The sequence below is a fragment of the Zootoca vivipara genome, chromosome 8 (genome assembly GCF_963506605.1).
Source record: "Zootoca vivipara chromosome 8, rZooViv1.1, whole genome shotgun sequence".
NCBI lineage: Eukaryota > Metazoa > Chordata > Lepidosauria > Squamata > Lacertidae > Zootoca > Zootoca vivipara.
In genome coordinates, this window is record NC_083283.1 from 41444883 (window position 1) to 41709826 (window position 264944).

A 264944-nucleotide genomic window follows, 5' to 3' on the forward strand; every position below is an offset into this window, starting at 1 on the left:
CCTAATTCAGAAGGGATAGGAAACTGGTATAATCACAACTTGTTATCACTAATGATAGTTAAACTACAGTTGCATGAATTTGGACATCCTCAGAAGCTGTGATTACTTTAAAAAAGAAGCAGACTCTTTGCATTTCCTGTGGCATGTAAAAGAGGGGAAAGAGTGTATGAAGAAATGTATGAGCCTGGGGCTCACCACAACTTGTTGGAGACTATGATCTCCTGTGACACTAGCCCGGTCCATTGCCAAGATCATACTACTTCTGCTATTTCACTATTACTTGACCGCTAATCACAAATATAGATGCACAGGTGGGTCTGCAACAAAATGTAACAGTGTATTGGGTGTTACGCCATATGCCCCTTAAGTAATTCATTCCATCACTTCCCCAAGTTTTCCATTTTTCTTTTCCAATTGACAGTAAAAATTCCATGGCTACTAAGCATGCTCAGGCCTCATTTGGGTTTTGGAGAAAGGGTTTGCCCTCTTGGGCTTTTTGTAATGTTTTTTTTTTACTTTCTGCAAACCTTAAGAGTTTTTCTAAGAATACTGACACATCCCTTTTGTTACAATCCTGCTGGCATTAACCATCCTAATTTGCTATCGAAAGAGTTGCATTTAGGGCTGGGCTAGTGTTTGGAAGATTAGAGAAGATTCATGATTAGAAGATTGAGCATTCCCTCAGTCAGATGGATTTCCCCAACTTAGCATTAACTGTGATGCAGTGTTTCATCTGAACTGACACAAAGGCTATGCTCCCACTAGCAGCCTGAGAAGCTATGAAGTTGCATTTCCAAGTGGCTTTCTCCCATCACTATGCACACCAGCGCCAAAGTGTGTGTGCCTTCACTTGATTTCTTTTCCTGCACCATGTGAAGCCATCATCTGTGCACCTGCAAAAGCCGCCCAAACTGTTCACAGCACAGCGTCGCTTCCATTTTCAAACTGGATGAGAGCTGGTTTCAAGAAAAACACATCAAAGAGGAGTTTTCCCCAAAAGCTGCAGCACACAGGTGGATTGAGGCTGATGTGTGAACACGGCTTCAAAACAAAACAAAACAAAACAGTGGTGGGAGCATGTTGAGAGTCACAGTAAGTAGTAACACGAACATACCCTAATATTGATTAACCAAGATTTGCAAACCAGTTTCTAACCTATAGTAGTGTCAGGGTTGAGCCGGACGAGGAAGAGTGGTGGCAAGCCCCCCCCCCCCCAATACCTGGAGAAGACTGGTGGCGGCACTCCTCAGAAGAGGAAGTATCAGATAGGGAAGAGGGAAGACCAAAGCAGGAGGGGGAAGAAGTTGAGGCAGAATCAGGCCCTTGTGAGGAGAGGAGCTGACGGGCCCCCTCCCCTCCTCCCTTCTCAGCTGTAGAGCATAGAGCTGAGAAACGGAGGGAACAATTGGAGGCAGCTGCAGCTCGTAAGAGGCATGGTGATGATTGAGCCGGCTACTTAAGGAAGGCTGGCTGCTCCCTTCGCCAGCACTTGCAACTGCTGTGCTGAAGCGCATGGTTGGCCTTGCTCGTCCTGTGCCTGATTCCGGTGTTCCTGACTTTGGCTTCTCCTGACCCAGACTGTGGACCTAGGCTCCCTCTGCATCAGACTGCTGCCTTCAGCACGCCAACCTGTTGGCGCCCGAACAAGTAGGTTAGTGCATTAACAACTTTTTAAGATTCAATTTTTCAAAGGCTGAGTCACAACTGCCATAATATAGGGTTGCAAATTTCAGTCATGCCTACCATATGCAGCTTGACATTTTTAATCTGGGTTGTGTGCAGAGAACAGAAGGAAAATTACCGCTAGCTGTTAGCACTCAAGAAATTGTGCAAGTGTTTATGCCATTTTAAAGAAAGCTGTTTTAGAAACTACCTGACCTTTTCCTGTGCATCCTGAACATCTTTAGATTTAGTTTCACTTTTTAATGTGTGAGTCTAGCCCAATATGTAGAACAAGCTCTAGGAGTTCTTCCAAGGAGCTAAAAGCAACCTAGATGGTAATCCCTTTTTATAATTGCAGCAAACCTTTTTGGTAGGATAGATGGAGGGCTGGGGAATCCAAGAAAAGCAGTAAACCTTGAAGCAGAGTGAAGATTTGAACTCTTATGCTCTCTAGCCACAGTACTTCACTGGCATTCTCATTTCTTTGTGTCTTCCACCTCAGAGAGACTAGCTATTGTCCTCCAATGGGAACTCAGCTGCTGGCAGTGTTCTTCAAATATTTGCACCTATTTTCATCCTGATTATGGTTGCTTGGATCGAGCCAAGGTTCGTCTGCTGCCTGCCTACCTGGCAAGAGAGGAGAGGAAGATGGGGAGATGCACACTTTCTGAAGATACCGGTATGTAAATGGTATGCAATTAATCTGTCCTCCAGTTCAGTGTGTTTCTCAGATGGTCTATAATGTTTCACAGCTTAGCCACCCCTGCCATAAATAACTTTATGGATGTAAGTCTGTAGTTTTACCTAATGTTCGTGTGTCTGATGCCCATTTAATCGCTAGCATTATCATAATGGTATTACTGCATTAGCTTAGATCTGTTACATAAATATTTAAGTATTAGTCCAGTCTATGCACCATAGACTTGTAGAACAGCATAATGATTTGGGCAATTTTATTTTCAGTCCCTATCCCTATTTTTTCAGTTCCTGCTTACTGAGCTGATATCCTTATCAAGATAAACACCCTGACTGCAAGGTTTCATTCCTGGTCTATCACCACCAGTGCAGATCCTATTAATGCACATGTGAAATTAGGATTTTCTGCCTCAATGTGCATCACTTACAGTGAGTTGCATTGTGGGCCATTTTACTGCCCATTCACCTCAATTTGGAGAGATTCTTTTAGAGCTCCTTGTAATTTTTTTGGTTTTAAACACCCTGAATGATCCGGTATCATCAGCATACTCAGCACCTCATGGTTTACCCCCAACTCCAGATCATTTATAAGTTAAAAGGAACAGATTCTCAGAAGACTCCACTTCCACACCCTTTCATTGGGAGATCTGTTCATTTTTTGCTTCTCATTCCCAGCTTTCTCTCATCAGCTGTGAGAAAGATATCAAAGACAATAATTTTAAAGAAATGATATGGCAGCTGAGTTGGCAAAATTAACTGGGAAAATTCAGGACCAGACTTTCCGGAAAGATTGGAATAAATTTATGATATATTATATTTGAAAGACAATTGTAATCAATTGGCATCGCTTGTAGGGTTGCAAGAAGTTTTGTAAAGAAAACTATATGAATTATTGTGAAAAAAGACTAAGAAGGAGTTTATTTAGGATTTGGATTTTATAGCAATAACTATTAAAATAAAATGCAAACTCGGGTTAAATTTCATGTTTTAGCTAATAAGACTTAATACATGTTTTTCTTTACAAGCACCTTTTATTGCAATACATTCATGGCTGCAAGTATATTAAAGCTATTTTGTGTTTGATCTTTGAAGGTAATGAGAGTTCTTTACAATGGGGACATTCAGTAGAGAAGATCCATCTCCTATTAATACATAGGAGCATACAAAGTTAATAGGGCATTGATGTTTTTATTATCCTTTGCTCATCATACTTGTACAACTCTGTTATGCAGTGTTAGCAAGATAATAAAGGCTAACCTCAGTAATGCAACTCTTCTCCCCATTTTGTCTGATGGCGCCTACAATAAGCTACTTTTATCCTTGGGCACATTTTAACAACCTAATAAATAAAATTGGGAAGCTCCATCATTCAGTATATTGGAAGAAAGGATGCAGGTTCTGTTATCCCCAAAGAGGTTTTGCTAATATTTTGCACAACTGATATAGCCATCCCCAGTGGAAATGACCTAAACACAACTTAGAACTTCGGTTACCTCCCTACAAGGGAGGTTAACAGCTTTTTATACCTTTGAGTTCACAAAGCAGCCAGGCAGTTGATGAGTTTTTCAGAAAAGGGCTGTCACTGAAGCATATGTGATTTTCCACCCACTTTCCCCCTTGAAATGCTATCGTGCCAAATCCCCAATCAATTTTTTGAACTCAGATGTTTAAAAAGCCATTTAAAGATTCTGGAGGGGAACCACCTGCAAATGAAACCCCCTCTGGAAAAAATTGAGACACATGTCTTCTCTCTGGGTCCATATTGTTTATACAGAAGGGAAACCTCCCAGTTTCGTTTCATAAATTATGTGGTGGAAATAAAGAAATCTGACCACTTTGCTTAGAGAAATCCTTAAACTTGCACCATCTCTAAATTTAAAATATCCCTTTTAGCCACTTTTTTTTGCATTGATTTAAATTCACACACAAATAATTTCCTTTCCTTTCTCTTTTTTCCTGTAAGTAAAATGTCGGTTGGCAAAGAAGAAACCGTGCTGGACATGAAGTTATGAATGAGGTGTTCAAGTGAGGCCATCCATTTTGGTTTCCAAACTTTATCTTCAGAGATGTGTTTTCTGTCAAGAGAGGAAAAGGCATATTCTAAATCACTTTGATAGAGTACAATTATAGTAATTGCAAAATAAATGTGGCTATCCTGCATAGAGCATAATATATTGAACACACAGCATGAATCAAGCTCAGGTTAATATTTGCCAGCCAAAGTTTATCTTGCTTTTCTATTCTCTTGGATGGGAAATGGGGGTCTCAAATTGGAGTTCCTGTGCAGAATTTTAGGCCAGAAAAAGTCACAGCTTCTTTTTAAATTTCGATGGAAGAGTAATTAAATTAAATCCTAGAAGTGGCATATAGCTTTTGTCTTGTTTTTAATGCTGTTTCCCCTAAAATCGTTTCATCTGAGAGGACTTGCAAAACCAAAATGAGAAATACAAAAGGTGATGCTTTTCAGTAGGCTGGCAAACTACATTTCCCCTCCCACCTTCTACCCTGTGCATCTAGTTGTTCTTTTGCCTCAGTTTCACCCTCCCTCACTTGGATTGCTGTGTCAAAAATGTAGCTGCTCAAATAAATGCCACACTATGCAGCATAAGCTAACAGAAGCCAGTGGGGCTTGGTAGATAGTACATCCAGAGTTGTGTTAGCCTCTGTGTATGTTGGCAAAGGCCACACAAACTTTTAATTGTACACTGGAAGTGCAATACTTACATTTTGTAAACCCAGGCTTTCCATGGCTTCCATTTTTTCCCTATATTTCTTTTTAACACAGCTGGTCGTTACAATGGTGATGATCAACATAACAGCAAATATAGATAGAGACGAGGCAACTGCTATCACAACTGTGTCCTGAATGGATCCCTTCTGCTCGCATTTTTCTCCCACATACCACCAATCTGCACCTACAGGGCATCTGCAAAGCATGGCAGCGGTTAAAGCAAATCACATTCAAACACAAGTCAACACACTGCAGCCCACCCCCGAATGAAGCTCACAGGTCAGAAACCCCCCCATTCTAAGCTAAATGGCCCACAGTCCTTTTCACCCAGAAGTGAGGAACCTGTGGATCCCCATAGCTGAACTGACAAAACTACACACAGTATCATGGAACTACAGGAAAGCATTTTTATATTAGCTGCTGGAATGTTCAGTCTGGCTTTAAATAATACAGAGCATGGAATGTGCTCTCCACCATGACCCCAGCACATCTTTCCTGGTGAATTAGCACTCATACCGGTATGTTAGTATATATATGTGAGTTTAGGATCTCCTACCCTACCTGGCATCTCCTTATGCACTGCCTGTTGGTGTATAACCCAGTTAAGCTTGCTTAAAGCCTAATTTCTGGGAATTGTAGGGGGGAAATACATAGGCATTCCTTCCAAGCCTATACTGGATGGAGGGAGAAACTGGCAAAAACAGCTGAGCATGGAGGCCTAAAAATAGTTAACCCCCATGCAACAAACACAAACCTGGACTGGATACCATTACTTGTTGTCAAAAACAGCTAAAGGAACATAGCAGATTATTAGTGACAAATGCGGAATGTGCACAAAATGTAGCACAACTGAAGGTCAGTTTAAAATGTCCTCTGTGGGAGTACCGCAAGACAAAGATCTCGGGTTATCTCACCCCCACTTTACATAGGATTTTTAAAACAAGATTGCTAAACACGATGCCTCCCTAGAAGGAATTCCACAATAATGAACACTTAAGAACACATTGTGTCAGGGAAGCTCTCCCCATCCTGCTGACCAGCACTTCACCCAGTGAGAGCGGTGGGAGAAATGAGGAAGTTAGCGGGATGGAGGAGCCAAGCCAAGAGGTGGAGGAGAACAGGCAGCCCCTTCCGGCACCCAAATTAAGGCGTGCCCAAGCTCTTTTGCTGGTCACGCAACAGGAAACATCCACTCTCGGATTCTGCGAGTGACTAGGAGGTCATGTTTTCTGCTATCTCTGCACTGTAAATACTATGCACAATAAAACCTTTAAAGACAAGTACGGAGTGGGCGTCCTTACTCGAGAGTAGCCACAACAACACCATTACACATTGCTTACCTGCAAACTGGCTTCCCCTCTTCAAGAATGCAGATTCCATCATTTTGACAGCCATAGGCCTCACACACACCAGTAGTGACTGCAGTTGGAGTGATGACTGTAGAATTTGGCTGAGTTGATATTAAATGTGATATATCTGAGGTGAATAAATGAGGCAAAACATAAATTCTTGCAGCTTAACCAATACATCTTAAAGCATTTGGTGCTATTAATTTTATCAAATTAGGTTTGGGGCTCAGAGGTTTAGAGATCTTTTGTTTATAAGCTTAAGCTTAATGGCAAAGGAACATTCATTTTCCCATTACAGTATAAAATAATTTGAAATTAACTATGAGTGACGTATAACTGCTTTTTGGAATAAATGTTAACCTATGATTTTTGCTTAGATACATAAAGGTGTAATACAGAATAATAGTTCAGCATTATGAAAATGGATTGCAGCAAATGTCACATGCTCCATCCTTCTTCTCTGGGGCAGCCACGAGGAAGAGTTGAAAAGCTTCCAATTTTAAACCACAGTAATTCCTTCCAGTAGCACCTTAGAGACCAACTAAGTTTGTTATTGGTATGAGCTTTCGCGTGCATGCACACTTCTTCAGATACCTATCTATTGTATTCTGAAAGAAGTGTGCATGCACACGAAAGCTCATACCAATAACAAACTTAGTTGGTCTCTAAGGTGCTACTGGAATGAATTTTTTTATTTTGTTTCGACTACGGAAGACCAACACGGCTCCCTTCCTGTAATTTTAAACTTAGTCACATTATGCCTGAATCCAGATAAACTGCTGTTTGTCTCAACTATGGCTAGTCAGAAAAAGCCACCTCTAAACCTTTGTTTATGCAGTTGGCTTCTTAAAATAAAGGATAGTAAATATTAACCCCAGTTTGGGGTTCGGAAGTAACACTGTGTTTAATTGAAAAGTGAAAGCTTCTAAACTTCTCACAGCTGCTCAGGGGAAGGCGAGGGGAGACACTGAATGTGCAAGTCCAAGCCTTGCCCAGGTTCTTTGACAAACATGCAAACAAGGCCTCTGAGCAGCTATATCAGATAAACTAGGGAAATATTACAATAGTTGCAAGTTCCAGCATGTGGCAGCTGCCATAAAGGTTGGTCTATTTGCCTTTCGGAAAAATTAACACCTCCAGATGTTGGAACTCTGCATATTCAAATGACTGCCTGCCTAAGCAGCTCAGCATACATTTTGCAAAACATTTCAACTAGTGGCCATCAGCAGATTCACAAGCAATCAGGGCCCACCTTCTAGTCTCAACTCTGGGAAGAAAATATGCAGAACTGTTTGTTTTAGGGAGACTCCCATTGACTATCATGGGATTACTTCTGCTGAATCCTTGATACAGTACTAACAATATCACTCAAATGCAAAAACCACATACCTTCCACTGTTGTAAGAATGAAAATACTATCCTCTTTAACAAACTCACGACTTTCAAGTCTTTGAAGTGTTATAAAGGAACTGAATTCAGTTGCGGGACCTCTCATGAATTCAGTGCCATTAGGAAAAGTAGCAACTATTCCTACGTTATCTGGTCTATCATATTCTGAAAGAAGAAGAAATTAGTAAAGCTAATATTTTTGGTAGAAAAGGGGTTCAGCAAAATATGAAATGAAACTAACTATATACCTTTTTTCAACAAAATAAGAAAAAATAATGTCTCAAGATTCTTGTGTAAGCAGGAAGACAATGTGACTCAATTAACTCTTGTAGGCTGTGAACATCAAGACACAACGACTAAGCTGGGCTGTCACTTCCAACTGGGGCAGGGAAATTATGTAGCCTGGGCAATGTTAAAAAGTCCAAAGATAACCACCTGCATGGGCACTGGCTGTGAGGATTTCCACCGAATCCACAGCAGCACAAAAAAGTTACCAACCTCTAAAAACATTTCAGTTCCAACCCACTAGGTCTACTGCCTGAAGGCCACAAAACACAAGGTTTGGCATCTCCCTTATTCATCTTCCTATTCCAGAGGTTCCCTCCACTGCCATCACTACCCAATTGGTTTTTGTCTTGGTTCTCACAGGAGCAACTCAAAACAATAGACTGTAAGCGTCCTTATTGCCCACTGTTGGTCTCTTACTGCCATTTTTATCTCATCCTAAGGAGCAATCTAGCAGTTCGAAAGCACGTCAAAGTGCAAGTAGATAAATAGCTACCGCTCCGGCAGGAAGGTAAACAGCATTTCCGTGCGCTGCTCTGGTTCGCCAGAGGTGGCTTAGTCATGCTGGCCACATGACCCGGAAGCTGTACGCCGGCTCCCTCGGCCAGTAAAGCGAGATGAGCGTCGCAACCCCAGAGTCGTCCGCAACTGGACTTAACGGTTAGGGGTCCTTTACCTTTAAGGAGCAAGTGGAGGCCCTCCAGAGGCCCAAAGGAACCATTAGCCAGCTTTGATCACAATGGAAAAAACCTGGATATCTCACGTTTAGTGTTTTAAAAACAAAACTTTTTGCTATCAACTTCCAGAGACTCTTCAGCCCTACAATAACTGCACCCTGCTGCAGACAAATATATGTGAAAGGAAATGTAGGGCACAGTAGGGATTGGCTTGGAAATGCTGGCTTTATGTAATCCTGCCTTACCTTGTCCCCACCCGTCACAATTAAGGTCTAGACCAGAGAGGTTATTATTACTGGCATCTGGCAAATATACTTGATTTATGCAAGAGGTGGCCTCCACATGTAGACTACAACTCCCATGAGTGCACTTATACTGAGGAGTCCACATACATGCCTTTGGTACCTCAAGAGAAATAACGGATTCTTACTTCTTTTCAAGGAATGGAGCTGAAAGAGGAATATGAATTCTAATAGGGAAGAAAAATAGACTGGAGGGCTAAAAGTTTACCAGAGGATTATGAAATGATGACAGCCACTATATACCGTACTTTTCTGTGTATAACACACACCCTATTTGGGGGGACTCAAAATTAAGAAAATGGGGGGATTGCCCCCCGGTATAAGACTACCCCACTTTTAACATATTTGTGAGGGGGAAAAACAACCTGGTCTTATACACGAAAAGTACGGTATTTCACAATGTCTACACAAGGAGGTAATCAGCTCAACTTTTTTTATATATAGATTATTTTGTTTTGTGTTATCTGGTCTGGGGGCAGTTTCTCATGCACCTTAGGAATTTTAATACACTACTGTTGGCGAAAGAGAGAGGGATAATTTTAAAGCATTATTGAAGCATATAAAAAACCATAACCATTATATAAAAAACCATAACCATTAGGGTAAACTGATCCAAGTATTAACCTACCTAGCTGGCTTGGGTCTGTAGTTATACTCCTTTGATTTGACATACGTTGGCGGATGTCTGGATGTTGATCAAGCAGAAGTACTGTAGCTTGTTGCCATGCACAAGGCCACTGCAACTGGTCATCATTTGTACCAGAGATCAAGTGCAAATCTATCTGTAAATTAAATGAACTGGTGGTAACTCTGGGGACCAAACCAATCTGAAATGCATACCCCTTGGGAGAGTAAAAGGGTGGACTATATAATATTGTAGCGCTTGAAACCAGCTGAGTGAAATTTCTTATATGCCAAACATGGTGAGGGCACTGGGTTTCTGACAGGTTGATATCATCAATGGAAAGGCCTCCATTAGATGCATCAGATCCTTTGATGCCTTCAAATACTACTCGGAATTTATTTGCAACATTTAAAGACACGTGGTGTAGCTCCCAGTAGCCTGCAGGTGAACCTGAAAAAGAATAATGAGGTGCATTATATTGACAACATATTTCAATGTTACACAAACAGATTTTCACATTCCCCATGAAATTTAAAAAGGGTTAAATGTTGAACAGTTCATTCTGTCATTCATATTTGTGTACATGAGTTTTATGCAGGACCTATAAGACTTTTCGGTGCTTCCCCTGACACAGGCTACAGCAGCCTGTCTCCTGACTGTGGTGGATCACAGGAAACATTACTTCACAGATAGATAGACTTCACAGGAAACATTACTTCACAGATAGATAGATATAGATAGATAGATAGATAGATAGATAGATAGATAGATAGATAGATAGATAGATAGACTCCCTACCGCCTTCTCACCGGATCTCAATCTACTCGTTTTTAAATGTAATATATTTAAATACGATTTAAAAGTCCATCACTACAGTGTCCCATTATAATTTCAGATCAAGATTCCCATAGATCAATATGGGCCTCCTTTTTGTGGACCTGGGGCAAGAGAAATCCATTAAAAACACTACAGCGAACCCAGACCAAAGAATAAAATACTCAGAACTTTTCTTGTCAAATGTGAAATACTGAACTCCGGACTAGTCCTCACCAGCATAGTAAACTGGTGTCTGGACTATACAGCTTCAAACTGTACATTTTTTAATTGTCCTCCACATCAAAAACTTGATATTATGGAATGAGTAATGTGGCCGAATCTTCTCTCTGACACGCTAGCTTTCTATACAGAGGAACTTTTGTTCTTTTTTAACGGAGGAGCATGCAATAATTTGAGTCCCCGCCTGCAGTCTAAAGTGATACAGAGCAGTTTACTAACCCAGTGTTAACTTGAACAAGAGCATATACATACCAAAAATAATGCTTTCATACCTTGTATCATTTTCACAAGCCTTTGGGTCCCATTGGGGTTTGCATCAGTGTACTCCTTGACTAAAACATTCAGCTGATCACTTTCACTTCCGCTGTTGTAATAATAGAATTGTAGGCACTGGAAGCCTCTCTTGGGATACAGAAATCGACTCTCTAAAACCGCTCGCTCTGACGCTCTTCCAGCACTGGTGTTAAAATGCATAAAGTAGCCAGTCTCTGTCAAGGAGAAAGAGAGAGCACAGATTCATTAGAACTTCTTCACCCTCCATATGCTGGAACTGTTAATGCTTAATGCCCCTCAATCAAAGCAACATTTTACCATCTAGTGATTGGCTACAGTGAGTGCGCTTTAGAGAAAGCACTTGATGCAAGATTCCAGGGGTTCCTGGTGCTTTCTCAGGGTTCGTGTTTCCTTTGGAATGTGGCACAATGGAGACCGTGGTGTCTTTATGATATATGGCTTATTTACACATATGTACAACCTGTGTCTACGATGGAGGGGTTCACAGGATTACCAGCACAAGAGGGCCTTGCTTCCCCCATAGCTGCAGCCTTGGATTCAAACAAGAATTGCTGTGTCTCTCTGTCTTCTCAGCTTGCTGGTTTGCTTCTAGCTCACATCACTCTACTTTCTGCTCTCAACTCTGACTATGTCTTTCTAACCAGCTGTGACTGGGGGATGGGCCCCACCCATTTGTCATCTCGCACAGATCCACTTCCTTTGTTACCTTAGAAACCCAGAACTGAGTGAGTCTCCTGAGCCCTGTACAGGTGTGTCTGTGTGCATTTTGCTGGCAGACATACTGGCTAAGTTTTAGAGTTTCTACTTGGGTGTCTGTTCTTGCACCTTTGAACTGTAGCTGATTCTTGTGTGGCAAGTGCAGAAGCACAAATTCCTGCTTTGTGTGCTCTTTTTCTGCACTCCCAGTTCCAGCAGACTCTGCCTGGCAAAGCCTTGCTGGAAAGAGGCAAGCCTTTTTCAATCTTCTTTCTGGATTTATGCTAAGCATTCCCCACTTCTCCTTCCTGCAGTTAGGACAGGAAGGAAAGGAATAACCCCCTCTTCACCTTGCTGCCTTTTTCTTATCAATTTTCCAACTTCTACTTTTCCTTTCTCCTCCCACGCAAAATGAAACATCACTGTGCAACTTCCTTGGCCTGCCATAGTTTCACACACACCTCTCCTTCAGAACGGCTTTCAGAATTAAATTACCATTTTCAAATACTTTAAAAAATAAATCCCCAATTCTTGAAAAACTCTAGTCTTGCCTCTGTTGCTCCCCTGTGTACCTTATGAGGGCACTTCACTATCCAGGCTTTAAGCCACATTTATGCATGTTGTTCTCCAGCCTATTTTGGTAAACATTCTAGTTTATGGAACAGCTCTACGGAAAGGGCAACATCCTGTCTTCCCACAAGAAGCAAGGTCACAGTGGGAAATGGCTCCCCCAGCACATTTGAACCAAATTATGTCATTCAAGTTCTGAAAACAGCTTAATTCCCTTAACATGGAAATGTAGGTTGCTGACATGTATAGAGATATGACTTGAAATAATACAGTAAACATTATAATTATTTAACAGGCTTGGTTAACAACGCAATAGCAATTTATCAGCAAGTTAGTGAGGTTATGAAGATCAGATACATCCACAGAAAATACTTATCTAAGAGATAATAATGATTGCTATACATTACCTTGGCAGAGTCCAACATAGGTGTGATCCGTTTGTGGTCCACTAGGAACCTGGGTTATGCGCTGCCAGTCAGCATTATCTTCTGTACTTTGAATCATGCCACACACGTTTTCAAATTCAAAACTGCATGTCTCCATAAAGCTTAAAGATGAAGCTACCAGCATTTTAAAAAACAACAGAGCAGATACAGTGTTTGTTTACTTTAGTGGGACTATTCAGTCAACTGCATCAGGAAATAGTTTAGACCCAACTAGATATGCCATCAGGAGATCTGTGACTCATTTGTACTTTTAAAAGACAAAAGCTGCTGTAAATAGTGGCGAAGTAAATAGTCTAAGAGTCAAGGAGCCTGTAGGTGAGATGGCTAAACCCGTTTCCAGCTCACCTTTTTCCTAATCTATATCCCCACCAGCTGCTAGCTGCCTTGTGGAAGGAAACCTGTCTGTCTGTTATTGGTTTACCTCTAGTAGACAAACAGTTTTAGCATGAATGGCATGAGAGAAAGGTTAATCTCCCCTAGGACCATTGTTCTATGCAATTCTCGACCTTTACCCTGCAACTGCTGTTAAACTTTTCTCTCTTTTTTGTGGGAAATCCAATTGCACATCTTCTCATATCTCACTTAGTTAGAAAAACCACAATGTCAAAAGAACCAAACTCTGTTCTAAGTCAAGGTGGGTTCACATCACTATAAACAACCAGAACCACTACACACTGGCTGGAAAATGTAACAAGGAATTTACTCGAAAGCTAATCTAAAAGAATGAACACATGGTCATTCAACTAAGCCAAATAATTAACAAAGCCATGTATAGGTCAGAGTCATAGAATAAATGCTGCTCCACATTACATAAATTGTACTAAAATATAAACATAATACCATGTAACACCTTACCAGATTAAGCAGCACAATTAGCACAACATGAGAAATACTTCACAGGCACAGCTTAGTGAATAGACAAGCTTCAAACTTTAAATACATCAGCAGGTGAATACCATCAATTAATACAGAATGGCTTATTTAAAGGTACAGTATGCAGTGAAGTTTCTGTTTTTCTGCGCATTTCAGTGTCCACCACCCCACCCCACCAAGCATGGCTTCTTTAGTATCTGATTCACATCTGTTGGAGGTGGGGTTTGACAGGCAGGGATGTCTTTATAGTATGCAAAGGTGTTCACACCTTGGCTAGAGATGAATTAGGAATGGCTTGAGGACTCTTAATTGCTGGTTTGAGAAATAACACATCAAACAGTAGTATTTTATAACAAAGAACAGGATATACACACATTTTGCATGTTGTCATGTGAACACGGATTAAAAACCCAGTACTAACATGCAATGAATGCACGGTAACTGGAAGTATGAACACAGCCTCAGCCATTCTATGACCCATCAGTGCTATTGGCTGAATCCATAAACCACTTCAAGTAGAAGTAAATGAGTTTCATTTTAAAATAAAATAAATAAGCTGGCTTACTTGTTTTATAGAATGAGCAGTATCTCATTTTCACTACTAGGAAAATCAAAAGGACCTTTAAAGGGCAGATTTTGCACACTCAGCTATTTAGGATGTGTGTGTGTGTGTGTAAGAGTTGGGTGGCACCTTAAAGACTTACACCTGTATTATGGCATGTGTTTTAGTGGACCACATTCCTAACTGAATTGGATGTAAGTAAAATCAACTGACCATATAATAACCATCAGGCCACTTATATTGCTTTTTCAGCCTTATTTTTTCCCCTTCCTTTTTTTTAGCATCCTACCTGAGGAAGAAGCTGCTTCATGCAGAATCAGACCAGTGGTCCATCTGGGTCAGGTGTAGTCGGTGCAGCACCTTTCAGTTATTTCAGCACTAGAATTCCTATCAGCTACGGTTGCCATATTTCAAACTGTGAAAAGTTGTTGAACTTTTTTTTTTTAGTTTTGCCCAAAGTTGTTGTTAATAAATGCAAAAATGGCACTGCCAACAAGAGCACACACCCCGGACACTGTTGCTGACTGCTGACAAGTGTCCAGGAAAATCTGGACATATGGCAACCCTAAATCATCCTCAGCCACATCAGGCAATCCCAAACAAACCATCCTTTGTGAGTGTTGCAGTGCTGGTTTCAATTCAAAGCACAGGGAAACTTATGCTTACAGCTCATCCCACTCTGGGGTCTGCTGTAAGTGCAAATCCCAGCCAGCTTGCTGTAAGCACCAATCAGCCGAGTGGCATATACAGGCAGTCTGCTAGGGGAAGGCATTGCTTGCGCTAGAGAGTTCCTGGCTAAGAGTACAGTCAATCCCAGCCACCTTGCCATAACCACCAATCTACAGCCCTTACAAGAAGCCAGCTGGAATCAGTTTGTGCTTCTGAGCTGGTAAGTGCTAACAGCAAGTTAGCTAAGGCACCCACCCATTTGTTTTCTGGCAGCTAGTTCTCCACCATCACAAATTATGTCAGGTGTGGGACAGGTGGGTGTGCTTTGGGGGGGGGGGAACCAACACTGGAAACCCAATGAAGACCATGTGCTGGGCCTAATTAGGTCCTTGGGCTGGAGGTTCCTCACCCCTGTCTCAGATGCTGGGGGGAAATTTATTTGCAACTCTAAAGCTACTGTATTCACAGGCAAAGTACCAGATTTAACTAACAGACACTGCTAGTGGAAGCCTGTGCAAGCACTTTTGCTAGCACCAGAGGACTCATGCCCCTCTCCTCTCCTTGTATACCCCCAAAAATGGCTCAGGGGAGGGTTGGGAAAACACATGTCATTTGCAACACGTGTGGAGGAGGGGAGAGATTGCCCCACCAGTGCAAGCATTTCTGGCTGGCAGATGAAACAATCAGAAGAAGGCAACACTGAATTTGTCCCAAAGTAAAGTTCAGAAATGAAACCTAAGCAAACAAATCATAGAATTGTAGAGTTGGAAGGGACCCTGAGGGTCATCTAGTCCAACCCACTGCAACGCAGGAATCTCAGCTAAAGCATCCATGACAGATGGACAAAGGAGGCTGAAAAGATATGATCGAGTTTCAAACACTTACTGCAGTTGTAGAGTTGACTCAGCTTCCGGATATCATATTCACTGAAATCCATGCGCTGTCCAATCACATCAATGAAGGCTGGTATATTTGTTACTATTGTTGGTTCTGTTCCATTCCTGAAGGCAGTTTTACTGTAGTGCATTACAGAGTTATAGTCATATGGGACATTAAGGAAGTCAGATATTTTATCATCATATTTGTTGAAGTTTCCTTCCTTACCTGAAAGAAGCAGTAGAACTTACTACGGTGGCTTATACAAATCACAATCCAGCCAAAGGGAAGCCCTTTTCAGTCCCACTGGTTTAGGTGACAGACTTAAGCACACTCTTCAGTATCTCTCCCATTGCAATGTAACAAATTTATAATTTATGTGCTTAGCCTGCTGTCCCGTGGCTTCTTCTTTGAATTCCAAGTATATCATACAGAACCACAGAGTGTTTATTTATTAAAGTAGTTCCCAATTTACAATGCTTTGCAAGCAGAAAGAAATGAGAGAGACTCAGTGCAGCAGGCATACACAGAATTCCAGATAAGGCAAGCTTCTTGGTAAAAGGAGAGGGGGCAGATGTAAGGTACATGTACAAAGAAACAGAAGTTTCCTGTTTTAAAGAGAAAAAGGAGTTTCTAGCTGGAGCATGGTGAAATTGGAGGTGCAGCCTGGAAGTAGATCAAGATGCAATTGGGGGGAGATCACTGTAGGAGAGCCCTGTTATGAATTTTAAATTTACTGTTGTACAATGTTTTAAATGTTTGTTTTCCTTCTGGGATTGTACCCCCAGGTGTGTTTTATAAGCTGGTCTCCGACCGTAATAAATTATCTATCTGTCTAGGAAAGCCCTGTTTGCCTTCACTCATGTGCTGCTCACATATTTAGAGGTAAAGCAAATGTTCTAAAGGTGCCGCAAGTGTGTGTGCCGTCACCCAAAGGGAAACTTAAAGCTGGCAGCACTGCCCCTTGAACTTTCCCCTGCTTGGGGGAGCAGGGAGTATATAACAATGCATCACATTTTAGACATTGCCATCCAAGTCAGAAAGCTTTAATGAGATTCAAGTTGAATGAGAAGCTGTACAGATGAAATCTATCAATAGTTTGAAATTAAAAGGAAGGTAAATTAGCTTACCCTCTTGAATTCTGTCTCGCATTATTGTGACATAATCATCTCGATCAGATCGTGACTGTTCATGCCAGAATCCCAGTGCATGAAGGAATTCATGCTCAATCGTCCCAATCCTGTCACAGTTGGCTCCTATGGAGAGTTCTTGCCTCCCTTTTCGGCGGTTTCCCACAGAGGACCAGCAACTGACAAAAAAATGCAAGAGTGTTCAAAATCTGTGCTGTATACAATCTTGCCCTAGTCTAATTATCCATGAAAGGGTCCACTCAGAGGAAGCTCTTTTCACTTGGTCACACTAATTCTGCAAGGCAGAACTTGCAGAGACATTGCTTCTGCCCAGATTCCCATGCTGGATTGGGTACTGTGCATACAGACCAAAGGAGATGCACACCTGTACTTAGAAAGTTTAGAGAGAGATCTGAAACACCTTCCACTTGCTCTACAAGGCATGAATGGTGGTGGCATAAATTCCCATCTGCATTCTAAGGCCTTAAACTGTGTACATGTCTTTGTTTATGACTATGTATCTTTTTTTTTTACATTCTTTATAATCACACCTTCACCCAGGGACATCGAATAGGTTACAAAAAATCATTTTACTTGACAGTATATACTTCTGTCCCTACTCATTTATCCTAAATGGTGTTTTTTCCCCCTTCTCCCTCCCCTTTAACCCCTCTGCACAAAAAAATTGTTCTCTCTTCAAATCTTTAACTATGTGCACAGATTATTCATTCTAATTTGCATGCTTGGGTTGGCTTCCCCCCCCCCGTGCTATCCACTTCCTATAGTTTGTCCATTTATTCAAAATATTTTGACATTTGTTTTCCCATATGTCTTCCATCATTACCTGTTCAATTATCTCAAGATTGTACATATTCAAAAACATAATCATTCCATTTTTCCATTGTCCATTTATCCTTTTCTGTTTATGACTATGTATCTAGTAAAGCTTTTGGTGTGAAAAGCCACTTATGAATTTTATATGATTATATGGTTATAGAATTGGGGGTTTGGTCTAGATGTCATATTTAGGACCCCTCAAGGCCTGTGGTTTTACATCTGTAAGATGTGATTCTATAGCAGAAGGACTGAAATGGTCAAACCAGTTCCTTTATTAAGTGAATGGTGCTAACCAAGTCTGTTAAGTTCTCTCTTTGCAGAACTAAAGAGCTGCTCAAGTATAAGTGTGTTGCTGTAGAAATGATGTGATGTTCCTAGAGGGGAACAGCCCCCACCCCCAATGGCTGGAGATGCAGTGATGATTGGTGGGTCTAGATAGGAGAACCAGTCTTGTCTCATAGTGAGCTAGACTTGGGAAGAGGCTTGACTCGCTCTCTGTGCTGAAAGCATCTACAAATGGATGCGAAAGCAAAATATGCTGAGGTGCTAATTTTGTGAGCCCTTTCATTTTATGCTTAGTTAGTGTTTGTGTGTGAATAACACCACCACAAAGATATCCCAGTGACCGTCATTCAAAGGAAACCAAACCTGGCACCCTTTACATATTTCATAACTTGGAAATCGGGGTGTGTTTAACAATATTGTATGTCTTGAAACTTTATTCATTCAGTGATTTGCCAGCTCCAGGTTTTGGGAAGGCCTTAAAAAAGATGTCTTCAGTGCCTCCTCCTGAAACAAGCCCTTCTCCTCTTTGCCCATTCACTTTCCTTCTTCCTCTGGGCTTAATCTGCAAGGCCATCTCTTGAGGGAGAAGGCAAAGTGGGGTCCTCTTGCTCCTATCTCTGGGCAGAAGAACAGGCCATGGCAGCAAAGAGAAGCAGACTTCAGGAGTTGAGAGTGGGGAAGCAACTAAAGATGTGGCCCGAGCAAGTACCAGGCAATCCTGACTTCTAACATATAAGCCAGATTTACTGGGTTGTATCCAACCCATTAATTTCAGTGGGTCTACTCTGCAAAAGAAGAGCATTAAAATCAACTCAACGTCTGCAGAATGCCTACAATACAGTCAGAATGCCCTTTGAATTATGCGTAGAAAGGCTCTGGGATGGAACAGGATGTTGAAAGTAAACACATGGTCACTTTTAGGCGTGTTCCATATGACCAAGTAGTCACACAGTAAGCACACATGGCAACCAACTATGCATGTCTGCTGTACAACATCTTCAGTTTTACTATGCCATTCAGAAATGTGAATGGATCCAAAACCCAGAATACACACAAATGAATTGCCATGAGGATCAACCACCATATATATCAGTGAGCAAATAGGAATGCTGTTCTCCAGGCTTTGTTTCTCTCACAGAGAGCCAAGGCAAGATGGTTTAAATAGATCAGTATGGATCCGGCAATGTCCTCCAGCAAATACCAAACCATGGTTTTTAGAGACAGAGACACAGGGAACATTACTCAATCCACCAGGCAAGCTGCTTCTCATAACTTGCTGGCTGTGTGGGCCATCCATTGTAGGAGGAATTTTAAGTAGCCTCCACCCAGCCACTTACTCTGTTTAGCCCTGAATATGCAAAACAATGCAGACATGGATGAAAGGAGAAAAATGACAGCCTTTGGGGGTTAAGGGACTGAATACACCTACTGACAATCTCTCAGCGACTTACAAATTTTAAAATAGAAAAATACAATTAAAATAACAAAACAATAGATACAAAAAAGATATTTGAAGTATTCATCCACCACTGATATAAACAAGGAAAACTTATCCACCCACCCCCACATATAAATCCTTCCACACTCAACTAAAAGATGAACACTGAGATGAGCTAAACATCACATAACATCAAATAATATTAGCTCCTTGCTTATGAATTTTGTAAAATTAGCTCCTGACTTTATTTGAACTTCAAAACAATAGCCAAAAGACCAGCCTCCATATCCTGCAATAACCTTTCAGAAAAACTTACAGGAAGTTCATGATCTTTTATCTCAGCTGATTCAGTTCTCAGAATCTGACAATCTCTGAACTTTGAACTCAAGGCCCAAACTAAAATACATGTTTTATTGCTTTTCACAGTTGCCTCCCCCCCCCCAAAAAAATGTTTGAAGTTCAGCCAAATCTTAAACAGTTTATAACCTTTGATTGGTCAAACAGTCCTTTAACAAATGGGCATTGAAAACTGTGATTTTGCAAGACAATGAGAGTGGAATCGGTTTTTTTTATAAAGTATTTCATGCAGCCATTCCTGCAGACTATAAATTCATATTGGTTGGGTAAATAACTTTTATCACCAGTTTATCACTGTTGCTAACAAGCCACCATAAAAAGCAAGAACATACAGCACTTCGTAGAAAACAGAATTCTGGATAAATGTTATTTATAAATCTATAAAACAGTCTACTCTCGTTCAGCATTCTGAGCAATGACAAGGAACTTCTGGTTGAAAGGAAGACAAATCCCAAGAACAGACAAGATGAATGTTAAAGTAAATATGATCCCAGCAGAAGAAAGAAAAATACTGAGACTTAAGAGCTGCCCTGACTCAACACAGATTTCTTCAATGGTTCCCTACTTTTATCCTCTAATGCAGTGGTCCTCAACCTTGGGCCTCCAGATGTTTTTGGCCTACAACTCCCATGATCCCTAGCTTGCAGGACCAGTGGTCAGGGGTGATGGGAATTGTAGTCTCAAAACATCTGGAGGCCCAAGGTTGAGGACCCCTGCTCTAATATAATCCAAGCCTAAGGTTTGCAGTATAAATCACAGGTGCCTCCAGGTGACCTGTTTATTGAACATTCAACCTAATTTGCTTGCTTACGCAGAGGTTATACTATGACTGTTCTTAATTGGGTATTCCTTCTGCTTTGCTTGCAGGGAGGTTATACAACAATGAGCATCGAAGCTGATTTGATGTGCACTGCTTATACATCTTCCAGTTATTCATTTGTTCATCTCACTTTTCAGTGCATTTTCCCATCACACAAAATAACTGTTGTTGTTGTTTCTAACTAGGCTTGCTGCATAAATCCCCTTTAATTGGGCAAACCTAAATTTCCAGTATGCGCTTAAATCCCTACCACAAAATATTGACAGTCTGGAGGCAACCATATACCGTAACTACTTCAAATGGGATGTACAAAATACTCTTATCAGCACAATGCCACAAAGAATGAATGTTGCACCAATGTTCAGGCTCATAAACCCAGAGTTGTGACTCAACCTGACAAACATCTCTATAGATAAGCAAAGTTTTAAAAACTCAGGTCAAAATGCAGCACCTATAGAGTCTTGGAGAAAATAGGATAAGTAAGGGTGGATTTGACTAGGCCAGAAAATCCTGGCATTATAAGGGTTTCGTGATGCTACTGCGTCAAAATGTTGGTTAAAATAATGATCAGAGTACAAATGTATAAAAAATGTTCAGTGGTGGAACAACTGCTTTGCATGCAGAAGGTTGCAAGTACAATCCCTGGCATCTCCAGGGACGGTAGTGGCACCCACCCTGTGCAACGCCCTCCTATCAGATGTCAAAGAGATAAATAACTACCTGACATTTAGAAGACATCTGAAGGCAGCCCTGTTCAGGGAAGTTTTTAATGTGTGACATTTTAATGAATTCTAATTTTTTGTTGGAAGCCGTCCAGAGTGGCTGGGGAAACCCAGCCAGATGGGCGGGGGTACAAATAATAAATTATTATTATTATTATCAACAAGCATTCAATTTGTGTGTGAATGTGTATATGCGCCTCACGCCAAACCCAGAAGAGATCTGGAAATGTCATAAAGACACCACTGAAACATCACTAAAAGGGTGGAATGAGGGTGGGGCAGAGGTGGGGCCAGAACTGGGTGTTTGCAGGCTTTTTTGTTTGTATATTTTTATTAATTTTCACAAAAACATTACATTAAAAAAGCATAAAATAAAACATTTAAAACAACTATATACACAATCAGTATTGAATCCACAGTACAGTGGTACCTCTAGTTACGAATGCTTCTGGTTATGAGCTCCACTAACCCAGAAGTAGCTGCTCCTGGTTAAAAACTTTGACCCAGGATGCAAACAGAAATCATGTGCCAGAGGCGCGTGCACAGCAGGAGTCCCCATTAACAAAAGTGCGCCTCAGGGTAAGAACGGTTTCAAGTTAAGAACGGACCTCCAGAAAGAATTAAGTTCGTAACCAGAGGTACCACAGTCTGGGATTACTTGAATCCCCTGACTTCCCTCCACCCCCTCCCTTGGTTCCTTTATAACATTTTCATTCACGCATGTCAATAAAGTCTCTATCTCTGATTACTTCCAATTTTTGTACATGTTTGCAGGCTTTTTCAATAGGTTTCAATTATATGTGATTTCACTGATATGTGTGGTGCCTCGGAACATGCATAAGCAGGGAGCTGCCTGTAATTAAATACAGCTGGTTGGTGGTTTGTCCTAATTTACTTTGCCCCATTGAGCTTCAGAGTATTATGAAAAAAGAGTGCTGCCTGAGCCCTGAGTCCACCGACCGACATCTTATAAGTATGAGAGGTTTCATATGTACCCTGAGCTTCCATCTGCCCATTCACTTCAGTGGATATAGCAATGCAAATGGATATGCCCCTGGGAAGTGAATCTTGCATAGGATGGCAAAGAGGAATGTGTGTCAATGATAGAAAAATTGCTTGGTGTGTGTTAGCCGTTAGGTGGTCGACTTAACCAAAATATCTATATTAGATGCATCCTTATATCAGAGGGTTTTGAATTGAATATATGCTCACCCCACTTTGGAGGGCATACCTACACCGTACCAAGGGAGGGCTGAGCACCAGCTTCCTAACTAAAGCTCAAGTATGTCTTTACCAGTAATGGCTGGTATCCATTGGGACTAGGTAGGGTAGAAGGAAGGGAGACCAACAGTAGGTGGAACCAGAGCCAATGAGAGGCAAAAACCAACTAATGTTAGTTTTGCCCCCATCCTCCTCCTATCTGTTGACTTCTAACTGAGGAAGCTGACAAGCTGTTCCATCCCCTGGCCTGATCTATGTCAGAAGGTGAGGGCCAACTGAGAGGGGATTGGAGTTGGTGGGGCAGTGCCCCATTTGCCCTAATGAGCCAGCCTCCACTGACAGGCACAGATCTCATATGTGAGACTGTACAGAGACTATGAAAAAGAAAGAAACATTACTTAAAAGGATGATTTCTCTTACCCACTCCCTTTGATGACAGATATGTAATTTGTTTCGCCTTCCCAGGGTTTGAAATCAATACAAGATTTTAGGCGATACTGTTCAAATGCACTGAGGATCAGCCCCTTTGCATTCATATCTGGAAGAAAAACAAAGAATTGGTTATCACTCACCTAAAGTAATGCCCTTTCAGCTAACCCTCCACATAGCAACTGGAAACTCTGCTATTAGTACTAATGAGTATAAATTTGGTAGACTAATATAATTTAAATTGTTGGGAGAATTATTAAAGCCTTTTCGAGTATGCCTTTAGTATAGGAAAGTGGACTATAAATAACAATGTGCTCTACAAATTTCTCTTTTGCTTCCTTGGACTGTTGATTTGCTACAAGCCTTCAAGCTAAGCAACTAGTTCTATTTTCCAAGCCATTATACTCAGAAATGGACTGGAATCCAGTAGAGCTGTTTTAACACCAAGTTTCTGTTCTTCCTGTAACTGGCTCTGGTCACCAATCTGGCTGCAGCATCTTATAAAATGATAAGCAACCAGATCTTCACTGTTAATCCTGAATTGGCACTTCTGAGTCTGATAGAAGCTGCAAGATAACAACAGAATTACTTTATTACTAGATGCAGCATAAATGGAGTTTGTTGTAAATTTAGAAGTTGGGCAATCTTTTGCCTCTGTTTCTTTGCATTGCTACCCTCACCCCAAATCTCTGAGCAATTAAGACACTGCAACTTTTATCAAGGCTTGGTTTATTTTAGAAGGTCACTAGAAGCTTACTGGTGAGTCATAATATTGGAGTGTAATATTTATACTCCTGTTTGTATACAGGCTGAGCTTAATGAGGCATAGCTTAAACATTCAAGCAGTCAACCCAAACCCACTGCTTGCTCATCAGACCTCTAGGGTCCTCACCAGAACCCTAAGATGCTTACAGAGCCTAATTTCAACTCTTTTGTGTTTCTGTGCTTTTGCAAGTCTATGTTTCAAAGTATGCATCATTCTGTTGTTCTTGGTGGGGCTCTACATGGGGCTACCTTTGAAGGTGACTCGGAAACTACAACTAATCCAGAATGCGGCAGCTAGACTGGTGACTGGGAGCGGCCGCCGAGACCATATAACACCGGTCCTGAAAGACCTACATTGGCTCCCAGTACGTTTCCGAGCACACTTCAAACTGTTGGTGCTGACATTTAAAGCCCTAAACGGCCTCAGTCCAGTATACCTGAAGGAGCATCTCTACTCCCATCGTTCTGCCCAGATACTGAGGTCAGCGCCAAGGGCCTTCTGGCAGTTCCCTCACTGCGAGAAGCGAAGTTACAGGGAACTAGACAGAGGGCCTCTTGGTAGTGGCGCCCGGGCCTGTGGAATGCCCTCCCATCAAATGTCAAAGAAATAAACAACTATCTCACGTTTAGAAAACATCAGAAGGCATCCCTGTTTAGGGAAGCTTTTAATGACTGATGTTTTAATGTATTTTTAATGTTCTGTTGAAAACCACCCAGAGTGGCTGGGGAAACCCAGCTAGATGGACAGGGTAGAAATAATAAATTACTACTACTACTGGTACTACTACTACTATGACTACTACTATTATTAGTCCTCCTCCAGGCTATAATAAGAGAATCTGGAGGAGTTATCTCTTCTAAAACCCATAAAAATTTGATAGAAAACTCCTAACTACTTTGCTGACTCATAGCACATTGCTTATAATGAAAGAAGGTAACAAATCAATTTATATCTGTCCAAGGTTTGACTAAACCAGGTGTATTTTATGCCAAGAGCCAAACTTTTTGGAATTCCTGGATCGTGCTGTTACCTTCCACATACAGGCCTAGCTGGTTTTATTTACAAGTTGAGCTTGCATTTTTATCAAATGCTGAAGTTTACTTTTTTTCCATACTGCTGTATTGAAAGGAGGGTTTTGTAATATACTTTTAAAGATTGTTGGTAAAAATCAAAGTTTAAGAAATTATATCCCATTTGTTCTTATGAAGTAGGCCTTTTACCCCAAATCTTGGTAAATATACCACCAAAATTAATACTGAAGAAAAGAACAAATGTTCATACTGAAGGTTGCTTCTGCAACAAGTGATCTTAAGAAATTAACTGCCGTACCTAGGCTGTCCTCAAGGACATATGGAATGGTGTGAGGCCATCGATATTCATTGCCAATAATGGAGTTGCGTTCTGGTCTCTGAAAAGAAAGACAAATACAAGAAATTCAGAGAAAGAAAGCACAAGAGTTGGCATTGTGATTCCTCTAAGTTCAGACTTTTGCTCTTCGGGCACCTGCAGTATGGTGCACCCAGTTCCTCAATGTTCTTGCACACTGGGATTGGATCATTGGGGCTGGTCTGTTGCGAGTGCCTCAGAGCAGTGGAGTTGCAGCTATATGCAAGACTAAATATTCTGTGCACCCTTGGGACTTCTTTACAAATGTAGACTCAAGCACTGGATGCAACATTTCAGAAAGTCGCACACTCAAGTGAAAACACACACATGCACTCTACCTTTATGTTCCTTATAGCTATTACAAAAAGGTATTCAAATGTGTGCCTTCCGCATGGTGCAATTTCTGTCGCAGTAAAAAACACCTGATCTTACTCAAGTAGTCAAGGGCATGGCTCACATGGTTTGTCACTGGCAGTCCTTGAAATAGTATATTAGTCATAGGCATGAAATCAGTTTCTTTAGATGCTTGATTGTGACACCCCAGAGGTCTTTTGGAAGACCCTTAACCTCACATCCCACACGTCATTGCTTGACATGCCAAAGTAAATGGGGGTTTCATTGCTCCAGTTTTTCTCTGAGACTAGATTCACCCTACAAAGAGTCAACAGCTGCTGCCACGTGCCAAGTTATCAGAGCAGTAGGGCTATTAAGTATTACAAAGGAGGTGTAAGATTTAACTGGGGCACCAAGTCACTGCCATCTTCTAGTCTCCCTGCATCCTGCATCAAATTCCCCTGGAGGGTCGTCAGCACTTGCTGTTAACTTAGAAGAGTACCAAAGTAATCACAGGGAGTAAGAAACATTCTAAATTCTCTTGGTTCAGATCATACCAGTTAGCTAATAAAAAACTTAGATGTATTAACACAAAGAACACAGAATTCCAAACAATGAAAGAAAAAGATAGTATGTTTATATCATAGCTCTTGCCCAAGCTGGTGGAATAGGCATGCAGGTCTTAGCTCACATGCTGCACAGGATTCATCTTTAGAAGTAATAGCTGGAATCAGGAGGAGGCCAGGGACTGTAGCCACTTGTAGTTGGAACATAGACTCCAGGGAGCATTGCTCGCTAACTCCAGCCAGAGATAGGAGACCATTAAGAAAAGGCACAGGTGTTTTGTTTATAGGGCCTTCCCTGAAACATTGAGGCAGTGGTATGTCTGCCTTGGCATGGTTTAAACAAAGACAATCTAAATTGAGAAGGGAGGGAAGGAGGGGTTCTATGTGAAACAAAGATCAACAATGGAACCACAATTTGACCTGCTGCATCCTAACTTTCCATGACACTTAAGTACAGGGTTATAACTTTCTTTGTAATCTTCTGACCAGACAAGCCTGTTAAACACAGTGGTCTAATCATTTAATTGAATTGAACTATCAGCATAAGATTGGATGAGATGTACAGGCTGTAAATGACACACACACACACACACACACACACTATAAGATATACTGTAAATCTCTCCCATCCACTGTGGTCTGCATAGGCTTAGCATTTTTGCTTTCAGCATTGTACTAGCATCTATCTCAATGCGAGGAAAATTAAAATGCTAATAATGGTAACCTAATGGCTGAATTGATTATATTCTGTGTCATGCTTCTACATTTTTACAGTACTCTTTCCTCTTTTATTATCTCAGACATTGTATATTAATTCCTCTCCAGACACTTCCAGTTATAGCTTCATAAAGAAAACATTTATAGCTAATAAACAAGGTTAATAGCTCCTCACTTTGATGGAGCTCCTGTAGCCTTAGGCGTCACATGGGGGAGGAAGCTCCTGGCTCAACCTCAAGGTCCAACTTTCCCAGCCACTGGACTGATGTGACCTTTATGCCCATCTCATCCTTCCTTTCAACTGCCTGGTGTAGCGCAGTGCTAAATGTGTAGCAGTCTCCATTGGCAAGACACCGAAGATAATGAAGTGTGAGAAGTAGAAGGATGGGAAGCTTCAAAAGGGCTGCAGTGAAAGGCGGGCATTACAAAATCAGCTAGGAGCTTCTTCATCAGGAAGCTATGAAGCAAGGGAAGATCTCAGACTAGGGCAAAACCCTATCACCTTTTTAATAAGAGGGAAGCATGGGCTCATCATCCCCAAGTTAGCAGTCATTTATACTGCTGTTTGTCATTTCAACTCACCTCATCATCAAGTTTGATATCACCCTCGAACAAGTTCAGTCCCAATGCTGAAAAAGAAACCCACAGCAGGTTAGTGCATTTTAATCCATGATCACATACACACACTATTATAAAAGACAATACAGTAATAATTAAAACATTAGGCTGAAAAAACCTTCATTGATATCGAAGATATCTTGATCTATTCCACTGTCTTCATTTCGTGCTGAAAACCAAAAAGGAAACAAAGATAGTTATAATTATAGCCATTATATTTTATCCATCACAACAAGCAGGCTGCAGTCCCTGGCAGGGCATCCTAGCAGTGGCATAGCAGGGTGCAGAGGTCAACGGAGCCCACCATGCCATCCCAGTCCTTGCCACCACCACCAGCACAAAAACCTTACCGGAGCCAAGGGGGCTGCGCTGCACCACCTGCCCACCTACGCAGAGGGAAGCCTAGCTGGCCAACACAGCCCTTGGGTCATCCCAGCCTCATAAAGCGGCTTGAGGCTGGCAGGGTGACGTGAGAAGGATGCAGCAGCCATGCGCTCTTTGATCCCGGCCTCCTGGGATTGAAGGCTCACGCCACCCTGCCAGCCCTGCGCTGCCTTATGAGGCTGGGATCCGATCTGCATGATTTGCCCTGTGAATCGTTCAGATCTGATCCTAGCCTCACAAAAAGCAGCACACAGCACATATACCTGGGGCTAATGCCCTGGTAGCCTCCCCACACACTATGCCCCTGCATCCTAGAGGCCATACTTTTCTGTGACTGTTCCTCCCCACAGGTGGAGCGGTCCTTCCACAGAGAGGGAGATCGGACCTTGTAAGCCTCCTCCATGAGGCTGCAGATAGATGCATAGCCAGTGGTTTTTTTTTCCAATAGAGCCCCAATGTCAAGAGGCATGCAGAAGTCATGCTAGGAGAGGTTTTGGATTTGCCAGATCCTAATTCTTTCAGTTCCCCCAACACAACTCTGGAACCAGGGACAAACCACACCAGTCCTGGAACTGATGTAGCCCCTCCACGGTGATAAATGGAAGGGCAAAAGTTGTTCAGAAGGAAAGCTCCTGGAACTGAGGTGCTGGGAGGGGAGAGCAGGAAAAGCAGACCCCCACCTTCCATCTGGTCAGTGCACACCTTTGGTTCTCCCTACCTCTGTATTGTTCTAGAAGCATACCTGTTCAGAGGCAAGTTCCACTCAACTCAATGGTACTTAATTTCCAAGTAAATACGCTTAGGATCAGAATGTCAATGTGCTAACCATAATTATAAATCAGAATGATAAATCTGCTGTGTTCATGAGCAGCTGCTTCTGTTGCCCCTATTTTGTCACAATTAGTAAGATACAAAATAGAACTCACCCTTTAGTTCTTGAACAGGCTAGAATAAAAGAAAGGGGGAAACAGTCAGATGTGCAATCTGTTCTTTGTAGATTACAGGGGATACCTAATGGCAAGTGCAGCCATCAGCCAAATTCATTTGGCAAGTTTTGCATCAAAAGTTTAAAGTCAGATTCACTGCAATATTATACACTGTGGTTTATACTAGCCTCTTGGATCATACAGTTTAGCAAGAGTTTGTTATATTAGAACACATACCATTACAGTAAGTGGGAAGATACAAGTAGAAATAACACTATGGTACAAATGTTATTTCAGATATTTATTAATTAACAACTTATAATAATGCAAGCTTCTTGTTCTTTTTTGGTATTTGTATAATTACACTGTGAAAACTTTTTACATTGTTTTAGCTTTTGATATATAAAACAACTACTCTAATAGGGGACAGAACACACAGAGACAGAGGCTGCATTTACTGTGATGGGAACCAACGTAACCTGCCCCTAGGCTCATGCACGTCCCCCCCTTCCTCTCTGGCATAGATAAAATTAACCACAATTTAGGTTAAGACACAATGCTAAACTGTTGTATAAATTGAAAGTAAAAGCTTCTGATCTCATCCTTGTGGCTGCACCAGAAGTGAAGGGAGGGAGAAGCATGCAATCTTGGGCAGAAGTTAACTTCAAATGAGTGGTTTTTGTCAGAACCACAGCCAAGGAGGAAATGATTAAACTCTCCCTCCCCACTGCAACCCCAATAATTATGACCCCTGGCCCTGATTTACAGGAACTATTGACATTTTTTTAAAAAAAATGCACATTAAATACAAATGTGCTAATTCACTCTAATCCTTAAGAATTAAAGTATGCTTTTAATTGTCTTACCAGACAGCAAACCATCTGCAGAATAACCCCGCTCAGCAGCACATAAAATAGCCACAAATCCATGATGTACAACAAGTGAGAGCTGTGATCTTTTAATTTTTGTGCATTTATATCTATGGTGCTATCATAAATGAAAACTTTGACCTTTGTATTGCAGGTGTTTGATATATACCTTTTGACAGAATGAAGCAAGAGGGCATTTCAACTTTTTCATGGAACATCAGTGCCAGAACAAAACGACTGTTGATTGGTCTTCTTCTACCTTTATATACTTCTCATTGGATAAAGATGGTGGAAGTAACCAAATGTGGTGCCTGAAACAAGGTATCTTCATGATGAACCTAGACAAAGACTCAGTTCTTTGCACAGCCACATCCAGCTTAAGTTTTTGGGGAAACCCCAGAACATTTAGGGGAAGGAGAGCAGGGATCATTCCATTTGGGAAGCTGAAATGCTTATGCTGACAGAATTTTGGACACGGTACATTTAATTTCTCCCCTGTTCAAAATCTCTTTGGTTACCTTATCAGCCTAGTTCTAGGATCCTATATATCAGATCCATGACCTCCATAGGTCCAAACCAGTGGCACTGATCTGTACCATACATCACTGCTGATCTTTGTAGAAGTGAAGATCTTTATTTAGAAGCCAATCTTAAAATCCTTCATCGGATTTTGTCTGTGTTTCCTACATTTCCCTTCAATTACTGTTATGGGAACGCCTTGGTCAGGATCACACTGCAATCGACTCTACCCCTATCATAACTATTATGTGATGGCTTATCCAGATACAGTTATAGGGTAACTATTCATCAGCCTTGATGATTTTCCAGTGGTGACCCTCTTTTTCATTAACTCCACTGAAATAAATCTTTTTCCTGCCGAAGACTAGAAGAGGAGCTCACCTTGGCCCTAGCCTGGAGAATCTCCCAGGAAGGGAAGAATCATAGAATCATAGAGTTGGAAGAGACCACAAGGGCCATCCAGTCCAACCCCCTGCCAAGCAGGAAACACCATCAAAGCATTCTTGACATATGCCTGTCACACCTCTGCTTAAAGACCTCCAAAGAAGGAGACTCCACCACACTCCTTGGTAGCAAATTCCACTGTTGAACAGCTCTTACTGTCAGGAAGTTATTCCTAATGTTTAGGTGGAATCTTCTTTCTTGTAGCTTGAATCCATTGCTCCGTGTCCGCTTCTCTGGAGCAGCAGAAAACAACCTTTCTCCCTCCTCTATATGGCATCCTTTTATATATTTGAACATGGCTATCATATCACCCCTTAACCTTCTCTTCTCCGGGCTAAACATACCCAGCTCCCTAAGCCGTTCCTCATAAGGCATCGTTTCCAGACCTTTGACCATTTTGGTTGCCCTCTTCTGGACACGTTCCAGCTTGTCAGTATCCTTCTTGAACTGTGGTGCCAAGAACGGGACACAGTACTCCAGGTGAGGTCTGACCAGAGCAGAATACAGTGGTACTATTACTTCCCTTGATCTAGATGCTATACTCCTATTGATGCAGCCCAGAATTGCATTGACTTTTTTAGGTGCTGCATCACACTGTTGACTCATGTCAAGTTTGTGGTCAACCAAGACTCCTAGATGCTTTTCACATGTACTGCTCTCAAGCCAGGTGTCTCCCATCCTGTATTTGTGCTGTTCATCTTTTTTGCCCAAGTGTAGTACTTTACATTTCTCCTTCTTAAAATTCATCTTGTTTGCTTTGGCCCAGTTGTCTAATCTGTGAAGGTCATTTTGAAGTGTGATCCTGTCCTCTGGGGTATTAGCCACCCCTCCCAATTTGGTGTCATCTGCAAACTTGCTCAGGATGCCCTCAAGCCCATCATCCAAGACATTGATAAAGATGTTGAATAAGACTGGGCCCAAGACAGAACCCTGTGGCACCCCACTAGTCACTACTCTCCAGGATAAGGATAAGCCATTGATGAGCACCCTTTGGGTTCGGTCAGTCAGCCAGTTACAAATCCACTGAATGGTAGCACTGTCTAGCCCGCATTTTACCAGCTTCTTTACAAGAATATCATGGGGCACCTTGTCAAAGGCCTTGCTGAAATCAAGATAGGCTACATCCACAGCGTTCCCTTCATCTACCAGGCTTGTAATTCTGTCAAAGAGAACCCTTGCAGTTATGGCTATCTGACACTTGCAAAATGGAAACTGCCAATCCTACCTTGTCTCTTGAGTAAACAAAGCTGTGCTCACACTTAGATATGAAAAACATAGATTATGTCTAGCATAAGAGGATCCATCTCATTACAAAGGCGTACATCTTCAATGACAACTTTTGGACTTTTCAAAGTGCGACTTTCAAAGGATGTTTGTGTGTTTCCGTTGTCATATTGTTTCAGAAAGCATGAATTAGGGTAGGCTGGCTTTGAAATGGAAACTGAATGAAATTACTCCCCCATCCCTACTCTCAGGTAAGTGTATATATAGGATTGCAACCTTAATGTGTGTGATGAAAAATAAACGTTAAAAAAAATCCATAGATCAAATAGCCCACTAAGAACAGAATAAATTCCAGCTGCCAAGTGGATAGCATGAATGAAATTATTGCTTATACTGTAATAATTTACTACCTATATTGTACTTCTCCATTACTCAAAAGCCCATTGTTCATTCTTTACTTCTCTCTCCCAGCAGTTATGAAGTGAGTTCAGCATGGTTATTTTGAAAGAAAAACACTCAGCTCTCAACTTGTACTTTTCCTGTATTGTATTTTTTAAACAGTAGAAGCCACATAATTCGGTAGAAAAACTTACAAGGGCAATCAATAACCTTCTCCAATCAACTTCCCCCACATTAACAAGAGAAAGCCACCAGATTCAGAGAACTAGTAAATGGGATCATAAAACTGAAAATGGAATTATAGGCACATGTAATCCATGCAATGAGTCTAATGCACATAGCTAGAATTCTGCTCATAAAACCAGTCAAATGAAATGGAATTAAATACAAAAACTGCAAACTGCATCAGTGCATTTTTTTTATATTCGTCATTGCCATATATTGCAGATTGCTGCTTTGTAGTATGCACAAAAGGTTAAAGTGAAGTTTTAGCATTACTTTTTTCCCCGCAGGCAATTTTGCACTGCTCCTTGGAACGTGGGGGGGGGGGGGCCTGGACTCAATGAAGCACACCTTCCCAACCCTTCACAAAGCTGTGCTGTGGCAGAGCTGTCAGGGGCAGACTTTGGTCTTTCACATTTCAGCGATGCCCTGTGCGAGGACAAAATTCAGCCCAAAACACACACACCGCCTCTCACCTTCCGTTCTGCACTCAGTGTGGCAGAACCAGCCATGCTGCCCTAAATTCGCCTCTGGAGCAGTTTCTAGGAGTATAACAGTTCTTAGCATTAGACTGGCGAGGGAAAGGGCTTGTACTCACTATACAGGCTTGATTCTTATCGTCATCATCTGGTAAATGCAACTTTTGTTACAACAGTTGTGACTCCCTGAATGACTCAGTTTACTGGCCATTTCATTCCCATAAAAGTTCCAAGTCCATGTTGAAAAACTGGAAAGGCTGGGGGAGGGAGAATAGCCAGGGGGCAATCTAGTTATGTACCCGCATAAGAAGTCTAAACACAATACATAGCTTTACGCTATTGATATTGTTGTGTTGACACAGATATAGCAGCGTGCCTTACCAAGATGAACAAGACGGGAGTCTTGCTAAGTTGCCTGTAAGTTGCAATGTGCCAACACAGAGTGATTGTGGGTTGTATTTCTAGAACATCGGGTTGGAGAGCTTGCCTATGGGCATGCCTTGAATCTTCCCGGATATGTCCCATACAATGATTTTGTTTCTGGTTATGGTGGCTGTTTCCTGCGGAACATTTGTGCAGCTTCTATCATCATGCCAAAGGTTATTAAGAAAACCTAAAAACACCAAAAGGGAAATTCTGATTATTAGGGATGCATTAAAATCCAGTTTATTGCAGTCGTATCCTGCATAGAAAAACTAGCAATGTGTGTTGCCTCAACGTCTACCACTAGGACTGGGCTTGTTCCCTGTTTGAAAATCCTGCAATTGCTCCCAGTCAGTGTACACAATATTGAGCTAGATGGATCAATGGTATTGTATATGTTCCTGCTTTTCTATATACTGTGAACACCCTTGGAAAACACATTTCATTTGCAGTACTGTCGTGCAGATATATTCACAAGCTGTACAACACACATTTGACTGAAAAATGTGCAAATTTAAAAAGACCACAAAATCAGAACAAACACCTGTGGAATGAATGTAGAGGACAAAAACATTTTCAGAATGATTTTTTAAAATTGCATCTTAGAGCAATGTCTTTAAAAAGTACTTGGTGCCCCCTAGTGATTGAATCATATTATTTTTAGGGAAGTTAGAAAAGGAAAAGTCAATTCTGTACCATTCAACTGCTGAGAATCAAACTTTTACATGTGATGTTCAGAAGAAAACCAAGGATGGTACTCAACAAGTCTGACTCAGAATAGACCCCCTGAACTTAATGACTAAGTTAGGGCCATTAATTTCAATGGATCTACTCTGAGTAAAACTTGGTGGAATACCACCTTGTGTCAAGTTACCAAACTTCTCAATCCCTTGGCAGCATTGCCTTTATAAAGTAACCAAAGATGTTTTAAGTAGTGATCATTTCCAGAAAATATATGCAGCCAAAAAGCCAGGGAGAAAAAGTATGGCCTTTATGGAGAAAAGTTTTTGACCTCTACTTCTGTTCCACAAGTGTCTGTTCTGGTGAGTGAAACCACACATTGCCTTCCACAACCCACCCAAAGGAAGCAAAAGCCTGAGCTAACCCCACTTCAGTCAACAATGGGTGGCACCTGGCTCAGGAAAGGCCTGTGAAGTAGCCATAATACACAGTAGAGGCCTAAATTTTAAAGCCACAACAGTGTTAAAACACAAAAAGGTAGATTCATTTTTGCTAAAGGGGTACTATGGCAAAACTAAACTGACAATTGGCTCCATATATGCCCCAAACACAAAACAACTACAGTTCATCCAGGAAACACTAAACAAATTCTTTCTCCCAAGAGGAAACAATCCTAGGAAACAAACAAAATATGAGAGGCATCCCTAAAATACATCCATCCAACAACCCCCTGGGCAACCTTCCTCAGAGGGAAACCCCAAACAATTAGAGACACTGACAAACTACTGAAAATGCTAAAAACGGAGGCCTTTGTGACATCTGAGGAGAAAAGAACCTGGGAGACACCAGCCACATTCCAGTCTGGACGTCACGGCACCATGTCCAGACTGGACAGCATTCTGCTCACACAAGGCTTGATCCCCCTGGTAGAAACAACAAACACTGGTAACATTAAAATCACAGATCATGCCCCAGTAGAAGCTACCCTCAGGAAAGGAAGCACAAATTACCCCAGCATGATCCTTCAGCCCCATCCTAACCACAAACCAACTAGCTAGAGAGAGTCTCATGAAAACTACTTTTAAGGACAATTATGTGGATGACATAACAACGCCCCCCTCCTCTGGGGCACAATGAAAGTGGTCACCAGAGGAGCCTGCATAAAGGTGAGGGCATCTCTTAAAAAACAAACCTCCTCAAAAATTGGTAAATTAGAACAAGACATTACGACCCTCTCATCACACGACAAACCAACAGGAGCAAAAAAAAAACCTCCTTGAACTCATAGAACAAAAAAAACCCACGAAAATGACTCTCTAGAAATCAATAAAACAATGATTAATATCATACTCTAAACAATGCTTTTACGAATATGGAGGAAAGAACTCCAGACTATTAGCAAATAGATGCAGGGGGGAAATCACTCAAAACAATAATAAACTGTCACTAAAAAAGACGGTAACATAACATCCTCCACCAAAGAAATAATATTGCCCCCCAATACCTCTCACTAGCAAGGAAATGTAATAAACGAATAGAAAGAGAACCTACCCAGTTGACGCTGACACAAAACCTCACGTACACTATATAAAAGATAAGCCTCACCACCCCACCCTCTCTCACTTTCTTCCCCAACCTTATACTGTACTCAACACTAATGTATCACAACAAATGTAACTGATTTGCAAGAAAGACTGTACAAGGTAAAAAAAGAGACAAGGCATGTACTAAACCAAGAAAATATTTAATAAAAACAAAAACAAACAAACAAAAGGTTGCCTATAGAAGAGTGCTACACTTAAAAGATGATTTTGGCATTTTTCAGTACAAAGAAAAAGACAAATGTGGATTATTTAATAAATTTTATTCAGAACTACACAGCTCACCATCAACGTCTGTGTTTGCTATCAATGACTATTTAGATAAACTTCATTAACACAGTTAGAAATGGATCATATGCAGTCTTCGAATAAATCTATTAAAGTCAGTGCAAATAGCTATTAAAAAACTATGAGGATACAGAGCACCGGAGGCTGGCAATTTTACAGGAACATTCTATAAACATTTTAGAAATGAACTGCCTGTCCATCTAGCCAAGTTGTTTAATGAAGTTCTTTTGGCGGAACTTCCACCGTATTACTGGCATCAATCTAAAATAACAGTACTACCGAAAACTAGAAGAAACCTTGACCTAGAGGAATTGTGGCATCCAATTAGCCCTGTTATACCAAGAAGCTAAGATGTATACAGACATTTTAGCAAACAGATTAAATGTTTCCATTACAAATTTTATCTTCCCAGACCAGGTAGGCTTTCTGTATCACTGGCAAAGTGGATCCAGTAAGACACCTACCGGTATTGAATGTCATTTATTATAGTAAAAGGAAAGGTAATCCACTTGCAATAATCTCATGGGATTTTTTACAAGGCCTTTAACAGGCCGAGTTTGTCTTTTTTTAAAATCATTGATGTATAGACTTAACATGAGAGTGGTTTATTAACTCAACTTTTGAAGTATACAAACATTCCTTTGTTACAGTCTGTGTAATGGTCTCGACTCAGAAACCTCTATAAAGAGTAAAACAAGATTGTCCTTTGTCTCTGCTTTTAGTTGCCTTGCCTATTGGACCATTGGCAATAGTCATTAGAAACAATGTGAATATAGAAAGTGAAAAAAATTAAAATAAAATGCATACTAACCTTTTTGCAGATGGCATAGCTCTCATGTTATCACAACCAGAATTGGCAATACTTGAAGTTATTAAAGAACTGAATAATTCTGAAACCAAATCTGAAATTATGTTTATTACAGTCTCAAACTTTCATACAAAGCATTGAGGGTTTTATAATCTGTCCTCAAAAGCTGAAATATCTGGGAATATTTATATCAAAATTCTTGCACTCTTTAAGGAAAGCAAATTTTGAGTCCTTGTTATCTCGTTAGACAGGAACTGAAATCCTGGGAAGGTCTAAATCTTTCTTGCTTGAGCCATATTGTGGCTATGAATATGTTGATCCTTCTGAAGTTTCTCTGCCTATTTCAGGTCCTGCCAATAATTATAATGCCTAACAATTTAAAACTTGGCGAAGATAAATTTAAAATCTGGTCTGGGAGTGCCCCACTTGCTTATATACTAAGGCATACCAAGTCTTGGTGTCTTTGATTCAAGATCCAAGAGGAAAACAGTGGCTATAGAATTGGAAGACCCTAAGTTTGGGGCATGTTTATCAATTTTGGGTTTTGGTATTTAAAGAATTGATTTTAATATACAAAATGGACCTACAACCTTCCCCTCAACTTGCTTTACTTGGAATAAAGACCATGTCTACTCCACCAGTTGCTCATAAATAACTCTTAATGTTCTTCCTCTCAGTGGAAATAGGTGTACTACCTTGAGCTTGAAGATTAAAGCATGGTACTCCGAGCATGGACAATAGCCCTGACTGAAAAGCTGATGTGCCAGATTCGTGCAACCAAAGGGAATTCTAACCCCTTTCTTTTCTGTGTTTGACAACCATTTTTGGAGTATATGCATCAAGATTATATTTATACCCACACATACACACAGAGATTGCATGGTAATATGTGGAAAGATTTTTCTGGAGTGTACTGTAAGAATCTGAGTTGATATTTTTAAGCAACATTGTTTGTGTGTTGTGAATATGTTGTTTTATGTGTGATGTGAAAAATGAAAAATAATTTAAAGGGGGGGGGGAGACTAACCTGATCACCCTGTGCTAGACACTCAGAACTGACCTCAGTTCTCCAGAGGCAGCCTGACCAGCACAGAATACAGCAGAACTATTACCACACATGACTTGCATACTAAGCTTTTGTTGAAGCAACCTAATACTGCATTAGGCTACAGAGACAAGAGGCAACAATGACATGGTACTGAGGGAATCTGATCATTCCTAATTATACCAATAGCACAACTACTACCCAGTGTCTAATACCCTTTATGGGCAAGGTGCTTCAGGGCTGTGGCAATGCAGCTGCAGACACTCTTGGAAGAAAACTATTAGCTGCCCCCACTCCAATACGGGTTCAGGATGTTTTTAACACAAAATCAGCCTTGGTTGCTGTCATGAATAATATTCCCCAGAGGAGAGATGGGGAGTGCAACTCTGTTGCTCTTGCTTATCTCTCTGCAGCTTTGATACCACTGACCATGGTACCTTCTGTGAGTTGGATGTTGAAGGAACTTCTCTGTGGTGGTTCCACTCCTATTTGTAGGGCTAGTCTCAGATAACAGTACTGAGGGACTATGTATCAGTACCCTTGTGATTTAGTTGTGGAGTACTGCACAACACTATTTTATCCCCAATGTTATTAAACATCTATATGAAGCCAACAGAAGCAGTCATCAGGAGACTTGGGGCAGTGCCATCAATGTGCTGATGACACCCAGCTCTTTGTTAATTCTCAGTCAAGAGGGCATGCACAAGATGAAGCAGTGTGTGGACTCGGTGGGTAGGATGAGGACCTATAAAGTGAAGCTGAATCTTGCTAAGACAAGGACGCTCTGGATGACAGATTCCCATGCCTGAGAATTTGGGACTTGCCTATTCTGGATTGGATTACATTCTAAAGGAATATGCAGAGAGTTTAGGAGTATTTATGGAACAATCTTTGTGCAATGAGGCCCATGTGGCCTCCATGGCAGACAGTCTACCATCTGCTTTGGGTGGTATGTCAACTGCACCCTTTCCTGAACAAGGAGAGTTTGGACACTGAGACTCATGAAATGGTAACCCCATGTTTAGTGTGTTCAAATGTACAATGGCTTTTGAAGATGCAGAGGTATTCCCATGGTTTCCAGGACTAGGCTTTGAAACAAGTGCTCAGGAGGTAATTTAACAGAAAGCTCCTATCTAAAATCAGATTAAGTTGGTATTGGCCCAAGACCAATTTCCCCCTAAAACAGCACTTCCAATAAAATACCTCTTTATTTCTTACCATAAAACTTCCTTAGTAAGTTAGTATTTTCAACATACTAGCCGCTCATTATTCTGACTTTTTTTATCCCAAATTTTGTTAAAGAACTGGAAAAAGTTTTTATAAACTTTCTCAAGTGAATGATACAATCCAAAAAGCAGCAAGTAACAAATCTCTGAATAAAATAAATTAAACCTATCAATTTAAGATAGGCTACTTTGCAAGTAAGTGGCTGGAGTCTAGAAAATAACCAAGTGGTACTCAGTATGCCATAGCTAGGAAGCCACCAGATTGTGGCCACTTAAGAGATTGTCCCTGTACTTAAGATATTCTTGACAGCATTGAGAAAATCCCTGTGTGCATGTTCTTTTATGTAAACACTAGCTGGGGCTAGAATAGTATTGGGCTAGAAATTATTGGGGGTTTTTTAGCTTTTAACATAGATTTAGTAAGCACAGAAGTTATTTAACTCATCCAAAAAAGGGAAAAAAACCACCACCCTGTCCTTATTATCTTTATGTCAATACTTCAACTTTTGTCCCAGTGCAATTTTTTCTCTCTATAGTGTAACACTTCTTTAAAAATAACAAAACAAATGATGCAAAATGGCTCTTAATAGCTTTATCTCAAAGACAGTAACGTTTTTGCCAGATATCTGCAATATTTCTAATATTATGTGGAGGAAAAAACACCCCATATTAAAGTATTATAATATAACATGCTTTTTTGTTAGTTTAAATAAAAAGCATTTTAAAATAAATTCAGAGGAAATACTGCTATACAGTTAAACGGGACACAAGCGTTCCCTTTTATTAACACTGAGACCACCGATGCAGCTTCTCCCCTCGCAGAAAGCAATGATGTGAACAAATTAGAGATTTCAAAGGTTCTCTTGACAAGATTCCTCAACAGCATTTTGGAACAGAGTTTCCTCATCCAGCTGAGGATTCTAAATACAAACAACAACAAAATTGTTTTAGAATTTTCCCCCAGACCAAGTTATTACACTCTACAGTTCAGCATGTACTCTGCATTAATTACTACAACAAAGAGCACACAATGGGAAAATGTATATGAATAGTCTGTTAAATGATACAAGTGATCTTTTAGAAAAGAAGGCAGTCATTCTAGCAATTAACATGCTACCGTTTCCCCTATTTTAAGCCGTAGTCATAAAATAAGCCATAGCAGGATTTTTAAGCATTCAAGGAATATAAGCCATACCCCGAAAATAAGACATAGTGATAGGCGCAGCAGCAATGCCAGCCGCGGCAGGAGGAGTGAAAAAAATAAGACATCCCCTGAAAATAAGGCATAGTGGGTTTTTTTTTAGAAAAATAAATCTAAGACAGTGTCTTATTTTTGGAGAAACACAAGGTAGTAACTGCAAAACAGATTACTAAAAACTGGAACTTCCCCCAAAACATATCCCCAACAGAATGGTTGCAAAATGTTGATTATGAGTGATGTTATAGCAATGATTCACATCTAACCAGGACATTTAAAGGAAGAGCAAGCAATGGAACAGTATTTTTACTTGAGATAATGTTAAGGAGCAATTATTAGTTATGTTATTTTGTATTAATTCAGTGGAAATTTAGGGGGTATAAAACAGAATTGGCTTTGATATGTTTTACTCAGAAATAACTCCGGTGAAATAAATGAATCCTCCTTCTTACTGAGGAAAAAAATTGACCCCCCCCCATTTTCCTAGTCTGCTTGACATCACTGGGCCGTTATCTAATAATAAATAATAACAATAAAACCAAAATATAAGATACAAAATGAATTAGCAAACAGAATCATGAAACACCTTACACTAGGAAGTTAAAATTCCTAGACCGTACTTTTAACACAAGGATAGTTTTTGGTTTATTAAGGTTGACAAAATGTTGTGTGTGTTTTGTTGAGAGTTGTGAAAGTACACATGCTTAAGAGTATTTATTGCTGCTTGGATATTTGTATCTTTCTTTTCCTCCCAGGAGCAAAAGCCTGTGTACATTGTCTTCCCCTCCCTGCTTTTACCTTCACAACAGCCCTGTGAGGTAAGATAGGCTGAGAGTTGGTAGTTCAGACACCAAAGCTGTGAAACTGCACATATTTAAGAATATTTTTGCTTGCTGTTATTTATCAGGATTTGCACGCTTTTTGTTTCATTTTAGTATTTTGCTGTAATGGCAGAGTTGCCATATTTCAATAAGTGAAAATCCAGACAGAGCAGCTTTTTTTTAAAAAAAGTTTTGAACTGTTGAGGGGATTGCAGAGGACCCAATCTAAGTAAAGTATAACAGGTCCAGAAAATCCTGTTGGCATCCCAGCACCAGAGACTGTTCCCCAGCCAGGCAGCAGAAGTAAACAGTTGACATTTGATTGGGGGGGGGACTAGACCTGCTGAGACACCATCTGCCTTTCACTATCACCACAGCCATGCTGTCAGGATACAGACCAGAGGAGAGGAGAGAAGCAGGGCTATCTATTCTCACCAGGTTTGTTGAGACTGGCTGGTTCTCTCTCAACAGCAGTCATTCCATGAAGCTGCTTGAACAACTTCCAATTTAGCTGGTTGTTATATACTGTAACTTTTGAGAAGAGTGCCCAAGTCTGCTTTTGTTGTCGTTTCCCATCTCTTTTTCCTTGTGTGTCCTATCTTTTAAATTGTAAGCTTGAGGGTAGAGTCTAGTGTATGCACGGTTTATTGAGGTATAAACTGATTTTGGAACCTTTATGCCCAATAGCAGGGTAGAAGTGTTTTAAATGCACAAAATCCCCTAAGTGCTTTTCTAGCCTTTTCTCCAAATCTACCTAGGAAAGAGATTTCACAATTTACCAGGGCAGCTGTAGAAATTCCAAGGCTTCTGGGTAATTTAAATCTGGCAATCTTCTATAGAAGGTGTTTTTACCAAGATGAATAGGGCTCTTATTTAGTCTTCCAGTATAGAGATTTAAAAATGTGAACATTTTAAATAGAGAGCAAGATCAAAAGAAAAGCTCTTACCATAAAATCTCCATACTCAAACTGATGCCTTAGATTTAAATGGCCAACAAAATCTCTAGTAACCCGGTTAGGATCTCCCCATGGAAAAGAGACACAAATAGGACAGATCTTTAAAAGAGAGAGAGAGAATCAAGAGGCAGACAATTGCTCACATAAATTGCATAACTAGATAGTAGACATTAGTTTCTATCAAAATCATACTACGTAGAAATGCTTTAAAATGGACATATTCTTAAAACAAAAGGATACTCCTGGAAGGAATGTGAATAGAAGAGATTAAACTTTTAAAAGTTAACTACACTTACTTTAAATTCTTTGAAGGAAATGACACTGAACATTTATGTTTCTAAAGAAGATACTACTTGTCTATTTCTGCCCTTAAGAAATCTTTTTACAAAACGAATCTTGGAAAATGGGACTTAAGACAAAAAGTTTTTTAAAGAGTGTATGTCTCTAATATCTCCCATTTAAACAATACTGGACACCACTTGCAAAACAGGGCACCATCCTGACAAAGGTGGGCATTCCTTAAGTTCTTAGCACTTCCACTGAACTCAAATGGACTTAAATGTGTTTAATAGCCATGTATTGTGCAGCAGCTTGAGAAAAAATAGAATGAAGGGCAGTCCTTTAAGAAAACATATTGAATACTAAATAAAACAATGATAATCCCAAACTGAAAATGGAAAACATGTCTTGTAATTACAGATCTAAGTACTTAAAAAAAGAGATTGGAAAAGGGAAAATGTCATTCAGTATAAAACTGTAACTGCGAGATCCATTGCTGAAGGGAGAAGAGGGTAGCTCATTCTTTCTGAAAATATTGCTATTGTCATAAAATTAAAATAATTTTTTTTAAAAAAATGAGCTCTTATTTCATACATACTAGGATAAAAACTTCACAAACTTTCTTTTTTATATACACATACTCACTACTGGAACTAGTTGATAAAGGTGCCTATCATTACAGTGATCCAATAAGTTCTGCCTTGTAAAGTTACTTTCTTGACACAGAGGGCATTTGAATGTAGGCTGTCCACTGAAAATATGAGAAAGAGGCACACATGGATGAAAATCCCTGCAACAGCATGTTACATGTTCAAGGAACTCTCTCACCCACAATCATTTCCCCATTAATTTCAGCAAGAGGAGGAAATGAGACCAAAACCCATATTGAGGAACAGTGACCACATTTGTATGTAACACTAAAAAGGTAAAGGTAAAGGGACTCCTGACCATTACAACTCTGGGGTTACGGCGCTCATCTCGCTTTACTGGCCGAGGGAGCCAGCGTACAGCTTCCAGGTCATGTGGCCAGCATGACAAAGCCGCTTCTGGTGAACCAGAGCAGCACACGGAAACACAGTTTGCCTTCCTGCTGTAGCGGTACCTATTTATCTACTTGCACTTTGACGTGCTTTCAAACTGCTAGGTTGGCAGGAGCTGGGACCGAGCAACGGGAGCTCACCACGTCGCAGGGATTCGAACCGCTGAGCTTCTGATCAGCAAGCCCTAGGCTCTGCGGTTTAACCCACAGCGCCACCTGGGTCCCTTGGACATAACACTAGACCATGGCTAAATAATACGTGTATGAGACACAAAGAGTCTTGGACATGAATGATTCCCCTCCTCCACCTGGGCATTTAGGAAGATGGAGGAAGCACACAGGCGGCTTGCTGTAGTGGATTCATGTAGCACTAAGTCAAAATTCAACATATTTGAATGCAGCTGGTATGTTCTAAGGCTCTAAGCAAGTACTGTATACAGTAAAGAAGGTGTGGGATGTGAAAGGAACAGCTGGATTAGCCAGTGTACATTTGGAGAATTAGAGGACCTGACCTGAAAATGATAAAAACATGTTTTTTTATTATCCCTTTGAGTATCCCTTTTAAAAATCAATGCACAAGTGTTGTGGAATTGTCTCATTCACGTGTACACAGCACAGAAATAACACCTACTTAATAATGAGACTCAAATGACCTTTAAATCTGTTCATATGAAGAAGTCTGAATCCTCCCTTTTCTGAGGATCTTGGAAGTTCTGACTTAAAATAATTGAAACACCTCCTAACCTAATACATTGTTCCTTCCAATAGGAACACATGTGGTCCAATACTATAAATGTCTACTTGGAAGCAAACATGACTGAAGCAAATTCTATCAGAATCAAAGTAAGTGCAACCATGGTTGAAGCATAAACGCCAGCCTAATCCCTGGCATCTCTTCCTTTCTGTTGCCCAAGAGCTTGCTGATTTATTTAAGGTATTTATATACTGTAGTCTGCTCCTATTATGCCAGGGCAGTTTACAGTGCGATTTAAAACAAAAGAATAACAGAATATCTACTAAGCCAATGGAAGAGAGGTCATGCTGTGTATTTTTCAGTTTAAGGGTTTTTTTGGGGGGGGGGGAGTTTAAGATTACCTAGTCTTTCAGCAGGATCTCTTTCATCTATCACTAGCAGTTTTTGCACTAAATCACAGGATTACTTTGCACTGCTTCAAATATAAAAAGTGGTTTTCTTTGGAATATCTTTTTCTAATAAACAAATCAAATTTCATTTTCCTGATTTTACCTGACCTAAATATATTATAAGGTATCACATACCTATTTATCACATACCTTGACACAAATCTGTTTTAATACTTTAAACCCCAAACTTGAATTTTGATAAAAACCCAAGAGAGCATTTAAAATTCTGCCTTGTTTTGGATTGTATTTGAGGAACGTTAACTGTAGTGTGATGTGCTTTGTGCAACCTTCACATTAGGGGTTTCCAATGCTCAAAAAGGCTGAAAACCACTTTTATACAAAATATTCAGGTTACTGATACAGGAATATAATTCTCCATGCCTGACACATATGTGAAAAGAACTGAAGGTAGATAAAGTAAGCCAAAAGGGCCCCGTTCCAAACCAGTGGGAGGTATTCAATGCATGCATGAAGTTCTGGTGAGAAATAGCTTTTTTATTTACTTTAATACCTGACACCGAAATCAGTAAGGAAGCATCTCTGCATTCAAAGCTGGGGATGCACAGATTAAAGTCCCTGCATGAGCATACATCAGAGCCATTAGACTATGATACAGTATTTGTTTTAAAATTTGTCTTTTACTGAAGATTCCCTTCATTTGTTGGCACTCCTTCCCACCAATACCTAAGACCACGTAGTTATTGATTTCAAAGGTGGCCCTACCTTGTAGCTTCTTCAGGAACATGTAGATTAGAATTTTCTCCAACTTCCGAAGTAGAAGAGTCACTCCTAAAACTTCATACAAAGCGTGAGAATTTATTTTCAAATTAAATACAGAAGAGTTTGCAATTCAAAGCAGTATGATGAATAAATTAATCCCATTGATATCAGTGGGACTGACTTTCAAAAAATGCATGTTTAGAATTGGACTATAGATGTAGAAGGGGAAGAAATGGAGGCAGTGAGAGATTTTACTTTCTTGGGCTCCTTGATCACTGCAGATGGTGACAGCAGTCACGAAATTAAAAGACACCTGCTTCTTGGGAGAAAAGCAATGACAAACCTAGACAGCATCTTAAAAAACAGAGACATCACCTTGCCAACAAAGGTCCGTATAGTTAAAGCTATGGTTTTCCCAGTAGTGATGTATGGAAGTGAGAGCTGGACCATAAAGAAGGCTGATCGCCGAAGAATTGATGCTTTTGAATTATGGTGCTGGAGGAGACTCTTGAGAGTCCCATGGACTGCAAGAAGATCAAACCTATCCATTCTTAAGGAAATGAGCCCTGAGTGCTCCCTGGAAGGACAGATTGTGAAGCTGAGGCTCCAATACTTTGGCCACCTCATGAGAAGAGAAGAATCCTTGGAAAAGACCCTGATGTTGGGAAAGATTGAGGGCACTAGGAGAAGGGGACGACAGAGGACAAGATGGTTGGACAGTGTTCTCAAAGCTACGAACATGAGTTTGACCAAACTGCGGGAGGCAGTGCAAGACAGGAGTGCCTGGCATGCTATGGTCCATGGGGTCACGAAGAGTCGGACACGACTAAACGACTAAACAACAACAACATAGATGTTCTTATCTAAATAAATATTTTTTTAAAAAAAAATTACTTCACAAACATTGCTTAAGGTGTTGGGTGGCCACCATGATGAAGCTGAGCTTAGCTCCCATTCAAAAGTGCTGCTGCATGTCCATGGAAGTGCATCTGAGTGGAGGATAGTGAGTTGCACTGAGACCACCAAAGCAGTAGCAGAGAAGGATGTAGCTGCCACCTAAAGCAGGGCTGAGCCCTGCCTTTGTTTGAGGAGGGGCACTATCACCAATATGCCAAGGGTTGCTGAAGCCTGGTGCCCATACTGCAAACAAAACAAAGGTTTGCAAAACACAAGGTAATTATTTTTTTATTTAAATGGTGATTTTTGGCATTTCATAATCAGAACTAAGTTCCAAAGCCTAAAAGATAATTGTAACATTGTGTCGGAAGTTCTCATTTGGATATAACATAATGAAGTGTACTTTACTGTCACACTTCAACCACCCTGTGAATAAATTCCAAACTACATTGTTTAACAACTTCCCCCATGACAAATCTAAAGCAGGCAATATACAATAGTTTGTGACATTTTTTAAAAAAGCAAGCATTAAAATGTATAAAGCTACTTGGAAATAGGTATTTACCTGTTTCCTGTTGAATCCTGAGATATGTCTAAGCTTGGAATTACAGAAGAAACGCCATACTCATCTTGATACTTTTTACACGATTTATAGTGCTGTCTCATACGCGAGAATCTTATCTGTAAATAAAGTTGTGTCTCATTTAGACTTGAATCTCATTTATGGGCAATCCTATAGTTACCTAAAAAATTACTCCGGTGACTAGTTGAGGAAAATCATGTCAACTAGTTTACACAACTTTCTTCAAAATTCCCTTGATATGCAATACTGAAAGCTCACTCAACTAACATTAACACATATTTTCTTACGTGCCTTATAAATATTTTTGTTTTACACAGGAGTTGAACAGCCAGATCAGGTGACAGATCATAAAACTCACAGTAGTCTATGATTTGAGCTTCCCAAGACCTTAAGATAGATAAAAAGTTAATGCACATGTGGTTAGCTTCTTCTTTGTATATTTGGGGGTTGCTTTAGCTTCAATCAGGTAATTCAAAGTGTATACTGGTTAAGACAGTCTTACAGTCACTGCTCAAGCCATTCTTGTACTTCCATGTCTTCTTTAATTTAATAGTGTGCTCCCAAATCACAACAAAAAAGTGAAGGAATACATTCTATCAGTACCTAGTCGCAACACTTGTTTGTTATTCAAAGTCAGAGTCTGCTTTTTCTCATAATGTAAAATGTGGTAGCAGGTGATGGTGCACTACCCACCTGTCTGCAATAAATATTATTTCAATGTACGCCTATGGATGTTTTCAAAAGGGCTTACAGTTTCAGCCTCTACCCACTTTTAACACAATTTTACATCTACTATACCTGTTTGTCGCAGCATCTACAGCTCCCCACCAACTTCTTCATGTTGTTTTCAACATCTAAGGCTCTGTTAGGACGTGCTTTTTCTTTTCGGGTGACAATGCCTCTGCATAGTGGGCAATGTGTTCCACCTTCTTTCATAGCCATTAAGAAACATTTCCTGCAAAACCTGAAGCCAAATATAGAATAGAGTACAAAAATAATGTTTTGTTTTACCAATTAATAGTTATTCTAATCCCATTATTATTGCAGCATACCACTTTCACCAGTCTGTCATGACTCCTATACTCATGATTTAAAGTTGGGGAGAGCAGTGAAGCAGCGAAATTTGCAGATTACAGTATACAGTCATACCTCTAGTTACGTTCGCTGCGGGTTGCGTACATCACGGGTTACGAACTCACCGAACCCGGAAGTGCCGGAACGGGTTACTTCCGGTTTCGGTGATTCGCGCATGTGCAGACGTGCTGAATGACGTCACACGCATGCGCAGAAGCGCCAAATCGCATGGCGAACGTGCACAAATTCAGCACTTCAGGCTGCGTACTGCTCTGGATGCGAACGGGGCACCGGAACGGATCCCGTTCGCATCCAGAGGTACCACTGTATATGGTATATATTGAGGATGGTAAAAATCCAAGGAGACAGCAGAGACTTCCCAAACATATCAAAACTGTGTGAATGGGAGGTGGGGGTGACAAAGGAAGTTCAAAGTGATGCACAATGAGACAAAAAAACCCCTAACTTCAGGGGATCAAAACTGCCAGTTACTCCCCAAGAAAGATATTGAGGGGTTATGACAGAGTACAAAATTAAAAATAAACCCAGTGCACACCAGCTGTGAAAAGGGCAAACTGTACACCAAGAATAATTAGGAAAGACATTCAAAATTAAACTTTCAAAATTGAAACACCTTTATATAGATCTGCACTTAGCCAGATCTGAAACAGTAAGGTACAGATAACTGCCAAAGTGATTAAAGCACTTTCCTGATGAGAAAAGCCATCACATTTGGTGCTTTTAATAGTGCCGAAGAAAAAGTCAAATGAGGGGAGATGGGTAGGAATCATGATGTAGATTTATAAAATTATGCTTATGTTGAAAAAGTAAAAGGATGTTTTTTCCATCTCTCATAACAGTGGTTCCCAACAGGTGGTCCGGGGACCCCCAGGGGTCCGCGAGCTATGCCAGAGGGGTCCGCAAGATGCTATTAGAATAAAAAATATATTAAATATATTTCGTATGATAACAGATTTTTTGTTTTGGCCGCTTCTTGCATGAGCAGAGTCTAGCGCAAAACTAGAATTAGATAGAGGCAGTAGTTCTGCTGTATGCCGTTAGGTGGCACTTTACAAACACTGCTGTTTTGCAAAGAGGCAGCGCGCGCATTCTACTAACGCTCACCTCCCCAAGATGCTTTGCGCGCGTCGGCTTCATTTGTGTGCTACTGCGCAGGTACCCTGTCTTCTCCATTCCCCTCCCTCCTCCCTGGCGCGCGCTGCCTCTTTGCAAAACAGTAGTGTTTGTAAACAAAGCGTTGTTTTTCGCGGAAGCTACAGTTCGCGTAGTTAAAAATGGACCGTTGGTTAAAAAGTGGTTCGTTAAAACGACAAAGGCCTACAGATGAAGAGGAAGAACTGTAAAAAACGTATAAATATAAAATATAAAAAGACTCTTAATTTGGCTCTCACTTTTTAATTTTAGGATTAGGAATTAATGGGGGTCTTTGTCACAATAGCGGCTCGATGAGGGGTCCTCGAGAAAATTTTGTTGGGAACCCCTGTCTCATAATATTAGAACTCGGGGTCATACAATGAAGCTGAATGACAGAAGATTCAATACATTCTTAAAAAAACCCAAAACTTTTACCACACAGCATATCACACAGCATGTAGTGAATTATGGAATTTGCTTTTATGAGATATGGTGCAGTAAGGCTATTCTTATCTACATCCAAAAACTGGAATTATATCCATTCTAATTAGCTTTAAGATTATCTGGGTTACAACACTGAAGATGCTTAGTAAAGCTTAGCAAATGTTCAAAATTGTGCTGTGCATGGGAACAAACTGAACTCAAAAGGACTCAGTAGATGTATTTTTAACAAGCAAGCACAAACTTCATGGAGGGCTTCTGTGGTGATTATTCAAGAAAAAGTATCCTATGCAGCATACACAAGAGTAGAAGCCCTTACAAAAATTTATGAATTGGCACTTGTGTAGCATACGTTAAAGTAGTTTCATCCTCCTCAAAAGTGGGGTTAACAAGAGAACATCCTCCTTAAAAAATTCAAATGTTTGCTGAGATCAGTTAGATAGGAAGAGTATGAGGAAAGGGAGAAAATACATAACTAACAAGGGAGGGACAAATAAAAATGGGCCAGAGACATAAGATACCTACACATGCTGACAAGCAGAAATCCTCACAGGCGTTTTAAACACATCTTGGCAAACAGGACAGTAATAATCATCTTCATTGAAACAAATAGTGGCAGGTTCCTCATTCATGGCAGCAAACTGTTGTACTTCTGAAAGAGCAATGGAACAATATACTGTATAATACGAGAACAATTATCACCCCAAGTACTGGGAACAAGAGCACAAGGCAATGTTTATTCCTGTCTGTCTTCACTTAATTATTCACTTCCTTGAGTATTTGAGAAGGCCATGAAAGCCAGCCATGAAAGTACAGAAGAATGAGTGCTGTGACCCCTTGACATATATGACTTTGCAAGTGTGACTAAAACTTTGGGAACACATACTATGTGCGAAACTATAGCTGCCTCCACTATGGATGAGGATGATCCAAAGGCCTGAAGTGAAGAATGAATGGACTTCTGGTGGTTGCAACCTACGAGTAGAATCATAGAATCATAGAATCATAGAGTTGGAAGAGACCACAAGGGCCATCCAGTCCAACCCCCTGCCAAGCAGGAAACACCATCAAAGCATTCCTGACAGATGGCTGTCAAGCCTCTGCTTAAAGACCTCCAAAGAAGGAGACTCCACCACACTCCTTGGCAGCAAATTCCACTGCCGAACAGCTCTTACTGTCAGGAAGTTCTTCCTAATGTTTAGGTGGAATTTTCTTTCTTGTAGTTTGAATCCGTTGCTCCGTGTCCGCTTCTCTGGAGCAGCAGAAAACAACCTTTCTCCCTCCTTTATATGACATCCTTTTATATATTTGAACATGGTTATCATATCACCCCTTAACCTTCTCTTCTCCAGGCTAAACATACCCAGCTCCCTAAGCCGTTCCTCATAAGGCATCGTTTCCAGGCCTTTGACCATTTTGGTTGCCCTCTTCTGGACACGTTCCAGCTTATCAGTATCCTTCTTGAACTGTGGTGCCCAGAACTGGACACAATACTCCAGTTGAGGTCTGACCAGAGCAGAATACAGTGGTACTATTACTTCCCTTGATCTAGATGCTATACTCCTATTGATGCAGCCCAGAATTTCATTGGCTTTTTTAGCTGCTGCATCACACTGCTGACTCATGTCAAGTTTGTGGTCAACCAAAACTCCTAGATCCTTTTCACATGTACTGCTCTCAAGCCAAGTGTCTCCCATCCTGTATTTGTGCCTTTCATTTTTTTTGCCCAAGTGTAGTACTTTACATTTCTCCTTGTTAAAATTCATCTTGTTTGCTTTGGCCCAGTTGTCTAATCTGTTAAGGTCATTCTGAAGTGTGATCCTGTCCTCTGGGGTGTTAGCCACCCCTCCCAATTTGGTGTCATCTGCAAACTTGCTCAGGATTCCCTCAAGCCCATCATCCAAGTCATTGATAAAGATGTTGAACAAGACTGGGCCCAAGACAGAACCCTGTGGCACCCCACTAGTCACTACTCTCCAGGATGAGGAGGAGCCATTGATGAGCACCCTTTGGGTTCGGTCAGTAAGCCAGCTACAAATCCACTGAATGGTAGCATTGTCTAGCCCACATTTTACCAGCTTCTTTACAAGAATATCATGGGGCACCTTGTCAAAGGCCTTGCTGAAATCAAGATAGGCTACATCCACAGTACCTAGTGTTGTTTTGCCCCTACTGCTATGGTGCAGTAAAATGCCCTAAAAATGGGATGGAGAACGTGTGGCCCTACTGGTTTTGTTGGCCTCAAGCCCCCACCCATTCCAGCCATAATGGCAGATGGTCAAGGTTTGTCTGAGGTTGTTGGTCTGAGGTTTAATTATATGAGCGTTTCCTTCTGTATCCTCCGTCCTGTTCAGGTTATTTTCCATCAAAGGCCTTTTTTCACATGGCCCCATAACTCTGCTACACCCTCCTGCAAAATGGCTCCCTCTTGCCATGAAAAAAAAAATACATATTTATTGGCGGCCTAATTCACCCGCCCTTTGGCATTTTAGGCTGCGACCCAACACAAGTCTTACTTGCCCCATGTAACGCAGGAGGGCCTACTTTGGAGTAAAAGGGTATTTATTCAGGGCGAGCCTTGCGCAAAATATATCACAGGCCATTATTTTGTGGTTTTCTTAATGCACTGAAAGCAACGTACCGGTGCTGGTTTTTGTTACCACTTCGGAAACTTTAAAAACCGAACGAAGCCGGAATGCAAATAATAACATGTTTTCATATTTATATTACGTACAATTAAAGGAAATCCCCACCGTCGCGATACTGGCGACGCGAGAGGGAAGCGAGGCCTTAAGGGCCCCGAAGAGGGTGGAGGAGGAAGAGGAGCAGAGTGAGGCGACTCTTTAAGCCTCAGCCCCGCGCCGGCTTCTCGGCGTTTATGTCCCCGACAATCCGAATCCCGGCCCCTACCTCGCAAAAATAAAACCACGCCCGCCCTCCGCCTCGAGGTGCGGCCTAGAGCCCCAGCCACTACCTTTCGGGAGAACGGGAATGTCGGTCGCAAGCCTCGGGGCCGGACCGGGATCTTCAGGGCTCCCGGAGGCCAAGCCGGTCAAACCGCCGCCGCTCTCCATGTAGGTCTTAGGCCGCCGCCGCGGCGGCCTCTTCCCAACAGGCAGGCCGGGGTTGCCATGGCAATAGTCCCCCCCCCTCCCCTCCGGCGTGAATTGTTATTGAACAAGAGTCGCCGCCGCCGCCTCCTCTTCCCTCCGCCTGCCTGGCTGCCTGGAGGCGACGCGGAAGCCGCTTTTTTCGACCGCCGGTTTCTTTCACGCGCTAGCGGGCCTCCTCGCGAAAGGCTTAAAGTGGCACGGTTGTGAGGGGCTCGTCGAGCTCCTGCCGCGTGAAGGTGCAAGAACTGGGCTCTCAAAAGAAGCAAAAGTTTTAAGACGGTTTGTGGGGAATGGATATATGCACAGCACAACCCCCTTCAGTTCCGAAGCTCCCTTATGGAATGGCATATATGCACCCTGCTCGCTTAACTGACCATCATAAACCCCGCTGAACACGGATTTGCTGCCTAGTTTTTTAAAAAAACACAAAGAGAACTGCACTGTTAAGTCTCTAGTCCTATCGGTTTGGGGAGAGGGAAAATATCAGGGAAAAACTGTGTTCTGAACGCAGACAGAAACGTTTAATTGATTAAATGCCTGCACATCTTTTACCCTTTATTCTTCAAATGCTTCTCTTAGGTGTGGCTTGCGGATAGCGATTGAATTGGCTTTCTGTGTAGGGAAGGCAAGGAGCTGGGCCATTGTGTCTCAAGCATGATTGTGTTTGCATGCTGGTTTTTGTTTTTTGTTTCGGTGTAAATCGCATTGAGCCGTTTTAACAGGCACGTGGACAAAGGGGATATAGCGTTTCAAAGGACACCCGATATCGGGTTATTCTCAGGCCCTGAGACCACAGTAGGCCCGCCTTGTGACATAGGTGCCATGATGAGGCCTTGTCCGGAAGGGCGGAAAAAAACCTTGGGCCTCCCCATTTTCTAACATGTTGCTTTCTCCCATTGTTACCTCAGAAATTTGTGCTTCGGCGGCCAGTCTCTGCATGGGTGTCAAAATTGGGTTCTTGCTTAGGAGAGCCGAAGCGACACGGTCTTCTGAAAAGTTAGCCGCACGGTTCCCCAGCAGCTGCAGCAGTTCTCACCGCCCTTCTGCTTCCTGAATTGCGACTGCCCTCTAATGGCTGCTTGGATGATACATGTGAGCTTGCTAACAGCGTTTGCCGGCATTGTGGGGGAGATTGACTGATCAGGGAATGGATAGATTGCTGATCAAAGCATGTCAGCTGAAACAAGTACTGTATTATCCCGTCAGTGCACAGGAAAGAAAGGCATACCCAAGACAGTAAGTCCTGGGGCCAGGATTACACATTGCTCCCTTCACTCACGTACAGCTAGTCTTAGTTCGGGTGTGAAAGGATCTTGAAGCGCCAGCCAGGAATAGAAGACTGTAAATAGGGCAAAGTGTGTGACAAAATGGAAGGATGTTAAAGAATGATTAAATTCGAAAAAGGCAGGATTAAGGCTTCACTCTTATACACACACACACATCGTTGATGTCCCACAGTTGGATATATCCCCCTCATTTTAAAACAGACATAGAAAAAGTATATCATGACTAGTTTAAGAGTACATGTCGGATTCTCATAGTTGATTTGATAATATGGTGCTACTGATTTTTAAAGTTTTTATCTTTTGCAATAAGTGCTGTATTGAAACACATGCAGGCAGCAAATTTTTATGAAGAACAATTATTTGAAGTAAAACATTCTCAACCACTCATTTAGTGACAATAAAGGATCCCGCCATTTTTATATATCTTAATATGATCAAAATCTTCACACATAATTTACACATACTGCTTATTCTGAAGTGACCCATTATCTCTACAATAAATATTTATTTGTATATCTCTGCCTTTCAAGTTACCTTCCACTGCTGAAACTTCTTTAATTCAATGCAGGAAGAAATAGAAACACATACTTGTCCTGAACAAATTCCCACTGATCTCAACAGAATTCTAGTATACGTACTTCCATAGGCCCTCAGCTTAAGCCTTAACACCTTGATTTTGAGCTACAGAATTGGCGAGTGACCCACGTGATTGAGCAGTTGGGTTCTGCTTTCCCTGGACCCAGTATAATGGTCACTGGTGTTGCTGTGTCAGCAATACTTTCTCCCAAAGCTAATATAATTTGACTTTTACTTCAATATTAAATTTGCGGTTGTTTTACTCAATGCAGCCCGTGAACCACAGTGATTTGGCCCTATAGATTGTAAGTTACATAGTGAATACCATTGGTTGACAAGATTTCCAAAGAATTCTCGTTTATTGTAAGGGATGATAACTGTTAAGTTACCTACTTTAGTGATACAGCGGTGAGCCACATAAGTGCTTTTTCACAATAATATTCTGACAAAAGTAGCCAGGATCTGAATGGCCATCAGCCCTTAAAAATGGGTACCTATGTATCTACACTAACAAATGAAGCTAAAAGACCTAAAAGGCTGCTTCTTTGTTTCCCTTTCCCACAATCCAAACCTGACAAGACACTAATTTATCTTATGTTTGGATTGGCTTGCTTTGGGCTACAATGTTGGCTAAAATACGGTAAGGTAAGTTTCATATATGATTGAAGGCTAGGAAAATGTCTAGCTTGTAATAACTTTCTACTACATGCATAATACGTCTAGCTTTTCAGAACTTCCTACTATACGCGTAATACATTTTGGTATTCTGAATGACCGGAAAGCACCTTGACCACCTGAAGTGTTGTAATCTTGTCCCCAATTAAGACTTTTCTGGTAACTGGAGTGTGGTGGGCTACCGTATATGCTAAATATTTGTCTTCCATGGGCCCTAGAAGTGTCTCCACTATTTGCGGGGGGTATGCTTTGAATCTGCAACTCTGCTCAGTTTTTATTAAGAGTCTCTTTAAAAAATGTTACCCTAACTGCAAGGGAACTGCTTTTCTGTGAGCACATGCAGTGTGCACCTGATATTTATTAACTGGCTTCCTACGCCAGTTAATAAACATTTTCCCATAGAATCAGCATTCCCCCAGAATACGGAGTCTGAGGTTAGCACCCATGCAATTCCAGCCCATCTGTATGGTTAAGTAATGAAAAGTGGCATGGTTAGGTGACATTTAAGGAGCACCTTAGACAATAGTTGTCATAATTTGGCGGGGTGGTTCAGCTTGTATGCCAGAGTCCCTTCTAATTCCTAGATCCAGCAAGAATTCAATTGTGCACTGAGCCCTAAAACACTTCCCCAATTGTAAATAAAGACAAAGTGGACACAGAATTAAATTTAAAGCTCAATGGGCAAATTTTGGCCACAACTTTATTGAAAATACACAAGTGTGACTGGTATTGGCTTAGGCATTGGTATCAAACTTTATCTGGCTCCTGTCCGCCTTGCAGGAAGTCTGGAAGGGTAAAGAACCAGCAGGGGGATCTCCATCAATGCGAATTGACGGGTGCTCACCTCTGGAGTCCCCGGGTCCCCCGGATTCCTTTAACAGAATACCCTTTAATTGGAGGGACAGGTGATGGCCTGACCTCCCCTCCCCACATTCCCTTAAACCAATGCCTAACCGCCAAACCATACAAAGTTGTGACAATTGCTAAGGAGTAGGCAAAAACCAAGTGGCCACAGCCAATCTGCCACAATGGGAAAAAATCCTACCTGGCCCCCATTCCAAAACAGATGACCAAACTAAGTCCAAAGCAAGGCCATACACAACCTAATTAATGGGCGGGCAGGCAGGTGTTTGGCAGTGCGAAGCAAGAAGAGTTCGACGTCCTGCTGCCGAATATTTTTATACCCCAAACCTTGTCACGCCGCTGATTGGCTAAAGGTCATCAGCAAACCGTGGCACCAGCCGACTGGAGCAGGGCAAGCCCCTCCCGCCAGCCGGTTGGGAAAATGTTCCAGGGCCGAGCACAACATGGCCCCTCTGTTAGGAGGATCCACCTTGTTGGAATAGCCAAGCCAGCTTCTTGGTGAGTTAATGCCACCCTTCGGGTAACAAAGTAAAGTGGCTTTGTGCCAGAAGGAAAATGAGTGGGCCCCTCTCCAGCTGTTGGTGAGAAGGACAGAGGCAGAGTTGTGAGTGAGAGAACTTGAAGGTGGAGGCAGGTTTCTGGCAGGAGCCTGAGGAGGAGAACCATGCTTGATTTCTGCTTGAGTTCAAGGCTGTGGCTATGGGAGAAGCAAGACCTTCTGGGGTGCTGTAGGCTCAGGGCTGTAAGCAATCAATAATCATTCAAAGGAATCCAAACCTTGGGGAACCACCTGCAACCCCGGAATCTCACAGTGCTTGGAGATTAGGGTGGTGTGCAACATTATATACCAAATGTCCAGTCTTCCTAGTTCTGGGAAAGATCCTAACCATTTTGATGCCTTCATGAGTGAGCGAATCCATCAGAGCATTTAATATATCTATAAGAATAGATTTCTCATAAAGTATTTACACCATTTCAAGTATTTATGTACAAATGTGCACTTTAATTCTTACAAAATATATTTACAGTTAACTGCATCAATGAAAAACACTTAGGTATTACTTAACCAATATATATGTATGTCATATTAGTCTGCTACAACAATTGAATACAGCATGGAACAAAATAGGAAGGCACAATCAATCTCTTATTAGGAGCTGCTGGTTTTGGCTTTACTACTTTCCCTCACTGAAAATTTGCACCTTCAAGCTGCTCTATCAGTGTAAAATATGCTGTTATTAAGAATTCTACTGAAGTCATCAGAACTGTAAAATGATCTAGTACTATTTGTCAAACATTAACTGTGGCTTCACTTTTTGCACTCTGATCTGTATTATGACACTTCAGAAAGTAAACAGTTGTTTGCTCTCCCTCATTGGCATTGCAACATCTAAATGATCATGAAAACTCTGGCCTGCCCTTTGAAAGTGTAGTCACAAGATGCTCTGAGCTTTGGTCATATTAAAAAAAAAAACTTCAGACAAGAGGCTTAGTAAGTTTTGCAGCAAAAGAAACAGGCGGTATAAATAATTTTTAATATTAAAAAGAGTGACAGTGTTATATTTCTCACCAGAATGTAGCTCTTTAAACAATATAATTAGGCAAGGCAAAATCCATTTCTAATTTTGATGACAAATTTGAAGGTACATTGAAAATAAATCTTTCTGATGGCTAATTTGGAAGATAAATTTTCTCAGCCTTTAATGTTTTTAAAATTTGGTAGTGGATTAGGTTATATAAATCAAGTGGAGGTTATCTGTAAAATGCTGCTTTGTATCATAACTCGCTAATAGCAAAAAATAAATAAATGTTTGACTACTCAGAAACAAGTCCTGCTGAGTCCAATGGGACTTATTCCCAGGTAAGTATTGTTACATTGCAGCCTAAAACACCAGTGGATGTTGTAGAAACAGACCTTGAGGTGTGTTTTATGCTGCATTAATTATTTTGCTCATCTTTATATTGCATTGATACCACACCAAATTCATGTGCTAGTTGATCCTCATTTAGGCCTTATTATGTTTTCAGCCTTTATTAGATACCACCTAAAACATGTGTGGTGAACCATTGGCCCTCCAGATATTACTGAATTACAACTCCTATCGGCCTCAGCAAACATGGCCAATGGCTAGGAATGATGAGAGTGTTCAGCAACATCTGGAGGGTCAAAGGTTTCCTATCCCTGCTCAAGTTTTTAGCACAAATGTTTCCCACAAACGGAGTACGTGAATGCAGGTAGAAATCAGGTGCAGCTCTCACATGGCTGTGCACACCTGAGAATCCTTGATGCAGTGACATCCTGATAAGAGAAAAGATGCTCAGGAGCAGTAGCAGCCCATCCAGAAAGATGGCCCTAACTGCTTCTAATCAGTGCTCACTGCAAGAAGAATCCTTGGGTGTGCTCAGCTCAGTAGATCACAACTCAACAAGATTACCTTCTCAGAAGGTCATAACCATTCAAGATTGTCTTGCCTATACAGTATAAGAAAATAATGAATTTTCTTGGGTTGTCTTTCCCAGCTCTTTATTTTCCTCCTCTATTTTTTTAACCTGCGTTTCCAATTCTCTTATAGATTTTGAGTTCCCTTCTATTTTTTCATTCATTTTATCCAATTTATCCTCCAACCCCCTCATTTTCTCATTTACATCTATTTTAAGTTCCACAAATTCTTTTCTCATCTCCATTATATCTCCCTTCAAGCTTAGGATCAGTTCTTTCACCTCCATATCTCCTTCTTGCCCAGAGTTCCTTCTTGCTTGTTGCAGGTTAAGCAATGTGCTTTGATTAAGTTTTTTACTTCCCATTTTTATCCTCTCCCTCCTCTACCCGATCCAGTTAATACAGTTCCGACTTGACTTCTGATATCGTTGCTCCTCTCTTTTTTTAGGTTTTAAGTCCCTTTGCAGCTCTTTCTGCAACTTTATTCCCTTTGGCAGCACTCTTGTTGCATTTCTGGCCACTGATGTCGTTGCTCTGTTCTCCCGTCGTTCCACCTTTCTACACCGTCTCTCGCTTCTCCTCAGTTCTTCTCTACGCCTCTGGTGTCGCTGCTCCGCTCTCCCGCCGTCTCTTCTTTCTACACAGTCTCTCTCTTCCCCACCGATCCTCTCTCTGCCTCTGATGTCACAGTCCCAGCAGCCTAATAGTCTCCGCCCATTCTTATCCCACGCTGCTCCATTTTGTTTCAGGTAACGTTTTCTGCTTTTCTCTCACTCTTAAATTCACTTCGCAGTTTTAGTAACTTTCCATTCAAAGTCCCACACCAACTATCTCCGTCATTGTGCGAAGCCCTTTCATTATTATCACAACTTGCCGGCGATACGCTGTGCAGTCATCTGCAGCAATTCCAAGTAGTTCGTTAAGAGTAATCTTAAGAGTGATCTGTGTTCTCCAATTTTAAGCTCTATTCCAGAGAGTCTTTCTCTTTTCAACTTTCAAAACAGAAACTGAGCCTCTAGTTTTCGTGCCCGGTTGTTTTAATACAGAGATAGTAAACTCCTTTAGCAATTACTGTCCCCCGGTTTTTAAAAAGTCTTTCCTTTCAGCTCAGCACCTTTTGTTTTATCTTTCCTTTTCCTTTTATGCACTCCAATTGTCCTCCGTGTCTCTTCACCACCCTTATAGTTTTTCAGTGCTGAGAACACGTCTCGGGTTTAATAATAATAAAAGGGGTTTTTACCGCTCTCACGCCGATTCAGGCTTAGGGGCTTCTTGTTGAGAGGTGTTTGATTCCCTTTTGCGTCTGGGTCTCTCCGCTCTCTTGCCGCTGGCTGGAGAATGCTGAGAGTCCCGTCCAACGCCGCTGGAAACGATCAACCAAGAGTCACCCCCTTGGCTTTTTTTGGGGTCACGCAGCCCTCGTTACCCCCAAAAATCCTCTCTCAACAACCACCCTGTTGCGGAGCTCGCAAAGGGTGCTGCCGTCTCGGTGGTGCAGCAGGTGGACGACTTGACTAAAAAAACCCTGAAAGAAGTAAGGGATGGCAAAAAAGAGTGGGATAAAGCTAGGAAAGAAAGAGAGGAACAAAGGATACGTCAGGAAGCCACATGGGATGCGTTGGCCTTGCTACAGATGCAGGCCCAGGAGAAATCGCTCAGATTGAGGGGTGTCCCAGAAGAGTTAGAGGGGAATTTGCAAGAGGTAATAATAAAAGAGATAGCGGCATGGCTAGAAATAGAAGAGGAAGTGGTGACAGGAAATGTGGAGTCACTCTTTAGAGTGAACTCAAAGAAAGCTAAGGAAAATAACTGGCCGGGGGACTGTTTAATCACCTTCTACACAAAAAGACTGAGAAATAGAATGTTGCAGAAAAAAAAGGAGAGGAATTTAAAAATTGGAGGACAAAGAATTATAGTGATGAAGGAGGTGCCTCCCCGCCTTTTGAAAAAGAGGGAGAAGTATCAGTTTCTCGCCAAAGCACTCAGAGCCAATTCTATCTTTTTCAAGTGGGAGTACCCTCAAGGTTTATCATTTAGCTACAAAGGGAGGTGGAGAAAATTCGTAACTCCGGAAGACGCTGATTTATTTTATAGGAGATACAAATCACAACTAGGTGGAGAAAAAACTCCAATAGAAGGAGAAACTGACCAGGAAAAGGAGGAAGGGGAAGAAAGTGAAGATATTGAATAGAAGAGCTTCAACTGGTTGTTTTTTTTCCCCCCTTTTTCCCCTCTTCTCCTTTTTTTTTTAAGTTAAACCAGTAAATAAACGAACAAATAAACAATTAAAATTTGTGAAAGGTAACGTGTGCTGGAATTAATAATATGAATCTTAAATTAACAACATGGAATGTTAATGGCTTAAATGACAAAAAGAAAAGGAATAGGATAAGACATGTATTAATCAAACAAAAACTAGACATTATATGTCTCCAAGAAACTCACATCAAAAAAGAGCATCAAAGATTGCTGATAGACCCAAAACTAGGAGTGGAGTTTATTGCAGCCGACGAAAGGAAAAAAAGAGGGGTGGTGATTTATGCTAAAGCGAACCTAGAACCACAACTATTATATGCAGACCAGGAAGGCAGGATGGTAATAATCCAAATTAAATATTTGGGAGAATCAATCGGTATAGCGGGTATATATGCACCCAACGAAAGAAAGGCGGAGTTCTATAAAAAGGTTGAGGAGAAACTATTAGAATGTATTGAAGGGAAAATGGTACTAATGGGGGACTTTAATGGAGTCTGTAATCCAACGATAGATAAAACCGGGACTGGGAAAGGGAAAAAGATGGGGAAGTTGCCCCAGACGTTCTTTGAGATGGTGAAGATGCTGGATTTGATAGATGGCTGGAGGGTCAAAAACGAATTTGAGAGGGAATATACTTATTTCTCCAATGCAAAAAATGTGGCAAGCAGAATTGATACAATATGGTTGACATCAGAATTGTTAGGAAGGATACAAGAGGTTAAAATTTTACCTAAAACCATGTCAGATCATAACCCAATAACCTTACAGTTGAAATCAGAGTGGAAAGTTGGAATGAGGAGGTGGAAATTGAAAGAATCATTGTTGTACGATGAGAAAATAATAGAAGGAGCCAAAGAAACATTAAGAGAATTTTTTGAATTGAATAACAACAAAGAAGTGGAAAATAGAACTGTGTGGGATGCCAGCAAGGCAGTAATCAGGGGTTACTTTATAAAACAAAATGCCATAGCAAATAAAGCCAAAGAAAAAGAAAAAAAGAAAATAATAGAAGAACTAGAGAAAAAAGAGAAAGATCTAAACAAAAACCCGAATAATGAAAGATTAAAGAAAGAAATTAATATGCTACGAGTAGACTATAAAATTAGAATAGAACAGGAAATGGACTGGAAGATAAGATCATGGAAACAGAACACCTTCGAATTTGGCAATAAGCCTAGCAAATATCTGGCTTGGCAACTAAAAAAAAGGAAAAGTGAGAGAATGATAAATAGAATAAGAGAAGGGGGAAAGACAATAGATAAGCCACAGGAGATAATGAAGAAATTCGTGAAATATTATGGAGAATTATATAAACAAAAAGAGGAGGATAGGAAAGAAATAAAACAATATTTAGAGTTACATAGACTGAAAATAAATATAGAAGAAAAAACAAAAGAGATAGAAAACCCAATCACAATACAGGAAATAAAAAACATAATGAAGAAAAGCAAACCAGGAAAATCACCAGGTCCAGATGGACTTCCGGTTGAGTATTACAAAAAGATGGAAGGTATTCTCCTCAACCCGTTAAAAGACCTGATGAACCAGACATTAGAAAAGGGACTAACACCAGAGTCCTGGAAGGAAGCATATATTACGTTATTACCAAAAACAGAAGCAGACAGAGTTGTTGTTGTTTAGTCGTTTAGTCGTGTCCGACTCTTCGTGACCCCATGGACCATAGCACGCCAGGCACTCCTGTCTCGCACTGCCTCCCGCAGTTTGGTCAAACTCATGTTCGTAGCTTCCAGAACACTGTCCAACCATCTTGTCCTCTGTCGTCCCCTTCTCCTAGTGCCCTCAATCTTTCCCAACATCAGGGTCTTTTCCAAGGATTCTTCTCTTCTCATGAGGTGGCCAAAGTATTGGAGCCTCAGCTTCACGATCTGTCCTTCCAGTGAGCACTCAGGGCTGATTTCCTTAAGAATGGATAGGTTTGATCTTCTTGCAGTCCATGGGACTCTCAAGAGTCTCCTCCAGCACCATAATTCAAAAGCATCAATTCTTCGGCGATCAGCCTTCTTTATGGTCCAACTCTCACTTCCATACATCACTACTGGGAAAACCATAGCTTTAACTATACGGACCTTTGTCGGCAAGGTGATGTCTCTGCTTTTTAAGATGCTGTCTAGGTTTGTCATTGCTTTTCTCCCAAGAAGCAGGCGTCTTTTAATTTCGTGACTGCTGTCACCATCTGCAGTGATCAAGGAGCCCAAGAAAGTAAAATCTCTCACTGCCTCCATTTCTTCCCCTTCTATTTGCCAGGAGGTGATGGGACCAGTGGCCATGATCTTGGTTTTTTTGATGTTGAGCTTCAGACCATATTTTGCGCTCTCCTCTTTCACCCTCATTAAAAGGTTCTTTAATTCCTCCTCGCTTTCTGCCATCAAGGTTGTGTCATCTGCATATCTGAGGTTGTTGATATTTCTTCCAGCAATCTTAATTCCGGCTTGGGATTCATCTAGTCCAGCCTTTCGCATGATGAATTCTGCATATAAGTTAAATAAGCAGGGAGACAATATACAACCTTGTCGTACTCCTTTCCCAATTTTGAACCAATCAGTTGTTCCATATCCAGTTCTAACTGTAGCTTCTTGTCCCACATAGAGATTTCTCAGGAGACAGATGAGGTGATCAGGCACTCCCATTTCTTTAAGAACTTGCCATAGTTTGCTGTGGTCGACACAGTCAAAGGCTTTTGCATAGTCAATGAAGCAGAAGTAGACGTTTTTCTGGAACTCTCTAGCTTTCTCCATAATCCAGCGCATGTTTGCTATTTGGTCTCTGGTTCCTCTGCCCCTTCGAAATCCAGCTTGCACTTCTGGGAGTTCTCGGTCCACATACTGCCTAAGCCTGCCTTGTAGAATTTTAAGCATAACCTTGCTAGCGTGTGAAATGAGCGCAATTGTGCGGTAGTTGGAGCATTCTTTGGCACTGCCCTTCTTTGGAATCGGGATGTAGACTGATCTTCTCCAATCCTCTGGCCATTGCTGAGTTTTCCAAACTTGCTGGCATATTGGGTGTAGCACCTTAACAGCATCATCTTTTAAAATTTTAAACAGTTCAGCTGGAATATCATCACTTCCACTGGCCTTGTTATTAGCAATGCTTTCTAAGGCCCATTTGACTTCACTCTCCAAGATGTCTGGCTGGCAGACAGAGAGACAATAGCAAACTACCGTCCGATATCCCTTTTAAACAGCGACTATAAGATCTTCGCAGGGATAATAGCACAAAGAATAAAAAACATCCTTAAAGAAGTAATACATCCAAACCAGGCAGGATTCTTACCAGGGAGGCAGATTGCGAGCAATACAAGAAATATAATTGATATTTTAGAACATCTGGAATTTAAAATTGATAAAAAAGCAGCATTATTGTTATTAGACGCCGAGAAGGCATTTGATAATGTCTCCTGGGAGTTCCTAAGAAAGCAAATAGAGATGATGGGATTTAAAGAAAAAATACAAAATGCCATAGGAGCTATCTACAACCAACAAAAAGCTAGGTTGATATTGAACGGAAATGTGACGGATAGCTTCCTGATAACAAAGGGCACAAGACAGGGGTGCCCATTATCCCCCCTGCTATTTATAATGGTATTGGAAGTGTTATTAAACAACATCAGAAATGAGGAAATGGTGAAAGGGATAACGGTCGGCAAAAGGTCATATAAGGTTCGTGCGTTCGCGGATGATATAATCATAACATCACAGGACCCTATTAAATGTATCCCGAAAGTATTGGAAATCATCAATGAATATGGGAAGGTAGCAGGGCTAAAAGTGAATTATAAAAAAACCATGTTACTAACAAAAAATCTGGATAAAATGGAAAAGGAAAAGTTACAACAACTAACAAGTCTAGAAATAAGAAAGAAAGTTAAATACCTCGGGGTTTGGATTACAGCAAAGAGCCTAAATCTGTATGAAAACAACTACAAAAAAGTGTGGAACGAGGTAAAAAAAGATATGGAGCAGTGGAGTAAGCTACAATTATCACTATGGGGCAGAATATCAGTAATCAAAATGAATGTACTCCCTAGGTTAATGTATTTATTTCAGGTAATACCAATACTGGGAGGAATGAAATGTTTTATAGAATGGCGCAAAGACATCACGAAATTCATTTGGAGTGGTAAGAGACCCCGTATTAAATACCAACTACTCACTGATAAAAAGGAAAGGGGGGGCTTCGCGCTGCCTAATCTTGAATTATATCATGCAGCAGCAGGGTTGGTATGGGTGAAAGAATGGATAACCCTGGAAAACCCAGAACTTCTAGACTTGGAGGGAGCTGACAACCGCTTTGGGTGGCATTCTTACTTGCTACATGAGAAGGTTAAAGCACACAGGGGATTCTTAAACCATCTGGTGAGAAAATCTTTATATACAATTTGGATAAAATATAGAGGAATTTTAGAAAAAAACATACCTCTGTGGGCATCCCCAATAAATATGATTACAGTCAAAAAAACAAATATGGACGAGAAAAGAGCTACCTACCATGACCTATTGGAAATAAATCAAAACGAAATTAAATTGAAACAATATGAGGAAATCAAAGATCACCTTTCGGTATGGCTCCAATATTTTGAAATAAATCAAAGATTTAATGAGGACAAAAAATTGGGTATTGCTAAAGAAAAATCTAAATTTGAAAAAATCTTAATGAATAAAGAAGGGAAACATATCTCACAGATATATGATTTATTGCTCGAATGGGATCTTATAGAAGAACAAACCAAAACATCAATGGTGAGATGGGCCCAAGATTTTGGGTATAACATTCTCATGGAGCAATGGGAGAGGCTGTGGAAAAAGGACATGAAGTTTACTGCCTGTTACAACCTAAAAGAGAACATCTTAAAAATGTTGTACAGGTGGTATCAAACACCAGATAGATTAGCCAAAATGTACAAAAGCCAATCCAATAAATGCTGGAGGTGTGGAACAGAAGTGGGTACACAGATACATATGTGGTGGAAATGTCCCATGATAAACAAATATTGGAGTATGATTTATGAGGAACTTAAGAAAATGACAAAAATAACATTTAAAAAGAAACCAGAGGTATTTTTATTGAATATAATACCGGAAAATGTAAAGAACGTTAACAGAACGCTAATGATGTATGGAATAGTGGCTGCAAGAATTCTGCTAGCGAGAATTTGGAAAAGTAACAACATACCCAGCAAACTCGAATGGCAATCGTTAATAAAAGAATATGCACAGCTTGCAAATTTTACAGGAAGGATTAGAGGACAGATGAAACAGAAAACTAAAAAGGAATGGAGAATATTTTATGAATACCTAGAATCAAATTAAATAATAAAAAATTAAGCCAACCAGCAGAGTATACCTGAGCCTAAAACAGATCATCTGAAGACCAATACTGTAGACAAATTAAGAACTGTGTCATGAAAAGGAATGTAATTGATGAGATACAGAGAAGTAACTGGAAGTTAAACCTCAACTCTTCTTTTTTCTTTTTTCCATTCCTTTTTTTCCATTTTTTTTTCTTTTTTTCTATAGCTTCTCCCCTGGCTTATCTTTTTTCTTGCCTCGTCGTCTCTGAGCGTGTTAGACGAGGTTTATATCTTTATTTGTGTGTACTTTTGCATATTGTGATTTATTGCTGTGCACTGTGATTTTTAAATGGAAACCAATAAAAACTTTTTTAATCTTTAAAAAAAAAAAAAAGAAAATAATGAATTTTGACAATGCTAAATACGTATAATTTGTTATTAGGGAGGCTGAAGTATAATCCTAAAGAAGTTGACAATAATACTTTACAAGCAACATTTTAATTCACAGTGTAACGAATCCATTTGGTATTTCTTCCAAACTTTGATAGGATTACGCCGTATTTGGATTAGGCACATGCATATACTCTATTAACGACCGATCTAGAACTCTTTCAACGAGAGCTTCTTCCACTATACTTATATCCTGAAATAAGAAGAGAAGATAGTCAGATATGTAAGTAAAGCAAAAACATAACAAAATCCTTCTTAGCAATAAAAGTAGTCCTATTAGGCTGCAACCGTAGTTGAACCATTATTTAGCAGTTATTTAGACCAACACCATAAGCACCAATCTTATCGATATTTACGGTAGCATCATCTCTTGAGCCTTCCTTATCTACCACCCAAATTTAGATTTTCGTGCTCTAAGATTTCCAAGGAAAGTGAAACCATATTTGGATACAATTTCTGATTACCAATAAATATTTGCAAAGAGCTGCAGAACGTTAGTCAGATGTTTTACTTCTACTGCCCTTAAGTGTTAGTTTTTCAAGAGTGACAAGACACCAGGCATAAGGGTGGGTGACTGTATCAGCCCACTTCCAGCTTTCTACCCTTTGAGAAATTTGCACCATCAGGACAAATTCTGCTAACATAACAGCAAGACAGTCTGAGATGTTTGTTTCAAGTGTTTATGTGATACCACCAATGATCTAAGACAAGAGGTTCTCTAGTGAATTACGAGAAAATCAGGGTTGGGCTAAGTGAATTATTATCCCATGCAATTATACTCTATGAATAAAACTGTAATATTCTTATTACACAAGATGATTTCCTTTCTTGCAGAAATAGGCAAACAAGAAAAAGAGAAGGATTTGTCTAAGTTAGCATGGTTGCCTAATTTTTGTACTATGCTCCATTTTATGTTTCATTGCATTTAATGCAATTTATTTATACTGTATACTGAATTCCTCCTATCATATACTACTTACTGGAGCTTACCTGAAAGCGAGAAACTATAGCTCTAGATCTCTGGTTCTAATGTTTGCCCTAAACTCTTAAGACCAATGCCTCTCACTTGCTCCCCCACACCCAAACTTTGTCCCCTAATTTTCTAGGAAACCTGTTGCAGTTATTTCAAACGCATACTCAAACTGGAGTGGGTGGGGAAGTATTAGATCAGAAAGAGAGATCCGAACAACTCCTTCACTAATTCTTGGACTGGTATTCAGGAAGTTAGGCTTCTCTGCATGAGTGTAGTACCTTTGAGCTATTTGATTATTTCTCCACTGAAGTCTCTTAAGTCTTTGTAACCTTTCTAATTCCCCAGTCATGACATTCTTGCAATCGACATATGTCCTCATATGACTTATCAGGGAGATATGGGAGAGGTTGAAGTTGTAAACAAATGACTCTTAGCAGGGGGTTAGGAAAAACAACCAGGCAATTTACTCACTATATAGTCTTCATAATAGAACGTATGTCTGAGCTGAAGGTGCCTTAAGAAATTCCTGCTGCAATAACTTGAACCACCACCAGGTGATAAGCGACAAATTGGACAGTACTGTAAATAGTTCAGGGGGGGGGGGAATAAATGCACTAAAAAAGAAAGTGTTTTCACAGTAGCAAAAGAAATTATTATTGCTAAAGAAAGCAAAATCTCCATATCTGAGTGATTACAAATATATTAACTGATGTTTGTTATCAGTAAATTCAGATAATTCCTTGATCGGTTTTGTATACAACTAATAAAATGCCTTGTATATCAGTCTCTCATGCTTAGATGTTGTTGGTTCGCTTTTGGGTTTTTTATTGTTTGTTTGTTTGTTTGTTTTGCCTAAACAACGTACACGCTCCTAGGTGTGGAGTGCTTTTTTTTCTTGTATGCTCTTTTTATGCCATCTGACAAGAGCTGGCCCAGGAGAAGATCATGGAACTGACTGATGCTAAAAGGTTGAGTAAAAGCAGCAGGGTCACACCCTCTCTGTCCCTTTCCCAGTTAATCCATCAGGGCAACTAAGGCTGATTTACTGGTATTCTTGAAACCAGTCCTGAGGCCGGACTGAAATGGGTCAAGAAAACTGATATCTTCCAATAATGTCTATAGTTGCACTGACACTACTCTCTTGATCACCTTACCCAAGAGAGTATTAGCAACTGGTCAATAATTATCCAAAGTTGTCTTCTTTAGGAGAGATTGTATCAGAGCTTCTTTGAAAGCCAGAGGCACCACGCCTCCTTGTAATGAGACATTCACTACTGTCTGAACCAACGCAGTCACGTAGTCAAACCTCCCTGGCTAGCTTTAATCAATGAAGATTGTGTCAACTGAAACTGATCCCATAAAACTTGGTGACATGGAATACTGGAAACATCATTTGAATGTAATAGCAGCAAAGTCATATATTTTCATTTATCATCATATTTATTTGTCACTTTGCATAGAATGCCTTGAAGCAACTATCTATCTACCCATCCATCTATCCATCTTTCTATTTATAATCTATTAGTTGACCATAAATATGCATATTCTAGTTTATACCACTACCTAATATTTCAAACAATCAGTCTATTGATTTAAACAACAATGTGGTTTGAACCTAAAAAATAAGGTGCTTACCACTGCTCTCCTGTCAGATCTGTGGAAAGTGAGAAAATGGTCCAGAAAATCTTCTTCATCCAATGAATACTGGCAGAAAGGGCACGGATATCTGAAATCGCATATGGTAATATTTATATATTAGCAGCATTTTTACATTTTACGATGGTATAGTAGTTACCTATTAAAATCCAATATATTCTAGAGCTGGCAACTGAACTGGATGGTGAGCCACTTTGCTTCTGCTAAATAGGATTCTGCATCAAGTATCTCTCTACTGGAGTTGGGATGGGGACATGATGCAAGTAAAGAGCGTAGGCATAAAGATATGGTTAAGTATTGTGAACAGAGAACACTATGCTTTGCATGGTGCCTTCCCCTTCTAACACATACAACAGAAATGGTTTATTTTTTTCTCCAAAATTTACCCCGCCCCTGCCCCACAAAGCACAATCAAGGATGCCAACAGTTTCTTCAAAGGTTGTTGAACATTGGAATTGGTCACCAGAATTACATTACAATAGTAGTCCTGCCCATGCACTGAATCGCTATAATAATTCGAAGCAGAATTCAAGGTGCTTGTTTGACCTTAAAAGTGTGAATACATGTAGAGCATTACCAATTTTCTGCAGCTGCAGAATTCCCTTGCCTTTGCCTAGAGTTCAAAGTACAGTCATACCTCATGTTACATCTGCTTCAGGATGGGTCTTTTTGGAATACGGACACACCGAACTCGGAAGTCCCAGGACAGGTTACTTCCGGATTCAGCGCACACGCCTGCGCAAAAGCGCTAAATTGCGCTTTGCGCATGCACAGAAATGCCAAATTAAGTCACACACCTGCGCAGATGTGGCGCTTCATGTTGCAAACGGGCCTCCGGAACGGATCCCATTCACAACCAGAGGTACCACTGTATGAGAATCTTACAGAAGTTCCACAAAGCCTTTTTGTTGACCTGGCATCAGTAGTTAAGAGTTGGGTTGGTATCTGCTAAATGATCTATGTTTGGTTTATTTTAAATGGTGAGTTATAATTTGATTTTAAACTGTATCATCATTCACCCTAAGTCACTAGGGTAAGGGAAGGCTAAGATTGTGAATGAATATATAAACCAAGCTGAGAGTAGATTTCTCCCCCCATTATTAAGATACACTTTACCTTGTGTCTGGGTATGCAACTTCCTGTAGGGGCCCATATTTCTCTATATATTGGTCACAAGTTCTCAGATGAGCTCGCATTTCACTGAGGAGTACCTAGATTCATTTTAAGAAACATTGTGTCAGTCTTTTGCTGTACAGAATGCTATTCACTAGCAGACTAGCCCTAAAGCTTGTTTAGTACACAGAAGTACAGGTAGGTCTCATTTAATTCCAACAACGTATGCTTAGGATTGTAGTTGGGCTGCCCAACCTTTGCAAATGGAAGTGCCTTGTATTTCTTCATTCTAAACTACATGAAGTGATTCAATATGTTAAAATTCAACATTTACAGGTTAAATTGTTAAAAGGGAAAGTGATGGCCACCACAGTTTTGCTAAAGGTAAAGGATGCAAATGTAAGATCAGGATTTGTTAAACTGGGGATAATGTACATTGAGAATTCTATAGGAGTTGCTCCCAAGTAAATGTGCTTAGGGTTGCTAACTTCAAATCCCCATGCATTTCAGAATGCCTAAATGCACGAGGCAGAAAATTATAGAATGCCAATACTTATTTACCTGTGTTCCACATTCTGTACAATTTTGGTGTCTATTTTTCATCATCTTAGTAATATCAGTTGCTGGAATCCCTTCAGAAGGAAGAAACGCCCGGCAGTAGGGACATGTCCATGTATTATTCCTTATACTTGCTGCAATACAGGAGTGGCAAAATCTAATGAAGAGATAAGAATAAATACTGTTTCCAAACAAAACACCACTTTAAAGAAAGCACTTTGAAAAGTCACACAGTTATGATCACTAGTGAACATGACCTTATAGAAGATTGGTTTCTACCACAGTTCTTGTGTTAATCATTTTGTTTACTTGAGAATCCCAATCTACAGGACCACTGATAAAGTGAGGCTACAGAAGATAGTGTGTTCTGTTATGGAGATATCTGTGCATTAGCTAAAGTTACTCATTAACATGCAAGCGCCTACTTACTAGCGCCTGCAAACTCTACCAAGTACCGTGTTTCCCCTATTTTAAGACGTAGTCATTTTATAAGACGTAGCAGGATTTTTACACTTTTGCGGAATTAAGCCATACCCCGAAAATAAGCCATACCCCGAGCCAGCGGAACCCAGCATGCCGGCCGCGGCAGGAAAAGGAGGGCTGCTGGGTTGGTGCCCGGAACCGGCTACTGCTGCTGCTGCAGCAGCGCCACTTAGAATGAGACCGCCGAGCGCCCCAGCAGCGGGACCGACAATGTGCCCAGCAACACAGCACGGAGCGCCCCAAGCCACAACAGCAGGAGGAGGAGGATTCAAAGGGCTGGGTCCCGGAGACTCAGGGCGCTCCGCGCGCCGCCTCCTCTTTCTCCTGCGGCTCAGCACCTGGAACTGGTTGCTGCTGTTGCTGCTGCTGAAGCGCCGTGCAGCTCTCTATCCGTCCTCGCCCTCAACTGCTAATTTCTCCCTCACACACGGGCGGGGGGGGGGAGAAACAGGAGGAGGCACAAGCACCGTGCGCTCGGCCCTCTTTCGGTGCTCGCACAGAGGAGGCATGAACACGCACGCAAGAAAGGATGGGTGGGGGGAGGAGGAGAGCGGTGTTTGTGACACGCTCGCGAAAGAATGGCTGAGCGGCCGTGCGCACGGAACGGTGTCTCTCCCTCTGTGTGTGTGTGTGAGAGAGAGAAAAGGCGGGGAGCGAGGAAAGGAGACAACTGGGGCGGGGAAGAGGAGGAGGAGGCTTTCCGCAAGGCGGAGGACTGAGAGGCGCTACCAAACAGGAAGCGCTGCCACCGAGCCAGGAGCCGCTCCGCGCTTCCCTCGGCAAAAAAGGCGCGACCTGCAGCTGTCACAAAAGCCTCCCCGAGCCCAGCTGACTGGCGGCTGTCAGAGCGCAGACAAGGAAAAGCCTGGCGAACCGCTGACAAGCGGGTTCAAGCCGCTTGTCAATGGACTCAACAAAGGAGGGGGAGGGAGTGGAAGCCTCCGCACACAACAGTACCCCTCCAAAGGCGCCACAAGCCAGCCCTAAAACTGGACACGTGGCCTGAGGCGCGCGAAAACGGCACCCTGCCGCCCAAATACCGGTAGCTGGTGGCGGTTAGAGCGCTCCCGCTCAGAGCGCTAGCCTAGAGCACGGAAAACATGGCAAAAGCTTAAAATTAGCCCGGCCACTAAAGCGCTCCCGCTCCCAGCGCAAGCAAACGGAGCGTTCTGGACTGCTCCCCCTTCAAGCAGCTAAAAAGCCGCTCAACGAAGCCTATGCAACCGAAAAAATTACCCCCCCCAAGGCGCACCCCCCAGCAGGGAACACGCAGTGAAGGTACGGCACTAGGAGGATGAGGGGGTGGGAGTGGGGGTGGGGAAGGGTTAGGGTGGGACAGGGCGGGGATAAGAAGGGATTAGGAAATCAAGGAAACACAAGGGAAACGACGATCCAGCAAGCCTCCTCCTCCGGCTCCCAGAGGCTCGGGGCGCTCCGCGCGCGCTGCTGGGCGACAACCCGGCAAGCCGCCTCCTTGTGTTGTAAGAAGACTAGACTCAGCAGCAGAATAGAAATAAATGCAAAACTGCTTGAACACACCAAATATTTTCCTTATTTTGTGTATCACTTTGCATCTTACTTAAGACACCCACCGAAAATAAGCCACCCTGTGGTTTTTTTGAGGAAAAAAGTTATAAGACGGTGTCTTAAAAAAGGGGAAACACGGTATTAGTCAAGCTCTATGGGAGAGATCAAGCACTTCAAGCAAACAAACAAAAAAGAGAGGTACCATCCAGCCAAAGGTTAAGCACTTTCATGTCCTGCTGAATTTAATGGAGAAGAGTACATAAAAGGCATTTTACACATTTACTGAAATCAATGGAACTCACAAGTGCTTAACATCGGCTGAGCTGTGCCTGTAGCTGTTTCACTGCAAATATTTGTTCAAGATTCTGTTGTGCTAACCTGATTCACATATATACAAATAAAAAAAGACACAGGAATAAATTGAGCATGTGCAGGGTATCATTATCCTTGGTTTGAAAGAGTAGTCATCAGAGACATCTTCAGTGATTATTCCCAGCTTCAGACAGACATAAAGAGTATATGAAAATAAAAGCAGAGGACAGAAAGTTGAAGCCAATTACTTATTCATGAAATTATTGCACAAATGACGGGATGAAATCCAGTCTTGTGGCTATAATCACATTGCGATGGCTATAACACCATGCACACAAGAGCTGACATGGATATGTTTGACCAGTGGCAAGACTGCCAGCTTGATTAAGCCACTTCTGGTGAAACCAGAGCAGTGCATGGAAACACCGTTTACCTTCCCGCTAGAGCGGTAGCTATTTATCTACTTGCACTTTGACATGCTTTCGAACCACTACCTTCTGACTGGCAAGTCCTAGGCTCTGTGGTTTAGACAACAGCGCCACCCGCGTCCCAAGGGGGTCTTAGCAGTGTTCAATCAATACATGGTTCTGGGAATGCTCTTTTTTTAAGAAGTTGGTTGCTTTAGTATCACATAAGCTTCCCTGAAATATACCTAATAAATAAAATGTGCATGCATATTTGGCAGGTGGAGAAGATAAAAGGTGGGCTAGCTGTGGAGCAGCATTTGTTCTGTTACTCCCAGCAGCAATAGCAGCAGGTGCTAATTAAAAAGGAGCCTGAACAGTGCCTGATGTGCCCCCTTTTTTTTTAACAGAAAACTAATCCAGGCTGGTAGCATTGCCTGTCAGCTTTGTCCTCTGCCTCAGTGCGGCTCTTGTAGAATTCAGAAGGAGGATGGGGACAAAACTAGAATTAGTTCTGCCTATTACAGTCATACCTCGGTTTACGACCACCGCGATTTGCGACCGATCGGTTTGCGACCACTGCGAACCTGGAAGTGTTTACATCCGGATTCCACGGCGCGCAGATACGCAGAAGTGATCTGCGCAGCGCATGCATGCGCAGAAGCGATCTGTGCAGCGCACGCATGCACAGAAGGGCTCTATCGGCGCTTCGCACATGTGCAGAAGAGCTGCTCCGTTTACAACGTACTGAGGGAGCAACCGACTCCCCAGAACAAATTGCGGTCGTAAACCGAGGTATGACTGTACAGTGGTACCTTGGGTTGAAAACACTTCAGGTTACAGACTCCGCTAACCCAGAAGTAGTACCTTGGGTTAAGAACTTTACCTCAGGATGAGAACAGAAATCACGTGCCAGCGGTGCAGCGACAGCAGGAGGTCCCATTAGCTAAAGTGGTACCTCAGGTTAAGAATGATTTCAGGTTAAGAATGGACCTCCGGAATGAATTAAGTTCGTAACCAGAGGTACCACTGTATTGGCTCTGGCTCCACCTGCTGTTGGCCTTCCTTGTCTTCCAGGCATATTGGGCACCAGGGCGTCACTGCTCTGACCCATCCATCTATTTTGGCACATCACCTGTCCCTTTCTGTGCCCTATCTCTGTCCCTCTCTCCTGCCACTGTAGCTTTTGCTCCTCCATGACATATGTTTTGTTTGTGGCAACCCGGTTTCATCAAAACTCAACACAAGTATTGCTGCAGCCAGCAAAACCAGTCTGTGCAAAACTGTTCTTCTGCATTTTCGCTAATATTGGCGCCAATGAGACCTATTCTTAACCAGTTGCCTTAAGGGGAAAGGCTGTTCCTCCTAGGAGAGCATATGCTATGCATGCCAAAGACCCAAGGTTGGAAAATATTTCTGCTAGAAACTGAGAGCTGCTGCCACTCCGTATCAGCAATACAGGGCTGGAAGGCCCAATGGTCTGACTCCGCATAAGGCTGTTTTCCTACCGGTATGACCAGAAGTTAGTTCAATTTACTTCCGTAAAAAGTTTGCAACAATGTGACTTAATTCATCCTTCATGTACAACAAAGGTAGGAAGAACAGGTAAAGGGGCTGCATTATTTTAGTCATTTAGCCATGGGCACAGCCAAGGAAAGGCAGGGAGGGACAGCTACCCCCATCAAGCAAATCAATACAAAATACTTAACTGACTGAGGTTGTGCTCCCTCCCAACATAAAGCCTGCCCCCCCCAACATAAATCCTAGCTACGCCCATGCTTTTAGCTGAATAACAGTCTTGTTTTTTCACCCTACTGTCTACATTATGGAAAAGTTGTGTTGTTAAGTTATACAGCAGAATAACATGTTGGATCTATGATGAAAGTTTCAAAGGTTAGTTTCAGTGCAACCCTGACCAGGCCTGTTCAGAAGTCAGTCCTAATTATTCAGTGGAGTTACTCCCAAGTAAGTGCAGTTGGACTGCAGCTTAAAACTTTTTTTTCTTTTTGTATTTCTCTTGTCTTTAATCTGAATGTAAAACATGTATTTCATTTTAAAACAGCTTCATTCTATTCCACTTTCTAACCCATAAAACAGTTGGTGAGTAATGTCTTTTAAACTGAAAAGGTGTTTTTAGCATTACTCTTGAAAAACCTTAGAAACCGAATCCTATGTACCGTATTGGCCTGAATATAAACCACACTTGAATATAAAGCCGCACCTTTAAAATTCAAGGGGGGGGGAGAGAATACCTGAATAAATACGTCCCTAAGTCGATCCTGGGAAATGTAGTTTCTTCCAAGGGGCGTTTCAATAGCTTCTTGGATGTGGCGCCAGAGGGAAGTGGGAAGAGACCTCTTTCTCTTCCCTGCTCCTGTTTCCCCTCAAATTAAAAATGTAGGCAGCAGCAGCCAGGCATGGGGGGCAGGAAAAAGGGGTTTGGAGGGTAGGAAGGAAGGAAGGAAGGAAGGAAGGAAGGAAGGAAGGAAGGAAGGAAGGAAGGAAGGAAGGAAGGAAGGAAGGGGGTATTTGGAGGAGCAGGGGGCAGGCAAGGAGGGTTATGGGGAGATAAGGGTGGGAGGCTTGGGGATTAGGGCTGCTGCTGCTGGCCTCCAGTCCAAATTCAGATGGGTTGTACCCAAGTTATTTTTTTACTTTTGCAGACGGAATGGGGAATAGCATGGCTTATTTCTGATCCAACCCTGTTTGAGGAGATGAGGGTCACCCATCACTGCTTTGCAACTTATGGTCAGGCCATAACTTTAGGGCTACATTCACATTGAACAAACACGGATATCTGTTCCTTCAAAACATGAAAAAATGTTGTGCTTAAAATGCTCGTGTTGGCTTCAGGGCAAGTCCCATGGTCTGCAACTGAGGCCCACATTCCCGGGCTGCTCCCTGGGGGGGAGCTGTGCCGCTTTGCTGGTGGCATCCCCCCTTCCCCCCGACAGCTCGGGGGGGCGGTGGGAGAGGCAGGTGGGCTGTGTGCCATGGCCTGCACTCCCAGGCTGCTTGGGGGTGGGGAGCCGAGCTGCTTTGCCGGCGGCATAAGGCGCAAATTTAAGCCACACTTTAACTTTTCACTATCATAATTTGGGAGGAAAGTGCGGCTTATATTCAGGCCAATGTGGTATATTTATTCAGAAGTGGGTCCTACAGAGTTCCATGGGGCTAACTCCTTAACTACCAACCATATTTGTGCATTTAAATACTAAGCTTTAGTATTCCACCATTCTTTTGCCAATAGGAAATGTTCTTCATTTCTACAAGCATGGGCTTAAAATTGCTCATGTGAGACTTCAGACAGATAAGAGATTCCTGCTAATGTTTTTACCTGCAAGATTTCTACATGTACTATAAAGGAAATGCTGTCATGGGCTTTTTGTTGCACTAAGTAAGGATTAGTGGAGCAAACTCAAATCCTTCTCTTCAGCCATAGCTGAAAAGAAGTTTTATCTTAGATTAATCCAAAAGGAAAGTTTCGTTGTGGCTTCCAAACACGTGCAAGGTTTTAAACAATGAACCCTAGTTAATAAGTTAAGCAACGTTAGAGAGAGTTATACAATTTAAAAAACCTACTTCTTGGGTTACATCCATCATTCTGAACTTGCAAATGATATTTACAAATATCAAGTGCAAATGCCAGCTGTTTACTGTATATGTTTCTGAATTTGCACATAACACAGAAGCCACACAGAGGCATATCAACTGTATCTGGTAGACTATCCACCTTCTTGGCTTGGGGCATCAGACCTTTCAACTTTTTTTAGTATGCAGGACTGACTCAAGATTTTTGCTGGTTTTAGCAGCATGAAATGAAGTGTCCCTGTAGGAAGTAACAATGTACTGCAGAATTCCTTGCAGCATTGCATTGTGAATTAGCATTGTTGTTGTAGACTTTGCTGTCTGGTCTTTGACCTCAATAAAGATGGATTGATTGAATTACCGTAGCTGTTCCAGAAGAAACACAAAATCTCACATTTGTTCATTGTTTCTGGTACGGCAGCAGGTCCCCTTGAATAATTCTGCTCCAAGCAGCTGCCTTGTTTCGCTATATATTGGTACCAGGCATGCTACCACATACATTGAAATATGCAGATTTATATATTTTAAACATGTAGGTAGGTGGGTGCTAGAAAAATGTGCAACAATACAAGTCTTAGTCAAGTTACAAGCTCACATCTGAAAATGGCTTTGAAGTGTAGATTTCTAAAACCTTTTTACTGGAGACTGCCAGACACCAAATTCCATAGCCCCATGGATTGTTCACACTGTCACTCCATGCATTACTCCACCAGGGTAGGCTCCAGAAGGATAAATGGTGGCATGCAAGAACAGTAAATAAATAAATACAAGTGTGCTTAGTTTGTATGACTCATACCAGGCAGGTTGAGACAAGATGGCCTGAACAATTTGGCTGACAAAGGATCTGTACTTGATTGAATCAATCTGTACTTGATTGAATCAGTGAGAGGGGGAGGAATTGTAGCTTGTGAGCATGAAAGGCATTCACAACAGTAAAACCATGGGATGGCTCTTACATCTGAACCAGGCCCCCAGGTAAAATGTAAAGAAGACACAAGCCAAGTGCTAGCTTTTCCTTACAAATTTGTTCTTTTCGATATCCAGTCTTCACTAGGGAGTAAAAATGGTGATTTTGGCATATAAAAAAGCTATTCTGAACATGTTTTGTTTATTGCCTGAATATCTCCCACTGAATGCTTAACAGTATGTGCACGATTCAAACATTTTAATACAGTTTAAAAAGTTAAACAATGTATTTGTGGCTGCTAATGATTCAATGGTTAGACCTTTCCTTTAATATGGAAAGGGGCATCTATACATTAATAACTATGTCACCCTTGTATATGCTTTACCTAAATTTGTTAAGGAAAATAAATCTTAGTCCATCCACAGGTAGACATGGGGAACAACTCTGGTTTTTCTTTTTCTTCTCCTACATTGGTAGAACTCCAATATTTTGGAATATTGACAGTGAACAGATTTGCACCAATATTTGCACCACAGAATCATCATAATCACTGAATAAAAATATGGTGGAAGACTTTCCAAAACTGGGGATGTTCCTCCCTTGTTTTAGAATATCATGGTTTTTTTAAGAATTTTTATCACCCAAAGTTTCTCAGGGGAAATAGTTGTTGAATTTTGCCATTAAAAATTTACAAAAAGGATACAGTACTTCTAAGAACTCTGGATGCTTCCTTCTCAAAAAATACAAACAAAAGAAACAAACATACTGGTATTTTATACCCACATGCATATTAATTGACACTGCAATTAAATGGATCTTTTGTTCCTTGATAAAATAGAATGCAAGCAATTCCATTTGGGAAAAGTTAAAATAGGCCCTGAAACTCAAAAGAAATCTCCAAAAAGTATGTGGCACTTTTATAGTGCTTTCAAGTGTCCAAGCAAGCACATCACATCCATTCTCTTGTAATTTTTGCAACAACTCTGTAAGGTATTCACATCTTGATAGCAGTGTAGTGTTGATCAGTGTAGTGTGTAGATCAGAAATGTTTGTACTAGCTCAACCACTACACTACACCAACTCACAAATCTAAATAAATTCGGATCACACATCCCTTCTTCCCCAACCCAAATATCTTACTTAAAGCTTGTTTTCCCCAAAATATTAAAGGGAATGAAGAGAAAGAACAACGCATCTTAACGAAGGTACATCTTTTAATGCCAATCGCCTAGATCTCGGATTCTGTTTCTGAACTGAATCCGTCGCATGTAAATGTCAAGTTAAATTACCGTACTTGTTCTTTGTTCGTGCGCTAACTTGGATCAAAGCACACACTCTTTCTGTGCTCGCATCTTTAGCATTACCACCAAAAAAGGTCGTTTTATTATCGCATCCCAAACGGAGGCCAAATACCCTTTCTTAAAAAAAGAAAGAAAAAACAATTAAACGGAAGTTGGTTGGTCCCAGGCTGCAAAAGTATGGAAAGAACTGCAGCTAAGCAAGCCGCAGCATAATTTCTGACTTCTCGCATTGCAAAGAATTGGGATTCACTATCCCCCCCCCCGGCCTGAACCAATTCCGGGAGCGGAGTTTCACTTACACGTGGCCGCACTGCGTCCTTACGGGCTGGTGGAGCACCTCCAAACAGATGGAGCAGTCAAAAGATGGGACTTGCGGCTGCTTCTCCTCTTCTGCTATCTGGAGAGGGTTCGCCACCTCCCGACTGTCGCTGCTTAACGCGGATCCCATCGCCTAAACTTTGGCACTCCTGGGAGATCTAGCCTCTTGGCGCCGGCTGCTCCTGCTGTGGCTGAGCGCGCGACGCGCTATGAAGCTTTGCAGCTGGAATTATTGTATTGTGTTGTATTGCGATTGTAGGATTTCGCCTTGCAGGAAAAGGAAAGCCGCGCGAGCTGCAGATCTCCCGTTCCGTGCAACGAACTCTCCGAGACCACGTTGGGGGCCGTTTGTGGCGGTTACACTGGCTACACCCTGCAAAAGCATTATTGGCGGATGCAGGACCAGTCCAAGCCGGCGAGAGGAAACCTGACACCCTGAGCTGGACAAAGGGGACCAGCAAGCCAATCGGTGGCCTTGTTCGCTGGCTGGTGCGCTGTTTTCTTTCTTTGACCCTGATCCACAGGGCAAGTCCCATGCATGTTTACTCTGAAGTAATCCCCACGGTGTGCTATGGTCCATGGGGTCACGAAGAGTCGGACACGACTAAACGACTAAACAACAACAATCCCCACGGTGGCCGGCGGAACTTAACTCCTGTGTAGGATCGCACTTTGCAGTAGCCGTGCGTCATAGGTATCCCTAAAATAGCGATAGAAAACGAAATAGGCAGTTCACTGTCGAGCGCGCCTCTTAGGCATTCAGAAACACTCCTGCAGACTCATGGTAAGATACTGTACTAAAGCAAGAATACACATCTGTATCATTCTGTATTACTGTACTACTTTGTTGTTGTTGTTTAGTCGTTTAGTCGTGTCCGACTCTTCGTGACCCCATGGACCAGAGCACGCCAGGCACTCCTGTCTTCCACTGCCTCCCGCAGTTTGGTCAAACTCATGTTTGTAGCTTTGAGAACACTGTCCAACCATCTCATCCTCTGTCGTCCCCTTCTCCTTGTGCCCTCCATCTTTCCCAACATCAGGGTCTTTTCCAGGGAGTCTTCTCATGAGGTGGCCAAAGTATTGGAGCCTCAGCTTCACGATCTGTCCTTCCAGTGAGCACTCAGGGCTGATTTCCTTCAGAATGGGTAGGTCTGATCTTCTTGCAGTCCATGGGACTCTCAAGAGTCTCCTCCAGCACCATAATTCAAAAGCAGCAATTCTTCAGCGATCAGCCTTCTTTATGGTCCAGCTCTCACTTCCATACATCACTACTGGGAAAACCATAGCTTTAACTATACGGACCTTTGTAGGCAAGGTGATGTCTCTGCTTTTTAAGATGCTGTATTACTACTACTCTGGTAAAATGAAAACATATTGCATCGGGGTGCTTTCCATTGAAATATTTTTTTATAATTTTTATAATTAATTTTCAATATAACACATATCACATCAAATAAAGTAAACATTAAAAAATAAAAATAAATTAAAAACCTTACAATACTGTTTACACATTCAGCAAAACATTCAAATGTGGGATTTCTCAAATCCCTTGACTTCCCTCTGCCCTTTCTCATGGTTCCATTGTTTCATCATTCATTCATGTCTGTGTAATATTATTCATCTTATTGTATCCAATTCTATCTTTTATCATCATATTGCAAATGTTTGTTAAAATCCTGCCAACGTGCGAACTTGTATACATTGCTTTGATATATGTACAGTATATGCAATAAAAACTTCCCATTAATATTTAAATTTGTTACTGTCTTGATTTTGAAGTTTCTCCGTTAATTTAGCCATTTCCTCATACTGTATTCCATTGATTTGGTTTGCCAATTTTCTTTTGGCTTTCCATCGAAATCTAAGAGAGCAGATGCTAAAGGAGTACCTGCACATTTATTGAGATTTAGGGGGCAACGGCAACCAAGGAGACTACAATTTAGAGTGCTCATGTCCAGGTTTTAGCTAGTCATGTCCTCTCCATAATACTCCATTCTATTTTCCTCCTCCCACACAGATGCTGGTCAGTCTGTGGCTTCTGAGCATCTGTTGCAGGGGTGCCAAAACTTTTTACAATGAGGGCCAGATTTGATGAAGTGAACATGCGTGAGGGCCAACCAGAGTTGCTGAGATTTTTTGAGGGATTTTCCACCAAGCTTTTTTTTTAGGATTGAAGTTGTTGAGTAGGATTTGACCCCAAGAAATAGACTGCCACAGGGGCCAGATTAAACCACCCAGGAGGCCGGATTAGGCCCCCCAAAACAGACTTTGGACATGCCTGATCTGTTGCATCTTCATTGGATAGTTTTAGGGTACTTTGTCCATATACGCCCCCCCCAGTAGACGCTGAGCATGCTCAGTTCACACTGGACTGTTATGGGCTATATGCCCCCATACCTGCTTAATGATTGCTTCTACTTCTGCTAGCTTTGGGGTTGCCTCTAGCATGCTGATACTTCCCTCTTGTTTTTCAGTAGACTCTTATTGTCATCATCTTACTGCCATCACAACCCACCATTTGAATTTGCTATTAGTACAGTATATACCTGTGGGACCTACAGCAAAATATTGCAGTCAGGAGTACTTCTGTTCAGGATTTGTTCCAACTAACCATGCCATTTCCAGTACATTCCATTCTATTTTACCTCTCCCTATTCAATGGTCCATGACCACTGAACAGTACTCATTCAGCTGTTTTCGGAGTTCCTTCTCATTAACATTCTTTTCTAGCGATTTTTTGTAGTTCTGGAAACCTTGGCTTTCCAAACCATACTACCATCTTGTGTGTGGATTCTTCTTCTTCTTCCAATTACTGTATTAATCATTGCCTAAACCAGTCTCAGGACGCGGGTGGCGCTGTGTGTTAAACCACAGAGCCAAGGGCTTGCCGATCAGAAGGTCGGTGGTTCGAATCCCCGCAACGGGGTGAGCTCCCGTTGCTCGGTCCCAGCTCCTGCCAACCTAGCAGTTCGAAAGCACGTCAAAGTGCAAGTAAATAAATACTGTAGGTACCGCTACAGCGGGAAGGTAAACGTTTCTGTGTGCTGCTCTGGTTCGGCAGAAGTGGCTTCGTCATGCTGGCCACATGACCTGGAAGCTGTACGCCAGCAGCTCCCTCGGCCAATAACGCGAGATGAGCGCCGCAAACCCCATAGTCGGTCACGACTGGACCTAATGGTCAGGGGTCCCTTTACCTTTAAACCAGAGTCTCAAGGTACATAAGAATAGAAAAAAATTCCTTCAGTAGCACCTTAAAGACCAACTAAGTTTTTATTTTGGTATGAGCTTTCGTGTGCATGCACACTTCTTCAGATACACACATGCACACGAAAGCTCATACCAAAATAAAAACTTAGTTGGTCTTTAAGGTGCTACTGAAGGAATTTTTTTCTATTTTGCTTCAACTCAGACCAACACGGCTACCTACCTGTAACTAGAACTACATAAGAATAATTAGACTAGGAAATCTTAGGATGAATCTTGTAACACAAGAATCAATTGACTTCAATCCTTGGCATCTCAGCAGTATAAGGCAACTTCCTATATGTGTATGTTCTCTGATTCATTCATTAGCTAGTAATTCTGAGTATTTTAATATTTCCATTATGTGTTCAGTATCGCTTGGAGCCTAGCAAATATGGATACTGTTGTAGGATTGGCGGGGGTTGTTTTGGTTGCCATCTTTCGGCCCTCTACAAGCCTATGGTTTTATATCATGGGATTCTCTAATGGAAGGAACTACTGGTACTGAACTGGACAAACCAGTCTCTTTGTTATGTTAATGGGCCTAGATAAGTCTTTTTTATATCTTTTTACATGACTAAAGAGTTGGCCCTCCTTGTTTGTTTGTGTGTGTGCATGTTTTGGGAAGGCCTTCCTTGCTTACCTAGCTGGAGGCTACATCATTGTAGCATCAGAATAACAATAGGCCTGGGGCTAGTTTGGGCTAGTCTTGTCTGGATCTGGGTAGACACAGAGACTTGACTTGCTCTCTGTGCAGAAACCCAAGCTATGACATTGAGAAGTCCCTGGAAGCCTAAGGGAACAGCAGCCTCTGTTGGGAGTGTTACTGCTTTAAGTCAAAGGTGCGCTACACTTGGTATGGCAGGAGAGGATGGCAAGTGTGGCAAGAATATTCAAGGGCATTAAAATAAACATTTAAACATGTCAATGTAATGTAGTGTAGTGTAGTGTAGTATAGTATAAAGAAAAATTATTTGCAGAATATGGATATATTTCCAAAATGAGAACAAGAGCGTCAAGTGATACTGAGGACAACCTAGTTGTGTTTTCTGATGTATTTCTTATCAATAAAAAATTGGTGTGGTGTGAGCAAATTTTTATTCTGAAAGTGTGGGGCAGAGAAAAAAGTTTGAGAACCACTGCTTCAAGCCCTTCAACCTTATGCTCAGCCTGTATATTTGTGTAACTAAAACCATATTACAAAGACACCAGTGTCTTCAGTGACCTTCCTTCGAAGGAGGAGTGTTGCCACTCCTGAAGTTTCTTACTACTTCAAGTTTGGTGTGCTCATAGCAATAGATTTCAAGATGTTCAATTAATATTTTGCAAATATAAATGTACTTTAGAAATAAAATACTTGTGTAGTTTTTTTAAAAAAAACTTTTTTTACTCTTATAGTCCAAACTTAGGCAGGTTTACTGGCCTACAGAGCAATCCTAAGCATGTCTACTCAAAAGTAAGTCTTAATGAGTTCAGTTGGACTTAGTTCTGGGTGAGTGTGCATAGGACTGCAGCTTTGCTTTTGGTTGTTTGACATGTTATGGCAGGGATGGGTAACCTGCAGCCTATCAGATGTTGCCTAACTACAACTCCCACCATCCCTAGCCATTGACCATGCTAGTTGGGGCTGATGGGAGTTGTAGTCCAGCAAATATCTGGAGTGCCACAGGTTTCCCTGCGCCTAAATTATATGAGACGATCATGTTGCAATCTATCAATTCTATCTTTATATTGACCTCTGTAGCATATAAAATTCTTACCCTAAAGTTACAAGGTATTTTCCCCCTCCACACCTAACATTTATACACATAAATATGAAGACTATTAAAACCAGTGTGAATTCTGAAATTATATTTTAAAAGCGCAAGTCATAAATATCATTTGGTACTGATTCTTGCTCCATGACTCAGACCTTTTCCTGTTGCCCCAAAGCATCCAACTGTGAGAACAAAGGCTTGCAAGGCCGTCAGTTGTGCAAGTGCAGTTGAGCAAATGGCATCCAGGGCCTGCGTAAAGACTTCTGATGTCACAAGGATACACAGTTGACTCATTTACAAGGCAGAATTCACTTAAAGTGTTTTAGAACCTCTCTCTCCTGCTGTTTATCATCTGATGGTCATGCAGAAATATGGGTCGTCGCAACTGCATTTCAGCCATCCAGCTTTTGGTGTTGCAGTGAACAAATATGTCCCATCTGAAACGCATTTAGTCCTCCACCCACAATTCCTCCCCCTGACAGAGGTGTGCACATTTGGAAATTACCCTTTCCGTCTAATTTTTCACCTTTCCTCCCTTTGCACACCATTATTTAGTGCCTAACATGTAGTAGTAGATGCAGTGCAAAAATTGAGAGAAAAAGTCAGAGCACCCAAGGTGTTGGGCATGCAGATGGGAGTGCAGGAGTTTCTGAGGTTTGGTAAATATTCATGGTCTGCCATACAGATGGGCTTTATATTGTGACTAATATGCAAATAAATAAAAAATAAAAAGATGATAGCAAAATGAACGGCATGGCAGAATTTTAAGTCAGAATTTATTTTACTGAATCTTTTGTGGGATTTTACTGAAATCAAATAATGCACTGCTGGTGAATCTGTGGCCCTTTAGATGTAGTTGGAGTCCAACTCTCAGCCTCAGACAAGGACTGTGGAAATTCTAAGCCAGTGTCACCTGGAAGCCCACAGGTTTCCACCCCTGAAATAATGAGTATGTGGAAATTCAGATCTATAAACCATTCTGATACAATGACTGGACCTTATGGAATGACTTTTTGAAGTGATCCTGTAAGTGGGTTGCTGTAAATAAGCTACCAAAATAAATTGACTTATTTATTTTGTTCCAAACAGTTCCAAACAGAACTTCAGTTTTTTAAAACTTCCTATTTCCTCTCCCATGTCTACTAAAACTTCCAACTAGCATTTTCAGTCAGATAATTTTTAGGAGTAGCATGGTAATTGTGTATCAACAAAGATTCAAATAACAATTGGTGACAAGACTGACACGGGACTTTCTGAGGTGCCACTCTGTCTTGTTCCCAGCTCCCCATGACAACACAAAAGGCTAATAATACACCAGGGGATTTCCTAGGATCATTTTCTTGCAGTTGCAAAACAAACATGCAAATTCTCCCACCCTCAAATAAAAACAAGATGTTGGTGTTTCTGCAATTAGTTTTGTTTTTAGTTTGAAACTCAGTTTTAGTAAGTTTCCTTACCTGATTCTTTGCCTTCTTAAAGACAAATATATAATCCTGCAGAAAAATAAAGCCAAGGTTCTACTCAGGAAGTAAAGTGTACAAAGGATGTTGTAGCAATTTGCTTCTTTAAGCCTTTAGAACCTGAAGTCAACATATGTTGCCACAGAGCAAGTTCCTGCCAAATTTCCTGGAATGCAGGTGTAATCGTTAACTTTTACCTTGTTGACTGTAAAGAGTGTCCTGTGACTTCAGTCATTTTGGTATCTATATTTCAATGGACAGGATAGCTAAAGTAAAATTACTTTGGGAATACGTGTGACAAAAATACTATTTGCAAAGGAAGGAAATCCAGAGTATAAACCTGGATTATAAAATTGCATCCTAAGAGTCACATCTGACTGTTTAAAGCCCCAGTCACCAGGGATTTGCATTGCTTCAAGGCTTTGTCCCCATCCTTAATTCAATTCGCTTTAAAAGAGAATAATTAGAAAAGTGTCAAATCTAAATGAACTAAGATACAGTATGCAAATAAACTGTGTGTATAGCTTCACCACATCCCATTTCCATTTCAGAATAAAAGGCCAAAATCACCTCTAGCATCTATTCTTTTAATGTTATGAACACCATGCATACAATATTTTGAAGCAAGAGCTTACATTTTTGTTGACTTGAAACACCCTTCCCTAAGCCCCAGCTAAAGACCTATGAGGTTTCACATGTGAAATATATATCAATACCAATATCCTGGATGAGATATGGGGTGTGTCTTTTTATATTACCCCTTTCCTGATTCTACACCTGGGATGGGGAAATTTTTTTCAGCACTAAAACTGCATTCCCTCCTGCAGGACCTGCATGCCAGTTGTGGGTGGGGCGGGAGGCAAAGGTAGATGGATTAATGGCATGATTGTACGTACTTTTGTATAGTAGGCTACATTCCAGCCATGCAAAACTCAAGATCTATTATCACAATTCAACGATGTATTCCAGCCAAGCCAAAAGTATTCAAGGGGTGTGTGGAGCAGGCAGGTGAGCGGGGACGTTTGGGAGCCCCTGGTCCTCCACACTGGTCAGCAGGCCCTTTCAAGGTTGCACATGGGCTACCAATGAGCAACAGAGCAGACACATCCTTTCTGAAACTGTCCACTCCTCCGCTGAATGCGAGGAAACATTGGCAAGGGCAGGTTGGTCCTCCATTATTCTCTTCCTCCATTTCCCTGCTTCACAAAAAAATAGATTAGTTAGTAAATAAGCCAGACTCACACAGTGCACCTACCGTAGGTGCCTCCCCTGGTGTCCCCCCTCACACATAATCCAATCCAACAGTAGAGCAAAGGCTGCTCAGGACACGCTGGCCTGGCTGACTTTCAAAACTTGCTGTTGATAAACTCAGAGAGAGGACAATACTACACAGGCTCAGAACCGGAACAGAAAAGAACTACACAGGCTCAGAACCGGAACAGAATCAGAATCAGAACACCTGATTCTGACTTGCTGATACAATGACCATAGCTCAGCCCTATTACCTTCGTTCAGGGTGGATGATCTGATATGCTAATTCCCTTGTCCCAAATGGCAACTCCTTAGGCCTGAGATCCCTCCCCCCCCCGCAAAAAAAAATAAAAAAATTGAGGGGGCTGGACCCCCCCACCAGTTGATGGGCATTGCCATTCAAATGTTGAGCATGTACCAACTCTTGTGATTGATTATGCAGGGCAGGGCTTACCTGCCCCCCTCAATATTTTATTCAAGTTGGCATCCCTGCTGCCAATCAAGAGAGCTAGATTAAGATCATAAGAGCCTGATGGATTAGGCGAGTGGCCCATCTAGTCCAGCATCCCGGCCAACCAGTTGCCAATGGGAAATCCAGAAGCAGGACCTGAACGCAATAGGACTCTTCCCACCCACCCCCGGTGATTCCCAGGGACTGGCATCCAGAGAATTGCATAGGTCTGGTGCCCAGGCAAAATGCGTTTTTAAAAATGTGCTCAGGTTCTCCGCCTGATACATTGCTGGGAGGGACCTGCTCAGAGTAATTACACTCTGCAGAGAGCTAACTGGCCTCAACGTCTCCCGGAATCCCTGTAAATGGAACTCATATACAGTACTTGTAGACATATGCGGCAGAAGCGCCTGGGCTATGTCTTATCCTTGCAGGCGCAGCCCTGGTAGAAAAATCAGCCTGCATGCGCAGGTCTAAAGTACCACCGGCAGACCCCGATCCTTTCCCCCGATTGTTTTTCTGCTCACTGATTCTGCACAACCCTCCTGTCTTTCCCAAGAGCTCAGCGAAATGCATACTGCGCATGCCTACTTTTCTTTTCTCCCCGCCCCGCCTCCTTGATTCCGACTCCAGGAGCCTCGCCTCTTCCATCTCCCTCCGCTGTCACGTGACTAGCCGCAAAGGCTGCCGGGAGCAGGCTTACCCGGTTGTCTGGGCTCTCCGGATTCAATATGGCGGGTCTGGGCGGTCACTGAGGGGCTTGGCGGGGCGGCGGGTGTCAGCGCAGGCAGCCCAACTCTGCGCTCGTCTGCGGCGGGGATTCTACCTCAGCGCTCGAGGGGGGAAGCGTCTCCAGGAGGAAAGGAGCAGGCTAAGCCGGCCGGAGGGGGCCGGCCCTTCGCTTGGGCTCGGCGCGGTGGGCCGCCCTGTCAGTCGGCCGGAGCGATGGCCCAACGAGTGCAGTCGGCGCAGGAGTTCCTCCAGGACTCGTTCGTGCCGTTGGTGGCCGCGCTGTGCAGCGAGGAGGCGGAGAAGGTCACCCGCAAGAACAACCTGGGCTTCTGCGAGCTCATAAAGCCTTTCTGTCGCCTCACTTCGGAAGGTCGGTGTCACCTGGCGGGAGCGGAACTGGGTTGTTTACATAGTGGGAGGGGAGGGGAGGGGAGAGCTGCCGCCGGAGCACCCCTGCCGCCGCCGCCCCGTCCCTTCCGGGTGTGGGTGCTGCGAGGCAGCTGGCCCGGGCGGGGGCAGTATGTGCATCTCCAGAGACCTCCGAGGCAGGAGCCCCTTTCACTGTGTTGACTTCCCCCTTCGTTGAAGTTCCGACTTCAGGCAGCTGCTTTCCATCCAGATAGCTTGCCAAATTCTCCCTTCTGGGAAAGCCAGGAGGGTACTTGTTCACGTGGGTGATAGAATCTTGTTTACTCAGAAGTGGGGAGCATTGGATCCGGCTTATGCTTTCACTTCAGCTTTTTATTACTTAAAGACACCGGGGCAAATGTCTCTGAAGTGTAATGTCCAGGGGCCTTTGCAGCGACAGGGACACCAGCGTTAAAGTCATTGGGACCCTCGTGGGCAGAATTACGCTCAACTGATCGTCAATGTTTTGGTTGTATTTTATGAAAGTGGTGTCCTTTACCGATTTTACACACTTCAGAGGTAAAAGATGACACAGAATGCCCTACAAGTGCTGGCTCAAATTAAACCCTGTTGATGTGAGCCATGTGACTGGTTAATAACAATGGATGTGTCAGTGGTAGCCTCAGTTATATGTACTGGAGACCGGTCCCTATGAGACTTGGGGTGATTTGCCAAAATGATTATATAATTTTGTACCAATAGGAATATTTCAAATGTTTCTCAAACAAAGAAGTCTATTACACATAAGTGCTGTTTGAAAGAGGAATAAATTACTTTTAACTTGGCTGCTACAACCTAGGAAAACAATTTTAACAAAATGCTCACCTTTGCGAAATGGAAATCAGTTAGAAACATCAAGTAATTTTTAATGTGTTTTGGTTTGTTTTATACATTATTGCTTTGTATTTATTATGCTATCTGAACATTTAAAGCATTAAATAAATTTTTAGTTGGTGAAGCAGTGTTTTTATTAAATATGCACATTTTCTGCTGCTGTAAAAATACTTCTATAGATAATAATGAAATGGATCTTTTCAGAAGAACTGCTTTTGTACTGTATTACTCCAAGTAAGCAGGATATTGCTTAAAGGCACATGACATGAAGCAGCAACTTTGTTGAAGTTAAGCAGGCTTGGATCTGGTCAGTGCTTAGATGGGGGACCATCAATGAGCTCAGTGTATGCTGTTATCATGAAAGTAATATAGGATATGAATGTAACAAATAAATCCCCATACATTTAGGATTAAGCTGTTGGAATTCTAATTGTGCACATGCTGGCTGGTTTGAAATATACACATATGTGGACAACTTTGCTGCCCCAAAGAGATCATAAAAAATTCTTCAACCACTCTGCCAGGATAAGTGATGGCCACTTCCTGCCAGCATTTCTGAGTACTGTATTTTATGCCAGCTTTTGTGAATGAGTACAGTGGAGGTATCCCAGCTCCCTCTGCAAACAGAAGGAGCCCTTTAGTTGCAGGTGGGGATGATATCCACACCATTGTATTTCTCATTTTATAATCACTATATTGATGTAGTCTTTAATTATGTTTCTTACCTGTGCTGTACCTTCATGGATGGAAACAATAAGTAATTACTATTGGTAGGTAAAGAGTATGTTAAGCAGGGGTGTTGGCATACTGCCTACCAAACTGTATTTTAAGTTGCTCCATTCATTTGTACCTTGTTTTAATGTGTCCAAAATTAGGAAAGGCGAATTAGAGGCAGGCAGTTTTTCAGCTGGAGATCTACCAAGAATTTCTGCAATTCACAGATGTGCTTGTTTGGAAACATAATGAACAGGAAAAGTATACAAGGTTTAGGGCAATTTCTGTGAATTTGGAAAAGTGTCAGATAGGAGACTAGAAATGGAAGGATGCTATGGGTCACAAAGTGACAAGTTTAGTTACAAACTTAAGAATGTGAATGCCAGTTTTTCTTACTCATCCAAAGCTGTTCAGGACAGGTAAAAACTGCTTAGATAAAGTGATTGTAAATTGAGAGATATAATGGCGTGGATCTCACACACACCAAACCGCAACCAAAGGGTTCCTTTTGCTTGTTGAGGGAGCTGGGTTACTTCCACTGTTGGAGGCAGTATGTGCCTGCATGCCTGTTGCTGGGAATCACAAGTAGGGAGAGTGCTGCTGTACTCAGTTCCCTGCTTTCAGGTTTCCCATAGATATGTGGTTGGCCACTGAGAACAGGATGCTGGAGTAGATGGGCATTCGCCTGATCCAGCAGGCTCTTATGTTCTTATTCATTGGAGGCTTCCAGTGGAGTGCAGAGGTTAGTGCCCCCCCCCCGAACCCCATTTCCCCTGCAGTCCCTGTGTTACTTCTCTGAAGGCTCCACCAATTCTTTGGAGGAGATATTCAAGGGGATTCAGGTGGGAGTGAAGAACAGCAAAAATGATTTTTTTCTTCCACCGACAGAGCATCCTATTAGTGGAACTCTGATAATAAGATGTTGCCGCCATTGCAACCTTCATATGGATCCAAGCCGTTATTATAACATATACAATATGTACTGCAAAGTAATATACTCATAATAGTTCCCTGCATTAAATTTATCAAAACAGGACGGCATGTTGTAGATAGGGCTTGGGATACTGTATAGGATTTTTTTAATGTGAGAAGGATGTTTATTACAGCTATTTGGCCTGTTTAGTTATCCCTATAAAGCATAGGTTTATTGTAATGGGAATAAAATAGTATTTGCAATTGGCATCAACTCATTGTTACTAATGAGCTTTTGAAACAGAAAATTTTCCACAAAAAAAGCATTAGAAAATTTTCCAGCGCTTGACATCACTGACAGAAATTTCTACTATTGAAAACATAAATCACTTTTAAAAATGACTTGAACACTTCAGAGGGAATGCTGTGCTGACAGCAACAACTGAAATTATGCTTCTCCGTGAAGTCCCCCCCCCCACCTGAATGCCCTGTCCTTGGTTCCATGTTGAATGCTTCTAACACTTTCAATGATGTAAAATAGTATAATCCTATGCATGTTTAATCAGAAGTGCACCCTACTAACTCCAGTGGGAGTTACTTCTTAGAGAGATTGAAGTCTAAAGGAATATTCTCATTTTGAATGTTCTGTGAGAGGAGATCTTGCTTGCCTTTTCAAAAATTTTGTAGATACTATATGTTTTGATTTTTTTTTTTTACAGAAATGTTGTGTATTGAGCATTGCTTCAGAGCAGGCTAGTCTAACACAGCTATTTTCTTACTTTAGTGCACATGAGAGATCCCAACAACCAACTTCACATAATCAAAAACTTGAAAATTGCTGTCAACAACATTATTACACAGCCACCTCAACAAGGAGCCATTCGGAAGCTTCTGAATGATGTTGTGACTGTTAGTCAGCCTGCTGAAGGATTAGTAGCTAATGTGATTACTGCCGGAGATTATGATCTCAACATTAGTGGTATGTAACAAGACATTGAAATGTGTTAAAGATTTTATATTTCATTTTGTTTTATATTTTCCCAGTGAGAGATGTACAACTTACAGCTTTGAAAGCTTGATATTGCACAGTGATTAGTTACTACAGAAAAGTACAATATAGCAGATAAAGTTCTGCACATATAGGGGGTTTGGGAATTGTTCAGGACAAACCTACAATACAATACTGCATATGCAGGAAGTGTCGAAATTCTTCAGTTTTGTTGCCTATTGCCATGTTGATAAAATTCCATATATACTGTTGGAGTTGGGGGGTTTTTTTAAGTAGCAAACTGTGTTAGAAATGCCCCTACTTTGATTTCCACTCTCCACTGCTGCTTATTCTCAATTTTGGAACTGTTAATCCCAGCCAAATTTCTTCGAAGGGCAGAGGTACATGTTGTAAGATACATTGTTGTTGCCCCAAATGTTGAGCCTTATTCATCCCACCCTGTAACATTTAGCCATATACTTAGTGCTGTCATCGAAGTTAGCATTGTCCCACTATTGCTTCTCACCATTACTGTACTGCCCTCTCATTCATCTGGCTCATAGAATGCAGATGGGCAAATAAGCAGCTGCAGAGCCCAATCCCCACCATTTCTCCAAGTGAAGTGGCTGTCACTAGTGAGGAAGTGTTCTGGTTCTGTGAGAGGCTTCCACTGCATAGATATAAAAGGGACAACTTGTCTGATTTCTGCCCCTCCAAAAGACAGCATAAGCTTTCTGCATACCTATGTGATATTATGTAATGAGATTCCTCAATCCACATCACTGACAGCGTCCTGGAGTGCAGAATGCATTTATGTCAGGCCACAATTTTTTACTGTATGTTAAGAAAGGGGTGAGAACTCTAGTGTAACATACAATTCTGCCCTTAGATATAATTACTTATGGAAAAAGTGTTGAAACTTGTACTAGTATTCTGTAGAAATGCTGAATGACATCAAAGTTGTGCAATGGGAGTAAAAATTGTTTTCTAAAAAAACATTATTCTATAGTGTCTGGATTAAGGGAGGCGAGGTAAGTGAAGTTTTAAACAACTAAAATATAAACATATTTCTAGAAATGCAACCTCCCTATTCATACTATTTGTAACATGTAAGTGAAAGCAGATCATAGTTGTTCCTTTTTGTGGGGAGTGAAATCTGTACAAATAAAAATATGTCCTATCATTCTTATTACACTTGTATTGCTGTAGCTGTCTGTCTTTGGCTCTTCATGTACAACACATCCTTATTCTTAATTTGTACTATGTTCAAATCCAGTTAATGTGTGTAAGTTGCTTTAGATGACTCAAGTTTAGTTCTTTGTATTCACTTGACAAAAATAATTGAGTTTTTGTTTTTTGCATGGTCAGTATTTTGGTAGTTGAAGACAAAAATCATGCAAAGGCTGTCTTTAAGGCTGTAATTCTAGAAACACCTAGCTAGAAATTAAGCTCCATGGAAATAATTTTATTACCTGAACCTTTCTGCTTGAAAATCTCCTGTACATGCATCACTTTTCTAGATTACCCCATGTCTTTATGTAATCATACTGTATTTTATGTATAAGCAGCAAATGAAACATAGAGAAAATTGTTATTTCTTTGTTTATTTATATTGTGTAACCAGTGTGCATGACCTTTCACAGAGTATATGAGGACAAGTCTACCCGAGAAACTTTGAATGGAATTTAGTGCCACTGTAATACAATTGTTCTGTCAGCACAAACATTTCTACTTGCATATGGAACTATATTTCTTCTCCTCTCATGTGCTATTCTGGAGTTTTCACGACCTTTTAGAGCAGGTTTTTTTGGGGGTGGGAAACCCCATTGTATTAGTGGAAGTCCTTGCACTGGCTTGTGCTATTGCATCAGGTTGGTTACAATCCAAAATGTGAAAGAGTAAGCAAGTGTTTTATCACTTTATCTACCAACACTTTTTGCCAAAGTCTTCATGGAAAAGGTGTAATTTGAAGGAAAGGAGATATAACATCATACAGATGTTCTTGGAGGCTGTTGAAGCACATGGAGCAGCATGAGAGAGAAAGGGCAACATGTTATGAGGCAGCAGGAAACCTTCAGGTGGTAGAAAATGGTGTGGAGCTTTAGAAGGAAAGATCATGGGTAGGGCTGTTGGGATACAAAAGAGAAGATGTCATGGGGTGTGAGGGTGGGCAAGGCCATGAAAAAAAGGACAAGGAACCCGTACTGGATCTAGGAGCAGAGAGGGAGCCAACATAGGATTTAAGAAGTGTTTTATCTATCTATTAAATTTATATACCATCTTTCATCATGATCAGAGCAAATGATATAGGCAGCAGAGTACTAGATAGATGTGATGAGACTGAGAGACAATCAAAGTCTAGAGAGGAAAAGATTGCAGCAGACTAGGTCAGGACTAGTCTACAGTACTCTGTTTTTGCAGAAGGAAAGGATCATAGTTTTTCAGTGTTGCAAGGGGAAAAGCTATGGTTTGAATATGAGGAACAAAGATGATCTAGGCATCAAAATATGACTGGATGGTAATAATGTCAGTGAGAAAGGAAAGGCTAGAAGAAGTAGGGCATTGGAGTAGGGCTTTGAACATAAAAAGTTTGAGGCTATAACAAAGCATTCAATGAGAAATATCAAAGAGGCAGTTGAAGATACAAAATTGGAGTGGGGAGGGACAGTTTGCGGGTTGGAGAGAGATTTGGGTGCCGTCTGCATATAAATAGGACTGATAGCCATAGAAATTGATGAGATTACCAAAGGTCTGTGTAGAGCCAGCATTGGGAACTTTGGCCCAATGTATCTCTCCAGGCTCCATTCTGGCCGTCAGGCTTTGCCTATGCTGGATACCCTCACCCCAGCCTTGCTTCTCATTTTCTTTGAGTGTTTTTGGCTGGCTGGAATGTGTTCTACAACTGTGATCTTGACTCTTTATTGAAAGAAAGGTAAAGCGACCCCTGACCATTAGGTCCAGTCGTGGACGACTCTGGGGTTGCGGCCCTCATCTCGCTTTACTGGCCGAGGGAGCCGGCGTACAGCTTCTGGGTCATGTGGCCAGCGTGACTAAGCCGCTTCTGGTGAACCAGAGCAGCACACGGAAATGCCGTTTACCTTCCTGCCGGAGCAGTACCTATTTATCTACTTGCACTTTGACGTTCTCTCCACTTAGAGGATATGATGTGAACTACAACTCCTGTTCCTGAGATATTTCTCAGGGGGGGGGAAAGCTGGTGTGAACAAACTTTTTGAATAGTATATTTTAAAATACACCCAGTATTTTAAACACTTAAAAAATTATATGCCCTTTGACATGCCTGAAATATCCTACTCTGAGTATTAAATATATTTAAAAATGCATGGGCAATGGAAATGCTTTGGACATGTCAAAAGGCATGACTACTGACCATGTGAGAAGTTTCATTATTTGTTCCTGAAAAACTCTTGTCTCTTGTTATAGTTAGTTGGGTAATCAGTTGTCTGTCTTAGGTGTACTGTGTATCTCAGTTTTGCAAGTACATTATTTTCCATATTCTAGTTAGTTTTAAAAAAATTATTTCATTTTATAATGTAAAAAACAGAGAGAACAATTGTAGCAGCAGACAAAATTTAAAAGATGAAAAATAAAACTATAAAATCTCACATGAGTTAAAATAACAAAGTCCAAGGAAAGACGATCAACTTTATCACATCATTAAGTGTAGTTTTAGAATTGCTAGGCTTGTAATGAGTGTATGTGTGTTCCCATGGGTGATGATGCCTGTTGAAGGAGAAAAATATAGTTAATATAGATTGTTAATATATTTTAGGTAGGTTTTTTGTGATTGTGCTGAGATTGCCTTAAAAGTGTGTTTGAAGTGATGCTTTCTGTCTGGTTGATTTTCCCTGCTCCCCCCTGCCCACATGAAATGCCATTTCTTCTTTTGAACAATATCTGCATTTAAAGAAGAAGATGAAGACTTAGGGGTGTGTAATATTTTAGTGAGCACTTCGGTATTTTTTCCAGCAAGCAACTGTTGTAGGTTGATACTGTAAGCATCCCACATGTTTAAACCTGTTTATGTTCTTAGGTACGGCACAGTGATTCTATAACAAATGCTTAAAATATTCAGTGTTACTGAATAAATTCTGTCAAATACACCTGCTTTCTCAGGAGCTTTAAAATATTCAAACTCTTAATTCTGAAGAGAATGAGCGTGATGCAGTATGCTCAAGACAAAATACTCTTGGTTTTATATTTTTCATGTTTGGTTCTGAAAGTGTCCTATGTCCAGAGACGTCAGTAGAAGCTTAAGGGTTTACATGTATCCAGTAGATTTTCACATGCATATGAAGGAGGCTTCCTAAACCTGAACGAAGATGAAATGTATACAGACTACCTGCTTAGTTTAATACTTCCATGTTTTCTCTGTCAGATCGCTCAGTTAAAGCTAGTGTTCCTTGGTACAGTAGTTGGAAAGACACACTGATGGGACTGAACACATCCACGTTTTATTCAGGTATTTTGTGTGGCTGGTGTGGGTGTCCTAAATAGTCCTGTTTCTATTCCTTTGTTATGCAACCCATCCATCTTTTCTTACCACCCTACTACACTTTTCTTAGAATAGATTTCATTCCTAGAAATAAATGTTGGTGATGGTTGCTGAGATCTTCTCTTTTCTTTTAAATCCAATTGTGATTATTCTATAGATCAAAATGCAGAGAAAATCATTCTCTATTGACTTGATTTGAGCATGCTGAATTTGCTTGACTTTCCAGAAATGCTTGCCTCCTTTCTCTTTTTTAAATGATAACCTTTTTGTGGTAGCAGGTAGGTAGCCGTGTTGGTCTGGATTGAAGTAAAATAAAAAAATTCCTTCAGTAGCACCTTAAAGACCAACTAAGTTTTTATTTTGGTATGAGCTTTCGTGTGCATGCACACTTCTTCAGATAGAAGAAGTGTGCATGCACACGAAAGCTCATACCAAAATAAAAACTTAGTTGGTCTTTAAGGTGCTACTGAAGGAATTTTTTTATTTTACTTTTTGTGGTAGTTGGAAATAATAGTAGTGTTCAGATGAGTTGTAAGCAGCTGTTCACTACCCACCATATTTTTCTTACCTGGGTTGTTGTTGTTGTTAATCATATTTTGTTTTGTTTTTAGGGTCTTGTAGTTTATAGCTTAACAAATGTATAGTTGCTCATTTGTTGCATGGAACTTGGATGTCTTTCACTAAGACAGCATTTCTGTTTGTGATATATTGCATTTGCCCAGCACATTATTCCTGGGAAAAGTTAGTTCTTTTCATTGGTAACAAGGCCGTTATGATTAATCTTGAGTGTGATTGTGTGATAAACAGAAACTTAATAGACAGTGCTTGAGCCATCAGTGGTTACTATTCTCCCTTGTCAAACCACTCAGGCTGCAAAAAGGGACTTGCATGGAAGGAAGCATTGGTACTGAAACTAAGGGATAAGTGTACTGGTTTCCTCTTCCCTAAATTGATTATGTGTTTGACAATTACACTCTTTTCTTAGTATGTCTCCGATAGAGGAGGCAGGCACTAGGAATTCATTTTAGACTTTGGTTAGATCCAGAATGTGCAGAGGATTTTTCTCTCTTTTATATTTCTTGCTGTTACTATAGGTCTTCAGTTCTCTCTCTTCCCTTCGTTGAAATCTCTTTGGGAAACACATCTTGGAAATATATTGGATAATGCACAGAGGGGAAACTATAGCTTACTCTCCCTTTAGCAGAGGTGGTAATTTGGCCTATGAGGTATTTTTCTCCATGCTGGGCCAGGTAAAGATGCAACTGCAAAGAAACAATTGGGAGCTTTAAACTGTGCTTCCAGTTGTTCCTTGACAAGTGGGGCTTGTATTTAGCACCTTCTAAATTTAGCACAAAATGCATGTCCGCTGGAATTGGTTCCGCTTGGACACTCCCAATCAGGGCTCCCAATTAGAACCCGTAGCAACCAAATATGAGACTTGAAGGTTAACTTGTTTTTATCTTACTTTTTACCTAGAGGTGCATAATGAAGAACAGGCCATCCCTGATCTTCCTTTATGTAGAAAAAGCATTGGATAGTATCTCCTGGGTATTTATGAAATAAGTACTAAAAGAATGGAACCAGGTGGTGCTTTCTTAAGAGGTATCAATGCTTTATATAAGGAACAAAGGGCAAATATTATGCTAAATAATATTATCTCAGAAAAATGTAGTATCATGAAAGGAACAAGGCATGGATGCCTGCTCTCTCCGCTATTATTTATTCTTACCCTAGAACTTTTATTGCAAAATATAAGAAACAATGATAAAATTAGTAGAATCATAGAGTTGGAAGAGACCACAAGGGCCATCCAGTCCAACCCCCTGCCAAGCAGGAAACACCATCAAAGCATTCTTGACATATGCCTGTCAAGCCTCTGCTTAAAGACGTCCAAAGAAGGAGACTTCACCACGGAATAAGAGTGGGCAGACAAAATTATAAAACTTTCGCAGACAATATAGTCTTTATTTTGGAACAACCCTTAGAAAGTGAGTTAGTAAAAGAGATAAATGAATTTGGAAAATTGGTGGGCTTTAAAATAAACAAAGGTAAAACCAAAATGTTAGTTAAGAACAGGCATCTCCAACCTTCGGCCCTCCAGATGTTTTGGAATACAATTCCCATCATCCCTGACCACTGGTCCTGTTAGCTAGGGATCATGGGAGTTGTAGGCCAAAACATCTGGAGGGCCGAAGGTTGGAGATGCCTGTTCTTAACTAACATTTTGGTTAAGAACATGGATGATCACCTTAAAAGAAAATTAGAGGAAATTACCGGCTGGAAAATAGAGGAAAAGGTGAAGTATTTAGGAGTGTGGTTAATGGCAAATAATCGTAATATTTACAAGGCCAATTATATGAAGACTTGGAAAGACATGAAAAAAGACCTAGATATATGGGGCAGAATGCATTTATCTTTAATGGGGAGAATCTCAGTGATAAAAATGAATATCCTCCCAAAAATGTTATTTCTGTTCCAAATGATCTCAGTATTTAATGATGTACGCTGTCTAAAAGAATGGCAAAAATACCTGTCTAAATTTATTTGGAGGAGGAAGAAACCCAGGATAAAATATAATATTCTTATTGATATAAAAGATAGAGGGGGTTTCGCACTCTCAGACGTAGAATTTTGAAGTGGCCTGCCTATGTTGGATAAAATATTAGATGCTGCTGGAAAACACACAGTTGTTAGATTTAGAGGGACCTGACGTCAAACATGTTTGGCATCCATGTATTTGGTATGGCAAAGCTGGAAAACACAAAAGTTTCTCTAACCATGTTATTAGGAAAAAAATAATTAGTGTATGGGGGAAAATATAAATCCTTATTGGAAAACAAAACACCAAGGTGATTATCCCCGATAGAAGCAGAGACAAGGAAAAAAAATAACATGGGTTAAGTGGGGTACCTACAATGAGTTGTTAGATTTCTCAGAAGGAGAACCAAAAATGGAATTTTTTTAGAAGAGATTAAAGAATTTATGTGTTGAATTGGCTAAATTATTATCAAATTAACTCCAAATTTAAGGCAGACAAAAAGTGGGATTCACAAAACAACCATCACAATTTGAAAAAGAAATACTAAGATCTAAGGTTAAAAAAAAACCTATCTAAAATGTATAAAATATTACAGTACTTGAGTGGGAAACGAAAGAATTAGTTAAATCATCCATGATCAGTTGGGCATAAGATGTGGATCACAATATTGATTTAAATCTATGGGAGCAATTGTGGAAAATAAATTTAAAATTTACTGCATGTTACCGGTATGTGTTAAAAGAGATCTATTTAAAAATGATCCACAGGTGGTATCTGACACCAAGCAGACTAGCCAAGATATTTAGATCTAAAAGTGACAAATGTTGGAAATGCAAAGAAACAGTTGGTACATTCTGTTATTTATGGTGGTTGTGCACAGTTTAAAGCTCCCAATTGTTCCTTTGCAGTTGCATCTTTACCTGGCCCAGCATAGAGAAAAATACCTCATAGGCCAAATTACGACCTCTGCTAAAGGGAGAGTAAGCTATAGTTTCCCCTCTGTGCAAAATAATTTTGGGACATAGGGTAGTATATAATGAACTTAAGAAAATGTTTAAAAGAACGTTTCTCAAAAATCCAGAAGCTTTTCTTCTGGGAATAGTAACAGAAGAAATCCCCCCCCCAAAAAATTACCCTATGGATGTGTGTGACTACAGCTGCTTGAATTCTATTTGCACAAAAACGGAAAACAAATACACTATCATCAAGAGAAGAGTGATATCTCAAAATGTTGGAATACTTAAAAATAGCCAGTAAGACAGATAGATTAAGAAATAAAGATACCAAGAAACTGAAAGAAAATTGGATATTATACAGGGATTCTATGGAAAAATATTATAACAAGAAAATAATCATAACAGGTTAAAAATACTCAGCAGTAGATGTTATAATGTGCGATTATGTAAGGTAATGAAAATAATTTAGTAGAGTAAGAAAACAGTTAAAAGAATAGTAAGTAGATAGGAAACCATGGAAAGAGTGGAAGGGAAGTTTAACTCAAGATATATATGATTTAAAGAATCTTGGAAAATATAGTTATGTTATTATTACTATCATGTTTATAACTTCTATCCATTCTATTTATTTTTATGTATGACTTTAACATGATATGTGTTGACAACTACAGTATATATAACAGAAAAAGCAAATTAAAAAACACAAAAACTTGCTTTTAACTTACTTTTATCAATATGTTAATGGACATTCTTTATTCTACATAAACTGATTAAGTTGTATATAAATACATAAGTAAAATATATTTACATTTTGAGATTAGAAACTGCTACAATACCCTTTCTTGAATGAGGAGCTGTATGATGCTTTAGTGATTAACAATATTACTTTTGAAAGTCAAAGGAGGACTTCTTTTTCGGATATTTTGTGTTTTGGATATAAAAAGTGATGATGGTTATGCTGAATGGTACGAAAGTGGTGTTTATCTTCCAGAATTAAAATACTGGATTATGCTTTAACAAATAAATTGGGCCTTTACTTGAATGTGAGGTGCTTCTGAGCTTCTAATGGTATTTGTAAGAAAGCAATGCATTTACAGTCTAAAAAAAAAGATGAAATCTATACAGTGGGTTTACTAGAAGGGAATTGTAGTCTTGGTTACTATATTTGTGGTGGTAACAAATCCTGAAATGTGCTCATCTAACCATGTGCTCATCTAACTATGACAACAAAACAAATTCCTGTTATATGTTTTTCAAATTTATAATTATACTATACCTATAACTAGTTACATTATGATGAATGTGTGATTTTAATAACGTTGAATGTATGTACATGACCAGTTGTGACCCTGTCAGACCCATACCTAGCATCTGGGAAAAGCAGCCCTGTGGGCCTAACGAGTTCTGCAGCCTGGAGGTTCCCTTTGCCAGTGTTAGATCAATGTATGTTAGCTATATTGCTTTATATATTGTTTAATATATTTTGATTGTTCTCTGAATAACCTTAGCAATGGATCATGTTTGTTAAGTGGAGCTTGCTTCAAATTTTGAATTGCAAAAATGATATGACTGATTTTAACAAAATGTATGCTGCAATCTTATATACACTTGCATTGTAATGCAATTCACCAATCCATTTTACATTTTATTATTCTGTACTTTAAAAAACAAATCAGTGAATCTTGTATTGGGGACCTGCTGTCACCTCTCCTCCCTAATTCTCTCCTCCCCTTTTTTCTCCCCAGCCATTCCTTCAACTCCTTTGTATGTTACAATGTCTCGCTTAGTCTTAGTTGTTTCTGTTTATTTGAAAACTGAATAAAAAATATGTATACACATACTTAAGACTACAGAATAAAAAAATTCCTTCCAGTAGCACCTTAGAGACCAACTAAGTTTGTCATTAGAGACCAACTAAGTTTGTCATTGGTATGAGCTTTCAGATGCATGCACATGAAAGCTCATACCAATGACAAACTTAGTTGGTCTCTAAGGTGCTACTGGAAGGAATTTTTTAATTTTGTTTTGACTACGGCAGACCAACATATTACCTACCTGTAATTAAGACTGTAGACTTCAGACTACATCTCATTGAACTCAGTGGAGCTGACTTCTGAGTAACTTACAGATAGGGTTGCCATATTTCAAAAAGTAAAAACCAGAACACTCCAAAATTGGTTTTTTTAGCATGAATTCTGTTTTCGTTCTAATAAATGAAAAATGATAAGTTGTAGTTGTGCAGGCATGGCAGTATGAATCAAATTGTATGGGAATAGCAGAGGGGCAAAAGCTTTCTGATGTTGCAGTACAGCCATGGGATATGTTGAGAACTACTGTATATGAATGAAATCTTCATTAGCTTCCCTTTCTTTATGAATTGCAATCTTGAAAATGGTTTCTTCTATTCTTTGTCCAAATCATACAGAAGTGCTCAATAACTAAGTAGTACTACTGTTAAGCTTGATAACTTTTCCCAAGACCTCTCCTGCTACATTTTTTTTTACAGCAAAGTAACTTGTTCCTTCATTTTAAATGTTTCTGTGAAATATTTTTAATTTATTTCAGCTACCACTCCATGGTTTGAGGCTTATCGAGAGAGCTTTCTTCAGTCTATGCCATCATCAGACCATGAATTCCTAAACCACTATGTAGCCTGTATCCTTTGGAACAGAAAGATAAATGTGTGATTGTATATAAGATGCAATATGATATTGCAGCCCTTTCTGTCCTACATCTAAAGAAGCTTGTTAAAAAAGTGGGAAACTGCAACAAAACAATTCTGTTTTCCAAAATCTTTATCGGAATTAATTGGGAGTATATGGTGCTCAAGGTCATTTTGTTTGTGTTTGAATGTTTGCAAAATTAGTTGGGCATTGATATTGAATTGCTAATAATTGCAGCAAAAGCTTGCATTATTCAGAACCTTAAATTACTCAATTTTATGTATTCTTGCTTGTACAGAACCCCTTTGTACCTCCCTTTGAATGAGCTACAATTACACCAGGAAGCCCTTAATTAACTGTAGGTTCACATTTCATCTGAACTGTTAAACTGTGGTTTCCAGCTTTGGAACAAGGCAGGATATTAATTCTTGGTTTGAACTTTGTGTAATATCTTGGCTTGTTCCGATACTGGTAAACATAATTTTCCTGTTATGATATGGTAAATTGGAGGCTTCCTGGTTTAATCACAACTTGCAATATGAGGATGGTGTCTGGGTGAGGATTCTTGGGTACATACCAGCTTTTAGTACTTTATCAAAGAATAATCTTGTAGTCATTTACCTAATGGTAGCATAGCAAACAGACTGCAATGAGTCCATCCTTTATACAACATTATATTTAGACAGTATTTTATCTTCAGTTAGCTGCCACATGTCTTGCTAAAGATGGATGATGATGATGATGATGATGATGATGATGATGATTTAATCACAAGTGAATTACTTGTAGCTTTTCTTTAGAGGTAAATTAGGCACAGGTTTAAAAGAAGCACTGAAGTTGTTACTGGAACAACACTCAAGCATTAACTAGCTCTTGGTTAACTTGTGAACTTGTAATTCATCCTTAATGTCAACTAAGGTATGCTCGTGGTGTCATCTAGTGAACCTGAACCTGTGGAACAGTTTCTCAAGCTTTCACAAGAGCAGCATCAGATTCAACATAGTAATGAATACTCTTATCCAAAATGGTTCATTCCAAACACCCTCAAATATTATGTGTTGTTGCATGATGTGAGTTTAGGAGAGGAACAAAGGTGAGTAGGGTTGTCTAAGTGGCTTCTCTGACACTTATAAGATTTCTGAAATGCTGATTTTAAACTTGCTACTGTCTATGTACTGTAGTTTAAGATAATTCCATGATCCTCAATTCTTGGACATACATGTGTAATTCCTTCTTGTGTATAAAAACTATGTGTCTAATATAACTGTGTCTAATATAACTAATATAACAAGGATAAATCATGTAGGACTATGCCGCTATGAATAACCCAAAAGAGAGAGCTGTATTCTTTTAAAGTAAGTAGGTTAAATCAGATATTTTGGTCATGGGGGATTCCTAGATAAAATGTGATTCCTCTGGCACATGTTAAGGAAATTCTTTTAGGGTTTTGTGTTCTAAGTCATTCAGGTTTTTTCCTTTAGAATAAAGAATGGTGCTTTTTCAGATTAATTCATGAGCTCTTCCATGAAGCAATCAGGAGGTGCAAGTGCTTGATTCTGCAAAACACTCTAAAAGTTTTGTTATTTAATACCTTCTGCTGCCATTGTGTACAACAGGGATGTGTGCATTTTTAAAATAGGAAATTGGACTTTTCAAATGGTTGTCTGTAGTTAATCACTAGGACTTGAAATAGCCCATAACAATATAAAACATAAATATTTTTTTGCAAATGTGTTGCTACTCTTAACCTGACTTTACAATAGCAACCTTAGGAAAGAACTCTGTTCTATCTTTTAAAAAAAGTGCTCAGGGTGGGGCAATTTATAAAATAGCATGTGCCGACACAGTTTTATGCCGTTTATTGCTGTCCTGGCACTGCAGGCATATTGCATGGATGCTGCAGGGAAGCTGAATCCTGTAGGTATTTCACATTAGAGTTGGCTTGAACAGAATGGGTTAGATCTAAGGTGAACATGCACAGTGGAGCTGGCAGAAACAAGCCCTTGATCTTTATGCACTAAATTTCCAAAATCTTCCATCACTACCATGTTTGCCTCTTCCTAAATGTTCATCTGTCCTCTTCTTTTGATTTTTCAAAATCTGTCCTCTTCTTTTGATGTTTTTATATATGCTGGAAGCTGCCCAGATGGGTGGGGTAATAATGATGATTATAATAAGTAATAATTTTATTTATACATACATACATACATACATACATACATACATACATACATACATCTGCCAACCTAGCAGATCGAAAGTACGTCAAAGTGCAAGTAGATAAATAGGTACCGCTCCAAGCGGGAAGGTAAATGGCGTTTCCGTGTGCTGCTGTGGTTCGCCAGAAGCGGCTTAGTCATGCTGGCCACATGACCTGGAAGCTGTACGCCGGCTCCCTCGGCCAATAATGCGAGATGGACCTAAAGGTCAGGGGTCCCTTTACCTTTTTACATACATACATACATACACACATACACATACATACATACATACATACATACATACATACATACATACATGCTGAATACTCTTTTGCTTGTTCAGGTTTCTCCTGATGGACTTTATTATAATTCTGTTTACTATTGTTTTCAGCCCTTGCCTGTGTTAAATTGAAATTAATATGGTTGCATTGACTTGTGAAGAATCATCCTTGTCAGCAGTTGCTTATTTTTGTATCCTCAACTCTTTAAATCTCTGGTCACTTCAACAGTGTTTCTGTTTTTTCACTTTTTTCTCATTCAATCCTTAATCTTTCTTCATATAGTCTTCTAAGTTGGGGATGGACATTTCCTGATGGATCACTAGTTTTTCCTGACTGCTGGGATTCTTGTCAAGAATGCTTCATATAAATTGTTCTGTGTAACACTGATTGCTGCTCTTTTTAATTTCTGTAGCACTGAAGAGAAATGTTTCCTTCCTGAAACTTTGCACGTTGAGCTGAAGCAAAGTTTTTCATTCAGTATGCACTAGTTTGCATTCACATGCCACAGTAAGCCATAAACCATGCACTTTACTGTGCATGGATGCTGAGAGGAAAGAAACCATAACCCCGTGCTTAGTCTTACAGCTTGATTGCTTCACTCCAAACTACAGTTGAACAAACTGGCCAAGTGTAATGCTGAGCCAGGAATTGTAGTTTGTTTCTTCCCAGTACAAGTGAGGAGGGGTGGATGCAGTTTACTTGTGCATGGTAAATTATAGTCTATGGCTTATAACTACATGAACATGCCCAGGATTAAGCTCTTGTAGGTATAAAGATGAAGTTGGATTACCCGTCAAGAAGGATGATGTTTGAAAATATTCTGCAATACTTTACAATTTTTAGGGCTGATTCAATTTATGAAGAAATGAAACAGAGATATGGGACTCAGGGGTGCTATTTACTTAAGATAAATTCTCGTGGGTCTAATCGAGGAGCTGATGAACAGATTCCTGATCCCTGGAGCCAATATCTTCAGAAAAACACTATCCAAACCCAGGTATATTTTTTTACTTAAAACCTTTTCTGTACTATTCTGAGGGGTCTCTTCACTCCTTTTGTTGTATGTGTGTCTCTTTATTTCCTTTAATAAATTATTTTGTTGCAGTTTTTAAATGTCTGATTGAGAAAGCAGATCCACATACCAGTTGAGGTCTAAAGTTTCAGCTTCTTTTGGTTCTTTCTTTGGCATTATTTTATAATATGATTGATTGGTAGCTGGTACCTCCCACCACAGCTAGCCTGCCTGAGGTGGGTGGAAAGTGAAAGGCACTTCCCCTTTCAACATACATAAGCTGACCAAACTAGCACTTTGCCTCATCACTAGTGATGAAGATTCAATGTCCCCTTCTGCCTCTGAAGACTGCAACTTAACTGAGAGAGTGCAGGGCAGACTCTGCAGTAGTATCCAAGATACATTCTGTTGGAAATAAATTAGTGATTTCTAGAAGTTTAAAATAGGTTACATTTTCAGAAAGTTGAAACTCTTTTTTGTATGTTTTATTCTGACAGGAACCTTACGAAGATGGCCCATATACACTAATTTCAAATAAGAATTCTGATCACTTTATACCACTGGATGGGTTAGGTAATGATTCCAAAGGTATATTTCCTTTTTATAACAACTTAGTTTAAAAAAGAAAAATAAACCAGTTGTTTATCAGAACACTGCAGGTCCCATTTTAATCAAGCCAGAATGTGCCCTTATTTCATCATGGTATAATAAGGTAACTGCCATCAAACCCGGAAGTATTTTTGCCGTGCGCGTGTTCTGCGCATGCGCAAAGTGCAAAATCACACTTCGCGTATGTGCAAAATGGACGCTTTGACATCTGAAGGTTTAGACTTACGAAGAGCGCCGCGGAACAGATCGCCTTCGTAAGTCGAGGTACCACTGTATATGAAGTGGTTTTGAGTTTTCATAAAAGTATCATGTGCTTATGTAGGGATGCTTGTTCCTCCAGGATTAGCTGAAAAGTATTTGCTGCAGTATCAATGATCATTCAAGTAGTATCTTGTTCTTCCTACAAACTTCACTACAGTGAAGCTGATTGGTGACTCCCCCCATCGGCTTGCTGCTCGGAAGGTCGGTAGTTTGAATATGTGTAACAGGGTGAGCTCCCTTTGCTCTGTTCCAGCTCCTGCCAACCTAGCAGTTCGAAAGCATACAAGTGCGAGTAGATAAATAGTTACTGCTGTAGCGGGAGGCTAAACAGTGTTTCCATGCGCTCTGGCACTCGTCACGGTCCTCTGTGCACCAGTAGCGGTTTAGTCTTGCTGGCCATATGACTTGGAAAGCTGTCTCCTGTATGGACAAACGCTGGCTCCCTCAGCCTGAAAAGTGAGATGAGCGCCACACCCCATAATCACCTTTGACTGGACTTAACAGTCCAGGGGTCCTTTACCTTTACCTACCTTTTACCTTTAATGCTGTTATACAGTTCCTAGTTTAGATATCTTTGGTATCAGCACAGGGTTCTTTGCAGATGGTGCCATTTCAGATTTCTGTTTTTCTTGCAGAGGAGGGAGCTTAAAAACAAGTGAGTGGGAATGTGGGAAAGTGAGTAGGAATGTGACTGCTCTACCTAAATGGTGGTGGTATTTCTGGAGCAGGCATAGGCAAACAGCCCTCCAGATGTTTTGGGACTACAACGCCCATCATTTCTAGCTAACAGGACCAGTGGTCAGGGATGATGGGAATTGGAGTCTCAAAACATCTGGAGGGCTGAGTTTGCCTATGCCTGTTCTGGAGACTATAAGAATGCTGGCAATTGTTGACTGAGTTTGGTCTTGGGTCTCTCTACCGTAGTTGTTTGATAGTGCATATATGTGGGTTTAAAAACCACATTTGTTTATTAGTTAATATTTGATTTGGTGCTTCCCTCAGAGACATCTTATTGGCTCCCAGCTGAGAGCTGGTTTTAGTCTCTTTCCAGTTGTATTTCCAAGTTGTCAGAATTCTAACTTTATACTTTATCCCTTACTTGGAATCTCCATGTTACCTTCAGATGCCATGAATAGAATTTACGTGTTTCCTTCAATATGTTGAAGTCATGGTAGCTCTGACTTCCTTTGAATCATAATAGGTTGGCCAATGGCTAGGGAGGCTAGTCAAATGAGAGGTAGTGGCCAGCTAGATAATACCTTTTCATTTTCTATTGTTTTCCTCTTGTAAGTTGGTACATTATTTGTTTGCAGACTTTCATACTGTGCACTATAATTTGGCATAACCATAGCAAAATGCCATTAAATAGTATCCATGTAGATTGGGAAAATCTAACATACACTTATATTTTATTTTGCATATTGGTATAATTATTTGACTATAATACTATTAATCTAATTTGGAACGGGTTAATAGTAGCTGTGAAATATGTTGTATACAGAGGATTGACCACTCTGAATTACAGTAACTTTCAGTACCTTTTAGAAAGGTGGGATATCCAGTAACTCATAATCACTTTGTAAAATCTTGCTAAAATTCCAATCCGTGGTATCAGAGCTTATTTAAATGGGTAATTGTTTACATATTTTGTTTTTCAGTAGATGGTTTATCAAATAATTTTAAGAGTCATCCACTTCAATTGGATCACACTAGTGACAGTGGTTGTTTTGATGGCACTGATTATGTGAAACCAAATTCATCCATGCATGAATCGAAGAAGTCAAATACATGGACACCTCATGGCACCTGTTTGACACTCACAGATCATGATCGAATTCGACAGTTCATACAGGAATTTACCTTTAGAGGGCTTTTGCCACATATAGAGAAAACGATCAGGCAACTTAATGACCAGGTAAGTCATTCACCCTCTAAGCCTTTTTGCCTAGCTAATAAATAAACTCAGCAAGATTTGCACTTTAATCTGTTTTATCTAAAGTAGATGTAACAGGCATGTAGTCAACATCTGTGCTTGCTTACAACAAAGTGGTCTGCCTGTTTTCTGGAGTTAATGCCCTCCTGATACTCCCTTCCTCCTTCCTTCAGTTCCAGTCAGGCTGTCTGGAAAAAAAAGACTGAGTGTTTTCTTCAGAAAAGCCTTGTGTTACTCTATGGGTCTGGTGGCTCTGGGTGGCACTTCTGATTTGACCATCATTTGTCATTTTTGCTTCTGGCCTCCAAATGGGATCATCTGTCACCCTGAGTTATTTTTTGTAGGAACCCAAACCCATTTGACAGAATGTGAGTCATTTGCTTTTCCTTCTCCCATCTCAGGGGACCTGTGTCAGGCTTAGAACTACTTTTGGATAATTTATTTTCACATGCATCAAGGAATCAGGAAGACTGAGGTTGTCAGATACTCTAAAATCACCATCTTGAGACTCAGAGGTTGAGCCTTGAAACTAAATACTTCAAGGACCACCTCTCCCCATATGAACTGACCCAGACCCTGCAATAATAATATTGACACCCTTCTTGGTTTGCCCCTTCCAAAAGAGGTTGTGTGTGTGTGTGACATGAAAAACAGCATTTTATGCGGTGGTTTGCTGTTTGTGGAATGCTTTCTCCATGGTACCATTTGGGGTTAGTTACAAAAAAGGAGCTGCTGCTGCTGCTGCTGCTGCAGCTGCAATCTGTCCTGTTTAGACAGATCCCAGAACTTTATTGCTAAATTATGAATGAGGGTTGGGGTTTACAAATGACACGTCTGCTTCAGCCTGTTTCCTAATCTGGTTGCTGCTAGTTTCTTCCATTAAGACAGTTTGAGGTAGTTAGTAGTGATCCCGCTGGTAGGTTTTCCGGGAGTCAAATGGAGTCCCGGAACAGATTAAGTAGGACAACCAAGGTACCACTGTAATACTTTTCTGCGCCTTTACCTTGCACATGGCATCACATATATATGAGTTGTGGGGCGGTAGGCATTGTTTTTGGAAACTGGACTTACAGGGCAAATGGAAAAGCTTGGCAGGCCAAATTTTGCTAGTGGACTGGAGGTTTTCCATCACTCTGCTACAGACATTGATGGCTTCAGATCATCTTAGCTTGTCCTCTAGGAATAAAGCTATATTTAGATGAAGGCCTGCTTCGGTATTAAAAAGTGCAACACTTCTTTTTTTGGTGATATATACAGCTCTGAACATACCTTGCAGCTTTTCATAAAATTTAAAAACATAATATAGGGTCTAACTCTACAAAACCTGCTTTCTCTTTACAATTGCCCATGAATGGCTTCTAGCACTATGACCATGAAACAGTTGCAGTGCATAGTGCCTTAAAAATGGCAAACACAACCTTATTAGACCTATCCTTTTCAACATTTTATATTCAAAGGAATTTTTTCATAAATCTTACCACATTCAAAGGAAAAATCACCATCTTGTTCATTTGGAGGACAGGTAAGACCCACATAGATAAAAAATGTTTGTGTGTTTATTTCCTACTAGGGAAAATGTGTGTTGACTTCTAAAAAGCAACAACCTTTGATTCAGCTCAGATCTCTGTTTCAAAAATAACACTTGGTTGTGTCACTAAAGCTTTATTGCAGTGCATGTGCAAAATGGGTTCAGAGTTGTGTTCAGATTTGCAGACTTACCCTTAACCATAGAGTAGAGCATGACATTCAAAGCTTATTCTAAAGAGTTTAGTTTTCTTAGCAGTAGCTATGAGATGTAACATTTCCTGGTCTCTTGACCTTGATTAAGAGATCAGAAGAGCCTCATGTAGATTTACGGCTCCCTTCACCCAGTCCCTCCCATTTCCAGTGCCAGTTCCCTCCACCATTCCCCTGAATGACTGAAGAATGTTGAAGGGTTACATCAGCACTAGCTTCAAGCATGGTGAGTGCTAATCCAGCCCCTCACTCCATAATTTCTGGTCCTACTTACATTAATAAACCTGATTCTATTATTTAGTCATCACTTTTATACCCCACCTTTCCTCCAAGGAGCTCAATATGGCCTATATGGTTCTCTTTCTCTCCATTTTATCCTCACAACAACCCTCTGAGGTAGGTTAGGCTAAGAGACTAACTTACCCAAAGTCATCCAGTGAACTTCAATGCTGAGATCTAACCACTACACCACACTGGCTTTGTTAGCCATGGTGAAGGGTGGTGCACATGTAATATTTAAGGCTGTCTGAGGAATAGTTGGATGAATTTGCATGTGAGAGGGAAAGGACTGAGTGATAGTTACCATTCTCCTGATCTTTTAATTGTACTTAGAGATTGCGCCCATACCGGCACACAAACATTAAAAGCTGTGTTCTGAAGACTACATCAGAAGTACACTTGAACATTTCAATTCTTGATTTTGCAAGGGAAGCATAGTCTTTAAATTGGTTTAAAAATCTTTGTAACATTATTTGCTCATAAAATAATAAACTATGTTGCAATTCAATGATACTATAATATTTTCATTTTATTTTTCAGTTGATATCCAGGAAAGGCCTGAGTCGCTCACTATTTTCTGCAACCAAAAAATGGTTTAGTGGCAGTAAAGTTCCAGAGAAAAGTGTAAATGAGCTAAAAAGCACTTCTGGCTTGTTGTGAGTAGATCTACTTGCCATAAAAATGTCAAGTACTTGATTTCTTTTTTAAAAAATAATTTTTATCAAAACAAGACATAAAACACATTTCTATTAGGTTTTGCCTTGCTGATTTCCATATGATCCTTGTGATTTCTCTTGTCATTGACTCACACATTGGCTGTATTCAGACAATAATATCTCTTCTTAGTAAACTCAAATGCGTACAGACCTTCTGTTAGCACACAGAGCCATGTCCCTCTGAGATTAAACCAGAGAATAAACCTTACACTGAGATTAAACTAGGAAGTCTTCAGTTAACCATAGTTTCCCATTATATCTGAACTGACAAACTATGATTACTGGCTTGGAATAAGTCAGGGTATTAGACTTGCTTCAAACTGTAGTTTAAGATCCTGGCTTCTTTAGAAGCTGGTGACAACAATTTCCAAGTTTGGATGTAGCTATGGTTAATTGAGTGTGGGACGCGGGTGGCGCTGTGGGTTAAACCACAGAGCCTAGGGCTTGCCGATCAGAAGGTTGGCGGTTCGAATCCCTGCGATGGGGTGAGCTCCCGTTGCTCGGTCCCAGCTCCTGCCAACCTAGCAGTTAGAAAGCATGTCAAAGGGCAAGTAGATAAATAGGTACCACTACAGCGGAAAGGTAAACGGTGTTTCCGTGTGCTGCTCTGGTTCGCCAGAAGCGGCTTTGTCATGCTGGCCACATGACCTGGAAGCTGTACGCCGGCTCCCTCGGCCAATAACGCGAGATGAGCGCCGCAACCCCAGAGTCGGTCACGACTGGACCTAATGGTCAGGGGTCCCTTTACCTTTATGGTTAATCGAAAATTCCATATTTAGGTGCAGCACATCAAAAAAGGAAGGGGCTACAAGCATTGACAGAAGGCCTGTGTGCACATCTTGGCTTATTAAATTGAGATATGATCCTTCGCATCAGACAATTAAGTTTGCATCCTAATTTGTTCAAAGATTAAAAACTTGCATCCACTTTAGGCTTGTAATTTTTGTTTTTAGTGGTGATGGTTGTGTGAAGATTGTCTTAAAAGGTATTGATTAACACTAGTAACACCAGTTAAATATGTGTTCTTAATTACCTCCATTGCATGCCTTCTAGATATATAGCATAACACTTCTCCATTTTAATAAGTAGGTGTGGTTCATCTACATGCCCTGGGGTTGCTGATTTAACAACTATTCCTTTTTTAACTTGTACAACTATTGCAACTAAAAAACACAAAAGTTGACAAGATTCCTGCTATTTTAATCCACATTGGAAATCTGTATTGCATTTTTGAGCATGCCTGTACTGTAAAAACAAAAGCAAAACTCTGTCCTTCAGATTACCGTTGAAATTAGAGGTGATGTTTAACACTTTACAAAAATTATGTTATTTGCCTTTGGTCACTGAGTTGGCTCCAAAGTTTTTGCTCTGTGATTGGAAGGAGCTTCCTGTCACTGGAGGACTTCTTCCATGGACTCTCTCATTTTGTTCATGAGGTGAATCCATCCTCATCCATGGAATCCATCCATTCCATGTGTTTGGAAACAGCTGCTAGATACTAACCAGGGATGGTGGTGACTTTAGTGCCCTTCTTTTGAGCATTCAGAGGTTGGTAATTCGGGGAAGCACAACGTTGGAGTATCTGTACCTTGGTTTTAAGTCTTGTGATATTAAGAATGTGGTATGTTCTGTTTCCCTCAAATTTTGTTTTTCATAATGTCTTACATTTTTAGGTATCCCCCAGAAGCGCCAGAGCTTCAAATCAGGAAAATGGCAGATCTGTGTTTCTTGGTGCAACATTATGAACTGGCATACAATTGCTACCATACAGCAAAGAAAGACTTTTTAAATGATCAAGCAATGCTTTATGCAGCAGGAGCACTGGTTAGTTCATTAATATTGAGTGAAAGTATTTGATCCCTTTGCAAAAGATGACTTAGTACTTGGTGGCAAAACCCTTGTTGGCAATGATAGAGGTCAGACGTTTCTTGTAGGTGGCCACCAGGTCTGCACACATCTCAGGAGGTATATTGTCCCACTCCTCTTTGCAGATCCTCTCCAAGTCAGTAAGATTTCAAAGCAATTAAAATGAAGAATCAGAGAAGGGAATCAGAATTTAGGAAGCAGGATGCAGATTTCACATGGCCCCTTCCAAATTCCTCATGTTCCCTTCTATCTTGGTTTGATCTTACATGTGACTGTTACTAGCCCAGGTTAAATAAATCAAAACAAAACTGACTCAATTTTAATCAGGTTTTTCAAAGTGACTTTAAAGGTAACCTGAGCATCCTTGCTGAATATCCATCATTATTTCCTTATGGAATCATCTTCCTGTAAGTTCTGAGGGTTTGAAGATTTGTGGGTTTTTTATGTGTGAACCATTTAACCTTTATACAAGCATAATGTGAAAACACAAATCACCACTGCTGCTAAATGCAGCTGAATCATAATAGAGTGTGTATGTGAAATTTACTTGAATACAGTTGGTTTGTAATAAAAGCTTTGTAGCAAAAATAGTAGATAATGGCCAATTGTTGTTTTATAGGAAATGGCAGCAGTATCTGCTTTTCTGCAGCCAGGAGCACCTAGACCATATCCTGCCCATTACATGGATACTGCAATTCAAACATATAGGGATATTTGCAAGTAAGTGCGGCTATTTATTTTCAATTCTTCCCAGTAGAAGATAGACTGTAGTCTTACTGAATATTGTTTTCATTCCTCAATGGCTAATTCATGATTACTCTGGGCAATACCGGCAATATAGGGTGCTGGCAGTGGTGGTGTTGTAGTTCAACTTTTGAATAAAATTACTCTGGTTGACTAGGGAGAATCCAGCTGCAACAAAATTACTTTTGATCTACCAGAGGGAAAATCCAAATACTCTAAAATTAATCATGTATTTAGTTCTACAAGAACTCACAAGTTTTATAATTAACTTATCAAAGAAGAAACCTGGTTAAATCTTGTGCAGATGCTCCATATAACTCATATATTGCAGTGCTAGTTAGTCCTTCTAGCCCTGAACACAAACAGAGAGACCACCTTTGGTAAAGGAAGGGCTGTGGTAATTCTGTTTAATTAAAATGTGCCGTTCATATATTAATCTGACATTCATATACTAATTTGTCAAGCGCCACTGATGAAACATGCATTATGAGATATATGTAACCGGTCTTAAATTTTATGTTTTTTAGGAACATGATGCTGGCAGAGAGATGTGTGCTGCTTAGTGCTGAAGTATTAAAAAGCCAAAGCAAATATTCAGAGGCAGCTGCTCTCCTGATACGTTTAACCAGTGAGGTAAAGAAGATTTCTATTAGCTGGTCTTGTGCTTTGAAATGAGACAGGCTTTCTTTGAACTTTTTCTAATAAATAAATAAATAAACAAATTAGAGCTTTCTAGATAGAAAGCTTTTTCCCTTGGGGGGAAAAAGATTATCATGTCAGATGTTGATTCTATTTGCATTCCATAAAACTATTCTGCTGCTTCTCCTCCACATCTGTTAATTCATGGGAAACCCACAGAACTCTTGTTATGACCACAAAATAAGGAAGCCTTTGCCAGTCTGATGCCCTCAATATGTTTTGGACTTCCACTCTGAAACATCTGGGCAGCACCAGGTTGATGAAGGCTGGAATAAACTCTCATCTTGAACGTTCTGCTAGCCTTCCTTGAAGGAAAGTTGATGGGAGGTTAAAGGTATAGTTTGCCGTATGCTATAATCTGTGGTTATGAAGCACACATGCATTCAAGTAGGATAGTATAACTATTGAAGAAACTTTAAGCTACAGTTTTGCTCTTCACATTTTCTTGAGGCTCTTAGAATCACACTTTTAGATAGCAGCAGAGTAGTCTTAAAATGAAGTACGTATAAAACTCCCAAGATGCAATATATTCCCGCCCCCCCCCCCGTCTATAAGACGTGAGATTAGAAAGACCAATGGTGAATACAATTATTTCGTGTTGGGGATCTGTTAAGATTGTGTGAGGCTACTTTGCATAGGTAACTGAATAAGAAGATTTATTCCTGTGTCATTTTAGAATTGCCCAGAAATTGTTTTGAAACCATTTTGAAGTTATGTGAGATGTTTCAGTTATAAATTAAAAAGGTAACATAGCTCCTGTTTAGTCTTTCAGAATTACAACTCAAAGTTAGCTTGTAATATTCCATACTTGTTCCATGTCTTTTTTGCTTTTTGTTTAATTGAAATATGTTAAAGCTTATATTCTTATTCTTTAATTTTTCTGTTGAAAAATGGCAGCAGAGCGCTTGGATGGGAATGGTGAGTGTTAGAAATGTCAGCCTGAGTAGCTGGAGGTTTAGGTAGTGCATTAAATCTGTTTTTACTCATCTGTATGCCACTGTGTTTTGATATCTGGTTATTGATTAAAATACCAGTTTAAGAGATTTTTTTCATGTTGATGATTGTGTGTGATTCTGGATACTAACATGAACATCAAAGCACTGTTGTGCTCATTGGAGAACAGTCTTCATTTGCTGAACTATTGGTAAATGAGACTCAGAAGGAACACTACATTTTTGCAGCAAGCTCTGTGGAAGGCAGCTTCTTGAAATGTTTAAGCTTTGAATCATTTTTATATTGTTTCTACAAGCATTTTCCATAGGGTTTATTCAGCTCCTTTATTTGAGGCGTCACAAGTATTGAACCAAGGATAAACGCTATAAAACCTCCTCTTTATACCAACTCACTTTGATCTTTAAAAAGTCAAGCAGAACCAGTGAAATCGAAGAGAGTTCACTTTTTGACATGCAGTACAGAAAACATGGTTTGCAATCACTTGAGAAATAAATCATTAAGAGGGTTGTACTGTTGTAGCTCTTGGCAGTGAAATTTGGATGCAACGTATTCAGTGTTGGCTAGTGAAGATTTGTAGAATTGGCATATATTCACTGCATCAGTAATACTATAGAGCCTTGCATTGTTTCAGACTTCAGAGCCTTCTCTGGTAATAGGGAATTTATATTTAAGAATATGGACATCACTGTGCTTTCTGGGTAATTGTAACTTGTCTCTTATCACTCACTGTTTTTAATAGGATTCAGATCTGCGGAGTGCACTGTTGCTCGAGCAAGCTGCACATTGTTTTATAAATATGAAAACTCCTATGGTTAGAAAATTTGCCTTTCATATGATACTGGCTGGCCATAGGTATAGTAAAGCAGGGCAGGTAAGTTTCCAGTGTTAGGAAATAAGTACATATTCTGTAATTTTCCAATTCTCTTGATAGTGTTTTAGCACCTTTAAAATACTTGATCAGTGTTAAATATTGCTCGAGTTGAGTGGAAAGTTTTATTCTACATCTTGGGAGGGGAAACTCAGAAATGAAATGTTTCCCATTCCATCTACTGAAGAGAACATAGGTAGTTGTATCTTAAGTGTTGGCTACCTGGACGCAGGTGGGATTAGCACTCTGTATTGAATTACCAAGACCATTCTTATGCTAGATATTGGGGGACCCTTCAGAGCAGATTAGGAGGAGTACAGGAGAAAGGTAAATTATCGGAAATGGCTTTCCTAGCCATTCTGCTGATGCAACCCTTACTATCAGTTTAGGGACACAATTGGCTTGTGTTGTTGGCTTCTGTTGATCTGCCCTTATTTCAGAAAGCTGTTTAAGGTAATGGCTTCTTATATTGACATAAAATATCCTTTTGAACTTTTTGGGTTTTTACCCTTTAGCTCTAGATAGATCGGCAGGTGGAATTTTATTTACCATGCCTCACTTTTTATCTTTCAGAAGAAGCATGCTTTACGATGTTACTGTCAAGCCATGCAAGTTTATAAAGGGAAAGGATGGTCACTTGCAGAAGATCATATAAACTTCACTATTGGTCGGCAGTCTTTTACACTTCGGCAGCTTGACAATGCCGTATCCGCCTTCAGGCATATTTTGATCAATGACAGCAAGCAAAGTGCTGCTCAGCAAGGGGCCTTCCTCCGAGAATATCTTTATGTTTATAGGGTAAGATGTCAGTTTTTATCCTCTGTGTTCTGCAGTTGTCTTTTAACTTTCCCCTGCTTGATACTAAAATGTAAGTTAACCTTACCTGATGACGTACACAGAAATGCTATATTGAATGCTTGCAGCTCATGTTACTTTATGTAGGACCACGTCTGGCTAGCATCTCACTGATGCCTATCAGCTGGCTTCTGTATCAAGCAGTTTGTTCCGAAAAAGATGTTCTTTTAGTATGGACACAATATGATGTTCTAAATTCTATCCCACTATAGTACTCAAAACTTGTATATAGTAATAAATATTTGTAAATTGCTATAAACTCTAGCCCTGGTTCAAAGCACTGCATGACTAATTTCATGTATCCAGTGGGACTTGGGTATGTCAAAGAGTTTCTTTTTCCATTTAGTAAACCTTTTCTTGAAACAGTGGAAATTTAAAATGATATTGTATGGGGAATGGCATTACATGTGTCTGTTGGAATCTGCATGTGTATGCACCTTATTTGCATCCCCTAAAACAGGCACGTCCAACAGGTAGATTGTGATCTACCAGTAGATCACTGGATGTCTGTGGTAGATCACTGCTAGATCACTGGCACCCCTAAAAAAGCTCACCCAAAATTTTCCTCTTCCCTAAAAAAAGCTGAACAACTATGACCTGGAGCCCTAAACAAAAATGGGCCTCCCTCCCTCCTAAAGGAAGCTCAACAAGTTTGACCTAAACCCAAAAAAACAGGACTTCCCTTCCTTAAAAAAAACTCAACAGCTTTGACCTGAACCCCCCAAAAGGGGGTAGATCACTCCCAGTTTTTAACTCTGTGAGTAGCTCACAGTCTCTTGGGAGTTGGCCACCCCTGCCCTAAAACATTTTTATGTGAGAGACAGACCTTTTGCAGGTATTAGTCATATGCTGCCCTGAAAATCTTTGTAAGCAGTTGAACCTCAGAAATAAACACCAAAATAAAAGCTTCCTTTGAATCCCCAAGTAAAATATTTATTAAAAAGAGATAAAGAGATTTTAATCACAAATTAATTAAGTTTTCGTTCCATAAGATGCACTTTTTTCCTCCTAAAAAGTAAGAGGAAAGGTCTGTGCATATTATGGAGCAAATGCATGGTCCCTGGAGCCGAATTGCCCAGGGGCTAAAGGCAGATTGTGCTTTTTTTTAAAAAAAAAACAGAGCTAAAGGCTAACAAGAGGGGAAAAGAAAGGAATCCGCTCAGCAGCTGATTGCAAGAGATCAGGGAGGGAGATAAGAGAGCTAGCTCCCTTCCTGGCCCCTTGCCTAGGCCTCAATTGTTGTCTGCAGAGGCAGACATGTGACTGGCTGATTAGATTGTCTGTCTGGAAACTGTAGAAATAGGTCCCATTCCTTTCCTATAGAAGAAGCTGCAGAACTGTGAGTTGAACCCCATACAAACAGGATTTTTTCCCTTTGCAAGGAAACTCAGCAACTTTGAGCTGATCCTTAAAAATGGAGCTTTCCCCCTTTGTAAAAAGATGCACAACTCTGAGCTGACCCCCCCCCCCCCAAAAATAGGGCTTTTCCCATTTGCAAAAAAGCTGCACAACTTTGAGCTGATCCTTTAAAAAATGGAGCTTTCCCCCTTTGCAAAAGAAGCTTCCTCAAATATTTATTTTGGGGGGGGGCAAAGGCACCTAGGCCTCTAGGAGTTGGCTGCTATGCCTAAGACAATTCTAGAAAGCCAAACTGGGTGCGTCCTATGGAGCAAAAAATATGGTATACAATTGTGGGTACATTTAACCCAATTTCCTAACACATTCAAAATCCTAACCTAAAGATAAAAGAGTAAAAAGGTAAAGGGACCCCTGACCATTAGGTCCAGTTGTGACTGACTCTGGGGTTGCGGTGCTCATCTCGCGTTATTGGCCGAGGGAGCCTGCGTACAGCTTCCAGGTCATGTGGCCAGCATGACAAAGCTGCTTCTGGCGAACCAGAGCAGCACACAGAAATGCCGTTTACCTTCCCACCGGAGCGGTACCTATTTATCTACTTGCACTTTGACGTGCTTTCGAACTGCTAGGTTGGCAGGAGCAGGGACCAAGCAACGGGAGCTCACCCCATCGCAGGGATTCAAACTGCCGACCTTCTGATCGGCAAGCCCTAGGCTCTGTGGTTTAACCCACAGAGCCACCTGCCTCCCAAGATAAAAGAATACATATCCCATAAGATGAAATAAAAGTGGTGAAGAAGAACAATATACTATGAGACTTCCAAGAAAATGGAGATAATGAGTGTTCCTGCAACTTGATAAATATAAGTACATGATGAAGCCAAGGCACAAAGTCAGGGTCAGGAATGGCTAATACTAAACTAATTCAAAGTACATTAGTACTTTCTGTTGCTTATGTAATCCATAAAGTTGACTTCTTGTATATTTATGTTAAATGAAATATTAGCTGAAAATATGATAAAAGCATGCTGCTTTTAGCAGCTTTCTTTAAAATTATATTTTACAAATTCCACAGTAAAAGAAACTAAATAGACAGTAAAGGGAATACATTGGAAGCTGTTGTTTGGATGGTACCATTGCAATTATAAAATGACGCACAGGTTCATAAATTACTGTTATTTATTATTATTTATACATTTTATACTGGAGGAATTTCAAGATATTATTTTTTGCACTCCCCTAAATGCTTCTTGCTTTCTTTAGTTTTGTATATTCCAATTCTCAATATCTAGTTTTACTTGCCAAAAGTTGACCAAGCTCTGCTTTTCTTTCTTGCAGAATGTAAGTCAGCTATCACCTGATGGGCCGTTACCACAACTTCCTTTACCTTATATTAATAGTTCTGCAACACGAGTGTTTTTTGGACATGACAGACAGCAATCAGAAGGTTAGCACAAAAAGGGATTTGTTCTTAAGCCATTTGAGTTCATGAGGATAGCATACCTTAACATAAGGTTGGATTTGTACATGCTACAGAATGAGATGGTAGACTAGACTGTATCACTTCATACTACAGGTGGCTATTATATTGCTTAGATATAAGTTAGAAAAAGACATTAGCAATTCTGCAGTCAAAAGTTTGGGTTGGCTAGTTCAATATGTGAACCTTGGTCCGCTCCTGCTGGCTTGTTGATGTCCCTACCCACTTATTGTTCTGGATTTCAATCTCACTGTCTCCCCCAGTCCTGCTCCCAGCAATACATACCATCTCTTGAAAATGCATGTATGAAACAGGCGTTTTAAGAAAATTGTATGATCTTCCAATTGAAAGTTGATTTACCATTTGTAATAAAAACATAAAAAGTGTTGTTGTTTTTTGGTACTCTCTGGTGTACTGAAGTGATTGTGATTTTTAATTTTTATTCACAACTAGGTGAAAAACAGGCAGCAACACACATAAGCCTTGATCAAGAATATGACTCTGAATTCTCCTATCAATGGAAGGAACTTGAAGAGCAAGCTGTGGCTGCAGCTAACAAAGGCACAGCACTTTCTAATTTCCAGCCAACACAGTATTGTCTGAATAAGTATTCAGATAACTCTAGATTTCCACTTGGTGTAGTAGAAGGTAAAAAAATTGTACACATTTTTTAAAATGGCACATAAAATTAATATTATTTCAGCAAAGTTGCTTATGGAATAGAATTGCAGTGATAAGCTTTTAAATCATGAATGCCTTTGTTTATTCTCACATCTTATAAGAATAACCTCCCTAAATACTTTCCCTTTTAATAGAGCCAATAACTGTGGAAGTAGCTTTTAGAAATCCATTGAAAGTTCCACTTCTGTTAACCGACTTATCACTGCTTTGGAAATTCCAACCAAAGGATTACAATTCAAAGAATAACGGAGATACAAAGGAAGTAGTAAGTGATTTTTTCAAGTCCTCTAAGAAGACTTCATGCACTACTAGTAATATTTGTATCTTTCAAAATCTTTTTCTTGAAAAGTAAATCAGTGCACGCTTTCATATTTTGAATTTCATTCTACTTAGCTTTTAATCCCCCAGAGATTATTCACAGCCTCCTCTTAGAGGACAAGGTTTAGAATCATGCATGGCCTCTGCTCTTGGAACTACCGTGTTTCCCCTTTTTTAAGACGTAGTCAGAAAGTAAGTCATGGCAGCATTTTTTAGTATTAGTGAAATATAAGACGCCCCCCGAAAATAAGATATACCTCCATGCGAGACCGCCGAGCGCCCCAGCCAGCCAGAGGGGCCTGGAACCGGCTGCTGTTGCTGCAGTGAACACATGGAGCGCCCTGCAGCCCCTGGCCTCTTTTCTTTTCTTTTGGGCTGCCCGAGGCCTGCCGCCCCGCCGCCGTAACCTGCGGCTGCAGAGCGGAGCGCTCCGAAGCGCTGAGCGCTCGGAGCGCCCTGCAGCGCCTTGCCTCTTCTTTTGGGGGGGAGCTGCCCGAGGCCTGCTGTCCCGCCGCCGGAACCGGCGGCTGCAGAGCGGAGCACTCCGAAGCGCCGAGCGCTCGGAGCGCCCTGCAGCGCCTGGCCTCTTCTCTTTTTGTTTGGCTGCCCGAGGCCGGCGGCTGCAGAGCGGAGCGCTCCGAAGCGCCAAGCGCTCGGAGCGCCGTGCAGCTCCTGGCTTCTTCTTTTGGGGGGAGAGCTGCCCGAGGCCTGCCCCCCGCCGCCGGAACTGGCGGCTGCAGAGCGGAGCACTCCGAAGCGCCGAGCGCTCGGAGCGCCCTGCAGCGCCTGGCCTCTTCTCTTTTTGTTTGGCTGCCTGAGGCCGGCGACTGCAGAGCGGAGCACTCCGAAGCGCCGAGCGCTCGGAGCGCCTTGCAGCGCCTGGCCTCTTCTTTTGGGGGGTGAGCTGCCCAAGGCCTGCTACCCCGCCGCTGGAACCAGCGGTCTGCAGCGCCGAGCGCCCGGAGCGCCCAGCAGTGCTGGGCGGAGCGCCGAGCCAGCAGCCTGCCGCCTCGGTTCCTGGAACCGGCGGCTGCTGCAGCGCCACATAGAGCGCCCATCAGTGCCGCGCAGAGCGCCCAGCAGCACCCCGAGCCAGTGGCCTGGCCCCTCCGAGGAGGCCTTAAGGTACAAGACATCCCCTGAAAATAAGACACCGTGTGTTTTTTTGAGTAAAAAAAGTTATAAGACGGTGTCTTAAAAAGGGGGAAACACGGTAGGAGTCCCACCTCATCAAAGGGAAATTTACCTTCTCATTATTAGAGAGACAATGACTGTAGTTGAAATTACTAAGACTCCCCGCCATCACCTTGCAGTGGAGAATGGAGGCTTCTGCTTTATATTAGCTGTAGTTTATTGTGTCATCCAAATCCTATACCTTTGTGAAAACAAGCCAACATTATAAATTATGGTTTGAAGTTGGCTTGTTTCCACTAACCATACTTAATATTAGTCATATGTTTGGCAACACAGGAAGCTGTAGTTAATCTAAAAAGAAAGCAAAAGTTTTCAAACATACGGCTAAACCAGAGGAGGAAGCGGGGAGCACATAAGTACCCCAAGGAGCACTAGGCTCTTTCTCATAATGCAGAATTTGGTTTAACATTGTGTCCAAACAAACCCGTTAGGTCGGATACCTGCTGCCCCCCCCCAGCTATACCTAGGTTTTTGTTTCCGTAAACTATCAAGTTGAAATATATTAAAATATAATGTTCTTAGAACCACTATTGGGAACAATTTGCTACTGAGAAAGAATGGTGTGCTTAATTGAATATTTTCTCATAATTTATTTTAGGAAACATCTGGAAAAGATATGATTGGAGCTGAAGTAATACCAGAGTTTTTGATGAACAGTGAAGAAACTAAAATGGTGGGTACTTTACCCCCCCCCCAAAAAAGCAAAAACTTTTCCAGGTCTTCACAAAAGGAGTTAGACATAAAATGCTTTTAAACATTCCTTTTGTGAAGCACTTTGTGGGGGGGGAGAGGATTATTTTTCAGTTTTAAATAACTCACAAGAGTTTAATACCTACTGTACTTTAATAGTGCTTACATTATTTAAGATGGTACTTGGCAGTAGAGAAGCATTGCAGTGGGGATGTTCTTTTCCATAAGGTCCATCTGGGCAGCCCTTTAATAATATCTGAACAAGTATTCTGTAGAATTATAAAGACACAAGAAAAGCAATGGAAAATTGTTTGCCTATGCTACAATGTTGCATTTATTTTCTGAAACACTCCTGTATAAATATGTAAATTGTAATAATCTTGCAGATAGCTTCTTAGAATGGTAAATGTAGATGCCTGCTTTTGTTTAACTAAAATGACGTTTAAATGTAAAATAACTACACTAGCAACAACAAAAATTTAACATATCTCCACAGGCAAGACTAAAGCTCTTTCCCCATCAAACAGGGGAGCTACACATTCTGGGAGTCGTTTACAATCTTGGCACCATTCAGAGTACTTCAGTGCTAGATGGAGTAGACCCTTCTGTTGTACTGCAAACAGGTATGCCTGTTGTATTTTTATGTCTAACACAGGGTCTAGTAACACATGGACTGTGGTCCATAGGGCTGGTTCCTTCAGTTTTGCCCGCTACTAATGGGATATAGGTATTTCAGTTCATGATTTGTTATCATGACTAGACCATAGTCTTTACACCAAATTTGATACTTCCCTATGCCATATGAGGGTGGTAAGCTAGAGTTCTGGTTCCCTTATAATATCTAGACCATAGTTTGGGCTCATGCACTCCTGTGCACAAGACATAGCTCAGAAGCATCCACTTCCATTTTCAACAAACTGCGCTTTATGGCCCATCCTGGTACTGGTTTTAGAATTAACGATGGTTTATTGAAACACATAGAATTATTAATCGCAGTTTCAAATTGACTTGTTTTCAGTCTAGGCTTAGAAATAACAAATCACATTTATTTGGTAACTCAGCAAGTGCTTCTGATCTCCTTTTCACTGATGAAACCAATGCAGGAAAGGAGATGGTGGAATATGCACTTCCAAGGATTGTGCACATAGTGCTGAACTGGGATTTATGTGTGGGTAGCCAACATAGCAGTAAAATACTACCTGTCGACATCATGAGATGGCTACATCACATGAAAGAGATTTTCTTACTGCTGCAGTGTTGCCTGTTGAATTCCCATATTACTTAGTGAAAGAAAGGGTTTTCCAAATTCCAACTTCACCTTTACCAGAAGTATCATGAAAAGGATGCCACCAAGAAAGTCACCAGAAAACAATGGCTCCATTGGATCTGGACTTGTACAAGCAGCAGGGTGCTGGGCAGTGAGGTTTTCCTGCTCCCTCTTCCAGCTCCCATAAAAAGCTGCTTCTGATGACTGGCACAGGAGGAGGTCTGTGTGGAGGTCTGTAATAAGGGGAAGGGGGTGTAAAAGCCTTGTTGTGTGAGCCACCTTCTGCTTATACAAGATGGGATCCAAGCCAATCTGTTGATCATGTTGTAAAGTTAGATTTAACATTAAAACCTCATCATTTTAAGAGCCAGACACACATACCTTTTATGACAGCAAAATAATTTCATTATCTATATTTACCTATATTCTGGCGTATAAGATGACTGGGTATGTAAGACGACCCCCAACTTTTCCAGTTAAAATATAGAATTTGGGATATACTCGCCGTATGAGAAATACGACCCAACGTATAAGACGACCCCCGACTTTTGAGAAGATTTCCCTGGGTTAAAAAGTAGTCTTATACGCAGAAGTATATATATTAAAAAAACCTGTTTGGGGAGGGATGATGATGAAGATGGTTTCTTTCAGTGTCAAATTCACTTTTAACAATTGTAAGCTCAACTCAATGTGATCTTAAAAACCAGCTCAAGTTTTTATTATCTGCTTACTTGTTCCTCAATATCCTGTTGGTTTTCTTTTCAGGAAAATTTATCTCTAATGGAATGTCAGTACGGGGGCGACAAGACTTAGAAATCCAGGGTCCTCGTTTGAATAGCACAAAAGAAGAGAAAACATCTATTAAATATGGACCTGATCGACGTTTAGATCCTATCATTACAGAGGATATGCCTTTGCTAGAGGTACAGCTAATCATTGACAACATTGTCAAATATGTAACAGCTGCTTCCTTTATTACTCTGTTTCAGATTAAACTTGTTGAGTTATAGTGCATAGAGTTGAAATTTGAAGCCCTGTTAAATTTAATTCAAGTGTAAAAGAGTATAAAAGACTATTAAAGTGTAAAAGAGTGTAAACTGTAAAAGAGCATGATGCATCTTCTTCCCCAGACTTATTGCACTGAAATGTGAATTTTTTCTAAGGTTGGCTGATAACAGCTTTCTGAGAAAAAGAAAAACTATTTTCATTTCTTGTCACTTTCTACGTGTTACTCTAGGTGGTACTCTTTTCATGTTAATTTTAGTAAAAGTGAAAATGGAATTTGGAAAACCACCTTTACGTGGACTTGATTCTGCAAAATTTATTTCTATTGATAAATATGGACATATAAGATAGTCCTGCCTTAATGAACTTGGTCAGTTTGTCAAAATGTGTTCCTATGTTTCTCTTCCAATGCAGGTCTTCTTTATAAATTTTCCTACAGGGCTGCTTTGTGGAGAAATCCGAAAGACATATGTAGAGTTTATGAATGTAGGCAAGTGTCCTCTGACTGGAGTGAAAGTTGTTTCTAAACGGCCAGAATTCTTTACCTTTGGTGGCAGTAGCGCTATTTTAACACCACTAAGCCCTTCAGCATCTGAACATTGTAGCGCTTACAAGACTGTTGTTAAGCATTCTACCTCCCTATATTCGCTGACGTCCTCGGCTGATTCTTCAGACTTTGGGGTTGGAACAGGATGTCAGCCAGAAGTGATAGATGTCCCCCTTCCTGATTCTGTACTGCTCCCTGGAGCTTCAGTACAGCTTCCCATGTGGTTACGTGGTCCAGATGAAGAAGGTGTCCATGAAATAAACTTCTTGTTTTACTATGAAAGTATTAGAAAACACTCAAAAATGTGGTAAGCTCTTAACTATCTTTCTTACTTCTGAGTTAAGTGGAGTTTTGTCAGGGTGGATCCAGACATGTCCCCCCACAAACAGCAGGATGTCAGCCTGGAATATCTTTCTGCAGAGTGTCCTTTTAGCTTATAACAACCGTTTTTTTTATTGGCTGTAATGTTGAATCCAATTCAATTGGTTATATGCAAATACTATATCCTTTTCATTTATTTATTTTCATTTATTTAACGTGTAAAGCCAGTACTTCCTTTAAATTATATGTCTGGGTAGGTTATTTATTTTCATTTATTTAACGTGTAAAGCCAGTACTTCCTTTAAATTATATGTCTGGGTAGGTTACAAAATTTTGGGGTAGAACAGATGCAATACTTAATTAAATTTGTACCATTTTTAATCAAATGACTGCTTATAGTCTTCAGATTCTGGATGAACCTGAATATTATCATTTGAGTATAATTCTAAGCACACAGATGGATGTGTGGTGCTTTGTGTAACTAAAATGCTGTGTACTTCTCTTAAATGAATGTACTACATGGAAAACTGGATTTATTTATTATTTAAATTTTAATGCTGCTTTTCCACATACATATGCTTAAAGTAGCTCACAACAGAACAAAAACGAAAATCAATACATTGTTACAGTAACAAATGACAAATCATTTCAAGACATAACATGGCAATCCAACAAATAAAAGAATTCCATGCACTTATACATTTGGACACCTCTTAAAACACCTCAGCCACATTTGGCATGAGGCCATGGAGTAGGTTTTTGTCTATTTTTGGATACCAGTGGATACCATTTTGTAACAAAATGGCAGACTACACAGCAGTGTACCACATAAAAATACAATATACCATAAAATAATACACAATTCAGAATAAGTGTAAATCACAATGATCAACAGCACACACCACTGGGATCACAGTTCAGGGAACACCTCTGTGATTTAAAAACAAGTATTAAGCAAGCACCTGAAGCTAAACGGTTATTGCTTGCCTGCTATTAGTAGTAAGGGAGTCCAGTAAGGCATCAGATATGTGGAACTTTTTAGAGTGAAATGAAACGATGCAATTCAGTGGGCCTGTAGATGCAACAGAGCGAATTTCCCCCCATTTTTAATGCAAGCCATCTTAATTGTTAGTGAACAACTTCCTGGTGCTGAAGTGCATGTGAGGGAAATACAAAGGTGGTGAAATGTTACAGATTTTTTCTTTCCAGTCACAGAGTATTGAGACATACTGCCGTTATTTGTACCAGTCGATCCCTGACTGTACAAGCTACCGTATATCGAAGCAATGCTCTTGAGGATGAAAAAGGTGATGGCGACAATATGCTAGTGTTTGTGGATGTGGAAAATATCAATACCGTAAGTCCGCTCAGAACTCGGTCCAACAGTGATTGTATTTTTAAATTGAAGCTTGCTGTCCTCAGAGAAAATGCCGGGAGTGTGTAAGATATCCTTAGGTGGGATAAGAATGCACACACCCCTGCTTGAAGGCAGGATCATAGAACCTTTAAAGGAAGTTGTCCCTTCCCCTGGAGCTTCAGTTTGCTCAGAGCGCATTGCTTATCTTTGTCTTCTCTGACTTTTTAATATATATTTATAGATCTGTGCATAGAGTTAGTCTCTTAAAACTAATTTTCAAAAACTAATTTTACTGGATTGAAAGTTCAGAATAGGCATAGGCAAACTCCTGTCCTCCAGATGTTTGGGACTGCACTTCCCATCATCCCTGACCACTGGCGCTGTTAGCTAGGGATGATGGGAATTGTAGTCCCAAACATCGGGTGGGACGGAGTTGCCTATGCCTGGTTCAGAATAAAGTAATTTTAGTACCATCCCCTGTTCTATTGAACCGATGGCGATGCAGATGTTTAACTTCTAACAGTATCTAGGATAGGGTAAATTTAGAAATGTCACTTTGTAGTATTCAGCTTCATTATGCATAATTAAAATAATTGGCCTGTTCTGAACCTCTTCAGACATCATTTTCTCTCTAGAAGTCTAGCTTGGGAGAAATTGGAATGTGCTTCTGGCAAATGGGCCTCCACCCCTGTACCTACCACACTTGGTTTGCTATGGAAGGAAGTGATTAACCAGATTTAAGAGATTCTGTGCCTTTGTTCCTCTGAGATTAAAATCTCTATACAGAGGGTATAAACTTGCAGTGTTAGGAGAGATCTCCACATTCAAATGAATGTAGGATCTTCTGATTCAGTTGCTTTCTTTATTAGTCTACAATGAAGGGAGCAGAGGAACAAGCTGACCACCTTAAGGCCCACTTCTAGACTCTCTCCAGGCATGAACCTGGGGAGGTGGAGATAATGTGCTTATGCAGGGCTTTGTTCGTTTCATTTTTTCAGTGGACAGATTAAAATAGGTATGAAAAATGTGAATAATGAAATCTGGAAGATTTTCAGGTGCCACAACTCACACTCTCTTTTTTTATATGTAAACTTTACTTGTCACTAACTCATGCAATGTATTAAATGCTATCGAACAAATGCAGCCAGAGTTGAATTAGGGATAATTAGGTATCCTTAAAGTATACACCAGCTTAAAGTGCTTCCTGACGGGGCCTTTTATCGCGAGCAGGTCATTGAGATTTGATTTTTCTGTGTGCATGTTTGGCATGTTAGATTGTGTACATACATGTTCATCACCCCATAATCATGGATTGCTGTCCAATACCAGTGGGTGAAATTTGATGGAATGTTTCTGGAGGGTTTTTTTGTCCCTCCACTGTCCTTTTTCTGTTCTGGAAGCACCATTTTGTTAATTGTCCTGATCTAACGTTTTCAGAAAGACGCATGAATAAAAATACTAAATATTTTGAGTGATATCAAGCCATTGAACATTTTCTATTATATGACTTAATTAACTTTCATCTCTTATCTCTGTTTTTGGTGTGTGCTTATTAGAGTGAAGCTGGTGTAAAAGAATTTCACATAGTACAAGTATCTAGTAACAGCAAGAACTGGAAATTGCAGGAATCCATAAATCTGTCTGAAGACAAAGGTTTGTGAATTGTAGAAGTAGATATGATAGTTCAAATTCTGTTTTGTATAAATGTTTAGGCTTGGATCCTAAGAACTGCAAGTTCAGCTCGTCAAATGGAACTTTCCTGCTTCCTTTTGACTGCAGCTCCCTGCATCCCCAAAAACTGTTCCTGAGGTTCTGTAGGACATTATTTAATGTAGGGGTGGGGGGTGGGGAGGGAACAGTAGTTGTGCTTGGGAAGTGGTTGAAAAGTTCTGGGCCAAAAATTGTAACGTGTCAAAAGTAAAAGATTTAGAAGCATAAGAAAAATAAAAATATGTAATAGTATTACCCTATTACACACACACACACACACACACACACACACACACACACACACACAAACACAAGTTTGTGATTGTGCTGTTGTGTGTAAAATATGTGAGCTTAGCAGTTATGATGTTAAAGTGTAAACTTCTATGACATGAGAAGCAATCCATATTTGGTCATTCCTTCTATCAGATATTAAGCTGGCTAACAGAGAGAAAGGAAAACTGTGCTTGAAAGCAGTAAGATGCAAGCATTTCGTAGGTAAGTATTCAGTTTTTTTCATTATAATATTTCTATAATTAAATTTTCATTCATTTTTATGGGCTAACGTTTTTCTCCCTTTTCATTTGTAGAAAATTATACATTTGCAGATATCGTTTTTGGAAGTGAACAGGTATACATGTCATATTTTTTAATGCATTTATACAGTGGTGTAATATAACCACATGAGTAAAGCATTTATTCCAATATATGATCTTGGTGATGGAAAAAACCTTGCTAAATCTAAAACACAGAAAAATCAATGGTCCAAGTACCCATGTACTGAATAATAATAATAATGAAGTATTGATATATTTTATGTAGTTATTCACAAAGCTCAGGAACCCTAATGCCCCCAAAGGCATTTTAAAAACGTAATAATTACTCAAGTACAGTCACATTCTCTCTTCCACATTGTATATACAGATTTAGACATAAGCAGAATATGACCACAATCAATGTGCATATCTAAATATTTCTTGGCCTTTGTTCAGAACAGCTCTGCTGAACTGAACTGCTTTTTTAAAAGTGCAGTGTTTGAGTGCACAGTGACAAGCATACAGTGGGATCATTTCCCTTGTTAAATGAAATTCTTGCAGTAAATTCCCAGACTGTTTGGAACTGGAGGAACATGATGAACAAGTTGGGGTTTCTGTGGAATTATAATTTGAAGAGGCAACCTCTGAATGCACATCATTCTTGGATTCCAGTTTACTGTATAGTCATGTTTTTTAAACAAATATGTTCCTGGCTATTTCTGAAGAACAACACCTCTGTTCCTTTTTTCGTAGATAATCAGTTCAACCAGTCCATGTGCAGATTTCTTTTTCCGAAGCTTATATTCTGACTTAAAAAGAGCTCGATCACAGCAAAGTGTGCACACATCACAAGGAGCTGCAAAACCACATCTTGACAATGCTGTCAGACTAATACAGAAGTGCAGTGAGGTGGATTTGAACATCATTGTACTTTGGAAAGTATGTATAAAATATAAAATATTTCCACAAATAAGCAAAACAGTACAACCTAAGCATACAAAACAGTAGAGATAAGCTGCGTACTGTTATTTACTGACACAGACCTAGGAGACGGGGGCCATTTTAAAACACTTCCTAAAGGATAGCATTGTCAGCCCTCTGGTGAATGTATCTGGAGATGAAGTTCCACAATTGGACTGCATCAGAGAACACCCTGTTTCCAGTAACTGCCCACCTAACTACATGTTTTTAAATATGTCATTTTAAGGGTTCTTTATAAATGTATTTAATAACCAAATAAAAGTATTGGGATGGCTATACTTTATTAGCAGTACTCAACAATATATTCTACAATAGATCTATAAAAAGGTTATTATTTTAACCATATTTGTGTCCATTCTTAGCTGCCAGTATTTGGAAAATTCCTGTTACAACTTACACCTTACAAATTTGTTTATGTTGTGATCTTTTTCAACCTTTTCCTCAAACAGGCATATGTGGTGGAGGATAACAAGCAACTCATTTTGGAAGGACAGCATCATGTTGTACTTCATACAGTAGGGAAGGAGGCATTTTCTTTCCCTCAAAAACAGGTATCATGGAAGAATTACTCTTTTTTGTTTTTAAGGAAAGCAAGGGTATGTTTTTTTTTACACAAAAGCTTTATTGCAGTCCACAGACCCACACAGTAGAACAATAATCAACAGTTATTAAGGTATAAAATCAGCCTTGCTAGCATTTTAATAGATGAACTTTGAAAAATATTTTTTTTTTGGGGGGGGAATCTTGACCAGGTGGATTTCAGGCAGAATGCAATAACATAGTCTATATTAGAAGTTCCATTATTAATAACACAATAAATGTAGGAGTATTGAGATACTGCCAAACGCTTGGAATGAAGGTTGAACTAGGGTGCTGTATGGGGGGGATATGACGATTTATTAACCTGTTTTCTTGAAGCATGTCTAAACAAAAGTTATTTTGAGTCAAGTGCAAACATAAGGATGACTTCCTTCCACCTATAGATCATGACTCAATCTTGGGAAATGGTGCACATATTAACCATGATTAAGGCCAGCCAGGATTTCCCTTAGCAAAGGATCTTGAACTAACTTTAATTAGCATATTTGTGGATGGAATATATTATCTTGCTCTTATACCTTTGTTTTTTAGGGTTTTAAAAAAATACTCGGGAATTCTGACTGGGAAGACTTGGAACAGGTATGGGAATCCAGTGCTGTATGGTCACCATTTCTGTTATCTGTTTGATCATATTGGACATTTCTTCTGCATTTGTTTTAAAGAAGGAATGAATGAACAGTGTTTTCCTCTTACATGATTTGAATAAAATCTCTTCTGTATTTCTCACATGCGGGATTGAGTTCTTCTTGATTTTATACGACTTTGCTTATTTAACACTTGTATTCCAGGAGTCATCGGAGATAGGGCTCTTCAATTTTTTTCGGCCAGAAAACACATCGGTTCCTGCTAGGCCATCTCTGGATCAGTTTTCCAGCCTTATTAAAACTAGTCTTCATTATCCAGAAACCTATAACCACCCATTTCATCAAAAAAGGTTTGAATGCTTCTTGGTTTTAATTTAAGGAATTTAGATATTGTTGAATGTGATGCAACTAGTCTTCAGTGGAAGAACTATGCAGTGCAACACTGAACTACAAAGAATGAAAAGAAATGACCATTGTAATAGTTAGCCTTTAAATTTTAGTAGTTATTTAAAATTTAAAGGCTATCTTTCATCACTGTTAAATAATACCACAAAGGCCTCTTTTGAAGCGGAGTGTTTGGGAGGGATCTTGAGTATGGGAAGCTGGTGTAACTCTTTTTTGCTGACATAAATTCTGCTGGGTTGCTAAGTCACATGATCAAGCTGAATGGTGTAAAGATCCACAATAAGTCGATCCTGCCTGGTCCTGCCCCCACCACTCCCCCAGGATGCCCATTTCCAGGACGTATGCTGGTGTAAATTCTGTTGGTCCTTCTGGCTGAGCTGAAGAGCCACCACATCCTAACTAACTCATTGAAATGGAGCTGGGGTTAGGCTTCCATCCTTTGCATTCTCAAATGTTGAGTAAATTCAAGAGCTGAAAGAACAATGGGAGTTTCTCATGCTGAAGATCATTTTTTAAAATCAAAACTTCGGTCAACATAAACTAAGAACAACTTCATTCAAAATGTTGCTTTTTCTATTGTGTTTTAACACCCCATGTAAGGTAGGGGTGGAGATATGGTCATGTGTCTAGTTCAGCAAAGAAGGGTACAGCAGCTTCTGCTTCACAGTGCTGCATTCTCTTTGGCTAAACACTTGTTTCTAGCCTCATGTTGTCACTTTGCATTTGAACCCAGAAAGGAGAACGGAGGCTGTTGCAGAACAGCTTCATTATAATTTCCCATCTAGCTGAAGAATAATGATTCCTTTCTTTATTAAGAATTGTGGATGAGACAAAAGTAGTCCCACATGTTGATAGGTTGCCTGAGCATTTTGGCACAAGAGCATAGTGTGCTAAAGATAATGCTGCCATCAGTGGACAATCCCTGCTCCAGAGACCTTGTAATTGAAAGATGTTTGTGAACAAACACAGGTAACCTAGCTAAAATGGTGATTTATTTTGGAATTATAACTATTTTTCATTCTTGTTAATAAGGTCAATATTGTGCTGTGTAGTTGTGTTTTCCAAAGTCAGAAGTACCAGGACAAAGCTTCTAATGAGACTTTTCTTTTGTAGCCTTTGTATAGTACCAGTCACTCTTCTACTTTCAAATTGCTCTCAGGCTGATGTTGATGTGATCATTGACTTGCGACATAAAACAACAAGGTAATATTCTAAAGCTAAATTTTATATTAATGAAGAAATCAAATTTAGATACTCGCCTCTAGACAACATACCGTAAATAAAAGGGAAACCACCTCTCTGTATATGAACCACTTACAGTGGTACCTCTACTTACGAATAACTCTACTTACGAATGGAGCTCCGTCCGCCATCTTGGATGCGGTTTAGATAGGATTTTTTCTACCGGTACTTACGAATTTTTAGATAGGGTTGCTTCGACTTACAATTTTTTTCTACTTACGAATGTGCGTTCGGAACGCATTAAATTCATAAGTAGAGGTACCACTGTACTTCTAAAGGTTTATTGAAGGCAGTGGAAAAGTTACAAATGATGAAGGAGAAATGTTATCTAAAATTTCAGCTCAACAGTTTCAAATCTCTACTCACTTGCAAAGCTTCCTGGGTGATATTGTTGCAAGCAGTATCTTTCAGCCAGTATCTCGCATCACAAATTTAGGATAAAAAGAGTTGGGAATCATGTTTGCAGCCCAGACCTTGGAGGGGAGGATAACAGTGTAACAAATTAGTAGGTAACTAAGTACTTCACATGTTTTCCCAATTTATAATTTTGTGTTATGTAGGGGTGATTCAGAGGATTCCTTGTTAGATCCTACTCTGAAATATTATTGTGAGGAAAGTCAATCCAGTTTGTTGACTCTGACATTCATAATCTGTTGGGGGAAATGTGTCTGGATTTATTCCTCATATTATTCCTTTGGTTCTCTAACATGCACACACACAGTGACACCAGTTCAGTTCTAGAATGTGTTCCCACATATTGGACACCATTGATGTTTCAGGACTTAGCAATTATAAATGTGTACTGTTGCAAAATTCAACCACAAAACTGGGAAAGCAACACTGGCAGGAAAAGGGGAGGAGGGAACTCCCAAGTGCTTAAAATGAGATTTATTCCAAGCCCAACACACATTGGAATAAATCTTTCCTTGGAGGGTCTCTTGCATTTAAGAATTGCTGCTAAAACATGTCTCTGAGTAAGAATTTGTTCTGAAACATGTTGGGCATAAATATTATTTCTTCCCCTTCTATTTGCCAGGAGGTGAAGGGACCAGTGGCCATGATCTTAGTTTTTTTGATGTTGAGCTTCAGACCTTATTTTGCGCTCTCCTCTTCCACACTCATTAAAAGGTTCTTTAATTCCTCCTCATTTTCTGCCATCAAGGCTGTGTCATCAGCATATCTGAGGTTGTTGATATTCCTTCCGGCAATCTTAATTCCGGTTTGGGATTCATCCAGTCCAGTCTTTCGCATGATGAGTTCTGCATATAAGTTAAATAAGCAGGGAGACAATATACAGCCTTGTCATACTCCTTTCCCAATTTTGAACCAATCAGTTATTCCATATCCAGTTCTAACTGTAACTTCTTGTCCCACATAGAGATTTCTCAGAAGACAGATGAGGTGATCAGGCACTCCCATTTCTTTAAGAACTTGCAATAGTTTGCTGTGGTCAACACAGTCAAATGCTTTTGCGTAGTCAATGAAGCAGAAGTAGATGTTTTTCTGGAACTCTCTAGCTTTCTCCGTAATCCAGCGCATGTTTGCAATTTGGTCTCTGGTTCCTCTGCCCCTTTGAAATCCAGCTTGCACTTCTGGGAGTTCTCGGTCCACATACTGCTTAAGCTTGCCTTGTAGAATTTTAAGCATAACCTTGCTAGTGTGTGAAATGAGCGCAATTGTGCAGTAGTTGGAGCATTCTTTGGCACTGCCCTCCTTTGGGATTGGGATGTAGACTGATCTTCTGCAATTCTCTGGCCACTGCTGAGTTTTCCAAACTTGCTGGCATATTGAGTGTAGCACCTTGACAGCATCATCTTTTAAAATTTTAAATAGTTCAGCTGGAATAGCATCACTTCCACTGGCCTTGTTATTAGCAGTGCTTTCTAAGGCCCATTTGCCTTCACTCTCCAGGATGTCTGGCTCAAGGTCAGCAACCACACTACCTGGGGTGTACAATACCTCCATATCTTTCTGGTATAATTCCTCTGTGTATTCTGGCCACCTCTTCTTGATGTCTTCTGCTTCTGTTAGGTCCTTTCCACTTTTGTTTTTTATTATGGTAATCTTTGTATGAAATGTTCCTTTCATATCTCCACTTTTCTTGAACAAATCTCTGGTTTTCCCCATTCTATTGTTTTCCTCTATTTCTTTGCATTGCTCGTTTAAGAAGGCCCTCTTGTCTCTCCTTGCTATTTTTTTTTAAAATCTGCATTCAATTTCCTGTATCTTTCACTATCTCCCTTACATTTTGCTTACCTTCTCTCCCCCACCATTTGTAAGGCCTCATTGGATAGCGACTTTGCTTTCTTGGATTTCCTTTTCATTGGGATGTTTTTCGTTGCTGCCTCCTGTATAATGTTACGAGCCTCCATCCATAGTTCTTCAGGCACTCTGTCCACCAAATCTAAATCCTTAAACCTGTTCCTCACTTCCACTGTGTATTCATAAGGGATTTGATTTAGATTGTGTCTTACTGGCCCAGTGGATTTTCCTACTTTCTTCAGTTTAAGCTGGAATTTTGCTACAAGAAGCTGGTGATCTGAGCCATAGTCCGCTCCAGGTCTTGTTTTTTGCTGACTGTATAGAGCTTCTCCATCTTTGGCTGCAGAGAATATACTCAATCTGATTTCAATGCTGCCCATCTGGTGATGTCCATGTGTAGAGGCATCTCTTGTGTTGTTGGAAAAGAGTGTTTGTGATGACCAGCTTGTTCTCTCGACAGAACTCTTATTAGCCTTTGCCTTGCTTCGTTTTGAACTCCAAGGCCAAACTTGCCAGTTGTTCCTTCTATTTCTTGATTCCCTACTTTAGCATTCCAATCCCCTATAATGAGAAGAACACCCTTCTTTGGTGTCATTTCTAGAAGGTGTTGTAAGTCTTCATAGAATTGATCAGTTTCACTTTCTTCAGCACCGGTAGTTGGTGCAAACTTCCAGACTAGATTATTGCAATTCACTCTATGTGGGACTACTCCTGAAAACTACTCAGAAATTTCAATATTGCTTTTTTAACTGCTATAACCTGCCCTGGAACGTTGTGGTGAAAGGTGGGTAAGAATTGAAATAGTAATAATAGGCTGTAAACTTTGGAATGCATTAAACTGAAATTCCTTGTACAGTGGAACCTCAGTTTACTCCTACCTTTGTCTATGAACGCCTCCGTTTACGAACGCCGCAGACCCGGAAGTGTTTACATCTGGGTTCCACGGCGTCAGATGCGTAGATTGCTTCTGCGCAGATTGTGCATGTGTAGAAGCGATCTGCGCAGCGTGTGCATGCGCAGAAGTGCTCTATCGGCACTACGCGCAGAAGTGTGCCTTTGGGGAGCAAATGCCTCCGTTTACGAATGCCTCCGTGGAACGGATTGTGTTTGTAAACTGAGGTTCCACTGTAGTGTGAATAAATAAGCAAAAAGCTAGTATAAATATGACTGGTTTTATTATATTTTTTATATGGCATTCAATTTCATTGTACTATGTACAATGTCAATAAAGTATCTATTCTATTCTATTATTCTATTCTATTCTATCCCAGTATGCTTTGATTAAATTACTGGATCACTGTCACTTTGGCTAAGTTACTCATAGGTTTATACTAAGACTATGGGGCATAAGCCGAAGAATCTGACATGTTTTCTCTTTTCCAGTCCAGAAACACTTGAAATCCATGGTTCATTTACTTGGCTTGGGCAAACACAATACAAGCTTCAGCTGAAAAGCCAGGAAGTATCCAGCCTGCAGTTAAAGGCCTGTTTCGTTCACACGGGAGTTTATAATCTTGGAACCCCACGAGTTTTTGCCAAGCTTTCGGACCAGGTTACTTTGTTTGAAACAAGTCAGCAGAACTCGATGCCAGCACTGATCATCATTGGCAATGTTTGACTTGCTGCAGGTTTTTTTAAACCAAAAGGAAAAGAAGTGTTTGAGTACTGTTACTTACTTCATTACTTTTAACCTGCAACCTTGGCATATGAACTGTTAAAATAGTGTAGATAAAATTCCAAACTATTACAACTACTTGTCTCCTTCTGTTTCATAATGCCTGGTACATTAGACTGGACAGAACATTTATTTTTAAAAAAGTATTCCATAAATTAAGTGGAAATACACAACATTACTGGTGATATCCAATGTTAGTCATGCTCAGAACAAACCCAATGAAATCAATTGACTTAATTTCTGTGGGTCTACTCCATGTAACTTAATTGGGTATCATCCTCCTGGTAACAGAATTGGAAACGGCTATATACCTTAGACCCTGTCAAATGCAGCCATACTGCTGTTAAAACCTGTGTTAATATTTGTGGCTGCATTAGGAAGCAATTTAGGACACAGACCCCTGCTGGCATTTTTATTTGTTTGTTTGTTCATGAACCATCTTTTCATAACATCATTTCTGTGAAGTTCAGTAAGATACAAAAATAAATCCTACCCAGTTTTTCATTTTCCACTTTAAAAAAAGTGAAATTGGGGCTTCTTTCATATTCTGATAGCCAGTCCTCTTTGCAAACTGCATATAACTCCACTTAATATCCTTTAAAAACAGAAAACCCCAGTTTAGATATGTTCTCATTCATCTCAGTACAAAATGCACTATTTCACAACCATTGAAGTTTGTCATGTAAACACATCCACTTTATTATGTAACTATAACAATTCAGATGATCTGTTTAAATTACCAGTTAATTAAGCTTTTCGAGAAATGTATTATATTTATAACAAATGTGCTGTAAATAGAATAAAATGTGCACCATATTCACTGTATTGATTTATTTCATAATGTTTCTGAAATGATGACAGAAATTAAGTAGATGCCTGTTAATGGTTTGTTCTGGACCGTTGTCTTGCCGCAGTAATAAACCAGATGAGAGCCAAGAAATTGAAGCTCAGTCCAGATTAAGATTGAGACACGAGACACTGTTAGTAGGTGGTACCCTAGGATGGGAGGTGGCTTGCTCTTGATGGGGTTACACTCCCTCTGGAGGAAAGGGCATGTAGTCTGGGGATCCTTCTGGATCCACTGGTGTCACTTGAAGTGCAGATGGCCTCGGTGGTGCGGAGTGCCTTCCACCAGCTTTGTCTGGTGGCCCAGCTGCACCAGTATCTGGACAGGGATAGCCTAACTTCTATCTTTTTTGTTTCGGTAACCTCTAGGTTACATTACTGCTTCACATTATATGTGGGGCTACCTCTGAAGAATGTTTGGCAGCCTCAACTGGTGCAGAATTTGGTGGCCAGGTTGCTCACCAGAACAAGACGGTCTGAGCATATAACACTGATCCTGGTCCAACTGCACTGACTGCAAGTTTCTGGGCACAATTAAAAATGCTGGGTTTTGACCTATAAAGCCTTAAGTGGCTCAGGACTGCAATACCTCAAGGACCACCTCTCCCCATATGAACTGACCTGGACCCTGTGATCATCATAGAGGCCCTCCATGAGAGTTCTAGAGGGTAGCAACATGAGAACATCCATTTTCTGTGGTGGCTGCCTGATCTCCCCAGGGAGGCTTGCCTTGCGCCTTCACTGCATATCTTTAAGTGCCGGGCAAAAATGTTTCTCTAACCAGGCCTTTGGCTGATTACACATTCTATAGCCTTTTAAATGTGTTTGTGGGATGGGATGTTATTGGTTTCTTTGGGCCTTTTTATGTATTTTGTGTTTTCATTTTGTATATGTTGTGAATTACCCTTTGATCTTTGGATGAAGGGCAGCATACAAGTTTAATAAATAATAATAGTGGCTTGATTGTGAGCTACCAGGCCCCCACCCAGATCTTGTTCTGACACCATTTTTAAGGTCACCTTTGACTGACACTTGCCTTTCAGGATGGTGATATGAATTGCTGCAATAACGCTTAGGACATGAGTGGGGAACCTTCAGATGTTGCTGGACCACAACTCTCATTATCCCTCATCATTTCCTATAGTGGCTGAGCTGTTGGAAGTTTAATGCCAAAAACAGGTGGAGGCCAGAGGTTCCCCACTCTTGCTATAGAATTTTCAAAGTTCTTTACATAACTACTCATAATTATCTATAATGGGCAAGAGACTAAAGGGAGGGGGGTTTCCTGGGGATCCCAAAGTAGAATCTCAAGGTAGGGGCAGTTCTGTAGGTTTTGGCCATGTCTACTTCTCCTTCAGCTTCCACAGGCCAGCACTTTTCCAGTAAGGAAGCTAACCCACCTTGTAGTTTCCATGAATTGTCTGTTGAGTTGACTTACACAATCTGCTCAGAGACATTGTGAGTTGAAGAGAGATGTGCAAAACAACTACTTGATTTGATCTTAATGCTCCATAGTGTTAGATAAGTAGCAAAGTTATCCAACAGAACAGCAAGATAGCCACTGTGAGTTAATTTGCCACTACTACTTGCCCTGGCAGGAAACTTGCGATTTAATTTACACGTCCTTCATCCTCTTACTTTCAGTTTTGTTCCCTCGATCACCCAGAGCAATTTTTACTTCCTTTACTTGCACTTGAGTACAGTTGACTTGCAACTTGTGCACATTTAACTTGTGGGATCATAGCTTTAAGCACTTGGTAGCCAACCAGCTGAAACTGAGCACATTAATCGCACCCAAGGCAGAAAGCTTGTATGTTTTAAAGTAGGGTTGTAATTTTTTTCTTGATTTTATTGTCTTATCTTTTTGTAAACCACTTTGAAGGGTTTTTTTTGCAATCAAGCAGTGTATAAATCAAACATGAACAGAATGCATATGCATTTTGGATAATGTGTGATCATGGATTAAAATCTCAGCACAGGAAATGCAGCAGGTGCGCAATAAACGGGAATGTGAACACCTCCTGGGCAACAATTCCTTCACCAGGGAAGCAAAACTAAACTAAACTAAACTAAACTAAACTAAACTAAACTAAACTAAATGCCCCTTTCAAAATGAGCCAGAAGTACAAATTGGGCATTCCCTTCTCTGTTTGAGTTTAGAGGAAAATTAGAGTGACACACACACACCAAAACACTGCTTCAAAGTGAACCAGAAACTACCTTCAACATTGTCTCAAGAAGGGACTTTCAAGATTAATTTGAAGCCAGTTTTGAGTCTTCAGTCATGCAGGTGTAACTGTTTCTGTAAGGCACTTGAGAATCAGAGTTCTGACTTTGTGAGCTGCAGTGCACTTCTGATCCAGGATGTTATGAACACATCTGCCCCAAGTATAGAAACGCAGCATGAGTTTGGAAGCAGTCAGACAGCTGTGAGCAGTTCCCCTCCCGCTCCGCCTGACACAGAATAGAATGTAGATAAGGTGTCAGGAGAGAGTGGGAGGGAGATAAGTCCGCCCCTCAAGCAATAAATCCCCTGAGCCAAAGGAGTAGATGTATGGGAAAGGTATTAGACAAGAAACAGAACAAGAAGCGTAAGGGTCATATGTTCAGGATATTCTGTAGAAGCAGGAAGCACTCCTTAGAAGGGTCAACTGACTCATATGGCACAGCTGCTCGGTTAAACGTCGGAGGGTAATTGTTTGTATTGCAATGAATCTTCAAGCTAATTACAACTTGTGTGCTGTGTTATCAAGACAACAGCCTGGGCTCCTGACACAGGATACCCAACCCCTACACACACATACACACAGAGAGAGCACTCTCTTATCTCCCTACAAATCATTTCCAATATAAATATCTATCTCTAAATCAAATCCAACATTTTTCTCATCCAATTTTCAAAATACTGAGAAGTTTGCACTTTTTAAAAAATAATGGGGCAAGAAGAGAGTAACATGGGCTGCTTGCTTAGTATTTCAGCCTTCAAGGTAGCATACCATGTAGCATCAGAGTGCATTAGAGAGCTTCCCCCCCCAAAAAAATCCAAAGCCCATGTGACAACTGTTTCCACCCATACTGGAAAAAAAACCAACCCCCCCCCACAAACCTAACACAGGTTACTGTGCAGTAAGATTACTGCCTATGAAGCACTATTCTGCGCATATTTGGATAGGGAAGAAAGAAAGAAAGAAAGAAAGAAAGAAAGAAAGAAAGAAAGAAAAAATGAAATGTGAAAAACAGTTTTCTTGAGTCTGTGCCCTTCCCCCCTGTTCCCCCTCCTTCCATGGATGCATAAGAACAGTGCATTACTCTCTCCCACTGTGGATTTGGAGCTGTGGGTTTGCTCAGTGCATGTACTTCTACTGCTAAAGTCAGAGAACCATCCACAAAGCACTTTCTTTTGACAACTTGTATTTATTAAACTCATACATTTTTAAAGCATCCCTTATCCATAAATATTGGTTTGCAAACCAAATGGTATTTCCTTTCAGTGCTGTTGAGAATTAACCTACTCCTCCTCAGAGTATGACATTACAAGACTAAAATATTATGCCCAAACTGTTTTCATTCTTGCATTTTCCTTCATTAATTTAGGAAAGTAGTATACCATCAAAATGGAGCCAAATATGAGAACCAGAAAACTAATAAGTGTTTTACCAACATTGATCTGAGACTTTGGGAGGGCACCATGTACATACACACTGAAAACTGTTGTTAGGTCACAGTAGCTATATTGTGTATCTACAACAATGGCTTTGAAGACATATATGCCATTGTACTGTGGAAATAATATTCTGTTATTCTCATTCATATTTAGAACTTCATACGGCCTGGAAGCTGATGGCGGAGTCCCCTTTTCTTTGGCAATCTTACAATTTTCATAAATCAATCTGTTCCACATATCACTTGGCTCTCTTCCAGGATCCTCTTCTATCAGATCGATCCAGTTCTGCGCTTTTACCCTACACTCAGCTTCTACTTCATCCAGGAGATATTTATAATTATGCATTCCATGTATTTCATACAGTACAAAATCAGCAGAAACATATTCTATGAATTCATCATTGTCCCACAATTCAAGAATGGGAAGCCATGGGCTGTCATAGTACAACAGAATAGGACATCTCCAAAGGTCATAACGATAGGTAATGTTAAGGTTTGGCTGTACCAATTTTTTTCTTGCACGGAACTGTGGGTCATATACCTCTCGATCAATTGAATAAACAAAATTATTCTGCAGCACGATATCCTGAAAGAGACCTCTGTTGCATGCTGTTGTACTCTCAGAAATTTTGATACGTTTCTTAGGTGAACAGCCCACTACAATAAGGGCTGTCAATGGATGCATGTCAATACAGAATATGGCTTTGTTGTAGATGTCCACAGTGACTGTGGATATCCTGCTTGAGTAAAGAGTATCCTGAAACTCGCTGTGAGACATGCCCGAGAAAGCCTGTTGAAGCAGCCTAATATGTAGCCTGTATTTAGTGTTTCCGTCAAAGGTAAAGCCATCCTGATCAATATCTGCTTGAAATGCCAGCGCATGGGGATTGCTCACAGTTACATATGGATAGGTCCCACTGCCCGGCTTGGGCACGAATGTGACATTAAAATGAAGTTCCTGCTTCATATCAATGTAATATATTTTGTTATGGAAATCACCACTGAGGATCTCTACAGGACAGGGCTCCAGGGGTGGCCGTAAAGTCATGAGTGTGTCCTGAATGTTAATAATGCATTTCTGAAAATGATACAATTCAGAATCCGTGCTTGGAATAGGGCTCACAAAAACAAGCTCCCCAATATTCTCAAACATCATCGCCTCACAAGGGTCCGTGGGTTTGGCCGTGGTTTTATCAGCAATGTGTACCATCACTGTTGATTCCATGTCCAGCGTTCCATAGAAAAGTTTATGGCTCCTGGTGAGTGCTGCAATCTCATTTTTGTTGGCAGCTACATTACAAAGGCCTTTGTCACGCAAAGGTAATGTCACATTAACATATGTATCAGTGGGATGCACTGTTATCAGATCTACATTCAGGCCATGGTTGAAAGAGAACACGAAAGAGTCTTTTGTCCAAAGGAGAATAAAACCTCTCAGGCCAGGGGGAATTATGCCAAAAACAGATTCAGCTACATAGAGTTTCAGGTCGAATTTTGCACCTTGGTCTCGATGGTCTAAGTTTATATCTGTATATGTGAAATAAGCTTCCCCATCACCATCTGTTTTATTGAGGACAACTCCAAGTTGTGCCAAGGAAATAAAGTTGTAGACACCAATCAGTGCATTTTCGTAACTGGCAGGGCTTGTTTTTAAAAATCTGTATCCCCCATCTTTGGAGGTGAAGACATCAGTGGATTGAGCAGGATTTCCAGTTGAATAAGCAATAATGAAATTGCTGGTATCGTAACAATTGATGTCGTTCAAAGAATAACAGCAGTCCATGTTTGTGATATCTGTAATGGGGCTATCGATTCCAGTTGACACTTTCCAGGTTTTCCATGTGCTATAGAAATACAAATAGACCTTTTCATTTATTACGAAAAGCACTCGATTATTTTGCACAAAAAGAGCACTAGTGACTTCAGCTGGTGGGCTTTCCAATAGAGCTGGAATGGCCAGTGGCAAAAGACTGCTCTGAAAATTATCCTGGCTGAGGAAAACCTTTTCCCCAAGGTATAAGGCTGGAGGAGTCTGTCCTCCAAAGTAGAATGTCTCACATGGGTGTGGTATTAGAAGAGGGTCCTTATATTTGTATGAGAGAATAGTGCCTTGTGATACCATACTTGAATTGAAGGAGATGCTTGATATAATCAGTAGCTGATGAGTGCATGGCCAAGGATCACCCCTATCCAGACACAACAAAAAAATCGCTAATATGATTACAGAACAGCTTGGCTTCCGCAGTGCTGATTTCTGAATCATTCTCCTAAGCCAACCACGCAATGCATGGACAGATGTGTTCAGTGTGAATGCTGTTACCTGTAGTGCTTTTAAACGTCCGTTTTGCTCCAGATTCTAATTCAGTTATTCTGAATTCCAAGTGTATTTCAAGAGGCAGTTGGCTGTTAGATGGGGGAGGGGTACCTGAGGAGATGATGATTCTCAATATAGCTTCTGTGCTGCAGATGGCGCTTATAAGTGGTCCATGTTTCACAAGCATACAGTAGGTTGGTAGTACAATAGCTTTGTAAACAAGCATTTTTGTTTCCCTGCGAATGACCCAGTCCTCAAACACTCTCCACTTCAATCGGGAGAAAACTGCACTCGCAGAGCTCAGGTGATGCTGGATTTCAGCATCAATGTCAGCCCTTGTGGAAAGATAATTGCCCAGGTAGGAGAAGTGGTTGACGCTTTCCAACATTACATCATTGAGTTGGATTTGTGTTGCTGCAGAGGGTTTATTTGTGGTTGGTTCAGCACTTTGGTTTCTTGGATGTTGAGCGATAGGCCAAGCTTTCCATAAGCTTCCGCGAAGTTATTTAGGATGGTTTGATACTAGTGTAGCAGGGGCCCAAAGGGCCCAAATTAAGATGATAATGTAAATCCCTATAAATCCTGGAATATGCTTATATTAGTGAATTATGGTAACCTGTTGCTTTAAGAAACTGATTATCTAGCAAGATGCCGTTCTTTTACTAGAACAGAAGGTCAGCTAACACGCAAATCACAAAAATATAATTCATAAGTGAGAACACAAATTGTTACATGGTACATGTTACACATGTTCCCAACACGCATATTATATCACAATGTAACATATTATTGAGAATCAAAGGCCTAGTTAGCAATCCTTATTGCGCATGCGTATTAGAGTAGGTAATGACATTCGTATTAAATATGAAATGAGATAATGATGAATATTAAATATTAAATGATGCAATGCTTTATGTGCTTGGTTAAATCAAAATCCTTTGTCTGAAATGTTATAAATTCCTATGCCCAACGTTGGGCGGGGTTGCAGTTTTGCGAAAAGATTCGACTGTAACGTTATTGCTTTGCAATAAACAAAATGGACTCCTAACTCCTCTTGTCTCTGAGTTTTATTGGCCAACTCAGAAGATAAGCCATTTTTTTTTGTCTTACAACACTAGGACTATGTGTACTTTAGCCAGTGGCAGGTCAGAGACATTAACCTTTATCTTACTCCATTATTGGGCTCCAGCCTTTCCTATTCTGATTAGATTGTTACTTTAAAAGACAACTGTTCTATTAAGTTGCTCAGTGGTTGCTTCTCCTATCTCCTTTCAGATGGTCCTTAAGAGTCGTTTGGAAGCAATTCCACTTAATAGGATCTTTAAGGGCCTGAGTGTTCATTTTGCGCCTTGGTTTCCTTCCTTGAAGCCTGCATTGAGGTATAATCTTGATAGCGATCGTGGAACATATTAATCAGTGATCTGTCCAGCAGTCGCCAGTCATCGTCATATCTCTGGTAAGGAGCACATCGTGGCGATCTTCAGCTCAGACAGCTTAGAGCAGTGTTTCTCAACCTTTTTTGGGCCACGGCACACTTGTTCCGTGAAAAAAATCACGAGGCACACCACCATTAAAAAAGTTAAAAAATGTAACTATGTGCCGCCCTAAATTATAATTATGACTGTAAGAAACACTTGCCAAATATTGCTTTCCGGCGGGTTAGTGTTGTGTATTGGCGGCCGCCAGGCTCGTTTGCACTGAGTTTTGGGAAAGAGGAGGAGAAATATTGCTTTCCAGTGGGTCAGTGTTGATTATTGGCGGCCGCCAGGCACGTGACAATGCAAATCGCCCTTCTCGTCGCCGCACGTCGCGGCACACCAGCCAGCGTCTCGCGGCACACTAGTGTGCCGCGGAACAGCAGTTGAGAAACGCTGGCTTAGAGTCTTAGACATACAGTGGTACCTTGGTTTACAACCATAATCCATTCCGGAGGTCAGGTTGTAAACCAAAATAGGTTGTAACCCAAGGCGCGCTTTCACCAATGGGACCCCCCCCCCAATGGGTTGTAATAATAATTAAAAAGGGTTGTAATTCAAAAAAAAAGGGACACACACTTCCAGGTTTGACGTGGTTGTAATCCAAAATGGTTGCAAACCAAGGTACCTCTGTAGTCTAAGAGGTGCTAGTAGTTCAACTGTGGGTGCCTCCATGATATTTTAAATTAATTTTTTTGTCGAAAGAGTGTGTTAGTAATAACAAGGTAGTGTGCTGCACATATAGTCAAAAGTAAGATTCTGTTCTGGTTGCTGTTGCCAATTCCTTCTTTCCCAATAGATCGAAATCTCACCCAACTCTTGCATTAAATTAACCCAGGAGGATTATTTTATCCTCCTTAGGCTTATCTGATAGGATGGCATCCAGCTGATAATATTTTTCCCCCTTAATGTTTTCATTGGCATCCAGTGTTGGTGCATAAGCTCTTAAAATAGTGGCCTGTTGGTTTTTGGTGAGTTTTATTTGAAGGGTTGAAAGTTGCTCATTAATGCCAGTAGGGACTTCTGACAGGAGCTTTACAATATCATTTTTGATAGCAAAGCCTACCCCATGTATTTGACGTTCTTGTTCAGGTAGACCTTTACAGAATAATGTGTAGACCTCCTTCTTCTTTCAGTTGTCCCTCTCCTGTTCTTCGAGTTTCTTGAAGTGCTGCAATATCAATGTTAAAACGTCACAACTCTCTTGCAATGATGGCAGTCCTGCATTTGGGGTGCTCATTATCTTTGTTATCTAGCGAAGTCCATATATTCCATGCTCCAAAGTTCAATTGTCTTTTACGACCGCTAGGTGGTGACCCCACTGGGTACGGTAATCCAGTCAGGGGGAAAAGTGAGGCAGACTATGTTTAGGGCACCTTTTATAGCCCCTCCCCCTTTTGGGGTTAGTAGAGTGGATTCTAAATAGGACTGCTCAGTTGTGGATACAGCTGCCGAGCTACTCAACTGCCTCATTGAGTCAGAATGACTGAATCTGTATTCACTGCCCATGAGCCGGTTCATGATTAGGGGCTTCCAGATTTCACGGTCCTGCCTCCGTTACCATTTGCTGATTGTCATGGGACTTTTTTGGGTTTGGGATGGGCATGAATTTATGTGTGTAGATCAGTGCACGCTGACCAACACAGTCTTCTCAGTAAGGCTCTGTCCCGATGGCATGAGTATCACAACGACCAGTAGATTCTTATCTGCTGCAGCCTTCATCCACCTTCACAGCCGTTGTAACATACCGTTTGTTATCTACTGCCTGTTCTGCCGTTGAGAACTTCTTGTATCGTTCTTTGTCTAGCTCCTCCCCTTTGACCTTACCACCTTAGGTGAGCCTGCTGGGAGTACGAGACTCACGATGGCTTCGCTCACAAGCGTCATGATCCAGCGAGTGAGTGATGATCCTGCCCCAGCCTTATCCTACTCAACTTGGGTGCTTTGAACTCCCATTTTCTCTGTGGTTAAAACATATAATATTGTAAGCAAACAAAAATAAAGATTCTTGTAAACTGACACCTGCTTTGTAGTAAGCATGACAGGAGGGGGCTGCAGAGATGCATAATCAAAGATGAAGAGGAGGAACAGGCTAAAGGAAGGCATGTGGAGGAGGCTCAGCATACACAATCTGCCTAAAAACAAGTTACAGCCATTCTTATGCTGGGCCCCTTGGCTGGCTTCAGAATTGGGAGAAAGAACTGATCAGTCCCTGGGCCCTTGCAGGTGAAGGGCGGGGAGAGAGGTGGGTGGGTACACATATTCAGTACTTTTAAAATGTGGAAAAAGTTGTACACCACAGTACAATAATGTTTTTCTTTTGAAAAATTGAGGAATATACATATAAAGGCAGAGCGGAGAGCTTGTGATGTTTTGTCTGCCTGCCCCAATGCTATGTAGAGAAATTAACAGAAGGTAGGGCACAAGAATGGAGGAGGAGGAGGAGGGCTTTCAGCTTTAGCCCTGGCTAATTGCCAGCAAGATGCAGCCACATCTGAAACACAAATACTGCCTCCATTCAGTAAAAGAAAAGAGAAACTTGCACAGAGTTTGTTGGATGGAGAGAAAAACAGAGAGAGAAGGAACAGGGGAGAGAGTGAACTTCTCTTCCCCTCCCATATAGGCAAGTCCTTCCCTGAAGATCTATATGGGAAAAGGACAACTCAGTTGTCTTCAAATTAGCCCCAGATAAGTTTCAGACTCTGTTAATTGTAATTAATGTGAGCATGGTGAAGGATGCTGTTCAGTTTTATTTTAAAAGAAAGCGGAGGCTAAAAAGTTATTTAGAAAGTGACAAGTGGATTAATGTGTGTGTATGTGGGGGGTGTATGACTGCTAGGAAATGGTAAAGATGCGTCTTTAGGCAAAGCTTCTGAAAGTCAACACTTTCCGTATATTTCGGCGTATAAGACGATGGCATATAAGATGACCCCCAACTTTTCCAGTTAAAATATAGAGTTTGGGATATACTTGCTGTATAAGAAATACGCCCCGGCGTATAAGACGACCCCCGACTTTTGAGAAGATTTCCCTGGGTTAAAAAGTAGTCTTATACGCAGGAATATACAGTAACTGTGATTTTATGGGGATAGTACTTCACAGCCATTTTGGTTCCTTTGCATGGTAAGGTAAAGGGACCCCTGACCATTAGGTCCAGTCGTGACCGACTCTGGGGTTGCGCGCTCATCTCGCATTATTGGCAGAGGGAGCCGGTGTATAGCTTCCAGGTCATGTGGCCAGCATGACCAAGCCGTTTCTGGCAAACCAGAGCAGCACATGGAAACGCCGTTTACCTTCCCGCTATAGCGGTTCCTATTTATCTACTTGCATTTTGATGTGCTTTAGAACTGCTAGGTTGGCAGGAGCTGGGACCAAGCAAGGGGAGCTCACCCTGTCACAGGGATTCGAACCACCGACCTTCTGATCAGCAAGCTGTAGGCTCAGTGGTTTAGCCCACAGCGCCACCTGGGTCCCTAGTCCTTTGCATGGTATCCTTTGTGAAATATGAACCGCCGAGTTTCTCAAAGCCATCCAAGTCACTCTTTCCAACGACGCAGCTGGTGGCGGGGGCGGGAAGCCCTAGCAACCTGCACTCTGACCTGGTCCACGGTTAGGTTAGCGCCGTGTTAGTCGCGGTGCCATATAACAGCCCCTAGAGGGCGATGGTGTCATAGGAAGTCTGCAATTACCACCGATGTTTTATTGTTGCATTAGCGCACACTACTAGCAAATCTGACCACCTTCTCTATTCCCCTCTGCTCGGTTTGCTGCGCCGGGTACGTAAACCTTGCGGTGGTGACCGGCTTGCCCGGGCTGCATCGGAGACGAGGAGGCGAATCCCAAAAGCCACGTTTAAGCTGTCAGCGCCGATGTGAAGAAGGGGAAAACGGAGCATCTGCAGAGCACCTTTCGCGCGCCCATCTTGCTCCTGCAGAACAGCCATTCTCTGCATGCAACTGCTATTTCCCTCTAGGACACAGCTGATCCTATTTTTCTTAGGCTCTCACCATGAGCAGACGAATATCCACAAGATCAGTGCTGAGTGGATGGAGGGGTGTGACTATTCTGCCGTGTAGCAGTGTCTAGCTAGCATAGCCTACCCATCCCGAGGGCCGTGAGCTGCAAAGTAGTGAGTGGATCCTCCCAGACCTGTCTCGGCCAGCGAGCTCACTGGGTTGCCTTGGGCAAGTCAGATCTCCACCGCACAGTCCCAAATTCAGGATTGTTATGAGAACAAAGCAGGATCCATTCCATTCCTTGGGGGAGGGGGAACAGCGGGATACAAACGTGGACGAAAATAAATAAATGTATGTATCTACTTGAAGCAATGGTAAAGCATGAAATGGCGCTGTGTGTGTGTATGAGAGAGAGAGACGTTAATTATGTGCTTCACAACCGAAGTAACAGACGCGGAAGTCTAAAGTGGGCTGTCCCTAAATACAAATCAACCCAGAATTTAAATTCCCCCATGATCAGCCCCTCCGCAAGATTCCAACGAAGTAAGAACAATTCTACTTGGTTTCAGTTTAGATTGTGGGCTCCGGATTTTCTACCCTACTTAGCGCCAGCTCGCAAGGCGCGCGCCAGGATCTTGATAGCCCTCGTGCCGTCGGAGAGAAGCCGCCGATACTTCTTTGGCCAATGGGAAGATGCGGAGCAGATCTGCTTTCTTCTCACTGGAGGCGCCGCTTCAGTGTCTTTCCGCCCCCATCCAATCCAGTTTCTCAAAAGGCGGGAAGGCTGCTAGGAAGCCGCCTCCTGCTGGAGGGCCAGTCGCTATCAGGGGGTGGAGGAAAGGGAAACTCCCTCGAGTTCCTCGCCGGTGGCTATAAGATGAGGGAGCCCCCGAGAGAGCGGCTCCCTTTAGCCGTTGCCATGGCCTTTCCTCCGGCCTCTCAGCAAGCGGGAGAAGCGGGCGGAGGTGAGGAAGAAGCGGAAAGTTCTGCTCCCTGAGCTCACCAACCTTGTGCTTCGCGCCCGCGGGAGTTTTGAAGCGGGGCTAGTAGTAGTAGCAGCAGCAGCGTCATGCTGGAACAAGGAGTGGCGTCGGCGGCAGAGGCGCTTCCTTCCCCTCAGCCCCGGCTCAAGCCCGCCCCAATCCGTGCCTTCGCCTTCTAGCCCCGCGGGCATTGCCTCTGCCGCCTCGTGAGTCACTGGAGGTTCCTTGGCGAAAGCGCTTCGTTTCTTTCTGGCGCTTCGCAGGTCGGCGGCGGAGAATGCGAGCGAGCGCCGCGGCGCCTTTTTTCCCGCGCGCCATCCCGGAGCCAAGGTAAATATGCGCGCCGGCTCACCTGGCCCACCTGGCAGTTTCTAGCGAGCGCCTTGTAGGAAGGGAAATTGGCAGCACCTAAACGTTGGACTGTTTGTTGCCTACCCGACTCTAAAGTTCCTGATGACTTGATTTTTTAAAAATTGTTTTATTTATTTCCAGCCCCTCCCCTTTAATCTGTCTCCAGTTTTCTGCCAGGACGCCCCTGTTTTTAACAGCGGCGTGCCCGACTGAAATCTAATAGCCAGGCTGGATTTTGAGCAGGTGGGCGGTGCCAAAATGAAGATGTCCCGATGGGGAGAGTAACACCTGTTGAATCTCTGCCAGGCATCCAGTTATAATTGGACAGAAAGGTTCTGCTGGTAAAAACAATGAAATACAGATGGCAACCCTGTTGGGTTTTCTGGTTCAGTGCTAAAGTACAGTAATAGGTTCAGAGAGGTGAGGTCAATTACTGGTGGAAAATGAAGGTTTAGCTATGCTGTGCCTAATGAGAAGTAAGTGCAAATAACAGTGGTACAAGAATACGGTGTCTAAGAAAGTTGTGGCCAATAACTATAAGTGGTTATCAGTTTACTCTGTGCTGTTGCTCCTTTTGTTGGCTGTGAAGGTGTCCAGCTTCTGAGAGGGTTAAGTAGCAATCCAAATGGGCAGGGTGCCTGCAACCTCCTTTTAAAATCCCTGTGAGGTAGATCTTACTATATAGATCATGTCATGCAAGATTGCAGAAGGTGGTTGGTTACCTTGCCTTAAATTCCACAAGCTACTTTATCCAGCATCTGCTGTGACAAAGAACTGCCAACAGCAGCTGCTAATTCTGAACATCTTTGACACTACAGCTGCTGTTGTGGATTCATCTGTCCTCTTAAGAATGCAAAAGAAGATTAAAAGACTGTGCAGGGTAGGACAAATTGAAGGGGCAATGCCTGCTCTGTTAATTTCCGAGGGAGTTGGTTTTACTTTTAGGCTGCTGGGAACTTGGAACTGTTGAGCTGTGTGATAAGGGGCAACTCTGCAACAAAGAGCACCTGAGGTAATGCCATAGCAGAGGTGCTCAACACAGCTCTGACTTTCTGTGCGTATCCAGACAGGCAACACGACTGTGGTCTTTTTAAAAATCCTATTCATTCATTAGCATCTGTCAAGCGGTGAAGCTATGGTTCTTTGGCCCCTCTGTTGCAAGTGCTCATGTAATGTAAAAGGGAGCCAATAGCTCTCTGTAGTGTAGCTCTTTCATTTTAACTGCATCTCTCACCAAATTAGCTAGCAGCTCTTTTTTTCCTACTTCTGCTCTAGAAGAAGGCAGTGCTACATGCTCCTGCTAAATCCAGAGTACACAGAATATGGGCAAGGTGTTCTGGAGGATCCTTTCCTTTCCATAGATCTTAACTATTTGAACTTTCATTTACTATGAGCAAGAAAAGGATGATCCTCAATCACATCACCTATGTCTATTTCTTTATAGTACTGCTATTGGTGAACTTTAATTTCAAAAGTAAGTTCAGGGAGTTGTCTTTAAAAATCTTTGTACAACAGTTATTAAATGTAGATGCTTTATTTAAAAATGATGATGGAGTGGATAGTAGCTAGTTGCCTGTTTCCAACCATGTGTTTGGAATGTGATAAAATCTTTGTGTCTGTTCTAGAATCCAATGTACTTGTCCTTCTCTGTAGACATAACAAGTCAGAGACACTTAAAGGTAAAGGGACCCCTGACCATTAGGTCCAGTCGCGGACGACTCTGGGGTTGCGCCACTCATCTTGCTTTACTGGCCGAGGGAGCCGGCATACAGCTTCCACGTCATGTGGCCAGCATGACTAAGCTGCTTCTGGCAAACCGGAGCAGTGCACGGAAACGCCGTTTACCTTCCTGCCGGAGCGGTACCTATTTACTTGCACTTTGATGTGCTTTCAAACTGCTAGGTTGACAGGACCAGGGACCGAACAATGGGAGCTCACCCCGTTGCGGGGATTCGAACCGCTGACCTTCTGATCGGCAAGCCCTAGTCTCTGTGGTTTAGACCATAGCGCCACCCGCATACCTTTCAGAGATACTTAGGTATGCTTAAACACCAAGGTGGTTGTTTTCCCAATGATGTGTTCTGCATAGTTTCTTCCAGCTTCCCAGGTGTCCATCATATACTGCTTTTTGGCAGATGGTACAATCGAAACATATTTTCCACCTTCAGTGAGGTCTCTAAAGCTCAAGAACTCTAAACATCTAGAGCTGGAACAGCAAATGTGCAGCCCTTTTGTGTTGGACTCGCATCAGCGCAAGCCAGCATGACCAGTAGTCTAGGATGATGAGCGTTTATTTCATTTATTTATTCATTTATACATATTTATACTTGTTTGTTTATTTATACTTTGCCAGGTGGGTGGGTATGTCACCTATCAGTCACCTGATGTCACCATGGCATCACATGACTGACAGGTCAGTGGCCCCACCCACATGTCAAAGTTGGCCCTTAAAGTGGGGATAGGGAAATAAAGATCTGACTCATTGGATCAAAAAGAAATAATTAGAATGAATTCTAATAAATATTCTTAAGTGTGACAGGAATGCATATGGACAGTCTGGGTGTGCAGATAGCAGTGTCACAATGTGTGAGCACGTTTAGGTTTTATTACTGGTCATTCAAATGTAACTCTTTTTACATATGTGAGAATTGCAGTTAAATTGTGGGCAGATGGTGCATTTGACATTGTAGTCCATCACTTGCTGCCTTTACATCAACAGAATTCCTATTATGAAGAGATGAAAGAGTGGTATATTACAAGTGGTGCCCCCCCCCCAGAAACAACAGTTTAATTGAAGCTTGTGCAAGACACATTTCTGGTGGACTGCGCTTGTGGAATTTTAAACAAACCTTTCCCTTGACTCATGGTTTCTCAAAAGAAGCAAAATTGCTTGTTTTATCCAGGCTGAGCAGTTTCAGATAATGCAGGGTAATAATAACATGTATGCAAGATACAAGTCTATCATTCTCAAGCCAAAACTGACTGAGGTTCTTCTATTAAATGATGAGAAATATTTTCTGCCACCACTCTTAGAATTGTTAAGTAAATTGTATTACATAATAAAATTGTGGGAAAATATTTTTTGTTCCACATGAACTTTCAGTAAAAACTTATGCTTTGGGGCATGTTCTCTGGTTCCTCATGTTGCTAATTACTCTGAAAGCCTTTTGATGTCCTGTTTCCCAGCAGAGGAAAAAGGAAATTAGAAGCAAGCTGCATTGCAGAAAGAAAAATAAGAATCTCTGGAGTCATCTTCTGCACGCATGCTATCACATACTTCCAAGTACTTTGTGCTTAGACCATGCAAATCAGGATCTTTTATCAGATGAAGTGATTCATTTGAGTACCTTGTAAGTGACTGTGAAGCGTGTGGCCTGAGAAGGATTGAACATTAAATATAAACATTTGCCAGGAATAACAGTACTGCTGGAAGGATTTTGATACTCTGAAATGTGGATGGCTATTTTATTTTTAATTTTTTGGCTTGGGGCCAGATTGAGGGTTCATCACCCTCCCTGAGGCTCATGTGCATGCACATGCACGTGTGCAGACTTGCACACTCAAAAAGCACACACACACACAGCTTATACATACATGCGTGTGTGGTGGTGGGAGACAAGCAGTGCACATATACATATACTTCGGCAGAATGGGGAAACAAGCATCCTGCACACATCTACACCTGGAGGAGAAAGGGGGATGGTCTCAAACACACACACACACACACACACACAGTCATATGCTCACTTCTTCCCCAATGGTTCCCTGGGAGCAAAAGCACAGGTCTGAGAGCAATCCTAGTAATGTTTATTCAGAAGTCAATCCCATTCTATTCTTTCAAGTGGACCTCAGTGTTGCTGCTGCATTGTAGCTTTTTATTTCCACAAAAGCCAGCCAGCTAGCAGCTGTTCCCTGCATGCACAATGCATAGGCACATGTGTGAACAGGAGCTGGTTAAAACAGTGACTACCAACCTTTTTAGACCAGTGGCACATTTCAAATTTTGAGAGAGTGTTGTGGGCACCAGTCACAAAATGGCTGCTGTGTGGGGACACAGCATAACTCAAGCACAGACATTACATATTCTCTCCCTCCTGAGACCCTTGGTTAGGGGTTCCAGTGAAGGCGTTTGTGGGTGCCATGGCACCCATGGGCACCAAGTTGGTGACCCGTGGGTTAGAGATTAAGGTGAGAGCAATTGGTCTCTAGAAAGTTAGAAGGAAGGAAAGAGAGGAAATTGTTGATGGATGAAGTGGCCAGCCAAGTGTGATGGATGGAAGGAAGAGAGAGAACAGGAAGGATGGAGATGAGGTCTGAGTAATCACTGTTATTTTATTCACTGGGGTTGTTCCATGACAGATCAACACAATAAGGAAGGTTAAAAAAAAAAGAGTAGCAGCAGTCCTTCAAGGTAGTGACAAACAGGTATGCACTCTCTAGCAAAGTTATGAACATAAAGTTACAGAGAGAAGTAGAGGTGATATCTTATGAATACTTTGGCTGGCACCCACTGTCCTAATCAATTGAAGACATAAACTTTTGGCATATGCTTGTTGGGTCTTGCTATAAATAACTCCTGATTGCAAGCCAAAAATGATGTAGCTAGTGCAAGCCAGATATAAAACAATAAGGGATTAATAAAACTGTTCAGTATCGTGTTATATGAGGTCTCTCCAATAAATATACAGCAGTGTTCCAATTATTTTGGCTCAGTTTGACCTGTTTCCATTAAAATAATTGAGAACTGATTGTCCAGTCTCCTTAGGTCCTAGGTCAACGTTTTTTTAAGATCAACTAAGTTCATATATCTATATATTTAACTTGGGTATATATCTGTCAATTAAAAAAACTTTCAAACTATATAAAGGCAGGACATAAATAAATATATATTAATAATGTAATAATGATAATGACCTAGTAAACACTAACAATAGCTAGTGACTTGCAGCATATGTTCTGGGAAAAGAGGAAGTTAAAATTACCTATAAATTAGTAAAAGTCTGTCATCATGGCAGGTGGTGTCTGTGTGTGTGTGTTTGTGTGAAAATAAGAATATAAATGTTTTCACATACAGACACATACTATGTAAATTATGTGTGGACCAAACCATTGTGTGGGTGAGCAGCCTTCATCAAGGGATCCTTTTTTGTGGGGGGAGGGTCAGTGCATATAATGACGGGATCCGCACATGTCTCTGAAGGCCTCCCCACACCCCGAAGGATCCCTTGCTGAAGGCTGCTCACCCACACAATGGTTTGGTCCACACATAATTTACATAGTTAAACTAAAACTTAAATGTGAATGTACAGCATGCCGGTGTTCTATGCTGAAACCACAGGTGGCTCACACTTCCTTTGCTCCTGCTTCACTGTTGGGAAACAATACATGATCTGAATTCGCATTACTGTATGTCTGGACCTGGATGCATAGTCCATCGCCCCATGAACAATCCACAGGTGTAAGCCAAATTTAGTCACCGCTCATGGGCCAACTGTAATCATGAAAAATTTGGATTTTTAAATTTTTTCTGGACTTTTTTTGGGGGGTGGGGAACTGCATCTGAATTTTTGCCCTAGTCAAAAGTAGTTTAACTAAATGTTTGAATAGGTTGGGTGGTAAGTAAACGAAGCACCTTTAAGTGGTGTTGGCATCCATCTGCTCTGAGAGACAGTGGAGTGCGCCTCCAGGAGTGAAGTCAAACAGCTGGAGATTCACAGTGCTTGCTGGGGCTGCAGAAATAGGTAACTCATAACTTCTGCCTCCTGCCTTGTTTTTACTACGTTACCAGCATCAATGTGACCTCTTTGACGTGTGTGTATGGAGGTCCTGGGCTGCCAAGACAACAAGACCACCTTGTTTTGAGTAGCTTGGTAAAACATGTTTAAAGTCTGTGTGTCCCTGTGAAGGCTCTCAATCCGCTATTCACAATCACTGATTTAAAATTTGTGATGGAGATTTCTGTTTTTGCTAATCTTTCCTTGGTAGTGCAAGGTTGCTTACTCATGTTATAAATATCTTGTTAAAGTATCCTTTGGATAACTTAAGGATTGTTTTATTTGGGCAATTTTCCCATAGTGACTTCATACAGAAGTTGCATTGAGCCCTGTGAAATTTGAATTATGAACATCATAAAAAGTTGTTGATAAGGACTGTGTTTCGAAGAATATATTCTGTGCTATTTATACTTTTACTGTGACTTGAAAAATATTTTTTCAGCACGTAGTATGCAGTATTAAAGTGATGAATTCTGAGAAGGGCATTCTTAATAAAGTTTGAATGAATAATGTCAACACTTGTGATTTTTATAGTTTATTTTTAAACATTTACCGTTACCGGTATGTTTATGGTGCCACGAAGGAACACATAAATCCAATGTCATTCTATGGCATCTTTTAGATTGGTGTGGATAAGGCTTTGGCGCATTTGCAAATTGGAAAAACTATTGTAGGTATCACACATATGCTGTAGCCACATCTTATTCTATTTCCTATTGACTGCAATAAAATGGTTCCTTCAAGCCTAATTTCAGTGGATGAGGGGAGGCTGTGGTCACAAGGGGAAGCCCCTGTTGTTGTATGTGCACCTATGAGTGACATGTTTGTGACCCCTGCTCCAAGTAGCCTGTGCATGGTGGGCAAGTAGACTTGTGCTTGCCCAACCAGGTTGTGAGGGCGATCCCAGATTCTCAGAGGGTTTGAATCTGGTCATGTTTCCCTAAAGTCTCAAAATGTCAGTTTTTAAATTACCGTGAGGCTTAAGAAAATGCCTCCACATTTATGTATCAATGCTTGAAAACACTGTACTTGAAAACTGAGGGTCCTGAGATGCACTTACCTTGAATTCTCTCTTCTTCCATCCTATTTTCCCCCAGATGGGTTCTTACTTTGTGAATGCAACATTTCATTCCAAAATAACCGAAGCAGCTGATATTATTGTTGGAATCTTCTATATTATATTTGGTAAGAGTGATTGTTTGATATTCTCTACATATGATTGTGATATTCTCTACATATGATGATTGTATTTCACGTTCTAGAAAACAAAAGAAGTTTTTATAACTATGTCACTGGCATATGTGTGATACTGTTTAACTGCTTGGTCCTGATTACCCACATGACACAGGAAGCTGTTTCTGGACAAACACCGGCTCCCTCGTCCTGAAGCGAGATGAACACTGCACCCCATAGTCGCCTTAGACTGGACTTAATCATCCAGGAGTCCTTTACCTTACTTTTACCCACATATCTGTTTTCTCATTCCCGGCCCAGTCTGAGCTTTGTATTGCTTATGTGTGCTTTGGTGGTAGGTGCAAAGGCTGCAGGTGACAGAATCTGAACTATGACCCAACCAGAAGGTGGCCACATGTGAAGTACATGTGGAACTGGATGGACCAGCTGCTAGAGAGCAGAATCCAATTGTAGTATATATAGACTGGAGGCCTCTGCTGGACTTGGACCCCAGCAAACCTGGGCTCAGATTTCTGTTCAGCTGTGAATTCCTGGGACAGCAATGGGCAAATTACACTCTGAGTTTCTCCCATCAAAACAATGGGAATTTTAGTGACTGGCTTCACAGTATTGTGGTCGCAATACATAAAGCATCATAAAGCAGTATGCAAATTTTCATTTTTAAAAAATAAGTGTAATAAAATAAATATGTTTGCATTGATTTAAATTAGTTTAATATATGGAAACCAATTGAGGTTTTTTAAATTGTATTTTCTTGTATTTTACACTCCATTTTTACACGGAAGCGTCATGGAACCCAAGGTGAAGTACATGTGGTTCCCAGGAGGTCTCCCATCATCTGACCACACTTGCTTAGCTTCAGTAAGGTGGTGCCTTCATGTGCCATCAGACCTTTAGAGACTGAAGTGTTTTCTAGTGAAGGAAATAATCTTTAAGTAATGACAACATAGGGTCTTCTGCATCTTTTAAGACTAACAAATGTATTATAGCACAAGCATTCATGGACTAGTACCCATTCGATCAGATACATGACGTGTAATCCTCAGTTGGTAGGCATAGATACACATGGGTGTTAAGTGGGGGGGTGTAGAAATTGGAGTTAAATGATGATATAATGCACAAAGTACACATTGGGGTTTTCACAGACATTGAGAGCCAGTGTGGTGTAGTGATTAAGAGCAGTAGACTTGTAATCTGGGGAATCGGGTTCGCGTCTCTGCTCCTTCACATGCAGCTGCTGGGTGACCTTGGGCTAGTCACACTCGGGGCCGGCTCTAGGTAGACCCCCGGTGGCGTGGTGAGCCAGGGCGCCGGAGCGATCTCCGCCCCTCAGCACCAGGGCGGCCGACCTGCTCAAGACTGCCCTGGTCACACTTCTCTGAAGTCTCTCAGCCCCACTCAACTCACAGAGTGTTTGTTGTGGGGGGAGGAAGGGAAAGGAGAATGTTAGCCGCTTTGAGACTCCTTAGGGTAGTGATAAAGCGGGATATCAAATCCAAAGTCGTCCTCCTCCCCTCCCCCTCCCCCCTCCTCCTCCTCCTCCTCTTCTTCGAAGCAGTGTTTTAGCTGAACTTTCACATATAAAGAACACAGATTACAATTACTGTGGGAATAATGTTTATTGTTTCCTGGCAAGCTAGCAGAAATTTATATTGGTCTTTACTGAATCTGAATCTGGTGACTTTCCTGGCAAATCAACTAACTCAAGTACTTGATGAACTAAACATTAAGACTAAACATCTCTGAAACAGTCCAGGACAGGGACAGCCAATGTGGTGCCTTCTAAATGTTGCCGAATTGCAATTTGTATCATTCAACAGCATCTGGAGAGCACCTCATTGGTCACCCCCGGCCTAGGTTCATAGCGTTTTAGGGCCAAATCACATGTGACTTGGGATCTTTTGTCGTGTGTTCTTTAAAACAGGCGCAGGGAGTTTCAAATTTAATTGGAGGAGAGGTGCTGAGATTTAAATTGCTTTGCCTTTTCCTCTATTTGGTTTCTCCAGTGTTGTGCCTAAAAAGCTGTTCTTACCCTGTTGTACAGAAAAACAAAGATATAGCATAAGGCCTTTCCATATTGTGCATCTGTGCACAAAAGAAGATGGTAGCCATTACGGTTCAGAGGACTGATCTGAATGTGGTATATCTGCCTTTAGCTTTGAGCTCAATTAGTGCCTTGAATAAATTTGCTATGGCTCATTTTAACAGTGCAGTCAGCTAGGTTAGCTGCGGTCATCATGAAAACCTGATTGACATAGTATAAAAAGCTTGAGTGGCTTTTTAGCATTTTGTGGAGTGGTCTGCAGTCTGGGTCAGCTTAACTTGAACTAAATTTGGTCCATGGTAAAGTGCCATTAGTTCCCTGCTGCCTTGTTTTATGTCTAAATTTTTCTATACAGATACAGTAGTATACTTTTTATTATATGGTTCATATTCATTAATTTTGGAGGCAAGGGTGATAAGAATAAACTGGCACTGAAGGAAAGAGAACAACACTGAAGGAAAGAGAACAATTTGGAAATCATGCTGCAAAATTATTATTTTTTGTAAAAAAAAAACCCCACCTATATAAAAATCATGATTAGTCATCCCTTTGCCCTATATGTTTTCCCCTTTAAAGCCACTGGAGAAAGGGACAACATGCTACTTTCATGCGAAGTCAAAATGCTAATGAGAGTGAAAACAGTTAACCCTTTTTTGTTTTGTCTTATAGGCATATGCTCCTTTTGTGGAAACAGTATCCTCCTCTATGTTTCCTATAAGAAAAAGAACATATTGAAACCAGCAGAGTACTTCATGATCAATTTGGCTATCAGTGACCTTGGTATGACTCTGACCTTGTACCCTCTAGCTGTTACATCCAGCCTTTCACACAGGTGTGTTCAATGTGCATCCACTGGAGTTCTCTGTTAGTAGGAAACAGTAACTAAACTTTTCTTCTTCCACATTTTTTATTACTATAGGGATGAATAATTCCAAGGGCTGATGTAAAGCAGTCTTTCAAGCTGCTGGCAGTAATTAGTATTCTGAGCTGCACAACACTGTTGTCATTTGGATATATTTTGGGGAAAAGTTGCATTCATTCAGCACAATTACTCTACCTGGTTTCCTAATTTTTAGTGGAAGGAATAACAAAAGATCCAGCTTCCCTTTCTGTACATGTCATTGTTACTTAGTTACAAATGATTTTTTTAAACAGAGTTAAATTCAGTTACAATTGAAATGAAAGGAATACATTAGTGGAATTGCTTATGTTTCTTTTTCAAGGTTATGCATTCTGACGCTCATGACCTCATCATGAAAACTGCTGTAGCCACTCCCCAGGGAGAATCCCTAGCCATGTATCCAAGGAGAATCCAAAATTATAGGCAGTTGTGTGGATCCATTACACACACATGCACACACACACACACACAATTATACGTGGTTACCTGGGAGTAAGCTCCAATGACTGCATACATTTAACTTGTAAAACACATTGAGCTTTAACTAAAAAATATGCAGCAGAAATAAAACTTTAAGCTATTTATTTGAAATGCATACAATTGTGCAAATACGTGTTACTGTTTAAACTACTAGTAGGAAAGTAGGAATTCCATCAAAGAAAAAGAAAGAAAGATCCAGCATCTGTTCTGTTATTTTCCTCATTATCTGGCTTTCTCTATGCTATGCTTGTCACAAAGAAATGTAAAAGCCTCATTACTGTCTCATTCACTTGCCAGAGCAAGGCTTCTCTTAATTACCTGGCACTCTTGCAGATGGTGACATCAGTCCTGCTTTGAAAAAAAGTCAGAGTTGTACTGCCCAGTATTCCCTGCCACTGGTTGTAATTGTAAATCTTTTGCACAGCCTATGAGTGGTTGAAAAATCTCCCCCCCAGTACTCAGAAGATTTGAACAGTTGCTTATGCCACTTTTGACCAGCTCTAGGTACTCTTAAAGGTAAAGAGACCCCTGACCATTAGGTCCAGTCGCGACCGAGACTGGGGTTGCAGCACTCATCTCGCATTACTGGCCGAGGGAGCTGGCATACAGCTTCCAGGTCATGTGACCAGCATGACTAAGCCGCTTCTGGCGAACCAGAGCAGCACACGGAAACGCCGTTTACCTTCCCGCTGTAGCAGTACCTATTTATCTACTTGCACTTTGACATACTTTCAAACTGCTAGGTTGTCAGGAGCTGGGACTGAGCAACGTGAGCTCACCCCGTCGCGGGGATTCAAACCGCCGACCTTCTGATTGGCAAGCCCTAGGCGTGGTTTAACCCACAGCGCCACCCGCGTCCCTAGGTACTCTTGGGTGAGATCAATTTCAGTCAGGCTTTTGGCACTGAGACTGTCTTGGATGGTCTATATCAGGAGATAGACACAGAGTTAAGAGTTCATCTTTGAGACTCAAGTTGATGGGGGCAGTTAATACAAGGTAGATATTATATTAATATGGCTTATTATAAAAGTAATTTTATTTAATTTAAAAATCTCGTTCTTCTATGCACTGCTATCAAAATGGGAAGGGGCCCAGTAAAGTATCTGATGACAGGGTGTCAGGAAGCCATCTGGATCTTCAGCACTAAAGTCTTACAATGTCATTGAGTCAGAGAGCTGTAATCAAAACATAATGGCTCTCCTATCCCAATTCAAGTCTTGAGGTTGTCACTTGCTGTCTAGGACCCAGTAATACATGCCCTATGTGGTAAGTGATTTGGGAAAACACTTCCCATCTCAGTGTGTCATGCAATCCAAAACTATTTTAGATTGATAAGGAAATACTTCCCATCTCAGTGTGTCATGCAATCCAAAACTGATAAGCAAAGACCAGTGTTCTTACTAACTAATGCCAATAAGAGTGATTAAATGTTACAAGCTAGAAAAAACTAGTTGAACCTTATTGGGCTCCTTAAGTCTGTCGTAGCTATTTATTGAATCTTATTCATTCAAACCTTTCTAAGCAAAGTGTTTAGATACTAAGTGATGCTGGTTATGTTCCATTATTCTTTTTTTAATTCAATCTTTATTGGTTTATAAACAATACATACAGAAAACATAAATGAGAAAAAAATTGCAGTATGTTGCATTATTCTAGAATTGTTTATCCTTGGAACAAATGTGTCAAATTTAGTATGGGATATAGAAAATAAATATACAAATAAGAAAACAATTGCAGTCCTCTCGTAACTCGTGTGAGAGAGTATTACACTGGAGTTTCCTTTTCTTTGGACTTCAGTTCTATCTCAATATGTAAGAATGTTAAATCTGCACATCCACAATTTTCAAACGTGCCTTTTCTCTACCAAACTTCAAATAGCCATTTTTCAAGTTGAGTGGTATCAAGCAGACACTACTTGCCAGAGATACAGGAAAGATACCGAACGCTTTTATAGAATGGTGTGTCATTTCTTTAATGAATTTATATATTGGTCAGAATCCTTCCAGATGCATGCTGTGTTTTCAGTTATGTTATTTAAATTTGAAGCAACATAATTTCTTTCATGGGTTGGTTACAACCATTTACGTGCATTAATATTTTTATAGACAAAGATACATTAAGGTCCCTCTTGGCTCAGAAGGATCATGGACTATAATCAATATTGTTATCTCAGTAGGACCCTTGAAAGTTACTTTTGAATATATGACTGAACAGTAGAGAAAAGAGTATTCTTTGATATTAATAACTTTCATTTTTCTTCCTAGGTGGTTATTTGGCCAGCAGGTTTGCTTGTTCTATGCATTTTGTGGAGTACTTTTTGGAATCTGCAGTCTGTCTACACTAACATTACTGAGTACTGTGTGCTGCCTAAAAATTTGTTTCCCAACTTATGGTAAATATTTTTTTTCTTTCCTTCCGCACAAATTTAGAAGAACTAAGAGTTATGCAACATTATTTAGCGAGGTTATCATCGTGGCAGTTCTAGTATGGCCATTGAGTATTAGGAAATGGAGTGTTAGGGAGCATGATCGCTCTCTCTGTGTGTGTCTCTGTAGAACCCCCCCCCCGCCCTTTTTGTGACTAATACTGTTATAACATGCATTAGAGGGCTGTTGAATAGCAACACAATGTACACATCATGACAGAACATAATTACCTGCTTACTATGTATAGGCCAGGGGTGTCCAACAGGTTATTTATTGACCTAAGCCCCAAAATGGGTAGATCATTGCCAGATTTTAATCATGTGAGTAGATTGCAGTCTCTAGGAAGTTGGATATCCCTGGTATAGGCCAACCTGGGTTGCTTTGCTCCTTTGGTTTGGACATAACACTATGTTTCACTCCCCAAACTGGTCATGTTTGGTTTGAGTAACTATTGGGTTGGGCATACTAGTTGTAGCTAATGAGAGTTAGAATCCAATAAATTCTGGAAGGCCATAAGCTAGTCACCACTTCTCTATAGGCAATAAACAGAGAGACCTGTATTTTGATGTGTAGACTTAAAGCCAGCTGCAGTATTACTACAAGCAACATCTCACCCATGTATCTTAAATGTGAATATTTTGTATTTCAGGGAATAGATTTAGGAGAGAACATGGTTGGATCTTGATAGGATGCAGTTGGGTCTATGCAGCCATTTTTGCCCTTTCCCCACTGGCTCACTGGGGAGAATATGGAGCCGAACCTTATGGTACAGCATGTTGCATTGACTGGTATTCATCAAATATAAACACAACAGCAATGTCTTACACAACTGTCCTTTTTGTCTTCTGTTTCATTATCCCCTGTGGAGTAATTATTACCTCCTATACTCTTATTCTGATTACGGTGAAAGACTCCAGAAAAGCAGTGGAGCAGCATGTCCTGGGACCCACCAGGATGAGCAATGTGCAGGCTGTTACAGCCAAGGTATTTAAAAAGCCATGTTCTTTTTTCTTCACCTGTTGATTTGCACTCTGTTTTTTTAAAAAGTATTTTATTGCTTTTTCACATGTAATAAACATAATTCAAAAACCCCTAAACAACAATAGCAACTAGTCTGCCATTTCTTGGGAAAAGGCATAGCAGCAGCTCAAAATTACAAACAGTTTATAATGCATATTAAATACTCTAATTTAATAGGTCTTGCCAGATGTTTCCATGGATCTGTTGAGGTTGTTTCAATTGATCGTAATAGGGAACTGTGGTTTAAGGAGATCAGGATCAAAGTGCTGAAGCCAGGTGTCAGGGGAGGGCACAGCAATTGAGCCTGGCACGTGTTCCCTGCTTAATAAAATGGGGTTCTTTTAAGCCCAGGAATGATAGGTCTTTACTCTAGATATGAAATTTTGCTGAGACTCTGCCTAGCTCTGCAGGGGAAAGAAACAAAGCATGCTTTGCCAAAAGCATTTACACTTAGTCCTCAGTCTAATGGGTCCAACAGGCTCTTGCGCTCACCCCAAAATTAGTAACTGCCTGAGCTACACATGGTCATAAGCAAAATCCCATTGAGTTCAACGAGGTTTACTCTCCAATAAGCATGCAGAGAACCCTAACATAAAAGTCCAGAATAGCAGTGATGACTAAACCACTGACTTCTGCACCCGTTCCCGCTTTCTCTTTCCCCTGTCATGAAGAGAGACAAGTTGCCCCTTGCCCCTCTCACAGTCTCTGCAGTTCATGAAGATCTTGGATAGGGGAGAGATCTTATCAGAGGGGAAGACACTCTTGCCATTGGCATTCTAGCAAGGGGAAGAGATGAGACCTTTTTCTACTACTCTGCAATTTCGGTCATGGGAATAACATATGGGACTTTCCCCATGACTAAAAATCAAAATGTGGCAAAAACAATGCAGGCTATTTACATATTCTATCAAAATGGAGACATCCACAATGCAACAAAACAGTTTTAATATAGTTTGTTGTGGTATTATACTTTGCTTTATGCAAATTTGTTGACTCTAAATCTGATTCAAATGTATAAATTTACATGACAGTGTTTTGGAAAATTAGATTAGGGAAATAATCCTTCAGATATCTTTCTGTCTCTACCTCTTTACTGAGGTGGTACTAAAATGTAAGATAGCTAAGTTAGAAAATGTATATGTTTTTGGAGACAGATGGACGGTGATTGCCCTGATAGGACAAATCTGACGTTTTTGCAATGACATTCTAGGGAGGAAGTTGTTTAGCTTTTGGGCTGCTGGCTCAGTCAACCTTTCAGGAAGGCTGAGCTTATGTAAAACGTAAATTCAGGAGCAGGCCAATGGTAGCTAGACTCCTAAGAGTTGCTTATGGGTAATTTACAAACCATTTGCTCAGCTGTAGTTCTACTGAGATAAATGAAGCCACAACATTCTTTATAGCCTGTAAATTATGGTGTGTTTTAGGCAATGAAGCTCTTTGCAGTATATCACAGCACCATAACTTGTTTGCCAGAAGTGTTAAGTGCAATATATCATCAAAGTACATTTTAGATGCAAGGTTCATTGTCCTGTTGATTAATGCCTGCAGGGTTTCTGTTTAATGATTGAACAATCAGAGACTACATTGATTCTGGCCTGCAATCTGTCGATGCGTTCACTGTAATTCATGCAGTCTATGGAAGCTCCATCTTTCTATTATTATGCTGCTAGCATAGTACTATTGTACTATCTAATGTCATGGAGGAGGCGAGCCTTGCTGCAAGGGGAAAAAACTTAATTCACTTTGTATTCTTTTGAATCTAGTCCAATAATAATAATAATAGTAATAATTAATAAAAAAATTATTATTATTTATACCCCGCCCATCTGGCTGGGTTTCCCCACCCACTCTGGGCGGCGTCAAACAAAATATTAAAATACAATGGTCTGCTAAACATTAAAAGCTTCCCTAAACAGGGCTGCCTTCAGATGTCTTCTAAAAGTCTGGTAGATGTTTTTCTCTTTGACAACTGGTGGAAGGGTGTTCCACAGGCTGGGTGTCACTACCGAGAAGGCCCTCTGCCTGGTTCCCTGTAACTTTGCTTCTCGCAGCAAGGAAACCGCCAGAAGGCCCTCGGCGCTGGACCTCAGTGTCTGAGCAGAATGATGGGGGTGGAGACGCTCCTTCAGGTATACCGGACCCAGGCCGTTTAGGGCTTTAAAGGTCAGCATCAACACTTTGAATTGTGCTCGGAAATGTACTGGGAGCCAATGTAGATCTTTCAAGACCGGTGTTATGTGGTCTCGGCGGCCGCTCCCAGGCACCAGTCTAGCTGCCGCATTCTAGATTAGTTGTAGTTTCTGGGTCACCTTCAAAGGTAGCCCCACATAAAGCGCATTGCAGTAATCCAAGTGAGAGATAACTGGAGCATGCACCACTCTGGTGAGACAGTCCGCGGGCAGGTAGGGTCTCAGCCTACGTACCAAATGGAGCTGGTAAACAGCTGCCCTGGACACAGAATTGACCTGTGCCTCCATGGACAGCTGTGAGTCCAAAATGACTCCCAGGCTGCGCACCTGGTCCTTCAGGGGCACAGTTACTCCATTCAGGACCAGGGAGTCCTCCACACCTGCCCGCCCCCACAAACAGTACTTCTGTCTTGTCAGGATTCAACCTCAATCTCTTAGCCGCCATCGATCCTCTAACTGCCTCCAGACACTTACACAGGACCTTCACCGCCTTCATTGGTTCTGATTTGAAACATGATATATCAAGTTTATCAGCGGAGTGGTAAAACTGATGACCAGATTGCTAAACAGCTTTTGATTTAAATTCAGTCCTAAAGCAATCTTTAGCATTTAGTCTCTCCCATTTTAAAGGCTACATGAGTATACTTTAGAATACAAATATAAAAATAGATGCAATTTGTGTAAACTCTTGCAAAGGTGGAGGCAGGAGGAGAGTGTTTGTCTTGCTGTAGGCCCTGTCAAGTAGGAGCCCATGATAATCTCACCAAATGGACACATCTGTTGCAGCAATACTAGTTTAACTTAGGGAAATGTCCTATCATTAACTGTCTCCTGGACTCAACAAGTCACTTCCCCATAGAAATGATAAGTTGTTCTGGAATATAGGGTTGAGCATACAGATGGCGGGGTGCCCACTCACTCCAAGCACCCTGTCGCTATCCCCAGGATGCATAAGCAAAGCATCATAATTGCCATCTCGTCTTCCTGATGTGGTCACTGGTGCTGAACAAGTTGGTTTCCATGGCTGCTGTGCACTTATGTTGACAGCCTCTTGCCTTTAATGGAATCTGTGGATAAAAGAAGCAAGAGAAGAAGGCTATGATAGTCTGAAATTACACTGAAGCATGAACAGGAATTGTGTTAGGCACTGAGTTTCCTGTCTAAGAATAAAGAATCCAGTTATTCTGACTTTTGTTCCTAATACTTTTCATGGTGCCAAAGACTGCTTGTTGGTCCACATTTTACACTTGCAGAAATTTTGGCTTGTGAACAGGACTATCTTACCAGCTTTTACACGGATGCTATATTTAGGGTTGGTGCTATAACCAGACCCTTCATTTTCTATTACTGTACTTGGGCTTGTAGTAATCTTTAAAATGTTAACGTTCCATTAAAGTTCATGGGGAAGGGAATTAGTGCTCACACCTGGATCTCCAAGCTGAAGTTTGCCTTGTGCCACCCACTAGGATGGAGGGAGCCTCCTTGTTTCTATGGCCAGTGTAGTAGCATACGCTTCACTCTTAATTCATAATGTGGTCTCCATGCTCCAGCAGTTTTGGCCCAACTGGAAGTAAGAAGTGATGTTTATGGCCTGCTCACTCAGGATGATCTTGTCTCTCATGCCAGGCCATAAAGGGGAAGAGTGACAACAGAGTGATAGAGACACACTAGGGGTGTGGGGTTCATTGTACCTTTTCCCCAGTGCATTCTTCAATGGAGGAGTGACTGGAGTCAGGTGTGCATCATGCTTTTAAAAAAGTGAATGCAGGCTGATTAAATGTGTCCTGGACTTACTTGCACATGGTGGGGGGGGGGGGGGAGGAAGACTTGCCAAGCCTCCTTTGAAGAAAGATTGGGGCTTGCTGAGTGCATTCTTAGGACCTCCCCTTCACCCCTAGGAGGATTGTGATAGCAGATAATGGTGGGGAGGCAGCCTGTGATTAACTGCAGCTGATCAATCTTTTAATCTGTGAGAGCTTTTAGCTCCACTAAAAAGAAAAGATGCTGGCACTATGAAATATGTATAGACAATTGATTGTCAAAGCAAATGATTATATACCCTCACTTTATTTATAGTTACAACCAATATTCTTAAGTGGTAATATAAAAAAAGAACCTTCCTATTTCAGAAACGATTATATACTCTATTTGAAAAATGCTTCCGAAAAATGGAGGAGATCAGCAGGAGATAAACAGAGCGGATATGCTGGCTTTGTTGTTGACATTCTCTTGATATTTTAAAGCACATTTATAGTGGAGGTGAAATTGTCTTTATTGGCTTTTTTTATCTTTATTGAGCCTCACAAATTTGTTTGAAGCTTTGTATATGCATCCAGAAGTGGAAGCAGGTATGGTAAAAGTGGACCTAGCTTGTATGGCCAATGTTCAGGGATGATGGGAGTTGGTGTCCACAGCCTCTGGAGGACACAACATGGGTTGACCCCTGCCATAAAAACTAAAAGATGAAGCACTTCTTAAGGATCACCTCACTTTTTGAGGCTTTGTGACTGGTGCTTCTTTCCTCTTCCATTTTTTGGACTGAATGTAAGAGTGCATGGAATGGCATAATTCTTGAGTGCTTTGTAACGGTCAAAGTTTTGGGCAGAATGCAGCAACAAGGCAATTTAAGTAGAGACTTAAGCTGCCTCAAATAAAGAGTTTGCATACTCTCTGAACTCTGGGTGGGTGGGTGTGGGTATGTGAATGTATGATCAAATATGAAGGAAGAACACCACTTTTGTGAGCATGGAAATGCTGTTTGCAGGCTGATTGCTCATGTGCTCTCCCAGGTTTTAACCTTGGAAAATGGGGGGGGGGGGAAACCATTGCTATGCTTTGGTAGCAAAGCTATAGTGTTTGTTTTGTATGATTGGATTCCTATTGCACTAGCAGAGGGGAAGATATGGGACCTGAGCTATGCAGCCGACTGCAGAGACTATCTCAGTTCTCCTGCTGCGGATCCATCATTGAAGTGTGAAATCATTTTTAAGCATGTTTTTATTGTTAAATGTGCTTTTATTGTTAAATCGCTTTCAGGGTATAGGAAGCAACCAAAAAACTCACAAATTAAATAAGAATAGAAATAATCTCTATTTTGTCTGCCATTTAGCTTGCAAGATGCACCTGGATCTCCTTGTCTGTGATTGGATGCTATGCTCTCTGAATATATTCATAGCCTATTTGCAATCTTGGCTGCCCAGTGTAGTTTATGAACTCTTGGGAGGGACCATATCGCAAAGTCTAGGGAGCTAAATGCATGTTTAGTAGCTATTGCCACTTGGTTATTGTGGTGGCAAGTATGCATGTGGAAAAGGGCCAAGTATTAGACAAATATCCACCAAATGAATTCATCTGGTTCATATTATTAAAAACAAAGCACATCTTTTTTAAAAACAATTAAGCCAATGAGATTATAATACCAGTGATGACACCATAATTGTTAGAGCTGCAAACTGTAATTAAATAGACTGAAAGCCAAACAAAATCTGTTAATGGCCCTGAAATTGGCTGACAGCCATGTCATTACTCTTAGGCAGCTGTTGCTTGGAGGTAGGAGAGTGAATTAGGCAGTCTATTGATCTAACCCACCTACTGTTCTGTTGTTGTTTTGAATAGCACAAACTTTCTTTTCTTCTTTTAACTTTGCAGCTGAGCATTGCTGTATGCATTGGATTTTTTGCTGCCTGGAGCCCATATGCCATCATTGCCATGTGGGCAGCCTTTGGGTCAATAGAGAGGATTCCTCCACTAGCCTTTGCTGTACCTGCTGTTTTTGCTAAGTCTTCAACACTCTATAACCCAGTTATGTATCTTATGCTAAAGCCTAATTTCCGAAGCACTATTGCCAAAGATTTTGCTGTTCTCCAACAATTATGCATCAAAACTTGTTTTTGTCTCAAGCATGTACAGAGCTGCTCTTATAGATCAGTTCTGGAAGTCCACTCGAAATCATTTAAGGGAAGACATGAATCCAGCAGTAACTCCATGCAGATGGTAGAAGGATGTTCTTATTTTCCCTGTGAAAAGTGCAACGATACCTTTGAATGCTTCAAGAACTACCCAAAGTGCTGCCAGGACAGGCTAGGCACCATGGAACACTCGCTTCAAGAAAACATACCCTTGGAAAATAAAATTCAATCGAACGCAAAGCATGCTTCTGAAAAATATGTAAAGGTTGTTGTCCCAGGAGAAAAAAGCAGTGAGATTGATAGTTTGGAAGTAACACTAGAAAACATACCTATGGATACTAGGTTTGTCAACCTCTAGAGTATGTTTAATCAAATGCTCCAAGTAATAATTTAATTGCACCAGGCTTAACGAATGTAAAACTTTTCTAAGCACTACCCTATTTTTATACAGTTATTTTTTTTCCCTTATTACCCATGGGAGGACGAAGTAATGCAGCATAAATATGTTTAAAAGTGTTTTTGACTTTCATCATGTCCACAACCATGCCTATGTGCATTCAGAACAAATTGTGTACTACTGTTTCATTCGCTTCTGATTTTTTGAGTTTCAGAACTTACGTCCTTTGCTTCACAGAAGCAAACCACTTCATACTTGTGAGGCTTTTCTCCAAAGCATTAATCCTTCAGATGCTTGGTAAATACATTTTATATGCTGCATATTCAGCAAAAAGCTTGGTCTAGGTTGGATTTTCTGAGAGCCCTTTCAGAGAAGGTAATGTCCATTGAACTGTTAATAGTTCTACAAGGCATATGGTACCCCCCTCCTCCCCCCCTCCGAGGCTATGAACAGCTTTTTCCAATTTCAGCTTAGGCTACTGTTCACATCTCCTTTCTCATGCAGTTTTCTTTCTAGGAGAGGGAGTGGGAAATTTTCCTTTCTCTGGTACATTCCTGTGTTGCTCTTGGAGCACTTACAGTCAGTTCCACTCATGCATAAGTGCCCCAGCCTGGCCTTCCAAGATCAAACTTGTGAGGGGCCAGATGTTTCCTGTATTTCTGAACTTACAGCATGAGAAGAATTATAAGGCTATCATTACTTCTCTCAGCGAGGCATCTACTTCTCCCACAACAAAACTCAGAAGCTGAGCCACTTGGGACAAGGTGCGGAAGATACCGTGTTAGCTGCCCCTGGGCTGTAGTCAGGGAAGGAGCTTATCCACACACAAGAGGATCACCTTATACTCTGCCCACCCTGGAACTGGCACCCTGCTCTTAAAAACATTTCCTGTTACCATACTTAATTGAAGCAGGTAATTCGTGTCACTGAGTTGTCAGTGCCTGACCTGAAGAGAGATAGTGCCTGCCCCTCTAATAGCAAGACATGATTTGGGAAAGGTGGCTCTTGCCACAGGCCTGTTACTCTTTTAACCATCTGTCCCTCTCCCTCATAGCCGTTTTGCTTTGCAAAAGCTGGAGAAGGGGGTGGGATGAGAGATTTATATATAATAGTGACACATTCAGACTCTTCATCTAGGCAAAAAGCAATATAATCAAGCGTAGATGTATAGGATGGGGGATACCTGACTTGACATTTGAAAAGGACCCCAGGATTGGATCTCAGGATTATAAACTATTAGCTGCTGAACATGAGTTGATAAGGTGACGCGGCTTCAAACAAGGCTAATATTCTGCACTAATTATACCTCATCTGGAGTACTTTGTTCAGTTTTGAGTGCTGTGACACAAGAAGGTTGTGGATGAATCGGAAACGGTTCAGAGAGGAAGAATGGGTGGTTAGAGATGTAGAAAACAAGTTCTCTCAGAAAAGGTTGAAGAAACTGGGTATCTTTAGCAGGAACAAGAGAAGACTGAGGGGAACATCAAAGATTCAAAGGACTGATACATAATACTTGTTCTCTGGTGCCCTGGAAGGCAGGACTTAAGTTTATTTTAATGTTCAGCTGAAAACTGTCCTTAACAGTAGGAGCAGTTTGACCATGGAATCAGTTACTTGCAGGGGTGATGGGCTCTTCCTTGTCAGAAGCCTTGAAGGAAAAACTGAAGGTGCTCTAGGTTTGGATTTTCTCCTCACAAGGCCTCTTTGGTTTTAAGATTCTATTTGGTAGCCATTCAGAATCACCCAAGCAAATTGATACTGTCCACAATTTAAAAATTCGTTTAATATACTTTGTAAAAGAAGTGAATTTGATTTGTGGGAATTGTAGCTCTGGGAGGTAATGGGACATCTCCCAACAACTCTCAGCACCTTTAACAAACTACAACTCTCAGAATTCTTTGGGGGAAACACATGACAGTTTAAATTGGCATCACAGTGCTTCAAATGCATAGTGTGAATGTGGCCTAGAGCTGATGAATATGGAAAAATAATATCAATAAATATTGATATTACTATATTACATATAGTAATATGACTACGTGCTTTGAGGCTCCTTCTCTCTCCAGTACTGCACTAAAATGAAGACTATGGTTTGGATCCCAATTTTTGTTCCCATTAACAGAACAGAATTATTATTGGGGGGTGGGGTGGCTCCCCTGCCTGCTGAAGATTCCTGTGTGCCCTCCCCAAATCTCTTCCTGAGAGTTGAAGGGCTCTATGCAATAGAATGACACGGGGCGTGATTGGAAGGGGCATGGAAAATCAGCAACCTCCATCCATTAGCAAGTGTTTTCCATTTGGGTACCACTACCCAGTGGTGCCAACTTGAATAAAATATTGGGGGTGAGGGACAGGTAAGCCCTGTCCCACACAATCAGTCACATGACACAGTACCCACCCACCATTTGAATGGCAATGCCCACTAACTTTGGGAGGGCCTGGCTTTCTCAAATATTTTATGGGGAGGCGCGAAGGGAACCTAGACCCTAGGAGCTGGCTCCTATGGCAGAACTATTTGGATCTTGAGCACCCATAAATTTCACAACATAACACAACAAAGGGAAAAGTACTATAACTAAAGGGGTCACATGTATGTCTAGCGGCCCAAAACTACTGATCAAGCAGCCAGTGTTGTCCTGTTTTTCCATGTTTATAATCTAATAGAAAAACTATGGGCCAATATATTCTTTTGTCCATTTAAGCAACCACAGGACAGCAACTCAGCTGTGTAGCTGAGTGGAAGGAACTTTAAAGTATTATTAGCCATGTGCCAAAACACTTTTTTTCCTTGCTGTGGAGCTAACAGAACCAGAGAGAGCACTTTAGATGGGGAAAATCTATTGTGAGGAGAAGGGTTAAACCTTCTACCGGTGTTACTGCTCTAATGATATTTGGGAAAGACCCACTCATGGATCTCCTGCATTTTGTGTAATTTAACCTTAATAATATTAGGTATTCCCACGGGCTTTAACATTCCTGATGTAACGTATATACAGCCAATTGTGGTATTATGCTTTACTTCAGATGGAAGGAGAAGAGGAATTTTAAAACAGGAAGATATTTGAGGCCTCAGAAATGTGATATTAGGAAGGCAGGGAGCTTTTAACCAAAGTGTTTAAATTAATTTGCAGATCAAATGGGATTTCAGCAGAAGACTTCCAAGTCACAACCATGAAAATGCTTTTTTGTACTGAGCTCTGTGACTTAATTATGTGTCTTTGTTCTTAAAACAATCACTACCATATATGCAGTAGCCACTGCAAAACTCTGGAACAAGATATTCACTAATCTGCTTGCATTTGCATACTAGATGGTTTTTAAGGGACATGGGTGGCGCTGTGGTCTAAACCACTCAGCCTCTTGGGCTTGCTGATCGGAGGGTCAGCAGTTCAAATCCATGTGACGGGGTGAGCTCCTGTTGCTCTGTCCCAGCTCCTGCCAACCTAGCAGTTTGAAAGCACATCAGTGCAAGTAGATAAATAGGTACTGCTGTGGCAGGAAGGTAAACAGCATTTCCATTGTGCCAGAAGTGGTTTAGCCATGCTGGCCACATGACCCGGAAAGCTATCTGTGGACAAATGCCAGCTCCCTTGGCCTGAAGCGAGATGAGCGCAGCACCCCATAGATGGACTTAAGCATCCAGGGGTCATTTACCTTACTAGATGGTTTGTTACATTATAAAATTATAAAGTTAAACTCTTGTTTTCTAATGGGTAAATCAGCTTGATTTAATACAAAACTCGTTCTGTAATGCTGCAGATTTCTCCCTGTTTTCAAATAACTCTCTGCAGATTCCATTTGCTTGTGTTTTTAATTAGCTGCTGCAATTGCCTGTTTTGTCAAAGTTGATATAAATTTTATATTATAAAGCAAAAAAGAAAAGAAAAATAAATCCAAGTTTATCAAGCAAACTCTGGAAATGTGTTGTTACTGGCTAACTCAATCTCTGCTGAGCAGTAGTGAGATTCCAGGGGTCTTGGCAGTGAATCAGGGACGGGTGGTGCTGTGGTCTAAACCACTGAGCCTCTTGGGCTTGCCGATCAGAAGGTTGGCGGTTCGAATCCCCGCGACGGGGTGAGCTCCCGTTGCTCGGTCCCTGCTCCTGCCAACCTAGCAGTTAGAAAGCACGTCAAAGTGCAAGTAGATAAATAGGTACTGCTCCGGCGGGAAGGTAAACGACATTTCTGTGCGCTGCTCTGGTTCCAGTGTTCGTTGTGCCAGAAGCGGCTTAGTCATGCTGGCAACATGACCTGGAAAACTGCGGACAAACGCCAGCTCCCTCGGCCTGTAAAGCGAGATGAGCACTGCAACCCGTCGTCTGCAACTGGATGTAACTGTCGGGGATCCGTAACCTTTTGGGAGTGAACCAAGGTTTGTGTTCCTTTGGAATGAGGCACAGTGGAAGCTGGTGTCTTTATGAAATATGGTTTATTTTACACATATTTGCAGCTTGATGGAGAGAGTGAAGAACATTAAAGACAATATGGAGTGTCTCTCATTGCTTCTCTCAGCACCAGCAAGCTTGGGTCCAAAACAGCAGCCAGCCCTGCTCCCAGGTCTCTGTGTGTAGCCTCACCCACCCAGCTAATGCATGGAGTTCAGGCCCCTCTTTTCTCCTTCCTGAAAACCATTGTTCAGAAACCTTAGTTTCAAAGGACACCTTTTTTCCTGTGGTGACATAACCCCCCCCCTGTTATCCTTGCAACCTCCAGGGTAGAAATTGGGATGGCCTGTAGCAGTATATCTCTACACATATCATGAGGAGTACCACTATATCCAACATTATTGCTACGGTAAGAGAACATGGGAGATCTTGCATGTGGGATTGCAGCATATATCTGAAGTCCTATGTACACTTTCCTGGGAGTAACTGCCTTGAACGCAGTGGGGTTTACTTCTTAGTAAATATGCACAGGATTGAGCTACAAGTCCCACTGATTTCAATATAAGATTTAATCATGTGCTTAAATGGCACCAATTATGGGATGCAACCCCATAAGCAGCCAATTTTAGATGAATCTGATTCTGAACAAAATTGACTTCTAAAACAACAGGTTTACCATTGGTGTGCTACCTTTTTGCAGGTTACATTTTTCCAAGTACACAACTCTGCAGGAGACTTGCACATCTGAATGCTGTAGAGAGGCTGATGTGTGCCTTTTCACTTTCACAAATTCAAATGAGAAGTACTGCCCAAAACTTCCCAAAACATTGTTTGATGTGAAAATAGCACTTATTCCATGCTGCCCCGTCACACACAGTTCAAATAATGAACTCCAAATGACATATAATTGTTTCCCCAGTCCTGAGAGAGAACAGAACTTTGATTCTCACACAAGTATCAGGCAGCAAAGTTACAGTTGTGAAGCCCGGCATCCGATGGATCCTCAGACATTCCTGGCGCAGCCCAGCAACATTTTAAAAACAGTTTAATCAGGGACACTGCATTAACTGCTGCTGTCTACCACAATGGTTGTATGCCATTGACAAGAGATCTGAGCAGCTGCTGGACAGGCACAAATATACTGTATTGAAATTATGTATTTTAAAGTTCTGTTCTTATAGGCATAACATAAAACCATTACAAATCCATCAGGCTAGAACTTTGCAGCAGAAGTCTACGGCCCCACGCAACAGAATGACCAAGAGATTGCTCAAATGCAAGCAATACACATCACTACGGTATGTAAAGAGAATCCCTGCCCCATTGTAATACCAATTCAGTCTAGAGTCTGAAGTTACCTAACTGTACCACTGGCGCTGTGGTTAAACCACTGAGCCTAGGGCTTGCTGATCAGAAGGTCGGCGGTTCGAATCCCTGTGACGGGGTGAGCTCCCGTTGCTTGGTCCCAGCTCCTGCCAACCTAGCAGTTCGAAAGCACGTCAAAATGCAAGTAGATAAATAGGAACCGCTACAGTGGGAAGGTAAACGGCGTTTCCATGTGCTGCTCTGGTTTGCCAGAAGCGGCTTTGTCATGCTGGCCACATGACCTGGAAGCTATACGCCGGCTCCCTCGGCCAATCATGCGAGATGAGCGCGCAACCCCAGAGTCGGTCACGACTGGACCTAATGGTCAGGGGTCCCTTTACCTTTACCTTTACCACTGGTCATGGCTTAAGGATGACATGACTAGTTTTCCTTTGGATTGCGGCTCTAGGTAGCTGGTTTCCTACAACAGGTCCTGTCCTTGTTTACCCAGAAGTAATCCTACTTGTTCAGCTTCCTAAGCAAGTGTGTGTACAGGACAGCATTCCTAGTACAGAAGTAGGGCTTCCCCATTGCTGAGTATGGAAAAGGATATAACTTTACATTTGCAGATCTTTCATTACCCTCTTTTGTACACACAGCTTTTTAAAAAGACTCATACAAATATATTTAGTGTTTACTTTTACTTTTATTTTATTGGCTCTTGTGGCAGCTTATAAAAATAAAAAAGTCAAAGAGAGGAATGCAAATAATATGTGCATTATGGTTCCTGATAATCAAGGAGCAAGTTTTTTGTCTGTTTTTGGTTACAATTGGACACAATTTTGAATCAAGATGGCAGACTGAACATTTAAAAATCACATTGAAATGTTACACTGATTTCAAAATAGCGCCAATTTCCCCCCCCCCTTTTCTTATAATTCCTGAGCAACTACAGGTAGTTTTAGCTAGTAAAACCATACATGATCTGTGTATGTCATCACTACATTGATAAATTGTTGTTATGCCAACATTTCCTTTAAACAACAGACAAGAGGACCTTCCATGAAAACCTGAATTTAGAGAAAAGTATCATTTTGCCTAATGTTAACAGATTTTACAATTTTTTAAAAAATCAGAATCTGTGTTTTTCAGAATTGTTTTGTAACATGAATACCTGGAGCATGAGAAAGAAGTATTTTCTTGTCTGGGCCATTTGGGCTCCACTTTGGTAAGGGCTGTGCCATGCTGCAAATGCCTCTAAATAACCATAGCAGCAGATTTATAGTTGTTCCTCATCCCTTACGAATAAGTCATTATTAAATTACGCAGGCCCATAGGAGCCTCGCAGTACATACCTATATATGTCTACTCAGAAGTAATTTATAACTCAATTTCAAGGGGGCTTATTCTCTACTAAGTGGGTCTAGGATTGCAGCCTTAGGCATTTTTGCAAAGTGAAATAAGTTTTCCGCTTGCATCAGATCCTGGAGCTCTTTTGCTGGGCCACCCTTCCCCATTCACTGCTATATGTCAAAAGCTTGTCAAGCCCCTTCACTAGCTTTATTCTCATAGTCTCCCAGAAAGGTTACCCTGATGAGGTTCCAGTTGGCCCTCAACTGCAGCTCTGCAACATAAAGAATGTAAGTTTATTTATTTTTTTAATGAAGGCTGGGATTCTCTGGATTCTAACAAGCGCCTACGGGATATACAGCAAGTTGCTTTCCCTAATTTATGCAATTTGGAAAGTGGAACATTAATGCAATTTGGAGAGTGGTGCATGAGTAGTCACGGATGCTTTCTTAATAATTGCATTTATCTATTGCTTCTGAAGGAGCAGCACAGCAGGTATATTATTATTATTATGTTCTCCTGATTTCAAAACTGAGGCTAAGAGAGATCAATGCAATCCTATGAATGGTCTCAGAACTACTCCCTATTTAGGATATGAGCCTAAGACTACTTAGTTCATGGCTGAGGGAGGGTTTGAAGTGGAGACTTTTGGGTTTGCAGCTCACACTCTGACCCAGATCTAGATGTTTGACCAAGATCTAGAACTGACTTCTGTACTGTAGTTATTTTGGGAAGGAGTGGGGGTGGATTTCAAAATAGCTATGGATGGCACTGGGAGCTCTAATTCTGAAGGGCAACATGGCATACAGCACCATCAGCTTGCATGTGCCAATATTAGAAACTCGGAGACAGCTCTCTGAAACAGATGGACTTTTAAAATGGATGTCTGCATGCTGAGATAAGGTCAGAAATAATGAGCTGGTTCTGAACGGAGGCTATGTATTAGCAGCTTAAAATGCAGCAAGACCATTTCCCCCAGTGTATCTCAGGTTTGCACACTGTTGTACACACCAGAGAGGGGGCAGGGATGTCTCCACCCAATGCACATTACCTGTGTAGTTTCCCCACCCTCGCAACCCCCTAATTGCTTTTCACTTCTATTTCAGTGGTTCCGAAACTCCCACTCCCCCCCCCCCAAAATTGCTGAGTGTCTTGATGAACCATAGAAATGATTCCCCCCCCCCCACCGAGTGTTATAACAGTTGTAATTCCATTGAATTCAAATTGTAAAAAGACCTCTTTGGAGGTCTTTAAGCGGAGGCTTGACAGCCATCTGTCAGGAATGCTTTGATGGTGTTTCCTGCTTGGCAGGGGGTTGGACTGGATGGCCCTTGTGGTCTCTTCCAACTCTATGATTCTATGAAAATATAAGATATAAGCAATACAAATACAATTAAACATAATACATATTTGCTGTGATGGATTTTCCAGCTTTCATTTTCAATCACAAATCCACAGACATGTCAAGAACCACCCAAATAAAGCTCATGGACTAACATACATAGTTATGGAACCCCTGACCTATTCCATTTCAGCAGGCCAGTAATATATGGGATATTAATTAGGCTATTTATTTGTGATCACATCATTCTCCCTTTAAATCTATGTTTGGCAGAACAACCTAAAAAAGTGTGCCAATTTTTGTTCTTGTTAAAGCTGTGTATTATGAGACAATTGTAACCCTGAATAATAACGACATATGTTAGTCATGCCTAATAAAATGTAGCTTGGGTTGCAAAATGGAACATCTTTCCTTTTTAAGGAAATTGTAGGAACAATCTGGTTTCAGTTATCTTCATAAAGGACTTGAGCAAAAATACAGAATAATTGTAATTAGGAGATGCACGGAACGATTATTTTTAAAAAATGATTAAATATCCCGCACTCATAGCAATATTTAATAAGATTTCTGTTGGTCTGAGATGAGAGGGTAGGATCATGGATAATACAAAACAAATATCCTTAGCATAACAATGGAGCCAGTTACAAAGCATTGAGCCCCCTAAGCAATTTTGTATATACAACATTGCATTAAGCAGCAGGAGGTTGCAAACTGTTGTGATGTGAGCAGCACATGTCATGTTAATAGCATGCACAATAAGATGCACCACAGGGTGGTCCAGTGTGTGGCCAAAGGGGCACATGCGGCTCTCAGTGCCTTTTTTTAGTGGCCCTCAGCAAAATTTGGCAACCCCCCCCCCCCAGGTCTTTGTGCTGCCTTCCCAAAGCTGGGAAAGTGCTAAGTAGGCTTTTGGATGGAGGCAAGAGGACTAGGACCCTGTCAGAGCCCTCAAGCCTGCTTCCCAAAGCCCAGAGCCTCACTTTTACTCAGTTTTTGGAAGGCAGGACGAGGGCAGGGGAAGCATCAAATGTTGTTGAGGGCCACAAAAAAGGTATCAAGGGCTGCATGTGTGCTGGACTACCCTGGTCTAGGCAATGGCTCTTGGCCTAAGCACCATGATCAGCATCCAAAAAGAATGGGCTGGGATGCAAGAGATACAACTAAGTGAAGGTACTCTCTTTGCAAACAAGTGGGCCTTACACCCCTCCTCACCTAGCTGTAGATAAAGAACAATAGCTGGTGTTTTGGGTGAGCTGTGCTAGAAGCAGGCAGAAGCTAGAGAGACAGAACCATGCTTGATTTATGCTGGAATCCAAAGCCGTGACTAATGGGGAAGCAATACCATTTGGGGTGTTAATGCTGTGAGTCCTTTCACCTTAGGTTTAGGTTGCTTATAATTCTAAATAAACCATATATTCTAAAGACACCACAGTCTCCACTTTCCCTCATTCCAAGGAAACCAAACCCTGGCTAAGCTCTTGAAACCCCTGGAATCTCTCACCATTTGGAGACTTGGGCAGCATGTAACATTAACAATATACTGTAAAGCTTACCAGAAACAACTCTTCTCCAACTTCTAGCTGTGCTGTAACTTCGGAAGTCAGGAGAGGGACACTCTGGCTTGTTTGTTCTTTGCAAATGACATGTGGAAACAGCTGTGGATGAAAAAGTCTGGCTAAATTAAAAAATAGTATTATAGCTAGAGGGGTTGCGGGATCCACATGTTGTTTGACTCCCAACTACCTTCAGCCCCAGTCAGCATGCCCAATGGCCAGGGGTGATGAGAGGACCCACAATATATGGAGGGCCACAGGATTCCCAGTCTATGTAGTGCACATCTGAGAAATAGATTCTGGAACAAGTTCTTAATAGTAATTATTATTCTCAAAAAAATTCCCTACTCCGTTATATTTTCCCCAGCTCACTTAAAGCTCACTAATTTTTCACGAAGAAAGCTTCAAAATATACATTCTCCAAATCTGATAAACGGCAATGAGAAATGCCCCATTTATTTTTGTACACTTTTGATCAGGTCCCAACAAGTACTCCTGAAAGCCTTTCAGATAAGAGAAGTCTGATAGATCATCATGCTTAAAACTGCCTTGTGTTCTCAAGGGTGCTTGACTTCTTGTTTGTCTTTGGCAATGAACAGGGGAGAGCATGCAAAATGAATTTAGTTGGAGCATGACACTACTCATTTTCAGCAAGATGTTTATTATGCTTGTCTTCCTTTTTCTGGAGAGATGCACTGTGTGTGAAAGTGAGGATTCATGTGACTTGATTTTGAACTTGTTATTAATCTTATCCAGATGGTCAACTGAGAGAGGTTTGCAAAAAGGTTATATATATATAAGAACCAGGAGACACTGACCATGAAAGCCAGAAAAAATATGGCATGAATATTTAGTTGTTCAAAACTTGGGAATTAACTGTGACAGTTAGAGGCTATAAGTGCTAGAAATTGTGCTAAGGGCATGGAAACTAGCTATTTCCTAAATTCCAGTAGTCATGATTCTTGTGATTGCTGTAATTTGATCTGCCATGTAATGATTTTGCAGTCTTGCTAAATTAAAGAGAGGTCCTTCAGTGGAGTTGTGTTGATTTATATCACAATTGTATGTTGTATTTTCCACATTTTTTTGGCCCAACGAAAGGAAAAACACTCAAAAGGAATGTTGCAAAGAGACACATCCTGGTACAAATGTATGCATCAATTGAAAAATTGATACATACACACATAGCCCTATTTGGTATTCATACCAATAAACAATCGTGTGGAGTAGGGGATACTAAATCCAGCTCTTCCGCCTGAATTAGCTCAGTGCTAGCACATATTCTCTAACAGAGCTACATGTGTAACAACAACTATAAACACAGCACCTATCTCCATTGGCCGGTTATTCATCCACCTAGGAATATGCCCACAGAAGTGTCCTTTGTGAGCATATACCTCCTAACTTGATCAGGCACCAGTGTCCAGAAGGGCCGAAAGAGAAAATCTTATGCAGAAATAAGCAAACAAAAAACAAAACACACAACCCCCCCCTCAAACCCAAACCCAAAGCTTTCTGATCTACAGGTGGCCCTTCATCAGATACTTTGTGTGTATCTTGAATATAAGTTCTGGGATCCTCATAGGCTGTGTACACACTACTACACCTTTAAAGTAGATTCAAGACACTTCCCCACCCCCTTTAAGAATTCTGGGCACTCTAGTTCACCTGTCACATAGTTACAATTCCCAGCAACAAACTACATTGCCCAAAATTCTTTGAGGCATAGGTAGGAGCCAACTCCCAGGAGCCAAGGGAGCTCTGCTCTACCAATAAAATATCTGAGGGGGTTCCCCCCCCCAAAGTTGATGGACATTGCCATTGAAATGGTGGGCATGCATTGCATCGTGTGATCCGTTATGGATGGTAAGGGTTACCTGGGCCCCCCAATGTTTTGTTCTAGTTGGCACCCCTGCTTTGAGGTGAAGGATGTGCTTCAAATGTGCTTTGTGTTGTGTACACAGCCATAAGCAGCAGATCAGGCAGCAATGCTGTTTTTCGTGGGGGAACATGTGAACCTTCACAGTCTGAAGGGGCATTGCTGAGGCACGGATTACCAGCTCAATAGCTGGATCTGATCTGTATTCGTCACTACAGATTATTTATTTATTTAGGACAGCTCATGGTTATATACATATTCCTAATTTATAATACTTACAAGCAACAACCACTCAGTCACATAGCAGACTAACGAACGCAGGGACTAAACCTAGCAACAAGCCTACATGCTAACTCTGTCCTCATATGTACCCAGAAAACTCTGCTACAGGATCTAGTAATATCTGCTACAACACTGATTATTCACTTTCAGATGGAATACATGCTATCACCTGCCAGCCTGCATTAAACAGAATACAAAGATACAAGTCAAAAGTGTAAGACACAAATCTGACAATGTAAATGCTAATATCAAGAAAGCATGGTGAGACGATTTCAGCATCCCAGTACACACCAAAACTGACCTGAAAGTTGCCAATTTTTTAAACAAAGGATTTTCAGAGGGAGATTCTGGCACGGAATGGCTGAATTTAAGCGTATTAAGTACTTTGGCAAAATATTAACAATATTTATTTAAGATTATTATTATTACATATATATCCAACCTTCCCTCCAAGGAGCTCAAAGTGCTTCTCCCCATTTTCTCATCACAACAGCCCTGTGAAGTAGGTTATTCTTGCCTAATGCCATCATGTGGTGGTAGTGGGATTTATTTGGGAAACAATGGATCCTGGGCTGGCTCAGCCCTACCCATTCCCTGACTCCAGAAACCCCTGACTTCATATCAACTTAGCTTTGTAGCCAATTGAAACAAACAGCCCATAATTTATATAAATTCCACTATTCATGCAACAAGGAAGGGTGAGAAATCACAGTGAAAGTGTCATAATTCAGCGCCATGTAGAGATGGAAAGAGTGATTCTTAAATCTGACAAGATTATCTTATTGTTTCTTCAGTGTTCTATTGTGGCCACTTCACATAAGATTAATTTCCTTCAGTGAAGACACTTCTATGTAGGAAACTGCAAGAATCGTAGGTGAAGATTGATCACAGGTGACAAATCCATGTGCATCTATTTCATTATACACACTGTGCTATGTGTGTGGTAAAATACCTGCCAGATATTTAATGCAGGGTGAAGCAGACCCCAGCCTTCTAGTGCTCCGAGGAGCACAAAATGCTATTAATAGAAACACTGCTTCTGAATAGATGTGGATAAAAGCTGAATGAATTGGCTACCAGGAAAGGCCTTGCCTCTTTCATGTTAAGGAAGGTTGTATTTTCTCTCCTCCCACTCGCGAATTTAAAGGTTGCCTTCCGGTTCTTGCATTACTTTTATCCACAACGTGTACTCTGCTGGAGGAACATTTCAGGCAGGCACGTGGAGCCACCTGTCACTCGTGTCGGACTGTGGTTGCTGAGTGAACGTCACAGCCTATGAAGTCAAGGCACATGCTCACCTCAACCTACATTTCTCCTCATGGATAATTAATAAGTGTTCTTAGTAGAAAAAAAGTTATTTATACCCTGCATCTCACTTGCATGTCAGTGAAATCTCACGTGTAGGCAATTATGGGATACTGTCATGAGCACCCAGAGATGTCTGCTCTCAGTGGAAATAAAAGCCTTCAGGAATTTGCTTTCTTTTTTTAGCACTCCGCTAGGGACTAGCTGATGATATCCAATTGCAAAGCTCACGTGGCGTTGGGAAGTACGAAGGATGTTGCAGATGAGAAACTTTAGAGCCGTGTTTAGAATAAATGAGTGCATCTTGTCTGATGGTTCTCTTTCCAGGTTTTCAAGGAATAGGTTGTATATAGGGCTGATGTGGCCTCAGTGGCTAGAAATGTCCTTTACCAGCTGTGCCTCGTATGACAGCTGCAACTGTTCCTGGACTGAGAGAGCTTGACCGCAGTAGTTCAGGAACTGCTGACTTCAATGCCATTGCCATTATCAGAGAACAAGGGAGGTGTTCATGGTGAGTCCTGGCACCTCTTTAAAAAAAGGGGGTGGTGGAGGAAAAATGGCACTGCGCATTACCATCCCTTTTGAACATAGCTGTCAAGTTCTCCCTTTTTAAAAGGGAAATTCCCTTATGCTGAATAGGCTTCCTCGATAGAAAAGGGAAAAGTTGACAGCTATGCTTTTGAATGAACTTACAGGGCCTTACAAAAGTGAGTGCTGCCATACACAGATCCCAATAGATAAAACCTCTGATTTCTTCAATGAAAAACAGATCCCCCTGCTCAAAATTCCAGAATGTCTATTATCTCCTCTTAGTGCAGAGTAGCCAGAGGACCTTGGATTGCAGAACTGTCTGTGTCAGTTTCTATCTCCCTCCTGTCCTGTCGCATCATTTCTTACGGTTGCATTTCTTATTAGCAGCACAAGATTAAGGAGGGCTGCATATTACAAAAATGATTATCAAACTATATGGATCTGATCTTCATTTGTACGTGCTGACAATAATATTGCTTTGATAAATGCAGATTACTGCAAGTTTTCAAAGGTAAAACAAAACATATTGTTATTTATAAAACTTTGGAGTACACTACAGTATGTTAAAATGGTGACATCTAGTGGTAGTATAAAATATTAGCAATGCTTCCAAACCTAGCTGCCCAGTTTCTGTGATGTTTCAGTCTGTTCTTCCCTCTCCTAATTAGAAAAGGTAGATTGATCAGATTGACATCTTAAAAACTGCTTACCCCTCTTCAAGTATTCAAAATGGGGTTAATTAAACACATGACAGGAAAGCAGTGGGAATGAGCGAGTTAATTCTTGTCTAGCATTAGGGGTAGGGTTGCCAGACTCCATAGAGGACAGGGCTTCAGTGCCTTTAATTGCCCTACTCTCTTTTGAGTCTGGAAACCATAAAGAGAAACCAGCAGACCCTTTGCTTGGAAATTAAACAAAGGGTCTGCTGGTTTCTCTTTAAGGTTTCCAGACTCAAAAGAGAGCAGGGCAATTAAAGGCACAGAAGTCCTGTCCTCTATTTAGTCTGGCAACCCTAGTTAGGGGCCTGTCTTCAGTGGGGAAACTTTTCTATCTGTGGGGGATCCATACACATTTTCTGTTGTTGATTATAGTCATGCTTAGGCATTCACCTGCACACATATGGTGTTACAATAGAAATGAGAGCAAAGGCACTCATGCAAGTCCTATCTCCAACATCCTTGGGCACACAAAGTGCTTGTCAGGCCTTTGTGTATTTACCACTAAGATATGAAAAGGGGTTTGAATCTGTTGAATCTCCCTGAAATCAAAACCCTGATAGCACAGGGTCACTTCTTATGGGAAAAGTAAAAAAAAAGTATGACAAGTGGGGTGCCACAGGGTTCTGTCCTGCACCCACTGTTGTTCAGCTTCTTTATAAATGAAATAATTGAAGGGATGTTCATCAAATTTGCAGGTGACAGCAAACTGGAAGGGGTAGCTAATACCTTTTGAAGACAGAAATAGGATTCAAGGTGACATTAGCAGACTGGAGAAGTGAGTCAAAAGTAACCAAATGAATTTCAATATGGACAAATACAAGGTTCGGCACTTAGGCTGGAAAAATCAGCGAGCGGCAAAAATATAAGATGGGGGAAATCTGGCTTGCCAGTGGTATATGTGAAAACCTTCTGGTTTTCCATTGCATCCTCGCCAGTCAGTGAGCTTTGCATACTCATGCATACTGAGTAGGCCTATGCTTAGTCCTCACCTTCTAAGGTTTTCTTTTCCCCATTCCTTTTTTTTAAAGTTGCTTTTAGTGCCTCTGCAAAATCTTGTGCCGGGACCTGCTTCCAGGCTCCCCACAGGCATCTGGTTCGCCAATGTGAGAACGGGATGCTGGACTAAGGGCTGATCCAAGCAGAGCTCTCCCTTCGTCCCCGGTTCCGCATTAGCCCGGGTAGCGGGCCGGCGCGCGCTTCCTTCCTCGCTTCCAACCCGCGTGAGCGGCGCGCGCTCCTCCCCATCACCCCCGCCGCCCCCCGCGCGACACGGAGTTCTGCAGTTCCCCTTCGTCACGCCGTGGAGCTCCCCCCCCCCCGCGCGCCCCCGCCCCGCACTTTCCCTCCACCGCCGCAGTCCGAGAGAGACCTGCTCGTGGGAGGAGGCGGGCGGGCCTCGGGAAAAGGGCAAGAGCAACAAGCCGAGCGGAGAGAAAGCGGCTAGGGATGCCCGTACGGCAACCTCTCCCAGCCTGCGGCAGGATGGCGAGGCGGGCAGCGTCGGCCAAGGAACCAGCAGCGGGGGTTTCCGGTGGGCTGAGAGGACCCAAACGGCAGCAGCTTCCCCTCGGGAGGTGTTACTGAAACAACCCTCCTTCCCGCCCCACAGGGGGAGCGCCAAGTTCGGACTACAGGGAGGTGGGGGCGGCCTAAAGGGACCCAACGACACCCCCCTCCCCACTTCTCTCGGCGTCTCTCACCTGCGCCATGAAGCACCGCCCCTTCACGGCTGTGGGCGCTCGCCCTTTCCCTTGACGCCTCCCCTTGGGGTGGCGCGCGCTGCCCCCCTTCCCGCCTTCCGCGGCGTTCTATGCCCCCCCCCCCCGCCGCCGCGCCGGACCTTCGAATGCCGGACCTCCTCTCCGTCCCCAGGTTGGCCCATCCTATGTGGGATAACCTCGCCCCGCTGACCATGCCTGGGAGTCCGTCCCCGCTGATGGGGCTTCCTGCTCTCCTGAGGCCTCGCTCTTGGCTTCGCGGTCTGTCTTAGCAGCTGGTTTGGCTTGGCATCCAGTCCGTGGGCAGCCTGTTTTTTATTTATTTTTTTATTTTTGTGGGGGTGGGGTTTGCACCTTCAAGCCTGGGAAGCGCAGCCGCCACTTGCAGCCTGGGGGAGGGAGGGGGGTGGCCTGCCTCTCTGCCCCGGAATAGGAGGATGTCTCTTTTCACGAAGGCGCTGAGAGTCTCCAACCGCTCGATCTTCGTCTTCCTCTTCTTCTTTTCCTTCTCCTCCTCTTGCCTGTATTTCATTTATGTGGCTCCCGGAATAGGTAAGAAGGGATCCCCGGCTTGCGTTTTTTCAAGGTCGGTGGGTGGGATTAAAGGGCATGTCATTCCAAAACGGCTCCAAGGATTCACTAGGGACTTGGTTCATTCATACATGTGCACATGGGCGTACCCAGGATCAAAACTAGGGGGGGGCAAGGGGAGGGTCCAAGGCACGGAAGGGGAGGGGCCACAAAGTGGGCGGGAACAGCGAACTCGCGCTCCGCCGGGCTGTGCCCCTCCCTAGAAGCAGGGCTGGTGGGCGGAGGCGGAGCCCAGCGGAGCGCGAGTTCAGCGTTCCCGCCCGCCGCGCCGCGCTCCCTGGTTCCCCGCCGCGCTTGGCCTTGCCTGAGGGCGCGCCGGGGAGCTGGAGGGAGGGTGCGGCGCGGTGCGGCGGGAATGGCGAACTCGCGCTCCGCCGGGCTGTGCTCCGCCTCTGCCCACCAGCCCTGCTTCTAGAGTAGGGCAGCTGCCCTAACTTGCCGAATGGTGGGTACGCCCTTGCATGTGCACATCGTTTTGTTTTTGTTTTCTCTCCTCACATGCGATGATTTGGAGCTGAACTGGATGTTCTCCATTGAGAAAACATTGTGTTTGAAATTGTACTAGGAGCCGATGATCAAAAAGTCTATGTTGTTTGATCCTGTGGTGGCTGATCTCACACTTGCAAGTCATTATTACCTGATGCTGCAGGTATTGAGTGAGAAATGCACAAGTGTGAACTCATGAATTGACTTGTTACACTCATGCAGTTTCATTGTGTTGGATGAATGACAAAGCATATTGTGGTCAAACATACCTGTGTGTACACAGTCAATAAATGCGTTTTGGAAGTACATATGTTTTCAAAGGGATGGATTGTTCTTGTCCTTATGTTGTGAGAGATGCACACTTGTCTGTAATGATAACATGCTATTACAGGAGTTGGGCTTTTAACAAAAGAAAATACCAGTTTTACCTGCATTCCGTTTGGTTATTCTTGTTGGTGATGAAATCAGATCCTATCTTCTGCTCATTATCACACTTGAATATGTAAGACTTGGGAGTGTGTTGGACAGTGCTTGTGACATAGTTTCTAATGAGAACAGCCCATGCAAATATGCTGAGAGAGCTTTGGATAATTTTACATTTTATTTCTATAAAGCCTGAATGCTTCTCAGCCTTTCCACACAAATACTCTATAGCAGTCATTTATAAACAATTCCTCCTACCAAAAATATTGTGGCCACACCTACTACATTAATCCACTTGTAGATGATTTGAAAACTTCACTTGGTCCACATTGCAACAGCAGTATTACTGGGTGGAGTTCCATTTAGATCTCACACAACTCCTGTTTTAAAACAGCTGCACTGGTTGCCATTTCACTTCTGGGCTCAATTCAAGGTACAGTCGTACCTTGGTTGTTGAATGCCTTGGAACTCATACATTTCGACTCCTGAATGATCGAAAACCGGAAGTGAGTGTTGTGGTTTTGGGAAGCTGAACGTTCAGCACGGCTTCTGATTGGTCTGCAGCCAATCAGAAGCCACGCCTTGGTTTTTGAATGGTTCTGGGAGTCAAACGGACTCCTGGAATGCATTCTGCTCGAGAACCAAGGTACGACGGTACTCTCATTAGTTCCTAAATTCCTAAATCAGGGACGGTGCATCCTGTTTCACTACTTGAGGTGAAATGGGAAGTACCACTTCGCCTTGCTGCTGCTGCTGCTCCTGGCACCACCTACCTGGCTCCTGCTGCCCTATCTGCTCTGCTGCCACCATGCGCCCTGCCTCATCTGCCACGGGCGGAGAAATGGCACTGCCATCAGTACCGATTTGGGACAAGATCACAATAATTTTGGGAAAGATCTTGCCCAAAATGGCTTCAATTTTCCCCCAATTCAGCACCGATGGTGGAAGTGGCAGGGCAGGGAGTGCTGCCTGGGAAGCTTCTGCCGCCTGAAGCAGTGGCTTCACCTGCCCTGCCTGGGCCAGCTCTGCCCTAAATGACTTGGGCACCAAATATCTGAAAGATCACATCCATCCCTACAGACCCCCTTCAGGTGTTAAGATCAGGTGAGGGGCCATATTGGTTCTGGGTGTAGTATCCCAAGAGAGGACATTCTCTGTAGCAGCGCCTAAGTTGTGGAACTGTCCACAGAGGTGCATCCAGCATCTTGTATAGCTTTTGGTGAGTGCTGAAGGCATACCTGTTTAACCTGGCTTTTGACATATTAGATGAGGGTCTTTTTAAAGAGGGGGTGCACCACTCTCTCCTTAAAGGGAATTGCTTTCTCTCCCTTCTCCAATGAAGTACAGTATTTGTCACTCCCTGGATCCACCCTGTCAATCCCCTAAGGCAGTGGTGGCCAAACTTGGGTCTCCAGCTGTTTTGGGACTACCATTCCCAGCATCCCTGACCACTGGTCCTGTTAGCTAGGGATGATGGGAGTTGTAGTTCAAAAACAGCTGGACACCCAAGTTTGGCCAACACTGCCCTAAGGCTAGCTCTAAGAAGCTAAGATGGGCCACCTTCTTGCAGTACAGTAATCTAAACTGATCCAGCATAGATGGAACTGACAGTGCTCTAGATGCCTCCATTGGACTGGCTCCAACTCTGACATTCAGGTTTTAACTCTAGTCACCAATCCTCCTGTGTCATCACAGATAGGTACCTAAAATACCAAGGTGATCAACATGCCAAACAGTAATGGCAAGGGCATTCATGAGAGATTGTTTTGGTGGTTCTATTTCTCATCATTCTACAGTGAGACAAGAGCCTTGAAAGGGGCACCAGCCATGTCAATCAGAAAATCCCCCAGGGCACTCAGGAATCCATCTGGTTTCATTGGACTCTGAGGGTGAACTAACCCTTGTGGAGTGGAGTTACTACATTTAGCCCAACTAGAGAATGATCCACCCATGACAACAGACTTACAGCAAGCCCCCAACCTGCTCTGTGGCAAGGCTAGGTTGAGAGTATGTCCACCCACATTTGTTGGACCACTGATGCAGTGAGACAGCCCCATGGTTGTCACAGAGGCCATGTTGTCCTTAGCTGGACCATTTGAAGCAGCCTTAGCCTGAATATTAAGTTTCCCACCACCCACCACAAAAGGGTTCCGCAGCACCACATGTCAGACAAGCGCTGCCAGTTCAGTTAGGAAGGTTGAAGAACAGTGGGGTGGATGGCATACAAAAAATACCCCCTCTCTCTGGCCGAACACCACAAATTAGACTACAGACCTGCAGTAGAGGATAACAAACGTCAGGAGAACATCCACTAGTTGACACTAACAAAAATTAAAAAATGGACATAAACTACCTTCAAATAGAAGTGATTACTTCAGACCTAAATTTGTTTCCAATTTGAATCCAGACCTAAATTTGTTTCCATGTTTACATTCAGGATAATAATGATGGATTACAGGAGATCTAAAATGACATGGACCAAACTTACACATGTCCAACTAGTTTATGTGATATTTTGCATTCTTGATACTAGCATTGACATTTCAGCTAGCCGAAAACACAGTTTGAGTTCTTCTTACAATTTATGTTACAACAAAGGCTGCTTTGGGTAAATAATATTTTTATGTACAGTTGGGCCTGATTCATATCCAGCTTTGCATGGTTGTCCTGTGGCATGCCAGTAGCCACATAAATCAAGCAACAATATGTTTTTTTCTCTTGGGAAGAGATAATGCATAAGAAGGAATCATGACAGTGGGTTGGCAAACTTATTATGCAGGTTTCCTATAAGCATCTGGTTGACCACTGTGAGAGCAGGATGCCAGACTAGATGGACCCTTTGGCCTGATCCAGCAGGCTCTTTTCATATTCTCATGCTTCCTCATTATAATGCCACTGTTGTATTATGATACAGGGGCATGCAGAAGCACATCTGATGGTATGACTCTCTTCTCTTCTTGCATATATATTATTTGACAGAATGTGCCAGCATTGTCAATGCTGGCTGCATCCATCACTTGTTAAAACAGAGAGATGCTAGGTGTCAGGCTTATAAGTAATTCCTCCTTCTTCCTCCCTCCCTTTGCATAAAGTAAGTTCAAAAAATATATTACCATGTTCTCATATTTAATTGATTTTTCAGAGTTAGTGAAGAAAAAGACAGGTACTCTACACTGAATATTGAACTTTGTACATTTCACTTCCAACTGTTATTGAGGTCCCACAGCTTTTTCTTCTTTTTTTGTCAGTGCTTTAATTTATATTTGGCAATATTATATATATTATTATATTATATTATTATATTTGTCAATCATTGACAATTGTGCAATAATGAGTAACATTTATAGTTTCAGTTTCAAATTGAAGCCAATTTGGATTGATTTTTTTGTCTCTCAACAGCAAATACGTATCTATTTATGGTTCAAGCACGAGGTATAATGCTGAAAGAAAATGTGAAAACAATAGGGCATATGATCAGGCTATACACTAATAAAAATGCTACTTTAAATGGCACAGGTAAGAACGTTATGCTTTTCATTTTTTATCTTATAACATTTTCATAACCATCTGTTGAGTGAACCGTAGATTACAATGCATTCGTTTATTGTAAAAATTTCTAAAATGCCCTTGAAATAGATCCTAGGATAGTGTACAATATGATTGGAATAAGACTAGAATAAGAGCATCAAGAATAAAACCCAAAACATAAAAGAGTACAAACTAAACAACAGCAGCTGGAAACAAATAAAGACAAACTAAAGACAAATGTAACCTTAATCTTAAATGTAACCCAAAAACATTGTAATGTCAGAAATAGATGATTAATAGAAAGGAAATTGTTGATGGGAGCTGGACGTTTTGATTCCAGCACACTAATTTAACTGCAGGTTTGTTTCTGGGCTGAATTCAAGGAACCTTAAAGTGGTTTAGGGTCTGGAAAATCTAAGGACTGCCTCGTTCTGTCTGTTACTCCCAGCATTCACCAATCATCATCTGAGGCTCTGCTACAGATCTCCTAAAGTTGTGAAGCACAGCTGATGGCAAACTGGGCTAGGGTATTCCACTTTGTGCATCAGGCCATATCACCATATGGTTTCAGGCAGTTGTTTGAACATGATTGTTCAAAAAGGACTTGGCTGATTATTATTTTTGTTCTGCCTGGCTGTTCTGAAATTATTATTGTGCTGTGGGCTTTTGGGGGTGGGGATTGTTTTTCACTTGGGGATTATTTTATATCTTAGAATCTTAGAGCCATAGAATTGTAGCATTGGGAGGAACCTCGAGGTTTGTCCAACCCCCTACAATGCAGGAATCATAGCTAAAGAATACCTAACAAATGGCTTCCCAACCTCTGTTGAAGAACCCCAAATGAAGGAGAATCCACCACCTTCAGAGGTAACTTTTCCCACTGTTGAACAGCTCTAACCATTGGAATGTGCTTCCTAACATTTAGTTGGGATAGCCTTTCTTGTAATTTGAATCCATTGGTTTGGAACACCAGAAATTATGCTTGCTCCACCTTCCATGTGACAGCAATTCAGATATTTGAAGATGGCTAACCGTACTCAGCCCTCTCAACCATTTCCCTTAAGGCTTATTTTCCGGACACTTAACCATTTTGGTTGCCATCCTTTGTACACATTCCAGCTTGTTGATATTATTTTTAAACTGTGGTGCCCATAACTGGACAAAGTATTCTAGGTGGGGTCTGACCAAGGCAGAACAGAGTGGTACTATTACTTCTCCTGATCTGGACACAATACTTCTGTTGATGCAGACTGGAATTGCATTAGCTTTTTTATATTTTTGCTGTCTCATGTTAAGCTTGTGGTCTACTAAGATCCCCAGATCCTTTCCACTTGTATTGTAGTCAAGCCAGATGTCCCTGATCCTATATTTGTGCATTTTATTATTCCTGTCTGAGTGTGGAACTTTACATTTGTCCCCATTGAAATTCATTTTGTTAGCTTGTGCCTAGTTCTCCAACCTGCTAAAGTCAGTAATAATATTTTATTAATCCTAATTCTGTGTTCTGCAGTATTAGCTACCCCTACCAGTTTGGTGTCATCGGTGTCAAAATTCCTTCATCCGAGTCATTTATAAAGATGTTGAACAACATTGGGCTCAGGACATAAGCCTTTATCACTCCACTGGCATTCTTGAAATACTGTTTTTTTTTTATCTTTCTGAGTTCCTCAGAAAGTATGTGAGAGAGATGTTTTAAAATTACATAATATCCAGATGGCACTGCTACCTTATAAACAGAAACAATTGTTTTTTTCTTTGTATTTTAAATTGAAATTGTATTTCTTTCTATGAAGATTACCCTGAAGGCAACAATTCAAGTGATAACCTTGCACAAACTGTGATGTACCTTCCAGAAAATTTCACTTATTCTCCTAGCCAACCTTGTCCAGAAAAGTTGCCCTACATGAGTAAGTTCACCTTTACATATAATCTGTTTTACTACAAACTGCTTTGAAATACAGTGGTACCTTGTACAGGTTACAGAATCTTCGGGTTACGGCTGCAGCAAACCCAGAAGTGGGTTTGCCGCTCGCGTGTGTGCGCAGAAGTGCTCTGCGCACTTCATGCATGCGCAGAAGCACTCTGTAGCACCACGCGCGTGCGCAGAAGAGGTCCTCTGGATACAAAGTTTTCGGGATACGGCTGGGGCTCCGGAACAGATCCCATTTGTAACCGGAGGTACTACTGTAGTCTCTTTCAAGAAACTGTATTAAAATTATTTCCTAGATGAATATGGATATAATTTATATTAAAACTATTTCTTAGATGAATAGGGATATATGTAATTTATATAACTAGAATCCTCAAAGTAGAAGAGAGAAAAAAACAGTTTGGATTTCATGTATAAGACACCCCCTACTTTTGGTAACCCCAAATTTGAAAAATGGGCATATGCACTATCCGTGTATAAGACGCCCCCAGATTTTTAACCTTATTTTAATTTTTTTAAAAAAACACCTAGTCTTATACACGGAAATGTACAGTATTTATTTGTAATAATGAAAACTGTTTAGTAGAAAAATAAGTTTTGGAAGTTCATACCACAGTTCAGAGCTGGCTATGAGAATGGATTTTTTGAAAGCAGTGCTTCCGGGTGCATTGTTCCTTTCAGTTAGAGGATTCTGTCATCTTGCAGGAGAGAACTTTTACCCATTGCTGCAATTAACCACAATTTATCTTATTTATTAATAAAAATATTTATAAACCACTATTCATGAAAAAGATCAGAGTGGTTTACAACAGTTATACGTACAGAAGGCCATACAATGAAAACCATATGCATTTTTTTATAAAAAAAAATCATAAACCAGCTAATTATTATGGAAATTGCCTGATGGAATAGAAAAGTTTTCAGCCCACCTTTCAAAACTGAAGCATTCTGAAATAGAATGATCTTGTTGCATCTCTGTTGGAAGAGTGTTCCACAAGACTGGGCCAATGACACTAATAGCTTGAACTCAAATGGGGACTGCAAAGAAAGATCCCTGCTGTAAGGGGATTGCAGTTGGTGGCAATAAGCTTTTGGGAGCTCTGGGGTGGATCCAGTTCTAGCAGGGCTTGCATTTGGTGCCAACATTAGAAACGTCGAAGAAAAATAAGGAGTGCTCTTAAAGGCTCCCAGTTGTTCCTTTTTTAGCTGCATTTTTCCTTTTGTAGCTGCCTTTTTACCTGCCCCACACTTAATTTTGACCCGTATTTCAGAGGTTCCCCATGCCTGACCTATGGAGTTTACATATTTTAGTTTTATCACAGTAGTGTTCTATTTTAAGTGATAATTATGAATAACTTCAGGCTGGTTTTTAAATTCACATCAACACTTCATTCTTTTCACAACCTAGGAGGCTTTATTGATGTCAATATGAGTGAAATTGGTTTGGATGAAATTCAGAAGGTATTTTCAAAAGATTTAGATATTGAACCAGGTGGTCATTGGAGGCCCAAGGACTGTAAACCACGGTGGAAGGTGAGGTGAAGGTGAAGATGATATTTTCTTAACATCTAAAAATACTTATTACATGTTTCAGTCTGTGTGCAGCATGATCTTATAAACTAGGTGATTTTCTCAAAGTCTTGGCATGGTTTTTCTTTTGCAATACTGGAACACATCTTTAGAATGATATAGAACATATATGTTATGTACCATATATGTATAATGCATGTTTTTAAGACCATAAGCTGACATTGAACTGTAGTTTAAAAGTAATACTGTACTGTATGTATGATAGATGCAGGGTAACAAATACACACATACTCATACACACATACTCATTGTATTTGAAGGTTGCAATACTCATTCCTTTTCGGAATCGCCATGAACATCTTCCAATATTTTTCCGACACCTGATACCAGTGTTACAAAACCAAAGGCTGGAATTTGCTTTTTATGTTGTTGAACAGGTGAGCTGCTTTATATTTGTTTTAGAATGAATTCAAATATATTATTGTAAATAATACAGTGTATCTATGTCGATCATGGTTTCCAAGGTGGAATCTACACACATATAAACAACACTAGGAAAATGCTTTTTTAATAAACATTTTGAAAAATACATTGAATTTTGCATAGCTCACTGTCACCATCTAGTGCCAGATTTTTATATTGCACTTTACAACACATTTAAAACATTTATTTGCAACTGTGTAGCTGAGTTCCAAGAAATATTGCTCTTGCAAGGTTTGGGCAAAATTCATTAAAATGTTTCCCTTAATCAGGTGAATTAAAAACTTTTGCTTCAAAAGATTTTATCTTAGTTTATATACTTTTAACTGGGGGATTGCATATCTGGTTTTGTGGGTTGTTCCAAATCAGCTGTGATCACTCAGTCAGTAGAGCATGAGGCTCTCTCAGGGTCATGGGTTCGAGATCCACATTGGCCAAAAGATTCCTGTATTGCAGTGGGGTTAGACTAGATGACCCTCGTGGTCCCTTTCAACTCTACAATTTTATGATTATATCATACTATGACTTTAACAACATTTCTACTGCTCTGCTGTTAGAAGGAATGTAGCCAGGGGTGCCAACTTGATTAAAATATTGGGGCGGGGCCCCCAGGTAAGCCCCACCCTACACAATCAATCACATGACATATCACACACACACCATTCAAATGGCAATGCCCACCAACTTTTTTTTTGGGGGGGGGAGGGCTGGCCTTCTCAAATATTTTATGCGAGGGGGACGTTTGCTCTGAAGTACCAAACATTATATATTTTTTATGTTAAAGTTAACATAACTTTTTATGTTAAAGTTTTGTATATAGCTAGCTTATGTCAATAGTCAATCCTTTTATGTCAGTTCTTATTTAACACATTTACAGCACTATCCTAACCATATTGCCTAGAAGTGCCATAGAATTCAAAGGGGCTTACTCCCTGGTAAGGATTACAGCCTTAACCTCTTGTTATTTTTTCTTATTAAGACTGGAACACAGCCATTTAACCGAGCAATGCTCTTCAACATTGGTTTTAAAGAAGCCATGAAGGATGGTGACTGGGACTGTGTAATTTTTCATGATGTGGATCACTTACCTGAAAACGATCGAAATTATTATGGATGTGGTGAGATGCCACGACATTTCGCTGCAAAGCTGGACAAATATATGTACATGTAAGTAATGAATTTAGTTAATTTGTGATTGCAGAAAATTCATTTTGAATCTCTATAGTTATAACCAATGTTTACAATTAGACAAAGTTTTGCCATTAGGAAACTTTGACAAACACTGGAAAATAAATATTTAAGTCAGTCATTCCTCCTGTCCCATGAGTACAGGTTAAATTTAGTACTACTAGACATTCCTTGAAACAGTATAAAACAGAAAAGTTAGTATTTGTGTATAACAAAAGTTAAGCAGTTCATGCAGATGGATTAAAAGGCTCATGCATTCCGTATAACTTCCATATATGGCTATGGGTTTTTAAGTTTTGGCATAGAATTTGGTAATTATAAATATAGATATGGCAGTGAAAAAGTTTTGGACTGTAACTACTTTGAGCTACATCTCATATCTCAAAAGTTCAGCATTAACTTGCAAATTCGAAGGTTTTAAAACACTTTTAATTGACAAAATATGTACAGTTTTATTACCTAGCCCTTCTACTGAGGCAGTTTCTTTTCTATGAAACTGGGCTTTTCAAGAAGTTTCCTTGTTAGCCTTATTGACATGTATTGCATTGGCATAGCTATGTAGTTACGTTGTTGTGCAAATAGGCTGAAAGTCACTGCCTATCATTCTTCGAAAAACAACCCTCCCATAGTAAAACTTGCTTACTAGATGAAATCACAAAAAATTATCTCTTCTCAGTGATGTATGCACTTCTGACTTCATTTCTCCCTTACCTTAACACCTGTTCCCATGGCTTAATCTTGCAATGGCCATGGCAGATTTAGTTTCTAGCTTCTAAAGCTCCTGGTCTTTGTGATTCAGCTGCCCATTTACTCTGTGGCTGTCTTTTATTCCTATGGCTCTCAGTCAACATTTCCCCTCACACCTTGCATATGTTTATTGCTCAGTTACTTTATATCATACCTTCTGCTTTATATCACACCTCCTTGCTCTTCTTTTCTTGCATTTGCAGATAGTCACTGCTTTTGTCTAGAACAAACACAGCATCAAAATATTATGGTTGGGGTCTATAGGTGCACACCCAATATGATTTTTGCCTCCTCCCCTATGCATTGTAAAGTAGATTCTCATGCCATACCACAACCTGCTTTTGAAAGTCTCTTTATTTTTGTTTTAAATACATTATTTTGTGAATGGGGGCTGCTCCTAAAAGATCATTTGGTTTCATGGAGCTAGCTGTGCCATCCTATGAATCCCAACCCATATTTCCAAAGCTTTATTTTACACTTGTATGCCTAAATCTAACCTCCCGACTATGTGGTTAATGCTTTCCTTGTGTGATTTCTATGAGATGGTGTGTTTGTAGGAACAGCTGTATAGAAATACACTTGGCTTCTGTGTTTATTGAATTGATTTAACAAAATTGTGAAGGCTTTGATTTCTTCAAAAAGGTTAATTGTCAAATGTGGAAAGTTGTAGGAAGAAATAATAATTTTTACCTAAATGCACTAAAAAATGAAATTTGTCTGCTGTCATTTTTAGTCTTCCATACAATGAGTTCTTTGGTGGTGTAAGTGGACTAACAATAGAACAATTCAAAAAAATCAATGGATTTCCAAATGCTTTCTGGGGATGGGGTGGAGAAGATGATGATCTCTGGAATAGGTGAGTGTTTATAGAATGTATAGGTTGATCGCCTAAATGGAAGTGACATTCAAGTTATCTTCTGGCATTGAGATAGAAGATTTGTTCAGATGTGCAGGTGCCTATTAGACACTTGTAAATTAGTATCTAACAGTCATTTAACATATGCTAATTCCTACCACTTTAATGGCACATCAAAGCATTTTCTATTAAGTTATTTGTTAATACCGTAAAATTTATATGCTGCCCTTTCATTATAAAGCAGGCATTCCCAAACTGCGGCCCTCCAGATGTTTTGGCCTACAACTCCCAAGAGCCAGTGTGGTGTAGTGGTTAAGAGCGGTAGACTCGTAAACTGGTGAACCGGGTTTGCGTCTCCGCTCCTCCACATGCAGCTGCTGGGTGACCTTGGCCTAGGCACACTTCTCTGAAGTCTCTCAGCCCCACTCACCTCACAGAGTGTTTGTTGTGGGGGAGGAAGGGAAAGGAGAATGTTAGCCGCTTTGAGACTCCTTAGGGTAGTGATAAAGCGGGATATTAAATCCAAACCTCCTCCTCCTCTTCCTCCTCCTCCTCCTCCTCCTCTTCCATAACTAGGATAAGGATAAGTTTTAAAAGTGAAATAAACTCAGAATATGTTTGGGAGAATTTTCTTTAGCTAATCAGTAGGCTATAAACAAAAGAAATGTCTTCCCCTGCACGTGTTTTGAAAAGTGTGACTGGATCTGACTGATGGAACTGATGCCAGCATGTTGGAAAACTCTTCCATTCTTCTTAGTGTTCCTGCTATCTCACTATTGTTTTTTTTAGTTTGCAGTTGCAGTCAATTGGAAGATGCGCGTTTTTAAAGACTCTTGCCTATGTTTCTCTCATGACATTTCCTCTTTAGTAGGTTGTCTAAAAACATTTACCTGTATGTGAATTTCAGTATAATCTGAGGGTGTACAAGTAAATCAAAGTTTATTACCCTTCCCTAACAGCTTAAAAATAAATAAAAATAAAGACATATATGTTCTGTATAGGTCAGAGACAAATAGACATGTTGCAGGATGAATCTTGCACATTCAGATGTTTTGCATAGCTGACCAGATAAGCTATGTTCAGTTTAAAAATGTCTGACTGGTGGATATCTCAAAGATATCTTGCACCCACAAGATTTAGCGCCGTTTGTGCAAATTGTACGTAGGATTGCAACCACAGTCAAAATGGCTTTACAAACCTTAAGTGTTTTTTTAAACACATGTTAACTATTTCAATTGTAGAGTTCACTATGTAGGATACAACGTATCAAGACCAGAAGGAGAGCTAGGGAAGTATAAGTCTATTCCTCATCATCACCGAGGAGAAGTTCAGTTCTTAGGACGGTAAGAAAAAAATGGCTTAGTATCAAAATGCTCACAGGAGATTTTGTTTTCAGCATATTATGCTGTTAGCTGTAAAACATAACAGTTGTAACTATTCATGTATATAGTTTCTTCACATGCAAAACATGTCTCAAGTTTATCATTGTGGAATATATACCATTGTTATTCCCAGTGTGATGAACATATGATTTAGAACCCTGAATGATCACAGTTCTAATTCCTGTGGTGATCTTTCATGAGAAGAAGAGGAGCTCCTCTTCACATGAGTGGAACTCAAACTCAGTCATGTCAGCACAATAAAGATAGCATGACAGGCCCTCCCCTGCTCTTGGGTGTGTGGACAAATATCGAAGTGGGGTTTACATCTTGAGTAACACCATGGTTGATCCAGGATTTGAATTGAGTGGTTCTGATGTCAAAATAAGCACTAAATAGCATTAGCTTATTTTGTGTTTGCATATTTCCAGCCATAGGCCACTAGCCTATATCTGGAAGTAAGCCCCATTGAATTCAAGAGGACTTACTTCCTAATAGAGATGTATAGGGTTGCACTGTTGAAGCTGATGCACTGGGTAAGTAATAGCATGCCACATAACCTTTAAGGTACTGTTCATGTATTGTCAAAGTTTCTTTATTTTGAATATGCTTACATTTGATAAACAATTATCTGCTTGTTTAAAGGCTGAAAATCACTTTCAAATTGTAGCCAATTAAACATGACTTTCCATAGCTTTTAGCAATGCTCCTTACTTTTGCTCTCCACAGGTATAAACTATTAAGATATTCCCGAGAGCGTCAGTACATTGATGGGTTGAATAATCTGCTATATACACCTACTATTTTAGTCAGCAAATTGTATACAAATGTAACAGTAAACCTTATGCCAGAACTAGCTCCTGTCCAAGATTATTAATGGAACAGCAGAATAAATGGATCAAATATTTGAAAACATTGATTTGAAACCGCAAGTTAAAGACATCAAATCAGATATTTCTGAAGACTTAACAAAAGAAGTCAAATGATTGTATGTATGACTATGTGCCAGTTTGTGAAAAGAAACCCTAGTGGCTGCTACTTAAAATGTTTACTTCATGAAACCAACACTATTCAAACCTTGTTTGGGCACGTTTTTCACAACAGAAACCACTCGTCTCAACTGTAATTAACAGTCGTGTTGCTTGTTTAGAAGCCAAGAAAAATCATTTTCACCCAGGAAATATGCTTTCAAGAAATCACAGTTAAAATGAACTTTTTAATATTTTTCATGTTATGTAAATATCTTTTAAATTAACATGCTTTTGAACATGGCAGCATTCAAGAGTTCTGTATGTGCTTGAGAATACTTGTGTTCAGTCTCTTGGATTTTGTTTATTGGCATGAAATAACATGGAAACAGTTTGACTGGTTTACAATGAAGGACCAATTTGCTACTTAGGGTTGTAAACTATTTTGAGCTCCAATATACCTACATACGTGATTTTACCACTAATTTTTCTGTGAATAATCTTTAATTTTTTTATTCTATTTATTACTTAGGCAATGCCACGATTCCCTGATTATGCTTGAAATAATATTGTTTATGCATATTGCATGTACATTATGGGAATCCATCAAGGATGTTATTGTGTGCCAATAGTGTTGGTATCAGATTTATGCCCAGTCAGTCTATTTATTAAGATATTGCTGCTTGTAGATTTCTTTTTAAAACAACTCCTTCCCTCCTAAATGGAAAGTCCAGATATATGTGCTCATTAGAAGATTAATGAGTGATAATAGGAGGGGAATGATGGCAGAAAGACTTAATATGAACAGAAGGAGATTTTCAGAACATTTGCCATTGGTTCAAATTTATTTACATTAAAGTTGCTGGAGCTGGAGTTACCCCAAGGGGGAATGTTTTGAAGATTTCTCACATAATAATTGGCATTAGTGTCAAAAGCTTCTCTTTTTAAAGTTCTGTGAATTTTCGGCAACAACCTAAGACTCTTTCCTTCATGACCTCTAGAAAGAATGAGCATTCTCTATTTTCTCTAATTTCACCAGTTTTTGTGGAATGGGTGAAGATCACCATATTATAAACGCTATTATTTAGTATAGTCTTATATTAGTGCAGTTAATACCATGTGAAATTACTTCCTTAGAGCCTCAGCATATTTTTATTATTATTATATGCTGTTCATAGTTCAACTGTGGCACTTGCTCTCATGGGAGGCAATGATGTCCACCAACTTAGATGGCTTTAAAAGAGGATTAAACAAAAGTATGGAGGAGAGGGCTGTCAATGGCTACTAGTCATGATGGTTATGCTCAGCATCCACAGGTGGTGGCAGCAGCGTACTGATTGCCAGCTGCTGGAAACTACAGGAGGGGAGAGTGCTTTTGTGCTTGAATTCCGAAAAACATCTGGTTGGCCTCTCTGAGAGCAGGAAACTGAACCAGATGGGCCATTGGCCTGATCCAGCAGGCTTTTCTTATGTCATGCCCTTTTGTTATGTAGACGTTGCAAGAGACACCTGTCATTCTAAATAGTATGCAAAATTCAACTAGGCATTTTACACAGTTAAATATGAAGAGTTCTTGCTGAAAAAGCAATGATGTCAGGAAGACATGATGTAAATTGGGCATTTAAAAGAGTATTTAAATTTCATCTAGATCTCTACATTGGGTGTTCTTCTTCCCCTAACCCCCAATTCATTAGTGGACTTTTACGAAGTTAAACATGCCACACGTTTACCAGATTTAATATGACCACATTATTTGAATGCAAATGCTTAACTTTAAAATGTCAGCTTGTTGCATAACTTTTATATAGGTATATATTTATATATATATATTATGCCTTCATTTTTAATCTATCAAAAATAATAATCCAAGAGACATTGTACACTATTTCCTGCTTGAACACACCATTCTAGAGCAGATCTTAATATGCCATGTGCCTTTAAAGTAGCATAAGACTGGAGCTGGAAGCCATTCATATTCTTTATCCATGGCCTATTGTAAAACCCCTAAAAAGTTGAATTTGGTTTCTGGTTTCCAGTAGTTGACAATTAAGAGTTCCCAATAGTTGACAATTAAAAATACCTATAATTGGAAATATGATTTTTAAGATTATAAAGAGAAATTATAATTAAACGAAGTAATGATAATCACATCACTTTGAAGTCTGCTGAGAATACTAACTTTACCCCACCCTACTTGGTCCTTTAATATTTGGGGCTAAAATGAGAGGTAATTGATATATGGATAATAAAACATACTTTCCCCCTTGGATCTCTGGGCCTATTTTGGAATCTTGTTAAAGAGTTGAGCTTGTATTTTTTCATGTAAACTATGTGAATTGTTTAAAAAAATGTACTTGCAGCATATCAGAGGGAAGTGTACTTAACATTATTTTACTGTTCCAGCTGTGAGATGCTCATTTAATGCACTGAAAACTAATGTTGTAAATTGTAAAGAATCATGCTATGACATTTTATTTTGCACATTAAAATGTTTGTACTTTTAAAATACAGTCTCTTGAAATGTAGTGTGCTAAAAACTGATGTACTGTTACTTTTACTAATATAGCTTTTATTTTGTTTGAAATAGTTTTGAAATAGTGTATTCCTTCAATTTCTTTTCTTTTAAAGCACAGGTTTTAGGAGAGCTCCGCCTCATTATATTCTACAATGTTTAAATGAAAAGAGGTTTCAATATTTTGTTATTATTTTTCCTTAGAGTGGAATCCGACTAAGCCATAGTCAGAGTAGATCCACTGAAACATGTGTTCTTATGTGAGTCATTTTTACCTTAAGTCTCTTGATTTCTAACAGTCAGTGCAAGCAACAACACTTACGGTAGTGCCTGGTTTTAGAAACATGCCCTTAATTACCCAATATACAATTCAGCTCATTGCTCATGCAATTCCTCTGTGCATGCATGCCTAGCTATCTTCAAGTTCCTGAAGGTGCTTTTCAGATTAGCTTTTCCTAAACTACTGGTAGTTTTATCACTGATTTTACATGGGGATACAGTGGTACCATGGGTTTAGAACGGCTTAGTTTATGAACAACTTGGAAATAGAATGCTGCAAACCCGGAAGCAGGTGTTTCGGTTTGTGAACTTTGCCTTGGAAGCTGAACGTGTTCCGCTTCCTGCTGAGTGTGTTCCGTTTGTAGATTGAGTCCCCTGCTGCTAATCAGAGGCTTCCTGTTGAGTCTGTCAGCTGTTGAGTCCCGAGCACCCACACAACACATAGGTGATATTTGGAGCTTTTGATTTTGCTATATTTTGTGTTTTTGTGTGGCTTTTTTGTTTTTTTGACTATGACTTGTTGTTTGTGCACATCAGTGCACATAAGAAAAAAATAATTTTAATTTTTATCATCTACAATACTGTCTTATTTATTTTATAGTACAGTGGTACCTTGGGTTACTGATGCTCCAGGTTACAGACTCTGCTAACCCAGAAATAGTACCTCAGGTTAAGAACTTTGCTTCAGGATGAGAACAGAAATTGTGCGGCAGCGGCACGGCGGCAGTGGGAGGCCCCATTAGCTAAAGTGGTGCTTCAGGTTAAGAACAGTTTCAGGTTAAGAATGGACCTCCAGAACGAATTACCGTAAGTTCTTAACCCGAGCTACCACTGTACAGTACATTGATTATTGCTTTCATTTTATGGATCAATGGTCCCATTAGATAGTAAAATTCATGTTAAATTGATGTTTTAGGGGTTGTCTTTTAAAATTTGAATGGATTAATCTGTTTTGCATTCCTTTCTATGGGAAAGCGCTCCTTGGTTTTGGAACAGACTTCTGGAACGGATTAAATTTGGGAACCAACGTACCACTGTAATGGCTTGGACCCTACATTTTTGCTCCTTTCACGGAAGGCGAGTTACACTCCTAGTGGAAAGTATTTTAAGAACACATTCCATTCTCACGTTTGTGCATGTGCGTGTGTGTGGATGGATGCATGTGCGCACGCACATCACTAATAGCACTGAGATCTTCAGTATGACGTCTCCTTCCTTGCCACTTCCCTCTGCCTTAAGTGTGACTTATGTGCCAATGGAAGCATTTCTCCAGGCTTCCTGGAGACTTGCAACATGTGAGTGAGCATAGGTGTGCCAGCAGCCAGATGTGCAATGGGTATAGTCTAGATCCTATAAAAATTGAGAAAGGACTGTGGGTGCCTCCTGAGGTTTTTCAAACAAAACCGGATCTTGCTTTGTAACACAGAAAATGATACTGAAACTATTTAGAGGAGAAATATTTATTGATGCATTAAAAAAAAAAGTTTTAGCCGAGATGTTAATGCTAGATGCTACTTTAGCAAACAAGCCATGGGTTATACAAATTAACTGCGACCTCTAATATAATCCTACAAAAGTGGAATAGTAGAGAGAATGTTGTGAGAATAAAGTATGGTGTCATTCCTTTGGGTCGCTGACAACAGCTGTGGTTGAATAAGAATAGGGACTAAGAAGAGCAGCAATGGTGTAATGACGATGACCAGAATCGTTAGCAGCAAAAACCACCTGCAAGAGGAAAATACTTAAGTTGGTCATACAGTGCTTTTTTCTGTAAAAACCTGTATTAAAAATATCAATTCATCATAAGTTGCCTACAAACTATCCAAGTGCTTTGATTTGTCTAGTATCCTTGGACAGGCCAATTCATTTCAATAGAAGGAATAAATCTGTGTACAAAAAAATAAAATAAAGATTGACTTCATCTGTTAAAATGAATGGCAATGTCTTTGCAATTTGGGAATCATTATGTGCACATACTTGTGAAATAATCATTGGGTAGGGACAGCTTTGTTTAGATTTCAGATAAGAAGTTAATAAAAATGCTGGAAGACATTCAGGTGTGATACGGTGACTCCATAAGCATGCTAAATTTGATTGCAAATTTTACAGTGACTTTTTAGTGCTGAGAATCATTTTGTAATTTCTCTTGTCATTGATTGAAGATATGCTTTTATGTGGTTAGTTAATTAAAACCACTGACTGCATTGCACAAAAAACAAGTTTTAAGGAGTGCCCAGCTTTAACCAATATACATACTGTTTCTTTCTAAAGATGCATGTGAAATTAGAGAGGCACTAAAAATATTTATGCTGGTTAACAAGAAGCACCGTAGAATCTTAGAGCTGGAAGGGACCCAAGGGTCATTTAGTCTAAGCCCCTGCAATGCAGGAATATTATGCAATGCAAGAATATTATGACTTGGGGGCTTTCCTAATGTTTTGCACTTTGAGAACCAGCAGAAAAATTGATTTGGCAGAATCCACTTGTTAAGTCATGATGGCCTATTTTGTCTACACTTTTCAGGCACTGAGCCCTTCCTTATGCATGTGTGAGAAAGTTAAGGTAAGCCTGTAAGCTTACAATGTCTAACCAACAAAATTGGATTGTAACATTGTTTTAATTTTAAAAAAAAGTTTGTTCACTGTTTAAGGAAAGTATACTTGTAGTTCAGCTGGAGGTTGATGTATACAAATGCAAGATTTATTGGCTTTGTACAGGGTGAAGTTCTGATAGATTTGAGGGCAGATTTGGATGTGGGTTTTTTAGGGGATCGGACACTTAAAATGCAGCCACTCCTGTAGTCTTCACATACTGAAACCTTTAGCTTGCATCCTCCTCTCTCCCCACTCCTGCTGCATAGTTGATAGCAGTAATTACCCAATCAGTTGGTCCCATGATAATATTTGACCCCCAAAACTTACTATATTGTGGGATTTAGAAAACTCTGCCAGTAGTTTGCATTGGGGGGGTGGGGGGGTGACCCAAATACTCACATCAGCATATTCATGAAATGGAGTAACGCCAGCTGCCTTCCAGTATGTATTGGTGTCAAACTGGACCTTGTACAAGCCTTCTGTAAATTGTTCATCTGTTGTAAGCTCATGGATTTCCCCAAATTCATTTGTTTCCCTGTAATACAGGTGCATAAAAGTAGTAAGGATGGTATCTTTCTATATACTTTTTTTTTCTGATACAAGAAGTGGGTTGGGGCTGTTATAGAGCACCAAATTTTCTCAACAAGACTTCTGTGAAGTCATGTATAAGACAGCTTTAAGTTGCAATTCAAAGTTCACTTGGAAATTCATTCAGTTTCATTTCAGAACTAGCCAGATGTCAGGGATATGTGCAGTACCGGCACCTTTTTTTACTAGAAGAAAAGCACTGCATCTCCCTCTTATCAGCTGACAAGGCTCTAGAGTGGGTGAGCAGTTTGCAGCCCTGTCTCCATACGTAGCTTCCTGTGAGGATATTGAAAATGTTAGTTTTGATTCTTTTTAAGAGAGCAAATATCTAGTCTCCATATCTGCAGAGACATATGGTTTTAAAATGCAGACTATAGTACTGTACTGTACTAGTCATGTTCCTAGGAAGGTGTTCTGTGGTAGGTCATGTAACAAATACACTCCTATCACATGTTCACTTTACAAATACAGTATGGGTGTGATGGTGCTCCCACAGTGATAAGACAGTAAGTTGTTCCTGTTGCTGTGAGTAAACATATATTACTGGTATCTGTATAAACCATTGGAAATAACAGTGAGGCTTGGAACAGAAACTTGGTTGGTGATAGTGTTGTGGATTCACATGATTTGGAGGTGCCATCTCAGCAAGGCTGACTTGCTCCTCAAGGCACTTTGCATGCAGGGCAACTTACCCAGTAGCAAACTCCTTCCAGGTGCCATCTTCAGCTCTTTTGGACACTTTTACCAGTAGGCTGGTAGCTGGTCTTCCTTTAACTGCATCCAGGACTTTCACCATAAGAGGACACTTTGAGTCAATGGAGCCATGGGAAACCTTGACCTGGCAGGAGAAAATATCTATCAGAGTGTCTGTGGTCCATAGCCTATTTCATGGGCGTAAGGAACACATTACAAATTATTCAACAGCCTTTACACATCCAAGAGTTGTCAAACAAACAAACAAACAAACAAACAAACAAAAACTAACTTGGGTTAGGAGTTACTGCAAACATCATTTATATACACATAGACATGGGATGCAGCTTTGAGAAATGGTGTGTTAAGAGTATTTAAAAGCAAGCACAAAAGAAAATGTTGTGCCAGTTCAAGCTTTGCTTTTAATAGATAGATACTCCTCCCTCCACACTTTACTCTGATTTAAAGGTTCAGTGGGTCTATCTGTGACAATTATTAATGAATTTTCAGCTAGCACAACAATATTCTTGAAGTTGACATACATTTGAGCATTGCACTATTAATGTTTAATTATTAACTGTAGTCAATTGAGAATCAAACTTTACAACTCACTGTAAATAAAAGTATAAATGATTTTCGTTTTACAGAGTAAGAAGATGAGCTGCAAATAATTATCAGATTTGCCACTGTCACAAACTGCCTTGAGGCATTTGCTGTATATGGTAACATATTGCATGTTTTTAAATAATGACAAAAATAATGAATAGTGTAGTAAAATAGAACAGACCTCTTACACACTTACCTGTGAGTAAATCCCCTTGAACTCAATGGGACTTACTTCCAAGTAGACATGTATGAACAGAATTGCACCAACAGTTGCTTAAAAACCAGTAACCTTGTAAGATTTTATGGTAACATACATTTAGAATATGCATATATGAAGAACAAATAGAGAGCTTTTTTTAAAAAAAAATAATGACAAACTTAACCAACAGATCTAATTTTCTAACTATAAATGGCAGGTGCTAACATTTTCTGCATTGTATAGTAAGAAACCTTGGGATTTATGGGTACATTTCCTCCAAACAACTGATATCTTGAAAGGTGAAATGGTCTGCAATTCCTAAGAGATAGCCATGTATCACACTGTGGCAGGCATGTGACAATATCTTGGACTACTATTTTAATTTCTTCAGCATGGTTAAATTACCAGTTGTCAGCAGTTTGGTACATATTATTTCACAAATAGAATGTGTCTCCAGCAACCTGAAAGCCATTCTAAAGTACCTTGGTAAACGATTCAGCCATCAAAAGATATGGACAGTTCACTATGGATCAGTCATGTAGTACAAATTTGGTAATAAGCTTGCAAGAAGATTGTACTCCCTCCCCCCGAGAAACTGCTGTACCACTAATGCAATACTTACCAGTGGCGTAGCTTCAGTGATGTACACCATTGCAGCCAAGCAAACGAGAAGCAGAGAGGAGGCGGCCATGGTGTTATATGTGTGTGTGCAATCAGCAAAACCCTGCCAACAGCTATAGGCCAGTGAGGTCTGAGTTTTTATACTCCATCCTACTACAAAACAGCCTACTTATCAAGTGCCCGTATGACTTTAAAACCTGCTGATTCTGATTATTTACTTAGTAAGCAGTCCAGCTGGGCAGTACTTCCATCCATTGGCCTTTTGCAGAAATCCATGGGATTATAGTATATGGAAGGAAAGACTCCACAGGCACTGTGAGTAAGCCAATGAATAACCCACACAAACATGAACCTTGCCTATTGGGATTAGGATGTTTGGACATGTGTGTGTGTGTGTTGGTGTTGTGGGGGGGGGCAGGGAACTGTTAAGCAATGGTTGTTTGCTTACATTTTACGGGCCACAGAATGTCCATTGCTTGTGGCAATTTCCAACTTGGGAGTCAGTTTTCCTTGCATTCTTACCTGTAATGGGCCATTTGGGCACGATAGATCTTGCTTTTCTGCAGCGCGCCAAGTACTGTCATGATTCCTATCTGCCATTCTATAAAATTCTGGGGTTCTCCTTGGGGCTTGTCACTGCAAGATGTTTAACTGTTTTAGTACCTGATCATTCACATTAGGAAGTAGTCTGCATTGCAGAAGCTGACAAGTTACCCCCACCAAAGCAACGATGAATTGATTGTCGCCGTGTGTCTCCATTAGTGCCAATCTGTAGCACACATGGGATAAAGTCTAACGTGTAGAACAGGCATCCCCAAACTGCGGCCCTCCAGATGTTTTGGCCTACAACTCCCATGATCCCTAGCTAACAGGACCAGTGGACAGGGAAGATGGGAATTGTAGTCCAAAACATCTGGAGGGCCGAAGTTTGGGGATGCCTGGTGTAGAAGGTATGTGTTGCCTGCGATGCAAAATGCTGATGAGACTTACTCAGAGAGATTCTCCTGCCATGGACAATGGAACTCTTTCTCCATGTCCTATAATTAGCAACTCCTCCCCTACTCTCTTGATCCACTGCAGTTTAACAGCATCTTGAGCTGCTGTTGCTGCTGCTGCTAGCAGATGATAATGGTTATTTACATGCTGTGAAAAGCTCCAGCTGATGATTTTGTAGATCAAATTGTTATTAAAGGCTCAACATCAAGCTAGGCCTTTATCATATTTTGGAAAAAAAATTCCCCCCTTAAAAGTTGTTATTGTACAATACAGAAATAATTTCTATAAGGTTACAGTAAATTAAATCCATCATACAGTTGTACATAGCCATGGTGTTTATCATTCTCAAACATAGTGAACATAGTTACAGGTAGGTATCCGTGTTGGTCTGAGTCAAAACAAAATAAAAAAATTCCTTCAGTAGCACCTTAAAGACCAACTAAGTTTTTATTTTGGTATGAGCTTTCATGTGCATGCACAAAGAAATGTGCATGCACACGAAAGCTCATACCAAAATAAAAACTTAGTTGGTCTTTAAGGTGCTACTGAAGGATTTATTTTATTTTATAGTGAACATAGTCCATTTCTCCATTTCTCAAGTTGCTTAGGTCCTGACAGAAGCAGCATAGTTATGTCACAGGCCTACCTTCTATAATCCCCCGTGTAGAGACAGACGATTCAGTGATAACCTAAATGTATTTGTGGTTATAACATTATTTATTTGAAGTATTTTAACTCTAATCTTTAACCAAAAAGTGCACACCTAAAGCAGCTTCTGAGCTTCAATAATAAGACAATCCTTACTCTCTAAAAGACATGGCACAAAAAGAAAACAGATTTGGAGGAATGAGAAAGAAAGCAAACTAGAGTACCAAATCTTAGTTACAAAGTTATTATAAGGGCCAGCTGGAACTGAAAAGGTTTAAGTAAAGGTGGAGCTAACAGGTGTTGATCTTTCAGCAGAGTTGATAGAGCAATGCTGCTTCTCTCCCTCCCTCCCTTTGCTGTAGCTTGATGGCTGCCTGCTGCCAGGTGACATTGATGAAGGGAGGACCCTGATGGAGCTGGCTTAGCAGCTGATGGTGGCTCTGCTCTGATTCCCTTACCCCTCTCTCTCATTGCAGTTTCATGCAATGGCTGCTCTCTATATGATAGCTGAGGGATGAGAGGCCCAACAGAGCTGAACTTTCAGCACAGCTGCTTGTGGGCCAGCTTCTCTTCGTTTGCTGTGGATCAGTTGCAGCTAAAGAACAGCAATCCTTCTCTTGCAGAAATCCTGTAGGATTCTACACAACGTCCCTGTTTTCATTGAAGAAATGTTGAAGGCCATGGAGTTATGCGACCCCCGAGCCAAGGAGATAAGTAACCTTTAGAATACCGTATATCTGAAGGCAGCCCTGTACAGAGAAGGTTTTTTTAATGTTGAATATTTTACTGTTTTATATATGTTGGAAGCTGCCCAGAGTGGATGGGGCCACCATGCCAGATGGGTGGGGTATAAACAAAAATATTATCATTGTTGCTAAAAGAATAGGACGTCCCTATTTTCATCAGAGAAATGTTGGAGGGTATGGAAGACTGTCTCTTTCCCTCAGTAGCACCTTAAAGACCAACTAAGTTTTTATTTTGGTATGAGCTTTCGTGTGCATGCACACTTCTTCAGATACAGTGAAATAGGAGTCCCCAGGCACTTATGTAGAGAAGGGGTGGGGAGGGGGTGGACTTAGTTGGTCTTTAAGACTTAGTTGGTCTTTAAGGTGCTACTGAAGGAATTTTTTTATTTTACTTCGACCCAGACCAACACGGCTACCTACCTGTAACTGTCTCTTTCCCGCCTCCCTTCCCTTTTCTTTTTTCTCTTCCGTGTCTCTTAGCACATCATGTAATGCTGGGGTGGAGGACCTTTAGCTCCCACCAAAGGGTCAAATTTGGCTCCCAAGGCCTTTAAGGAAACGGTGGCCATCTGTAACATCACTCCAATGGAGGGTGAGAGTGGCAGATTGGCATGGTAGCAGGGTTTGATTCAGCATTAGCTGCTCATACTGGTTGCCCTGCTGGAAAATAGTGCACACGGCCATGGCAACAGGATTTAGGGTCTTCTCAGTTTGGCTGTGCAGTGCGTGCATGCCTGTTCCCCTGCTTGAAGCAGGCGTGCACAGCCAAAACTCAGCACAGGGCTCTTTGAAAGCCCTTTTGCTGCTCTTTGAACTTCTGAAAACCAGAGCACTGGACAACACTTGCATGCTTGTGTACATACATATATTGCTGGACTTGCTTGGTGGACCTTTGAGCTGACTTAGCAGGGCTCTTAAATTTTATGATATGCTATGGCAGCTATGGATATTCTTGTAAAGAAGTTAGTAAAATGCGGGCTAGACAATGCTACCATTCAATGGATTTGTAACTGGCGCACTGACCGAACCCAAAGGGTACTCATCAATGGCTCCTCTTCATCCTGGAGAAAAGTGACTAGTGGGGTGCTACAGGGTTCTGTCTTGGGCCCAGTCTTATTCAACATCTTTATAAATGACTTGGATGATGGGCTAACTTTGATTCCAGTACTCATAAGAGTTAACTAGATTATCAAAGGAAGTGTCAGTTCATAGTCCACTTGTTGCAAAAGGTGGCTTGAATCAGTGCATCTGGGAATGTGATGAAAACAGTAGCCTGTTGGGAATCGGACAAAAGCAAAGGATTAGTCTGTATGTTGGGGGTCAAGCTTACTCATTGGGGGAAGGAGGGAGTATTTATGGAAATATTCATTATGGAAATAATCCACAAATATTCAAACACGTAGTGGATTATGTGGATTCCAAAGCATTTGAATTCCACCCGCTGCTAGTTAAAGTAAAAAATTCTAATAACAGGACTTCCCTAGAAGTAAGTTTTGTTCTTGAAATGAATTCTTTTCCTTTTCTTTTGGTTAATTCTCTTGTTTGCATCAAAGCTGTTTTGCTGTTGCTATGTACTTAAATCACATATCTCTCCCCTACCCCACAAGTAAGCCTATTGGCCATTTTCTCATTGCAGTTGATTTCCAAAGGTATTATTTCGTATGAATAGTTTCTAAGATGACGATAGTAAGACTCCTGCAGCAGACTGGAGAAACAGCATAAGCTATACCTGTTAAAATTCCGTCTTCTACACATCTATAAAAGGTCTTGGAGTCAGGTCCTTTTTTGCACCTGACATCCCCAAAAGTAACGTTTTCATCATGTTTTGTTGCAACATAGTTATGTTTCTAATATAAACTTTTTATTTTTATTTTGATGGTTTAAGTTTCTCTCAAAGTAAAGAAGGTATCAGACCCTCAAAGGCTGTAGTACTGTGCCCACTTAGCCAAGTATGGTAGAATTGTGCTGTCAATCAACTTCAGGGTGCATCAGCTTCAAAGAGACTCTGGGCTTATCCATTTTTTCCAGGCATGGCTCTTTAAAACATGGGATAAAAGTGACTGTGGTGCAAGTCACATGTACAGTCATACCTCGGGTTGCGAACTCTGCGGGTTATGCGTTTTCCAGTTTGCAGACCGCGCAGAACCTGGAAGTAGTGGAACGGGTTACCTCCGGGTTTCGGCGCTCGCACATGCGCAGAAGCACAAAATGATATCACACACATGTGCTGAAGCGCTGAATTGTGTCATGCGCGTGCGCAGACGCTGCGGGTTGCAAACGTGCCTCCCACATGGATCATGTTCGCAACCCGAGGTATGACTATATAGGTTTATTTATCAAGGAGTTTTCGCCCTGAGATTCAAATGTCAAATGGAGATTATGATGAAAAAAGTGAACAGGGTTTCTGCCCCATTGTTAGTTGTGTACAAGAGGGAATTTAAGTTGGTGTGTGACAAGCTACATGGAAGGCAGTGGAAAAATGAAATTAAATGAATGAACAATTAAAGGTGCGGCAGCTCTGTTCTCCCTTTCACCTGGTCCCCCTGTGTGCAGTCTCATCTTATGCATATTTGCTTATGTGTAAACCTAAGTTAGAAGTAAGTCCTTAATTCAAAGATGTCTACTTGCAAGGAAGCATGCACAGGATTGTAGTCTTAGTACAACTTACTGATTGTATCATCAACAGCTCGTGCTGGTTCTTTAACAGAAGTATGCTGTGCTGGACTGCAGTCATCTTAATGCACTGCTTAAATGGATAGTGAATTTGGGCTTCAGTGTGTTGAGACTTGTACTTTGCTTGTTTGTGCTTCTTGCTAAGATCATAAACTGCTTAGTCAATGGATCTGTCTCAGGCCCTGTTCTGGTGCTTAAAACCACTACAAATAGCAACGTGGAAATGGCTGTCTTATTTGCTAGCACTTGAGAGTTCTGCAGTTTATCTTGATGTGTCTTTAGACCTTGTGTAAATAGTGCTGTTAGGCTGACAAATACTGAGCCACATTAAAAGCCACTGACACAATTTGCTGTGTCTGTGCAAGAGAATGTTCTGATAGATTGCACTCAGCTGCATGATTATGTCTTGGTCTCCGTGTTCATTCTCATAAAGCGTAGCCGAGAACAAGCTATATCATGTTGTATGCATAACCTGTACAAGTGGTCAAAATAATGTGTATGTGTGTGTACTCATACCCAAACTGTAAGCAAACCCAAATCAATTCAGATTCAGACTGGTGACTATGTGTTAACACACTTACTGTACACACACCTGTCTGGTGAATGATTGAACTCATCATAACTGCCCACCCATAGCCCAAATTGTCCTTCATACTATAGAGATAGTAGCAATTTGTTCAACCTAAACAGTATTACGGAATATTCATGTCTTGTAGCAATTCCTGCATGCCTTTTTGCTGCCCTCTATGTCACTTGTTAGCGGCTGGGATATTTGCAACAGCATGCAGAAATGAAGTGGCTTGGATGTACAACCAAATAAAGCGAATGCATGCACATTTAACCGGTGAGAATGCGTATACAAGTAAACAGATGTGTACACAGAAGGATTCTTCACATGCTGTGTTCACATATTATGCAGGGGGCATGGCAGGACAGAGTGAAATCATAGCAGGAAGCGAAGCCCCACTCCTGCCCCTACTTGCATTCACATAATATGAAAGAGGCAAGATGCTTATAAACTGTAGACATGTAGGCTTTTGCAGAAGGGGATTCTATCTATTCAAGGCTCCCTGATCCCTTGTGTACATTGCCTACTCACATATACGTTTATTGTACGTATGCTGTTTCACAGGATATGCCACACATGTGCAGGGGCAGGAACATCAGGAAAGACCCCGCTCCCTATTTATAATGTAATATGGGAAAACGTCTGAAGAGTACACATGTTCCATGCAATGTCTGAACAATGTACCTTCAGTAGTTACACCCATGATTTGGATTCATCTGAATGTGGTCTTCTGCTAAGACAGACGTCTTCTTCTAAAATTAATTTAAGAATGCCAGTCACTGACTAATCACCCTGTTGATCTCCTTAAACCCTTTCCTCAAATATTTCTCTGCCCTACATTGCTCTAAAGCTATTGGTCTTTATTGGATACCACTGGCAATTTGAGCACCCTGATCCTAGAAGTAAGATATACTGTAGTGGCAGTTTCTGGACTCAGTGGCCCAAAATGAGGATAGAATTCCTGGGGGAAACTTCACCTGCTGAATTTCTGCATGTCATGGTGTTGAAGTCTCATGAGCTCCATCCCAAAAGTTTTTCCAGGGAAAAACCACTCAGACCTGTGCTTTCTAGTCATGGGACAAGCAAAGTGTGACTGGGCCCCGAGAGGGTGACTGGGGAGAGAGAAAGACAGATACTACCTTTTCTGAGGTGTGACACTTAAGTCCCTTAACTGAAGGACTGTCACTCATAATTTGATTAGTAGTATGTACTGACAGTAAAAGCTGTTCGGCAGTGGAATTTGCTACCAAGGAGTGTGGTGGAGTTGCCTTCTTTGGAGGTCTTTAAGCAGATGCTTGACATCTCTTTCATATGAGTACTCTAGAGCCAAACATGGTGAGACATTTGGAGATCCATGATCAAGACCCTGTCTCTCCCCCACCCAGTAATAAGTAGTGGATTGGGAGGATTTGGATCAGAACAGCGATGCCAGTGGAGGCATGTGATGTTTTTCCAGTAGAAATCGCCCACCACTATAAGATTTAACAAGGCAAAGTATATATTGGAGGATGATTTCCAATTGGAAAATTGTGTGTGTGTTTGTGTATGGCGGAGGATTAGTCATCATCTCCCAGCAACATGGTTCAAATCTGGATCAATCACCTACTCCCCCCCCCCCTTCCCGAAATCAATGGGAAATCCAACCAGTAGATTTCCAGTGTCCTACCTGCTTTGGCTCCAACCTCCCCTCTCTAGGACCATGCTTTGTTCATTGCTGAGGCTACACCTTTCTTATATTTCTTTCCCTTTCTATGCTTCCAAATAGTATTTCAATGCTTCCCTACTTGGTCTTGCGCTGCCCTATCTACCAAATTGAATGCCAAAATCGTATGTGGGGTATATATGGATGCTTTGATCACATGTGATTCTTACTGCTCAGTGGAGCATATGTATGAGCGAGCTTGAACCTTGCTCCCATGTTGCACCACATGTACAGAATGTGAGTGCTGGGACGGAGATTTGTAACTGATGCCCAGTCAGGTAAAATGCTTGTGAAACTGGCTTATTTGCAGGGATTGAGTATGTATGCATGAATAAATAAATTAAATAAATAAATAAATCTGCTTTGCTGGCTTCAATCCGTAAGCCTGTTCCTAAGTGCCAGCCAAATAAGATTAACAGATCATAAATTGAATTAGATTGGCAGTCAGTTCCTTTGAGTAATTATAAATTTCATTTGCTGTTTGCAGCCCCCCCTCTAATAAACATTTCTCACTTCCCTACTGGGATAGATTAATTTTTCTGGCAGTCAGCATGACTTCTCTATTCATTGCCCTCAGGACTGTTACATAAAATGCTTTTCTCCCCCCCCCCACTCTTTTTTTATATAAAAAGGGATGGTAAGACTATTCGGTCTTATAACCTCTATGCATGTTGTTATACAGTACTTGCTGCCTGCCTGGAGCTTGTGGGGTTGCACATAGTCTATTAGCATGTTTAAATCTGAAATGTGCATAATGTTAACAGCAGAGCCATTCTTTCAGTAAGACCAGGGTTCCAGAATGCTCTGGGCCAAGAATAGATTAGTCCACCCCATGATGAGTGGGAGGGAAGAAGGAAGGGAATTTTGGAAGGAAGAACACCAGAAGGACTGAACAGAGCCTGGGAGTGGCTAGCCATTCTCCCTCTTGCAGAAATATGGAGAACCGAATTTAAGATTGTGTGTGTGTGTGTGTGTGTGTGTGTGTGTGTGTGTGTGTGTGGAGTAACTGTACAGTAACTTAAATAACATGTGCTTGAGCTTGCTCCCCTCCTCCAATTCCTCTTTACTTGTTTTCCATGTCTTCTTCGATTGTGTGCCTGAGGCAAGTGCCATATTGGAAAAGTTTTTGTAAGTTGCTCTGGGAAGTTTTTTGGATAAAGGACAGGATTATAAATGCCTTATATAAAAAAAATGCAATGCCTCCACATTTCCAATCTGTTGTCTTAAAAGTACAGCACCTGAAACAGGGCACAGGACTCCATATAAGGTCTGCCTAGTGTGGAATAAAATGGAACAATAACTTCTCGTGACTTGGAAACAATGATTCTATTAAGGCTGCTTTAAATTACATTAGCCTTGTTTGCATCCCCAACATGCTGTTAGCTCATGTACAGCAAATATGTCACTGGATCAAATCTCAACGTTCAGAAAGATAAATGTATCAGCATATAGGCATGCCACTACCTTGGTGCTCTTGAACCTCTTGCCCTACTGTCCACTCTAAGTACAAAAGATGTTTCCAGAGCAGGCTCAGGTTAGAATCCCAGAACTGTAGAGTTGGAAGGTACACAAAGCATAGAATCATAGAATCATAGAGTTGGAAGAGACCACAGGAGCCATCCAGTCCAACCCCCTGCCAAGCAGGAAACACCATCAAAGCATTCTTGACATATGCCTGTCACGCCTCTGCTTAAAGACCTCCAAAGAAGGAGACTCCACCACACTCCTTGGTAGCAAATTCCACTGCCGAACAGCTCTTACTGTCAGGAAGTTCTTCCTAATGTTTAGTGCTGGAATCTTCTTTCTTGTAGTTTGAATCCATTGCTCCGTGTCCGCTTCTCTGGAGCAGCAGAAAACAATCTTTCTTCCTCCTCTATATGACATCCTTTTATATATTTGAACATGGCTATCATAACACCCCTTAACCTTCTCTTCTCCAGGCTAAACATACCCAGCTCCCTAAGCTGTTCCTCATAAGGCATCGTTTCCAGGCCTTTGACCATTTTGGTTGCCCTCCTCTGGACACGTTCCAGTTTGTCTGTATCCTCCTTGAACTGTGGTGCCCAGAACTGGACACAGTACTCCAGGTGAGGTCTGACCAGAGCAGAATACAGTGGTACTATTACTTCCCTTGATCTAGATGCTATACTATTGATGCAGCCCAGAATTGCATTGGCGTTTTTAGCTGCTGCATCAAACTGTTGACTCATGTCAAGTTTGTGGTCAACCAAGACTCCTAGATCCTTTTCACATGTACTGCTCTCAAGCCAGGTGTCTCCCATCCTGTATTTGTGCCTTTCATCCCCCCCCCCAAGTGTAGTACTTTACATTTCTCCTTGTTAAAATTCATCTTGTTTGCTTTGGCCCAGTTGTCTAATCTGTTAAGGTCATTTTGAAGTGTGATTCTGACCTCTGGGGTATTAGCCACCCCTCCCAATTTGGTGTTGTCTGCAAACTTGCTCAGGATGCCCTCAAGCCCATCATCCAAGTCATTGATAAAGATATTGAATAAGACTGGGCCCAAGACAGAACCCTGTGGCACCCCACTAGTCACTACTCTCCAGGATGAGGAGGAGCCATTGATGAGCACCCTTTGGGTTCGGTCAGTAAGCCAGTTACAAATCCACTGAATGGTAGCATTGTCTAGCCCGCATTTTACCAGCTTCTTTACAAGGATATCATGGGGCACCTTGTCAAAGGCCTTGCTGAAATCAAGATAGGCTACATCCACACCGTTCCCTTCATCTACCAGGCTTGTAATTCTGTCAAAAAATGAGATCAGATTAGTCTGACATGACTTAGTTTTCAGAAACCCATGCTGACTTTTAGTGATCACAGAGTTTCTTTCTAGGTGCTCATATAGTCTGACATCCTGCTATGCAGGAATCTCAACTAGATCATATATGACAGATGGCTATCCAACCTCTGCTTAAAAACCTCCAAGGAAGGAGAGCCCACCACCTTCCAAGGGAGTTCATTCCACTGTGTGACACCTTTTACTGTCAAAAAGTTCTTCCTGATGTTTAGTCAGAATCTCCTTTCTTGTAACTTGAAGCCATTGATTCAGGTCCTACCCTCCAGAGCAGGAGAAAACAAGCTTGCTTCATCTTGAAGGTGGCTATCATATCTCCTCTCAGTCTCCTGTTTTCCAGGCCAAACATAACTTAGTCCAGCGTTTCTCAACCACTGTTCCGCGGCACACTAGTGTGCCGCGAGACGCTGGCTGGTGTGCCGCGACGTGCGGCGACGAGAAGGGCGATTTTGCAGCTGCAAACTCCACCTCCCTGGGCGTCCTATTTCTTCGCCCCTTCTAGTTTCCACAGACCAATCAGCTTTCATTATTTCCATTTTCCCCATGCCTCACGTGACAGGATCATCCCAGAATCCTTTAGCCAAGATGGCAGCCCCCAGCAGCTAATAGTGCCGCACGTGTGTCTCTTTTTTGGAAAATCGAGCGGACTTCAAGTAGCTACTTTTAAAATATTCAATCTCCATCATTCAAAAGGTAGTTTGTTGCTAATTCACGGAGGCATGAAGACCAAATCGTCCTCTCACAAGTCCGAGAACACGCACAGGGTAAGATACGGGACGGCGGGGTCGGGTGGGGTGGATCAGAAACCCGGATCTTTTAAGAACTCGGCAGCGCTGACCCGCCGGAAAGCAATATTTGGCAAGTGTTTCTTACAGTCATAATTATAATATAGGGAGGCACAGAGTTAATTTTTTAAACTTTTTTAATGGTGGTGTGCCTCGTGATTTTTTTCACGGAACAAGTGTGCCGTGGCCCAAAAAAGGTTGAGAAACACTGCCTTAGTCCAGGCATCCCCAAACTGCGGCCCTCCAGTGTTTTGGCCTACAACTCCCATGATCCCTAGCTAAGAGGACCAGTGGTCAGGGATGATGGGGATTGTAGTCCAAAACATCTGGAGGGCTGGAGTTTGGGGATGCCTGCCTTAGTCACCCAAATGTTCCTCATAAGGCTTGGTTTCCAGACCCTTGATCATATTGGTTGTCCTCCTCTGCACAAGTTCCAGCCTGTCAATATCCTTCTTAAATTGTGGTGCCCAGAACTGGAGACAGTATTCCAGATGTGCTCTGATCAAGGCAGAATAAAGCGAGACTATTAATTTCCTTCACATGGACACTATACTTCTGTTGATGCAGCTTAGAATAGCATTAATTTTATTTTATTTTGCTGCTGCATCACACTGTTGACTCAAATTAAACTTGTGGTCTCCTAAGACCCCTAGATCTTTTTCACATGTACTGTACTACTCAACAGTTTGTTCTTGGTATAAACTGAAGAAGTGTACATGCACATGAAACCTTGCCTATGTATCACGAAACCCAGGAGGACATGGTCACTTCCTTCCAAGCTTCCCAGTATTTCCACTTCGTCAATCAGTTCCTCCCTGTTGGTGAGAATTGCTTCTTCCACAATTCTGGCAAATGAAATTATTATGCATTATTTGCTTCAACCTTTTACTTTTGTTACCTTTCACAATGGAGCAGCTCCTGTTTCTTATTCTGCCTCCTTGCTAAAAGTTGCTGTAGCAAATCTAGGCTGAACATACTGACATTGTTAGTTTTACTCCCCCCCCCTCACTTTAAAAAACAGAGCATTCCTTACATGTAGCTGTGTGCTGATTGCTTCGGCTTTTAGGCGTAAGTCCACCTCTGGTATCCTCCATAATAACTCCAGCAAGCATGATAATTGTGCCATCTAGTGGTGCAAACTAGGAAGGATGGTGATGTGACAGAGATTTGTATTGAGACCGAGGAACTTTGGTGAATGAGGCTTACTACTTGGCCTAATTTATTTTATCTCCAGCTAGAAAAACAAGCAACCAAACCCTGAGTGCTGAAAGCTGTTGCTCTACTACTGCTTGACTAAGAGGCATCCTAAGAATTTGAGGACTGTATGCAACTCTGGATGGCTCTACCTGACTCCCTTGCCCCCTAGGGATGCTTTCAGATAGAAGGCTCTTTTGAATGCTAGATGTGTTTAGTATGCCTGAGACTCATAATCCATATGGAGTTTATGCTGATCTGATCAGTTAGTCCTGCCTAGTTCTCAGCAATGTGACAAAATATGACTTGGAAAGTGTCTGCTTGTGACAAGAAATGTATTAACTGTGCAATCCTATTCATGTTAATTCAGAAGTAAGCTCCTATAAGTTCAACTGGGCTTGCTCTCAGGTATTATTTATTATAAATAATATTTATTAAACTTTTATACCACCCTTCACCCAATGATTACAGGGTGGGTCACAACATAAAAATACAAAATGAAAACACAAAATACATAATAAAACAAAAGCAAAACAAACCAGTAATTCCCCTGCCACAAACACAATTAAAAGACAATTAGCCAAAGGCCTGGTTATAGATACATGTTTTTGCCTGGCGCCAAAAGATATGTAATGAAGGCACCAGGCAAGACTTCTACTTTTTTTTCCAAATTAATTTTTATTGTTTTTCCAAATACAGAAAAATAAAATAACAGGAATAAACAACCCCTTCTGTTACAAATTAATACATCTGTTATCATAATAATACAATCTTCTAATACATACTAATGTTCTGCCGAACATGACTTCCTTCCTTCCTCTCTCTTGGTTTTCGATTCTTTTCTCTTATTTTATGCGCTTTCCCCATTTTATTCCTGTCTTTCTCTTAGATAAGTCTTATTTTATTCGTAGGCAGGGACATCTATCGTTTATGTTGTAGTTTCTATGTTAATCCCATCAGTGTCTTCACATTTTTACAATATTCCTTTAAGTAATCCACAAATTTACTCCAATCCTTTTGAAACTTCTGGGCTTTTTGCACCCTTATTCTTCTTTTCATCCTTGCCAACTCTGAGCATTCCATCAACTTAGCCCCGCCACTCATCTACTGTTGGAATTTCTGTTGTTTTCCATCTTTGAGCTAGTAGCATACTAGCAGCTGTGGTGGCATGCATGAATAATCTTTGGTCATTCTTATTGATTTCACTTCCCACCTGTATCTATTGTTAAATCCTTCAAGGTCTAACAAGTCTGTATCTTTCAATATTATCCAGTCCCTTAGCCATACCAGACAGGACGCCTCAAAGTAGGTTCTTAGGTCTTCCGCTACTTACCGTATATACTTAGCTTTTGTCCAATAAACAAGTAGCGTCTCTTCTGCGAGATTAGCAGGGTTTTATATCCAAGTATCTACGCTTGTCTCTTGAAAATAAAGGATATAAATAAGAAGTAGGCTCCTTAACTCCTCAGTTCTGTAGTCAATTTCACCTCCAACAATCAGTCCTCATAAGGAAAGGAAACAAAAGAAGTGATCCGGAGAGTGTCATTCCATTTAAGGCGTCCTCTTGGCTTTTAAAGTGTCCTTTTAACACGTCCTCTTGGCTATCTCCCCCAGTTACAGCTTATAACTCCTCCAATAATTTATTTCCAATTTTTTATGTCCATGGGCTAAAGTCAATTATATACAGGTGGGTTCGGTATCCAAAGGAAATATAAGATATACAATCTAACTTCTTTTCCTCTCTCAAAAAGAGCCGTAAGTTCCATTTTTAACTTTTTTCGATCTCTCAATCTCCTTTTTCCAAGGAAAAAAGAATATCCAGTCTCTTTCTTCCCCCCCAAAGACCTAATACTCACTCACACTTTGTAGGAACGTCTTAATCAGCTTTTTCCTGCAACATCCCGCTGAGTGCCATTTTTACACCAATGTGAGGAAGGACTCCCTTTTTGCGCCCAACCGTCTTCCAGCTGCGTCAAATATCCCAAATAAATTCCTCAGATATCTGAGATACCTCAGAATATCTACGATAATTCCAGCCTGTCTCTTTTCAGAAGCGGGCTGCTTTCAGCTGGAGCCTGAGACTGCATGGCACAGGTTCGTCGATGCACCCCCCTCGCGTCCGCCGCTCAATCCCCCCTCGAGTTTCTTAGCCAGAAACCCAAGGAAGGGGAGAGCAGCCCACAATACCACTGGGTACCCCAACTTCAAGGTAACTCCCCCTGAAGCGACCGGGTCTGCATAGTCTTTGCAAGACCCCTTAATCCCCTGTGCCACTCGGAATTCCCCCGGAGAGGCTATTCTGCGCTCCTAGCGATGGCCGCAGCTCCACCGGAAGTCGCAAGGCAAGACTTCTTAGGGAGACCATTCTATCAATGGGGAGCCACTGCAGAAAAGGCCTGTTCTTGTGTTGCCACCCTTCAGACCTTTCATGGGGGGAGGCAGTCCTTCAAGCATTGCAGTCCTGAGCCATTTAAGGCTTTTAGGTAAAAAGCAGCACTTCAAATTGAGCCCAGAAACTAATTGGCAGCCAGTGCAATTGGGTCAGGATCAGTTGAATATGCTCACACTATCTTGTCCCAGTGAGCAACTTGGCTGCCGAATTCTGCACTAGCTGGAGTTCCTGAACTGTTTTCAGAGGCAGATGTACGTATAATGCGTTGCAGTAAACCCCACTGAAGAAAGCAGGACTCCCGTTCAACAAAAAATGTATTGAATGTGAAATTTGTGCACACTTTGTCAGTCACAGGCTTATCATACCAGCTGAGAACTAGACCCATGTCTCAACACTTTAATCAATAATTGGCTAAACGTTCAGTTTAGTTTCTCAACAGAAAATTTATTTCTCCCTTGTGTATCGTTAATTTGCAAATCTATCAGACAGCAATAAATTCTTCCTAAGGCTGCAATCCTGGGAGCAAGTCTTATGGAGCTCAGTGGCAATAATTTCTGACATGGGTAGAATATGGTTGCATGTTATTACATTACTTTCAACAATGGGCTCAGCAGTGACTACTAACCTTTGGTGAACGGTCCTCGGCAATTGTTATGGTTGTCTGAGTGGTTAGATGGGATGCATTTTTAACCAGTTGAAATAACTGAGCAGTGCAATTATAATTTTTCCCTTTTATTTGAAATTCCACAAAAATACATAATGCAATCCATCGACAGCTCAAACTTGAGATCAGTGCAAAACCACAGCTTGTTATCTAAAATAAAGATACCACAAAGCTCGAGATCTGCAAATTCCATGATTAACCATTGAAAATGAGCAGGCTGTACTCGCATTCCAAATGGAAAAGTACATGGGAATTAACTGTAAACTCTGCGCCAGCTACCAGTGCAGTCTTAAAATCTCAGTTCATTAGATAAAACTTTCCACAGGTGAAACTGTGGATTAAAACCAAAGGAAAGCTTAAAATAAGCAGTATTTCTGTCATATAAAATGTACCTTAAATGTAAGTTCATCTTGTCCAAAAAGATTAAAATACATTTACCACTATATACATTTTCATCCCATTCATTTTTTACTTTTCTTGCAATTATAAAATAGATATGTACAGAATCATAGACTGAGGAAAAAGGGACCAGGGCACCATACATTTATAGCACAAGAATCCTAGGAACTATTTGTTAACCACGCTGGAAATCGTAACTTTGTGAGAGACAAACTACAGTGGGACCTCACAAGACAAATGCCCTCCAAGATGAATTCGTTTTGTGAAAAATTCATCTTGCGAATCGCGTTTTCGCATAGGAATGCATTGAAATTTAATTAATGCATTCCTATGGGAAACCGCGATTCGCAAGATGAATTTTTTGCAAAACGAATTGACTCGTGGAACGAATTAAATTCATTTTGCGAGGCACCACTGTACAGTTACTAGGATTCTTTGAGGGTGTGTGTTGTGCTTTAAATGTATGGTGTGTATGCAACCTAGTTTATTGGCAGTACACCCAATCCTATTTATTGCTTTTAGCCAAAGGGCTTGGGAAAATGTAAGATACATATATATAAAATATAAGGCACTGAGTGGGTTTTATGGGTGAGTGGGGAAGGGGTGTGAACCCAGTCCTCCTTGCTCCAAGTCCAATACACTCTCTGCTACATCATATTGACTGTACTATACAGATATACACAAAATTACTTGCTGCACGATTTGAAAAAGCACCCATCCTGCATGGGTGGGTTCCATTCATTTCAATGGATGAAGCCAATCACTGAATACGTGAAAGGATCAGCTGCCTCCACTGAAATGAATAGAACAGCCCTTGTGGCTAGTAGAGTTGAACGAATACATCAGAACTCTTAAGCATCCTGATTCAGAGATATCAGATGAGCACATGTGCTTCTGGTTTTAAGTTACATTTTTGTACTGTCCAGCAGCTGCAACTTGGGCTAAACCTATGGTTAGCCTACATGTTGCAAAAGGAGCACAATGTCTGCTAAGTGTAGGAAAGAAAATTAGACTGCATTCTTGTTTTTACTCCACCTCTTTTTACACTCATCTTTGCTTTTTTTCCATGTAGGAGGACATTATTTTGAAAAGCAACTTAAAAATGAAGTGAAATGCCCACTCTTCTAGAGAACATACATATTTCCTGTTGATATTAAATAGCCTGAGCAACAAGCCACCTCAGCTGAATTGTACATTTAAGGCTGCAATTCTAACCACATCCACCAGTGAGTAACTCCCTCTGTGTTCAACCTGACTTACTTTTGAGTAAATACGTTTAGGATTGCACTGTTTGACAAGTTAACTTTGAAGTCAATATGACTAATTTAAGTTAATACTTTGCTATTTGGGCATTGCTAAATGCACAAGGAAAAAAATCCAAGAGTGACTTAATCCTGAAGCAAGGCATTTAGGATCACACAGCTAGTTAAAGTTTGCTGATAACCAACTAAACCAGTTGGACTGCCATCTAGGTCCTAGCAATGTATGGTAGAATACAGAGGCCCAGGATGTTAGCAACATTCTTCCTGGCTATGCAGCTGAAGTAGTTCCTTGTTGCTCTTCTAAACCTATGTTACTACAATCAAGTTCTTTTACACTGCAATGCTATGAATCTTAGAGGTCCTACTGTATTCAGTGGGGCATTCTTCCTAGAAAAATGTGTTTAGGACTGCATCTTTAATTTCAGTATCTCTTCTCTGGGCTTTGTGCGAGTTTTCTTGTACAGAAACTACTGCAAAGGAAAGGAAAGCAATTCACTTAGCCCCTGAGAAAACAAACCACTAATCCCCATCACTGTTAATGTAAATAAAAAGTTATGGATGAAAGCATACCATCTATGAGCGTGTGTACTGCACAGTGCTGTATTTAACCCTTGAGGACTTGCTCAGGGTAGAACCAGGGGGAGGTGCTTCCTGTGTGCTGCCTTGGTTAAAGAAAGCATCTGCGATCAAGATTTGTCCCTGTCTATCGCTCTCAGGAAAGGTGGCTTGCTCTGACGTGCCCCACATGCCAGGGGTGGGTGTAACCACCTTCTCGGTCACTACCACATTCTGTCCTCCTGCTAAATTGGGGATGCTCAAGGAACCATTTAGCTCGGAACTAGGTACAAGGACCCTCTCCCTTTCCCTTACAACAACGTATTTTGAATCTGTAAGGTCTGGAAAGACTCCAGAAGGCATTTCTAACATATCCTGCAAGCTAGAACCCGGAGCAAGCACTCTCTCTGTCACTACCACATTCTCCTTAAACTGGGGGTCAAAGAGTACTGGAGGGGGTATTTCCCCATAAGATGTTTCTGTCATTACAACATTGCTGCTGCTGCTGCTGCTAACCAGAGGGTTGGGTATACGTCTGACTTGCTGCAAGCCAGGTCTAGATTCAAAGGTAGTCTCAGTTACTGTCTCCTCGGTCACCATTTCTGAACCAAAGCCTTTTGTGGCGTCAGGTATTTGGTTGCCAGAGCCTGAAATATAGGTGTGCTCTGCATTCTGCTGATGCAAGTATCGCACATCAGATTCACTTGCTGTAAGAGGAGGAGTCAGATCTTTCAGGCCTTGAGAGGTGTGTGGTCCAGCTTCCATGCCAATGCGTTTGCCCATGCAGATCTCGGCCAGAGTCTTAAATTTATCTCCCAAGTCATCCAGATAATGCTCATCAAAGTCGCCCTCAATGAAACTGCAGCAGCCAACAGAACCATGGGGAGAATCTCTTTCTTCCTCCTGAGAGTAAACGAGTAGACAGTCTTTTGCGAGGTTCCCTTCATCCTCGTCGGCAAAAGCATCAGCTTTCTAAAAATGTGGAAAAACAAGAGCTGTGAGCACTTGCGTTTCGGAAGATATAATTTTCTTTAATGAAAACAGCAGTCAGCTTGGTTGGGTGTTACACAAACTCCTTCAGGCAGAAGGGAGTCAAGACAGACAAAGGAAGAACATCTCCACACAGTGCACGGCCAAACTTCGGAATTCGTTCCCACAAGAGGCAGAGATGGCTACCAATTTGGATAATAATAATATATTATTTATACCCTGCCCATCTGGCTGGGTTTCCCCAGCCACTCTGGGCGGCTTCCAACTGAATATTAAAAACAATACAGGATGGCTTTAAAAGAGGATTAGATAAATTTGTGGAAGATAAAACTATCAAATGTCCTGCTGGTAAGCTTCCCATCGGTATCTGGTTGGCCACTGTAAGAACAGGATCCTAGATTAGATGGGGTTTGATCCAGCAGGCTCTTTCTATGTTCTTAACAGAGAGAAACCCACCCATTTTGCAGGTTAGAGAGCCAGGCATAAAATTCTCCATATTTCCAGGGATGGGCATTTACGGGAGAAAAGTGACAGCTGAGTGGCTGCATCTTATCTTCCCCACCCCCCATTTTCCCTTTTAAAATCTTAGTTTGCCCACATAGTGGTAGCTCTCATGACTTTTGAAAAGGAAAGGGGTAATGGGAGAAAGACAGCAATGATGCTGCTTGCAAGCTCCATGCCCCAGGGGAAAATATGCAATCCCCCCCCCCCCCAGAAATTAGTGACAATGCCATCCCATTTGTGGGTAACAGAAGTGATGGCATTTTTAGCTTCTCTCTCTCTCTGAGAGAATTTCTTACCCCTAGTGCTTTGTTTTTCTACACAATTTCCCCCCCTTTTCATATGTTCCTTAGTAACAGCGAATGGATGCCCATTGCAAATAAAAGGCAAGCATGGCAGTCTTCAATGTTTTTAGATTTAATGAACACAAGTACAATAAATGTGCTATATTAGATCACTTTTGAGGACATCGGGGAAAATCCTGATGCAAACTGATAATGTTAGGGAAATGGTGACAATTTGCATAGGGAAATGTTCACATTTTCCAGGAAACCCACAACACTGCACGTGAGAGAGATATGCCCAAACCAATCCTAATAAACTAAGGAGTGGAAAATACAAAGGTCCCAGAATAAAACGAAACAGGGGGAAGGGGAAGTCAATCAAGAGAGCAAGCATCTCACAGAAGTGGAAATCTTACTTCAGTGAAGTAGCTCCTTAAGAATTCTTCATTCACAGCTCCGACATGTTCCATGTATCTATCCATTGTCATGATTTTCTGTGCTGCCATGTCTCCTCCTCCTCCTCCTCTTGCTCCTGCTATTGTTGAGCCCCCTCCAAAATCCATGCCATCACGATGTGCATGAGACATACGAGCCTCCTCCCAGCGCCTTTCGATGGTTGTGGTGTTATGCTGTCCGAATGCAGAAGAGCCAGAAACCACAGCGCCTCCTGCCACGCCTAAGCTTGACGATGCATTTCCATTCCCCATCCCTGAGGCCGAGTTGTTCACAGAAGTCATGTGGCTTAGGTTGACGGCAGCCTAACACCAAAGGGAAAAATGAAAACCGTAAAACTACATTCATTTAAGGAGGCAGGCTGAAATCACAATCAAACAACAGGCAGCAGGCTGGGCTGGGTGAAGGCAAATGTGATTCGGGAACAGATAATAATAATAATAATAATAATTTATACCCCGCCCATCTGGCTGGGTTTCCCCAGCCACTCTGGGCAGCTTCCAACAGAAAAATAAAATACAATAATCAAACAAACATTAAAAGCCTCCCTAAACAGGGCTGCTTTCAGATGTCTTCTAAAAGATAGTTTATTTGCTTCCTGTTTGGAGAAAAGGAAGAGCAAATTTGTAATATGCGAGAAGAACAGATCCCAAAAAGTTTGGCTACTTGCATAGGTGTCTGCAGGAATGTTACCAGGGTGGGGGAAGTAAAGTATGGAGTGGCCCAGTGCATACTGCCTCCGATTTCAGGTTCTACAGATGGTAGAGATCTATGATTTAAAAATGAAATCTGGGAATCTGGGAATTATGGTTCATTCAGCAGGGGACATTGTCCCCCTTGCTAGAGCACCACCCCATACATATACAGCTACTTGTGTCCCCCTCCCCCAAAGCTCCTTTCAGAACAACAGAGCTTGTAGTTAGGCAGCTTTCCAGGTCAATGGGAATATCTGCTGGATAGCAGAGCTTCTTAGCGAACTTCCTTCCCAAATGCTTCTGTACAGCGGTGTCAGAAAAAGTAGCCTGAGAACAACCATTTTTACACACACACACACACACTTTTTAATTATGTAAATGAATTACCCCATACCTATTTAAACTGATAAGAGAGTAAGAGCCATATTGTTCTAAGTAACTCAGCCCATTGTTGTCTAACTCTTAAGGCTGCAGCCCTACATGCCTGTCCTTGGAAGGACATACTATTTAACTCAGAAGGATTTACTTCTTAGCAGACATGCATTAAGCAGGATATCAACATTCCTTGATGCCAAATACAAAATCAGGGCAAAACACAAGATACCTTGTCTTCAGGGGCTGCCCCTTCGTTGTTCCATATTCGCAACATTTCTTCGCTGTTATCGGGTATTGCCACAAAGCCTTTTGAGGCACCTGATCCACCAAAGCCACAGGCCAGCAGTAAGAGAGGCACCACTGCAAAGGAACACAGCAGATCAATGAACCACCAAAGGTTGAACTTGCAGAAGCAAATCCTAAATATCAGTTCATAGCCCATTAAATATAACAAAATACTACAAAATCCATTCAAAATATTACAACGTTCTCTAAAATAGAGCCATGTAATGCAAACATTGCACCACGAACAACAGGCTGTGTACCAATTCTGTACTAATCTACACTTTCTGATGACTTGGCACATTCTAAAATTCCAGTGAGGTGAGAGCACTGCAGAACCAAACATGAACAGCAGCAAGCAACTTCCATTTGCTTCAGTTTGCAGGCCTCACACATCCAGAGTTGTGCATGTTCCACATTATTACCATGAAAACACAGAATTTAGGTACAAATTTTGGCAACTTCAGGTTTTCCCCCTAGTTCTCAGACAGTGAAGAGAGGCTTGCAGCTGTGTGGGAAAGCAAGCAGCCTGCAAGACTCCAGCAGAGGGGCTGAGCACCCTTTCCAATGATTGGCGGGTAGGTGCTATAGTCCCTTGCATTTATAGCAAAAACACAATTTTGCTAGATAAGTAAACATGGGTAAATTAATCCCCACAGCTGCAGTGGTTGCCAGTTTATATCCAGGCCAAATTCACAGTGCCCACCCCTGGGGTTTAAAACCCTGAATGACTTGCACTCCAAATACTGTATTTGAAAAACCACCTCCATCCCTACAGACCACCTTGGGTGTTAAGTTCAGCAGAAGGGGTCCTCTTAGTAGTTCCGCCATCTTCAGAAGTATGGCAAATGATGACTCAGGAAAGGACTTTCTCTGTGGCAGCCCTTAAATGGTGGATCTCCCTTCACACAGAGGTGTGCCTGCCATCTTCATTGTATAACTTTTGCAGTATGCTGAAGATTCACCTCTCTACTCAGGCCTTTGACAATTAAAATATTTATGTGGGACCCACCTCTTCAACCTTTACCGTACTGCTCTGTGGAATTGTAACAACTGCTTTAATAATTGTACAAAATGTTTCACATGTTTTTAATAGTACTGTTATAATGTTGTAACCTGAGCAGCGACCTTATAAGTGAGGGTGGGTAAGAAATCTAATAAATAAAATACTTTGCAGAATTCATTGCTTCTTGGAACATTATTTTGATTATTATTTTAAATGAACCTCTTAGTCCAGACTTTAACTAGCTGCTCCTAGTCTGGAAGGCCTTGTGGAAGGCCTGTTTTTTGCTCAAGCTGCCAAACATTTCACCTCATATGAAAGTTGAATTTTTGATTGAAAAAATAGGAAGAACAAGAATCAAAAGCTTTAAAAGGAGTGGGAAAAGTGTATCAGAGACAAATAAAATTTTAACAAAGTTCCTTAAATGTATTGCTCTACTCTTTACCGCACCAAATGTAAAAGATCAGAATATTAAGCTCTCTCTTAAGTCCTATCGAGTCTAATGGGAGAAAAACAGAAGGGGATTAACTTTGGTTGGTTCATAAAGCTTGCATGAAGATTGCAAGCCCCTGCAAGGAGGAGTCATTGTGTCAGAGCCTTTGTGTGGTACAGAGCATTCTGCCAATTCTTCTGGAATAATGCTAGTTACTTACGCAGCAGCAGCAACAATGCCAGAATTATCAGAGCAATTGCTGCAGGTCCTAGCACAACCGATGAGCCGACGATTGCTGCTCGGCAACCACCACCTTCTGCACATTCACAAACGTCCAGTCTTAGAGTTTGATACTCGGGACAGCTAAGACCTTGGTTATCTTTCACCAGGAGTGGAACTTCATATGATCCAGGGTTCAGGTTCTCTGGTATAAGCTGTACTCTAGATCCTTCACAGGGAAAAAAACCAGTAACATAAATATAAAGCAATGTAATTTAAGTAGCTGAAAGTATGACAGAACTGTGAGCAGATACTGACTTTAGGGTTACCAACTTGATGTTCTAAAGTACATAGTCATATTATGGAGATAAACACATCAGTGTTTATACCTAATTGTTGTAAGCCACCTTTGGCAACTGTATTTTTGGGACCAGGGATTGGAACCTGTGGCCCTTGAGATGGTGATCTACAACTTCCACCAATGGAAGTCCTCTTATATATGGAGTGCCACAGGTAGACCCCCCCCCCAGGTCTACACAGAGACATCAGAACGATGTTTAAAGAGCTAAAATTATCAATGGATTCTAAACAGTCTTTAAATGAGCATCTCTGGTGTTACAGCATTTCCGCAAGTACCCAGTCTGTCAACCAGACAGAATGCGAAGAACCGTTTTCCTAGATGTGTGTTAAATCCTTGCAGCTATGGCTTGGCGGTGCCTTCCCAGCCTGTCTCAATGAGAATAAGCAGGAAGACCACAGAGGATTTATCTTTCTCTACAACCAGTGCCCAAATAAGGAGAGGGATGGTATGTTGCATCTTTTTCAGGTACAGTATAGCTGAAACTTTTCCACTGCCTTTCAATGGATGCTTCAGAATCTGGCTTAATCTGAAACGAAGTCACTCAACATTCAGATAGCAGTAAGTGCAGAGCATTTCTGGCTTATTTCAGTGGGAGAGAAATCTAGGGAGAGATGCTCTCCTAGCATGAGAGCTGACCACGAGGATCTAAGCAGCATAGTGGTGGCTGCTCTTCAGACAAATAATCTCGGCCACTCACTGGCGGAGCTTCATGATCCAGCACCGGGGGGCAGAGAGCAGGCAGGGGCATGGCACGCTGCCTGTGGAGGTGTGGCGCCCAGCGGGGGGGGGGGGGAGCAGCCGCAATGGAACCCCACCGGGATCGCGCTGCTGGGGGTGATGTGCTCCCTCCGCACTCGTCTTCCTCTGCCAGTGCAGCCACTCAGCTTCAGATGTTTTATTCTTTGCCTCTGGCAAAGCTAAGCCTCCACTTCTGAAGCTACACTTCAATGCTGCTTTGGCCAGCGCATGTTATCCAAGAGAGGATTAGCTGAATCACAACTAAAATAAAAGGCTTGTATCCAATGGTTGTGAGTTTTAAGCTTGGTTTTAATGTTGTAACCTGTCTTGGGATCTAAGGCGCAAGTAATAAATCATAATCATCATCAACAACAGCTGTCCTTTCAGTTCATGGATCTCCGCTTGCACAATGGGACTCCCCCCCCCTCCTAAATCTGTTTTACAGGGGCATGCACAGGAGGCAAAGAAGACTTGTTCCTACACACCCCCACCCTTGCTGTAAACCATGTCATATTGACTCATACTTACCATCCACTCGGATTATCCTCCACTTGTCTGACACTCTTTCAGGCTCATCAATAATAGTGAAAGTGAAAGGGCCACGATTTAGATAACCTCCTCGATTAGTAACAGAGATGTTAACAAACTTTGCATGAGTACAGATAGTTTGATGTGGAGTCACAATGGTCGGGCAGTAAAGAGTAGTGTTCTGTACCTGAATAACAATGGTACCTGTAGCCGTTTTTTGAGGCTGATCTGCAAAATATGTAAGGCAAAGCATATGTATTTCACTGCTTAAGAATGCAAAAACATAGTTTTATCGTTGTAGAATTTCATTTGCTTCTCTGAGTGTATAAAAGGTTTTAATGTGAATTCAGTGTTTGATTTGCAATCCATTTCAACAACACAATGACTGAATATATAGGATGCAATTAAACCCATGGAAATGTTTCTTTGCCAATTATTTGAGTGGCTGGAGATGACTACCATACTGTTACTCCAGTTCTTTGGCCTTTGTGGACCATAAGACACTTTATTCAAGACTAGCAGCCTTGTATCCAGCGCTGCTAGGAAATTCTACAAAAGCAAAAATATCGGTGCAATGATGAAAGGTCCATTCTGACATCTTAATCCCAGATGGCATCCAACTGTATCCAAACATAGATGGAAACCTGCTCCTTTCTCATGGGGACCATCCTGCAAAATGTGCTTACGATATCTTAAAAGAGTTGTCCATGTGCATAGCGAAAAATTCCCCCACCTGAAATACGCATTAGATTACAGGGACTCTAATGTGAAAAGCAGATACATGTGCGTGAAGTTTGCCTCCTGGCCTTGGATTAGCAGCACATAATGATGCAGCATTGACATTTTTGTGGAATCATGTTCACATCATCATGCTAAAAGCATGTGATCCATCAGGCTTTATTAAAAGACTCTACCACTACAACATTTACCTAAATGCCAATGATGTTCCAGGTACTTACTGAAGGAAAAACAGGATCTGTCCCTACCATCTACTCAACAGAGGTCAATGACCCTGGCTCTCTGCCCAGTCGTAAAAAGCAACACCAGTCTCTCCTGAGCGCGGAGAGAGAATCCTGTTTCTTTTCTGCCTTCTCCATATCCTACCCCAAATGAGGGAAGAGCATGTGTCTCTCCCAAGCCCACTGTGAATGCCAGAGGGATTTGAGGGAGGTAAGACAATTGGTGGCAACCATGATTCATGTCTGGCTAGTTAAGTATAGCCAAGATTTTTGGAGCTGCTGGTCCCTGTGCAGAAACTTGGAAAGTTGCTTTATACAGAGACAAACCAGTGGTCCATCCAGCTTAGCCTTGTCTATGCTGACTGGCAGTGGCTCTCCATGGTTTCAGGTAAGGTTCTCTCTTAGCCCTACCTGGAGACACCAGGGAATGAACCTGGGACCTTCTGCATGCAAAGCGGATGCTGCATCACTGAGCCACCACCCTTTGCCAAAGCTTACTGGTCAGATGGTTGCTGCCACTTTCCAAATCTAGCTTTGGGCTTTAACAAATGAAGATGTGGCTTATGAATGAAAAGGCTGATGAATTGTTCTTATGGAAGAAATGGAAGAAGCATCACTTACCCTTACTTATAGCCAAAATTGTTGCAGTGTAAGTACCGTTGACAAGAAAAGATGAGTCATAGTCAATCTCTCGGTTAAGTTTGATTTCAGCAGTTCTAGAGTCTATTGTAAACCAGTTCGCAATGTCCTGGCCTTTAACATACCTGTGCAGATTTTTAATGCATGTTAGAATGGCCACAACAATCGGTGTAAAAAGAAAACATTTTGCTCAAAGACACACAGGGAACCAGACAGAGGGCCTTCTTGGTGGTGGCGCCTTCCCATCAGATGTCAAGGAAATAAACAACTATGTGACGTTTAAAAGACATCTGAAGGCAGCCCTGTTTAGGGAAGTTTTTAAGAATTGGTGTTTTAATGTATTTTTAATCTTTTGTTGGAAGCTGCCCAGAGTGGCTGGGGAAACCCAGCCAGATGGGCAGGGTATAAATAATAAATTATTATTGTCATTATTATTATTATTATTATACAGGCTTGGTTGATAGTGAAACATCTTCATTTAGTTCAGGCATAGAGAACTATAATTCCCATCATCCCTAGCTAACAGGACCAGTGATCAGGGATGATGGGAATTGTAGTATCAACACATCTGGAGGGCCGGGGTTTGCCTACATTTTATGATGCATGTCAGTGTAGAACAAGAAGGAAGGAAGTCATGCATTTATAGGAGATGCCTGGAAACTTCATGTCATCCTAAGTCCATACAGGAAGAATGTGAATTCATGTCATTTCTTTTGCTTGCCCCTTAAGGTCCCCATCATGCCAGTAGACAGAAATGGGGAAGAAGGGCCACATCCTCTTCTGGGCAACCTTCTGGCAGCCACTTTTGCCTCTGGTCCTGCCCATTACAGGGATGTAACCAGGGGCAAACGTAGGCAACACAATGAATGTAAAATTCACCTTTATACAGCAGACTAGTTTCTATACAAATTCACACCCCTGTCTCCATCCATTTAAGCAACTCTTCAGTGATTTGCCTTGGGGAAAAAAGAAGAAAGGCATCTCTTACCTGATGTTTTGTGCTATCTTTCCGGTATCTTCATCATAAGCTTCGAAGCGCCCAATAACCTGGTTCACTTTCACTGTTTTGTTTGTTTGAATTGTAATTCTGTTGGGCTTAAATACAGGGCCTTCAATCACATTTTCCACCTTAATTTTAACTGGAATTGGTTTTGCTTGGAAGCCCTTAGCAATAATTGATTTGTGATACTCTGCTTTGTTAGAAACAACAATATTCAAGTCAATGTTCTGCAGCTCTTCATAATTAATTTCCTGCAAGGAGAATGAAAAAAACAACAACCCAGCAACAAGTCAGAAAAGGTGCACTCTGAATTCCAAGCTGGAGAATAAGTGTTAAAACTTCACTTTCATTATTATGCCTGAAGGGGAGGCCCTGCTGGAGTGTCACCACCTCATGAAGTCCAAGGGACAGCAGGATAAAGGGAGGCCTTTTCCTGTGATGCCCTTTCCTGGCTAAGAACTCCCTTCCCTTGGACTTGCATCTGGCACTGTCCTCTTTTCGTCTGTTAATCAAGATGCACCTCTTTGCCCAGGCAGACGAATGATTAAGAACAGGCTATGATTTCTACTGTTGTCTTAATTATGGTTTTAAGTGATGTTTCAAGGAATGCACATATCCTGTTCTGGGACCCTAAAGAACACATGACAAATGCAAGTAATCAATCAATCAATCAATCAATCAATGCTCCATGTGTGTGTTTATACCTGCTCTGGTTTTGGGCCTGTTCCCGGACAAGTGAATGATATATGCCAAAGTCCCTAGATATATTTTAGAACATTATAAAATATATTTGCATTTTTCTTTGGTATTCACAGTGGCATCATGGAAGTCCCACATACACCATCTTTCCTTCACAAAACATTAAGCTCTGTGCATTAAATAGTGATCAGAGGAGGCTGCATTTTCAATTTCTAATTTTTTTCCCCTCTTGGTGGAATGCAAACAAAGACAATGTATCTATGGTTGCCACAGCAGGCTTTATCACAGGGTTGTGAAACATTAGCTCCCTTGACTAGAAGGCAGTACAGTGGTACCTCGGTTTGTGACCGCAATCCATTCCGCGGAGCCAGTCGCTCCCCAAATCGCTCGCTCGCCGAAGGCACGCTTCTACACGTAGCACTGATAAAGCGCTTCTGCGCATGCATGCGCAGATCGCTTTTGCGCATCCGAGTGCCGCGGAACCCAGATGTAAACACTTCCGGGTCCACGGTGGTTGGAAACCGAAGCAGACGCAAACGGAGGCGGTTGCAACTGAGGTTTGACTGTATTAAGCCTCTGGATTGGCCTCACTGAGTATATGTAGCTATATGGTATTATAGCCAGTTTGGAAGGATCTCCTGGCTACTTTAGGTGCAGAAAGCTTATCCACATCGGCTAGCACCCTCCCCCTTTCAACATTTTTTGCATGCAGTTAATTTTGCATGTCTGCATTGTGACCAATGATTCAAAACACACTAAACACTAACCTTAACCAGAATCAAAACCCCTTCGTTGGTGTGCGAATCTGTTTCTATACGGAAATAACCTCCTTCATTGCCAGACACAATGGTGAAGTTTGCCAGCCAGTTATCAGTGTACTGCTCATCGTCGTCAAAGGCCCTGAATCGCATAATCTCCACATTAGCTGTATTTTCCCGGACGCTTCCATCATACTGTAAGCACACAAGATTTTAAATGTCTCTTCCATGTTATCAAGGCAGGAAAGGCTATTTAGCAGAAATGCATGCAAGCCTTCTAGTCAGATCACTTCACTTACCATGCTTTTTTCAAGATAAGGGATATTGTCATTGACATCCAAAACCTTGATCTGTACTGTTGTCCGTTCACCAAGCCCTATTGCATCTCCATCTCGGTCTCTTGCTTCTACAATTAAGGAGTAGCTACTTTGCACCTGCATGATATTCAAGCAGCTATGTGTAAGTGAATGCAACAGCATACCAAAATAAATCATTATCTACCATCAGTGGCCAAATACCACTATTTGGAACCAAAAGAGATCACTGCCCAAGACCTGGGAGCCTCCAAGAGCCAGATAGTGGAGGTTTGTGTATAAAAGTAGTTATATACCACCATTTATATATGACAATGTCAACAATAAAACATAAACCTGTACAAAACCACCATTAAAGTGACTGGCCAGTCAAAAAAGTTTCAAACATCTGAATAGGTATGTTAGCATTAAAAAACCTTCAAAAGCAAGGATGTCTGCCAAAGAGTAATCCACAGCATGGGACCAGTAACACTAAATGCCCAACTTCTAGGTGGCAGCGCTCCTGTCTGACATCATACATGATATCAAGGGTAGGGCAGGGGTGTGTGGCTCGCCCAAAGAAGCCTCACGGGCCAAATGGAGAGCCATGATGAGCCAAATTTGGCCCATTGGCTGGAAGTCCCCCACTTCTGCTGTAAAGTCTTGACACAGAGATCAAGTAAGATGGCTTGACTGATCCCATAGAACGCAACAGGGCGTGGGGGAAGGGAAAATCTGAGAAGGGCTTGATAACTTAAAGCCCAGTTTATTAAGCAAGTCAGCTGGAATCCAGCACAGAGACTGAATCACTGATGCTATTATGCTCTGAGCAGTGACCCATCACTGTCAAACAAGACACCATGCTTTAGATCCCGCCTATCCTTTTTCAGCCAAGCTTTTGGCAATGACTACATTTTTCGCCATCAACTGCTTGCCATTGTTACTGCTCTTTTAGATACATTTTGCCGAATTTAATTTTTTTAGACTATTATTAGTAGACATGCCTGATAAACAGCGTTCCTGTGTGCTCTGGCACTTGTCACAGTGTCCCGTTGCACCAGAAACGGTTTAGTCGTGCTGGCCACATGACCCGGAAAGCTGTAGACAAACACTAGCTCCCTCAGCCTGAAAAGCGAGGTGAGCACAGCACCCCATAGTTGTCTTTGACTGGATTTAACTGTCCATTGGTCATTTACCTTTATCTTTCCTACATGCCTGATACCCTTCCCCCCCCACTGTTTTTGTATGCTGCCTTGAGCATTTTTAGAGTAGAAGGGCAGTTTATACTATTTCCTAATATTAGAATCAAGGAAGCAAATCAGTTGATCAGGATCACGGTCTTAAAGGTTATGTTCTTCAGAGGTAATTTATAAAGCGACACCAGTAGCATTTTTACCACATAAAGGAGAAACTGGATAACACAGGGGAGGAATCCAGGAGAGGAAAAAGCATTTACCTCCCTGTCGAGTTGAAAATGTGAAGTCCGGACCTCGCCTGTCGCTCGGATAATTTCAAATGCAGGAGGATTGGCAGGCTCTTGAGAAATAATCTTGAAGGCAATTTTAGAGTTGAGGTTGCCTGGCTCATCTGCATCGGTTGCATCTATCTTTATCACAAGAACACCTAACAATTCAAATTAAACTTAATTATAAAGTCCTGTTGGACGAAATATATTGAACGGAAGGTTTCCAAATGCCCCAAATACTGTACTGAATTTTATATGATGCACTCAAAGATTTAGCTCAGGTACAGATGCTTGGTTGAATAACATACACTGGACCAGGGATAGCTCTCCAGGTGGTGTTGGACTCCAATTCCCAACAGCCCCAGCCAGCATGGCTAATGGGCAGGGGTGATGGGAAGTACAGTCTAGTAGAATTGGGAGGACTGCAAATTTTCTGTTTCTACACTAGACCAAGACATCCAAGTCCTAAGGATTTGTATAATTTAAGATTAGACAAAATTCCCTTGGAATAAATTATAAAGAATGCACTAATACTGTATTTAAAAATAAACACTACGTTAATACCGAGACTGAATAAAATAATATTTATCCCATGGTTTGACTAGTGCTCATGGCAGTGCAAATTTGCTTCCCCCCCCCCGCAACATAGTTCTTAGCTCCATGTCCCATAGCTTCCTTCTGATGAAGATGCTAGAAATAGATGCAAATCAATATCCTGTCCTAAAGAGCTGAGCTAATACTACTGTGGCTTTTTAAAACAGGCAGATTTATTATTCTTGTTATTTGCCTCTGGATCTGGTAGAATGGACTGCATCTCATCAAACTTCAAAATGCTTTCATGTTCGCTCAGATAGGGCTGGGTTGCACAATACCATTCTCGAGCTGTAATCCCTAGCCATGGTAGTGGCTTCCTTCCTGCCCATTTGGCGCAGCTATCCTGCCTCCAACACCATTTTCCTACTTGGGCATTCTCCCTCATGCAACCTCACAGCCATGTTTGTTGCCCCGCCCCCCGGCCCGGGCACTGTCCTGTCCCTGGGGAAAGGTCTGAAGCAGAGAACCTGCCCTAAGCACACAGACACCCTGTACTATTTAGAGCCCCAAGTTCTAAAGCACCATTAATGACTGGCTTGCATGTAGGGTGTTGCAGTTATTTGGGAGTGCAGGCCACGGTTTTCTTTAGACAAAGCACAGCATGTAAGCATGTACGAAGGGTTCTTTGAGGAAAGGTGCTCTCTTTCCCCTATGCCGTGAGTAGACCTTGAAAAATTGTCCTAGCCCACCCCTACCTCCACTGTGCAGCGAGTTCTTTTGTCCAAGGGGCCATTACAAAAAGAGACCTGCTAGCTGTAGTCGGAAGTGGCACAATTCAACATTCTCATTCTCCAGGGTAGATAATAAAGCCTGCACAGTCAGAATGTAAGGCAAATGCACTCTCCCTTCCCAAACTACAGTGGCACCTCTACTTACGAATGACTCTACTTACAAATTTTTCTACTAACGAAGGGAAAAAAAATAGTAAAAAATGGTGGCGCGCTTATGAAATTTTTGACATCCGAACGGCCTCGCTGCCCTGCGCTCACCGCCACCGCTGGATCGAGCCCTTGCCGCCGCTGCGAGGCTGGCCTTCTGCTGGCCTCGCAGGATTGGGGCTTCACCGCCGCTGCGAGGCCGGCCTCCTGCCCTCGGCTTCTCTGCTCGGAGCGCAGCCGGAGCTGCCATGCAGAGGAAGCGCCCTCCGCCCCTCGATGCCTCCCCAGCCTAGGCGCCCACCCGGTACTGCTGGCCCCGCCGGGAGAGGCTCTGCATTGCTGCCGCTGCCAGCACTGAGCCCAAGTCCCACACGGCCTCCGACATCGCCAGGACTGCAATTCCCATCACCCCGCCACCTCTCCCAGTGTGCGGGTGGTGATGCAGAGCCTCTCCCGGTGGAGCCAGCAGTACTGGACAGGCGCCTAGGCTGGGGAGGCGTCGAGGGGTGGAGGGCGCTTCCTCTGCATGGCGGCTCCGGCTGCGCTTCGAGCGGAGAAGCCGAGGGCAGGAGAGGCAGCCTCACGGCGACGGCGGCGCCCCGATCCCGCGAGGCTGGCAGGTTGGCTTTGCAGCGGCGGCGGCAGCAAGGGCCCGATCCCGCGAGGCCAGCAGAAGGCCACCCTCGCAGCAGTGGCGGTGAGCGCAGGGCAGCGAGCGAGGTGAGGCTCCGGAACGAATTAATCCGTTCCCAATGCATTCATATGGGAAACCGTGTTTCGACTTACAAATGTTTCTACATACGAATGTGCATCCGGAACAGATTAAATTCGTAAGTAGAGGTTCCACTGTACTATAATTTTCTAGGCAGCATCACATAACGAAAGAAAGCTTTGGTTTATTTTATCAGTCATCCTGTGTGACCAGGGCAAGGTAGGATGCAAAAGAACAGGGCTCTTGCATCTTTAATAGTTTGCAGAAGCAAGGATTTCAGGTGTACCTTGAACTATTAATCTCTGCTACGTTTTCCAGCATCTTCCCCTCTGAAGACCAACCTCAGACCAATGCGTGTGATGTTCCTAACCTATTGCAATACCATGACCCTGCACATCTGTGTGAAATCAATGAAAGAGACACATCTGCTACTAAGTACAGGATTTCAACCATACACAAGGGACCAAGAGATACGGTAGTTAGGAAAAAGTACAAGGATATGCACAGAAAACAAAATTGCTATCAAGTTAGACTGAAAGTATTAAATAAAGCTCCAGGACTTACCTACTTCAGACAATTCTTCAACAGAGCCCATAAAAACTGACTTTGAAAACTTTGGGTAGTTGTCATTTATGTCTTTAACTTTAATTCTCAAGTCTAATGGTTTTTCCATGTTATTACCGTACTGATCCATTGCATAACCTTTCAGCTGGAAGAATATTGGCAGAAAAGTAAATAATCCATATGTGTGAATTCAAATCAATACAGTAAAAGTTGAATGATGGCAATTGACATCAATCTGAGTGCTTAATAAGAAAAGGAAGACGAATTGCTTCACTTACATGGAACATTGGTGTTTGCTCCCGATCAACTATTCTTGTTATGTTCAGGTCTCCAGTTTTTCCATTAATCACAAACAAATTATATGGTGGTTCGGTGACTCCTGGGCCTGAAATAGTGTATGTAATAACTACCCCAGGGTCACCTTCATGATCAGATCGTATCTGTAAGGAACATGATTAAAATACGTTCAGAGTTTTAGGAAATTAAATGCCCCTGTACAAATAAACAAGATAATTTCTTTGTATACTTGCCTTGGTAGTTAATAAAAAAATTTATAAGTAGAATATCTTGGGCACCTCTCTGCTGCATATCATTAGAAGCCCAACATGGGAAAGGTCAGGGGGATGACATACACAAGCATGTTGCGGGTTGGGACAATACGTGCTCCTGCTTTTAGCCATCACACTATTAGGCAAACACCTGAACATGGCCAAAGAGGTGCAACTACATGGGAATGGTATCTGGTATTCTTCATTGGTATCTGAAGAAGTGTGCATGCACACGAAAGCTCATACCAAAATATAAACTTAGTTGGTCTTTAAGGTGCTACTGAAGGAATTTTCTTATTTTGCTTCGACTCAGACCAACACGGCTACCTACCTGTTACATGGGAATTGTTAGAGAAATCTTTAGGCAGAAGGGAGAAATGTGGAGCTCAGAGAGACAGCAGGAGACTTGCAGAAATGGAAGAATGGTGACTATAGGTAGGGATATATATTGGGAAGTAAGGGTAGGAACAGGCTTTAAAGTGAGGACAAAGAGTTAGTGGAGGATGTGATATCTCATGTCACCAATGAAATGCTATCAGTACAGAACAGTCTGGTGTAAAATCCAGTATTTAATCAGCAATCAATTGACTTGCGTTCCCTATTCCTTCGCTTACCTAGGCTGCTTTCTAGAACAAAGCCCTCACAAGGTGACTTACATAAAGCAATCATAGGGTTATAGCCAACCAAGCTTTATCCAGAGTAGATCCATTGAAATGAATCAACCTAAATTATGTTAATTTCAGTGGGTCTTCCCTGAGTAGGACTAGCATTAGATACAACCCACAGAAATTAACTATTTGTTTTTGTTAAGCAGCCCAGGAAGGAGGTGCTATATGATGATGTCAAAGAGATACCCATTCCCATAGCAAGGCTGCCCCACATCTCTCAGGATTCTGTTCATTTGGCTCTGACTTACTTTAGCAATTGGGTTCTTATTTTCACTCTCTTCGTTGAGGAGGGCAGGTGGGACAATCCATTCCCGCTTCTGTCTAATGTGACCGTCCGAATGAAGGAGCTGCTTGTTGCTACCTCCAGGAATCTGCCAGGAAAGCATATATTTTGATAAATGTTATGTCCGTTAGTTTTTCCAAGTTTGTTTCTGTCAGAATTTTTAGTGAATATTTTATATTATTATATATGATCTGCTTTGAGGTTTTTGTTGACTAAGCAGCATATAAATCTTGTTAAATATAAAAAATATGGAACACTGTGTGCATGTCAACATCCTGAATGAACATCTATAATGAACAAGGTTATTTTAAAAATGCTTTTTTGTATTTTTCCATTTAATAATAATGTGGGGCTTGTTAGAAAAAACAGATGAAATTAATATACTGCGCAGACTAATGGCACAATCCTATGCACATTTTATCCGAAGTCAGCCTCTCCTGGCTTTTAATACCATGAAATGGTGTTCAAAGTGCACCAGCCATGTAACCTCCACCCTCTACTATTCAGTGGTAAGGTCTGAAGGGGCCTTGTAACACATTTTTGTTTGAACTGCCTATGGAAACTTGCTGCTGAATGCAGCGAAGTCAGGAATAGATGATGCACCTCACTGACATGTTATTGCATTTTCAGTGAAGCCCTACAGATGGCAAATTTAAAGGAGGAATTCAATGTTGCACTCTACTGATGGTTCCATTTCTGCTTTCCAGATGTAATGATACCCCCTTCTCCTCCCATGTTCTGTTTTGGAGGCCCTCACAACTCTCCAGAGAGGATTTGGGGGAGACATGGTGGGGGCAGGAAAGCCCTATTGTACCAGCTATGCTTCCTCTAATATGCTGGGTTGGTTGAATCTGGTGCTAAATAATTTATTTTCAAAAGTATATATTTTATTTTTTGTATACAATACAGTACCTAGAATATCTTATTTTGTAAATAAATGCAAGAATACTTTTCCTTAAGGCTTGAAAAGCTTCCCGTGTGTTATTTCCGTGTGTTTATTTATTTTGTGGAAGTGGTTAGGCATTTAACATTCTTTTCCCCCCACCCAGACACCACCATTCGTCTTATGCTCTACATCAGGCATCCCCAAACTGTGGCTCTCCAGATGTTTTGGCCTACAACTCCCATAATCCCTAGCTAACAGGACCAGTGGTCGGGGAAGATGGGAATTGTAGTCCAAAACATCTGGAGGGCCGAAGTCTGGGGATGCCTGCTCTACATACATTCCCTTCTACCTGAATTCATTCCCCTCTCTTTGCAGCTTCATTTTGGAAGGATTTTTGTTCCATTCATTACAATTTCACACCATCTCCTACCTCTATGTGAAGTCCATTCCCAAAGATGGCACAGCTCTGAAAAATAATAATATAGAAATGTATTTTTGAAAGCTACAAAACAAGCATGAGAGTTAAAATAACTGTGCACAGTGTCAGAGAAATTCAGCAAATGCATTTTTCCTTGTTCGTCCACCCAGTAATGTTAAAACTGAATACAATAGAACAAACAGTAAAGCTTAAAGATTATCTTATTAAAATCCATCCAGGTACCAGCTGGTCCTGCTTAGCTTCCCAGATTGTATGAACAGGGTAGTATGGCCAAATCCAAAACAGGCTTAATTTAATTTATTTCCACATTTAAAAGAGTCATGAGACAAAACACTGCTATTTGACTTATCAGTTCTATGAATAAACCACCTTTGGAGACTTTGCCCTTGCTTCAACTCAAGCTTGATACACATAGTACAATAAATGAACAGCTGCTGCAAAAGTTTACAAAATGGCAGCCTTATACAGAGTTCCTTCCTATAATGAAAACTATAGAGATGCTAATAATATAGAGATGTAATTATGGATTGCTCTCCCCTTCACACAACTGAATGATTGTTGCTTAACAAGCTGAGCCAGGATGCTCCACTGTTAGGCTGCAGTTCTCCTTGGGACATTCCCCCTCCTGGGCAACTTCTCATCCTCCATCCAGGAATGCTTAATGATTTTCCTGCCACTTGCAGCATTTGTAATGCACTGTGTAAGATGCTGTGTGATACGTGGCTGTATTTTTTATTGCTTCTTTTCTTACATTATATTTTACTGTATTACAATTTGAATTTAACACAGGAAGACAGAACATGAGAATAAAAAGAAGCAACAAAAATACATTTACAAATCAATATATTTCATACAGGCGTACTCTGAACTACCTGAAAGCTCACAGACCACTAATGGTCTGTCAACCGCAATTTGGGAACCCCTGGTATGATTTATCAATGTTTTAAAATGTAAATCGCTAACAAGTGATTAATAAATGTAATTTATCATCATGCTGCTCTTTAATGACCTTCTGCCAGGTGATGGCTAAAACCTCCCTGCTTAGCAAGGCTTTGGGGACATGAATGATATTAAGCCCTTGCACTAGACTGGGTTTTAAGTGGCTGCACTGAATTGTTTTCATTGCTGAACAACGTCTAAAATAGCTGCCTCATTCATATATTTCTATATTGGGCTGCTTTTTGAAATGTAGATGAAAAAGAAATATTTAAAAAAAATAGATGGTGTTTTGTTTTGGATAGCTCAGAGTGCTTTATACCCGGAGCAGAAAGATAAAGTTGGCCATTTTATTACCCCCCCTTTTAGGTGGAGACTAGGGAGATCATCACGACAGAGATGAGATCTGAACTAGGGACTTTGAACTATGGCAGTAGTATTATGGATGTATACTTCCTACAACAAGCCCCCCCCCCCCAGAGCTGAACAAAGAAAGACCATTTTTTACAAGGATAATTTCCTGTCAAGTCCCACATTTCCATAACCATCTCTTGGCAAACTTTACATTCAACAAACCTGCATGTGTTAACTGATCCAATCAAACTGAATTTCAACAGGCAGGTGAAGACTTCTTCAAAATCTTCTAGTAACCACCCTAGAAGCCTGTGCTACAGCCCTGAGCTGTGGCTCCTCAAATAAGAACCAGGAAGGAAAGACTCCTTTGTTGCCAAGTAAACCTTGGGTATTGTCCCCACATGCATACCCGGCCTCCGCTGTCTGGCATTCACCCAGATGTGCACCTAGTCAGGCCTCAAGGAGACCCTCCAGCATAATGCACTGGCAGAGACCTGAATTGGTGCCCCCAATCCAATTCTGCTTCAGTAAACCTGGGCTTTTTCTGCTTCCTCACCTGCACGAAACCAATGCAAATTTGGCAAGCAAGCCACACCTCTCCCTGAATACAAATTAAATTTACCCAACAGTATGGAGCAGGCAAAAAAGGAGACCCTATGATAGGGTGCTCCCCAAATCCTAAGCAGACAACAGCTCTCACTGCATAAATGGAGGGTAGGCACTTTGAATGCAAAAAGTATGAGGTCAGTGGAGTGACATTCTCCTATTCTGTATATCAAATAAATTTATTCATTTCTGCCAACTCCCGATACAAGGATAGCCTTGAATTGGAAATTTTCAGTGTGGCTTGAGTGTCTACTAGCCAGCAAGTCGTGCAATACTTGCTTAAATAGTGGTTCACCCAATATAAGCTCACTGTGTGGCACCGGAACCTGCAGCAACCTTGTGGTTTGTGTACTGGCGACCTGTGTCAGCAGCAAGTCAGCAAAGTAAGATTAGATTTCACAAAAAGAATGGAAGAGAATCCATGCACAAGTTGCATTTACCACATGGCAGTATGGTCAACAATATGCATCTTTATAAAAAAACAATTTGAGTTAATGAGCTTTCATTCATTCAGATCATGAGTTCTGCTGACTTTTCTTTCAGAACGGGATCATAAACATGCCAGGGCGAAAACAGAACTTCCAAATAAAAAGGAAGAGCTTATACCCATATTAACATTTTCTGATGTTGGGAAATATGCTTTACATTCAAACTTTTAACATCAGAAGACACACACCCTTTGTAAGCGACTGTAAACTGTGTTGCAGGAACTGGCAGCCTATACAATAAGTATTCATTTGGGCAGCTCCCTAACTTCAATGCAGACATTTGTGTGTGTCCATATTAAATCATTGTTTTGCAAGTCCCAGCATGCTTCCAAGTTGTGTTTCTAACCTAGGGGAGGTTTCTGTTTCAGGGTGGATTTCTTTGTTTTGGGTGAGAAATGCATTTTCTTTGTCTTGTGTGAAAGCTACCCTGCCCTTGCATTACTAAACGTTCTGTCATAACACAGTTGAAACTGATTCATGCATTTTCTCGGGATTGTACAGGTATGAACCAGCAGAAGGTTCTGTAAAGACTTGTGAGCTTTAGCTCAAAATGGAAGTGCGTTAAGTACACAGACGACGAAAATCTTTTCTGCCCACTTGGAGAACTTTGCACACCTTCCCTTACAGACATTTCTTATGAGATAAAATAAAGCAGACTTAAATTGGGATTTTAATCCCACGAGCAGGAGCATTCTATCATGTTGAACCAACATGGGAGTCAACATTGCAAATAATATTTGTACAGTTGCTAAACATCAATGCCAAAAGGGCTGGTCAGACTAAGCTGTCACACAGAATTGCTTTCCAAAATATTTCCACTATCTAAAACAAACCAGAAAGCAGCCTTGCAGTGAAACAGTAAAAGCTACAGTTCCCTTTCAAAGGCCCTGGCATCGGCCTCAGCGGGGGAGGGCGGGATACAAATAAAAATGTATTATTATTATTATTATTATTATTATTATTATTATTATTATTATGTGACACTTTTCCTTTGGTTTTACATGCAAGGGCTCTTGAAGGGCCAATCTAGAGAGGCAGTTAAATATGTCTGTAACATGCATGTTTAAAAAACAACAGAAATAGCATGAGGCTGGTGTGGACTGATGAATTATGAAGATCGCAGCAGACACACAGAGAGAATTTAACACTTTCGTCTGTACTACATTCCTGAAGAAAAGTCCTTTTCTGAAGCCTCTGTTCGTGGGTGGGAAGGGAAGGCATCATTGGGGGATTTCCAGTGCAAACACCAGTTGCAGAGGAAAGATTAAATGCAAGGAAACCTCTAATGCCCCATATAGATAACCATCTCTTCTCCCTCTCTTTTCCTTCCTTTTTACTTTCCTCCCTAAGATGCCTGCAGGCTTACTATCTAAAAATAAGGGCAAGACAAGTCTTTATTTCTTAATTTTTGAAAAGCACCTAGCAATTTTAGGTGCTTTCTAAAAACAGCAAGGCTTGTACGCATACAAATGCAGAATGTGAATGATACAAATGAATGTATCACAGAGACACATGAAGAGAACCAGTGTATGTCTTGAAGAGAGGTTTGTCTTGAGCACATACTGTACTGTATATATTTTGTGGCAAGCAGGGGATCATGCTGCCATGTGTTACAGTTATGCCAAGGGTGGGGCACCTCTGCTCCATGAGTCAAATTTGGCACGATTCCCAATTTGGCCCATGAGGCTGCTTTGCCCAAACCACGCCCACCTGGCTCACACCTAATAGGTGTGGGAAGACAGAGATGCAGGTGCAAAAGGACAATTGTGAATCAGCCCCAATGGGTTTGGCTGTGCTATGGATTTCCTGATCAGGAATGCAGCCATTCCTGCCCAAGGTACTAACAGCAAGTTGCCCCAGTGGGATCAGCTGTGTTACTGAGATCTCAAGGAAGGAGACCTCCCTTCCCTGCCCAGCTGAACTTCTGACTCTTACCTGCCTTTACTCACCATTCATGGAGTTGCCAGTGCTGGCAACTGGGTCCAACTGAAAGGCTACAGCTCAGCCCTCTCCATCAACTTAACCCTCTCTCAAAACAAGTTCACACCAAGCACGTGTTTGGGACACCCTTCTGAATTCCCATTAACCGCAACAACAAAAAAAGCCTTTTAAATAAAAAAAAATACAACCATGTAACACTACCTTACTACTGGACAAAAGCACATACTGTACTAGATTATCTCTTTGATTTTGCACAACCATTTGTTTCCCAAATCACACAGTACAAATGGAGGAAACTTTCTGGAAAAATTAACCCAGCAAACTCTATGGAAGTAAAACACACACCATCTGCCAACTTGCCTCAAATGTCTTGTCTCAAATGTTTAACTTGTTCAAAATAAGCCACTTCTTATCCTTTCCACCCCAAATTTGGCACGGACCATCCTCAAACCCACTTCTCATAAACTGACAAGTTTCAGATCAGTCCACTAAACCATTTTCCTAACTATATGCTATAGAACATGCCCCCCCTCATAATGGTGGCATGCAAACCAGCTGATTCGCTTTATTAACATAGTGCCACAACTGTAGCCCTAGAATTAGGTAAAGGTAAAGGGACCCCTGGCCATTAGGTCCAGTCGTGACCGACTCTGGGATTGCGGTGCTTATCTCGCTTTACTGGCTGAGGGAGCCGGCGTATAGCTTCCAGGTCATGTGGCCAGCATGACAAAGTCGCTTCTGGCGAACCAGAGCAGCACATGGAAACGCCGTTTACCTTCCCCGCTGTAGCGGTTCCTATTTATCTATTTGCATTTTGACGTGCTTTCGAACTGCTAGGTTGGCAGGAGCAGGAACTGAACAACGGGAGCTCACCCCGTCGCAGGGATTCGAACCGCCGACCTTCTGATCGGCAAACTCTAGCGCCACCCACACCCCAGCCCTAGAATTACTATTCAATAAATACAAACACTACTATGCAACAAATACAAATATGGTGTGTTTGACTTTCCCTTCCTAGTGGGAAGTATAAGGTCATGGGAGCAGGGAGCATATGCTCCCTTCTCAGCCTCATTTAGTTTAAAGCCTTCATTTATCTGCACTGTTACTGCCTTGCTTCAGATTTATGATTGTTCAATAAAGTGTTCCTTTTATTCCATTTTATGCATCATGTCTGCATTTGGGGGTGAGGATATCAGCATGCCCCTTTTCCTCACACGATACACGTAAAATCTTGTCTGAGGCAGGAAATTAAGGTCTGCCTATATCAGTGATGGGCAACCTTTTGAGCTTGGTGTGTCAAAATTCGCCAAAAAACCAAGCATAACTCAGGTGGTGTGTCACTTCAAGAAAAAAACCGTAATTTTGCGATATTTATGGTTTAAATAACAAAAATGTATAATTGTAATATATAACTGTATTTAATAAACCCAAAACTAATTATTTAACCAAACCAAACCAAACCCCCCTTATTTATCACAAAGTGCCCATGCCCAGAGTTGTTGAGCTTTTTGGGGGGAGCTGCTGACCAAAGTTTTGGAGCTTTTGGGGGGAGCACAAAAGTTGCTTTGCTTTTTTTGGGGGGGGTGCCCCAAAGCTGCTGTGCTTTTTTTTGGGGGGGGAAGAGAACAGAAATAAATGACGAATACTGTAATACCTTTGCTGGAACTAACACGCAGCACTGACAGTCTGCCAAAGCGCCCAAAAAAAGCACAGAAAGGGTTAAAAAGTGCCAAATAAAAACAGCACAGAAAGGGTTAAAAATGAACCTGTTGCACCCAATCAGAAACAGCCACTGACTCAGCAAATTGAAAAACAGACCAATCGCTGGACACAATCTCTGGCTACCAGGAACAACAACAACAACAAAAAAGGATCCTGGTTTTAACAGCGGAGACAAGCTGTAGCGTGAGGAGGAGCGGGAGAACAAATGGGGGGAGACAACAACAACAGTGTGACGTGCGTGCCAGCAGTGAGGGCTCTGTGTGTCACATCTGACACGCGTGTCATAGGTTCGCCATCACTGGCCTATATGCAGCTGATGTAGTATTAACAAATACTGAAGCTGAAATATGCCTAACAGAATGTTTAAATATTGTTGATGAATTTAATCAGACAACAAAATACAAATGACAAAACTTTTAGCCTTTCATCTTACAGATGAAGTATTGAGAGACTTAGAAGATAAAACAAAAATTCAAGTTCATAATAGATCAGTGAAACATTTAGGGGTTGCCTTTTCTAAAGCAAACAAGCAATTATTGAGGTGTAAATTATAGACTAGAGGGCAAGATCAAGGAGAGATTAGAAAGGAGACATTTAAATTTTCTGGAAGAATTACAGCAATAAAGTTGAATATTCACCCACACCCACACCACATATTACTTTACAAATAAAATAAAATTGGATTAATGGCAACAGCTGATAAAAAAACTAAGAACAAAATTAATGGGTATAAATAGGAGAAAAGGGACCCTTTCTTTACTGAATATGAAGCTACTTTCAAGCTTATTGTCTAGTATGGATCTGTGAAGTCTTTCTTTTGTAAGGTTCTTAAGATATCCTATATCAAAACCACAGGAGAAGGAAACACATAGTATATTACAAATAAAATAAAATACTGGTTGCTGTAGAAACAGATCAAATGTTAGTGTCGACTGAAAACTACCTTTTATATATAAATAAATCAGGGTGTATTTGATTTAAATCAAATTCATTTAAATCACAATTTAAATCACTAGTCAGCAAGACTTGATTTAAATCATTTTCTTTACAGAAAGACTCATTCTTGCTGGTATAATCTTAATATTTACAACCAGATGAAGGTTTCATTCTTGGAATAATAAATTTTCAGAGTAGTTTTTACAGTTATGTCAAAACTTACTGATTTGGTTATACTATTAGAAATACACTGACAGATAGTTATAAAATTATTGTGAGGTTTAGTAAGTTAACTATTTATATTTGGGCATGGCAGGATTAAATGAAGGTCACTTGCCACATATCTTCATGTAAGGATTTACAGGATAACTAAATGATGGTTAATTAGACCCAGAGAACTAAAACCAGACGGAGAAGTAAATAACCCTGTGCTGTGGAAAAGGAAGTGAAACAATTCCTTATTTACTGGGCAAGGACTTGCAACGTTAGCATCTATGCATATTTACTCACGAGAATCACTGCTGTAAGTTCAAGTGAAGCCTCTGGAAGCTGCCCCTGCTATAATGAGAATGTCAAAGAAACCTCAAGGAGCTGAATATCGGAAGGGAGCAAAGAAGTGTGTGTATGTGCATATGTATACAAATGTCAGGTGTGTGGGGGTCGAACTGAGTTTTTGACCAGGGTGAAAGAAAGCCTAGTTCAGGCTTCCTCAACCTCAGCCCTCCAGATGTTTTGAGACTACAATTCCCACCATCCCTGACCACTGGCCCTGCTAGCTAGGGATCATGGGAGCTGTAGGCCAAAAACATCTGGAGGGCCCAGGTTGAGGAAGCCTGGCCTAGTTTAACCCCAACAACATTGTAGCCAACAGTAGGCCTAACTGCTCTTGCATCTCAGACCTCAGTAGCCACCATGGAATAAATCATCAGCAACATCTCTTGGGCTGCAAGAAGTTTCAACCACTGACCTTACAAGAAGTATCTATGAACATGATTAACATATAGCAAACGGAAATCACAACATTTCTCTAGAGCAGGGGAAGGCGGCCCAATCGCCTTCTCAATCGGCTCGCAGACGGTCCGGGAATCAGCGTGTTTTTACATTAGTGGAATGTGTGCTTTTATTTAAAATGCATCTCTGGGTTATTTGTGGGGCATAGGAATTTGTTCACCCCCCCCCCCCCAATATAGTTCACCCCACCACATGGCCTAAGGGATGGTGGACCGGCCCATGGCTGAAAAAGGTTCCTGACCCCTGCTCTAGAGCATGGTTTTCCAAACTTGGATCTCCAGTTGTTTTTGGACTACAATTCCCATCATCCCTGGCCACTGGTCCTGCTAGCCAGTCCAACAACAGGTGGAGACGCAGGTTTGGGAAACCCTGCTCTAGAGATAACACACGGACTAGTGTGCCAACTCTCCACTCTCAAGTCAAGGGGGAATTCCAATACTGGGGAAATTACATATAGGCTCAATTTGCATGTAATGCTGAGCACAACTGTGAATGTGATAGCATGCAGGCTCTTGGGGAGGAAGCTGCAGGCACTCTGCTCCTCTCCTCCAGTTCTGCCACTGCTGTGAGCTAAATCATGCTTTGGCTTAGTGCACTGGCTTAGTGTACTCTTCTCCAGACAAACCATGAGCTTGTAAATGGTTTGTCAGGAATGAGATAAAGAGTGAGCCTGGGTTTGGATGACACACAAAGCTAAATTATGGCTTAGCTTGCAGAAGTGGAGGTGGGTGAGAAAAAGGCCATACTGTTTCTTTCAGAGTGATACTCAATCCATTCCTAGAACAGTATGTAACATGTAGTTTTGCCCTTAAGTCAATGGCATCTCGGCATTATCAGTTCCAATACTGAACATATGATGTAGGAAGAGGCCTACTGGACCAGATCAAGGCTCCATCTAATTCAGGCCATAGGTTTTCCATCCTTACAATAGCCTATCCACAGTTGCTTTCCAGCAACTGGGGACTCTATTTAGTTATAGCTACTGGTCCTCCATGAATTTATCTACCTGTAATTGACTTGTAAAGTTGCTAAAGATAGGACCAAAAACACACCTGTCGCAGATAATGTGATAATAATTATAATTAAATTTATCATGTCTTGTGTGAAGAAGTCCTTCCTTTTGTCTGTCCTGAATCTACCTCCAATGAATTTCAAGGGGCTACTGCAAATTATAGTGTAATGGGGGGGGGGCAGTCTCTGCCCACTTTATCCATACCATGTATACATATTTTTATTGAAATATTACCAGCTACACTTCCTTAAAAATACAGGGCGATGCACACCATGCAGATGTAACAATAAAAACATTCATAAAATGTTAAAACAGGATTAATAATAATAATAATAATAATAATAATTTATACACTGCCCATCTGGCTGGGTTTCCCCAGCCACTCTGGGCAGCTCTCAACTAAATATTAAAAATGCTTTGAAGGCCTGTCTAAATAACATTGGTTTTATGTAAAAAAAATTCCTTCAGTAGCACCTTAAAGACCAACTAAGTTTTTATTTTGGTATGAGCTTTTGTGTGCATGCACACTTTTTATTGTTTTTTATGTTATTTACTTTTTATTGTTTTTATGTGACAGCTCAAAGAAGGCAGGGATGAAACCTGCTGAATCTCTACTAAAAGGAAGTTACAAAAATGCAGTCACAAAAAACAAGGCGGGTCCTGAAATTATACATTTCAGGTGTCAAAGGGCAGTGGAGAATCATCATTCCCATCAGCAAGTTGCAAGAGTGACTTGTCTACAGGTAGGAATTCTCTGCATATGTTGGGAAGTATATTCTGTTCTTTATCATTGCATCATTTTTTTCTAGGGCTGAACCATGACATCAGTAAGATGTTCCAGGGCAAGTGGAATGAAACCAGTCAGACAAAACCCCCAGGGCACAAATTAAGGAATGGTGGTTGCATGGTGTATATTGCTTCACAAGATGTATAGGAACCAACACTCTTCTCTGGAATATTTGTCATTTCCTCAAAGTTTTATATGAGTCAGGACGTGTCTGGGTTCAGTTTCCCTATGCAAAGTACACCACAGGGTGATGTACCAGTAATTGAGAAGAACATCAAGAGATGTTTCCAGACATGTAGATGCCGAAATGTTTTAATCTACTGTATTTTCCTGATAATTTTAATTATTTTAAAATGTTTTTAATTGCTTTGAACCGTTTTTAATTGGCAATTCTAATATTTCTTGTAAACTACTTGATACAATCAAGAGGTATATAAATTTTGTAAAATAAATAAATATTTGCTAAGCTGACAGCAACAATGGTTTTGTATTATTATTACTGTATTATTACTTTGAGGAAGGAGTGGTTTCAGTTCCAAACTTGTCTATTTCAAGAAGATCTTCAATAAGATAAAAGATGTGGAACGGAGTGTCTGGTATTTCCAGCAGTAGGTGGGCGAGGAAAAAATTAAAAATTATTTCTTCTGAGAGAGAGAGAGAGAGAGAGAGAGAATGAGAGAGAGAGAGATTGAACTATCTTGGGCAGCATAAGCCAGAGAAAACACATTGCTTTTACAATGATCCAGCAAATGCCCATAAAATTAGAAACAGAGTTGGAAGGGACCATGGGCGTACCCAGGATCAAAGCTAGGGGGGGCACACCAGCCACGCCCCCCCAGCCACCCGATTGGCTAGCTGGCAATGACATGGCCAGGATCCCCCAGGAGGCATGGTCAATGTCCACGCCCCCCATAGGAAAGGGGTCCGTTTGCAAGGCAGCACACGGAGCCACCCGCGCTTGCTCTCCTGCCTCACCCGCTCCTTTAATGGCAGCGGTGACTAAAATGAGGCAGCAGCAGGGAAGCTGCCTCCGTTGAAGGAAACCTGGACCTGGACCTGGGCTAACTTCAGCCCACACTCTTTCAAGTCACAGCGAGCACAGCACAGAAAGTGCTGCCCCACAATGCTCCATGGCACTTCATTTGCAAATGAGGTGCCGCGGAGCATTGTGGGGCAGCACTTTCTGTGCTGTGCTCGCTGTGACTTGAAGGAGTGTGGACTGAAGTTAGCCCAGGTCCAGGTCCAGGTTTCCTTCAACGGAGGCAGCTTCGCTGCTGCCGCTGCCGTTTCACTTCAGCCAAGCAGGCTGAGGCGGAGCACAGCAGGCAGTGCCCCTGCCTGTCCTCTCCAGCTGCCCTGCTTCTAGGGGGGGCAGCTGCCCCCCTACCCCATGCTGGGTACACCCATGGAAGGGACTCCAAAGGCCATCTAGTCCAACCCCTTGCAATACAGGGAACTCAACTAGAGCATCCATGACAGATGGCCATCTAAACTCTGCTTGAAAACCTCCAAGGAAGAAGAGTCCACTACCTTCTGGGGAGTCTGTTCCACTGTCAAAATGTTTTTCCTGCTGTTTAGTCAGAATCTCCTTGCTTGTAACTTGAAGCCATTGATACAGGTCCTACCCTCTGGAGCAGGAGAAAACAAGCTTGCTCCATCTTCCATGTGACAACCCTTAAGATATTTGAAGGTGGCTATCGTATCTCCCTCTCAGCCTCCTGTTTTCCAGGCTCAACATACCTGACTCACTCAGCCGTTCCTCATAAGGCTTGGTTTCCAGACCCTTGATCATTTTGGCTGCCCTTCTTTGCACACATTCCAGCGTGACAATATCCTTCTTAAATTGTGGCACCCAGAACTGGACACAGTACTCCAGGTGTGGTCACACCAAGGCAGAATAGAGTGGTACTACGTATTACTTCTCTTGATCTGAACACTATACTTCTGTTGATGCAGCAACTATAATAGCATTAGTTAAGTTTGTTTTTGCTGCTGCATCACACTGTTGACTCATCTTAAGCTTGTGGTTCACTAAGACCCCTTTTCATATGTATTACTAGTAAACCAGGTATTAGTTTAAATTATTAGTTTAAAATGTTTTACTGGTTGCTAGTCCACATATAGATTCTTAACCATAAGAACCTAAGAGAAGTCCCAAGTGAAGCAAACCAAGTGTTCATCATCTAGTCTGGCATCCTGGGTTGTACTCAACTGAGCCCTACTCAGAGCAGACTCATTGAAATTAATAAACCTGAGTCGTGTTTATTAATTTCAATGGGTCTACTCTGTGAGACTAGCATCAAACACCACTCACTGTTTCCTGCAGTGACCAACCTGATGATTCCACCAAGAAGCTCACAGAGAGGGTATGAAGGTAACAGGTTTCTGCCCAACAGTGCCCTTCCCCTGCATGCAGTTTCTGAACATGGCCATTCCACCACTTAAAAAATAAAATCTTTACATTTACATCCAGCCTGTCCTCCAGGGAGCTTGCATGAGACTTCCCCTCCATTTTATTTTTCACAACCACCCTGTGCAGTAGGATAGGCTGAGAGGTCACTCAGTGAGCTTGCTGGCCAAGTGGGGATTCGAACCTGGTTCTTCTCCACCCTAAGAAACTACCTTTTACTGAATCAGACCATAGTTCATCTCAGTACTGTCTGCACTGGCTGGCGGTGGCTTTCCAAGGATTCAGGCAGGCGGAGCCTCTCCCAGCCCTACCTGAAGGGGCCAAGGAGTGAACTTGGGCCCTTTCGCATGCAAGGCAGATGGCTCCTTGGCCTAACATAACCTATCAGTAACCACCACACCACACTGTCTAATGCCTGTCAATAGATCTCCATGTCCTGCAGGGAACACACAGCTAGAACAAAGTAAACAAAACAAACAAACCCCCCTACAGTTACTTTCCTATTTACAAAGACTTTCCTTCATAGCTACCTGGAGGTGACCAGACAATAGATTATTGTCGCTCCACCCCCGCCCAGAAAGGCTCTTGGCAGAGAACCGGGAGAGACGGCCAAGCTAGCAGCAACTTGCCTGGAGGGATTCAGCTCCCGCCACCTAGACGGCAAGTCAAGTCCCCCCCCCCAGTCGAATCTCTTGACAGAATCTTCCCCCTTAAGTTGGTTGAAATAAAAGCAGGGCTCCAGGTTGCGCTTTTTAGAAAAACGAACGAACGTGCGCGTGGTGAATTGTTTTTTTTTCCTGCAACAACGGCCGAACCTCTAAGCCACCCATTTCCCAACGTTTCCCGCGAAGGCGAAGTTTGTGACACCCCCCCCCCCCCGGCCGGTTGTGACCTCGAGAGCCCCTCGCCGAGGGGCGTTTCCGGACGGGCGCACAGCCATTCCTGCTCCCTCGCCGAGGTTCTCGGGCGTGGCGCGCTCCTGCGCTCCAGGAGCAAAAAGCCTTCCGCCAACCAGCAGCCAAGCCTGTTACTCGCCTGCGGGGCGACCTTTTCCCTCCCTATGCTTCGAAGTGCGGAATAAAACTGGGAAAGTTAAGCTCTCTCCGCACGCACACAGACAAACCCACCCCCCCAATATATTTCTCGGGCAAATCTGATAGTGGGGAAACTCCGGGTGGGCTTCATAACTCACCACGAGCAGCAAAATCCCAGGTCCGAGATGGCAAGCCATGGCGAGAGCCCTTTGCTGCCTCCTCCGGCCCCTGCTCCGAATCCCAAAGCAGCAGAAGCAGCGGCCCGGCGCCCTCCCGGAGAGGAAGAAGTCTGGGTGCCTTCTTCGCTGCGGGCGTCCAGCTACCCCTTCTCCTTCCCCCGGTGGTGGTGATAAGAAAATGGGGCCGGCCGCAGCTCCGGCAGGAAAGGCGAGCCGTCGAGGGGCGGAGTGTAGCGCTTTGGGAGGGTTCACCTGGAGGGTGCGCGGAGCTACCCCGCCCTCTGGCCCTGTGTGATACGGCCCTACCCGGTGCAGAGGCTTTTGGCTCCGGAAGGCAGCCTTTCTCCAGTCGTTCCCGCCTTTGATCTTTTCCGAGGGAGAGGGAAAGTGAGGAAAGGGTGTTTTGTCCGCCCTTGGGTTCGCAGCCTGAGACCTTTCTGCATACAGCAGAGCCTGACTGAGAAAACCTACGCAGCTCTCTCGCCCCACTCTCCCAAGTTCCATATCACCAACTAACAGAAGACCTTAAGCTAAGGCATTTGGATCTTTCCCAGAAACATCCTGACATCTCCTCCCCACTCCAGTCTTCGCCTTTAACCTTCCAGCCGGAGGAAGAGTTTTGAGGAATCCCGAAGCTTGCTTACTTCTTTGTGACTGTATGCAGTGCCAAGAAACATGCATGATGTGAAGGAAAGACGAAAGCAGAGAAAATGCTGTGAAATGGGTAACACTGGGGTGACTCAGGACCAGCCACACACTCTCACCCACACTCTTATCTCGCAGGGCTGCTGTGAGGATAAATAAGATAAACCCTATGCATGCTGCTAAGGGCTCATCTGGGGAAGTATGGGACACAATCTAAATTAATAGGAAATGAAAGAAAGAGGAAGAAAAGTGAATAGACTGGAGGAGGAGGAGGAGGAGGGGGGAAAGAAGGGTGTTCAAAAGATAGAGATAAAGGACAAAGGTGAGGAATATTGATGGATGGGAGGATGCTACTGTGCTTGATTATGCATGTCACATTTTTGTAACACATCAAAGGTACACTGATAAATGTATAACATTGGTTAAATGTTCATCAAGTATTGTATCACATAATCCTAGCTGAGTGGTTAGAAGGTGGCTGCAGTGCCACCTTCTGTCCATCTGCTGGGCCACAGGACTTGTGCCACAGAGAACAAACCACCCGTTTGTGCCTCTTGCAGGCTATCATAGTGGAACAGCAAGTAAGGTTTCCAGAGTCTCCAGCTAGAGACCCCGATGCCTTACTTTTGTCAGTAGCTTATAGTCAAGAGGTCTCCAAAGTTTACACAAATATGCATGGCAAGTAATTACAATAGTAATATACACTATAACAATAACAATAATTTATTATTTGTACCCTGCCCATCCGGCTGGGTTTCCCCAGCCACTCTGGGCGGCTTCCAACAAAGATTAAAATACATTAAAATGTCACACATTAAAAACTTCCCTAAACTACTGTTTTCAATGCTTGCACCTCACTCTTGGTTCACTACTCCATGGAATCAGAACTGCAGGACGCAAAGCTGAGATCAGTTAAATTATAAACTCTGAAGCTGTTGGAGTAAAAGATTATCATTTTGTTACCATGTACAACGAAGAACCCTGTGTGATTCCTGAGTGTGTTTAGTCTCACAGCCATTGTCTGAATTGTGTAGGTAAAGTTCTTTAACTTCAAGGCTGATTCACCTTTATTCTGGCAGTTGAGCTTGCCTGGGACAGGTGCATGTCTGTAAACACAAAAGAAGTGCCGGGGGCTGAGATCAGTGGTGTCTGTTCCTTGGTGTGTGTTCACTGTTATGTTCCTGAGTGCTTGGAAACGAATGCCATTCCTTCACATGTGCACTTAACAACCACAGCAAACTCTCCTTATAAGTGGCTGAGGAATAATGTATGGGTTGGCCTCAGTCTCAGAGATTTGCAGGTGCGTAAATGACAAATGGAACAGGGTAGTGGTCTCCCTCCCCTGGTCACCCACTAGCCACCATTTAGTTGATAAAATCTTGTGTTTCAGACACATGATTCTTCTTTGCAAGTGTTCAGCTGCATTGCTTCAGTAACATTCAAAGTTCTAGTTGGTTAGTGACTCTCTTCTCCCTGTTTTTATTATGGCTTGTTCTTATAACTATTGTACGGTATCTTCTTGTTATAATTATTGCATTTTTACCCATTTTTAAACTGCTGGTCTATTACCATAATAAACTGATTGATTGATTGAATCTTGTTGTTTAGTCGTTTAGTCGTGTCCGACTCTTCGTGACCCCATGGACCATAGCACGCCAGGCACTCCTGTCTTAAATAAGTTGAATCTTAAATAAGTTTAATAGTAGTGAATTGGTGAACTTTAATAGGTTATTAAAATTAAAAGATCATTTGTAAATACTATTTGTAAATAACAAACTAAGGTAACTTCAGACAATTGTCTTACCAGGGCCCCACTCTTAAGATGGCCACACACATCACTTCACTTATTTGAAAAAGTAGCAAGCCATGGGTATGCCTGGTAAGTTTAAAGTGAAAAACTGCACATGCACATAGTGTTTCTTTTTCTTTTTTAAAGTCAGGGTTGGCAAACTGTTTAGTAATGTTAGGAATGTAGGAACAGTGGCAACACATGGGATGGTGTGGCGGGGCGGGGGAAGAAAAGAAAAATGTGTGTTACTTATGAAGGCTGTGTATACACTATATCTTTAAAGCCCATCATTCTTTCCCTCAAAGAATTCTGGGCACTGTAGTTTGTTAAGGGTTGCTGGGAATTGTAACTCTGAGGGGGAAACTACACTACCCAGAATTGGGGGCTCCCTGTAAGGCCATTAAATCCAGGTTCTACTTGCTCCACTGCCCCAAAGTCTTACCCTGAGGGCACCACTGATAGATTGGGCTTAAAACTCAAGTTCAGATGGATTCATGAAATGGGCCCTGCTTATTTCTGTTAACTATAACACCCACCTTTTATATCCTCTTGAATCTCATACCCTCCAACTTAGCATTAACAAACTAGCACAAAAATCAAACCCACATCTTTTCACTCGCTTTCCCAAAAGATCCATTTGTATTGGCTGACTTCGCCAGTCTCAGCAAGCCCAGGTTAAAATTTAATACGAATGAGCCTTTTTTTTCATGAAGAACAATTCCTGCTTTCCACCTCAACTGCAAACATAATGTGAAGTCATTTTCTTTTACGAATGCACGTTGCTGTGTTGTGCCTGAATGCTTACAATAATCCTTATATTCTCAGTGAAACTTTTGCAGATTGTCATTCACAGATGATGCCACACCCATCTCTAGCTGAGTCAGCCAAAGAAATGGCATTTGGCCATCACATAGATATGATTAACTCCTTCTCAGGGAGCTGGGGAAAAGACCAGGGCATATCTTAAACTGACTCACCTAGTATCTGATTCCGATGACTCTGAAAGGAAAAAAAAAAAATCGAGTTTAAAGTTCTAATCTAGGGCTACATACGCACCAAACCTTTAAAGTATATTCAAAGCACATAATTTCCCTCAAAGAATTGTGGGCACTGTAGTTTGTTAAGAGTTACTGGAATTGTAACTCTGTGAGGGATGAACTTCAGGACCCAGAATTCTTCGAGGGGGAAAAATGTGCCTTGAATGTGCTTTAAACTATTCCCATTTTGAGCTTCTGACTCTCTCGTTTATTATTCTATAATTATTTTATCCTGTTTCTAGCTTCATGGTGTTTATTATATTCAGTGTTATTTTTCTAGGAAAAAAAGTGCCAGAATTCACCATGAATGCCTCCCTCGTTCTCTTATAATGGCAATGGCACCCACCTGAGAGATACTGGAACTGAGTTCCGACGAGTTCCGGCTGAAAAAAGCCCTGATTATATTGCTTTACTATTTATGGTGGGTAGGGGTTAAAGCAGGCATCCCCAAACTTCGGCCCTCCAGATGTTTTGGACTACAATTCCCATCATCCCTGACCACTGGTCCTGTTAGCTAGGGATCATGGGAGTTGTAGGCCAAAACATCTGGAGGGCCGTAGTTTGGGGATGCCTGGGTTAAAGATTGAAAATGCCTATATAAACAAAGTCTGTAAAAACCTGAAATCTGTTAATAATTGTCTGGATGTGGTATGTTAAAGTGGAGATCCAAAGTTTGCTGAATATTGCTATTAAGATGTAAATATTGACTACAGCCAGTCAGGTTTTTTTGATCATCTAAAGACCCAGAGAATAGATTTTGTACTTCAAATAAAAGGTATGATAAAACACCTTCTCCACCCCTGGTATTTCTCAAACATGGAAAAATATATATGAAATAAGGTAGGCTGCAGAACAGCATAGCTGTTTAAAGGGATTTTCGCTTATGCTGAATAGGCTTCCTCGCGAGAAAAGGGAAAACTTGGCAGCTATGCAGAACACTATGCAGTGTCTGTAACAACCTCCCCTTCAAAAAAAGTTTTGTGTGGACCTTTTTAATGTGTGTGTGTGTATAATTTTTTATTGAGTTTTCCTTTTTTACATTTCAAATTAAACATTTTGCAAACTTTAAAATATCCATTGACTTCTCTCCTTCTCCTTCCATGGTTCATAGAACATACCACACTTTCCTGCATATTTTACTATAACCATTCATATCAATTTTCCACTTTTACATCAATCAAATATTATATACTCTGTTGAATTTATCTTAATGCTGCCAGTGTTTTCAGCTGTGTACAATTATTTTCCATATATTCAATAAATACTTTTCACTCTTCTTTAAATATACATTCTTCTTGCTCTCTTATTCTCTGTGTTAAACCTGCAAGATCTGCATATTTTAACAAGTTGCCAGTCCTCTTTGCAAGGGACCTCGCTCACTTTCCATTTTGGGGCTAACAAAATGTTGTTTTGTTTTGTTGTTTGGGGCTAACAGCAAAATTATGTATGCTGTTGTTGCATACATACATAAACTTTTCTGGCACTTGGAAATTTCTGTCTGGGTTATTTCCAACAAAAAGGTTTTTTTGGGAAGGTAAATTTAAATCTTTTCCCAATATTCTTTCCCCTTTCTACATGTCCACCAGTTTCGTTGACTGCTAAAACTTATTTTGCTTGCACTCAATTTCCACAGGAATGGTACATTCTTAAGCTGCCTGTTTGCCAATCAAACCTTATCTACTATTGCTAACATCCTGCGTTAGGAGCACGCTGTGTGTTGCGCTTTTGGGCGTCTGGATGTATGCATATCCCCATCCAACCTGTAATGTAATCCATACATGTGTCCTATTGTTCTACTGTCACCGACATCTCCCAAGCATTTCAATAGGGCTTGCAAAAAAGATAATACTCATTAGGTTTAGCACGTATTGCTCCATCGAGATCCTCAGGCCAGTTCAAATTCATGGCATATGCGACTCTGTTGCATCATGTTAGCCCTGTTCCCA

At 41.2% G+C, this 264944-nt stretch overlaps 9 protein-coding genes and 1 long non-coding RNA gene across 20 annotated transcripts; 3 read left to right on the forward strand and 7 right to left on the reverse strand.

Moving 5' to 3' along the window:
- Positions 1–439: 439 nt before the first annotated feature.
- Positions 440–29936, reverse strand: MEP1B (meprin A subunit beta). Its single transcript, XM_035125152.2, has 15 exons — positions 29560–29936; positions 28694–28712; positions 27502–27552; positions 27348–27394; positions 25093–25171; positions 22989–23106; positions 16889–17067; positions 15768–15986; positions 12740–12892; positions 11045–11260; positions 9720–10166; positions 7828–7992; positions 6430–6565; positions 5083–5284; positions 440–4433 (listed from the first exon to the last, which is right to left on the reverse strand). Exons 1-15 carry the CDS (start codon positions 29620–29622, stop codon positions 4419–4421), a joined length of 2109 nt encoding a protein of 702 aa, XP_034981043.2. The 5' UTR covers positions 29623–29936; the 3' UTR covers positions 440–4418.
- Positions 29937–39498: 9562 nt separating this feature from the next.
- RNF138 (ring finger protein 138) lies at positions 39499–53401 on the reverse strand. 2 transcript variants are annotated; one of them, XM_035125154.2, is made up of 8 exons: positions 53244–53401; positions 49753–49879; positions 47356–47521; positions 46540–46655; positions 45081–45152; positions 42821–42926; positions 41888–41995; positions 39499–39841 (listed from the first exon to the last, which is right to left on the reverse strand). In XM_035125154.2, the coding sequence occupies exons 2-8, from the start codon at positions 49857–49859 to the stop codon at positions 39773–39775; spliced, it is 744 nt and encodes a 247-aa protein (XP_034981045.2). In that variant the 5' UTR covers positions 49860–49879; positions 53244–53401; the 3' UTR covers positions 39499–39772. The 2 variants fall into 2 exon arrangements, with proteins under 2 accessions (XP_034981045.2, XP_034981044.2); XM_035125153.2 differs by lacking the exon at positions 53244–53401 and adding an exon at positions 52202–52376.
- Positions 53402–66143: 12742 nt separating this feature from the next.
- On the reverse strand, positions 66144–79718 carry RNF125 (ring finger protein 125). 2 transcript variants are annotated; one of them, XM_035125155.2, is made up of 6 exons: positions 79317–79718; positions 70499–70652; positions 69941–70035; positions 68804–68894; positions 67640–67747; positions 66144–66388 (listed from the first exon to the last, which is right to left on the reverse strand). In XM_035125155.2, the coding sequence occupies exons 1-6, from the start codon at positions 79463–79465 to the stop codon at positions 66296–66298; spliced, it is 690 nt and encodes a 229-aa protein (XP_034981046.1). In that variant the 5' UTR covers positions 79466–79718; the 3' UTR covers positions 66144–66295. The 2 variants fall into 2 exon arrangements, with proteins under 2 accessions (XP_034981046.1, XP_034981050.1); XM_035125159.2 differs by having other exon boundaries at positions 70499–70629; positions 79317–79449.
- An 8509-nt stretch (positions 79719–88227) lies between these two features.
- On the forward strand, positions 88228–140750 carry TRAPPC8 (trafficking protein particle complex subunit 8). Of its 5 annotated transcripts, none has more exons than XM_035125147.2 (31): positions 88229–88599; positions 91882–92076; positions 96485–96568; positions 102662–102751; positions 103678–103852; positions 106085–106238; positions 106751–106841; positions 108782–109038; positions 111613–111728; positions 113462–113612; positions 114274–114374; positions 114926–115031; positions 116791–116922; positions 117493–117717; positions 120468–120576; positions 121063–121257; positions 121425–121555; positions 123401–123475; positions 123989–124115; positions 125525–125682; positions 126179–126618; positions 127842–127989; positions 129546–129642; positions 130126–130194; positions 130287–130327; positions 130986–131171; positions 131663–131764; positions 132345–132392; positions 132602–132747; positions 133916–134005; positions 137690–140750. In XM_035125147.2, the coding sequence occupies exons 1-31, from the start codon at positions 88443–88445 to the stop codon at positions 137922–137924; spliced, it is 4431 nt and encodes a 1476-aa protein (XP_034981038.1). In that variant the 5' UTR covers positions 88229–88442; the 3' UTR covers positions 137925–140750. The 5 variants fall into 5 exon arrangements, with proteins under 5 accessions (XP_034981040.1, XP_034981041.1, XP_034981038.1 ...); XM_035125148.2 differs by having other exon boundaries at positions 108785–109038; XM_035125149.2 differs by lacking the exon at positions 96485–96568 and having other exon boundaries at positions 88228–88599.
- Positions 140751–142374: 1624 nt separating this feature from the next.
- Positions 142375–144753, reverse strand: CATSPERD (cation channel sperm associated auxiliary subunit delta). The gene has a single exon (XM_035125565.2). It carries the CDS (start codon positions 144751–144753, stop codon positions 142375–142377), a length of 2379 nt encoding a protein of 792 aa, XP_034981456.1.
- Positions 144754–151065: 6312 nt separating this feature from the next.
- On the forward strand, positions 151066–176225 carry LOC118090011 (opsin-5-like). 3 transcript variants are annotated; one of them, XM_060277862.1, is made up of 7 exons: positions 151066–151548; positions 158441–158528; positions 161251–161413; positions 164227–164354; positions 165038–165154; positions 165257–165372; positions 171246–176225. In XM_060277862.1, the coding sequence occupies exons 2-7, from the start codon at positions 158441–158443 to the stop codon at positions 171861–171863; spliced, it is 1230 nt and encodes a 409-aa protein (XP_060133845.1). In that variant the 5' UTR covers positions 151066–151548; the 3' UTR covers positions 171864–176225. The 3 variants fall into 3 exon arrangements, with proteins under 3 accessions (XP_060133845.1, XP_060133843.1, XP_060133844.1); XM_060277860.1 differs by having other exon boundaries at positions 165038–165372; XM_060277861.1 differs by having other exon boundaries at positions 151066–151200; positions 165038–165372.
- Positions 176226–177869: 1644 nt separating this feature from the next.
- On the reverse strand, positions 177870–188508 carry LOC118090013 (uncharacterized). The gene is made up of 3 exons (XR_009558023.1): positions 188408–188508; positions 181837–181938; positions 177870–180298 (listed from the first exon to the last, which is right to left on the reverse strand). It is a non-coding gene; the product is annotated as an uncharacterized LOC118090013 (long non-coding RNA).
- Positions 188441–206735, forward strand: B4GALT6 (beta-1,4-galactosyltransferase 6). Of its 3 annotated transcripts, none has more exons than XM_035125282.2 (9): positions 188442–188822; positions 193170–193286; positions 195092–195205; positions 196637–196761; positions 197079–197195; positions 198218–198405; positions 199907–200029; positions 201271–201372; positions 202138–206735. In XM_035125282.2, exons 1-9 carry the CDS (start codon positions 188708–188710, stop codon positions 202283–202285), a joined length of 1149 nt encoding a protein of 382 aa, XP_034981173.1. In that variant the 5' UTR covers positions 188442–188707; the 3' UTR covers positions 202286–206735. The 3 variants fall into 3 exon arrangements, with proteins under 3 accessions (XP_060133846.1, XP_034981173.1, XP_034981175.1); XM_035125284.2 differs by lacking the exon at positions 188442–188822 and adding an exon at positions 194012–194165 and having other exon boundaries at positions 193225–193286; XM_060277863.1 differs by having other exon boundaries at positions 188441–188822; positions 200819–202269.
- TTR (transthyretin) lies at positions 206722–210538 on the reverse strand. The gene is made up of 4 exons (XM_035125454.2): positions 210470–210538; positions 209042–209181; positions 208161–208296; positions 206722–206892 (listed from the first exon to the last, which is right to left on the reverse strand). Exons 1-4 carry the CDS (start codon positions 210536–210538, stop codon positions 206785–206787), a joined length of 453 nt encoding a protein of 150 aa, XP_034981345.1. The 3' UTR covers positions 206722–206784.
- Positions 210539–221260: 10722 nt separating this feature from the next.
- Positions 221261–259760, reverse strand: LOC118090047 (desmoglein-2). Its single transcript, XM_035125364.2, has 15 exons — positions 259507–259760; positions 246103–246138; positions 244752–244874; positions 243566–243727; positions 243288–243432; positions 240531–240697; positions 239081–239215; positions 238791–238976; positions 237313–237575; positions 236307–236449; positions 234727–234954; positions 233101–233328; positions 231392–231522; positions 230056–230397; positions 221261–228836 (listed from the first exon to the last, which is right to left on the reverse strand). The coding sequence occupies exons 1-15, from the start codon at positions 259543–259545 to the stop codon at positions 227883–227885; spliced, it is 3282 nt and encodes a 1093-aa protein (XP_034981255.2). The 5' UTR covers positions 259546–259760; the 3' UTR covers positions 221261–227882.
- Between the last annotated feature and the right edge of the window lie 5184 nt (positions 259761–264944).

Bases quoted from the DNA above. Each gene is read 5' to 3' on its own strand.
- LOC118090047 (XM_035125364.2), bottom strand. From the start codon at position 259,545: ATGGCTTGCCATCTCGGACCTGGGATTTTGCTGCTCGTG. The intron at 244,875-246,102 runs GTAGGAGATGGT...CTTTCCTGGCAG, and splicing joins GGAATGGACTTCACATAGAG to ATTCCTGGAGGTAGCAACAA. The intron at 240,698-243,287 runs GTAAGTCCTGGA...TTGAATTGTTAG, and splicing joins TGAAGAATTGTCTGAAGTAG to GTGTTCTTGTGATAAAGATA.
- B4GALT6 (XM_035125282.2), top strand. From the start codon at position 188,708: ATGTCTCTTTTCACGAAGGCGCTGAGAGTCTCCAACCGCTCGATCTTC. The intron at 188,823-193,169 runs GTAAGAAGGGAT...GTCTCTCAACAG, and splicing joins TTATGTGGCTCCCGGAATAG to CAAATACGTATCTATTTATG. The intron at 198,406-199,906 runs GTAAGTAATGAA...TGTCATTTTTAG, and splicing joins CTGGACAAATATATGTACAT to TCTTCCATACAATGAGTTCT.
- LOC118090011 (XM_060277860.1), top strand. From the start codon at position 158,441: ATGGGTTCTTACTTTGTGAATGCAACATTTCATTCCAAAATAACCGAA. The intron at 158,529-161,250 runs GTAAGAGTGATT...TTTGTCTTATAG, and splicing joins AATCTTCTATATTATATTTG to GCATATGCTCCTTTTGTGGA. The intron at 165,373-171,245 runs GTATTTAAAAAG...TTAACTTTGCAG, and splicing joins TGCAGGCTGTTACAGCCAAG to CTGAGCATTGCTGTATGCAT.
- TRAPPC8 (XM_035125147.2), top strand. From the start codon at position 88,443: ATGGCCCAACGAGTGCAGTCGGCGCAGGAGTTCCTCCAGGACTCGTTC. The intron at 114,375-114,925 runs GTAAGTGCGGCT...TATGTTTTTTAG, and splicing joins ACATATAGGGATATTTGCAA to GAACATGATGCTGGCAGAGA. The intron at 134,006-137,689 runs GTAATATTCTAA...TCTCTTTTCCAG, and splicing joins TTGCGACATAAAACAACAAG to TCCAGAAACACTTGAAATCC.
- RNF125 (XM_035125155.2), bottom strand. From the start codon at position 79,465: ATGGGATCCGCGTTAAGCAGCGACAGTCGGGAGGTGGCGAACCCTCTC. The intron at 68,895-69,940 runs GTAAAGTGTATC...ATGCGATTTCAG, and splicing joins GTTGCATACCCAGACACAAG to ATATCCGTGCCCTTTCTGCC. The intron at 66,389-67,639 runs GTGAGTAAATTG...TTCTTATTTCAG, and splicing joins TCTATTATGAAGACTATATA to GATATAAGTATAGTGGAAGA.
- RNF138 (XM_035125153.2), bottom strand. From the start codon at position 52,301: ATGGAGAGCGGCGGCGGTTTGACCGGCTTGGCCTCCGGGAGCCCTGAA. The intron at 47,522-49,752 runs GTAGGTATCTTA...ATTTGGCTTCAG, and splicing joins ATTTCTGCTTGTCAGCATGT to GTTTTGCAGGAAATGTTTCT. The intron at 39,842-41,887 runs GTAAGAGCTTTT...GTTTGTATTTAG, and splicing joins TTGAGTATGGAGATTTTATG to AATCCTCAGCTGGATGAGGA.
- TTR (XM_035125454.2), bottom strand. From the start codon at position 210,538: ATGGCCGCCTCCTCTCTGCTTCTCGTTTGCTTGGCTGCAATGGTGTAC. The intron at 209,182-210,469 runs GTAAGTATTGCA...TGCCAGGTCAAG, and splicing joins TCACTGAAGCTACGCCACTG to GTTTCCCATGGCTCCATTGA. The intron at 206,893-208,160 runs GTGAGTATTTGG...TTCCTCTTGCAG, and splicing joins CATTTCATGAATATGCTGAT to GTGGTTTTTGCTGCTAACGA.
- MEP1B (XM_035125152.2), bottom strand. From the start codon at position 29,622: ATGGATTTGTGGCTATTTTATGTGCTGCTGAGCGGGGTTATTCTGCAG. The intron at 27,395-27,501 runs GTTTTTTCAGCC...TTTCTTTTTCAG, and splicing joins TATCTTCGATATCAATGAAG to CATTGGGACTGAACTTGTTC. The intron at 10,167-11,044 runs GTATGAAAGCAT...ATTCTTTTTCAG, and splicing joins GCTTGTGAAAATGATACAAG to GTTCACCTGCAGGCTACTGG.
- CATSPERD (XM_035125565.2), bottom strand. From the start codon at position 144,753: ATGATTCAGAAATCAGCACTGCGGAAGCCAAGCTGTTCTGTAATCATA.